At 36.1% G+C, this 245,654-nt stretch overlaps 3 protein-coding genes, 1 non-coding gene and 2 pseudogenes across 7 annotated transcripts in view; 3 read left to right on the forward strand and 3 right to left on the reverse strand.

The window, feature by feature from the left end:
- The window catches only part of GRIA2 (glutamate ionotropic receptor AMPA type subunit 2), a 150,330-nt gene extending 107,437 nt beyond the window's left edge, over positions 1–42,893 (reverse strand). Inside the window, exons 1-2 of one of the 2 annotated variants that reach the window (XM_077139690.1) lie at positions 42,764–42,893; positions 32,842–32,982 (exon numbers count right to left, since the gene is read on the reverse strand). In XM_077139690.1, the coding sequence (XP_076995805.1) occupies positions 32,842–32,929 (88 nt within the window). In that variant the 5' untranslated portion in view covers positions 32,930–32,982; positions 42,764–42,893. Of the gene's footprint in view, positions 1–32,841; positions 32,983–42,763 lie in introns of those variants that run through there. The other variant, XM_077139691.1, reaches the window with a different exon arrangement.
- A 57,359-nt stretch (positions 42,894–100,252) lies between these two features.
- Positions 100,253–211,955, reverse strand: GLRB (glycine receptor beta). 3 transcript variants are annotated; one of them, XM_077139693.1, is made up of 11 exons: positions 211,875–211,947; positions 211,166–211,279; positions 209,898–210,048; positions 178,398–178,504; positions 174,413–174,480; positions 136,869–137,098; positions 136,679–136,761; positions 134,931–135,071; positions 120,879–121,031; positions 115,904–116,196; positions 100,253–101,091 (listed from the first exon to the last, which is right to left on the reverse strand). In XM_077139693.1, exons 3-11 carry the CDS (start codon positions 210,017–210,019, stop codon positions 100,795–100,797), a joined length of 1,494 nt encoding a protein of 497 aa, XP_076995808.1. In that variant the 5' UTR covers positions 210,020–210,048; positions 211,166–211,279; positions 211,875–211,947; the 3' UTR covers positions 100,253–100,794. The 3 variants fall into 3 exon arrangements, with proteins under 3 accessions (XP_076995808.1, XP_076995807.1, XP_076995809.1); XM_077139692.1 differs by lacking the exon at positions 211,166–211,279 and having other exon boundaries at positions 211,875–211,955; XM_077139694.1 differs by lacking the exons at positions 120,879–121,031; positions 211,166–211,279 and having other exon boundaries at positions 211,875–211,955.
- LOC143666433 (small nucleolar RNA SNORA2/SNORA34 family) lies at positions 111,818–111,952 on the reverse strand. The gene has a single exon (XR_013167631.1). It is a non-coding gene; the product is annotated as a small nucleolar RNA SNORA2/SNORA34 family (small nucleolar RNA).
- A 4,939-nt stretch (positions 211,956–216,894) lies between the features above and the next one.
- Positions 216,895–217,183, forward strand: LOC143666041 (large ribosomal subunit protein eL37-like; annotated as a pseudogene).
- A 12,237-nt stretch (positions 217,184–229,420) lies between these two features.
- LOC143665969 (PAN2-PAN3 deadenylation complex subunit PAN3 pseudogene) lies at positions 229,421–230,745 on the forward strand (annotated as a pseudogene).
- Positions 230,746–235,053: 4,308 nt separating this feature from the next.
- On the forward strand, positions 235,054–236,617 carry LOC143665970 (uncharacterized). The gene is given in 2 exon segments (XM_077139556.1): positions 235,054–236,452; positions 236,535–236,617. Coding segments are annotated over 2 exon segments (1,482 nt in total).
- The last annotated feature ends 9,037 nt before the right edge of the window (positions 236,618–245,654 follow it).

The following is a 245,654-nucleotide window of genomic DNA, read 5'->3' on the forward strand; positions in this document are numbered from 1 at the left end:
TTGATGGATTTAATCCCAGTTCTTCTATAGGATGTGAACTGTGAAAGTCACTCTCTCAGAGCCTCAGCCATCTCATTCATAAAATGGAGGTAATATCTCTCATGAACTAAAAAGGAGATAGTACCTGATAGTAGCTGCTCAATAAATTTTAGGTTATCCAACAAAGGAATATATTTGAGAAAAAAAAATCTGCATCTCTAAATGCTTCTCATCTTTCTGAATAATAGTTTAGCCTTTGCTTGTTTATTTATTAATAAACCAAAAATGTTACCCCTTTTCCCTAATTCATCAGAAATAAAAGATAATGTTTCATAAGTAAATTGACAAGTTGCTGATCCCTGCTCGCTATTTCTAGAATTAATTTCAGATCTTCCAAGATCTTCCCCCTAACTAAATACTAACTGTTGTCCCAAACCCACCTCAATTTCTTCCTCCTCAATGTCTACATTTCAGATTATCCTGTATTTCCCTTCTCTAAATTGTAGCTCCTGACATCTATATTTATTTGCTAAATCATTTATTGCCTTGTGCTATCACCTGCATTTTTTCAAATTCATTATCTCAAAGTATTCGTTATTCTAATATTTATTTGTTTACTATATTAGAAATATAGTAATATTTAATACATCATACAGTGCAAAAATAAACCAGCCATATCTCACAAATAATTTTACAGTCTTCATAGAAACCATCATGCTTCCTAGCATGACACTAAACTAAACTAAACAGTATAACTTTAGTTTTGGCTTGTCCTGCTCATTAGTACTTATCTGAAATATATCAGACATTGATCTCTATCTTACAAGTGCTTGTCTTGTTTTCTCTTACGTTCCTTTACAATTTTCTTCCCATAGAGTAAAACTACATTTCAAGATAATGTTTAGGGGCATGCACTTCCTACATAGTATCATTATATTCAGAAATATGACTTAACTCGTGATATTTATTTCAAGAAGATCCCTGTCAATGATTAGTTTTTCAATGACTTCTACTAAAACTGGAATAACAAGGTTTCTAAGTAAAAAAAAAAAAAAAAATTAAACCTCTATTACAAAAAAAAAAACACTTTCACAAAAACATCTCACTATTCACAATGAACTTTAACATAAATCTTATTTTATAAGTGGCAATACTAAATATCGGAGAAGTCAAGCAATTTAAAGAAGAGAATTCGAATTCAAATTTGGCTCTACTACATCTTGGAGTTCATATTTTCTAGACCTCAAGCCATGGAAGCAGAAAAGTTTTCATATTTCCTCTATGTCATTATAAATTCATTCAGTATCCCATTACAGGGAGAGTTGGAAAATGTCAATAGACTACAGTAGATAGCTCTTCATCTTTAAGAAATTAATTAATTAAAAAGGAGGAAGTTACAGAAAGTTCACTCCCTACAGCTGAAAAGGTACAGCATGACTGTAGTTTAATAATTAATTTATGACTCAAATCAAGGATTTAAAGGTGTAGCAATCTTGCAAAGTGACTATGTTCCTTTAATTTTCACTAAATAAATCTAATTCCACTAGTATTTAATGAGCCTACTATACTCAAGTAATGTGCTTGGTTTGGATACAACTACAACCTAATTACATTCATTACTAACTTATATACTAGTTTTCAAAAATGCGAAAAAGGAAAAGCAAAGTCAAACAGCACAAGAAAGTGACAATCTCCAATAACTGCATCTCTGAGACGTACCAATAATTTATTGTATATCCTCCAAAAATCATTTATCTATGCAGACAGATGTATATTACACACACACACACTCATAAACATATGTATGTACATATTTTTTACAAACACATAGTCTTATAAAAAAAGAATCATAGTATTTTTATGCAACATAATGTGAAATATTTCAACCTTACTACATATAAAACCACCTATATTTTCATGACTGTGTAGAAACCTTTCAAATAGGTTTGCCATCATTTATGCAACTAATGATTAATTAATAAGCCATTTATTTTGTTTCCAAATTTTCACCATTATTTGAAACCATTATATATTTGAGCATATATGTGTATATCCAAAGTGCAAATTATTATAAGTGGAATTACTAGGTTAGACATACACATTGTAAAGTTTCCCAAATTTCCTACAAAAGGAGGAAGTTACAATCCCACCAACCGGTTACGAGAGCCTGTTGACTGTACAAATTTATGATGTTGTCGATATGACAGATTTCATATTCTCACTGTATATTTGTATCTCTCCTTATTGTATTTTTTGGCCTTTAATTTTAGATTGGATCATCTGCCTTTTTTCTTATTGATTCGTAAGTGCTCTTTAAAGACGTTATAGACTGTGGTGGTTAGTTTGATGTGTCAACTTGGCTAGGCTATAGGATCCCCAGTTATTCAATCCCACACAAATCTAGGTGCTGCTGTGAAGGTATTTAGTACACGTGATTAACATCTACTACAATCAGTTGACTTTAAATAAATCATCCTAAATAATGTGGATAGGCCTTATCCAATCAGTTGAAAGGTTCAAGAACAAAACCGATGGTTCCCTGAAGAAGCAAAAATTTTGTCTTAAGAACATCAATTCCTATTCGAGATTTTTCAGGTTGCCATTCTCTCCCATGGATTTTAGACTTGCCAGTCCCCACAATCTTTTCCTTTATGGTTTATGTTCTTAGTGACACACCCTAAGACTGTCATCAATGCTGGATGATAAAAAGGAGTCTCCTCTAGTTTCTTACAATAGACATTAGAAATGGGAACCATATTTTGTTTTTCCAAATAATTATCTAATTATTCCAAAACCATTTACAGCTTCCCCCACACGATCACTGAAAAACTCCCATCATCCTTTGAGGATAATCACAAATATATATTTATGGGTCTCTGAATAGAAAAATTGGAATTAATTCCCTCTGTTTTTAGTCCAACCTTATGACTGCCATTTTAAAAGAACAGTACATGTGTATGTGCTTTATTTTAAAACATTTCTGTAAAGGCTGCTTTGGGGATGAACTGATTTTTTTGTTTGTATTGGACAAATCTTTTCCAGAAATAAATAAAAGAAATTCTTTTCCAATGTGTATTTTGCCTTTCTGTGAAGTGGTAGCTTCTTAAGAGTTATTTGCCATGTGAAATCTGAATCTATATCATTGAACTTTTTGTATTCTGTTCCATTAAAATCCACTGCTGCCTTTGGAATTAGAATGGATCTTTGTTCACACCTAATTTTGTTATAGTATGTGACGGAAAATGACTAGTTCACTGAGCTATGCAAAGATCTTCCTAGCGTTGACACATTTTATTACATAATATCAAAAATTGACATTGATATTAGCACTGATTTCATCAAAATCATTAATTATTGGAAAGGAAGAAATTCACAGTAGAAGATACAAGTTTTCCAAAATTTCGCTTTTTTATTCAATTATTTCATTAATTTTCCTGCATGTATTCTATCTTCACCAAGCAAAAACGTCCTTTTTCTCCTTCTCCCCATCCCCTTGTTATACCTACTCTACTTTCTGTCTCCCCAAATTTGCTATTTGTAGATATCTCACCTGTGACATCATTCAAATTTGTCTTTGGTGCCCTATTTCACTCAGTATAAAGTCTTTAAACTTCATCTTTAATGCAGCATGTCTTAGAACCTCATTCCTTCTTATTGTTGAATATTCTACCATGTGTATGTTCAACATTTTTTTTAGCCATTCAGTTGCTGATGGAACCAAGTTGTTTCTACCTTTTGGCTATTGTGGATAATGCTGCTATAAACATTTAGTGTACAGTATGTGTTTGAGTTCCTATTTTCACTTGCTTTTGGCATCTGCCTAGGACTGGATTTGCCAAGTCATATGTTGATTATATATTTAACATTTTGGGGAAACACCACATCAAAATTCTATATCTAACTCAAAAGCCTGAATTTTATTTTTTGCAAAAAAATACCTATCAGTTGTTTTCCTTGGAATAGCAGACTTTTTTCTTTTCAATAAAAGTTTGAGCAAATATCTAAATCAAAAAAAAAAACCCTAGATTATCAGTTGTTCTTTCAAGGAAAAAGGTGGCCCATGAAATAGACTATATCAACTCCCAACTCAATCATACAGGTGCTTTTGTTAGAGATGGCTGTTGTACTTCCTTATGTCCTGTAGATGCTTTTTGCCTCTTTTCATGTTCTTTGACAGAACACTAAAAAATAATGGAGGCAGTGCAACGGTGGCTCAGTGGCCGAGTTCTCACCTGCCATGCCAGAGACCTGGGTTCGATTCCCAGAGCCTGCCCATGTAAAAAAAAAGATAATAAATAAAAATTAATAATAGTAATTAATGGAAACTCAAGGGTTAGAATTCCAATAACTCTTACTGCTTTATAATGGACATTCTTAAGCAAAACTTTTTTGTTTAATTTTTGGTGTGGGTTTCTGTTTTGTTGTGTTTTGTTGGTGAATGCTCGACAGTGATGAATACAACTGTGCAAATGCAGTTTGGTACCACTGCCAGGTTCATGTTAATGTTTGCATTTGCACCAGCAGCGCAAATATCAACAATGTCGAAAAGGCAAGCAATGTCTTGAAATTACTATGAAAAGAGTTTTGACTTCATGGATCTCCCTACAGGGTCTTAGGAATCTCTGGGGTTCTCTGACGACACTTTGAGAATTACTGGTCTAGGAGCGAATGATTTTTTAAAATGGGCGTTTTATTATGGTACTCTCAGCTGTGAGCAGTATTATTAGAAGACCATTCGTCTCTGCTTGCTCTCCTTTATTAGAAATATATGTATCGTCTTTGGCTTCATGACCAGGTCCCAATGTCAACGTCAATAGTGAGCATCAGATGGCTGTCAGGATCAAGAAAATGAGGTAACATTAAGATAAGAACAAGTACCATGGGACTAAAATAGTCCTTCAGGTGAAGTCGTATCTGTGAATGGAGTCCAGCGAAAAAACTTTATTCTCTAAGTGAAAAAATAAGTGAACTTATGAGCTGAGTTTAATTATAGCTAGCAGCAAATACTTGATTTTGTTCTTCAATTCCAAGGAGACCAGTTATTATATTCCTTCTCTTTTTTAAAGCCATCCTGTCAGAAAATATTTTTAAAGGTTTTAAATACAGTTTGAGATCTTCTTCATGCCTGTTTCTTCCCTGAGATCCTCCATATCTCTTAATGTGCTGACATGAATTTGACTCTCTCCGCCCTTGTTATTTTTGCTTTCCTTAATTGAATATAACATTTTAAAATGCAAAATGTTAAAATGCAAGTGTAAAGTTATGTAAGCTTTCTCGATAAGTGTCATAATACATCAAACCCAGGTAACATCAGAAATTAGATTGGTTTCTATTTCCACAATTATACTCCTTTCCGTTACCACCTCCCTCCCTGCCAAAAAAAATGGGAAAGGAATAAAACTTGGAGAAAAAGAAGAGGAAAACCAAGCATAACTGAGTAGTAGGAAACACTGTTCCTGTGCTTTCTGATAACTGCACTGATGCTCTAAAATATTTCCCAGGATTACTGTATATATGAGGTGAGCAAAACTTTTACTTTGGGAACAAATGAAGAAGATGGTGTTTTTTTTTGTCCAAGGATGTGGGGAAGATATTTTTATTATATTTCAAGGCTATTATATCCTTTACCTGATTTGTTATTTTTTTCTGGGGAGCAAGAGGGCCCTCTTGATTTGCTGGTGAGTTTTTTGGGGGAGTGGAAGTGTTTATGTCTCTTTTTATATTTTCATTATTTTTTCCTTCTATGTAGCTCTGTATCTTGGAAGCATTAGAAGGGTCTGGGCCCATCGAAATCTTCAAAACTAGATCTAGATCTGTGTTAGAATAAATAAGAAGGAAGGGTCTCTGGGTATTTATTTAATAAGTCTCTGACTATTTATTTAATTTTCCAATGGAAAATAAAGACCCACCACTAAAACCCCATTTCTTCAATTTCAATATTGACGCGGTCCAGATATAGCCATAACATGCAACATTTAAACCCCCTATGCCCTATTGGTAAGAGTAGACCACAGCCCAATAGTCTCCTTCCTAAGGCTTTATCTCCTCAGATACAATAATGTGTATTGACTCAATAAAATTCCTCAGCAAGTGAAACATTTTAGCATCACAGGACTTCACGTTCTATTTTTACATTTTGTGAAGCACTATCTGTTCTCAAGAAATATGGTATGAAGCAGTTAAACTTGTGTCTTGGGCTTAAAGCTTGGAGCTTTAAATATCTATTAACAAAAAAGGGAACAATCTTCCTTTGATTTATGAACTGCAATGATTCTCGGCTGTCCCATTAATACAAAACCATAATTCCAATTAAAGAAAGTGGCTGCATAATGGTAGCTTTAAAAATATTTGCAGAGCATAGCAGTTCTTTGAAAAATAAACAATAAAACAATAGTCTCTTTTACTAGAGTAATGGTACCAGCACATGCTCATTGCTTTATTGCAAGGCTCAGGAACCATAAATACTCTTTACAATAAAGACACAATGACAATCAGGCTGAACACTAACATTGCAATTGTCTTTCAGGATACCGACCTCCTCTGTGTGAAGACAATCAGAGAAGAGGTTTATATGAACAATTAATCAGTAAATACATTCACAGCATCTATACTGGACTCAGTTCTCTGCTAATACTTACCATGAAGTCCAAAGCGTAACACTGTTCTTAAAAGAAATTATGATCCAATAGGGAACAAGACTAATATCTGGTGACTAATCCTGGTTTTTTGTTCTTTCTAAGCCAACTCGGCAGATGAACTCACTGCCCTCCTTCATATGAGAGACATGACTTTCAGGGGTGTAAATCTCTCTGGCAACATGGAACAGAAACCCTGGGATGAGCCAGGACCCAGCAGCAAGGGATGAGAAAGCTTCTAGACCAAAAGAGGGAAGAGAGAAAATGAGGCAAGATAAAATTACAATGACTGAGAGATTTCAGAGTCAAAGGTTATCCTGGAAGTAATTCTTATGCCTTATATAGATATCCCTTTTTAGTTTATGGTGTATTGGAGAGGCTGGAGGGATGTACTTGAGACTGTTGAGCTGTGTTCCAGTACCTTGATTCTTGAAGACGATTGTATGAATATATAACATTTACAATGTGACTGTGTGATTGTGAAAACCTTGTGTCTGATGCTACTTTTATGCAGGGTATGAACAGATGAATTTAAAAATACGGATAAAATAAATAAATAATGGGGGGACAAAGGGTAATATAAATTGGGTAGATGGATATACTAGCAGTCAACAACAGGAAGGGGTAAGGTGTATGGTATATATGAGTTTTTTCTTTCTTTTTATTTCTTTTTCTAGAGTGATGCAAATGTTCTAAAACATGATCATGGTGATGAATGCACAACTATGTGGTGATACTGCGAGCCACTGATTGTACACCATGTATGGAATATATGTGTGTGAAGATTTCTCAACAAAAATACTTTTAAAAAAAATCCTGGCTTTTTCTGTAAATAACTGTGTGACCCTTAAGCAAACCACCTTGTCTTTCTGGGATTAATATCTCCATATGTTAAAATGTTGGCTTATATAAATAATCACTAATCTCCTCCAGTACTAATAAATCCATATTTCCACATAATGGCTAAAGTTTAATTTGGAAGTGCTAAAGACCTGGGACACTGAGGATTAGAATGATTTAGAAAGACTTCACTGTAAATGAGGGGCTTCAAGCTTGGTATTGAAGGATCGTCGAAGAAACTGAGGACATCTTTTAGGGAGTGGACAAGGACAAAGTGACTTTGGAAATCCATAAGGCCTCCTCCCCTAGATTATAAACCCCTTGAGGGCAATATTTTAACTTTTACAACAGTGTTTGGCACATAAGAAGGACAGAACACATTTGTGGAAGAAAAGAAAAAAAAAGATAAATACTGACTAGGGCAGAGAGTTTATTAGCCCCAGAGTATATGATGCTAAGGGAGGAACTTACCAACAAGGCAGGATTTATATCTGATAGAACAATAACAAGAGATTTCCCCGCAGGCATGATAAAAGTAAAGATCAGGCATCTCTTTCTTGTAATTCAGAGTCAAACTCTAACAGTTTCCTCCCAATAAGAAGAAATGATGTCCTCCTGACTCCACTACTGCTGCACTGACTTTGTTCTCTGAACTCCAACTCCTGCTTGAATCCCTGCCTGTGCCCCCATTCTGGTTGAAACTCTGAAATTCCCTTTAAACCAGAAGGGAACTTTGGATGGACACCTCTGATCTCAGCTTTCCCACCAGGCTAACGAGAACTGCAGGTACTCCACATCCCCCAAATCGCCTCCAGCCAGGAGCCAGGCTTGTGCACTGTTCTAGGTGATCTGTTTATCTTCCTGACCTGAGTCTCAGCCCTGGACCTAGATGACAAGTCCTACTGTACGATCATATATACACAAGCCTGACCAGTCAAAATAGCCATTCCTCCCTCCGACCTCTCCATGTATCCTTCATTGAATGCCTTCTACGTTCCAAGTATAGTACTGGGCACTTTTACTAATTTAACAGTCACAAGTTCTGACATAACCTCTTTTCTTTTACTTCCACATTTTTTACAAATTGCAAAGGTATTTTCCAGTTTCATCAATCACAAGGAAGTTTTCATTTTCTAAATCCATTTACTACATACATTCAGGGATATACAGCATTCCATCTTTAATGCTGTACCTTTGCTCTCCAAGTATATTTAAACATGCCAGGAGAAGAGCCTCTGGTTTTTGTTTCTCCAGAGAGCCAGCACAAAGCTAGGCACAGAGAACACACCTGGGAAGTATTCGCTGACTTCGGAAAGGCATAGTTTGTTCAACCAATGTTAAGGGAAACTTGGTTGTTTGGTCCCAAGTGTCACACACTTCTATCTTTACCTGGATAAGGCAAAATAAAGGGCATAGCCAAGAAAACTGTTCTTATCTATTTAGTAGCAAAAGGAAGCGAATTAAGGCACACAAATAACCATTGCCGGAGAAAGTAGTATTCAATTCTAGCTTTACAAGAAGATAGAAATCCAAAGTGAAAATAGGCGTAAAATTGCACGTTAAAATTTAAACTTAACTTATTTTTATATGAGCATATGAAGACATATTTCTTAAGGAAGCAGTGGAGATTAAAAAGGACAGCTACTCATTATCAATGTGAAGAAAAATCAGCCCATATAGATGAGAAGCAAAAATCTCTACAAAAGTATTTAAAAAGCACATCAACTATATATCATCAAATGTCAATATTTGATATTATAGTACATAATAAGACATGCAGCTCAAAATCATCTAATTAGCTTCTAATGTGGATTTGCAAAAAGCAAATAAAATCCATTAACCTCATAACCATTCTATGGTTTGTTTAAAGAGAGTGTTATTACTACTAAAGTATGAAATTTAAAAAAAAGATAATCTAGCTGTGTCATAAAAATTGTTTATTAAATACAATTACAAAGGGTAATTGTTTATTAAATACAAATACAAAGGGTAACAGGAATATTTCATGTCTGAACAAATTTATTGATTGATTATAATAAACATATAAAGGGCACTTAGGGAAAATACCTGCATTTATTAAGTACCTTCTATATACCTAGTATGTTATTCTTTCTTACAAAACAATACTATCAAATTATAGAAATTTCACAAATAAAGTAATTGAAGCCCAAAGAGAGTAACTAAACACCCAATATCACACAGCTAACAAGTAGCAGTCATGATTCCTTGGCAAACACAAGAATCATAGCAGGAAAAACAAAACAAAATATCAGAGGGCATCATAGACTACCTACTGAAAATATTCATAAATATGATGAAGATGTGTCAAAACTATATATAATACTGGGATATATTAACTATGAAATGATGTGAAATATTTTAATATAATCATTTCCTATTATCAAAATTAATTAGAAATTACTACTATTTAGGTCACAGTAGGTCACAATCTTTTTTTAATGAGGTCACATATGGTAATGAAAATTAACCAAAAAATAAGCTCATATTCTGCAGAGAAGGTTAAGAGCTAAATTCCTCTACACAGAAAATAAATGAATGGTTCGCTTAATGCCTCAACTATATGGCATTCTCTCATGCTAAGGAAGCAGAGTCCTTTCTATTCCTGTTTCGGAGAGAGTTGGCTAAGATAAAGGATGGTTAACTTAGAGTGGGAAAATATTCATTTGTTTGCATCTGCCAAGGCAGAATTCTTGACAAAAAGAGAGATGAGATTTTGCGATGAATCAGACTATCAAGGGAGGCCTCGGATTATTTTTCCGTTGAAAGCATCCCAAAAAGACTGAATATATACTGCCTTGGTTGTTTAGCATGGCGTCCATCCTGGGGTTCTGAAGTCGTGATATTTTATTGTTGGATTTCACAGCACTTAACATGTCTCTTCAAAGAAGCCTCCTAATCTTTCAATTTTACAGCTACTGTTTTAACAGTTTCCCCCAAGGAGACCCTGTTCTTTTCCCATTCAGAAAGCATAAAGATCCCAATGACACACAGGGGAGGAGGTTCAAGGGACTTGCTCTTAGATTAGCCTCTATTCCTTTGAAGGTCATGTGACCCTAAATCTCTCATCACTCAAAGAAGGAGAAACAGAGAACAGAATGTATCTTTCACAGAAAAGCAGAGCTCATTCCTTGGGATGTAGATTGGACCTGGCAACATAAACAAACCCTGAAGTATACAATGCCACCTCGATTATTAGCAAGAATAAAAACAAGAGTTGAGTTTGGAGAACACAGGAAGAACCCCAGCTTCCCTAAAGGGCCCAGTGCATGCAAAAGAGTAACTTTACTCTATAATCCCACTACTATTTTGTACATGAAAATACTCTGTCCATTAGATAAATGAATTGGGCAAAACATATCTTTTAGAAAATGACAGTCTTTATGAGATTGTTTTATACAAGTGACCATCATTTTAAGCAGCCAGAGAAGATCATGTTTTGAACAAGGTAATGAGGACAGATCAGAAAATGAAAAACAGCTTCACATTGTTCTGCATCTTGGCTTTCAGAGTGAAGCCAAAAGGCATGGCTCCGCGGAGCCCCATTCATTCTCACAACCAGCATCTCTGCCTCAGCCTGTGGAGCTAAAGAGGGGCTATGGTGACCTCTGTGACACATCTGCCAGCCCTTGATTCCAATGTTTCCCACAATGAAGCAGTTTGGAAGTTAAAGCTAGAAGACACATTTTTCAGAAAAGAGTTTCAGCACCTGTTAAGGAACAAATATTAAAGTTCTGACTTATATATCAACTACAGCATGAGGAGCCTCATTTCTATGGAGCAATTCGAACATCAAAGAGCTTATATCCATGTTAGCATAAAACCATATGTTGTCTAAAACTTTTCTAAGAAGCTGTCCATACAGGACAGAAGTCTAAGGGAGCAAAAGACAAATTCAATCAAAAGAGGACATTTCTTCATCCTAAAATGATCTTCTTAATATGAAAAATTATTTGCTTTTTCCCATTGAATGTTCTTGCTGACATTTACTCTGATGAAGCCAAGTACTTAGAAAGTTCACATCTTTTTGTTTACTTTTCAGTATATGTAAAATATTCACATAACTTGAATGTCAAAGTTCAATTCATATGTTTATCTTGAATATATATCAATTAAAACTCCTAATCCTTACCATGAGGTGGGGTAGATTGAATCATGTTCACCACAAAGACATGTTCAAGTCTTGATCCAAAATTCTGTGGGTGTGAATTCATTGCAAAGAGGATATTCAAAGATCTCAATTGTGGGTCCAAAGTGAAACAGAGTGGGCTTTAATCCTATATGATTGAGTCCTTATATGCAAAAGAAATTTGAAAATACTGACAGAAGTAGAAGTCACAGGAAGAGACCCATGGAGACAAATGGTCATGTATTAGTTAGGGTTCTCTAGAGAAACAGAGTCAACAGGGAACACTTGCAAATATAAAATTTATAAAAGTGTCTCACGTAACCACAGGAACACAGAGTTCAAAATCCACAGGGCAAGCTGTGAAGCCGACAATTCCGACAGAGAGTCTGGACAAACTCCACAAGAGAGGCTCACCGGCCGAAGCAGGAAGAGAGCCTGTCTCTTCTGAATCCTCCTTAAAAGGCTTCCAGTAATTAGATTGAGCATCTCTCATTGCAGAAGACACTCCCCTTGGCTGATTACAAATGGAATCAGCTGTGGATGCAGCTGACATGATCATGATCTAATTCTATGAAATGTGCCCATTGCAACAGACAGGCCAGCACTTGCCCAACCAGACAAACAGGTACCACCACTTGACCAAGTTGACACATGAACCTGACCATGACAGACCATGTGACAGAGGTACAGACTATGTGCCAGCAAGCCAGCACCAGAACACTATAGTCTTCAGAAAAAGCACAACCTGCTGATACCTTCATTTTGAACTTCTAGCCTCCCAAACTGCAAGACGATTGATTCCTGTTGTTAAGCCAACCACATGCGGTATTTGTTATAGCAGCCCTGGCAAACTAAGACACATGGCTGTTCACATCTGCCTGACCTTAGCTCAATGTGACCTCCCCTGAGAGAGCTTCCTAACCTAGCATATCCAAAGTAGTGTGTTCTTCTAGTTCCTCCATCATTTGCCCCTATTGATTCCCTTTAAAATACACATCCTAATGCAAAATTGTTTCTTTTCTGTTTGTTTGTTTGCTATCATTCATCTTATTCTAACGTTGACTCCGTGAGGGCATAAATCATTCCGGTCTTCTTCACCACTGTATCCTGAGTGCTCAGAACATTCTTTCTTTTTTAACAAGAGACAGAATATCTTGATTCTGTTAAGTCTTTCTAAAGCCTATCTCCACCCCAACACACAGTCAAATTTTGTGCACATTATGCACAGACACTGTCAATGGCCACCCTCGCTTTTCTTTTCTTATGTTCTTTGGTATAGCCACCTTCCAGTGAGAAGCCAGGCAAACAAGAGTGAGAGCCTAGGGCATTATGAGTCACAAAAAAAAATATGTTTCAGACTTCCTGAAGGAGCTTTACACTTTTGGTATTTTAGACCTTTCTCACTTAAGGTACATTCATTAAATAAAAGAAAAACAAAATGAATAGTTTTGACCTTCCTCTGTGCATTCTTTGAATTTGTGGGAATAAGGATTTTTATTCCTCCTCCATTTGTTTTGCAGTTTAAAATAAAGTCAGTTTCTTATCCTTTCAAATCCAATGTGCTTCCTGAGCATTTCAATTTAAATATTTCAAATGAAGGTGAAATCCTTTACCCTCTCTTAGACAACTAACCTGGCTTATATGAAACAAATAGATGTATTTTAAGGGAAAAGTATTAAACTCTTCCAAAGAGTTATATGAGACTTGCAATCTCACTTATGCCTCTATCATAAAAAGCATAGAAATCAAATATCTGAAGGTCACTGGTAAGACATAATATTATTCGTTGAATTGTGTTTTCTTCTAGGCAATAATGTATCATTCACATGGTTACTGCTTCAATGTGCTTTTATCTTCTGAGATTAATGATCATCTCCATTATCAGCAAGAGAAACAGTGGGGAAAAACTGACAATGAAATGAGATTCCAACATCTGTTTCTTTTATCAATTAGTTAATATTTCTTACTGCTGAGTTCACCTGTGTGATCATTAGTAGCTTATCTGTTAATGTATAGGTAAAGCCATAACCTGACATTGTTTTTAGAGTTAAGACTTAGAAATGAAGCTTATCATGATCATCACATTCAAAATTCAAAATCCATAAGCTGAAGATGAAGCCTCAAATGAAATGAAAATCTTACCATGTTGCCAAAAAAAAAGGAAAAACTCCTCCCAAAAAGTGAGATGGCAAGGATGAATGTTGAATGAATAGGTCTTTTGGAATTGGTACAAAGAGAATAGAAAAACAGCTTATAATCTAAAACAAAGAAGTCAATTGCAAAGATAAAACAACCATGAGAAATGTGGAATTCTCAAAAAATGTTTTATTATTTATGTCACTACTCATATTTTCCTATCTTTTACCCTCATTCTAATGTTCAATCTTTGTTTTTTGTATCATTTTCATCATCATTTACAAACATGCTTCTCTTGTCCCAATGATTCCCTACAGTTTCCAAAATTCCACAGAAACATATTTTGAAATAATCATGGAATGAGTCCTACTCATTTACTTTTTATCCTTAAAGATAAAAATAAATGTTTGGTTAAGTATTAATTAACTACCCTTCAAGATCAATAATCTCAGAATTGATTAGATGTTCTACATAACCAAACAAATGAATGCTATGTAATTTCTTTTAATTGTGTCATATTATAAGAATAATTTTAAAGTTAGAGTATCACAAAGAAAATTGATAGATATCTACTTTCAAAACAGTTATGCTACATTCAGTACATTCTAAACCAGGAAGGCAAAAATCAACTAAAATATCTGTCTAAAAAGAAAAAATAATGAATACGGAGGAGGGCAAGTAATTTAAGAAATAATAGATAAGAATTTCCCAGCTCTTAAGGGAGAATCAGTTTTCAAATTGACTGCTGAGGAGGATGAATGAAAATAAAATTCCATGTGATTGCATCACTTTAAAATTTTAGGAAACTAAATATAAAGAGACGATCCTGAAAGTTTCCAGAGAAGAAATTTAAAAAAATGTTCAGAGGAAGAATAATTAGACCTCACAATAGCAACATTGCATAATAGAATATAAGTGAGAAACGCCTTCCAAGCTCTGAAGAAATGGAACTTTAATCCTAGAAACCAATATTCAGCCAAGCCATCAATCAAATGTGAGAGAAGAATTTAAACATTTTCAATTATACAAGCACTCATTAATTTTATCTCCAAAGCACCCTTTCTTAGGAAGTCACTTAGGGATGTGCCCTAGAAAAAGTGTGGAACCAAGAAAATGAAAACCAAGAGGTTCAGGAACGAAACCTCCAATTCAGAAGAGAAAAGAGTCATTCCAGGCTGACAGCAGTGCAGTAAAGCTAGAGAACATTCATTTCAAATTGGAGCAGGAAAGCAGAAAGCTCTAATGGCTGCTTTCCAGGCAAAAAGTGGAGGAAATATATTACATGAGCAAGAGACTGGAGTAACTTAAGTATATGATAAAGTCATACACTACTAAAAAAAATGATAAAATGCCTAGAAATTCCAAGGTACTTTTAAAAGTCACATGGAAAAATATTTACCATCTAAATACAATTTAACTGGCCTGAATTAAAACAAAATTAAACTTGAAGAAAAATGGAATTTATTCTGAGGAATACAAAGAATCAGTAAAAAGAAGGAAAATATTAGGGGCATTGTGAAGAAGGCATTTATATCTGAACACAAAAGAGGAAAAATGACTGTTAATATATATAAAGCAGTGTTTTACATAACAAAAATTATTCATCAGATATCATTTGTAAATCTTTAGTGAGAACAATAATGATAGCATCTGTAAGTCTAGAATTTTCAATGGTGGATAGAATTATAAATTAGTATGAATTTCCTTGAAATACATTCGTGGCCTGTGATCCAGGAATTACATTTCAATCATTGGAAGTGAAGAAAATACATATGCAGAAGGATTTTCATTTGCAGGAAAATTTTATAACAGATTAAAAACGGGTTCAAAGGGGCACTCCAGTAGTTCAGAGGCTGAGTCTCCCCTGCCATGTGGTAGACTGGGGTTCAATTCCCAGCCCATGCACCCCAAAACAGCAACAACAAAATGATCAGCAAATGGTGCTGTAATAACAGGATATTCAGATGGAAAAGAATGAAATGTGGCCCCTTCCATACAGCATACAAAAAAAAAAATAGGTTCAAAACAATTCTGGAAAAATGGGAGATGGTTAAGTAAATCATGGACATGAATTCATTCATGCACACGAATATTATAAAGTGATTAAAAATAGATTTACAGACAGCTTTATTGAAACCCAAATATGCTTCTGGTATAATATTAAGTACAAAAAGACTGGAAAAACATACCTAAATATTAACAAGTGATTATTTCTTGAGTAAAATTATGGATAATTGTTATTTTATTCTGGGCTTTCCAAATTCTCTCCCTTATGTACTTTTATAATTGGAGGAGGACCAAAATGAAAGCTTCAGACAGCTTTAATATTCATTTTGGTAGAATATTTAAATAAACTCGTGTCCTGAGTTAGGGCACCTCTTAAACATTAGAATGTACCAGAAACTTAGAGACAGTTCAACGTCAATAAAAAATGAACACAATGGAGTTAGAGATGATTAAAGAGGGCTTTGAAAGCTGACTTCGCCAAAGGAATGTCAAAATAAATGGAAAACTAAATTCAAACCTTGCATTTTTTAAATCAAAATGAAAATGATCATGAATCGTATTCATAAGTATTTAGACACAAGAGAAAGTAGGGCAAAAGCAAATCAGAAATAATCCATTGGCAAGGAATAAGGTCTGTGGTCCACGAAGGAGTCTGAGGCATCATCTGCCTCTCAGTGTGCCTTCATCCTGGCCCACGATGGCACCATAACTGGGTTTGGTCCACGCTGCAGTCGTACATCACCCATCCTTAGTAGGAGAGCATTACGTGGCTTTATCTTATGCACGTCCCTCTGTCTTTATACGGGGGAAGCGAGGGGGTGGAGGCGGGGGTGGGGGAGAAGGATTAAAATAGACTAGGCAAAATTTACAAAATATTTTTTCAAGCCTTCTTATAAAAAATAACCAGCATTGCAGTTCCGCTGATGTAAATTTACTATGATTTTCGCCCATGTGAAATTTTTCCACACACCAAAGGATACACTAAAAATACTGACAGAGGGCGCACGGGCGGTTCAGTGGTAGAGTGCTGCCTTGCATGGGGGAGACCCAGGTTCCTTTCCCAGGCCATACACCCAAAAAAGAAAAAATAAAATACTGACAGAAGGTGAATCGTATAGAAATTTTATAAAATGCATCATACAAAATTATTATCTTCCAAATTAAATATTTCCATTTTAACGCTCATGGAAAGGCAGTGTATTAGAAAACACACATCAGGGACCTTACACGTCTTTTACTCTCTTCAATAAACCCACATTAGTTTCATAGTTCCACAAAATGAAGTGGTTAAAGATTTATTCATTTACTTGATGTTGGGCCAGATATAAACAGTGGATATCATGCACCATAAGACAGGCTGAAAATATTTATTGATTCAAGTAGCACTTCAGCATTATATTTAATATTCCAGTTTAAATCAGGTTTATACTGTAAATAGCTTGATATTTGGCTTTAGGAAGAGCATATAGCTGATTTTTAAGACAAACTGGGAATGAATTCACATCTACATTATTAAAGCCATGAGTGTGTGCGTTCCTTTACCTTTCTTTATTGTAAGTAGATTACAGACTTCAGTTTTAAAACTTTATTTGTGTACACATATGGATTGTTACAAATGAATTTCAGAGCGATATTCAAAAACCAAGTCATAACCATAACCCATTATTTAAACCTTGATATAGGCTCTAAGAAATATGCAAAAATGGCGGTTCATTTAAGCAATATTATTGCTATAAGGCAAGCTGAAAAAACATAACAAAGTCCTTTATTTATCCCTCTGGGCTCAGTTAATGTTCAAAATCTGACATCTTCTTTTATTGATGAGACCCCAGTAGCACAAAAGCACAATTTATAACTACAGCACCGCTCAGGAAACAAATGTCTTGCATAACTTTACATTGCTTTGCCTGTACTAGAGTTTTAATCATGTTTATTTTATTTTTTGTTAAATTTTCTGTTTTATCTCCCTAAGGAACCGTTTACTTAAAAGGAAAATGGCTGCATTTCAAATCAATGAAGAAGAAATGCATTGCTCTATAGCTTTTATGACAATCAGCTAACCCTATAAGGGAAAAATAATTTTCTCATACCAAAAAGAAATCCAGATGAATCAAAGAATCATTGAGTGAGAGGAATGATGAATCAAAGATTCATCTTGAATCATAAACCAAAAGAGCACTAATTCTTAGTAAAAACTTTGGCAGTTTTTAACTCTTTAAATAAATTTGAGTTGGAAAAGCCTTTCTGAACAAGGCACAAAAGTCCTCAAATTGTGAAGCAAATAAGTTTTAAATTTAACTGAATAAAATGTAAGAATGCATGCAAAATATCATAACTTTAATTATGAGTCCCTAAGTAATAAACCCACAACCCAATAGAAATCTTGCCAAAGCTGCCAACACACACACACACACACACACACACACACGTTTGCACATTTGAAAATGATATAAGAAACTTTTTTTTTAAGTGCATAGTCCAGAAATTGAATCCAGGTCTCTTTCATGGAAGGTGAGAATTCTTCCACCGAATCACCTGTGCACCAAAGAAACTTTGAATGTAAGTCAGAATTTACCATTGTAAATTTAAGCGAGATACTACTGTCAAAGCTTTAAAAAGTTTAATAATGCATATGGCTTGTGAGAGTAGGCAGAAACATTCACATTCAAATGCTCTAGGTAGGATTATAAATTGATAGCCCTTTTCCAAAGTCTAGCAAAATTTTAAATGCAATAAGAGAACTTCCACCATCTTTGCTACAGAAGTGTTTAATGAACATTAGAGTAGGTTTGGAGAAAGAACACACACTCCACCCATGTCACTAGCTTCTTATGCCAAGGGATACAGAGAGCAAAGTATTTCTCTGTCTCCTACGGAACTACTTCAAGGGTGAAAAAGAAGTTCTCTTATTGCTGAGATTGTCCTTCACCATGACTATTTGAAAAAGAGATGCTCTTGAACGTTTCTGTAAATCTTGAGATAAACTGTTTGGAGATTTAACCACCTCTCTGATGGGGGACCAACTCTATGGAAATTGTAAATAAGTTTTATTTATAAACCTGGCACTGTATTCTATAAACATTTCTGCAGCCTTTCAAAAAAATAAAATAAAAATAAAATAAAAAAATTTTAAATGCTATCACTTTTCATTCAGTTCTTCCATTCCTTTGAAACTATCTTACAAGTACACTTGCAAAAATTATTAAAATGGAAGGGAAAAGTTGGCAGCAATCATCAACAAAAGAAGGCTAAATAACTGACTATGCAATAACTAAAAAAAAAGAGGAAAATGTCTGAACAGATATAAAAGCACTCCAATTGATGTAAGTGAGAAAAAAAATCAAGGTACTGACCAGTATGTATATTATGCTACTATTTCTGAAAACTGATGATGGTGATTATCCAGAAGTGGAATTTGAGTGAGAGGAAAACCCATTTTTTTATTATTTCCCTTTTTATAGCATTTTGAAATTTACTGTGTGCTTGAGTTATTTTCATAACTTTTAAAGCCTGAAAATATAAAGGCCTTAATATATCTAAGTTCAAAACTCCTGAATGTTTTAATTTTAAAATCATTCACAATAAGGAAATGCTTTTGTTGATCAAATATTTTAATTTTTCATATAATTGTTTCTATTTGTTAAAGTTGCATCAGTTTTTTTTCAGATAATCATGATTTCCAACTGAAATTTTCAAAATGCAATTAATACTCAAATGTTACAAAATATAGAATCTGTTCTAAAATTACAAGAGACACTAACAGGAAGTGAATAACTCAAATAATTGAAAATAGCTATGCAAATAAACATATTTAAATTTCCTTCTAAAACTTACTTTAATAAAACTTGTAATTTGCTTCTTCATTAATAAACTAAAATAGCATTTATTATAATTAAATAATACAGTTCTCATCAAACTCATTTTTATAAAGACCAACCAGTGATGACTATAATATATGCCAGTTTACACTAACATTAAAGGGCTTTTGATAAAGTTGAAGAAAATACAAAAAAAAAAAAAAAATGCAAAACTAAAAAAAAACGAATGCAAAATTTAAAAAATTTTGAATATATGACTCAAAAATTGAAAGTTTTAACAGATTTGCAATATACGCTATAGTTAATATTTAGTTTGTCAGTCACCCAGTTTTTAACAGCATATTCTAAACAAGTGTATAAAACATTGATTTTTTTTCAGCTTCTATCAAGAACTTTTACATTTTTTCCCACAATTTTTGGAATTACAATGTTTGCTCTTAAGATACTTTGATTGGTTTAAATGTAGTTCCAAGATATAGGATAATATTTATAAATATTCTAGGAAAAATGAGTACACTACATGTTCTAATGTAATAAGAAAGTCAATTAGATGACCTAGATTAGCTATTACATTTGTCAGAAAGAAAATATTTTGGGCCCATTTAAAATATTCAGTACGAAAGGTTAATTGTTCTTTGTTTCTGCAGACATTGCCAAAGTGACTCGTATTGAACAGATATCCATTAAAGAAATGTTTGAGGATGGAAGACAAGAAAGAAAAAACAATCCTGTGATATTTTTTGGTACATATGAGCAACATAGAAACCAACACTTTCAAAATATAAATACTTGGCTTTCATTCAATATTTTCTACTTCAGGGCCAAATCCAAAGGCAGCAATCCACCTCTAACTTGATCACGTAAATGTAGACTTACATTAAAGAAGAGTATTGACCCAAGTGCTTATTACATTACAGAGATCACAGGGCTGCTGTTAAATGCAATCTGAGACAGCATCAGAATAATGAGAGTCAACACAAAATGAAGTTGTGAATACTTTATAGACTATCAACAATGTCAATCCATTTGTAGAACTCCTTTAATTTTACTTATTCTCAGGGGCTACATTCAAAAAAGGAAGATAAAGCTCCTCTCTGTTTCCCAAAGGAAATGCAATCCCTAGAAAGTAATTATTTGAAAAATTTTCAAAGCTTTCAGGTCTTCTCATGAGAATAGAAAGAGACATAAAGAGCTTCTCTTTATTCATGCTGGAGGAGGAACTCGTGAAAATGAGATGTTAAGAATGGGTCAATCAGCAGCAAGATGCAGACAAGTGATCCATAGGGAGGAAGCCACACTAAACATAGTCCACGTGCAATGTCATCCTGTTCATGGGAAATATCTGTCATCATTTATATTTGCTCAAATATAGCAATAGTAGAGGTGATAAACAGCCTTAGATATTTATACTAAATGATAACCAGAATCTACATAAAACTTAATCATGATTTTCAGTGTATCAAGGGCACACCAAAATTCTTGTGGTGTGTGTGTTCCAGAGTTTTTTAAAAAAAGATTAATGAAATGAAGCACTAGTATCTAATGTTGGTTTGAATGATTTGAGATTGTATTCTTGAAGCATGCTGTTTTGAAAAATTGCATAGAGAGTGCAGTTAGCTACCTTCTTTACCATGCACACAAAAGCACGGAGTATATTAGTCCAAGTATATGGACTAATAAACATGCAAGAGAATTGAAATTGCTGAAGTTTGCAAAATATTAAATTAGCCAATGCATAATATTGGGTAAATGGTATCATTTAATCTTGATAATTACATTATGAGGCAGGTGCTAAAATTACTGCAATTCTGTAGATTGAGGAAACAGGATTCAAAAGGTTAACTGATTTATGCAAGGTCACACAAGCTCCTCAACAGTTACAGTAACTTAGGACCAGTCAGTTCAATTTCTGTTTTCTTATCCAAAGACAGTTATAATAGTAATTGCACTTATCCAGCAAAGTCTATAGCGCTATGGTGAAGATTAAACAGATATGAAAGTATTATAAAAAGCTAAAACTTCTACATAAACATCAACTTATAAAATATATACCCTCTCTGAAGGCAAGAACTTCCATTTTATTTCCTCCATCACTCTGACTTTGCTGTTTAGTTCACAATAAAAGGCCAAGATACAGGACAGAAGGGAATATTTGGATCATTTATGACATACTAAGCAAGGCATTTATTGTCTCATTTAATGCCTCCAATAATAATATCAAATATGATGAGGAAACCGAGCCTCAGTCAGCAAAGTGTAATAAATATGCTTTGCATCATAAAGATTTTAATCATATTTAGATCTAGATTTGTTGATTCCAAAGCCTCTTTTCACTTGCCTGCTTTTCATTTAAAACACATAATTTAATTAATTAAATCAAATGAAACATTAAGAATCTATAATACACACAGTTAGAAAAAGTGTCGAGGTATCTTAATTATGTGCTTAAAGGATCTACCAGGGATAAAATAGTTCCAACTTGTGTAACATCCTGAATTGTTAGCAGTATGCAATAAAAGGCAAGAGGTAGTACTGCTTGAGTTTCAGCACCTAGGCTTTTAAAAATGATTCTCATACTTTAATGCACTAAACATGACTTTGAGTGACACATATGCTTTACTTGATTAGTTTCTTTTTTGTCACAAAACAACATACAGCCTATACAGATATGCAAACAGTACAAAATGATCCTAACAACAAACTAAAAATGCATTTTTCTTTGCCCTCTGCCTTTCTTAGCAAAACTTCCCAAAGATCCCAACATCAGGAGTAATAACACAAGTTAGCAAATTTGTGTGCACTTATAGGCACCAAACCCACTGCATGGCATTTTGTGACTATTTTGTGTCTTCAAAACAATCTTATAATGAATAATTTCCTACTGAGGCTTAAAGAGATTAAGCAACTTGCCCAATGTCACACATGTAGCATAGGGCTAGAATTCAGTTGCAGATGCAGACTCTTAACAAATACCATTTTGTCTCCCAGGCCATCATGACTGCAAACTGCAAAGAATCAAAGTCTTTGAACTTCATAGATGAAACCCTTGTGCATTCATCATTAAGATGACAAACCTTGACTTGTACATATTCTAAGATATAAAGATGAGGATTTTATGGTCTTTCCTCAAAAGGAAATATTTTTTGTGAAAAATTAGCCTTAAACATTATATAATATAATGTTATCTTATATAATAAATTGTATCAAATCTGTATAATAAACATGATTAAACATATAACAAATAATATAAATTATATATTGTTTGAAAATTATTAATTTTTGTTAAAATTTCTTACAAGACAAGCTAGACTATCTTACATTATATGTATGATTTTTTTTGGGGGGGGGGGTGTGCATGGTCCAGGAATCAAACCCAGGTGGCCCGTATGGAAGACGAGCATATATATAGGATTTTAAAAAAACATTTGTACAGTAAAGAAACAGAGAAACATTACCACCAGATGACATAGTCTAAAAGGCAGTGTTTGGGGTGTTTTACTGAGGTGAGCTTTATCAACATTTTCAAGCACTTGTCATATGTCTACAATGTCTCAGGTACCTTAAGTAGGAGTCAGAGTTGACTATGACACAATCTCTGCCTCCCCATAAAGCTCACAATCCAGGAGTGTGTTCATATTGCATATTTTTATCACCAATGGTTTTCAAAACTTTTCCGTCAGTATTTTATCTCATTATAAAGGGCTTTTTTTCCCTACCCAGAATGATAAATTGCCTTAAATTGCTGATTTTGCCTAACAGTGATGCATATTTCCTCCTTTGCTTCTTGATTCTCTCTGAAGTAATAAATAATTTCTACTTGTCAAAAGCAATACTGTGAGCTAGTATAGAATTGCCATATAATTCAGTAATCCTTCTCCTAGGTACATACCCAGAAGAACTGAAAGCAAGGATGCAAACAGATATTTGCACACCGATGTTCATAGCAGCATTATTCACAACTGCCAAAAAATGAAAGCAACCCAAGTGTCCATCAACCGAGGAATGGATAAGCAAAGTGTGGTGCATACACACGATGGAATATTATTCAACAGTAAGAAGGAATGAAGTCCTGAGGAATGCAACAACATAGATGAACATGGAGGAATTCTGTTGTGTGAAAGAAGCCAGACAGAAAAGGACAAATATTTTATGATCTTAGTATGAGCTAAGTATAATAAGCAAACTCATCAAGTTAGAATCTAGAGTAAGTTACTAAGAGATAGAATGGGGGGTGAGAATGGAAAGCTGATGCTTAACTTGTGCAGAATTTCTATTTAGGTTCATTGTACATGTTTGGAAATGGATAGAAGTGATGGTAGCACATTACTGTGAGTATAATTAATGGTGCTGAATTATGTGTGTGGATGTGATGAAAGGGGTAGTTTTAGGTGGTGTATTTTACTAGAAGTAAAGCTAGAGGATAAAGCAAGGGATGTATATCATAGTGAACCCTATGGTGGATGATTTCTGTGGCAAATAGTACAAATATAAGAATGTTTTTTCATGAACTTTGACAATGACATTGTTACCACAAGGTCTTAATAATAGGATAGTATGTGAGTAAAAATACACCTAATATAAACTGTGAACTGTAAGTAACAGTAATGCTTTAGCATGCTTTAAACATAAATAAAGCTATAGAAATAGAATTAGATCCCAGGGTATGTAGGGCTGGGGAGGGATAGAGGGATTGAGAGGTGACTCCTGAAGAGTATGTTTTTTTTTCTTTTTGGAGTAATGAAAATGTTCTAAAATTGATTATGATGATGAATGCACGACTCTTGATTGCACTAAAAGCCTTTGATTGTACACCCTGGATGGACTGTATGATATGTCAATATATCTCCATAAAACTTCTTAAAAATTATGTATTTGAAATGGATTGATTTTAAACCCTATTGTTTTTCTCTAGGACTATTCTCATTAAATTTTATCTTTAAGAAACAACCAATAGAATGATTAGAATTCATTGTTTTATTGAAGTCAATGATAGTGTAAAAGACTGACCATAGATGTGTAAGCTAAACAAACAACAAATTAAAGAGAAGTTCAAACAAAAGAAAAAGGGGGAAAAAAACAATACCCAGTTCCAATTTACTCCTTCTCTGCCTATCACAGCAAGTTTTGCTGCCCTTGAAATTCTTCCCTTATTTTCCACAGTCCTCTCCCACGCTTTCAGGAATCTGTAATTTCAATCTTAAATAAAGAAAAGGGATCTTTTTTTTCCTTAGCCAGAAAATATATTTCAGCATGCCCATTCTATCCTTTTTCTCATGCATAAGAAATATATGTACATGTACATAGATATACGTATGTGTAATCAAAATGTTTACATACTCTTACTACAAAGACCAGAATGTATACTAGAGAAGTTGTATAATAAAGACTAAATTTTAAAAAAACAGTATTTTAATGCAGAGAATTAAGACCAACTGCAAACGGTTAATGGGTCAAAAGAATGTTTTCTTTTATCAAATTATGAGTTTCAATTAAATTGATGCTGAAGCTAGAAATGATTTTCATGTTATATTCTGTTATAGGATGGAGAATCAAGTAATACTCCACTATATTTTAATAATGAGCCCAGATTACACCTGCTTTATATGACACAAACATTTCTGCCATTTTCATCAGTGTAAGTGGGAAATTAGAAAGTAGTTTAGACTAAAATATTTTCATTAACCAAGGACCTTCTGAGTTTTACTGACATTCATTCAGAGTCAAAGTATCCCAGAACCATGAAACAAATTTCATAGAATTTATAGTTTTAAATTAATTTTAAATGAAAGGGAACAAGTCTTTCCTAGAAATATGATGCGCTATTGAAAGAATTTTGGACAGACTAAAATTTAGACATTTCTCAATCCAACCCAGTTGAACTGTAAGTAAATTCAATTTACTTAGAGTAAATATTCAGATATATAATCAGAAGAAAAGATAGGAATTAACACAGCATAATTATAAATAACTACATAAAGCAACAATGTAAACTCTGAAGAACAATCCAAATATTCAAACGCTGATGAATATGTCATTTGTCTGTGAAATGTCGAGGTAAAAAATTAAAACAAACTGTTTATTCACAACTTCCTTCCTATAATGAGTCTCAGACCCTGCAACCTTATTTGATCTATGCAGCTGAAGACATAAATTTCAAGACTAAAATTTGAAACTATCTCTAACCTTAAGAAAATTAACAGTAAGCACTTTTGGCCTTTTTTCCAGTATTATATTAATGTATGAAAAATAAAAATTTTTGTTTTCCACCCAAGGCAAATTATCAACAGAAAGAAAACAAGAGAAATTACTGGAAAACAAAACCAGATAGACAACAGGCACCAAAAAAGCAAGAAGAAAGGAAAGGGCATAAATACAAAACACACACACATTAGAACAAGAACTGGAGTAAATGTTTCACTATAATAAACTATATCTATAAACTTCCCATTCCCAGACATCTTCTAAAAGAAAAAGCAATTTATAATTTAGTAGTTTTTAATTTACCCTAAAAGAGAAAATAGAAAATTGTGGTTCATAATACGCTAGAATGAAAACAAGAAAAAAAAAAAGAAAAAACTAAGACTTTCGTGGCAGTTCAAAGAATATACACAGTTACGTTTTGTGGAAAATCTTCAACCAAAATGGAAGCTGTAACAGAGCCATAACTGACAGGACCCTCGTAAGGGCAAACTTGTACTTTAACCAATTAAAACATGGTTTCTGTATCATTCTAAAAGTTGGACTTTAGAAGTCCTCTTTAAATGCATATTGTACATATTTGACAAATCAGTTTGATATATGTCAGTGTGGCTTATGGTAGAGATAATAACTTTGAATACTTCTAGCTTGTCTATGAAAATGCAAAAAAATGAATTACATTTCTTTCTAAATAGAATTTGAGACAGATACTAAGCAAATTGTTTCTTTTGAAATCCAAACGCATAGCAAAAGCAGGAACAGTTACTTAAAAAGACTAGAATTCCATGCTAAGGCCATCTGTAAAATCATACGTGTTTAATAGATAAATAATCATTAGGTGCCTGAATGCACTGGGAACTGATCTGGGGGTTATGAAGACAGCAAAGGCATGGTCTTACCTGCAAAACAGCCATATTTTACATTCTTGTTAATTTTAAAATGCATTCATTTTATGTTAAAATAAACAAAAATGGTGAAATATTTCTAAATTGAATAATGCTGAAAAAAATAATATTTAGGAGGTGTTAGTCTCCTAATCAATACCACTGTAAGGAACCACATTTATTTTTTTTCCAGATTAGTAGAGTCTGCTTTGAAAAACATGTTGATGCTTAAAAATTGTTAAATTGGGGATGATTTTGAAATTTGAACCGTTTTTCCTATTGTACTGAAGAGGAACAGCCATACGACAGGGTCAGTAATTAGTAGTTTAGATCTTTCGAGAAAACCTCTGAAATTTTGACAGAGAACTGCCATGATAAAAGAGCTAATATTTTGATGGAATTTGGGGAATCTTCCGAGTGGAATCTGGGGACTCTTCAGTAAAACCCAGTTAAAAAATGAAGAAAGGAAATATAATTTAGCTAGTGGCCATTAACACCTGAATCAAATGTTTAATCAATACAATACTTAAGTTCTTAGTGTAATGTACACTCTACTTACTTAAAAAATATTTTCTATTTCAATTTAGAGTCTATTCACTGTAACGGCATTTGCTCTGCAGATTGAGCTCTTTTCTTGACTTTCAAAAACATAAAGAAAGAGAAGGAGAAAGAGAAGACAGAAGAGAGGAAAGGGAGAAATAAAAAGCATTAATTCTCTCCCAAAACTCAATTATATAACAGTACATACTGGAATAATTAGGACATAACTGCTCTTTTCCACTCTATTCTAAATTTTCCAGGGCTCTAGGAAGTTTGGTAGTTTGCAAAGTATTATTGGAAGAGATTAAGGGAGGATTTAAGATCTGAGCATGAATCAGCATCATCTTGTCATATTCCAGTGCAATGACCCCAGCTCTTTAAAGACTTGTTGTGAAAGGGAAATGCCCCACATTTCTCAACTCAACAAGTTGGTTCATGCTCAAGACCCCAAATATGAATAGTATAGAATAAGTGCTTACTATTATTAAGCTTTCATAGTCTCATACAGCAAGTTTTATTTAAATACATAGTTTCTCTCATTCCAAAATAAAATATTTTGACCAGTTATTCTTTGATTTTTCTGTTTAGTACAATCTATCATTTTCCTGATATCTATTGTGATAAGTGAAATATGAAAGCTTAACTGTAAAAAATTCTATGACAAATTAAATCTCACGTACAAAGTAGCTACTCTTTTCTTAGAAATCTGCAATTCAATGCAACAATATTTACAACACCAGATGGTAAGGTATTATGATTTGGTACACACGCTTATGGTTTCCCTCATGCTGTGGGTTCTTATTATCACTTAATATCATTCAAGTTGATTCTGGCTTAATTAAATTTGGCATATGCTAAAGATGATAATTCCAGGTTTTCAGTAAACACCTTAACAAAAATGACCAAACTAGATTGCCCAGTTATCTTTAACTACTTATAATCTATAATTATAGCTGTAACTACCCATATAAATAGCATGGCATTGCACGGATGCACAGCACAATAAAAATTTAGTAAATATCAACCTGATGAATATGGACACATAACCTCAGTAATCCATGACTAAAATGCAATGACAAGAAATGCACCTAAAAAACGGTATCAGAGAATTCAGTGCTTAAAAGCTGAAACTGTGTCATTTTAAAATCCTCTCTATTCCAAGAGAATTTATAATACATGCTATTCTTGAATGTCTTTATGAATCAAGTTTATGGAAATATTTTAAATAAGCTAGTAAAAATCTAAGGCCCTCGTTTTTAAAAGGCATGGAGAAGAAGAAGACAAAACAAAACAAAAAAATAAATAAATAAATAAAGGCATGGGGAGTTGTTTTTTCTAATCCTTAGCATCTTAAACGAATTTCCAAAACTTAGATATTATTTATATTTTTAAGCTTCTCTAAATAAATATGTTTTTAATATTTCAAAAGGTCTTCAGTGTGCGCAACAACTTATGGAAGAGTGATATTTTTTCCAACATCTCCATCTGCTGGCTTAGAGAAAAAAGCAGATTTTCATTTTCTGTTTCTTGAAATTTGATATTTTTATAGTTTGCTTTGTTTCATGTCATTAAAATATAAAAGCTAAATTATTTTAAAATAGACCATTATCACTTGTGAAAGCCATTCATTGACAGAAATAGCAAAATTCTGGAATAAGTTTACTATTTAATATTTTAACTGAAAAACTCCACAGGATCAGATACTCATGTTTCCCACCCGCTCAGTCTTATTTTCCAGAAGTTTTAGCGATGCATAAAGCATTAACATTTATTAACAATTTTTAGAATGCAAAAATAAACATATGCCTAAAATTCTGCTTTGATTTTTTAATTACATAGATTATATAGGCTGTACACGTACACCAATTTTAAATTTATTATTGTCATGAAAATCCATATTTTTAAGTTACTTTACTGAATTGCTTGGGTATAACACTACTAGAATATCCTTACATCCCCATAATAAAGTTCTTAGAGGACCGCAGCTGCAAGGGCCCACTGAAAACAGCAACACCCATGGAATTTTGAAAAGTATTCCAAAGCATACAAAGGAGAACGATTAGAAAAATGAATTACCATGAGAAAAGAATTCCTTTATTCTCTGACAATTAAGAGGCACTCAATAAATATTTACTGACTGAATCAATGAATTCTTGAGGGCCATCAGTGGTTTCAAACTGCTGAACATATCAGATGCTGGTTTGAATTTCTTTTTCTGGTTTTACGCCTTGCAGTTTCTCACAATGAAGCCTTAGTTTTCAAACAACCTTCAGGAAATAAAAACCTGAGGACTATTTCCAACTAAGAAGAAAGGGCAAGAGGAAGGGAAAGAGGGAATGAAGAGGAGGAGGAGGAGGGAAGGAAAGAGAAAGAAAGGAAATAAAGAAATTGGAAATCTGTCATTGCCTCAAGTACCCATGGAAACAAATGGGAACAAATAGGTGCTTGCGTTGCCCCACTGTGACTGTGAAAGAGAAGGATGTGGGAGGGCAGTTTGATGCACACTGGCATTTCAGAGTACAATGGCTTCATTTCACTTCCATAACCATTCCATAGATCTTACTGGATTCTTAAACCAGGGTGGATCTTGACATTTGCAAATAAGTTCCTCCTTTTGAGGAGTAAAATTAGATCAGTAAACTAATAATTTTCCTAATTATAAATACTATATAAGAAAGAATTATGGGCTCCCTTGACCAGAAATTTAAGAAAATGAAGGATTAAAAACTGGAATAAAACCTTGTACAGATGGATCTTGACAAATCTGACATTAGAGATTTCCATCATTTCTTGACTGCTGACTGTGATTGCGATTTATATAAGCATCTCTGTCTAAGAAGAGGTAAATTAATTTTACATCTTTTATTGTCCTTGAAGGAAAAAAAAAGGATATAAATACTCCATCTTATTTTTACAATTTTTATCTAATTCTTACAGGAATGAAGACGATGAGTCACAAACAAGTTTAGGGGATGCTCAGTCAATTAGTCAATATCAACTCCAGGAGATTGTACCCAATGAGCTTCTCTTTTGCAATCTTGCCTCACTAAGACTCTTTGGCAGTTAATAACGTCACTTATGATCTGGGAGGTACAAAGGCCATGATTCTGAATTCCCAATTCTACAATTAAAAAAAAAAACTTTCAATTTCTATGAGTAATTTGTTTAAGTGTTTTAGATTAATAATCCATGGAGGAGTAGTTATATAATCTGGAGATATGCATATCTTTATTTGAGATTCTCTTTCTGAGAAAAACAATAAATCCTGAGCACATGAAATCTGTGCAACGTGAAGATTTGCAGAACTTCCCAGTACTCTGGTTAAATACATTAAGTAGTACAGTTTTTACTTAACCAAATCTGTCTACAGAGACATGCTCATTCTGTGAAAATTCATTGAATTTTATTAACACTTAACATCTGTACATTTTCTGTCTGCATATCCTATTTCAAAAAAATTTATGCTAAAAATAAATCTATTCACAAATATTGAGACTCAGGACTTGAACAAGTTACTTAACCAAAACTAGCCACAATGTTTTCTCTTTGCAGGACTCCAACAGAGTCATTCAAAATTTGTGGGTATCAACGAATATTCATTTTATTCAGTGAACATATGTTATTTTTTTCAGTAAGTTTCCTTTATATTCTTCACCAAATAAGTGAACTTCTCAATCACTGACCATTTTCAAAAGCTATAGATGTCAAATACCTTCACTTTACTTTTAAAATCTACATAATTCCTACACCCATGCAGGTGTCTTTCCATAGGATTCAGCACTTTCTAAACCATTTTCACACAATATACAAATGCATACAGTTAAATACTTAGTATAGTTGCATATCAAACTTAATCAGGAAAAAAACGGAGACTTTAAGATCAAACGAATAGTCTAAATCAAGTAGATTAATAGGTTGAGCATAAAAGGCTTCAAAATTTAACTTACAGCTGTTTATATATTTTTATGTGTTAGAATTTTTGAAAATATTGCTCTATGGGCATTGCAAAAAGCTGCAAATTCTCTTTAAGGGACTCTGGCTCCCTCTCTCTCTCACACACACACTCACACACACACACACACACACCTTTCCCTTCTCCCTCTCCATCTCTTCCTTCACTTTTTTTTCTCATTTGGCCTCAACATTTGAATAAAACATATAGGACTGGTACTTCTTAAATCATTTCTTCCTAAACAATTGACCGCTAGGTATCGAATGGGATCACAATAATGTCCCTGCTCTAACAAAGAAAACCGTTTCATTTCTTCATTCATCCGGGTGACAGAAGTTTCGAAATGAGTTGGCGATGTTCCAGACTATTACAATCGAGTTCAAGTATCGAATATATGATTAAGGCTTAATATGGTGAAGTGGGATGACAACCAGTTGTTCGTCTAAATGGGAACCTGGGCTCTTCCGGTAGTAATTTTCCCCTAGCTCCTTTGCACTGGAGCCAAAGTGGAGGTGAGCCATGTGCAACTTCTCCCCAAATTGTTAACTATTATGAAGTAAAACCTGCGAACATCACGGCAGGCAAGAACCGCCCCAGCCTGGCCGGCAGGGGAATGATGGCAGCTGCTGGGAGGCTGGCAGGAAGGGACAGTGGCTGCGGTTGCACTGCCCACGCGGGAGCGGGGGAACCAGTGCCAGGGTGAGGGCCCCCTGACCTTTCCACTGACCCTCCAGAAGCCTAACGGCTCGGTTTCTGCTACTGTATCTGAGGCACCGATAGAGCTTCATCACGGGTCTCAGAACCGAGTGCAGGGCTGACATCGAGACCTGCAAAGACTAAAATGGCTGATCGGCGACTTCTTCACATTGTCAAACTCCTTCGAATCCGACTGCTCTGGGGTCCCGTTCCTCTCGCAGCCTTTGCTGGATCCCAGCTACCTGAGAACAAAAGCGCCGCCGGCCCGCAAGCCGACCGCGGCGCTCCAGGCAGAATCGCCCCTTTCCAAGTTAGGCGGAGCTCGACAGGGCCGGGGGCAAACTGACAGCGCATCCCACCGCCCCCCGGCCCGGGCCCGGCCTGCGTCAGACAGGCTGCGCGCCGCGCCGCGCCCCTCGGGTGGGCGTTATGTAACAGCCCAGAGCCCAGTTCCAGAACCATTTTAGCGCGCGTCCCCCGGGATGTAGGGGATGAGCCCGAATTGGGGCTGCGGATCTTTAAACCCGAGGCCCGGGATCGGGCTGCAGCTTCCGGGGCAGGCTGCCCAGCTCCGCCAGTCCCCTGGGGGGGAATCTGTCCAACAGCCCGGCAGCGCGCTCTGGGGAACAGCATGTTCTTTGTGGGCACGGTGCCCACGGGCGCGCGGAGGGGGGTGGGGGGAAGGGAGGCGGGGAGAGCATCTCCAGGGGCACTCGGGCTGCGCGAGGAGCCCCCGAACCTAGAAATGTACCCTCCTTCGCTCCAGCCCCCACCCGGCGTCCTAATGCGCACACTCATCAGTGCCTCTCGCTCCCTTTTCACCGTCCCCCAGCCAGCGGGGGTCCCCGAGATTGCAGCCACCTTGTCCCTTCGCCGTCACACACACGCGCGTGTGCAATCACTCACACCCACACACGATCACACACACACACACATTCATCGCGCCGCACTCCCGCTCGTTGGCTTTCCGCGTGCGGCACCGGAAAGCCATGGTTATTTCCTTACTTACAAGCATTGGTGACTGCGAAGCTGTTTGCTACCTCCAAATTGTCGATGTGGGGTGTCAGTCTGAACTCCGAAGTGGAAAACTGAACCATCCCTACGCGAAATGCACTGTATTCCTGGTCGGCGCCCCTCGGAAAGAGCCCCCCTGCAAAGAACAAACACCAAGCAAGAGTGTCAGTGCCCAGGAGGGAACAGAGAGAAGCCCGCTAGCGTCCAACAGCCCAGGAGTCTCCTATTTATACTAACGGGCCGAATAAACACAGCGGACTCGGGCAGTGGGGCTCGAACGTCCAAACCGTAGCTAAGGGCTCGGTACACTGATGAGAACCTGAGGGGCAAGAGAGATGGGCAGAGACGTTCGCCTTTCCTCGTACTTGTAGGCTTTGCATTTAGACCCCTAGAGAATCTGAACAAATACGAAAATGCCGTTAAGGAAGAATTCATAAAATATGGGGATCAGAAATGAGAAGATCTTATCCTCTATGTGGCAAAGCCATAGTCTTTTTTTCCTTTGCTTCAGCGGAAGAAAAACCATGTATATTCTAGGCAGTTTAAATCTGGAATGCAGTCAAGGTATGACATAAGTCTACATGACATGAATTAATTTGCCCACTGTGAACAAAGATTACCACCAAATTAATCACAATTGAAAAGCATAGCACAAAAGATACCTACCTATCTGAATGCTGTTAGAAGAGACACCAAAAATGAGTCCCCAAAAAACAGGAGAAAGGAGGACAGAAATATGCATAATCTTTTGCATTTCCAAGAAAAGTAGAGCATCCACCAAACACCCTTTCTTCTTCGTCTTCTTTAGATCCTTTGCCTTCTCTTCCTTCTTTGGCCCTTATTCTCAGCAAATTAGATCCTGTGCATTTTGAGAGAGCAATATAGCACCAAGCTGCTAAAAACCTGGAGTGGAAGCAGAAGAAACCCTTTTCTTTCCCAGGTCCTGCTCCTGGCCGCTGCTCCCCTGCGCCCAGTCCGGGTTCGCGAAGTCCGGAGGACTGGCTGGATGCAATTTTCAGCGGTGCTGTGGGTACCAGTGTCTCGGAATATTCAGCACCCTCCCATGCACTCACGCACACTCACCCTCTCTCGCGCTCTCTTCTCCTTCTCTCCTCTCTCTCACACAAACGCGCGCGCGCACACATACACACACACACACATGCACATACCACACATACAGGCAAGTCACAGAGAGGGGTAGGCAGTCCCGGGCGCGCGTGCGCGACTCGCGGCAAACCGCGGGGGCGCGTGCCCACCCCTCCCCCGCCCTGCAACCCGCGCCCCGCACCGCCCTGGCAGCGGGCTGTGTGTGCTCAGAGCCGGACAGCCGCGGTCCTTCGGCGAGCCGGTGACGGCCACCGTGCCCCCTGAGCGCCTCTGCCTTTCAGCACCGAGGACAGTTCCTAGCTCCCAGCACCGCGCTACTTTGGTGTCGCTGCTGCCACCGAGATGCTTCAGACCAGGACCAAATGCAGCAAAGCTGGTTTCCGGCTGCTGTGCAGGAGAAGCTGAAATACTAATTGTTGTTGGCTGTGGAGCATTCTTTGCCCTGGCCCCGCGGTTTCACGTTGAAAGTAATTTTGATTTTCATCGTCCATCTCCTGTGAAAATCCGGCTAGTAATGTAGAAACGCTGCCATCCACCTCACCCAACCCAGCCAAAAATTCAACAAGCAAACAAAATACTCATTGAAGAAGTGTTCCAAAATTGTGAACTTTAGCTCCATGTGATGTAACCAGGATCCAGGGAAAATCTAAAATTTTATCTTTAAAGACTAAAATCACCCAGGAGGGGATGAGATTGACTCTTCAAAATACTTTGCATGGAAGTCGTATCTTCAGAGTGTATTCCATGAGGGCTGTGACGCTTACTTGTCCAGCCACGTTGCGTGCGGGTTTCTCTCTCTGCATTCACTGCTGGCTCCCTTTGTAGAGACTTGTAAACGTGGCTTCTTAGAGGCCCTTTCTTCAAATGGACTGAAAGTGGTAGACTCCGTTTCAAGGAAAGGCTAATATGAGGAAACGGTTGGAAGAAAGAGTAAGGAGAGAAGAATCTTTTTCAGTGTCTTAGGAATCGGACTTGCCAAGGCATTTTGGACATGGCCTTTTAAAAAATTACTCCAAGAAAGTAAGTTTTGTCACCACTACGAAACTCTGAGCTTAAGACTACTCAGAACCAAAGGTGGGGTTAGAGACCAAAAAAAAAAAAAAAAAAGAAAAGAAAGAAAGAAAAAAGTTTGTGGGAAGGGAGTTTATTCATTTCACACAGCTTGCCAAGCCGATCCCTGAGAACCTGCTCTGGCAATTTCTTTTGTGCCTCAGAAATCCCTTGCCAACTGTTATGGCTTTTGTGGTTTAAACCAAGAAGTGAAGGAAGATTGAATGCATAGGACTGTTTCCAGGAGACAGGATACTGGAACTCACAATATGAAAAGAAGAACCTGCTAATACTCCAGAAAGCTGAGGGTTGGTCTATTACATAGCTTTCCTGTGCGTTGTCCCTTCATAACATGCCTTCAGCCTCTTTGCTGCTTGTATTGTGTCAGATTTGCCCCTTTCTTACTCTTCCTCAATTTCCTCATATTAAAAATAAGAAGGATGGTTAAGATGGCCTCTATAGCTCTAAAACCCTGTAATCCTCTGAAAGTTATAGCTTTCCCCTTTTTTGAGGTTGTGGAAATATATTCCTACATCAAGAAGTGAGAATACCTTTAATCTATTTCTCAGCTTACACACAATAGATAATCTGCCAAGAATTTACTTTAGTTTGTTATACTTCACACTGTATAGAGAGCAGGTCATCTGAGTCAAAATAAATTTAGCATTTTAAAAATTAAATAAGACTAAAATCAATAAGAAGGGCATAAATGAATATGTATATTCAAAATTAAAATAAAAAATAAATCATATCTATTAAATGACTGTTTGTGATGCAAGGTACAAAACTTGATTTGAAATTTTAAAATTCTAAAAGAATTAATGCTAAGCTCGGGGCAAAATGAAAAACACTACTTGGGTCATTTTCTTTTTAATTCCCCCATTCAATTTTCCACCAAAAAAGAAACTTCAATTTCATACAAGTAGCTTGAAATGAAAAGAAAGACTGAGAGACAGAAAGACAGAAAAACAGAGAAGGAAGGAAAGAGAGGAGCTTGAGACATACCGATGTTTAAAAATGTGGGTCGATGTAAATTGAATTAAAAAATATAGGGGACATTTCAAGCACTATTTTTATCTTAAGTTGTTTCAAAGTCAAGGACAGACATGAACTCAAAACTAACTGAATTGCATTCTATCAAAAACAAATGATATATGAATTTGCTGAATCATAGAGCATTTTACCCTAGTAAATAAGAACTCAAGGCAAATGTTAGTATCTACCAATCAATTATAATTCATATGTATGGTGGAACTAAAAATTTTAACAGATGTTATTTGTAATTCAACTACTATTCTATTGATATGGTTCCTGTGGTGCTTATTATTCATCTTTTACATAAGTAGAAATTTATCTCATGCAATATTAACATCACTGTATTAATGTTATCATCCATAAAACTTTTCAAAATCACTATAACTTTTAAATAACATAAATTAGCCAAGCATAGACACTGTCAATTTAAGTATGATAAATTTAAATTGACTGAAGCAAATGGGTTACACAAATAAATAGAAAACTACTGGACTTCATTTTTTTGCGTGTCCAGAGCTTCATTTTCAATACTGAGAAAGCTCATCTTTCAAGGATATATATCTCAAATCGATGGGTTATAAAATCAATTTTGTTAATTTCAAAACTCCCAGGACTACAGTTGTGTAGTGGGCTCCAAGAAACACAGTTTGCTATTTTCTGCCCTCTGCTGTTCAATTCTGGTAGTTATCCAAAACTTCAGTATTGTTTCTGAAGCAAGGATGACAAATTATGTAAAAAATAAAAGGAATAAAAAATAACATCCATTCCATCTTTTGGTTGGGTTCAGTTGGGTGTTCTTGCTGTTGTCATCGTGGTGTGTGTGTGTTTGTGTGTTTAAATTATGCTGATGATTTCAACATCAAGTCTAAAAATAAGCATAGTATGCACAAATTGAATTTCTTCTTTAATCTGATTTTGTTTAAATGTCTGAAACAATTACTTTCCTTTTAAATTTTCTTTCAAGTGCTTAAGAATTTAAGTATTGTTACTTATTGTGCACAGTTTTAAGCTGAGTTCTACAATGACAAAGTTTTGCATAAAGGAAAGTCACAGGGAGGGGGTAGGATGAGTGAAATGACTGGCAGAGCAAAGGTTTAGCTGACCTTATTATCAAAATTGGATTATAAAAGTCAGTATCATAGCTCCAACTGATGGGGTCAGATTGCCATTCCCCTTTCTATCGATCCCCTGGAACTTTGAAAATGTAGGGCATCTGAAAATCTTGGCTATAAGTCAGCATTAGGGAGGAAGGAGAGTCCACAGTAGTTTCAGCAGAAGATGGCAAAGTTAGCTGTTCTTGTGAAAGGAGCCCAAGTCCCAAAGAGTCTATATTGCTGAAAGAGGAGAATTAAAAATAGAGGGAAAAATGAGGATTTTAATCACTCAGGGCTATAAATAGAAAGGGAAATTTGGGGGAATTTTAGTTACAAAATTAAGGTAATGAATAATTGTAACATTAAAAAATTCAAATTAAGACTTCACTGATTACATTTTTCTTTTTGAGCTAGCAAAATTCCAAATCATTGATTCAATAAGATCAATTACATAATCACAAAATATATAAAAAGATAGACCTCGTAAGTTGCTTTATGAATTTAAAATAAAGTCCACAAATGGAAAAAAAAATTCTTACAGTTTTCATTTCAGGTTGTTTAATGGCTGTTTTAGTTTCCTGACTGCTAAATCAAATACTATGCTATTGTTTAGTTTAAACAATGGGAATTTATTGGCTCATGGTTTAGAAGTCCAAAATCAAGATATTAGCAAGATGATGCTTTCTTCCAGAAAACTGTACCATCCTGGAGCTGGCTGCCAACAATCCTTGGTCCCTGGCATTTGTCACATGGTGATGCCTATGGCAGCTTCTCCCAGCTCCTCCTTCTTCTTTCAGGTTCCTTTGACTCCCAGCTTCTGGCTACTCCCTGCATGACTTTCTCTCTCTCGGTGACCTCCCTATAAGGCCTTCAGTAATAGGACTAAAGTATGGACCACATTTTAAGTAAAGTAATCTAACCCAAAGGTCCTATTTACAAAAATTCACACCCAGGAAGGGATTACAATTAAGAATATGTTTTTCTCAGGAACATAGCTCAATGCACCACAGGGGCTTTGATTATATAATCTGGAATTTAATTAAATTCCTTCCTATAGATAGGAATCTTTTTCTAGAAATACTCACAGGAGTTCTAGTCTTTCATTTATTAATTCATTTAATGAATATTTATTAAGATACTACTATATTTCAACTGCTTTACATTGGGTCTGCTGCTCAGGGAAGAAGCAGCACCTGCAATTAATATTGAGAATCATCAGTCTATGGGTTTCATATGAGAGTTACTAGTTCTAGAAAGTCAGCTAAAGCAAAAAATCTATAAAAGAAGAAAATAAATAAGCATACCTTTAAAATCCTACTTTAACTAAATACTGATAAATGTTCACATATCTTCCACTCTCTTGACATGGGGCCAAGGCCAAGACCTTGAGCATGTTTCCAATTTCTGTCTCTTTATAGCTGAGCCATAGCTTAAGAATATTTCTGAAGCAATCGGAATCCAACATTTTCTATTTTAAAGATTTTTCTAGTATTTTACAATGGTCTTACACTTAACTGAATAACCTTTTTTACCTGCTTGGATTACTGATCCATTCTAAAATATTCAACAGAGTTTTTAAAAGTTCCCTTCTTACACATTATCAATTTAGTTAGTATTTTAATTAAATCATGTAGTCACAATATCAAATTCAACTGTCACAAAATGTTTTTAAATTCAGTTTAACTCAATGGGTGAGAGCAGAAATTGGAAGGGCAGGCTGCTAGCAAAATTATTCAGCAGGCCTTCAATGGTATTTTTAAGGTAGCATAGCAGGAATTAAAGGGGAGAAAAGATACAAGTAAATAGATAAAACATAAAACCTACAGTGTCTCCTTCTTTAAATGGTCATAAGACTTAGATTGGTAATGTGAGTCTCCTTCTTCAAACAGTTCTTTCATATCCATCTAACTTTTGTTGGCACCTTATCCAGATAGGGTTCTTTACTTGGTGGGGGTGACTCAAACTCTCATTACTTCAGAATCAGAGTCCTTGGTGTTCACATATTTATTGGGTTATCATAGTTTCCTTCTGCCTGAACACTGAGCAAGGGAATATTAAGAGGCATCCACTGAATAGAGGATCCTTTGGGTTCCAAATCCAGTCTTCCTCTCTTCTATTGAATAGCAAATCATGCCTCCCCTTCCCTGCAGTAATTAGGATCAATTACATGAACAATAGAGAGACACTTACTTTACCTGTTGGATCACCATTGAAGGGAGCACCAAATGGCAAAAGAAAAGTCTCAGCTTCCAAGCATCTGGAGCATAGCTAAAATCATATTTCCTGGCGGAAACATTCCTTCTTTGAGAAGTTCATCCAAACCAGCAGTAACCAAGGATGCAGGCTCATGAAGCAAAAAAATCATTAAGTAGGTTTCTTTTAGTTTCTTGGCTGGTAAAGCAAATGCCACACAGTGGTTTGACTTAAACCATTGAAACTTATTGGCTCATGGTTTTGAGGTTAGACATCTAAAATCAAGACATCAGCCAGACAATGCTTCCTCCCAGAAGACTGTGGCATTCTGGAGATGCCTGCTGACAATCCTTAGTCCTTGGTTTTTCTGTCTCATGGTGATGTCTTCTCCTTTCTCCTTTGGGTTCCATTAACTTCTAGCTTCTGGCTGTTCCCCATGGCTTCTCCTTCTGATTTTCTTGGCTTAAGAAAGCTTCAGCCATGTTGGATTAAGGCCTATCCTTATTCAATTTGAGCACACCTTAACTAATAACTTCATCAAAGGACTTATTTACAGTTGGGTTCACACCCACAGGAACAGGTGTTATAACCTGAACGTGGCTTTTGTGGATGACATGATATAGTCTCCAACAGTCTACCCTCTGAACCACCAAAAAAGACATGTTCTTCCCATGTACAAAATACATTAATTCCATTACAACAATCCAAGAACCTTAAGTCATCTCAGTAATAAGTCTAAATACAAAGTTTCATAATAATCAGTTATAGATGTGATCCAACCCACATCTATACCAACCAACAAAATTTCTTTGTCTGTAGCCCTGTGGTCTAGAAAACAAGCCATATGTCTCAATATACGATGGTAGATCAGGCACAGGATAGATATTACCATTCCAAAATCAAGAAATTGGAAAAAAAAACTTTTAAAACAGGGGTCACTAGTCCCAAACAAGCAAAAAATCCTTTAGGGCAATCTCCGTTAGATTTTAAGGTCTAACAGTAATTTGAGGCTTTATTCCTTGTCTTTAAGGTCTGCTGGAGCAGTAGCTCCACACTTTACAAGCACTTGCACAGCAGCCATGAGCTCCAGGAACACTGGAGTGCAGACCCCAACTTCTCTGGTCATCAAGATAGTGGACAGGCTCTCTGCAAACACGAGGTGCATGCTCCACCATCTCTGAATATTGGGGTGGTGGCACTTGGCCGAACAATGGGATGTAAGACCCACTCCCTCCAAGTGTTGGGATGAACTTGCCCCTTCCACACATGCGGGTGGGTCCAGTCTCTTGGCCTAAGGACAAGTACATTCTTCAGCTTCCAAGGTACTGCCCTTGAAGTAATTCTTCCTAATTTTGTCCCTTTTCTCTTGCTTTCAAGTGTAATTTCATTTCTTACAAATTTCACAGAAGACCTTGCTGGCTTTGCATGTAGTTCCAGTGTGTCTAAATTATCAGATAATAAAAACTTTTCACAGATCCTTCCTGCATTCCAATCCTGACTACCACCAAATTAGCTGACTGGATCCATTTTCAGCCACACTTTCTTTAGCAAAGAATTGTTTAGTCAAGGCCTCCCATGGAAACCTGTTCTCTGGATCATTTCTCTCTGAAAACTCAGGCGGTTCTCTGATAGAGCCACTGTTGCTTTCTATAGAAACAGAGCTCAAAGGATATTAAGGAATGATGAGAAAAAAAGAAAGGAAGGAAGGAAGGAAGGAAGGAAGGAAGGAAGGAAGGAAGGAAGGAAGGAAGGAAGGAAGGAAGGAAGGAAGGAAGGAAGGAAGGAAGAAAGAAAGAAAGAAAGAAAGAAAGAAAGAAAGAAAGAAAGAAAGAAAGAAAGAAAGAAAGAAAGAAAGAAAGAAAGAAAGAAAGAAAGAAAGAAAGAAAGAAAGAAAGAAAGAAAGAAAGACACAGACGGGCTCAGGGGGTCTGAAGCTTGAGTTTACTTCAGACAGACTTCAGACAATTTTATTCTCAACCAGATCCTAGTTATATACCACAGGATGTCAATAGATATGCAGGCATTTCCTGAGAGAGCAAGATTCTTATCTCACAGTGTTCTTCATACTTAACATAACTGTTTGGGGTAAACATTCTCTTCCTCCCAGACTGCTCTACATAACAATCGCCACAGTTTACCACTGCCATCCTGAGGCCAGCAGCTTGCAACAAATTCTGTAGGTCTTGCTTCAAACTCTTGGCTTCTACATTTCCCCCTTTTTATTTTATAAGCCGAGGAAAACAAGAATCACCTTTTTTAGGGTGACTATAAGCAGAGGTGACCGTGCCTGTCTTAGGTTGCCCTTAGGCTCTGAAGGGTCTTATCTGTCATTGGCTGCCAGTCAAGCTCTCTGACTTTGATTCACAAGAATCACATTGTTATAAGCAGAGGTGGCCAGCACCTGTCTTAGGTTGCCCTTAGGCTCTGAAGGGTCTTACCCGTCATTGGCTGCCAGTGAAGCTCTCTGACTTTGATTCAGGAGGGAGCCAACGAGTTTCTGCAAGAATCACCTTTTTCTTTGTTGTTAAACACAGCTGAGGAGGAAGCGAAGTATAAACAGCCCCAAATCTAAGATTTTTTAGCTCTTGGGTAAGTGATTGTGTAACATTATTTCCATAGGCTATATGTAGAGTATTCTAATTTACATTCTAATACCCCTTTTTTGTAATTCTAAGATATCAGGACTTAAACTATCTGAAGGCCTTAAAAGATGCCTATTCCTTTTTCCCATTCTATTTCAAACAAGCCATATGTTAAAAGAGGGTAATACAAAAACTGCTCTTATTCCTTATCAAATCAGTCAACATTCTCCATTTTCCTGACCTCCCTCCTGCAATAAATATCAGAGAATTCCAAGAACCATGAGACTCCTCTAAACGTCCTGCTCCAAACTGTTCCCAAATCAACCGAGTCAGAGCCTCAAACCTCTTTACAGATAAGGGCCACTGCTCAACTCAAAAAGGCCCGCCTGTGGTATTTGTAGTGGATGCCCCTGGAGCATCTCCTCACTTTATGCTTTAAGAGTTCCCTTATTAGATCCCTGTTTGGGCACCAATTGCCAAGTCCGGCTCAAGCAACTGTCGAAACAGGGTAAGAAGTGGTAGTGGGAAATTGAGAAGAAACACAACTTAGAGTTTAAGACAAAGCATGAGCCAGGTAGTTCATTGCCTGACTGAACACAATAACCAAATAGAAACAGGAATATTTTCCCCGTCTTATATTCACTGCAAAGCCTTCATAACGAATTTCCATTACTTAAGATTTAAAACATTATGGCCTTAAGGCTGAAACCAACAACAATGTTTTTGAATGAGATCAAATAAGCTTACTAATTCAGATGTTTTAACAGGCACCCCAGAAGCTTTAACACACACACATACTCCTCCAGCTGCCTATTATGATTACCTGTTACCCTGATGATCCAAGGAAAATGCTTACTTTACCAATATGACTCGCATCCTCTTCTATCAGCTGGACACACGTGCCTCTAATGAGACTTTTCCTCGGTTCCTTAATATTGATTTGGAGTCTTCTTCTTTGAGCCCCACGTTGGGCGCCAAATGTTGCTTTCTGTAGAAACAGAGCTCAAAGGATATTAAGGAATGATGAGAAAAAAAGAAAGAAAGAAAGAAAGAAAGACACAGATGGGCTCAGGGGGTCTGAAGCTTGAGTTTACTTCAGACAGACTTCAGACAATTTTATTCTCCACCAGATCCTAGTTATATACCACAGGATGTCAATAGATATGCATGCATTTCCTGAGGGAGCAAGATTCTTATCTCACAGTGTTCTTCATACTTAACATAACTGTTTGGGGTAAACATTCTCTTCCTCCCAGACTGCTCTACATAACAATCGCCAGAGTTTACTGCTGCCATCCCGAGGCCAGCAGCTTGCAACAAATTCTGTAGGTCTTGCTTTAAACTCTTGGCTTCTACAAGCCACTTCTAACCTGAGTCTCAGAATACAATATCTGGATAGGCTGAGAATTTTCCAAATCAAAAATTGCTAGTTTCTTACAGTTTATCTCTTTCCATTCTCATTTCACTATAAACAGCAAGGAGAAATCAGGCTGCACCTTGCACACTTGGAAATCTCCTGAGCTAATATCCAAGGCCATCACTTTCAAGTTTTGCCTTCCATCCAACATCAGAACACAATTAAGCCAACTTCTCTGCTACTTCATCACAAGGATTGCTGTTCCTCAAGTTTCAATAATGCACTCATCGTTTCCTTCTAAGTCTTCATCAGAAGTATCTTTAGTGTTTGCATTTCTACCAACAGTCTCTTCAAAGCAATCTAGGCTTTCTTAATCAAGTGCTTCCCAGTTTTTTCTGGCTTTGGAATATTCATTTCCAAAGCTGTTTCCACATTTTTAGGTATATATAATAGCAGCACCTTACTTTTGGTACCAAAAACTGTCCCCCAGTTTCTAAAACAAATACCATACAATGGGTTGGCTTAAACGATGTGAATGCATTGACTCATGGTTTTGAAACTAGAAGAAGTCAAAAGTCAAGGCATTAACAAGGTGGCGCTTCCTTCCCAAGGACAGTGGCATTCTGGCACTGGCTGCCAGCAATCCTTGATCTTTGGCCTTTCTATCTCATGGCAATGTACATGGTGTTGTCTTCTCTTTCTCCCAAGTTCCATCGAATTCCACCTTCTTGTTCCTCCCCTTGGCTTCTCCTTCTGTATACAATTTCTTTTGCTTATAAGGACTTCAGCTATATCGGATTAAGATCCACCCTCACTCAGTTTGGGCATAGATTAACAAGTAACATTTTAACAGGTCCTATTTAAAAATGGGTTCACACCCACAGACAAGAGGTTGGGAACTGAACATGCCTTTTGTGGTGGGCATGATTCAATCCCCAAGAACGTTTTTAATTATAACAAGTTAGTGGTTCCACTCCCTTTACAACTGTTACAATTTAACCATGAGAAAGACAACACCACATACTGGCCAATTATTTAAAGTCATATATTTCCTTTATTCTCTGTGATTTTATCCCATCTTTTCAAAGTGTTACCTCTAAGCTGATATCAACACTAAGAGTTCAGCAGGCCCTTACACCATTCTACAAAGCCAGTTTCTTCAGGGTAATAGAACACATAACAAGACCAGTGAATATTGGGGCATGAGCTCATTACTATACTTCCTTTACCATAAATTGTGTTCCCTGGAAATAACATTGCAACATTGTGTGGGATTCTGTGGTCATAGATAAAATATTCTACTGTGGTCACAGATAAAATATTCTACTGGTTCGTTAATGATAGTGCTGCAAGAACTACCAAGCATAGGAAAGGTAAATCCACATTCCAAATAAGGATTTACCCTGTGAGAACAAGCAGTTCACATTGACCAGGTAGCCAATTGTTTTCTCGGAGGAAATGGCTGGCCTCTGGCTTTTGACAGATTGGGTACTCAGCAGAGGCCATAGCCAATAGCCTTAATGAGGAGAATATCTTCTTATGTCATGCCTAGCATCCATCCCTGCCACCGTGACAACTCTACATATGGGCTCAAAGAGAAAACTAATGTGGTTGGGTAAAAAGTTTAACTGATATCCACAGAACAGGTCATCTTATCTACTTGATTGTTGAGCGTCTCTTCCACCACATAAGGCCACTGATAGGTAATATGACGGATGCAAAAATTTTTACACTCTTTTCCCCACATATACTCTCCTTCAGATTTCCTTATCACTAACATCCCAGTTTTGGTCTTTCCAGTTCTTAGCAGCCAACCAACCCATTATCTCTTGCTCATTAGTCAGTATAATTCTGGATTTCATGTCATCTCTTATTTCATGCAAAGTTTAAAAACGTGATGTACTACCCAAAGTACTGCCCACCTGGAATACCAAAATCTTGCAGGGCCACTCCTGGGTAAAGTTTTTTGCAACAGCCATCCACTGCTATCTGGTGGATGCATATCCATCTACAAACCAAACTAAAATTTTACTCTTGAATTAACAGGTAAAAGGGAACTACTAAATAGGTCATGGGTATGGGTTAAAAGAGAGGTAACAAAATTATAAAAACAGGTACCATGTGAGTTTGAAGTATCTTTTCATACAATTTATTTGTGCCTTGTGGATATGCTAAGACCCCGTCTTATAAGTAACATTTCTATTTTATAATGTAATGCTCTTTTGCAGGTCCAATTTTATGGTTCAATGGAACAGATAATGCCCATTTGTTCAGGATATGGGTATCATGACACAGAATTATGTGATGTTTTATGGTTAGAAATTTAGTACATACCAGGTTTTAGTTCAAACTCTAGGTATTTGTGCTGTGACTGCCTTATTAGAGACTGTCATAGGCTATATGTAGTGTTTCTGCCTGCCCTACACTTCCAATACCATTGGAGTTACTGATTCTCAAGGCTTAAGCAGTTGATTCTATTGCAGCCTGGATTTGTTGCTGAGCATTTTATTTCTCTGGCTGATTCCAGTCGCAACCCCGGTTAATATAAATAAATCGGTCAAAGCAGCATGCACAAATATGGTAGACATTGCATGCAAAATCCAAAGATGCCTACCAAGTTCTGTCCTTCTTTCTTTATAGTGGGTGGCATAAGGTAAAACCAAACTCAGTCACTAGATGCCTAAAAACTTCACCTATGAGGCAGGCAGGCCTCTAAACTGTAAATGGGTTTATGTCCCATTCACCATCACACATTTTTGTAAGGCATCTAAATTACTTGTAACTTCTGGCTCATAGGTTCAATTGGCATGGCATCATCAATATAATTAATCAGTTAATGTTCTAGAATATAGGCCACCACCTCCAAAGTACCTTTCTTTAGGATATGTTAGGATCTAAATGTTATTATGGCCTAAAGACAATGAAAGATGTGGAAGTGGGAATGAATTGGATTCAGCTTGGGAGGAATTCTCCCATGTGTATTCAAGGATTTCTTTTTTGGTAAAAAGATTTCTTCTTTTCTCTCCCATAAAGAATGGCCCCTGAGAGAGTTGAAAGACTTTTGTCTTCTTGCACAGAAAGTTTTGAGGATGAGAAATTTGGAATTTTAAACCCTCAATCTCATCTAAATCTATCCAGATTTCCTTATTTTATATATCAGGGTTCTACTCCTTCCCCCCCTTTAATCTTACCTTAGAATCCTCATCGGGTAGGGCATTTGATTGGCACTGAAAACACTGTTCACTTAAAATCAGAGCTTAAGAATTCCTCTGAGTAATAAATGTTCTTGACTAAAGGAGAGCCAACTGGCCCAGTGCTTCAAGGAGGCTTTATGGTTCTCCATGTATATTCTTAATTGTATGCTCATATGTTTTAATTTCTTATATTCCCTTTGGTTGTTTCTAGGACTGGAAGAAGAAGAAGCTGAATAGCTCCAATATATCGAATCACTACTGCTGTCATAGCAACTAAATCCCAGGGCCATCTGATTTCTTCCAGCTCTACTTCATCCCCTAGTACCATTAGTGAAAATCTTAATAATCATGATGCCACCATATGCCATAGATTACCCATGTCCCATCCCTCACTTTGTAACAAGCATCTCTCTTGCTCCTCAAATATGTGAACAACCATATCCCTGAACACAATATTCAAATCTGTTTCCTAGGGTCACTTTCAGCAACAATTACTCTCTCTGGCCCTATAGAAAACAAATGGCACATTCAAAGATGATGATCCAAAGAGATTTTGCTTCCAAAAGTACATGAGTGAAGAGAACCAAGAGATAGTGAAATAGCCAAGGTTGGTAGCAGCAAAGCTATTGACATTCTTTGGCTAAAAGAAATGAAGGAGGAATTAGTTATCTGAATTCAGAAAAAGAGGGTCATTTAGAGAAATTCACCATGAAGGCATCGTGATCTTGGCTTTTAAGACACAGGTATCTGAAAGTGACTTAATAGGAAGTAAGCCAGAGGAATGAATGTCCTGATCTTAGTCTGACCAGGCTCCAGTCTAATGAAAGCTAGAGCAAAGAAAACCCATTGATATAGTCCATAGAGTCAGGTTTTTAGAGTAGAAAGCAGGGTAGGAAAGGATAGAGAGTGGATGTGAAGGGAAAATTATATATACCTTGTACATGTGGTGATTATTTCTTAAGCTTAAATCAAGATTCAGATAAATGTTAAGGCATGAAAGGAACTGCTAAGCAATTATCTGTCATGTAACAGATAGAGGATGGAGAAGAAATTTTCCCATTACCATGGTTGGTAAGTAGACTGTTGGTTGATTGTTTAGTTATGCAAGAGTACCTGGGGGAAAATAGGGGAAGAAAAGGACAAAAGGTTGTCTGTCTGAATGTTATTCTGATTCACTTAATAAACCTTTAGAGAGAAAGGAAGATGATGGAAGAGATTATTTCACAAGAGTCTCCAAGAAATTCTGTGGCACAATTAATGCCAATTTGGATCTCTTTGGTTACCAAATCTGCTTGGCTCATGATGACTATGTCAGAATGAGGATCCAAGGAACTCTGTGTCACTTAACGCTTGATAATTTTCCACTATTAGGAACACCTTATAAAGTGCATAGATGTTCTCACAGGTTGCACCAGCATTAGGAGGTGGGAAAGGTGGCATTATGAGCATCAAATATTGATGAGGGGACAAGATTTGAGGAACTTTGTGGACTGATTGTGAGTGCATGTGACACAAGTTCAGAGGCTCCTAGAAGTGTGAAGAAGAATTTTGGGGGATCTAAGATGATTTGTTATAAAGGAAGGGTCAAGAACCAGTGAAATTTTGAGTAAGATCATTAAAAATTACAAATATGAATCAACAGCTTGAGGTAATGTAGGAAAGCAGTTGGCACAGTTGAGGTCAGTGCTTAGGGGATCTGGCTACCTTAACTAGAAGTGTGTCTGACCTTCTGAATTTAATTTCTATGATGTAATTCATTAATAAATATGCAGTCCTAATGAGGGCTTATAAATTTGTATAGCCTAGTGTAATCCACGGATACATCCTAAGACACGTTGGACAGATAATTTAAAAGTATTGGGAGGTGGGGCAAGATGGCAGTATAGTGAGGTGTGAAATTTAGTTCATCTTTCAGAGCAGATAGTAAATACTCAGGAATGGTGTGGAACAACCATGACCAGAAACATAGGGTACACCAGTCTGGATCAGGTGGGACAGCTGAGATCCTACATAGAACTGTAAGCACCCCAGCTGTGGAGGCCAGTGTCCCTCTCCTATGATTATGGGAGGCTGGTCTCTGATGAGAAAGGAAACAGATTTTACTAGCAACGAGGGCTTAGCTCAACTAAGCTCCAGTTGTGGAATTAATTAACAAATTCTGACTACTGTAAACAGGCCCCCAGCACAGATAAAGCTGGAATAAGCACTAAAGAACCAAGATGTTTTTGCCCTGGCAGAGAGTGGGTGGGGCTGACATAAAATAAAGATAGAAGCAGAGGTCTTTTGAGTTGACAGCATAAAATAATGCTGTCACAGTCAGGTTCATGTGTCACCTTGCCCAGGTGGTGGTACCTGTTTGTCTGGCTAGGCAAGTATTGGCCTGTCTTTTGCTATGAGGACATTTCATAGAATTAAATCATGATCATGTCAGCTACATCCACAGCTGATTCTATTTGTAATCAGCTAAGGGGAGTGTCTTTTGCAATGAGTGATGCTTAATCTAATCACTGGATGCCTTTTAAGGAGGGTTCAGAAGATACAGGCTCGCTTCCTGGTTTGGCAAGTGAGTCTTTCCTGTGGAGTTCATCCAGACCCTCCATTGGAGTTGTTAGCTTCACAGCCTGCCCTGTGGACTTTGGATTCTGCATCCCCAAAGTTATATGAGACACTTTTATACATTTTATATTTATGAAATTTTCCTGTTGATTCTGTTTCTCTAGAGAACCCTAACTAATACAACTTGGTACCAGGAGTGGTTCTTAAGAAACAGAATCTTAAAAATGGGTTTTATGAATGGTTTTCTAAACTAACTGGACTCAAAAGAACTAAGGACTCTGATTCCCATAATCAGAATAACATTCCCAATCCATGCAATGAGATGGCAAAAGAGATAGTCAAAATATCGCCATTCCATAAATGAAATCAGAAAGAAAGCTAGATGATAAAGACTGAGATGGAATAATCTAGGAATGCCTAGAGTGTATAATAATAGTGACTAAATGTACAAATTCTAAAAATGTTTTTTGCATGAGGAAGAACAAAGGAATGTCATTACTGCAAGGTGCTGAAAATAGATGGTAATTAGTATTTTAAAATTTCACCTTATGTGTGAGACTAAAGCAAAAAATATTTATTTGGTACAAAATTTATATTTTGACTACTGCATTTCCTAATATAACTTTTGTAGATAGCTTGATTGAACACCATAAGTACGTGGAATCTTGGGTAGGACATGAGATTTTGTTGGTTTGTCCAGAGTGATGCCCCGATGAATTCCAGAGTGATTCAATCAGTGAGTGGAAAAGTATTTGCAAAGTCCCCTTTGGGGAATGGTGAGAATGAGGAGAAATTCAGCTACCCCAAGTTGAATTCTTGATATTCTCACAAGCAGTGTGAACAACCAAAGCTATAGGCTGAGCCCTGAATCTTGGGGTTTGTTCATATGAAACTTAACCCCACAAAGGATAAGTCAAGCCTACTTAAAATTTAGGCCTAAGAGTCACCACCAAGAGAGCCTCTTTTGTTGCTCATATGTGGCCTCTCTCTCCAGCCAAAACAACAAGCAAACTCGCCACCCTCCCCCTGTCTATGTGGGACATGACTCCCAGGGACGTGGACCTTCCTGGCAATGTGGGACAGAAATCCTAAAATAAGCTGAGACTCAGCATCAAGGGATTGAGAAAACCTTCTCAACCAAAAGAGGGAAGAGTGAAATGAGACAAAGTGTCAATGGCTGAGAGATTCCAAACAGAGTCAAGAGGTTATCCTGGAGGTTATTCTTATGCATTAAGTAGATATCACCTTGTTATTCAAGATGTAATGGAAAGGCTGAAGGGAACTGCCTGAAAATGTAGAGCTGTGTTCCAGTAGCCATGTTTCTTGATGATGATTGAACAATGATAAAGCTTTCAAAATGTGACTGTGTGATTGTGAAACCTTGTGTCTGATGCTCCTTTTATCTACCTTGTCAACAGACGAGTAGAACATGTGGAATAAAAATAAATAATGGGGGAACAAATGTTAAAATAAATTTAGTTTGAAATGTTAGAGATCAATAAAAGCAAGGGGTAAGGGGTATGGTATGTATCATCTTTTTTTTCTGTTTTCATTTTATTTCTTTTTCTGTTGTCTTTTTATTTCTTTTTCTGAATTTATACAAATGTTCTAAGAAATGATGAATATGCAACTATGTGATGATATTGCGAATTACTGAGCATATATATAGAATGGAATGATCATATGTTAATGTTTTTGTTTGTTGTTAAATTTTTTTAATTAAAAAATAAATTTTTTTAAAAGTCGCCATTTGATTCTTCTAATGCTTCACTTGTACGAAGCCAGGCTCTGGGGGATAATGTTTTTGACACCTTCACAGAGTCTTGTAGAAATAAGAGGTATAGAGATGTTGGTTTGTTGTAGTTAGATACACTGGCTACATTAAGGGGTGAAAGGGATGGGCTTAAGGCTTCAAATGAGGGGCTTAAGTGCCATCTGAAAGATGTAGATGTTTCTATGAGTATCCTGAAGGAAAATCTTATTTCCTGTAGACGTAGACTTGAGATCTCTGAAAATCAGACTCAGAATCTTATTGTTAGAGTAGCAATTTTACAACATAAACTGAAACCTCAATCTTGCATGGTGTGTCTGCCTCTAAAGTGAGGGCATTGATTGTAAAGGAGTGGGACCCTGAAAAATGGGATGGTGACATATGGATTGATAATGACGTTGGTGGCGAGTTGAAACCCTAGGTCAGGCCAAGTCTTCTCTAGATAACCCTGTGCCCTGAGGACATAACTGCCCCACCTCCAGTCTGCCTTGAGGAGTTGGCCACCCAACCTCCATCTGAAGGGATTAGCCATAGAGTGATTAATCTTGTTTCACCAGATGAAACTGAAAATAAATGCCTTGAAGCAAATGGCTTGGAAGATATTTCTAATTCTTTTCATGACCCACTCCCACCACCCCTCCTTTCTTCCAGACCTATAACTAGACTAAAGTCCCAACAGGCCCCTGAAGGTGAGGTACAAAGTATCACACGTGAGGAGGTACATTATACTTGAAAAGAAATGTGTGAGTTTTCCAATTTATATAGACAGAAATCAGGGGAATATGTGTAGCAATGGATTTTAAGGGTGTGAGATAATGGTGGGAGGAATATAAAGCTGGATCAGGCTGAATTTATTGATATGGGAACACTATGCAGAGATTCTGCATTCAATGTTATAGCTCAAGGGGCTAGAAAAGGCATTAACAGTTTGTTTGGATGGTTGGTTGAAACATGGATCAAAAGGTGGCCAGCATTACTTGAGATTGAAATGCCAGACCTGCCCTGGTATAATGTAGATGAGGGCATCCAGAGGCTTAGAGAGACTGGAATATCAGAGTGGATTTATCATGCAAAGCCTGCTCTCACACCCCAGGAATGTACGGAGGATGCACCTTTTACCAGAACAGTGAGAAATAAATTTGTGAGACTAGAGCCATCATCCCTGAAGAGCTCTGTAGTTGCACTTCTCTATAGGTCAGATGTTACTGTGGGAACTTCTGTCACTGAGCTGGAATCCTTAAATATAATGGTGATGACTGGATCCCGAGTTGGCAGAAGCCAGGTGGCAGCACTTAATCGCCAAAGACAGGGTGGACGTGGTTATTATAACAGACAACAAACTCAAAGCAGGAGTCAAAATAACCTGACTCACAGAGATTTTTGGCATTGGCTAGTAAATCAGGGGGTACCTAGAAATACAATATATGGGCAGTCTACTAAATTCTTGTTTGAGCTGTATAAACAAAAGAGTTCTAGGTCAAGTGAACAGAAGTCTAACTTGAATTACAAAAAGACAGAGTCACAGCTCCTTAATTGATATCCAGACTTGAGACAGTTTACAAACCCAAAGCCCTTTGAATAAAGGGGAGGCCAGTTCCCTTTGGGGGAGAACATTGTTACACTGCCACAAATCTATACTGTTAATCTTCCTCCAACCCTTCCCCAATGAGGCTGACGGCCTTTTACCAGGGTAACTGTGCATTGGGGAAAAGGAAATGATCAGTTATTTGGGGGATTATTAGAAAATGGTTCAGAAGTGACATTAATTCCAGGGGACCCAAAACATCACTCTGGTCCAACAGTCAGAGAGGAGGCTGATGCCATCAGGTGATCAATGGAGTTTTAGCTCAGGTTCATCTCACAGTGGTTCTAGTGGGGTACTGGACCCATTCTGTAGTTATTTCCCTAGTTCCAGACTGCATAATTGGAATAGACATAATGAACACCTGGCAGAATCCCCAAATTGGCTCTCTAATTCATGCAGTGAGGGCTATTATGGTGGGAAAAGCCAAGTGGAAGCCACCAGAACTGCCACTACCTAGTGAAATATTAAATCAGAAGCAATACTGGATTCCTGGAGGGATTGCAGAGATTACTGCCCCTCTCAAAGACTTACAGGATGCAAGTTGGTGATTCCCACCACATTCCCATTCAACTCTCCTATTTGGCCTGTGCAGAAAACAGATGGGTCTTGGAGGATGACAGTGGATTATCATAAACTAAGCCAGGTGGTAACTGCAATTGCAGCTGCTCTTCAGATGTGGTATCATTGCTTGGTCAACTCAATATATCCCCTGGTACCTGATATGCAGCTATTGATCTGGCAAATGCTTTTTCTCAATAGCTATTAGTAAGGACCACCAGAAACAGTTTGTTTTCAGCTGGCAAGGTCAGCAATATACTTTCACTGCACTACCTCAGGGATATATCAACTCTCCAGCCCTATGTCATAATCTTGTCCTCAGGGACCTTGATCACTTCTTCCTCCCACAAGACATCACACTGATCCATTATATTGATGATATCATGTTGATTAGACCTAGTGAACAAGAAGTAGCAACTACTCTAGACATACTGGTAAGGCATTTGTATGTCAGAGGATAAGAGATAAATCCAACAAAAACACAGGGGCTGTCCACCTCAGTGAAACTTCTAACTATCCAGTAGTGTGGAGCATATTGAGATATCCCTTCTAAAGTGAACGATAAGTTTCTGCATCTGGTCCCTTCTACAATAAAAAAATAGGCACAACATGTAGTTGGTCTCCTTGGATTTTGGCGACAACATATTCCTCCCTTGGGTGTGCTACTCTGGCCCATTTATTGAGTGACAGAAAAGTTGTTAATTTTGAGTGGGGACCTGAACAAGAGGAGACTCTATGACAAGTACAAGCTGCTGTACAAGCTGCTCTGTCATTTGGACCATATGATCCAGCAGATCCAAAGGTGCTGGAAGTGTCAGTGGCAAATATAGATGCTGTTTGGAGACTTTGGCAGGCCCCTATAGGAGAATCACAATGCAAACCCTTAGGATTTTGGAGCAAAGCCTTACCATGTGCTGCAGATAACTACTGTCCTTTTGAGAAACAGCTTTTGGCCTGCTACTGGGCCTTAAAGAGACTGAACGCTTAACCTTGGGCCACCAAGTTACCATGAGACCTGATTTTCCTATCATGAGTTGGGTGTTGTCTGACCCACCAAGCCATAAAATTGGACATGTGCAGCAGCACTCCATCATAAAATGGAAATGGTACATACGAGATAAGGCCAGAGCAGGTCCTGAAGGCACAAGTAAGTTACATGAGGAAGTGGCCCAAATGTCCATGGTCTCCACTACTGCCACATAACCTTCTCTTTCCCAGACTAGAGCAATGGCTCTTGGGGAGTTTCTTATAGTGAATTGGCTGAAGAAGAGAAAACTCAGGCCTGACTTACAGATGGCTCTGCATGATATGCAGGTACCACCCAAAAGTGGACAGCTGCAGCACTACAACCCTTTTCTGGGGTGTCCTTGAAGGACAGTGGTCACTGCCCAATGGATTCATGAACAAAGCAGCCATGGTGGTAGAGATGGAGGTTTTGCATGGGCTCAGCAACATGGACTTCCACTTACCAAGACTGACCTAGCACAGCCACTTCTGAGTCCCCAATCTATCAGCAGCAAAGACTCACACTCAGCCCCTGAGATGGTACCATTCCCCGAAGTGACAAGCCAGCTACATGGTGGCAGGTTGGTTACATTGGACCACTTCCTTTATGGAAGGGGCAGTGATTTATTCTAACTGGAATAGACACATACTCTGGATATGGGTTTGCTTTCCCTGCACATAATGCTTCTGCCAAAACTACCATCTGTGGGCTTACAGAATGCCTGATCCATCATCATGGTATTCCACACAGCATTACTTCTGATCAGGGAACACATTCCCCAGCAAATGAAGTGTGGGAATGGGCACATGCTCATGGAATTCTCTGATCTTACCATGTTCCCCATCATCTAGAAGCAGCTGGATTGATAGAAAGGTGGAATGGTCTTTTGAAAACTTAATTATAGTGCCAACTAGGTGGCAATACCTTGAAGAGCTGAGGTAATGTTCTCCAGGAAGCTGTATATGCTCTGATTCAGTGTCCACTGAATGGTGCTGTTTCTCCCATAGCCAGGATCCATGGGTCCAGCAACCAAGGGGTGGAAATGGGACAACTCACTATTATTCCTAGTGATCCACTAGTAAAATTTTTGCTTTTTCTCCTTGCAACCCTGAGCTCTGCTGGTCTACAGGATTTAGTTTCAAAAGGGGACTGCCCCCACCAGGAGAAACAACAATGATCCCATTGAACTGGAATCTAAGACTGCCATCTGGTCACTTTGGGCTACTCATGCCCCTGGATCAACAATCCAAGAAGGGGATTACAATACTGGCTGGAATGATTGACCCTGACTATCAGGGGAAAATAGGACTACAACTACATGGAGGTAAAGAAGAGTTTTTTTTGGGGGGGGGGGAATAGAGGAGATCCCCTAAGACGTCTTTTAGTACTACCATGCCCTGTGATTAAAATCAATGGAAAACTGCAACAACCCAATCCTAGCAGGGCTACCAATGGCTCTGAAACTTCAGGAATGAAGGTTTGGGTCACCCTTCCAGGCAAGGAACCATGGCCAGCTGAAGTACTTGCTGAGGGTAAAGGGAACATAGAATGGTAGTGGAAGAAGGTAATGATAAACATGAACTATGGCCACATGATCAGTTACAGAAATGAGGACTGTAATGCCATTTTGTTCTTGTTATACTATTTAAGTTGTAAGATGTCAAGTTTAAGAATGAATATTACCCAAGGACTTGCACCCTATTCTGGAGAGATTTAATGTGTTTCTGGTTATATGCAGGAGAGTTGAGTATTGTTAGGTGAGGGGGGGAAATGTGTGTTTCATTGTTTTCTGTTTAGAAATTAGGTATGGGTTAAGGTGGTGAGTATAGTTGCCAAGTTGACAAGGGGTGGACTGTGATGGTCAGGTATATGTGTCAACTTGGTCAGGTGGTGGTACCTGTTTGTCTTCTTGGGCATGTGCTGGCCTGCCTTTTGCTATGAGGACATTTCATAGAATTAAATCATGATCACGTCAGCTATACCCACAGCTGATTCCATTTGTGACCAGCCAAGGGGAGTGTCTTCTTTAATGAGTGATGCTTAATCTAATCACTGAATCCTTTTAATGAGGGTTCAGTAGATACAGGCTCTCTTCCTGCTTCATCCAGTGAGCCTCTCCTGTGGAGTTCGTCCAGACCCTCCGCTGGAGTTGTCAGCTTCACAGCCTGCCCTGTGGATTTTGGACTCTACACTCCCACAAGTTATGTGAGACACTCTTATAAATTTTTGGATATTTCCTGTTGATTCTATTTCTCTAGAGAACTCTAACTAATTCAAATGGAAAGGGCTGGCCCCCAAGAAAAGGGGACACATAAAGCCTGGAGATACATAGAACCATATACAAACTCAGTCTCATGATGGACAAACCCTAGGAGTGGGAGTCTGGTGCTGAGAAGGGTTTTTTGCTTTTTTTTACTCCTTAAATAGCTCATTAATAGGCACTCTCAAGCTCCAGCACTGCCCAAGGCAAGGGCAGAACTAAAGCTTGTTTGAGAGACAAAGTAACTACTCAGGTTAAAGGGTTAATTCTTTAAGGGGGTATCTTCCCCAAGTAAAGGGAGGTGGAGCCCAGCTTAAAAGGAATCCCTCCTCAAGGAATTCAGGTCCCAGGGACTGGGAAACAGAAGCAATCAAAGCCATCTTACTACCTCACCTCTGTCTCAACCATGCCCTTGTCCGAGGGAGAGGCTGCTGAAATTGAAAGCACCACATCACTTTAAGCTGGTGGGAAGCCATGGGCAGACAAGGACCACATACTGGGTAGGATAGGAAGAACACAGAGTCTAGAGGATTCATAGGAAATTCTGACAAACTGCTGGGCCTCATCCTCAGGGGAAACTGATGCTGGTGACTCTTTCCTCCTGAGATGTGGGCCTCTCTTGTCTGGGAAAATCTGACTAGGATCTATAATATCTGAGGAAATTCTCTTCAAAAAAAAATTTTCCATATAAGCAGAGCGAGAAACAGAAAGACAAGAACTGAAAAATTGAATCCGTTAAACAAAACCTATGCTAGAAGTCTAGAATAAGTTGAACTGAATGTCAAAGAACAAATTGAGAACAAAGCCATCCGGTAAGAAAACGCCAGGTAAAAATGTGTAAACAGCCTCCAGAGCAAAGTAATTAAGGAGATCAAAGCCTAATCACCAGCAAAAAATAACAAGTCATATTAGGAAAATTGAAGACATGGCCCAGTTAAAGAAATGGGGTAAAATTTCAAATGAGATATAGGAGTTGAAAGAACTAACTCAGGATGCTCAAATAGACATGCAAAATCTGATCAAAGTCAAATCAATGAGTTGAGGGAAGATATAAAGAAGGCATTGGGTGAACAAAAAGAAGGACTCAATAGTTTGAAAATGCAAGTCAGAGAACTTATGGGAATGAAAAGCACAAGAGAAGAGATGAGAAAAATAATGGAGACCTGCAAGAAAAGATTTGAAGATGGAGAAGAAAGGATTGGTGAACTAGAAGACCAGACATATGAAATCTGACTCACAAAAGAAAATATGAGGAGAAGAATGGAATAAATATAAGTAAGGTATCAGGAAATTGAATGACAACATAAACCACACAAATACACAGGTTGTGGGTGTCAAAGAAGGAAATGAGAAGGGAAAAGGGGAAGAAAGATTAATGAAGGAAATAATTACTGAAAATTTCCCATGATTTATGGAACACATAGAATTAATAATCCAAGAAATGCAGCATATTCCAAGCAGAATAGATAAAAAAAAAAGACATACTCCAAGACACTTACTAATCAGATCCTCAAATGTCAAAAACAAAGAGGGAATTTTGTGAGCAGCAAGAGAAAGGCAATCCATCACATACAAGGGAAGCTCAGTAAGACTAAGTGTGGGTTTCTAAGCAGAAACCATGGAGTGAGAAGGCAGTGGTATGATATATTTAAGATTCTAAAAGGGAAAAACTGCCAATCAAGAGACATAGACTGGCAGAATGAATTTAAAAACAAGAACCAACTATATGCTGTCTATAGGAGACTCATTTTAGACCCAGGGACAATATTAAGGTTGAAAGTGAAAGGTTGCAAAAAAATATTTCATGCAAACAAAAATCAGAAAGAGCAAGATTACCTATACTAATATCCAACAAATTATACTTCAAATGTAAAACAATTAAAAGAGACAAAGAAGGACACTATGTATTAATAAAAGGAATAAAACAAGAAGACTAACAATCATAAATATTTATGCACTGAGCCACAGTGCCCCAAAATACCTTGAGGCAAACACAGACAACACTGAAGGGAGAAGTAGACACCTCTACCATAATAGTTGGAGGTTTCAATTCCCCACCATCATCAATGGATAGAATATCTACAGAGAAGATCAATAAGGAAAAATAGATTTTGAACAGTAAAATAAATGAACTCAACAACAAAAGGACAAAGAACCAAATTAAAAAATGGACTAAAGCCATGAACACACAGTTCTCAGAAGAGGAAACACAAGTGACTAAAGGGCACATTAAAAGATGCTCAACTTCACTGGCTCTTAGGAAAATATAATTCAAAACTACAGTGAGATATCATCTCACACCCACTAAAATGGCCAATCAAAAAAAAAGAAGAAGAAGAAAAGAAAAGAACAAGTGTTGGAGAGAATGTGGAGAAAGAGGCATACTTATTCACCATTGGTGGTATGGTAAAATGGCACAACTGCTCTGGAAGGCAGTTTGCTTGTCTCTCAGGAAGCTAGGTACAGAATTGCCATTTGATCCAGAAACCCCATTACTAGATATATATTCAGAGGAACTGAAAGTAAGGACACAGATGGACATTTTCACACTGATGTTTATAGCAGCATTATTTACAGTTGTCAAGAGATGGAAAAAGCCCAAATGTCTGTCAATGGGAGAGTGGTTAAACAAACTTTGGTGTACATATATATATATATATATATATATATATATATATACACATATACACACAAACACAAGATGGACTACTACACAGCTGTAAGACAAAATAAAGTCATGAAGCATTATAACAACATATATGAAACTTGAAGACATTATGCTGAGTGAAATTGGCCAGAAACAAAATGACAAATACTGTATGGTCACCTGAATATGAACTAACATTAATGAATGAACTTTGAGAGTCGAATTTAAGAACAAAGGTTATCAGGAGATAGAGATGAGATAGAGATTGGGCATTTGAAGCTGAAGGAATATAGGTTTGCAACAGGACTGATGGTATACTTCAGAAATGGATAGTACGATACTACTTTATTGTAGCAAAATAATATAAGTACACTGAATGAAGCTGAATGTGAGTATGATTGAAGGAAAAGTGCTGGTAGTACATATGAAACCAGAAGGAAAGATAGAGGATCAAAACTGAGATGGTATAACTTAAGAATGCCTAGAGTGGACAATGACAATGATTAAATGTACAAAGAAAAAATCTTTTAGTGATAGGGAGTATTAATGAATGCAAAAACTACAAGGAGTTGAAAATGATGGTATTCAGGAAGAAGTACAATCAGTGCAAGCTAGGATCTATAGTCAACAGTAACAGTATAATATGCTTCCACTGAAGGTAACAAAAGCATTATGCCAAAACTAAATGTCAACAGGTGCGGCACATGGGGGTGGGGTATGGAATCTTTGAAGAAGAAAAGGAAACGTCTTCAGACAGAGTATGGTCATGACAGCATGTCTATTTACTTAGGTTGGATTGACTGATGTGTGAATAAAATTGCTTAAAAACGAACAGAGAGAAACAAGCACTGGAAAAAATATGAAGAGATGCACCTATTCACTGTTGGTAGGAAAATTGAGAGGTGCAGCTCCTTGAAGGGCGATGTGGTGGTTCCACAGGAGGTTCAGGGTGGGGTTGCCATATGATCCTGAAATCCCATTGCTCATAGGTATATACCTAGAGGAACTGATATAAGGTGTTTCTGGCTGCAATGTTCATGATTCAAAACGAATGGAGGTGGCCTAAGGGTACAACAACTGAGGAATGGAATGGGGAACTGTGGTGTGTACATACAATGAACTACTGAGCAGTCACAAGAAGGAATGAAGTGAGGCATGCAACTAGGTGAATGAAACTTAAGGGTTGTATGTTGAATGAAATGTCAGAAACAAAAAGAACATTATCAGGCCTCCATTTTATGGACTAAATATAATATAAAAACTTGGCTAATTGAAGTCTAGAGCATGGGTTATCAGATTGGGATGTATTGTAAAGGGTCCTAGATTCTAAGCTCTTACAGCAGTCACATATATTAAGGAGTTGTAACTGTTATTTCTAAATTCTGACGTATTGAGCTGTTTGGCTATAACCTGGTCATTCACGAAATTTTGTGCATTTTTGTGACACTTTAGACTTAGAGTTAGAGATCTTTAGCTATGAAATTCAGCACTACCTCATACAAGAACTGTTTAAAAAGTTGATAAAGGGATCAGACTTCAACTAGAGATATGAATGAAACTGATCTGGATAAAACTGGGGTAAATCAGAATACAGGGTAAAGGTTGATATAGTGCATATTTTAAAACTTCAACTTCTATGTGGGACCAAAGGGAGAGATGTTTAGTTGATGAAAAATTTATATTTTGAGTAGCTCATTATCCAATTTAATTTGTGTGGTCAGCTTAGTTGAACACCATAAGTACTTAGAATCTCATATAGGGCATGAGATCTTGTTGATTTTTCCAGGTTAGTGTGATGCCCCAATATATCCTAAAGTAATTTGGGCAGTGAATAAAGAAGTATTTGCAAAGTACCCTTGGAGGACTTGAGAGAAAGGAGAAAATATTCAACTTCCCCATTTGGAGAGTTCCTGATATTCTCATGAGCAGTGGGGATGCCCAAATCAATAGGCTGAGCCCTTGATCTTGGGGGTTGCCCCTATGTAACTTATTCCTGCAAAGGATAGGCTATGCTTGCTGATAATTATGCCCAAGAGTCACCCCCAGATAAACTTTTTTGTTGCTCAGATGTGCCCTCTCTTTCTAAGTCAACTCAGCAGGTGAACTCACTGTCAAACCCCCCTCCCCCGTGGGACATAAATCTGGTCAATGTCTCTGGCAATGTGGGACAGAACTCTCAAGATGAGCCAGGACACATTATCATGGGATGGAGAAAACCTTCTTTACCAAAACAAGGAAGAGAGAAATGAGACAAAATAAAGTTTCAGTGGCTGAGAGATTTCAAACAGAGTAGAGAGTTTATGCTGGAGGTTATTCTTATGTATTATATAGATACAGTTTATTGCATATTTGAGTGACTGGAGGGAAGTTCATTGTGTATTGGAGTAGTTGGAGAGAAGTACCTACTGACATGTAGTCTAGTAGTTTTGATTCTTGAAGATGATTGTATAGCTTTTACAATATGACTGTGTATTTGTGAAAACCTTGTGTCTGATGCTCTTTTTACCCAGGTATGGACAGATGAGCAAAAAGTATGGATATTAATAAATAAATAAATAATAGAGGGATAAAGGGTAAAATAATTTGGGTAGATTGAAATACTCTGGTCAATGAGAGGGAGAGGTAAGGGATATGGGATGTATGAGATTTTCCTTTTTTCTCTTTATTTCTTTTTCTGGAGTAATGTAAGTGTTCTAAAGATGATCATGGTGATGAATACACAACTATGTGATGATATTGTAAGCCATTAATTGTATACCATGTATGGGCTGTTTGTGTGTGAAGATTTCTCAATAAAAGTATATATTTTAAAAGTATTGGCCAAATCCCTTCAGGGACTGGAGAAAAAGTATTGAACTAACAAACTTTCCCATCTGGGAAACCTCTGAATCTCTCTTAAACATTAGAGACTCCGAGCCTTTGAACTTGAGGCTTGCTCTTATGAAACTTATTTCTGTAGCAGAGAAGATAAGCTTAACTATAATACCTAAGGGTTACTTCCATAAAACCTCTTTTGTTGCTCAGATGTGGCATCTCTCTCTAAGATCAACTCTGTAAGGATAATAACTACCCTCCCCCTATATGGGACATGAAGTCCAGGGGTTTGAGTCTCCCTGGCAGCATAGGACTTGACTCCCAGGGATAAGCCTGGCCCTTACTCCATGGGATAGGCAATGTCTTTCTGGACAAAAGTGGGAAAAGAAATGTAACAATGTAAGTATCAGTGGCTAAGGCATAGTTGAGAGCCTATTCTGGAGGTTACTCTTATGTAAGCTTAAGATAGATTTTGCTAACTGCCATGATTTGGCAAGCCCTAACCAACATCATTCCTATTAACCCTAAAGAACACCTAAGACTCTATCTGAGATTCAACAAATGTTTCATGCACTAAGTTTACTTTTCAGAAACCTGTAACCTACAGATGATTTCTAGACCAAATAAGTCCTGAAACCCAGAGAGGCCAACCTCTCAAGAACATCAACTAATTCCATCCCCTTATCCTAAACTATTGACACCCCTTTTCAAAGTGAAAAATTTAGAATGGGCATATCCCTAATATACCTCAAGATTGGTAGAAGGATCAAAAGAAGAAGGAGGAGTTATAATACTAATGAACAAGATCAACAGAGTGGTGAGATACAAGATCAGCGTGAAAAAATCAATAGTGTCCATAACCACTGACAGTACAGAAATAAAGGAGGTAATGAAAGGATACTATGAACAACTTTATGTTAATAAACTAGACAATGTAGATGAAATGGAAAACTTCCTAGAAAGGCACAAACAACCAAAATTGACTCAAGGAGAAATAGACAACCTAAACAAACTAATCACAAGTAAAGAAATTGCATTAATCATTAAGAAGCACCCCCCAAAAGAAAAGTTCAGGTCCAGATGGCTTCATATGTGAATTCTTCCAAATATTCAAGAAAAAATTAGTGCCAATCCTACTCAAACTCTTCAAAAACCTTGAAGAGGAGGGAAGGCTACCTAACTCATTCTATGAAGCCAACATCACCCCCACACCAAAGGCAGACAAAGATACCACAAGAAAAGAAAATTACATATCAATCTCTCTAATAAATATAGATGCAAAAATCCTTCACAAAATTCTTGCAAATTGAATCCAGCAGCAGAGTAAAATAATTATGCACCATGGCCAAGTAGGATTCATCCCAGGTACGCAAGGTTGGTTCAACATAAGAAAATCAATAATCTAATACACCATATCAACAAATCAAAGCAGAAAAGCCATGTGATCATCTCACTTGATGCAGAAAAGGCATTTGACAAAATTCAACATTCTTTCTTGTGAAAACACTTCAAAGTATAGGAATAAAAGGGAATGTCCCCAACATGATAAAGGGGATATATGAAAACCCACAGTTAACATCATCCTCAATGGGGAAAAGCTGAAAACTTTTCCCCTAAGATCAGAAACAAGATAAGGATGTCTAATATCACCATGTTATTCAACATTGAGTTGGAGGTCTAGCCAGAGCAATTAGACAAGAAAAAGAAATTCAAGGCATCAAAATTGAAAAGGAAGAAGTAAAACTCTGTGTGCAGATGATATGATATTATATGTTGTAAACCCTGAAAAATCCACAACAAAACTACTAGAGCTAATAAATGAGTACACAGAGTAGCAGGCTACAAGATCAACACCCAAAAATCTGTAGTGTTTCTACACACTAGTAATGAGAAAACTGAGGGAAAATCAAGAAAACATTTCTATTTACAATTGCAATCAAAAGAATAAAATATTTAGGAATAAATTTAACTGAGGATACAAAAGACTTATGCAAAGAAAACTATAAGAAATTGCTAAAAGAAATCACAGAAGACCTAAATAAATGGAAGTGTATACCGTGTTTGTGGATTGGAAGACTAAATATAGTTAAGATGTCAATTCTACCTAAATTGGTTTATAGATTCAATGCAATACCAATTAAAATCCCAAAAATTTACTTTTGCAGGAATAGAAAAATCAACAATCAAATTCATCTGGAAGGGCAGGGTGCCCCAAATAGCTAAAAATATCCTGAGAAAGAAAAATGAAGTCAGAGGTCTCACACTACCTGACTTTAAGGGGTATTATGAAGCTACAGTGGTCAAAACAATATGGTACTGGCATGATCATACATTTACTGACCAATGGAATCAAATAGAGTGTTTAGATATAAACCCTTTCACCTAGGGACATTTGGTCTTTGATAAGACAGTCAAGCCAACTCACCTGGGACAGAACAGTCTCTTTAATAAATGATGCCTGGACAACTGGATTCTGCATGCAAAAGAATGAAAGAGGATCCATATCTCATACCCTATGCCAAAATTAGCTCAATATAGATCAAAGGCCTAAACATTAGATCTAAGACCATAAAACTTTCAGAAGAAAGTGTATGGAAATATCTTCTAAATCTCATAATAGGAGGCAGTTTCCTAGATCTTAAACCCAAAGCACAAGTATTGAAGAAAGAAATAGATAAATATGAACTCCTCAAAATTAAACACTTTTGTGCATCAAAGAACTCTGTCAAGAAATTAAAAAGGCAGCCTACACAATGGGAGACAATATTTGGAAAAGATATATCAGATAAAGGTCTAGTATCCAGAATATATAATGAGATTGTTCAACTTAACAACAAAAGACAAACAACCCAATTACAAAATGGGTAAAAGACATGAACAGACACTTCTGAGAAGAGGAAATACAAATGGCTGAAAGGCACATGAAAGATGCTCAACTTCCCTGGCTATTAGGGAAATGCAAATCAAAACCACAATGAGATGTCATCTCACACCCACCAGAATGACCACTATCAATAACAGAAAACAACAAGTGCTGGAGAGGATGTGGAGAAAGAGACATGCTTATCCACTGTTGGTGGGAATGTAAAATGGTACAACTGCTGTAGAAGGCAGTCTGGCGGTTCCTCAGGAAGCTAAGTATAGAATTGCCATATGATCCAGCAATATCATTGTTAGGTATCTATCCAGAGAACATGAAGACAAGAACACAAATGGACATTTGCACACCAATGTTTATAGCAGCATTACTTACAATTGCCAAGAAATGAAAACCACCCAAATGTCCATCAACAGACATGTGGCTAAACAAGCTGTGGTATATACATATGATGGAATATTACACAGCTGTAAGACAGAATAAAGTCATGGATGGAAATTATGCTGAGTGAGATTAGCCAGAAACAAAAGGACAAATACTGTATGGTCTCACTGATATGAACTAACATTATTGAATGATCTTGGAGTATTTCAGTTAAGACAGAGGCCATCAGGAAATAGAAATAGGGTAGATTTTGGGTAATTGGAGCTGAAGAGATACAGATTGTGTGACAGGACTGATTGTAAAAATTCAGAAATGATTAGCACAATACTACCTAATTGTAGCACAATTATGTTAGTACATTGAATGAAGTTGAATGTGAGAATGATAGAAGGAGGAGGACTGGGGCACATATGAAACCAGAGGGAAGATAGATGATAAAGACTGAGATGGTATAATCTAAAAATGCCTAAAGTGTACAATGATGGGGACTAAATGTACAAGTTAAAAAATGTCTTTGCATGAGATAAAACAAAGAAATGTCAATATTGCAGGGTGTTGAAAGCAGACAATCATTCATATTTTAAAACTTTAATGTATATGTGAGATTGAAGCAAAAAATGTTTATCTGGTGTAAAATTTATATTTTGACTTAGTGTATCTCCTAATAAAACTTATATGGACAGTTTAATTGAATACCATAAGCACATGGAACCTTGAATAGGGCATGAATTTTTTTAGGTTTGCCCAGAGTGATGCCCCAGTAAATCCCAGAGTGATTTGAACAGTGAATAAAAAAGTATTTGTGAAGTTCCCTTGGGGGAACGACGAGATAGGTTGAAAATTCAACTTCCTCATTTGGAGAATTCCTGATATTCTCATAAGAAGTGTGAATAACCAAGTCAATCGGCTGAGCCACTCAATCTTGGGAGCTGTTCATATGAAATTTATACCCTCAAAGGATAGACTAAGCCTACTTGAAATTAGGCCTAAGGGTCACCCACAGAGAACCTCTTTTGTTGCTCAGATTTGGCCTATCTCTCTTTCAGCCAATGTGGTAAGCAAACTCACTGCCCTCCCCCTCTCTACGTGGGACATGACTCCCAGGGGTGTAAACCTCCCTGGCAATGTGGGACAGAAATCCTGGAATAAACTGGGGCTCAGTATCAAGGGATTGAGAAAACTTTCTCGACCAAATGATGGAAGAGAGAAATGAGACAAAATAAAGTGTCAGTGCCTTAGAGATTTCAAACAGAGTCAGGAGGTTATCCTGGAGGTTACTGTTACACATTTTAGGATATCCCTTTTTAGTTTAAGATGTATTAGAGTGGCTAGAGGGAAGTGCCTGAAACTGTAGGGCTGTGTTCCAGTAGCCATATTTCTTGAAGATGAATGTATAATGGTATGGCTTTTGCAAAGTGACCAGTGATTGTGAAAACTTTGTGTCCGATGCTCCTTTTATCTATGATATTGACAGATGAGTAAAAAAATATGGATTAAAAATAAATAAATAATAAGGGAAACAAATGTTAAAATAAATTGAGTGGATTGAAATACCAGCAAACAATGAAAGGGATGGTAAAGGGCATAGAAAAAAAATAGGGGGAACAAAGGTTAAAATATATTGAGTAGATGGAAATACTAGAGGTCAATGAGAGGAAGGGGTATGGGGCATGGTATGCATGAGTTTCCTCTTTTCTCTTTTTATTTCTTTTTCTGGAGTGATACAAATATTCTAAAAAATGATCACGGTGATGAATATGCTATTATGTGATGATATTGTGAGTCATTCATTGTACACTATGGATGGAATGTTTGTATGTTATGAATGTTCATGTTTTTTTGTTTAGGTTTGATAATAAAAAGTAAATTAAAAAATATATTGTAAAATAAAAAAATCAGTAGTGTTTTTATACACTACTACAGTAATGAGCAACTGAAGACAAAATCAAGAAAAAAAAGTCCATTTACAATAGCAACTAAAAGAATCAAATATCTAGGAATAAATTTAACCAAGGATATAAAGGACATCTATATGGAAAACTACAAACCATGGCTAAAGAAATCAAAAAAGACCTAAATAAATGGAGGGGTATTCATGTATCAGAAGACTAAATGTCTTTAAGATGACAATTCTGCCCAAATTGATTTACAGATCAATGCAATCCCAATCAAAATTCCCACAGTCAATTTTGAAGAAATAAAAAAGTTAATTATCAAACTTATTTGGAAGGGTAAGGGGCCGAAACATCCAAAATCATCTTGAAAAAGAAGAATGAAGGATGAAGACCCACAGTTGCTGACTTTAAAGCCTATTACAAAATTACAGCAATCAAAACAGCATGGTACTGGAACAAGCATAGACATATAAATCAATGGAATCAAAGAGAGAGTTCAGAGATAGATCCTCATGTCTATGGCCAATTGATTTTGACAAGGCTTCCAAGTCCACTCAATGTGACAGACAGTATCTTTAACAAACCGTGCTGGGAGAACTGGATATCCATATGCAAAAGAATGAAGGAGGACCCCATTTCACACCTTAAACAAAAATTAACTCAAAATGGATGAAAGACCCAAATATAAGAACCAGAACTATAAACTTCTAGAAAGAAAATGCAGGAAAATAGATTCAAATTCTTGTAGTAGGCAATGGTTTCTTAGACTTTTTACTCCAAAAGCAAAAGAATGAAAGAAAAAGTAAATACATAGGAGTTCCTCAAAAATTGAAAACCAAAAAGTGCTTCAAAGGACTTTGTCAAGAGAACTGAAATGCATGATTTTTTCTACAAACCTAAACCCCCAATTAAAAACTAATATTAATAACCACAATTTTAAAAAATAGTATAAGTGAAAGAAACCAGACATAATGTACTACAGACTATATTATTCCATTTATATAAAATGTAAATACAAATAAATTTATATGGACAGAATTAGATTAATGGTTATATAGAGCTGGGGATGGAAAGAGGGATTGAAAATGTACTGTTAAAGGGTAAGGGATTTTTATTTTTGGAGTAATGAAATTGTCCTAAAATTGATTGTGGTGATGAAAGCGCAATTATGATTATACTAAAAATCATTGATTGCACACTTTGGATGGACTGTATGATCCATCTACACAATGGAAGAAAATATTTGGAAAGCACATACCCATTAAGGTCTTAATATCCATGTATTAAATATCCTATACCTCAGCAATTAAAAGACAGCCCAATTTACAAATGAGCAAAAGACTAAAATAGACATTCCTCCAAAAAAGAACTACAAATGGCTAATAAATAAATGGAAAACTGCTCATCATCACTAGCTATTAGGGAAATGCAAATCAAAACCACAATCAGATATTTCACACTTACTAGAATGGCATTATTTAAAAAAACAGAAAATTATCAATGTTGGAGAGGCTCTGCAGAAACAGGGACATTCATTCATTGTTGTTAGGAATGCAATATGGCATAGCCACTGCGGAAGACAGGTTGGAAATTTCTCAGGAAGCTAAGTATAGAATGGCCATATGATGTGATGATTCCACTACTGGGTTTATATCCAGAAGAACTGAAAGCAGGGATTTGAACAAATAGTTGTCCACCAGTTCTTCATAGTGGCATTTCTCACAGTTGACAAAAGACAGAAGGAACCCAAGTGTCCATTAACTGATGAATAGATAAGCAAAGTATGGTATATGCATGCAATGTAATATCATTTTAGGTGGAAAAAGGAATGAAGTCCTGATACACATGACAACACAATGAATGAACCTGAAGGACATGATGTTGAGTGAAATAATTCAGACAGAAAAGGACAAACTCTGTATGTTTCACTGTTAGGAACTAATTATAATAATCAAACTCAGAGTTAAAATCTCAGCACAGGTTATCATATACAGATTTCTATTTAGGCTGGTAGTAAAATTTGGAAATGGATGGTGGTGATGGTAGTGCATTATTGTAAATGTAATCAACAGCACTGAATTGTATAGGTGAATGTGGTTAAAAGAGAACACTTAAGGATGTATACATTACTAAAATAAAAAGAAGAAACATAGAACCATACAACTCAGTTAACCTTATTGAAGATAATGAACTCTAGTTCATAGTAAAAATATAAAATTGTTCTTTCATGATTTTTACCAAATGTACAATGCTTATAAAAGGTGGTGATAATGGGGTGGTATATAGGAAAAATACCTAATATAAATAACGGGTGATAGAACTATTTTGATAATCCTTCTTCAATTGTAACAAAGGTAACTACTGCTAAAAAAGTACATTTTTGTTTAAAAAGTGTTATGGTTTATAGTAACAAATGTTCTACATGAATTCAAGATGTTGGTTAAGGGGTAATGTATGGGACTCCTGTATTTTATGTATGATTATTTTGTAAATCATAACTTCTCATAAAAAATATATAATACATATATAAAAACATTTCCATCATTTCAAAAAATAGCCCTCTTCATTTTAAGCCTTCAAATCCCTTTCCCTCTTCCTACACCACCCCCTGGTAACCTATATTCTATATTCTGATTCTATGAATTTGCTTATTCTAATTATTTATTACCAGTGAGATGACACAATATTTGTCTTTTTTGTGCCTGGCTTATTTCACTCAACATGATGTCTTCAAGGTTCATCCATGTTGCCACATGTAACAGGACTTCATTCTTTTTATGGCTGGATAATATTCCATTGTATGTATAAGCCACATGGTGCTTCACCATTCATCAGTTGAAGGAAGTTTAGGTTGCCTCCAAATTTGGCAATTGTAAATAATGCCACTATGAATATCAACGTGTAAATATTTGTTCGAGTCCCTACTTTCAATTCTTGGGGGTAGGTTGTCATTTTACTTTCATAATACATTCCTTTGAGGTACAAAAGTTTTTAATTTTGATGAGATCCCATTCATCTATTTTTCTTTTGTTAATTGTAAAGTCTAAGAAGCTTTTGCCAAACACAGAATTCTTATCCTTATCGATATTTTCTTCTAGGATTTTGATGTTTCCCCTATTATGTTTAGGTCTTTGATCCACTTTGATATTTGTGCAAAGTGTTAGGTAGAGATTATCCTACTATTTTTTCCAAATTAAAATCCAGTTATCCCAGCACATTTTTTAAAGAGACTAGTCTTTCCCAATTACATGGTCTTTGCCCACTTGTTAAAAATTAGTTGACCATAAACATGAGGGTTGATTTTTGAACTCTCAGTTCAATTTTATTGCTCTATATGTCTGTCCTTGTTCCAGTAACATGCTATTTTGATGACCGGGCCTTTGTAATAAGTTTTAAGATCAGGAAGTGTGAGTCTTCTAATTTCGTTCATCTTTTTCAAGATGGTTTTGTATATTTGGGTCCCTTAGCCTTGTATGTAAATTTGATGATTGGCTTTTCCATTTCTGCAAAGAAAGTTGTTGGAATTTTTGTTGGGATTATGTTGAGTCTATAAATTGCTTTGAGTAGGATTGACATTTTAACGATAATCAGTTTACCAATATTCAGTCTTTCTGGGAGGACAAACCTGAGACATGTTCCCCCAGTTAAGTCTTGGACTTTCAGCTGATAGATTTACCCTGACATACGTGCACCCCAGTATGCACACAGGGGCCACTCTACTCTCTCTTGAGCAGAGCCGGGGAATCACAATGGAAGCACAAGCTGTCCCCACCCTGCCTTTGAGAAGGTATAGGAGAGAGGCTATCAATGATACCAGGAGTTTCTTCTATGGCTTTGGAAACTGTATTTTCCTAGCTAATGTAGCTCTTTAACCATTTTCCATAGTTTTGAGGAAGATTACTGTTTTCATTTCCCAAACCGCTTTAAAAAAATACCAAGAATGGGTCAGTTGTCTCCCCATTTTTCTGGTTTGAAGACAGCTTCAAACCACCAAAATTACTGTCTTTAAAATTCCTCTGGTGTCTTTGCCCCAGAGCTATTCAAACAATGGCCACCCTTAGAGCAGGCACCCAGCAATCTGAAGTAGCTTATCATATATAGACATATGGAATTAGACCCCACATTCTTGCTTTTTGGAGGACTAGTTTTTTTTATTATTAAAAAAAATGATAACCTGGCACCAGCAAACTAAGCTAGGAACCAGAGCTAGAGGCCCTACTGCCAACCACAAAGTTCGGGAGGGGAAAAGGCAGCTGATGCAGGGCGGCAAAACTCACTGGTCTTTATTACGATTTGCAGGTGTCTTCCTCTGTCTCTTCTTTGGATGCTGCACAGGGCTCCCCTAGTCTCTGGAGTTTCTAAGTGGTTGATTCAGACAGTTCCTGCCAGTTCAATAGTTGTTTTGGTAGAGAGTGATTCTTGGAGCTTCCTACTCTGCCATATTCCCATAATCATCTCCTTTTTTGTTTGGGCTTCTTTATTACATTATGTGCTGAATATTTAAGAAACCAAGTTTAATATGGTAGATATTATCTTCAGAGAGTTCACATTCTGGGGGGAAAGGCAGACAATTGCATTGAAAAACTAAACTGTTATATAAAATTACTTCAATTCTAAAGAGACAGGGCATGATTTTAATGACAGAGAAGGTAAATTTTCTTTTCCACAGAGATTTGTGGCAAGACATAGTAGAAAGATTTCCATCTTATAACTTCTGCAATTCAGACCTACTAAAAAGTGTGAGACCTGGCATGCCCCAAGAAAGATCTATAGCTAATAAGAAACATAAAGAGCTACATTATACCATGTTTAAAATCAAAAGAATATTTGCATTTGCACCAGAAACCCAATATGATTTGTCCAGAAAACAGAGAAGCAAAGAAACATTAAGACAGTTTTGAGGGACATGTGGGAACCACTCAGTATAGGAAGACTCTGGATCCTATAGAGAAGGTAGACAGAAATTCCTGTGAAAAAGGATGAAAAGTACTTATTTAACAATTGAAGATGTAACATTCAATGCTAAGTTGTTACCACTCTTACTTGTCTCCATCTTCAGGGAAATCTTGCTCTGGAAATTGAATCAACAGAATACGAAGAGAAGTTATTACAAGAGTTTTGGATATTCAGAGAAATACCTACAACCGTGTCATACATTTTAGTGAATATGTTTTTCAAGGGAAAAAAGTATTACATGACAATTTGAAACTGAAGACTGAAAAATAAATAATGCATCTAAACATGGCAATTCTAAAGTTCTTCTTATATCTGCATGAGGCAGGAAGGAATAAGAGTTTCATTTTCTGAAAAGGATAATTTTTGGTTATGTTCTTGAACTTTCATGCAAATAACAATAATAACAAAAATTTCAGCTCCAATTGTTTGAAAAAAAAAGATAAAATATTGACTCATTGAAGTATAATTCCAGAGTTATAGCAGGATTTAGAAAATCAATTTTCTTTGAACCAACTTTAGACCAACTTTAACATTAATTCTTCTCATAGTTGACATTGCAAACTTCTTTGTTCTCTCCAGTTGGGCAGAAAGCACTTTGCTTGCATAATTCTGAGAAGATGTCTTAAAATGTATCCTCATTCATTTGGCAAGATTAAGTAGCCAGCTCAGAATCAATGCCTATTAACAAGGAAGAAGGAATGTGGTGATTGGGTTAATCCAACCAGGACCTGCCACTGAAGCTAGAATTTAATGGAGTGTATGGGTACTGTGAAAAATGAGGAAGAATGGTAGAAGGATGCTAAATAGACAGATATCTACTAGTATAGATATGGGGAAAATTGAGGCTATTCTAACAAAGGAAAAATTCTATTACTTTATGCAGAAACACATTTTCTTTAGCACGTTTAACCTTAGTAGCAGCCTTTAAATCAATTAAATCACTTAGCTATATGCTATGAATATAGCATTTTACTCAGTTTTCCTTTCAAAGGAGTTTCCTTGAACATTGTGTAAACTCTGCTAACAATGTAGACATGCTTGGAACATAATTTGCTGTTACATGGAATACCTGAGAAAATTTCAAGGACATGAAAGTCATTTGAGACCCAGGTAAACTATAAACTGTACTAAATATCCTCCACCCTTTTTTTTTAGCAGTTTTTTTAACATTATCAATATCTTTGGCTGATATTTCTAATGAGTTCCATCAAATAATTTTAAGCTCAGAAACATCACCGTTCAACATTCTCCTTTTGGCAACAGTAATTCTGGTTTGTAATGTGACTGTGCTAAAATACATAAGGGCATAATAGCTGTTTTAAAAATTAACATAATCAACATTTTCTTATATCAAAGCATGAAAGACAACAAGGTTTGTGTTTTTGTTATTGTTTTGTTGCTCTTTGCTCATTTATTTTCTTTGGGTTTTTCAGCATTAAAATAACAGTGTACTGTGGTGTACAACCAATGACAGATTTTTGCCACCCTATATCATATTAAATTAAAATTGTAATAAAAAATTTTTCCAGATGATGATATGAAAGTAAAACTTCCAGTTAGAGTACATTGTACAGCATCCATGGATCAAAACTACTTGCTAAAATAAGGGACGGGGAGCTCAAATAAATCTTACCAATCACCTAAAGTTTTGAAAAGTTAATTACAAATTTACACACTATTATAATTCTTTTTAATTAAAAAAAAATCCCTGTCAGACTATATTCAAAAGCTAAATTCAGATGAACCATTAACATTCTTTTTCACTGGAATGTACTACAGACCGTATCTTAGTGACAAGAAGTTCTAGTACCATTACGGGCAAGATAATTTATAAAGATAAATAATTCATGTTTCGTTCTCCCTCTAATAGAAGAATCTTAAAAAATGAGAGCTATTTTCCTTCTCCCACTCAGAATTCCCGGGATGAGCCAGGAGCCAGCATTATGGGATGGAGAAAGCCTTCTTGACCAAAAGAGGGAAGAGAGAAATGAGACAAAATAAAGTTTCAGTGGCTGAGAGATTTCAGATGGAGTCAGGAGGTTATCCTGGAAGTTATTCTTCCAAGAGGGAAGTACCTGAAACTGTTGAGCTATGTTCCAATAGCCTTGATTCTTGAAAATGATTATATAAAGATATGACTTTTACAACGTGACTGTGTGATTGTGAAAACTTTGTTTCTGATGCTCCTTTTATCCAGACATGGACAGATGAGTAAAAAAAAAAATAATAAGGATAAAAAATAAATAATGGGGGGAATAAGGAAAAAAAAGTGGGTAGATTAAAATACTCTTGGTCAATGAGAGGGAGGGGTAAGGGGCATGGGATATGCTTTTGCCTTTTTCTTTTAGTTCTTTTCCTGGAATGATTCAAATGTTCTAAAAATGACCCTGGGGATAAAGGTAGAACAATGCGGTGATAATGTGAGCCACTGAATGTTCGCCATGTATGGGCTGTATGTGTGTGAAGACTTCTCAATAAAAATATTTTTTAAGTGAAAAATAAATCAATTTCTGTTGTTAAGTCAACTCATTACATAGTATTTGTTTAACACCTAGGAAACTAAACACAGTTTTGGGTTTTGGAAAATGGGATGCTACGATAGCAAATACTTAGAAATGTGGAAACAGCTTTGGAAGTAAGTAATCGGTAGAGGAAAGAAAAATTGTAAGACGCTTGATAGAAAAAAACCTAGATGTCTTTGAACATAATGTTTGCAGAAATAAGGGCTTGTATTAGCTTCTTAGCTCCTGAAACAAATACAATACAATGGGTTGGCTTAACAATAGGAATTTATTGGCTCACAGTTTCAGAGGCTAAAAACTTGCTTCCTCCCAGAATTGTCTAGCAATCTTTGAAGTTGCTAGCTTTCTGTCATGGCAATGTACGTGGTACACTCTTTCTCTCACAGGTTCTTTTGACTTCTGGCTTCTGGTATTCCCCATGGCTTCTTTCTCTATAAGACCTCCAGTAGTAGGATTAACATCCATCCTGATTTAGTTGAGCCACAATTTAACTGAAATAATCTTATCAAAACATCCTATTTACAATGGGTTCACACCCAAAGGAAGGGACTAATATGACTATATCTTCCTCTTGGGTACCTCACTTCGAACGACCCAAATCCACCTCCTTGGACCCCTAAAGACACATTGTTCCCAAATGCAAAATGCATTCATTCAACATAGAGTCCCAAAAGCCTTAAACCATTTTTGAACAATGCTAAATCCAAAGTCTCGCAAAAATCAGTTCTGAGTGTGGTCAGTCCTGAAGCAAAATCCCTCTGTCTATGGAACTGTAAAATCAAAGGATAAAAGTTATCTGCTTCCGGGAAAGCCATGGTGGTTCAGCGGCAGAGTTCTCGCCTGCCGTGCCAGAGACCCAGGTTCGATTCCAGGTGCCTGCCCATGCGAAAAAAGAAAAGAAAAAAAAAAGTTATGTGCTTCCCATATGCAGTGGTGGAACTGGAAGAGGATAAACATTCCCATTCAAGAAGGGAAAGTGCATTAGGGTGGTAGCACTCTTCCTGCAATATGGGGTGTAGGACCTGTTCTTTCAAGTAACAGAGCTCACGGCCTACCCCATCCTACAGCAAGGGTGGGCCCACCTTTGCACAGATATGGGTGGATCTGTTGTCTTGGCCTGAGGGTATCTTTTCAGTCCAGATTTTTCTTTCATGGTTCTGTCCTTGAAATTATTCTTCCTTCAATTTGTCCTTATTCTGAAACTTTCAGCCAAGCTTGACAGTGGTTCTGCTCATATAAATTTTGCAAAATCCTTGTCAGCTTTGCCTACAACTCAAGTGGGTCTAAATCATCAAACAATAGAACCTTCCACAGATCTTTCCTGCATAACTGTACTCCCGATCCCTATTTCCACTGAAATGGCTGATTGCATCCATGTTCAGACATACTTCCTTTAGCAAACGGTTGTTCAGTTAAACCTTCACATGGAAACCTGTTCTCTGGGAGGTCACTTCCTGAAAGCTCAAGGAGGTCCCTGGTGCAGCCACTTGTAGGGCTCTGAGCCCTAATCTCAGAGCACAATATCTGGAGAGGATTAGAGTTTTCCAAATCATCAGTTTCTGGTTTCTTTGTCCTTAAGAGTTTAATTTTCAGCTTAACCCTTTCCTCTCACATTTTACTATAAGCTGCGAGGAGAAATTAGCCCGTACCTTTCACTCTTAGCTTGGAAATCTCCTCAGCTAAATATCCAAGGTCACTGCTTTCAAGTTCTGCCTTATATCCAACAACAGAACTCAATTTTTCCAAGTTCTCTGCCACTCCATAAGAAAGATTGCCATTTCTTCCAGTTTCCAATAACATATTCATCATTTTCTTCTAAGACTCACTGGAAGTACTTTTACCCTCTTTATTTATACCAACTTTTGTTCATCATGAATTATGTATTCTCTAAGATGACCCAAACATTTATCTACAGCTCTCACTCATTCTCACGACTCTTCCCACCTCTAACCATTACCCGATACAATGCCACTTCCACTTATTTAAGTATTTCAATAGCAGCACCCAATTTTTCCTACCCTGAACTGTATTAGTTTCCTAGCTACTAAAACTAATTTAGTTGGTTTAACAATAAGAATTTATTGGGTCACAATTTCAGAGGCTAGAAGGTTTGATTCCTCCTGGTGTTGGTATTTTCAGGCTGGCAGGTGTATTTCTGGCTTTTTTATCATGTGGCAATGCACATGGTGATGTCTTTTCTCCATGTTCCACTGATTTCCATCCGCTAACAGCTCCCCATGGTTTCTTTCTATATAGTCTTATCTACAAAAGCCTCCAGTAACAGGATTAAGATTCTTCCTGATTCAATTGGGCCACACTTCAACTAAAATAACCTCATGAAACAGTTTTATTTATGACAGATTTATATCCACAGAAGTAGATTAAGATTATGTCATCCGGGGGTATGTAATCACAAGCCACCACAGATGTTAAAAGTTTATTTTGTGACGTCATAGAACAAAGTGATGAATATTTCATTGGAAGTTGAAAGAAAGGTGATTCTTTTTCTAAAGTGGCAGAGAAGTTGGTGAAGTTGCATTCTGATTCCAAATGGAAGGCAAAATTTGCAGAAGATGAACTTGGATATTTAGCTGAGGAGATTTCAAAGCTAAGTGTGGAAGATGCAGCCTTGTTTCCCCTTGCAGCTTATAGTGAAATGAGAGACAAAAGAGATAAACCGACAATTTAACTGTCAAACACAAGGAAACTAGCAAATAATAATTTGGAAAATTCTCAGCCTACCCAGATGGTATACTCTGAGACTGGAGCCAGAATGGCTATATTAGGGACTTCACTGAGCTTCCAGGAAGTGAGTCTCCAGAGAACAAGTTTCCATGTAAGGGTTTAACTAAATAGCCCTTTACTAAAGGGATTGTGGTTGAATATGGATGCAGTCAGCCAGCCATTTCAGTGGAAGTCAGTATTTGAAATGCAATTATCCAAATAGTATCTTTGGAATGTTCTATTGTCTGATGGTCTGAACCCTCTGGAACTACATGCACAGCCTGCAATATTTTTGCAAAATTTGTGTGAGCGGAACCACTGCCAGGCCTGACTGAAGGGACAGAGAAGGGACAAATTGAAGGAAGAGTGATTTCAAAGACAGAACAATTGAAGCAAAAATCTGGACATAAAAGAACTCCATCCAAAAGAGCAGGCCCATACACATGTCTGGAAAAAAGCGGTCTGCTTGGAGAGAGAAGGCTATCTGCCCTGGCACTTGGTGAAGGATGGAAGGTGGACCTTATACGCCATGTCTCAGGAGAGTGCTACCACCCCAATGCTCTGAGATGATGGGACCTGTGTCTCTGCATTAGTAGAGACCCTGGCCACCATTCTGATGTTCAGAGGGTAGGGTCCTCGCTCCAGTGTTCAAGGATAGCACAGCTTCTAAACCAGGGGCTTGGAAAGCATGGGGCTAACCGCTCCATCAGGCCAAGTAGACAAAGAATCAAGCCACTGATGACTCTCAGATCTTGAAATCTAATGGAATTTGCCCTGCTGGGTTTAGGTCTTGGGGGCCCATGATCACAATTTTCTTTCCAATATATCCCTTCTGGAATAGGAATGTTTATCCTCTACCTGCTTCACTATTGTGTATTGGAAGGAGATAGCTTGTTTTCCAGGCTTCACAGGCCCAGAAGGAAATTTTCCCCTGGATGGACAAAACCCATAACTGATTTTAATGGGATTGTGTACTTAGCAGTTACTGAAACGACTTAAGGCCTTTGGGACATTGTGATGGAATAAATGTATTTTATATATGGAAAGAAAATTATTTTAGGGCTCCAGAAGACAGACTGTTAGAGATTGAATTGTTTCCCGACAAAGACATATTCAGGACCAAAGCTCTGGGGTTGTGGATGTGACCCCATTTGTCCAAACGGAATTACGGTGGACCGCAGTTCAGTATGACTGAAGTTCTCATAAGCAAAGGAAATTGGGCACAGGAGAAGAATCCACAGGTAACAGCAGAAGCTGGGCATCAATGGAACCTGGAAGAGAAAGCAGAAGATGCCACCATGCGCATTGCCATGTGATGGAAAAGATAAGGAATCCCAAAGATTGCCAGCGAGCCTGAAGATACCAGACATGGCTGGAATCTACCCTTCTAGCCTCTGAAACAATGAGCCCATAAATTTCTATTATTGAAGCAATCTATTGAATTGTATTTCTTTATTTTAACAGCTGAGAAACTAATAAAAACCTTACATATCTCCAGTTTCTCCATAGGTTAGCAAGAGAATTTAGGTAAAAAGGAGATACTAATATTATAGGACATCACATCCTTGGCAATGTTTAAATGGTGGTGTGCTATTTTACTATTTGATATATTTGGGCATTAAAATTTCAAAGCAGCTTTTCAAATCTAGCCAAATTTCAAAAATACTTTGTAAGATGTGAAAGGAATATGAACAATGAATCTTGATTATTCATCTGAAATTCCCTAGTAGAAAAACAGGATGATTGCCAGTCTTTTACTTTTCATTTCAACCCAAGATTTTTTATTATTCAGATGTAAAGGATTTTGTTCATATTGGTGGATATAATGCTATTACTTATAGGAGTAATATTAACTTACTCAATTTGGCCTCATAATATATATAAAAGAAAATATATTGTATGTTGAAAGTTCTGAAACAGCTGTCTTTATTAAGAGCCTGCCATGTGCCAGGCACTGAACGTTTGAATGTTTCACCACGATACTGTTAGATACAACATCATTTTATAACAGAATAAACAGTTGCTAAAAATTTAAGCAACCCAAGACTTCAATATAGATCCTCACTAACTACTAAAATCATTTGAGTTCTATAAAATAAATGTATAATAAAATCACAGTAGTGAGGAATAACGTACTATTCTCAATTTCTGAGTTGTTTATGCACTCCACTGCAAAGGTCAGCCTTCGCACATGCTCCTTTCTATGTCTTTCATCATTAAGTCATTCTTCACATGTTTGTTGAATTCATCACCTGTGCTAGGCAACGAATGGTGGAGATATGGTGATTAAAAAGTTTTAGATGTGGACCCTGTTCTTATGAAATTTTTAGTTAACATTTCTTCATATTATGGTTGTGGAAAACGAATACTAGCCAATTTGTGCAATACAATTTAAATTCTCAATGGAATGAGTGAGCAAGAGGTCAATATATGCAATGAGGAAAAGAAGTTAAATGATGAAATGAAAGTTCTGGATCAAGATGTCACTCAGCACACAGATACTGAAGCCTCCCTGCTCTGTGCTCAAAGTATGGTAATTCCTGTGGGGAAAAAAGATGATGCTCTGAATATGTGTAATTGGGATAGATACTATATGTCCATGAGATGCAGGGATGCATTTACAAAGGCTTACAACTAATTTTACCTTTGGCCCAATTTAAATTTGTGATGATAAATGGGAACTTTAGAATTTAACTAAGCTCTCCTCAGTAGTAAGCATTAAATGATATAAAAATTCAGAAGTGCAATAAAATATCACTGTTGTGGTTTAAGAAATGGTTGAAATGAGAGTTTTGATTCCCATTAACTCCCTTTTTTTACAATCCTATCTAGCCAGTATGCAAGGAAGACAGCTCCTGAAGGTTAATATTAGATTATTAAGGATTAAGCACGGCGACTTCTCTGGTTCCCTCAGTTTATCTGAAAAAGTAAAGATTATATAGGAATGGAACAGAAAAATTGTGGTTCTAAAATTACTACAAACCTGGCTAGGGCCTATTTTTCAATTACTATTTTGGAGTCCAGCCAGGATCAATATGTATTTTCCTAGATTAGAATACAGTATACATTTTAGTGTTTGCCATTGATAAATTTTAATTTACTGGTATATTGCAATATTATGTTGAAGTGAGATTTGAAAAACCATGCAGAAATTGACCCCTGAAACTGATGTTATCATGATAGTTGCCTCCTCAGAAGAGGAATCTCAAAAGTAATCAAGGAATGTGGTTAGCCTCAGGGCTAATAGAGGCTGGCTGTTAAATTCGGGTCCAGCCTTGTCTCTGGAATTAGCAAGTAGTTCAGTGATTTGCAGGGTTTTTTGGCTTGGTTCTGACAAAATCATCTTGCTCATCTAAGAATCCTGTTGGGCCCTAATTACAAAGTTATCAGAAGTTGAATTGGTCTCTGAGAGAGAAAAAGCATTAAAGAGTTACAGAGTGATGTCACAAGCAGCCCCTATTGATCCCTCATAACCCAACTATCTAAATATATTAGAAATATCTACAACCAGAAAATACGAAGACTGGACGCTTTGGCAAAAATTGAATAAGGCTACCCTGCAGAGGTCTTTCAGGTTTCAGACCTATCAACTGTTGCTTATTCTAGCTTATTTGGAAGAAAATTGGTGCCTTGTTATTATATATTAATCAAAATTTCACCCATCGTAGAAGGAGGCAGCTACATCTAAGACCAGAATAGTAACTATCACTTACACGGTGCTAACAAAGCACTCTAAGAGAAACAGAGCAACTCAGCAAGTTCATTCATAAAGTGGAAGTGATGTATTGAAGAGAAACATGAGGGCTGAGAAGAATTCGGTAAGGGATACCATGAAAAGGAGCAGATTGTCTCACTGCCCATAAGTCTTATGATAGATGCCTCTGAGGAACTACTTGTCCCCATTACTGTGTAGTAAGAAACTTATTCTTCTCCCAACTGAGGAAAGTAGGTTTTCTGGTCACAGGTGAGAGTTCCCGATTTTAGGGCCATATTGATGTTTGGAAATTAGCCACAATATGCCCAGCAATTGGTAAAACCTTGATGAGAGAAAACAAGGGTAAGTTCACACAATGGGCAGAGCAGAGAGCTGTTTATTTAAAATGGAAGAGGAATTAAGACCTGGCTCTCTGAAGAGTTTGTGAGTATCCAGACATTAAGCCAGCAGCCAAAGGCTTTGCTACATGGTCAAGCAAATGGGACCTAGACATCTGAATAATAAAAATACCCTGAAAGGAGCATTCAATTATAGAATTTTATATGGGAGTTTAGAGGAAGAATTAAATTTGGTCATGCAGAAGCCCCCAGTAAAAAACTGTTACCAGCCATAAAGAGTACTGAAAGGTTGGGCAGATGCCTAATTAGATGCCTAGAACCAACTTATCCCTGGGAGTCAGGTCCCACATTGCCAGGGAGATTTACACCCCTGAGAGTCATGTCTCATGTAGGGGGGAGGGCAGTGAGTTCACTTGCCAAATTAGCTTGGAGAGAGACACCACATCTGAACAACAAAAGAGGTTCTCTGGGGGTGAATCTTAGGCATAATTATCAGTAGGCTTAGCTTCTCCTTTGCAGGAATTATCTTCATATTGGCAAGCTCTAAGACTGAGGGCTCAGTTTACTGATTTGGCTGTCCCCACTGCTTGCGAGAATATCAGGAACTCCTCAGATATGGAAGTTGAATGTTTCCTCTTTTCTCTCCAGTCCCCCAAGGGGATTTTGCAAATGCTTTTTTATTCTCTGCCCAAATTACTCCAGGATATATTGGGACATCACACTAACCTGTATAAACCAAAAAGATCTCATGCCCTATTCAAGATTTGATGTAATGGGTTACCCAAAAAATAATTTTTTCACCAACTAAACATCTCTCCCTTTGGTCTCACACAGAGGTTGAAGTCTGAAAATATGGGCAATATCATTCTTTACCCAGGATTCTCATTTTCCTTAGTCCTATCCAGATCAGCTTCATTCAGATCCCTAGATGAAGTCTAAATCAATTTTTCAGCTTCTTAAATAGTCGCTGAATGGGATAATGCTGGCTTCCATAGCTTCAGTGCTCTGACTGAGTCTCAGGTATCATGTAAATACCCGAAGATTCAGGGAATGACCAGGTTATATATAAATAGCTCGGTATCTCAGAATTTAGAAACATCCATTACAACTCCTAAGTATATATGACAAATGTAAGAGCTTACAATCTAGGAACTTTAGGGGCCAACCTGATAACCTATGCTCTCGACATCAATTTTTTGTTTGTTTTTTATAGTTAATCCATATAGGTGAGGCATAATAATATTTGTCTTTTTGTTTCTAACATTTTATCAACATACAATCCTTAAGATTCATTTATGTAGCTGGATGACTCACAATTTCATTTCTTCTTGCAGCCTCTCCATTGTATGTATACACACAGTTCCCCCTTCCATTTCTCAGCTGTTGTTCCATTAAGCCACCTCCATCCAATGTGAATCTTGAACATTGTCTCCATAAACACCAGTGTGCATTTGTGTTTCCATTTTCAGTTCCTCCAGGTATATACCTAGTAACAGGGTTGCAAGAGCATTTGGCAATTCCACCCCTAACCTCCCTGGAGACCACACTGCTCTCCAAGAGGCTCAGTTTCCTACCAACATTGAATAGGTACATCATTTCTCTATCCACATTTTCTCTACACTTGTTTCTCTCTGTTTATTTCCAACAATTTTATTCACACATCATACAATACAACCTAAGTAGACATGCCTTCAACACCATTATCTATATGAAGACATTTCCTTTCCTTCCACAAGGAATCCATATCCCTACCTCTTGCCCTCCGCCTTTTGACATTTAGCTTTGGCATAATGCCTTTGTTGCATTCAGTGAAAGTATATTACAATGTTACTGTTAACTATAGACCCTAGCTTGCAATAATTGTACTTTTTCCAGTATACCACCCATTTTCAATGACTTGCAATGTTGACATTCATTTGTTCTCACGCATGCAAAAATATTTTTATATTTGTACATTTAATCACCACCATTGTCCACTTTAGGCATACTTAGGTTATACCATCTCAGTCTTTATCCTCCATCTTTCCTTCTGGTTTCATACAGACCTCCAGCCCTTCTCCCTCAAGTGTACTCACATTCAGCTTCATTCAGTATACTTATATTATTGTGCTACATTAAGGTAGTACTGTGCTATCCATTTCTGAATTTTTACATTCAGTCCTGTTGCAAAATCTCTATTCCTTCAGCACCAAATGCCCACTCTCCACCTTATTTCTATCTCCTGATAAACTGTGGTCTAAACTTTAACTCTCAAAGTTGACTCATTCATATTAGTTCATAGTACTGAGACCATGCAGTATTTGTCTTTTTGTTTCTGGCCAATTTCACTTAGCATAATGTCCTCAAGCTTCATCTACTTGTTACATACTTCATGACTTTATTCTGCTTACTGAATACATGTGTTTACCATGGTTTGTTTAGCTACTCATCCATGGAAACATCTGAGCTATTTCCATCTCTTGGCAATCAAAGATAATGCTGCTATAAACATCATTGTGCAAATGTACATTTGTGTTCTCACCTTCAGTTCCTAGATACCTAGTAATGGGATTGCTGGATCACATGGTAATGCTCTACATAGTTTCCTGAGGAACTGCCAAACTGCCTTCCAGAGCACTTGTACCATTTGACATTCCCACCAACAGTGGATAAGTGTGCTTCTTTCTCCATAGCCTCTCCAGCACTTGTCATTTTCTGTTTTTCTCGTAATGGCCCATTCCACTGGGTGTGAGATGATATTTCATTGTGGTTTTGATTTGCATTTCCCTAATAGCCAGAGAAGTGGAGCATCTTTTCATACACCTTTTGGCCATTTCTTCTGAGAAATGTCTGTTCATGTCTTTTGCCCATTTTTAAATTGGTTCGTTTTTCTTTTTGTTGTTGAGTTGAACAATCTATATATATGTTCTGGATACTGAACCCTCATTTGAAGTACGATTTCCAAATATTGACTTCCATTGTGTAGGCTGCCTTTTTACTTTCCTGATAAATTTCTTTGATGCACAAAAGTGTTTAACTTTGAGGAAATCCCATTTAAAATAATAAAATACTTTGAGAGGCAAATTGAAACACCATGTGGTCCAAAGAATTTCAAAACTTATTGGCTAGAAAAAAAGAAATGATTTGTTCCTTTAAAATGTTAAAAATATTTCATTAACAGATTTTTTTTAGGTCTTAAAATAACTACAGATGCTGGCATTAAAATGAGTATTTGAGCTGGTAAGACATATGAAAGAACTATGAAAATATATGCTCACAGTTAACATCTTTTTAGAGAATTCCTTCTAACCATTAGATGATTCAAATCCTAGTGACCAAGTAGGTTAGGAGGCTTATTATTTAATGTAAAATAATCTGCAAAAATTATGAAATATTCCTGAGAAATGTCAAGGAGCTCTTGCTCGAGGTCAGAAAGTGGACTGAGACAGAAGAGGGTAGCAAACAGGTCTACAATAGTTTCTCTTCATTTAAGGTGGTGACTATCTAGGAAAGAAAGAGCATTTGATCATATCTCTTTATAAACATAATATGGCAAACCTCCTGGCAAAAAAAAAAAAAAATTAATGGTAATTGCCAGCAACAGTCCTTACCTGTGGAATGCTTTTAGCAGGATGTACATGGTCTGTCTGGGATTAAGCATGTCAAACAGACCTGAATATATGGATTACATGGCACACTGGAAAATGTAAGTTGTTCATCTATTGGGGTATAAAAAAGAAATGTTTCATGACAAAATAAGCTTCCTTCTGTATAAGTTATTGGACCACATGCTTCATTTAGAGAACTCATATGTAAAAAAGTTGGTCAAGAAGCATCCTAAAGCATCAAGAAATAAACTATTCTGGGAGTCCTGAATCTCTGTGTTTTGGGATTACTTTTAGCACTAAAATTACTAGTAAAGTTTGATACTGAGTAAGATCTCTGATTCTAATTGATCTCATTTAACAATCTAGACCTTTGCATTATCTCAGCTTCCAGTAGATGGTGCTCAATAAATATTTAATGAAAAAATAGTAGCTGTGAAAGCAGGACAAGCAGTCATGAAAACAAGAGCAATTAGAAATATCAAAGGAAATAGTAAATAAAATTTAAAAACTAGTAGGTGAGATGAATAGCTGCTGGACACCAGTGAAAACTGTAATAAATACTAGATAACCTGTGCATATGTGCCAAGTACTTATAATTTTTCCTTATATATCAACTTATTTAACCTTCACAATTATCCTATAAATTAGGAGATATTCTTATCAATATTCTCCATTTAAGGATACAAAGGAAAAGATTGTTCAATAATTTGGGCAAGGCAAAGGCCCGTAAGTAGCAAAGCTAGAACTCAAACTGAGAGTCTAGCATCAGATTCCACCTTTAGTCAACTCAACTCTACTGCCTGAAAGCAGGAACTTGCAGGAAATCATCTTGAAGTTAGCATAAAAAAGTAAATAAATGGAAAACATAAAAATTTTTAAGTTATGGGACTAAAAGGATAATAGGACTTTCAGAAGGAGGGAGTAGACAAATCGGTGGCTAAGCTATAATTTAAGAGATTATTAGCTAAAATTTTCCCCAAATGAATAAAGAAAAAATCCCTCAGATTTAGAAATTCACTACTGAGAAGGACTAACTAAAAAAAGGGGGGAGGGGAGACCTACTCACTTGGTCTACACATAGCAAATATTTAGAATATCAAGGACAAGAATATCTTAAAAGCTATTAGTGAAAAAAGGCAAATTAGCTACAAAGAAAAAAAAAACAAGACCAGATTGATATCAGACACCTCATCAGAAAGATTAGAAGCATTAATTGTGAAATACTATGCTCAGTTAACAGTCATTAAAAAATAAAAGCAAAACAGATATTTCAGATACACATGAACTCAGAAAGTGCACCGCAGTCAAGAAAAAGCTCTTAGATACCATATTCCAATAAGAATAAACAAGTAGAAGTAGGACACAAGGCAAGGATGAGCATATAAATTGGTAAAATGTATTGACAAATCTAAATAACTATTGCTTTCAATAATAAAAATTTGTGTGTAACAATAATTTAGAATGGAAATTAAAGACAAATGTAACATCAAAGTTGGGAAAGGTATAATTGTTGAAAGAAGGAAATATTTAACATTCTCTTCTTGTTAACAGAGTTGAGAGGAATATTAAATACATTCAAACAAGGTAAGAAAAAATTAAAATATAAATGTTAAAATTTTTTACAAAGAAAATATAGACATTTACATCAAAAGAGAAAACAATAGTCAAGAAAAGTTGCTCAAAGCAACACAGAGCAGGAGGGGGAGAAAAAGGCAAAGAGTAAAATAATGTGATTAAGAATAATATGATTAAGAATATAAAAAGGTAGAAGGGGGTCCAAATATTTTACTAAAAACAATAAGCATGAAAGAGTTAGACATTCCTACTAAGAGAAACGCTCGGGTTATATTTTAAAACTTTTTATTTTGAAATAATTTTTGACTTACAAAAGAGTTGCAGAGAAAATTCAGAATCCCTGTACACCATTTATCCAGATTTCTCTAATGTTAACGTCTTGTATAACCATGGTACGTATTAAAAGTAAGAAAGCAACATTTGTACAATACTATTACCTGAATTACGGGTTTTATTCTGATTTCCCCAGTATTTTCATTAATTTCCTTTTTCTGTTCTCTGATCCATCTAGAAAATCCAACTAGAAATTTAGTCATCGTATCTTCTTAGTCTCTCTGGTCAGTAAGTTTCCTTGTTTTGCATGATCTTGACACTTTCAAAGCTTAATGGGCAAATCTTCTGTGGAATGCTCCTCAATATGACTTCTTACAATGTTTTCTTATGATTAAGGCCAGGGCTCAAATTAGATGTTAAAGAATCTCATATAATATACTTAACTGCAGCCTTCAGAGGATATACACAATGCAAAATGCCAAAAGGATAATAATGGCAACACAGAGAATGCTTGTTGTAATGTGCCAATATTAATATTAGACAAAACAGAAAAATGGAATTTAAGGAGAAGAATTAAAGTTGGACTAAGTAACCAAATTCATGCAAATAAATATAAAAATCCATTAGAATACATGTCAATCTTGAAGTCTATCTTAGGTTTTCAGGCCGCTATGCCAAAAATCACACAACGGGTTGACTTAAACAAATGGGATTTATTGGTTCCCAGTTTTGAAGTTAGAAGTCCAAAATCTAGGTGCCAGCATGCAGTGCTTTCTCCCCAAGGTCTCTAACAGTTCGGTGTGGCTGCCAGTGAACTTTGAGAATCGTTGGCTTGTAGCCCTGTCTCGCGCCACATGAGAATCTCCTCTCCTCTCTCCTCTATCGACTTTCAGCTTCCATGGCTTTCTCTGACTCTGGCTTCTGGTTTCATTCTCTTTATCGGGCCTCTACTCATCCCAATCAAGACTCAATCTCATTCAGCTGAGCTACACCTTAATTTATAATAACATCTTTGAAGATCTTATATTTAATGTATTCACACCTACAATATTAAGAATTAAGATTAAGAACATGTCCAAAATAGAGAACATAATTCAATCTACCACAAACTTTATGCATGCAATAATATGTAGATATAAAAAATACATTTAAAGCCCCAAAATATGGATAGCCAAATCTAACAGAACTATGGGAGGAAAACACCAAACTCATCGATTTTTAAGAATTTTTTTCTCACTGATTATGTTCGTCAACCATATATGGTATCAAAAAGAAAATGATAGCCAAAAATAAGATATCAGTAGCAAAATGATAGCCAAACAATTCCAGGAATTTTGAAAGGAAAAATCACATTCCTAAATAATTCTGCGTTATAAAATATAAAGAATTAAATTTACAAAGCATTTACAACTAAATGTCAACAAAAATGCCCATAAAAATGTGCAGCATACATCAGCACTTAATACAGAATTTTTGCATTTGTTAAATAATAAGAATGGTTGGAAAAACATGGATAAAATCTTTCAATCAGGAAATTAGGAAAGAACAACAAAATTAATGCAAAGAAAGTAGAAGAAAGGAAATAACGAAGACAAAAGGAGAAATGAATGAAGTAGCGCACACATACAAACACACGCATGCACAACAAATCAGGATTGATCAGTGGAAAAAAAAGATGGTTCTTTGCTAAAATAAATAAAGTAGAAAGCTTCTATAAGTGGGATTAAGAAAGGAGAAGACATAAATTACTAAGACTAAGGAGTGAAGTGACAACACAGGTTATTATAGAGATTTTAGATGACATAAGAGAAAATTTCTTGAATAATGTTTAGCCAATAATTTAACAACCTAAACAGAATTGACAATATTCTAAAAAAATATGTAGAGGACCAAAATTGGTCCAAGAAGAAAAAAAAGCCCAAATAAACCAATATATTTTAATGAGCTCAGGTTTATAAATGTTCCTCCATTCTACTCTCAACAACACAAGGCCCAAACTGTTTTATGGGAGTTTCAGAAAGCTCAAAGCACCACTCATTCCAGGTTTGTATAATCTCTTCCAGAGTTTTGTAAGAAATAAGAAGTTACCCAATCATTTTTATGAGACTAGTGTAACCTTAACGCATAAACAGGACAATGATGCAAGAAAATAATGTTATTGGCCGATCTCACTTCTAAGTACAGATACAGCAAATTTTAAAAAAACTATTAAAAGTATATATTGAATGTGAAAGGATTATACTAAAAAAATATATCATGAACAAATAGTTTGTTCCAGGAATTTAGGTATTATTTCGAACTAGAAAAATCTTTTAAACAACATAGGTTAAAGGAGAAACGTAATACAATCCTGTCACTAATTGCCAATCAATGCAATGTGTTTTTCAGCATTTCAGCTTGGCAACATTTCTAAACATTACATTCTGACTATGTTGCTTTTTGGAGAGAAGGTGTAGGATGAGTTCTCACATACAGTCTTCACAGGGCTGTGAACTGATATGCTTACCCATAGGAAAATTTTGTACTATCTGTTAAAGTAGAGAATGTGCGTGTACTTGTACTAATAGAGTGATTCCCCTGGTAGACATCTACCCTACAGAATCACTCTCATATAAGTACCAGGAAATATAGGTGGGACTATTTATCATGTGATGTGTTTGAATAATGAAAATTCAAAACAGCATAAATGTTCTTAAACAAGATGTAATACATGTATATAATGGAAAAACCTAGATGAGTAGCTCTGAGAAAAGTAACGTCGCTAAAACACTAAATTTAGAAAAACTAATATTTGCATATTTTTTCTACAAAGATTTTTTTCGGGGGGAGGGGGTGGTTATGGGGGGCACTACATAGACCAGGAATCAAACCCCAGTCTCCCCTATGGCAGGCAGACATTCTACAACTGAATCGCCCACACAAGGCATTTTTTTTACTGTCTTGGAGAAATAGAAAGAAGCTGATAATCATGGACACATGTAGGTGTGAATGGAGGACATCAAGTCAAGGAATTGGAGATGATGCTTTCAGCTTAATCTGTAAGGTTCTAATTTAAAACAAATTACGACAATGCACTCATATTCCTTATGAGTGTAAAAAACACTAAAAGTACACACAAATGAAATCAAATATGTAAAAAAAAAAAAGTAAAGTGATTTAATTCTCAGTGTTGGAATATGGGTCATTATTATCCTTCATTTGCCATTTTTTTTTTCTGATTTTTCCACTTCCACCCATCCCACACATTTACACGCACACACACACACACACACACACACACACACACACTGAACTCAATTAAAAGCATAATAAAGGAAGATAGTTTAAGAAGGAGACGTGGCATAAAGTCTCACAGAGCATTATTAGAGCGAAAGAAACATGCTCATTCTAGCCTCATATCCCATACATGGACAGGGAAAATCAACTGGGGCACTGTAAATAGTTTGATACCAAAATCAAATATTTAAACAGAACTTTGGAAAGGTGTATTTAAGCACAGGTAAGGGAGAGAAGAGGGTGGAACACACGAACATGTTTAAGGATGTGAAGGTTGGTGTATAATGGCGTGGGCACGTGAGATGGTAGAGAGGACAGCGTGTGGAAAGGAGGGAACCAGAGGAGGGCTGGGTCTCGGGAGAGGCACAACAAACAGACAAGAAGAGTTGGGATTTGGGGCTGTGATCAAAGATGACAGGCAGGAATCACCAAGCTAAGACATCCTAACAACAGAATATTCTGCTGGTTCCAAAACCCCAGAGGACAGAAGTGATTCAGCCTATGTGGGCGGAGTCAGATTCAACTAGAATTCTCTGTAAATCCAGAAGAATTAGGCTAGGTGAGTAGGGAGGCAAGCGAATGTGTTTCCTACCAGGGCGATTCTTGATGCGTGGATGGGTGGGGCTTGGAAGGGTATAGTTCTTTTTATGAGGTGGGGGAGAATGAGCCTGGGGTATATACAAGAAAGGAAGTGTTTTTAAATGAACAAAAATACAAATAAATAAACGGAACAATCTGTTGAAACTGAATTTTTTCCCCGTGGGCCATCTGGCTCATATCAATTAACACACAGTTATTTTATTTGATCTTTGAATAGGCATTTTCTCAAAAAGCTTCTAATGCAACCTTAATGTGTAACTGTTCCACATGCACATAAAATAGATACACTGTAGGCCTTCAAAAAGGGCAAAATAAAAATATCTTATGTCAGTTGCAAAGAAAACATCAATAATGCTATTAAACCTATATATATGTACATATATAGGCATATGCATATATATATATATTATATATATATATATATATATATTCACTTACCCCACCATAATTGCACCGTGTAACTACAAAACAAAACAAGGAAGAAAATATATTCTATCTATAGGTTGAAATATATATATATACACACACAAGCGCGCGCACGCACACACACACACACACACACACACACACACACACACACTGTCTTATCCTTAAAAGATCTGAAGAGACCAATGAAACATCAGATCAAATTACAAGAATATTTTCAATAGTACAGGTAAGTGATCTGGCCATTTATTTACTTTTTTTTATTCTTTTCACCAGAGGGAATTGAATTCTACCTTCTTGTCTGGCCGTCAGTGAATTCACTGCAACAGCAAATACATTTTTAATGATGTGCTTCATTAATAATTCTACTAAATCCTTGAGGGTTAGGGTCATTTTTCATTCGTTGTCCTATACAGTGAGTCTCGAAGAGGACAGTTTGAAGGCCTCCAAAAGCCCTTTAAGGACCCTCAATATTTAGCTTAAAAATTCAGTAATGCAGAATGTGTTGCAATATTTCCAATTACCCATTTTTTTTCCTGCTCTGGAAGGGTATTTTGGGGGGGTATGGTTCATGGCCTGTGAATCAAACCAGGTCTTTTGGCTGGAAAGCAAGCATTCTACCACTGAACAACCTGTGCATTCTAGCTACTCTTGTAGTTTTGACATTGTCTACGCATGTCCCCTCTATCTTCCCTAGCTTAACCACACTGGTCTAGTAGACAGTTTTACTCTACTATCTGTCTAGCATTGTATTTGTCATCTGTCAAGTGTTTAACAAATGTTTCTTGAAAACAGCGAATGTTTATTAAGGCTATAATACATGTTGTCTTAAAAAGAAGTCAAAGATGATTTAATTAATCAGAGAGTTAGCCTTTTACATTTCGAGTATGAGTTCAGAACAACACATTATCTTTTATACAGAATTAGGTTAATTGGGTATTTTGATAAATCGAGAATAACCATTATGCTCAGTAGTTGCATCACTGAACTTCAAAGAATTAAAATACGATAAAATATATTAACACTACAATTCTAATGAAGATAATTAATATTCCCTCCATGGTTTAGAAAGGACTTTAGAGTCAAACAGTTTTCCATGATAATCATCATGAGAATTAATTATCCTTCAGTGATAACATACACACAAATTATAAGAGATTGATATCGATTTGTACAACATATACAAATTATTCTTTCTTAAAAAGATTCTGAAATATTCTCATATATTTGCATGTTGATAGAAAATAAATGTAAAATATAATCCTGAAAATGTAGATTCTGGATTTTTAGCTTTACTATATTTCATCACCCACAACCTAATTTTTTAATTGTGGGCCTCTAATTAAGAATTTCAAAGATCTCTTTACTTATTCCAATAGTATTTTAATATGTAATTTATACTTCCTTCTAATGTTCCCCTTCTTAAATTATTTTATAGTCTAAGTTGATACCAACGATTATAGATGCTAAGATACCTTAAGAGCAAAAGTAGTATGCATCTACTGTGAGAATGTCAGTGTATTTTTTTAACCTCAACCCATTATTGCAATGAAACCAAACAGAAAATTTGAAATTTGGAAACACATCTATTATAGTGCTAGAAATAGAGTAGAAGTAATAGCAATAGAGGTACAACGAGATGATACTAACCATAATTTATTCCATACTTTCTTAGTTTCCTGCCAAAACAAATGTCACAAACTCAATCACTCAAAACAACGGAAATTAATTGTCTTCACAGGTCTGGAGGCTAGAAATCTGAAATCAAGACTTGGCAGAGCCAAGTTATCTTTTCAACCTATGAAAGAAAATCTGTTCATGCCTCTTCTTGCTTCTGGTGGCAGAGTGCTGGCCGAACATGGCACTCAGTCACCTCGAGGCATTTCTCTTCTGTCTATATGTCAATTGCTTCTATAAGAGCACAAGTCCTATTGGATTAAGGTCTTCCCTAATCCAATTTGCCTCATCTTAACTAATAACGCCTTCAAATACTCCAAATAATGTCACATTCATAAGACTGAGGTAAGGACTTGAACATGTCTTTTTGGGGACAGAATTCACAATTCATAATATATACATTGGCTATTTGCTGGGATTTCTGCTGAGTACTTTACAAATAGGAATACATTAAATCCTCACAATAGTGCTATGTGTTCGTCATCATTATTCACATTTTATCAGTTGAGGAAACTGAGGCTCATAGCGTTAGGGAATTTGCCCAGATTTATACAACTAGTAGGCGAGTCTCTAGCCAAATCTATCTAATTTCTAGTTGTTGCTTTTGACCAATGTAAAATACAGACTTGTACATTGTATTATATAATATTGGATAATATTACTTGTATTCACTTTTTAAAAATAGGTATCTGAGACAGAAAATGCTTTGACAGGGTTCACATGACTGCAATTGGCAAACTAGAACTATAACCTCGGCGCCACTACTTCCAATCCAAAGGTCTCCCTACTACCTGAATATATATATCATATATATATGATATTGGCTTTGGACTTGGTTGAGACCCTCAAGTTATTGTGATATGATGATTTTTATTTAGACATTTAAATCAATTCATCTAAATATTTGAAAGCTTCTAAATGCCAGTGAACTCGGAAACATAGTGACTTTTGAATGAAAGAGCTTTTGAGTACACAAATGAATGAACCAGGAAAGTGCAGCTGTGTTTAGAAAGAGGCTTTATAATAGTCCAAAGCAGAATTTATTAGGTATTCCCTCTTAATGAGTTCCATATAATATTTTCTCAGTTAATAAGTTAAAGATCATCTTTGAAGCTGACAAGGCAGCAGATTCTGACTTAGACTTGTAAAAAATGCTGGACTTTATTAGTAAAACAAGCAGATATGGTGCTGCATTTCTTTGCCAGATGCACTTTCTAATGAAGAGATTCCTAAAATCTATATGATTTGAGGTTGCAGTCCTCAAAGAGAAGCAGACAAAATGTTTAGTATTGTTAAATGCCGCTTTCCTCCTGCTACTATTTCCAATTCTTACAGATACTTAAAGGAATGTGCAATGAGCTGAACTTTTCAAAAGCTAAAATAATTTGCCTTGCTCACCATTTCGCAAAAGGGATTTCTGCTTTGTGTCATCAATGGCATAGGGCGAGGCAATGCTAATTGACTAATAAAATTGCTATTCGGTGAGATAATTGGTTAAGGACCTCTGGTCCCACTGCAATTCTTGTTTAACCATGAAGGGCTCTGCCTTCTTTATGGCCGCTTCACTGTCAGTATCAATTGAACTGCAATTGCCTCAAGCTGCAAATTGGGACTTACTGAAAACTGTTTCAAGTTATAGGATTAAGATCAGATGGGAGTTTTAGAGAAGAAACAAATATTAGCTAAAGTGCTTTACATCAACAGCTAAGGAAAACTTGCTTTACTGATTATTATTTTCTCAGCAATGCTAAGAAATAGTTTAAATAGCACTTAACGAATTTTTGTTGCAGTGTTTCTATGTGTCACAAGGCATATTTTTCTTACTTTAATTAACTTCCATGGCCAAAATTCTATGACATGTTGCAAAATGGCCTTTAATTAAATTAATGTATTTCTTATGTATTCTTCAGGATGGATATTTTTCTTTTAGACAGATGATTGATTTTGTTCCACCTTAATATGGTTTTCTATAATAAGCATTTCATTCTGATTGTTTTATTGTAAATTGTTTATTTATAATATCTTTCCTTCTCACACTACAAGCTGTATGCCATTTGAAAAGGCAGGCTGTGCTTTATTCATCTTTACACTTTTGGGCTAATATAGGATCTCTCTCCTACTAAGTGTCCAATAAACATTTACTGACGTGGATTATTTTTTTGTATGCTGTATAGTGGGGTCACATTTCATTATTTTTCCACATAAGTATCCCATTATCTCAGCACCATTTGTTGAGTTTTTGTTTTGCTTTGTTTTCATTGGTTTGTTTTATTTGTTCGTTTTGGGGGAAGTGCCTGGACCAGGACTCGAACCCGGGTCTCCCAAATGGCAGGCGAGAATTCTACCACTGAACTACCTTTGTACCCCCGACATAGGTTTTTATGTTTAGTATTCTACTTTGAGAGGGTTTAGAAAGAACTATTTTGAGTGTGAGATTTGAGGATTTCAAAAATACATATAGGAGTGAAAATGCACTTTGTTTGGAGTACAGAGGTTCTAAATAGAACAGAACTCATGAATGTTCTAATTCTTTTTGTTGGTTAAGGACACAACAAAAATATATTCTTTATGCTCACATAATTATATGTGTTTATATATGTAGAGAGAATGCAAAAGATATAAAATATAAAAAATCAACATTAAGACTATAGCCATCCTTGATGAACCCAGACCTGGCACCCTGGGGTCAACAATTCCATCCTGACAAAAAGGGAGAAAAGAAGTGCAATTAATAAAGTACCAGTGGCAGAGAGAGTTCAAATAGAGTTGAGAGGCATCTCTGGAGGTTGCTCGTATGCGTTCCAGGACCACTCCAGCCAATCCTAAATAACACCTAGGGCAATATACAAGATTCCACAAGGGTTCCAGGCACTAGAGTAACTTTCCGGAAACCTGCATCTTCCAGATGGGTCCCTGGTCCAGGTAAGTCCTGACACCTAGCTCAGCCTCTCCAGAACATCAGACAGTTCCATCTCCCTACCCCATATTAGTGACAGACCTTCCCATATCAAAAATTTAGAATGGCCATAGCCCAAACGACCCTAAAGAGAGGTATAGAAAGATAAAAGGTGATGGTAGAGTTATACATAGAAGATAGGATTTAACAAATGAATATGAATGCTGAATCATTAAATTGATACCTTTTTTAGTCTCGAGTATTTTAGTGCAGGTAGCAGTAAAAACCTAAAATGGTGGAATTGGAACCCATGTCAAACTCTGAAATATGCTCTACAACTAATCGTGGTGCTGTGCTTTGAAATTTATAGCTTTTTTGTATGTATGTTATTGTTCACAAAAAAAGAAGAAGAAAAGTCGATTGTGATGATAAAAAACTATTTAAGCTCCCTAGCCTCCTAAATCCTGGATCAGCTAGAAGGAAAAATATGAAAGGATTGTATGGTAACCCATGACGGTCCTGTAACCACTTGTTGAAGAGTGCTTTGAAAACTATTCCTTTTTTAATTTCTTCACTTTGTATATATGGCATACTATACAATAAAAAAAGCTAAAATTCCCCCCAAAAAATAATTCATCCTTGAATATGATATCCATATCTACCAATATAAGTCACATGGAAGTCTGTGTTTTTACATCAGTGACTCGCTGATACTCAGAAAGAACTTGACCCTTACCTCATAAAAGGTTAAGAATAGACTCATTAAAAAGAAAAAGCAAATGCTAACTATGAACTACAGTTAATAGTATAATAATAATAATATTGTTTTATCAATTGTAGCAAAAGTACTGCACTAACGTGAAGTGTTCATAAGGAAAATTGTGTGTGTGAGGAGAAGGGTATATATGGAAATTGCCCTTTCTACATGATTTTTCTGTAAATCTCCAACTTTCCTAATCAAAAAAAAACAAGGGAGGGAATGAATATAAAATTATTCATATACTATTTATACATATGTATTTAATTTTAAAACATAATTTGAATAAATCTGCTGTTCTAAAGCAACATAACACTGGTAGAAATCCCCAAGTAAAGATTATGAAAACAATTTTCAAATTAATTCTGATTTATGCTGGGTACTTTAAAATTTTATATCCAACTATTTACATAAGCTGAATTTTTCAGTAATAAAGATGATGATCAATTTAGTTGTTTTAAGAGCAGATTCATTTGACAAAAGGGGGGAAGAAGTGTAACAAATAAGATATTCATATCTGGGAAAGTTCAAATAGAATCACAAAGCTACTCTGGAGGTCACCCTTAAGTAAGCTTCAGTTAGACATTGCTACCTACCATAACTTGCCAAACTCCAAACAAAACAATTCCTGCCAATCCTGAAGATTCTTCAAAGGTTCCATGCATTAGGGTAACTTTCTAGAAGCCTACATCTTCCAGATGAGTCCCTGAACAAAATAAGTCCTGAAATGCAGAGGGGCCAGCCTCTCCAGAACATCAGCTAGTTCCATCCCACATCCCATATTATAGACAGCCCCTTTCAACATGAAAAGAATGAGCATAGCCCAAATACCCATAAAGAGTGGGAGAAAGATCAAAGGTGATGGTGGAGTTATACAGAGAAGTTCAGGTTTAACAAATGAGCATGACTGCTGAATCATTATATTGATATTTTTTTTAGTCTCCAGTATCTTAGAGCAGCTACAAGTAAAAACGTAGGAACCTGGCTGAAATTAGAACTTTTCTCACTGCTAAACGTGATACACACAATTAGTTTGCTTAGAGTTTAGGATGTGAGTAGAGTAGTGTTGTGAGATATGGCAGCAAAAATAAGTTATTTTTTAATAGAGAGAATTTTATGCATCACAGAGAGCATTTTTTTTTACTTAATTCATTGGGCAAGAGATAATATAATCATAGCCCCATTTTTTAAAAAGTCATGATAATTAAATGAAACGTGCCAGTAGCAAATTACGAACCATTAAAAAATAGAAAGACAACTGGCAAAAGTTTAATAAAGTCTGCAGCAGTATTTTATCAATTTCCTGATATGAATACACTTTACTGCTAGGTTATGAAAGAAAATGTCCTTGGCTTTTTGAGAAATGCATGCTAAATCGTTTAGACAAAGGGAAATCTTACCTGCAACTTAATTTTAATCATATTTTAAATGTACGAAAAATGCCTCACACACACAAACATGCACACAGAGTAGGGGAGAATGATAAAGCATGTGTGACAAAATGTTAATATTTGGGGAATCTGGATGATGGGTACATAGGAATCCTTTGTAATTTTTTTCAACTTTTTGTCTGAAATGAATCAAAGACAAAGAATTTTTAAAAAGAAAAGTTAGGTATCAACAACAGAAAGTAACTTAACAGAAGACTAGACTGTGAGAACTTGGGCATATCAGCAATCTTGTTGAAAATCTACTTTGGGAAAATTTTGGAAAAGAATTTGGGAAAATCTAACAGAATCTAAAATGTTTACCACCTCTCAATTAATCAACTCCATTTCTGGGCATCTGCCTCATGGAAATCTAACACGTATGTACCCAAAGATGTTTATTGCATACTATTTTGTATTAGGAAGAAAGCAACCTAAATCCTCATTTAAAAAGATGTTAAACTATGGCACATTCCTGTTGAAAAATAATAGGAGCAAGTAGGTCTGTGGACATCCAGAATGCTCTTACATGGAAAAATCTCTAAGACATGTTAAATGAAAAAAAAATTGCAAAACTATTCATACGATAAAATCCAACTTATGTGAGATCCCATTATGTTAAATTATCTTTTGTATCTATAAATTAAATAGAGGGTGTAAATACCTAGAATAGATCTGGAGGAACACAAAACAGTGGTGACCCCTGGGCAAGAGAGAGAACCGTTTGATGACACGAACTTTAAGTGCTTATTCTAAACGTACCTGCTTTATAATCCATCAAAATATTTAGATATTGTGCAATTGAAAATAAAAATCACAAGGTTCGTTCAAAAATTAAATTGAATTATAGTGGAGTGAAATTATACACTGCTGCAATAATCTGATTAAGAATGGGACACTGAATTAGGATGTTCTCAGCAGAAATGGAAAGGAGATGGTAAGTGCAAAAGGAAAAATTTATAGGACTTGGTATTTGAAGGGACATACAGTGGGCAAAAGGATGAAAGATTAAGTATCCAAAAGTGACTGGAATAGTGATGGCTTTTCCAGAAATAGAAAAATTTAAGAGAACCTACTTATTTGTGAAGAGGTGTTAATTTTAATTTTGGAGATATTCAATTTGAGGTGTCAGCAGACTTTCCAAGGTAGATAAACTGCAGGCTGAATGGAAATACATTTAAAGTACAAAGATCATAACTACTCTGGGATTAAGTAAATTAACTCAAGAGAATTTCAGACAAACTGTTGGTGAACACATTGTATTTCTTTGTGGTGGTCTTTGCCCTGTGTTTGCCTTGCAGTTATAGATGCACGCTTAATCCTGGGATAGTCATTTATATATGATTGGGTATTAAAATTAATCTTAAGAAGCTATAATATTATATTACACAAAAGGAATTCATTCACGTTATTTTCTACAAATAAATTCCTATAGGTGAGCCCTGTCTTCCATATGGTATATTTCCCACTTTACCTTCTGTATTTAGACCAGACCTCTTGATATGAATGAAATTTGTTAAGATCAAGAAGACAGATTTAAAGCAAACAAAATTATTACAAATGAAAATTTTTAAAGATTTAAGTTCTATTTATTTTACCTATTAAAATGTTATTGCCCTGAGGGATCCCTTCTGTCATTAATAAGATACTGAAATCCAATAATTGCATCCTTTGTAGCATTTGCAAACTATTTAAGTCCAAGTTGCTTCAACTAGAAGGTAGAGAAGGAATGCAGAGAATTAGATTATATACCATTTCAAAACTTAAGTGAGCAGTGAGATGCTTTAAAAAATTACACAAAAGTCTTCAATAAATTGAATAGAACTGAAGCACTTACGGCAATTTATAGAAACAGTATTTCTTAACACATTTTATTTATTGAATTGGCCATACAAGCTCTCAGCTACAACACAATCCTCGAAATTAGGTAAATATGCTTATTTGCTCTTTATATTTATGTCATGTGAATTATCGATCATTTTAATCACATCTGTGGCAGAAATAAAAAGGTATACTGGCTATAATATTAATTGGAAAATGTACTTATTTTCAGATTGGAACAAATTCATTTATCTAGAATTTTAGCAGAAAAGAAACTACCAGTAGAAGTGAGGTCTAACATTATTCCTTTGCTTCCTGTTAGGTAAAAAGAACAGAAAGTTACTATTTATTAGTCATTTAAATGTTTTTAACAAATGTCAAAATATTAAATAAATAAGAAAAATGTGAATACAGAGAAAAAGTTTTAAATTATACTTGCAAATATGTAACTATTTTAACAAAATGAAATTAAAAATACTTCAAAGATTAGGGATTTTTTTCTACCTCATTACTTTTAATAATAGAATATTTCCTTGACGTCATAAAAATGATGTGAATCTCATATCTTCTACTATAGCACAATTTAAAATATTTATTACTCTTCCTAAGGCACTATGTTTTTGTGTATTCTGTAGCAACAAAATGAAAATATCTTCAGATTTTAAAGTGGATTAAACTGACTTTCTTTTCTCCTAAATGTTTAATCAATGCATTCTATCCTTTATTTTTACTTTATCAGAAGCCAGGACTCGGTATGCTTTTATGTAAATCTAAAATTTCCCTTTGTTTCAAACATGCTTTCAGTGTTTTTAGTATTTTGCATTTTGACAGCACAGGCACAATGCACAATGAACTGCTTTTAGAAATTAGTCATTCTCAGAACTTTATTTCTCCACAAAGTCCACATAATTATAACTGATATTTTTCTACTTACAAAGTTTAACAATATGTAATACAATTTAGATTAATCTGTGATAATACCATCTAAAATTATACAAGAATAAGATATCTTTCTCTGAAAGTTACAAGGAAGGAAATTTGAAACGCTACGTACATTAGAATGATGACCTTAACAAGACTCAGCGTGCACATCATTTTATCATCAGAATTATCTGAAGTATTTGCAGTTTTACACTAACTGAAGAGAGTGTTTGGATTTTTTTATGCATATGCTTGCCCTTCATTTATTCCTAAAGCAGTATGTATGCTATACATATCTATGTCATTGTTAGAGCACAGCTATTACAGGGTCATGCTGCCAAAGTTTAGTTGCCACATGTTTATGACAATCGCATGGCATCCAAATGCAATATATTGCTAAGAAAATGCAAAACATTTCACAGATTGCCATTTATGAATGGAGGTGGTGGCAGTGAAATGGGATCTTATTTTATATAAATGGAAAGGATTTATCACAAATATATAGACCAATATATAACATTGAAGAACAAGAAACAGAAAGGAAACAGTGCTCTCGCATAAAGATCAATTCGCTTTGCTGCTGTTGGAATCACAGGTTTGGCAGGGGGTGGCTTCTTCGTGTTTTTTGCCTGAGATTTCCCAAGTCCATTGTTGACTTCAATGGGTTTTCCGTAGCAGTCATAATTGGATAATTCAAAATCTCTTGGTAAGCTTCCAACAATACTGAAGTCATTAGATCTTAGATCAGACTTAGAAGTACAAACCTTTTTGCATCTGGTCTCGCCAACCTGAGAATAAAATAATTAACAACACAGTATATTTAGAATTTTTCTCCTTGTAAAACATATCTCTTCAAAAGGATATTTTTCCAAATTTCAGATAATTTTTTGTGCTACAAAGGACTAACAAAATAATTTACTGATTAAATATCAGGGTTGCTGGAACATTTAGGGCTCTGACATGTTACCTACATAACAAGATGTATACTAGAGAATACACTTTTTATAGGTTATTTTTTTCTTTCTTAGAAAAGTTATGGATTTACAGAATAATTCTATATAACATGCAGGACTCTCATATACCGTCCTGTTTTTGACACCTTACATTGGTGGAACATTTTTTACAATTGATGAGAGCGCATTTTTAAGATTGTGCTATTTACTATACATGCATGGTTTAACTTGGGGTTCATTGTTTGTGTAGTGTGATTTTTTTTAATATGCTATTCTGCCACCACATGTACAATCTAACTTTTCCCACTTTAATCACATTCTAATATATATATATATGTATATATATACACATATATCTCATTGCTGTTAAATACAGTGTTGTTATTATTATACACTGTGCCTAGCAAAAATGTCTGGCAAAAATACAGGATCAGATTAAGGCATTGAGAAAATCATGGAAGAAAGTAAAATGTAAATTTTTTAAATGTGACTTTGGGAAAATCATACAGTTTTTAAATTTACTTCCAGAACTCCAATTTCTCCTGCTCTTAATTTCCCCAAATTGAATTTTAAAAAGACCACTTTCAGCAATAAGATGCTCTCTCTCTCTCTCTCTCTCTCCACACACACGTACTTGCATGTTCTTACACAAGCATTTCTCTATAATTGTTCCAGAGAGAACAGACCACATTTTAAGCTCTAGTTTTCCAGTGCTGTTTGAGTAATGTGGGGGGTTCATCAGTTAAAAACTTACACGCCTTAAAGGACTTTACCATGAAAATATATAGACAACCTATACAATAGAAGGAATTTTTTGGAAAACACACAGCTGACAATGATTTAATATCCAGAATATACAAAGAAATCCTACAACTTAACACAATGACAAACAACCTCATTAAAAATGGGCAAAGGGATTGAACGGATATTTCTCCCAAGATATATAAATGGCCAAAAAGCACATCAAACATGCTCAATATTATTAGCCATCAGAGAAATGCAAATCAAAACCACAAATTAACATTCCACACCCATTAGAGTGACTAAAAGAAAATAGAAAATTACCAGTGTTGGAGATGAGGCAGAGAAACAGGAACACTCACTGATTACTGGTGGCAATGTAAAATGGTGCAGCTGTTGTGAAAAACTTTGGTGATTCTTCAGAGAGTTAGGTGATTCTTCAGAGAGTCAGAATTACCAATGGCCCAGCAATTCCACTGCTAGGTATATATCCAGGAGAATTTAAAGCAAGGACTCAAACAAATATTTTCACACTGACGTTCATAGTGGCATTATTTACTATTACCAAAAAATGGAATCAACCCAAGTGTCATCAATTGATGAATGGATAAACAAAATGTGGTATATACATATAATGGAATATTAATCAGGTGTAAGAAGAAATGAAGTCCTGATGCATGCAACAACACACTTTGAAGATATTATGAAATAAGTCAGACAGAAATGGACAAATATTGTAGGATCTCACTGATTTGAAATATTTAGAATAAACAAATCCAGAATCTAGATATAAATTATCAGGGGACAAGGCAGGGATAGGAAACGGGAAGTTAGGCCTTAAAATGTACAGAGCCCTTATTCGGAATGATGGAAATGTTTTTGTAATAGATGGTGGGGTGGTAGCACAACACTGTGAAAATAATTAAAAGCACTAAAATATGTATCTGAATGTGGTTGAAAGGGGAAATGTTAGGTTGTGTTTATGTTACAAGAATAAAATTAAAAAAAAATAATTTGTGGTACTGCATTACACAGACAACCCTAAGTTAAACCATACACTCTCATTAATAGTATCATTTCAAAAATGTGCTTTCTGCAGTTGTAACAAATGTATCATGTGAATGGAAGCTGTTAATAATAGGGTGGTATATGGGACTTCTGGATATTAGGCATGATTGCTCTATAAACCCACAAGTTCTCTAATAAAAAATTAATAAAATAAAAAAAGGTTCTACAATCCAAATTTCATTATAATTTCATTAATTACTGTTGTTTTCTCTAAAACTAAATGACACATCTTCTGATTGAAATTACTCAGCAAAATTTATCTTTTGAAAAACAAAATATACCAAAACATACACATTTTGAAATCTAAAAGTATAAGTATATAATAAAGCAAGGTCACCAAATTTAATAAATATAACAATTTTTTAATTTGTATTTTTATATTTTCTTTCATATGGCAATATGTAAAAATGTTATCAATTTATGAATCTTATACATTTCAGGCAAGTTTGATGTGTACATTAAAATTAAGCTATATTTAGACTCATTCTTATTTTGAAGCCTGTAGTGGGATACAAATATTAGATGGGCACTGTGCCGGTTTTAAACTATTATGTACCACAGAAAAGTCATGTGCTTTAATCCTCATTCAATATTGCTGGGTGGGAGCTTTTTGCTTATCCATGGAGATGTGACCCACCCAATTGTGGGTGGTAACCTCTGATTAGGTGGTTTCCGTGGAGATGTGTCTCCACCCATTCAAGGTGAGGTTGCTTGCTGGAGCCCTTTAAAAAGCAACCATTTTGAAAAAAGCTTCAGAGCCATAGGGACACTTACAAACAATTGTTTCGGAGCTGACAGAGGCACGCATGTTTGGAGATGCCTAGAGCCAAACAGAGCAGAGCCAATGTAGACGTTTGGGGATTGAGACAGATATAGACTGGTTGCTAAGCAAGGAAATAGCCAGAATCTGAAGAGAAGAAATCTCTGGCCCCTGCAGATGCCATGCTAAGAGGTGAAACCCAGAGTTTTGTCCAAGGGTAGCTAAGTGAATGTCCGCAGACACTTAAAGAAGAAATCACTGGCACCAGAAGCTGGAAGCAACTGATTGGGGAATAAGGACCTGCAAGCGCCAGCCACGGGCCTTCCCAGATCAGCCTTCTTTGAGCCAAGGCCTCTTTCTCTGGATGCCTTAGTTAGGACATATTTATGACCTTAGAGCTGTAAACTTGTAACTTATTAAATTTCCCCTTTTAAAAGCCACGCCATTTCTGGTATATTGTATTCCAGCAGCTTAACAAACTAATACAGATACAAATTTTACTTTGGAAATTGTATTTTTTTTCTTTAAGCAATAATAAGAGTTAGTGATGTTTATTTATGGAGATTAACATAAATATGTTAATCATGCTTTTTAAACATCATACTGTCTTTTCCTGCAAAATGTCTATTAGTTTCAAATCCCAGAGATGTATGTTTCTATTAGCAGCTATAAAAACGTAGAGAATTAAAATACTTTCTTTAATATGTTGAACTTTTATTCATTGTATAATTATTTCAATGCTTGAAAATTAAAATAACATAATTAAGTCTAATATTTCATGGGTCTTATTTGCCCTTCATATCCATACTCAAAAATAATCTACACATGTTGCACAGTGCTCTGAAAATGTGATTGTAATGAGTCTCCTTCCATCAATAGCCCACCTAGTGGAATATATTAAGATTACAAAGTCATCTGCACATTGTTACCTTGTGCTACTAGAAAATTTCTGTAGTTATCTAAGCCCCTTAACACAACAAAGAATTGAGTTGATTATGGCATGACTAGAAGTCAAGCACCTGCTCTAAAGAACATTTTTACTTTCTGTCTCCAGATATCTTAACTAGGGTTCAATTTGGAGGGTAAGAGGATTAGTGGGCTAGAAACATAAGGGAGTGGTAAAAGATAGGGAGACTTAAGTGGAGAGAAAGAATTTAAAACTCAGGGAGTGAACACCTCCATATAATGTGAGGTTCTCACATATTCCTCTGTGGTGGTTTGGAACTGTATGTGCCTGAGAAAATCATGCTCCTAAAGCTAATCCATTCCTGTGGGGATAAACCCATTGTAAGTACGACTTTTTGATGAGGCTACTTCCATTAAGGCATGGCCCAAGATGGGTCTTAATCCTCTTACTAGAGTCCTTTATAAATGGGATGAAGAGAGAGAGAAAAAGGGAGAGAGGGAAAAATCACATGCAACATGGAACCAAGATGCTTCAAACAAGGAAGCACAAAAGTGAATGGAGACACCAACAGAGGCCACCATGTGTCTTGTCATGTGATCACTGACAGCCAGTCTTTAGGAAGAGAGCATCACCTTGATAATACCTTAATTTGCATATTTTTCTTAGCCCCCAAACTATAAGCTAATAAATTCCCATCATTTAAGGCAACCCATTTCATGGTATCTGCTCTCAGCAGCCTAGGAAACTAAACATCCTCCTTCCCTTTCTGGCATAGAGAACTATGTATATGTATGTTTCGGAAGAAGAAACAGAGTTTCTTGCAGAGAGGTGGTATGCTTCAAATGCCAACTCCTTGGTATCCTAAAGAATGCCCTTAAGCAGACCTTAGCACTTCAAGGTACTAAGTGGCTTCCAAGATGGTGGTGGTAACAGAGACAGAGAGGAAATATTGGGAAAAGGAGACATAATTTCTCTGAAAATGTGTACTCCTTGTATAAGAATGTAATAGGCCTGAAATGACTCAGTAGATAGACCAGTTACAACATTTATAGAAGTGTTAAGAGTAGCACATTGATATGTCAACTTGACTAATAGTGTGTGGTAGGCAGTTATAGGTACCAAGAGATGTCAAGGGCCTTGCAAAGCATATAGGAGACTTCTGCATCCAGGAAGATGGAGTATATATACTGTGTCCGATTCCTTCCTCTAAGCACAATGAACAATCCAGACATTATATATAAAACAAACATAAGTAGACTCTGAAAATTGGACAGAAGTAGCAAGAAAAGTTAAGGATGGCGGGGCCTGAGGATTGACACAGAGGTGGGTCCCCTAGGTTTTCTTTTTGCTTTTTATCTCTCCAACTTGAACTTGAAGAAACTGGTACCCAGAAATGCCAAAAAGCACAGACATAAAAAGCCTCCAACAAAAGCCTGACTCTCTAGTCATGGAAAAAAGTAAAAAGACAGCATAGCAATACAGGAACTTTTTTGACAATAAACACCAAAGAAATAAATTCTTGTCCCATCCAATGAGTGATAGCAAAGGCCAAGTAGAAAACTAGACTTCCACCTTCAAAAGGAAGGTAGTTTCACTTCTCTGAAGTGGTATCTGAGAAGGCCAAGTGGGTAGCCAAGACTTCTATCTCTGCTGACAAATAATAAGGTCTTCTATTCTGGTTGCAGTGTCAATGGAAACTGTGTAAGGAGCCTAGACTTCTACCCCTACCTGGGAGTAAAAACACATCTCTATTCCTTCACACTAGGGTGTGAAAGAGGCCTACTACATAATAAGGATGTTCTAGTTTGAAAGCTGCTAGAATGCAATGTAACAGAAATGGAATGGTTTTTAAAAGGGGGAATTCAATAAGTTGCAAGTTTACAGTTCTAAAGCTGTGAAAACGTACAAAATTAAAGTATATCAATAAAAATGTCCAAATTAAGGCACCAACAAGAGGTTACCTTGATCCAAGAAAGGCTGATGACATTCAGGGTTTCTCTCTCTCAACTGGAAAGGCACATGGCAAACATGGTGACATCTGTTAACTTTCTCTCCAGGCTTCTTGTTTCATGAAGCATCCCCAAGGGCATATTCCTTCTTCATCTTCAAAATGCTTCTTATTTTAAAGTATTCCAGTAAACTAATCAAGACCCACCTGGAATGGGTGGAGTCACATTGCCCTCTAATCAAATGCTAATATCCACAATTGGGTGTGTCACATCTCCAAGGAAATAATCTAATCTTGTCCAACCTACAGAATTGAATAAGGATTAAAATAAATGACTGCCTCCACAAGATGTATCAGGATTAAAACAGGTCTTTCTAGGGGACATAATCCTCTCAAACCAGCACAAAGGACTTTCGCCATCACTAAGCTGAAACAAGGCCACCCACGCTGCAGCATCAGTGGAGATCATAAGGGAGCTGGGAACTCCCAAACCCAGTCAGGAGTAATTACAAGCCTCTGCCTCACTGAGTGGTGAACTGGGACTTCTACCTCTACCTGGCAGTAGAAGCAACACTCATCTTTCCCTTAGCAGAGAGATTTCAGAGAATGTCAGCTAAAACAAAAGATTCAACAAGAATCAGGGTATCATTAAATATAAAGAAAATGTGAAAATCACTCCAAGTCTTACAAAGTACCAGGGAAGATCTCAAGCTTACTGAAAAAAGACAACTAAAAGTTGTCAGTACCAAGATGACAGAGATGTTTGAATTAACTGACAAAGATTTTTAAAACGCCCATGATAAAAATATTTCAGCAAGCAATTAAAAACATGCTTGAAACAAATGGAAAAATAGCCTCAGTAAAGACATAAATATCTGAAGGAAAACCAAATAGAAATTTTAGAAATGAAAAATACAATAACCAAAATAAAAGCTCCACATAGGGATGCAACAGGAAAAAATAGAAAGAGTCAATGAACTAAATGACATAATAAAAGAAATTATCCAATCTGAACAACAGAGAGATAATAGACTTGAAAAATTAACAGAGACTCGAGGATCTGTGGGACTATAACAAAGAATCAATACTTGTGTCATTGAAGTTCTGCAAAGAGAGGAGAAAAAGAGAAAGGATGAAAAGGTACTCAAAGAAATAATAGCTGAGAACTTTCCAAATCAACAAGGTAGACTGCCTTCAGCAATGCAGGTAATCTCCTCATCTAATCAGTTGGAAGTCTTAAAAGTCAAAATGGATGGCTTCAGAGGTTATAAGAATTTCTATCTCAACTTCAACATTCACTCTTGCCAGAATTTCTAGCCAGGGAATTTGAATTAAGGGCATCAATATCACCTTTACTGGAATTTCCAGATTGCAACCTGCCTATGGAGTTCAAACTTGCAGCCCCCATGGTCGCAGGAGCCAATTTCTTATACTAAATTTGTTATATACATATTCTGTTGGTTCTCTTTCTTTGGAGAACCCTCTAATACACAAATGAAAACAGAAAAAGGCAAATCCACAATTGTAGGTGGAACCTGCAGTCACCCTCTCTCAACAAGTGATAGAACAACCAGACAGAAAATCAGCAAGTGTATAAAGAACTCAGTAACGTTATCAACAGAAAGAATTTAATCAACATTTCTATAGAACACTCTAACAACAACTGAGTATGCATTGCCTTCAAGTGTCCCTGAAATATACTAAGATAAACCATATACTGGGATGTAGAACAAACCTTGTCAAATTTAAAAGAATTAAAATCATATAGTGTCTCCTCTGATCACAGTGAAAAATACTCGGGAAAATCAGTGAAATGAAGAGCTGGTTCTTTGAAAAGGTAAATAAAACCGAAAAACATATTGTAAAACCTAGCATTAAAAAAAGAGAGAGACACTACCATAGCAACAGCAGAGGTAAATAATGGGGTGAGGGATAAGAGTTAAGAGGAGGTTTAGATTTCTTATTTGGTGAGGGTGCGTTTATTGATTTTCTAGCTCATGGGAACAATGAGAACGTTGATGGACAGTGGACTTAGGGCACTAGACATGATGCCCGACGAATGCAGGGTGCACTGAAGGAGTAGACCGGAGAACATTGGTGTATACTTATAAATGAAGGTTGTGCTGCTACACAAAGGAACAATGCTGTGAGGTATGCTACGATGTGAATGAGTATGCAGTACATTTGGTGAGACAAAATAAGCCTGGAACAAAAAACAACAATGGTATAGCACATTTAGAAAATGATTATAAGAAAACAGGGGCATAGATTTAAAGCTTTTAAAGCAGACACATTAAGTCCGGAGTGGTGATAATTTTTTCTGGATTTTGAGAGACTGTTTTATACATCTAACCTGATATTTAGAGATAAAAATGAAGCCAAACAGGTTGGGGTTAAAGTAATTCAGAACATAAGGGTAAGGAAGACAATGTCTATATTTTAGAACCACACATACTCTTTGAGACCAATGGAAGAAAGGTTTCTTTGATCTGGAACTGAAATTTTCTGGAATGCATAATCTAATTCAACCTATCTTTATAGCTCATTTGAACAACTGAAACACAGGAAGCACAGAATCCTTTAATCCTGTATAGATTATTGTAATGCCTGAAAACATCCTAGAGTATATTAAGCAGATAATCAAAAAGTATTGGCAAAGTTCCCTGAGGGAGGGGAGAAAGAATATGGAACTATTAAACCTTACCATCAGGGAATCACCTGATACTGTGTCAAACCTCAAGGGTACCCAAACCAATAGGCCATGCTCTCAATCATGAGGTTTACTCTTGTGAAGCTTATGCAGGTAGCAGAGAAGCTTAGACTACCTATAGGCATGCCTAAAAGTTGCTTCTGGAGGACCTCTGTTGTTGCTCAGATGTGGCCTCAGTCTCTCTAAGTCAAACTCTGCAAGTGAAAATCATTGCCCTCCTCTGCTACATGGGCCATGACATCCAGGGCTGAAAGTCTCCCTGGTGATGTGGGAGATGACTCCCAGGGATGAATCCAGACCTGACACCGGAGAATCAACAATTATATACTGACCAAAAGAAGTGTAATAAAGCATTAGTGGCAGAGAGAGTTCAAATAGAATCTAGAGGCTACTCTGGAGGTTGCTCTTACACAAGCTTCAGGTAGACCTTGCTATCTGTCCTAACCTACCAACCCCCAACCAGGACCATTCCAGCCAAACTGAAAGCACACCCATGGAAATATATAAGATTCCACAAAGGTTCCAGGCACTAGAGTAATATTCTAGAAATCTATAACCTCCAGATGGGTCCCTGGTTCAGATAAGTCCTGAAATCTAGAGGGCCCAGTCTCTCCAGAACATCAGATAGTTCCATCTCCCTACCCCATATTAGTGACAGGCCCTTCCAATAGGAAAAAAATTAGAATTGCCATAGTCCAAACAACCCCAAACAGAGGTATGGAAAGATCAAAGGTGATGGTAGAATTATACAAAGAAGACAGGAGTAAACAAATGAATATGAATGCTAAATCACTAATTGATATGTCTTTTAGTCTCCAGTATTTTAGAGCAGCTAAAAGTAAAAACTTAAAATTGTGAAAGTGCAATCCATGTCAAAGTCTGAAATATGTTCTACAACTAATTGTGGTGCCGTGCTTTGAAATTTATAACTTTTTTTGTATATATGTTATTGTTCACAAAAAAAAAGAGGGAAAAATGTTGATTGTTATGATAAAAAAGTATTTAAGCCTTCTAGCCTCCTATATTCTGGAGCCGCTAGAAGGAAAAATATGAGAGGATCATATGGTAGCCCATGACAAACTCTGGAATCTGTGATGTGTCTTGTAACCACTTGTTGAAGAGTGCCTTGTTTCAAGGCTTTTTTATTTCTTTGCTTTGTATATATTTTATACTATACAAGAAAAAAAGTTAAAAAGAAAAAAGAGAGAGAAAACAAAAATTACAAATATCAGGAATGAAACTGTGAATATCAATACAGAACATGTTAAATCAAAAAAGATAATAAGGGGGTACTATAAACAACTCTGTGTTCTAAATTTGATAACTTAGATGAAATTTCTCAAAAAAAAAAAAAAAAAACTACCACAACTCACTCAACATAAAATAGATCACTTGAACGGGGAGCTGGGAACTTCCCAGCTAATCAAGAAACTGAATTCATAATCTTAAAATTTCCAATAGGGAAATCTCTAGGGTCAAATGTTTTCACTGGAGAAGTCTACTTAGCATTTAAATAAGAATTAACAAATGTTCTACAAATCTCCTTCAGGAAATCATAGAGGAGAGAACACTTACCAATTCATTTTATGAAGCCAATATTACTGTCATACCAAAATCACCTCAAGATAGCAAAAAATAAGTTAGAAACCAATATCTCTCATGAACAGATGCAAGAATCCTTAACAAAATGTTAGCAAATAGAATTCAGCAATATATGAAAAGAATTATAAGCCATGACCAAGTGTATTTTGTACAGGAATGTAAGGCTGTTTCAATATTTGAAAATTAATCAATATTTGAAAATTAATCAATCAGGGTAACAGGCTAAAGAAGAAAGGTCGCATCAACATATCAATAAATGCAGAAAGACCATTTAACAAAATTCAACACCCATTCATGATAAAAAATTGTTAGAAAAATTAGAAAAAGAAGAGAATTTTCTCAACTTAATTGATACAACTACCCAAAATCTCCAACTAACATACTTAATGGTGAAAGACTCAAAGACCAAGTACAAGACAAGGATATCCACTCATACCACTATTAGTCAACTTAGTACTGGAAGCAGCAACAGGCAATATAGATCAGAAAGGAAGAAATAAAATTGCCCCAATTTGCAGGTGACATGACTGTCTTTGTATAAAATCCCAAGAAATCTATCATCAAAACTCCTAGATATAATAAGTAGTTTCATCAGGGTTGCAGAATGCATAATAAAAATACAAAAATCAATTGCATATTTTTTTCCATAGTCCAGAACTACTTTACTGTTCTGGATGGAAAATTTTTACACAGTGGTTATTGGTAATAGTTAGGTTTAACCGTGTTATAATTCTAATGAACAAATCAAGGATGCCTATATTTTGGATTCCCAGCTTTAATAAAGGTTACAAATAAATATCAGGTCACATTTACCAGCAATGACTTAGATGTTTCTTTCTAATGAATTGACCATAACATTTTCAAAGTTCTGCAATGGCCAACAGCCCAGGAAGACATTTCCTTAGGCTCCTGCTTGAAACCAACAGCTCCATCAAACTGCTGGTCTTGATTCAGGGACAATCAATTGCATATTAATATATTAGTAATGAATATGTGGACATCAAAACCAAAAATACAATATCATTTACATTCACCCAAAAATGAAATACTTATGTGCAAATAAAATAGAACATGTAAAGGAATTTTATGCTGAAACTAAACAAAACTGATTCAAGAAATCGAAGACCTAAATAAAGGAAGAACCATGCAGATCCATAAATTGGAAGACAAATAAAGTAAAGATATCAATCCTTTATTGAAATTCCTATTAAAATCCCTGAACGATTTTTAGTAGACATAGACAAGTTGACTTGAAAATTTATATGGAAATGCAATGGAACTTGATTAGCTAAAACAATATTGAAAAAGATGAAAAAAGTTGAGGAATCAAGAACAATCTTGAGAAATCAAGACTTATCCTAGAGGTAAAATAATCAAGATTGTTTGATGTTGGTGGAATAACTGGCACATGGAACAACAGAACAAAACTGAGAGCCCAGATATAGGCTTAACTTACATATATATGCTGACTTTTGACAAAAATGCAAAAGCAATTCAATGGAAAAAAAATACCTTTTTCAACAAATGGTGCTGCAATAAATAAACATGCATAGGCCAAAAGAAAAGAACCTTGACCTAAGTCTCATCCATTATACAAAAATTAATTCAAAACGGACCGTGGACATTTTTTAATGTAAACATAAAACTATAAATGTTTATGAATAAAATAGGAGAAAATCCTTAAGATTTAGAGCTAGGCGATGTGTTTTTAGACTTGACAACAAAAAGTACGATCTGTAAAAGAAATAATTTATATGTTGGGCTTCATCAAAATTTAAAACTTTTGCACTGCAAAAAACCATTGTAAGATGATGAAAAGGCAAGCAACAGATAGGAGAAAATATGTGCACACTACATATTTTATAAAGGGCTAATATCTATGATACATAAGTGACCTCTCAAAACTTAACAGTAAAAAAGCAAACAGTCCAATTAAGACATTGGTAAAGTACATGAAGAGACTTTTAATTGAAGAGATATGCAGATGGCAAATAAACACATGGAAATATGTTCCACATCATTAGCTATTAAGTAAATGCAAATTAAAACCACAATGAAATATCACTACACATCTATCAGAATGACAGACAACAAAATAACAAATAATGATGAGGCTGTAGAGAACTTTGATCATTCACATACTGCTGGTAAGAATGTAAAATGGCACAACTACTTTGTATAACAGTTTGTCAGTTTCTTAAACATGCAACTATCATATGACCCAAAAATTGTACTTTTAGACATTTTTCTCAGAGAAATGAAGACTTATGTTCACACAAAGATGGGTACATGAAGGTTTATAGCAACTTTATTCATAATAGGCAAAATAATGTAAACAATCCAGAGGTCCTTCAAAGGGTGAATGGTTAAACAAATTGTAGTACAACCAAACCATGGAACATTACTCCATGATAAAAAGGTACAAATTATTGATACACACAACAACCTGAATGAATCTCCAGAGAATTATGCTAGTGAAAAAAGCCAATCCCAAAAGGTATGTATGGTTTTATTTATACATTCTTAAAATGACATTATAGAAATAGAGAATATACAAGTGGTTGCCAGAGCTTAAAGAAGGAGTGGGGGTGGCACATGAGGGACTAGTATAGTGATGGAAATGTATGTTGACTAAATCAACATGAATATTCAGGCTGTGATGCTGTACTATAATTTACAAGATATTACCATTAGAGGAAGTTGGGTAAAGGGTGTTCTTTCTTACAGTTGCATGTTGAATTTATAATTATCTCAAAGTTAAAAGTTTAATTTTTTCAAAAGCATAATTGAGTCCTGCAGTTCAATCTTCTTGGAGAATAGCATTGTGCACTTTGTGAGAAGGATAGGTGCTATTGTAAACTAATAAAAATATGTGCCATATCCAAAAGGCATCCATAAAAAGAATGGGAAGAAGACTCATTGAGGCTGAATTGATAGCTTCAATGTGACAATATCCCACGGAGCATTCAGGTTGGAAGAAGAAAATTCAGTTGAAAAAGGTCATCTTTGCAACAGGATGTCTGCACCATGGGACTGAAAGGGTCTATTTCAGAACTGAGCCAGAATCAAGCAGGAGTGAACAATCTTCTTGGGTCAAAAGGACTGGGACCAGGAAATTTCCTTCGCTTTCCTGAGGTTTGGTATTGTGAACATAGGGGTAGAAAACTGAAGCCTGCTTACCACTAATATAAGAAAAGCTTTGGACATTGGCACGTGCCCATAATAATCAGTTTGGTTACCAGTCATAGCAAGAAAACCTCAGGCATCACCAGATACCATCACTATCATGGAGGTAATCTATTTGAGAACTGCAAACATTTTGCTAGGCATAGTATGAATGCCCTTGCTAAAGAGAAAGTGGCCCAGAAAATTCAACACCAGACTCAGAAATACTATTCTTGATCAATTCTGTAATTGACACTCAGAAATCTGGGTTCAGAGGTTCACAAGCAGTAAGTTTAAATGAACATTCAAGGTGCCATCTAGGCAGATAACAGACTTTGTCTAAAATGATGAAGGTTTCATTAATTAGAAGATAGTGGGAGAACAGCACATGTCAAAAAATACTCAAATTGTCTAAGAAATAGTCTAAAATCTGTCTGCTGTTCATCTTTCCCAAGTTTCGATAAAAGAACGGGTATACCAGATGTCTAGCTTTTATGAACACTGAAAGTCCAAAGAGCAGGTCTGTAAAGTTTGGAGTAAGTCCCAAGATGTAGAAGTTAAAGACACAATTTCTTTGAGGCTGTAATAACTGCATTAATATTTTTATATTCTTTATTCACGAAGAATATCTGGGCATGAGAGTAGTAGATGGCCTGAAAAACCCTTCCATAGGGTAACAGTCAAGGATTTGTAGAGGATCTTGTCTCTAGACTCAGAAATTAAATTCAATGACTTTACAGGATAAAAGGCCCCAGCCACTACCATATAAGGTCAGTTTGCTTGTTTTTATATTTAACATACATATTTGGCATACCTGTCTAGCATTCTAGATAAGGGAAGCAGTGCTGGTCAATAAACAGCGTAGAGGGGGGCAGGAATATAAGCAGAGAAGGCAAGATTTTCAGAGTTGTAGGACAGCATGGGCCTATTATTCTCTTGTAGTTTTTACCATGCTTAGCTCAATGGAAAGGGTTTTCTGGCTTATTGGTCTTCCCAATCAGAACACATCAATGAGAGCACTCTTGAGGTAAATGGACAACTCACCTTAATCTACAGAACTGCCTGTTGCTCCAGGATTTATTATTACCTGAATCTAGAGGCACTGCCCAATATTGTTAGACCCACGAACAAGTGACAAAGCAAGGGTAAGGGATGAAAACCTATCCAGTTCTTCACCAGCATTTCATTGGTGGGCTAGAAAGATCTCAAATTATAAACACAGTTTCCCTCTGGGCCAGGCATCCAATAAATAAGCATCCTGCCTGTTATGTTATATGCAAAGCTCTCTAACCTCATGGAGAAGAGGTGAGTGTTTTAATCAAGATCACAGGCTTCCCCCAGCTTTCAGTGTTGGCAGAAAGCCTGTACTTCCCCCATTAGTTCTCTGGCCTTTCAGTAAGGTTTGTCAAAGGAAAAAACTAGAGAGATTTGTAGTTCTAGCAAAATCTCCACATTCAATGTTGCCCATCAAAGCACAGTTTTAACCTTAAACCCAATAGAAAGTCTCAAGAAACTTAATAAGGTGTTGAATTTTTTCCCTAAGTAGTGTGTGCCTAAGCACTTTGAATGTTTTCTATTTCAGTTCCAGAAACGTTTGCTGTGCTTAGTTCCTTTCCATCTGGGAGAGAAAAACAAATAAATACCAATTTTTTCAAATGTTTACACCCATGGAAAAAGTATATCTCTCCTGATGCTGCAGAAAGAATGGGGTAAATTATTTGGTTGGATAATTTCATTCATTCTTACCTGCAAAGTGCTAATGTGAACAGGAGTTCCTGTACCATTCACGGTATTTTTTTTAGTTGCGTTTCCACCTTTCCCATCTGCTTGCTCGGCCTTAGCAATTCTGGCTTTTTCTGCTTCTACTCGTTTGGGGTTGTTCAACATTACCTGAACAACAGCATACTCCACCAATGAAGCAAACCCAAAGAGAAGGCATGCAATGAGCCACACATCAAGTGCCTTCACATATGATACTTTGGGTAGTTCGGCAGCGAGGGTTGTACACTCAGATGCCAAGCTGAGTACTGAGAAGATACCTGCAAAAACAGACATGAGAAGTAAGTTTCTTTTACCCTTATGGAATTTTCTTCATTCATCACTCTTTGACTAAATCTCTCCAGTAACTTTCAATGGACCATGCACAATTCACCAAATCCCTGTAAAGCTCAAAGAGGTAAGAAAAATTAATATGTACATTTTTAATGTAGGGATTATTGATGGTTGTTGGAGATGTTTGTAAATGCCATATTTTAAAATAAAAAGGAATTTAAATCAGGTAGGAAAACAATTTGCATCTGGTTTAAACATTTAAGATGTTTAAACTCTTCTATAATATCTCTAAGGAAGCTGGAGAATTCTGAGATTATTTCATTTTTCATCTCGTTTTAGACAGATTTAGTTACAGAGCTCAGTATCATCACATGAGCAACTAAATCAGAACAAGAATGGAAAGCAATTTTCTGATAACGTTTACAATAAGAGAAATAAAACGAAGACAAGATAGGGAACATTCCTGATCATTTTAAGGAAAATAAATGATTCCATCTTTTCAAGGAAAGAAACGAAACTCTGCTATATGTAATATTGAACATATTTGTAAAACCCCAAGAGAGATTACGATAATTTGTCTCTCTCCTTTTCTTTCTCTTAGTGCTTGCCTCCCATCCTACCTTTCTCCTCTCTTTCTGCTTCCCTTCATATTTCACAGGGAAGAAAATGGAGAGACGTGGCCAACTGGCACACACTGATCAGAAAGACACTCACTCAGGGTCCAGGGAGCTTCATTTTAAGTCAAGTTGGAAAGAGGTCAGCTGCAACTCTGTGGATTCATTTCATTTACTGGGTTGAGTATACATTCTTATTCTTAGATTTGACTACCTCTGAGCATTAATGAATAAATTGGTCTAATAACTAAAGATATAGTTGGCTTTCTTTTCCTTCCCTTGAAATGGTACCCACTATATTAATATCAATAATCATAGTTAAAACAATGAAGAATATATTTCATCAATTGCATTATGTTAGAGTCAATATAGCTTCTGAAATGTCTCAGGTTTTTAAATGTATAAGGGCCTAAGTGACTCTGGTAGAACGAAAGGCTTTCAGAAAAATGCAATGACTTCTGCAAATGAAAACAATATTACTTAGACATGTAATGACTTAAGCATCTAAATTACCATTAGCATAATTGTTCTGGGTCCTGAGAAAAACTAAAAACTAATTAATAGAACTATATTTTTATATGTAATGCAGTTCTCAATGTTTTCTAACACTGAAGTGAAAAGTAAGATAAAAATCCAAGATCTTATCAATCATTGCCCTAAACTACAGTTAATTACACCCATGGGCATTATTTTGGTAAACCATTGTTCAAAGTCAATACTTCAATTCTCTTAGTCAAATTTTATGAGTCAACCTATCAATCAAACATAATTCCTTGAGATTTCTGTGTTTCCATAATATTTCATGTTTATCAATAACATAGACCATATCAATGTGTATTCAATTTAGTTATACACCTGAATGCTTATCCTGATATAATACAAACTTCATGAGGAAATGAGGTATACTGTCAGATTATAGAGGGCATTGAAAAACTATTAATGTATTTTATACCAAATTTCATAGACAATATTAAAAAACTAAACTTAAGAGAAATAGCATTATAAAAACAATGTTTAAGTAACATTAATCCAGTAGAGACATGTGAAACTGACTTGGAGGAGAAGAAAAACATGACCAAGTGGAGTTTATCTGGCAATCAATAAGTATAATTAATTCACCATATTTATAAAATAAAGAAGGAAAGCCATATAATTATTTTAACGTATGCAGAAAAAATATTGGACAAAATTCAACACTCATTCATGATAAAAACTCTCAGCAAACTAGAAACAGAAGGCAAAACCTTCAATTTGATTAAGACATCTACGAAAAATCTACAACTATATCACACTCAAAGTGAATGGCTCTATTATTTCTACCTAGAATTAGGAAGGTATCTCTCAGGAATTTTGTCCAGCATTTCACTTGAGGTCTTACCCAATGCAAGAAGGCCAAAAACAACAACCACAAACATGTTGGTGAAGCTGTAAAAAATAACAGTAGGATTGCAAAATGGTACCACCAATTTGAAAAACACTATGGCAGTGTTTTGTAAAAGGAAAATGTGCTTTTATCACACAACCCAGAAATCTCATTTCTAGGTGTTTATCTGAGAGTAATGAAAACATATGGCCAAGAAAACTTGTACAACTATATTCAGGGCAACATAATTGCCACAGCTCCAAATTGGAAATAGCCCAAATGTCCATCAATTTTTGAATGGAAAAACAAACTGTGGTATATCCATACTATGAAAACACTACTCATCAATAAAACAAAATCAAACATTAATAAATTTAAGAACAGGGATAAATCTCAAAAACATAAACAAGTCCCTACCCTCTAATTTTCTTTTAACGAGTATGGCTACAAAAAAACATGCCACCATGCTGGCTGATCTCCCTCTGTATTTATAATCATTAACCTCAAGCAGTCCATAATCCTATCATACACTCCGAATGTATGGATTCAGAATGTCCATTCCTACTTTCACTCCCTTCAAACACACAAATCACACTTGTAGCCATGACCTTGTTTCTTCTTTTATTGAGAAAACAGAAACAATTATAAGCTCTCAACCCCATGTTTTAAGGCCTGTCTTTCATCATCATTACCTTTCTGACCTCATCTCCTACTTCTCCTCCATTCACCCTACTCCACCCACACTGGCTGCCATTCGCTGTTTCCAAAACACACCTAACACACTCCTGCCTCATGAATGCTGCTCTTGATCATTCTCCAGGTCCACTCTTCCCAAGATATGTATATGATCCTTTCTTCACCTCCTCATGTCTTTATCCAATACCACCTTCTCACTGAGGTCTTTCCTGACAAGTAGTACCCTGCTCTGAATTTTCCAACCACTTTTCTCTTTAATCCATAGCTCACATCACTATCTTATATATTATGCAACAGACATTTATTATATTTGATGTCTCTTCAATGGAGCCTACAAACTCATAAAGGCTAAGGATATTTAAGATCTATTTTACTATTTATTTTGTTAACTATATTCTCAGATTCTTAACAGTACTTCAGTACAGGGTAGGGACACAACAAATGTTTGTGAATGAACCAAAATGTATAAAAGTGCTTTGAAAACTGCCATCTATAAATAAGGCATATCAACTCCTGAATGTGTAATATGGACTTCACATTATCTCAGTCCTATCAATTGCCCCTTAAGTATTTTTGTTGGCCCAGTTGACATTTCAGGAAAGTGAGGTTTAAGGAGGTTAAATTTGTTATTTGTGTCACAGCAAGTAAACTCAGAGCTGGAATTAAAACCTAGGTTTGATTCTAGAGACTTACTTCCAACCACGAAACACTTCTGCCCCATAAACACATCTACTAGGTAACAGGCAACAGCTCGGGGACCTTGTTTGAGAAGCCCTGCCCTGGACAGGGCTACAGAGAGGAAAATCCTTCAAGAATACTTCAGGAATTGGGATGTTTTCAAAATACTCTTGGATGACTGATTATTAAATTTACATCCCTGCATGAGAGTAAGATACTTCCAATAAACATTTGACTAAGAGAAATGAATGATATTTTTACAGGTTTGAGAATTTAGTTTTTTGGGTTTTTTTCCCAGTACAATATACAGTTGAAGAAATCAACTGATCTATCAGTAGTCATTTTCTTAATTACAGACAGATAAGTTTTAGGATAAATTTTCCAACATTTTCAGTTGTTAAGGTACGATTTAGTCATTGTGATTTTTTTATTAGATTTTAACCACCAAATTTATTATTCAGATCAAATTTCCACTTTTATTGCTTCTTCTCTGGTATCCTACACTTTAAAATCCCTATTTCGTTTAATTCCTCCAATAAGTCTGGAGTAAGATTTGTCCTAGGCCTTTTTGAGGAAAGAAAAAAATGAAATGCAGCAACCACTCATCCCTCAAGAGGTCAGATTTGTCACAGTCTTACCCATATGAGTTCCAGGTGATATTCAGAAAACACAAACACACAAACACATAGTAATAAAAAAATTTTAAAACACTTCAAAGAAAGTTTACGGTCACAATGGCTTGTTTTTGAAGTTTCTTCACTTTACCCATAAGGTAGGGCTCATGATTGTTTCGTGAAGATAAAACTTTTAAAATCTTATACAGACATCTTTTTCCAAAGGCGAGCTAAAGGTATTTTTGTATCACAGAGCACTAACAATAACAAATTGGCAAGCAATTTTTAAAAAGAGAAATCACATTACCTACTACGTGGTTTAAGAGGATGGAATAGAATAGAATATTATTTAGAAAGATTGCCACCATAATAATTACTCATGTTCAACTTCGGCCCTAGAGGGCATTTCAGAGTTTAGTTATCTACAAAAACCATGAATTAATAATTATTTCATGGCAGACAAGGTAGAATAAGTGACTGTGCGACTGTTTAAAATACCCCGAGGATCCATAAAGATGCCAACTTAATTAAAGAATTTGTATAAACGTGGGAAAATCTAGTTCAATATCAACTGCTGAAGGAAGCCTACAAAAATAGGTTGTCATCAATTTTCCAAGTCATTGTTTCAAAATAACTGGCTCTTTAGGCCAAAGATACAAGAAATTCTTAGCAAGAGAGAGAAAGAGAAGCATGCAACACTTTACCCAAGGGCACTCTGGCAGCGCTGGCGTCGGGGTTGATCCAGAAGGAAAGCCAGGAAAGGACCACAATCAGCAGAGTGGGCGCATATACCCCCATCATGTAAAACCCAACCTGTCTCCGCAGTGTGAAGATCACTTCCACGCACGTGTAATAGCCTTTCGGGAACAAACACATTCACGCTATGAGCTTCTCTATAAATCATATCGCTCACTTTTTTTTTTTTTTTCTAAGTGCCTGGTTGGGGACTTGAACCCAGGTCTCCCATGTGGAAGGGGAACATTTTACCACTGAGCCACCCAAGTACTCTGTCGCTCAGTTGTAGTGGGGACAACTTCACCAAGCAAACTCCGCAAGAGAAAGAGTCCTTTTTCAATAGCTATAATTTATGGGATCTGAAAATGTGACATTATGAAACCTGTTTCACCTGACCTTTCACAATTTCAGTATGACACTGACAAAGAGAGAACCACAGGCTGCTCCATTATGTCAGTGTCTAGGTTTGGTAAAGTCTTCATTGGGAGATTCTGCAATGAACTTAAACTTTTCATTACTTGTGGATGCACTTGGGGCAAATGATCTAAAGGAGTCATATAGGAAGCAGTAAATTACAGTAGAACAAGTCTAAAAAGAAATCTCTTGGACACATACCACTTCCTACCTAGAATGGATGGCAGTCTGTAATAACTCATGTGTATACTTAGTTCATAAAAATTAAGAAAGAACAGGAACTAAACATTAGCAAGAATTAGACTTAAAAGTACATTCAGTCTATTTAGATAAAAGGTCCTATGGGGAGTGAGGGAAAGGGATTTCATTTTTACAAGCTGAGACAAATGCAGAAATTGTTTTACCATAATTCTAGAACTGCCAACACATCAACTTGTCTCCATGGAGAAACATAAACTTTAAAATTAATCACAAATTATGGGCAGCCTCATAAAGGTATTTCTGCCTTAAGATTGAAATAGCGTCACAAATATTCTCATAGCACTTGCAGGTGTTCAAAATCATTTTGCAAATGTTTGGTCTGTTCTGTTAGCAATTTGTATACAAATTTTAATGCTTAATTTAAACAACACTGTAATTTACCATTTAACAAAAGTAAGGTGACGTATAACGATCAAAAATTTAAATATCTTCAGTTGTGTTCAGTTTAAACTGTACATAACTAAAAGGTTCCGAACAAATGAACGAATTAACAGTGAACAAAAATAATTAAGGAGAAAAGGACAATATTACTTTTTACTATCTTTTAGGTGATAAGTTATGTTTATCTATCTTTCTAATTGGAAAGAATATATATACTCTGGCACTAGAATAATCTTCATGTTTATTCAGTAACAGTACTTTGAGCAATGATTCCAAACAGTAAGAGCTTAATGCATGTTGAATAAAAGAATGACAATTCACATCCCCTTATCAAATAACTAATGTTAGAAATCTATCTTTTTTCCAGTGTGATTTATAATCATTGCTGCCTCTGAGAGAGTAGAAAGATATTAAGGTTATGTTAAAAAAAAAAAAAACGAAGAGCTATTCTTTACTAAAGTAAATTCTAAATTATGCCACATGCTCCCATGTTATGTCCAAAACAAAACGCAGGGTGTCTTTTTAAATTTTAATTCGTTAAAAGTAAGTAATTCCTTTAAATTATTCAGAAGTTAAAAAGATACATACATCAAAACAACGAAAATTTTCCTTCCTTTTTCTCTTCCCCACACATACATCTCATCTCTTACCAAGACAAAGACAAACATGTTTGTAACTAACAACCACACACAATATTTCCCATACATGATCTTTCATAACTCAAACTGCTGCAACTGCAACAAAGAAGCCCTACAGTCTTTCGTAAAAGTGTTCCTGAAGATCCTTGCTTTGTGATGACATCACTTGTAGTTAATTTTATATTCACCTACTCCATATGAAATGGAGAATGACATACATGTGCTCCTCAAGAAATTATGTGTTTTAGGTAGCCTCAGTTTTGTCACAAATTTACTCCAAACTTACTCACTTTAAAATGAATTTCTGTATTCCTTCCAATGAGGTTTAAACGGCAGCCTAGAGAACATGAGACCTCTGTTCCAAAGCAAGTTTCACTATATCCCTTTTATGAAAGCACCCACTAGGGGAGCTTCTTGAGACTTGGATGCAGTTAGCAGTAAAATACATGCTTCAATATTGCAGTGATTTGCTCCATAAACTTTTATGAGAAACATTTCTTGATCTTTTTTGATCTTTTCCTAGTACTGTTACATTTATGAGAGACAGGTGGGCAGCTAATTGATAAAAATGTTCATTGGTCAAATTCAATTTGCTTTCTATTTCCTGTGAGGTTTTATTTCATTAGCATTCACAGAGGTTTCAAATTTTGGTATTTTTGTATACTTGTTTTCCCATATATTTCTATACTTTTGCAATTTTCACAATCATCAAAAGGCATAATTTTAATAAAGTTAAGTTGAGTCAGTATTTCCATATGATTTTTTAAAGTATCAGCTAACATTTTGTATATTGCTCTGTATACGTTCTCCAACATTCTACATTTTCAAGCATTCTATATATTATTCTTTTCTAAATAGATTTCAAATAGCATTAAAATGTATTTTACTTATATTCATGTGATGGTTCATGTAAATGCTGAGAAAGTACCTAATACACTAAATACACAATAAAATATGTGAGCTGCGGAGCTATATGAGATAGTGACTTATTTATGATAACAAAAAAAAAAAACCCCGCAAAAAAAAACCTTTATCTATCATAGCTCTTGAGTAATCCCCCAAGTACGCTCTCCCACAGCATTCGTCCTTATTTTCTCCTTAGAACTAAAATGAATTATTACTTTGTTTACTTGGTTACTTCTTTCCCACACTAGACTAAAGTTCTATTAAGGCCAGGGAACTACTTGACTTCATTCACTGCTGACTCCACAAATGAAGATTTTTTAAATAAGGGCTTAAAAGTGAAAAAAATGAATACCCTCTAAGATTTTAAGGGTCATTATATAATTTTACGCTAGTTCATAAACTAGAAATCAATTATTGGCTTCATTTTCAATTCCAGATAAAATTTGAATAGAGTATAGTTTAAAAATTTTAAAGCAATTTAGAGATTATTCATTTTTAACTATAATGGGGATAACAAAAATGCTTAACTCATAAGACTGTCAGGATGATTAAATTATATAATTTCTGTAAAGCACTTTAAAGTCAATATCTAATACATAGCAAGGACTCAAAATGTTATCTACTAATTAGATGTGTTTACACAATTACAAAATTACTTTTGTTGGCTTTTAAGATGATTTTTCTCATTACTAGGTAATCAGTAAAAATCTCTAAAAATGGTAATCAGTCTTCTTAATTAGAGTAAGGAATAAAGAAAAGAGTGGAATACTAAGCCCAGCCCCACAGCTGACACTAACTTGCCTGGTGACATTCAGGAAGTCATTCAGTGACCCTGTGCCTCAATTATTTTACATGTTAAAGTAAATAAGGAAGCTAAGCAATACAACGACTCCATGTCTAACAATCTGTGTATGCATGATTCCTTCAGTGAGTCCTTTAATGGTCAAAGTGTTAAGAGCACTCAGTTTTCACTTTTTAAAAACTTGAAAATTCCTTTACCAGCCTGAGTATCTGATTATTATCTTTATTCTCTTAGTAAACTATGAGTTCTACAAGAGAAGGAAATATATATGTGCATGATATTTATATATAATTTCTTAAAAGATTTGAAGGTCAGAAAACATGCTTAAATCATTCAAATATGCAAATGTTCAATCTACCTTTTATTTTTAATATCAACAAGAACGTTTGAAATAATATTTTGACCCTGATGATGTCATGATACAGGAGCAGTTTTTACTCAAACATCTGATCTCTCTAAATTCTACACAAACTATGTATTTTTATTATTGCAACAATATAAATGTTAAAATGAACTTTTACTTTAATTATATCTATTCCTGAATAGGTTTGTCATGATTTACTTTCCACATACAGAATTAGAATTCCATGGAAATTTACAAATTGAACTGATTACTAAAATTAGTGTAAATGATCAAAATTAAATTTACTTGTAGTTCTAAACAAAATAACACTATATTCAATATCTAAAACCCTCAATAACCTACAACACTCAGTAGAGACTCAAGGTTGAATACTAATCATATTATGACAGTACTGAATAATGAATATTGTGTTTTCATCTCTGCAAATGCTCGATGTAATTTAATGAATAAGGTTAATTGTTTTGCTCTTCAATAATTAGCCGTTCTATGATATAGGCCAAGGAGATTGTAAAGGGAATATTTATTGATGTCCAAATACATAACATTTTTTTTTCCAGCACAGCATAAAGATCAATACTTTCTAAAATTAAGAATGTGGGTCAATCACCACCTAAAAATTTTCCAAAAGCCACTAGATAGATATGCATGAATTACATTGCTCATATCCATAATGTTTGCCCCCAAAATGAACCATGTCAGAAGTCAATTTTTTAGTAACATTTATGAAACCACTGCCTGGAAGAATACAAATTGTTAAAATAAAAAACTGAAAATCTCTTGCTGCCCAGAATTACATAAATAAAAGCATAACTATTTATTAATAGAATTCAAAAAATCAGTCTTTAATTTTGTGAGATATTTAAATATATGAATATAGAGATATACTAGTTATAAATACTGAACTTATTTTTAACCAGTTTTCCGTTACCCTATCCTTAACATGTTGCAATATTAACAATGCATCTTTGAGAGGTAAGGCAAGATAGCCATGTAGGGAGGTATGGAATTTAGTTACTCTTCTAGAGCATCTACTATATAGCCAGGAATGTCTGAAAAATTGTTTGGGGGGACATACAGGACTTAACACACATCATACACTAGGCTGGAATGAGTGAAAATGCCAAGATCACAGCACAGAACTGCAAGTAAACCTGTAAACTGCAGAGGCTTGCACCCCTCTTTCACTGGCATGGCAGGCTGAGTTGGAGATACTTGCTCATGGGAAAAAGCAGTAGTCTCTACTAAAGCAAGGGAAGGTAGCTCAGTCAAGCTCCAATTTGGAGCTTGAACAAATTTGGAATGCTGTATACAAGCTATGAGCACAGATAAACCCAGAGCAAGCAAGAAAGGAATCCTGAGGTCTCCCAGCAGAGAGGGGCAGGGCATATAGAAAAAAAGGAAAAGAAAAGCAGCAGAGACTTTTGGAGTTGGCTGAGCTCAGAACACTGGAAAAGAGCTGTGCCCCAAGAAAAGGGGCACACAGAGACAGATATAAACTACAACTCTTGACAGGACAACCTAGGGGCTGGACAGTGGCTCTGAAAAGGGATTTTTTTTCCTTAACTATTATAAGTCATTCATTAGAGAAAGCCTCAGGCCTTTTCAGTTGTCAGCACTAAAAAAGGAAAGAGTAGAGTTAAGATAGGTCTGAGAAACAAAGTAACTAATCAAGTGAAGGAGAAAATTCTGTAAAGGGAATAGTGTTGCCAAGAAAAAGGGGGCAGCTCTAGTGGTGACCCTCATTCAGAGCAGTCAGACCCCAGGGATTGGAAAACAGAACCAGTTTAAATTTGCCTTCTACCTCAGCCTCTCTCTCAACAACACCCCTTGGCAGGGACAGGGTCTGTTGAGAATTAAAGGCACTGAACCACTCGATGCTGGTGGGGAGCAGTGGGCTGACAATAAGCCTCTGCTTGGTGGGACAAGAAAAGCACAGAATTAAGAGGCTTCACAGGAAAGGCTTTCACTTTACTGGGTTTCATGCCAGGGAGCCTTGATACTGATCACACTCTTTTCATGAATCATAGGCCTGCCCTACCTATGAAAATCTAATTGGGGTCAATCCATCTAGGGAAACCCTCCTGCCAGAGCCAGACCTCTAGACAAAAGTTGCTGGAGCTAACAAAAGGAACATTAAAAACATACAGGGGCAAAATAACAAAATAAACAGCAGATCAGCATTCCCTGAAGAGGAAGAGAGAGGAGAAAACTTTCTCCGGGAATTGAAACAACTGCACACGCAAAAAAAGGACAATCTCAAAAAAACTTCAATATGGGCAGAGCAAGAACCAGAAAAACAAGAGCAGTAAAATCCTGATCGGGTAAACAGAACCTATGCTAGTGGTCTAGAATAAATTGAACCAAATGTCAAAGAACAGGTAGAGAATAAAACCAACCAACAAGTAAACCCTAGGCAGAGAAGAGAAAATGACATCTGGAAAAAAACTAATCAAGAAAATTGAATGCCTAGACACCAACAAAAAATCAAGAATCTTACTAGGAGTATTGACCAGTGGAATCAAATCAAGAGCACAGAAACAGACCACCAAATCTATCGCCAACTGATATTTGGCAAGGCCCGCAAATCCACTGAACTCTGACAAAATATTCTTTTCAATAAATAAGCATGGGAGAACTGGATATCAGTTGCCAAAAGAATGAAAGAGAACCCTTACCTTACACCAGATACAAAAATTAACTGAAATGAATCAAACACCTAAATATAAGAACCAATAACATAACACAACTATAAGAAACTGAAAGAAACATCTTCAAGACCTAGTAATAGGGCAGCTTCCTAAACTTTACATCTAAACTTGTAGCACGAGCAACAAACGAAAAAATAGATAAATATGAATTACTCAAGATCTAATGTTTTTGTGCCTCAAAAGACTGTCAAAAAGGCAAAGAGGCAGCCAATCCAATGGGAGAAAATATTTAGATATTACATATTGAATAAAGGTTTGATATCCTGTATACAGAAAGAAATCATATAACTCAACAACAAAAGAACAAGCAACTGAATTTTAAAGTAGGCTAAAGATATGAATAGACATTTTTCTGATGAGCAAATACAGATGGTTCAAAAGCACATGAAGAGATGCTCATTCTCACTGGCTATAAAGGAAAATCAAGACTACAATGAGATACCACCTCACACTTACAGGAAAGTCTGCTATTAAACTACAAATGTTGGAGAGGATGTGGAGAAACTGGGACACTTATGCACTGCTGGTGGGAATGTATCATGGTGCAGCCACTATGGAAGACAGTTTGGTGGTTCCTCAGGAAACTGAATATCGAGTTGCCCTATGACCCAGCAATACCACTACTCAGTATATACCCAGAAGAGCTGAAAGCAGTTACACAAACAGAAATTTGCACACAGATGTTCACAGCAGCACTGCTCAAAACCACCAAAAGATGGAAACAATCCAAGTGCCCATCAACAGATGAATGGATTAACAAAGTGTGGTATATACATATGATGGACTACTATGCAGCAGTAAGACTAAATGATATCTGGAACCACATGACAAGATGGGTGAGCCTTGAGGACACAATGCTGAGTGAAATAAACCAGATACAAAAGGATAGATACTGTATGATTCCACTTTTATGACAATGGTAAAGGTAAAATCAGAGGCTTATAATACAGAATATAGGGGACTTAGAGACACACAGAAGCCTGAGATGGGTGAATAGTTAGTTAACAAGGTTGAACCTAATTGTAAGAGAATAGATAGAAGTGAAGGCGGTTCAACTAGCGGATCTATAAGTAACATTACCATATTGAAGGTGAACATGAATGAATGTGGTTTATAGACTCATGTTTCCCACTGATTAACATTAAATATAAATAAAGTCTTGCATGAACTCTTGAAAAGGTATGATTTGTGTACAAAAAGTATTTAAGTCCAGGGAACGGGGTGGGGGGATGCTACTGTATGCTATGTGCTATGTTTAACGGGAAAATATCAACATCACCGCAGCAATACTAAGGATACATGATAGTGGGAGGGACAAGAGTTAGGAGGAAGTTTGGATTTCTATTTGGTGAGGATGTGTTTATTGGCTATCTTTCTCTTGGGAACAACAAAATTATCTAAAACTGATGGACTATTGACTTTGGATGTTATGTATGAGGGCCTGCAGGTGGAAGTGGCTGAAAGATGCACTGACTGAGAAGCAGGTTGGCGAATAATGGTGTATACATATGATCGAACACTGTGTTGCCACAAAAAGGATTGAAGTGGCACATGCAATGAGGTGAATGAACATATGGGACATTTAGTGAGGCAAAATAAGCCAGAAACAAAAGAACAAGTATTGTATGATCTCATTTATAAAATACTTATAAGAAAACTGGGGCCTAGACCGTAAGCTCTTATGGCAGCCACATTTAGTCTGTAGTGGTAATTGCTATTTTTTGATGTTGAGAGGCTGTTTTATATAGGTATAACCTGGTATTTAGAAATAAGAACAAAGCTGATCAGGTTAGGATTAAGGTAATTCAGAATCATAGGTAAAGAAGATATTGCCTGTATTTTAGAGCTCCACATACTCTTTGAGACCACAGGAAGATAGGATTATTTTGTCCAGAACCTAAATTTTCAGTAGCATACAATCTAACTCAATCTGTCTGGATAGATTATTTAAACAATCCAAACACAGGGAGCTCAGTATAAGATTAAGAGTCTTTGATCCTGTATAGGTTAATGTAATGCCTGGATACATGCCAGAGTATAATAAACATATCATCCAAAAGTATTGAAAAAGCCCCTTGAGGCATGGAAGAAACAATATGGAGCTGTTAAACTTTACCACCAGGAAATCCCTAATGTGTCAAACATTAGGGATACCCAAATCAGGTCAACCCCTTGATGTTGAGGGCTTGCTCTTGTGAAGTTTATGTATGTAGTGGAAAAGCTTAGACTACCTATAGCTATGCCTAAGAGTCACCTCCAGAGGACCTCTTTTGTTGTTCAGATGTGGCCTCTCTCACCCTAAGCCCAATTCTGCAAGCAAAACCATTACTCTCCCCACTCTATGGGACGTGACATCTGGGGATGAAAGTCTCCCTGGCAGCATGGGAGATGACCCCCAGGGGTGAATCTAGTCCTGGCACCATGGAATCAACAATGCCATCCTGACCAAAAAGGGGGAAAGAATATAACAAATATGGTATCAGTGGCTGAGAGAGGTCAAATAGAGTTGAGAGGCTACTCTGGAGGTCATCCTGATGCAAGTTTCAGTTCGACATTGCTACCTATTAGAACTTGCCAAACCCCAACCAAAACCATTCCTGCCAATTCCAAAGAATATCTAGGGCATTATATAAGATTCTACAAAGGTTCTATGCACTAGTATAAGTTTCCAGAAACCTACAACATCCAGATGGGCCTCTGTACCAGATAAGACCTGAAATGAAGAGGGCACAGCCTCTCCAGAAAATCAACTAGTTTCATCACCCTATCCCATATTATCAATAGCCCCTTCCAACATGAACAAGTTAGAATGGTCATAGCCCAAATACACCAAAAGAATGAGAGAAAGATCAAAGGTGTTGGTGGAGTTATACAGTGAAGATTGGGTTTAACAAATGAATATGAGTATTGAATCAGTATATTGATTTTTTTATCTCCAATACCTTAGATCAACTAGAAATAAAAACCTAAAATTGTGGAATTGTAACCCACATCAAACTCTGAAATCTGTTCTACAACTAACTGTCACAATGTACTTTGAAATGCATTGCTTTTTGTATATATGTTATTATTCACAAAAAGAAAAGAAAAAGAGAAGGAAGAGTATAATAGAGAAGATAGGATTTAACAAATGAATATGAGTAATAAATCAATATATTGATATTTCTTTTTGTCTCCAGTGTCCCAGAGCAGCCAGAAGAAACAATGAAACATCATGGAACTGTAACCCATACCAAAGTTTAAAATCTGTTGTATGACTATTTGTTAAAATGTACTTGGAAATGTATTGCTTCTTTGTATATATGTTTTTTTCATAATAAAAAAGTTAAGAAAATAATAAAGGGGAGAAAAAAAGAAAAAAACAGTCATACTAGGAAACACAAAGATATGGACTAGTCAAAAGAAAAAAAACTAACACTTCAAACAAGAGACACAAGTTGAAACAACTAATTAAAGATGTTCAATAAGCATGCAAAGTGAAATCAAATCAATGAGTTGAGGGAAGATATGGCAAAATAGATGAAGGACATAAAGAACACATTGGGCGAACATAATGAAGAACTCAAAATTTTGAAAAAACAAATGGCAGAACTTATGGAAATGAAAGGCGTAATAGAAGAGATTTAAAACACAATAGAGACATATAAGAGTGGATTTGAAGAGGGAGATGAAAGGATTAGTAAACTAGAGAACAGGACATTGGAAGTCCTACATGCAAAAGAACAGATAGGGAAAATAATGGAAAAATGTGAACAGAGTCTCAGGGAACTTAATGACAGCCTGATGTACATGAATTTAGGTGTTATGGGCATTCCAGGAGAAGCAAAGGGGAAAGGAACAGAAAGAATAATGGAGGAAATAATAATTGTAAAATTTCCCATCTTTTATGAAAGACATAAAATTACAGATCGAAGAAGTGGTGCATACCCCAAACAGAAGTAGATCTACTCCAAGATACTTACTAATCAGGCTGACAAATGTCAAACAGAAAGAAAGGATTCCAAAAGCAGAAAGAGAAAAGTGCTCCATCACATACAAGGGATGCTCAATAAGACTAAGTGTAATATTCTCAGCAGAAACTATGGAGGCAAGAAGGCAGTGGTATGATATATTTAAGATACTGAAAGAGAAAAACTGCCAACCAGGAATTCTATATCCAGCAAAACTGTTCTTTAAAACATGAAGGAGAAAATAGGAGAGAGGTTTGGAGAACAGTGTAGAAATGAAGACTACCACTAAAGGTACAGAATAAATTCATGATGCATGCAACAATGTAGACGACCCCTGAGGACATTATGTTGAGTGAAATTAGCCAAAAAACAAAAGGACAAACATTGTATGATCTCACTAACATGAACTAACATTAATGGGTGAAGTCTGAGAGTAAAGTTGAGAGCACAGTTTTACCAGGAGTTAGAAAGAGGATGGAGATTGGGCATTTGATGCTGAAGGAGTACAGAATGTTCAGCAGGATTGACTGTAAAGATCTAGAAATGGATGACACAATACTATACGATAGTAGCACAATATTGTAAGTACACTGAGCAAAGCTGAATGTGAGTGTGGTTGAAGCAGGAAGGCTAGGAGCATTTATAACACCAGAAGAAAAAATAAAAGATATAGATTGTGACTGTGTAACTTAGCAAAACCTTGAGTGGATAATGATGGTGATTAGATGTGAAATATAAGGAAATTTTTACATGAGGGAGAACAATGAATGTTAACATTGCAAGGTATTGAAAATGGAACAGTATATGGAAAAATTATAATCAATGCAAATTAGTGTATAGTTGACAATAACATTTTAATATGTTTCCATTACTCATAGCAAAGACAATATACCAAAGCTAAATGTCTATAAAGGGAATTTAAGGGTGTAAGGGTGGGGTATGAGAGTCTTGGTGTTGGTGTTGGTGTTTCCCCTTTTTTATTTTATTTTATTCTTCATTATTTTTCCTCTTCTTCCTTTGTGGAAGAAATGAAAATGTCCTTATATAGACTGTGGTGTTTAATACATAACTATATGACTATACCAGGAGCCACTGATTGTTTACTTAGGGTGGATTTTATGGTGTGTGAATAAAACTGTTTAAAAGCAAAAAGATACAAGTGCTGACAAAAATGTGGAGAGAGAGAGATTTGCCTATTCACTATTGCCAGGGAAATAGAATGGTGTAGAAAAACCTCTGGAGGGCTAAATATAGGGTTGTCATATGATCTGCCAACTCTTTTATTAGGTATAAACTTGGAAGAACTGAAAGCAGGGACACGAATAGACATTTGCACACCGATGTTAATAGTGGCAGTATTCACAATTTGCAACAGATGGGGTGGCCTAAGGGTACATTGACTGAAGAACAGAAGGGTAAAAGTCATTCCATACAATGGAATATTCAGCAGCATCAAGAATGAAGTTCTGAGGCATGCAACTAGGTGAATGAACCTTGAGGACAGTATGTTGAGTGAAATAAGCCAGAAACTAAATGGGAAATCTTATAATACCTGACTAATATGGACTAACTATAATGAGCAAACTCTGAACTTTGAATTCAAGAGCATAGGTTACTAGGGGAAGGCTTATTGTAAAAGTTCCTACATCGTAAGCTCTTACAGCAGTCACATTTTGGCTTGTAATGGTTATTTCTAAATTCTAAGATGCTGAGCTCTTTGTATATAACCTGCTTGTCCCTTACAACTTTGGTTATCTATGTGACACCTGAGACTCAGAGCTTGAGTTCTGTGGCCCTTAAAGTCAGCATTACCTGATGGAACAACTATTTAAAAACCTGAAAAGGAGATCAAACTTCAATTAGACATATGAATAAAGCTGGCACAGTTAGGACCAAGACAAATCAGACTAAAGGGTAAAGGATGATATTGACCATGTTCTAAAATTTGTACTTCTGTGTGAGACCAAAGGAGGAGAGGTTTATTTGGTGCTAAATTTTTATTTTCTTTGGTACATTATCTAATTTAACTTGTATGGTCAGTTTAGTTAAACACCATAATTACATGGAACCTCGAAAAGGGCATGAGATCTTGTTGGTTTGTACAGGTTAGTGTGATGTCCCAATATACCCCAGAGTGATTTGGGAAGAGAATATTAAAGTATTTGCAAAGATCCCTTGAGAGACTGAGGGAAAAAAGTGGAAATATTAAACTTCTCCATCTGGGGAATTCCAGATACACTCACAAGCATTGAGGACTACAAATTTAATAGGCCAACCCCTTGTTCTTTGGGCTTGCCCTTATGAAACATTCCTGCAATGACAAAGCTAAGCGTACTTATAATTATGCCTAAGAGTCACCCCCAGAGAACCTCTTTTGTTGCTCAGATGTGGCTTCTCTCTCTAAGTCAACTCTGGAGGTGAACTCAGTGCCCTCCCCACTATGTGGAACATGACTCCCAGGGTGTTAATCTCCCTGACAAGTGGAACATGACTCCCAATGATAAGGCTAGCCCTGGCATCATGGGATTGAGAAAGACTTCTTGACCAAAACGGGGAAGTGATATGAAACAAAATAAAGTTTCAGTGTCTGAGAGATTTCAAATAGAGTTCAGAGGTCACTCTGGAAGTTATTCTAATGCACTACATAGCTATTCCTTTTTAGTTGTTAGTGAGTTAGAATAGCTAGAAGGAAATACACTGAAACTGTTAAATTGTAGTCCAGTAGCCATGATTCTTGAAGATGATTTTATAACTATAAAGCTTTCATGGTGTGACTGTGTGATTTTTTTTTTTACATGGGCAGGCACCAGGAATCGAACCCGGGTCCTCTGGCTTGGCAGGCTCGCCCTGACTGTGTGATTTTGAAAACTTTGTGACTGACATTCCTTTATCCAGTGTATGGACAGATGGATAATAAAATAAGGACAATGAATAAATCCCAAGGGGGGCAGTGATTAAGGGGTATGGGATGTTTTGGGTGTTCTTTTTTGCTTTTATTTTTATTCTTTTTTTCTTTTACATAGTAATGAAAATGTTAAAAAATCAATTGTGGTGATGGATGAACAACAATATGATGATACTGTGAACCACCGGTTGTACACTTTGAATAATTATGTGGTATGTGAACATAACGCAATTAAATTGCATTTAAAAATGCACAGGGTTCCTATTTGAAATGATTGGAATATTTTGGTAATGGTTAGTGTTGATAATAGCACTATGTTGCGAACATAATTAGCAACACCGAAATACATATCTAAATATGATTAGAAGGAGAAATGTTAGATTCTATACATTGTAACAAAATAAAAATTAAAAAGAAATTAAGTCCATGGATGTACACTCCATGCATGCTAAACCCTAAATTAAACCATGGGCTATAATTAACAGTAGTATCATAAAATCATGTTTTCATCAATTGTAACAACTGTTTCACACCAAAGGGAGGTATTAGTGATAAGATGGTATATGAAGATCCTACATCTTATTTATGATTGTTCTGTAAACTCATAACTTCCCTAATAAAGAAAAAAATTAAAAAGATATAAGTCTTTGAAATAAGACTTAGTATCGTTTAATTTAAAGAATACAACTTACCTGTGCCTTTATAGTATTTTGTACAATTACCATATTCAATATCTTCCTTTTTAATATCAAATTGAGGCAAGGCAATTTTTTCTAACTGAACAGGATCTCCTGACTGCCAGATAAACCGTAAATCATCAGTTGTGTAACCAACTATAAACAAAAATAAATAATAAATTTAAATGTTAACTGTAAATATAGGTAAGTATCAAATACTTAATATTTTAATAATCCAAGTATTAAACATAGCAAACATGATGAAATCAGGCTTTCTTATATGAAATTATTGTTACAAGAATGTAAAGAGGTAAAAATCTATTTAGGACAATATTAGCACAAGAGTTATAGATTCTGGTCTTAAAATAAGAATAATATTAAATAATCAGCATTTTGCAAATAGATAAAATCTTATGGTGTCATATATAGTAGTTCATTTGTCTATGTCAGAATTCCAAACAATCATCAATAAAAAAGTAATAAGTGATGCTTCCTAAATGTATGCATTTACAATAGTGCAATATGTTACTTAGAAGTATTTAAAGACCAGTTTAAAGACTTTTGAAGAAATAACTGCAAACTGTTCTGTAGGAGCTGCATGGCCAAAGAATACCAATAAAATAATCCCTGAAATGGATATTATTACAGAATCATTTCAGTTTCCTGAAGCACACACTTTGGGCTTTTAATGCAGCTACAATTCAAGGACCTTATGTGGTTTTATAGCGTACAGTGGTCTGTTCAACTCTAAAGAGAATGCATTTTTTACTTCAATGCATCTAGTAATAGAATTAAGCTGTGAATTCACAGTTGGACTTTTATAAACATACATATACAGATGTAAATACAACATATACATAAAGATGTACATACATATACCCTTACATATGCAAATCATTTTATAGTTAGAAAGTAATAAATAGCGTTAAAATTTAGGATCCTCTTCAGCAAACTTTTAAAAGATAACAAATAATAACTAGATAATTTCAAAGCATATCATCTAGCAATCATATGCAACAAGGTTTACATGATTATTATTCTTCACTCTCTGCAGAAATAGTTCATGATATATTTGTACTCAGGCTGAATAACCAATACTGGTGCTAATTTTCCAAAATGTATTTCCTAATTTCATTTTCAAAAGATAAGCATAAAAGCAAATCAATATATTTGTTTTATAGATAAAAATAACTTTAATTAATACATCTAATGCATCTTAAAACTGAAAAATACAGACCATAGAAACAGAGAAAACCCAATTTTACAAAAAATAAAAAGTTTACTTTCTTTTTATTTCTAACACATCATCTCTTTTTCCTTTTTCAACTAGAGTTTACATTCTATACATCCATAACAAACAAGTGCTTGCTAGAATTTAGGGGATATTTTTCAATGTTTCCCAAATGTTCTATTAAGAAAATATGTTTTCAAATATCAGAAAAGTCATTTACATTAGAGCATTATTTTGTCCTTTACCTTGCCTGTACAACTAACTCAAATGAGGATGCTAACTGGAATAAGGTAGAAATGTACACCCGCATCAAACGAACTGAAATCAAAGACTAGTACAAAAGATTTATCTACCTTAATACAAATTAACACAAAAAAAGAATAACTATAATTCCCTAAAGAAATTATTCTAAGGATTATTTGTAATCAAAAGCATTCATTTTACCAAGATATAAGTAAAATATATTGCTTAAAAATTTTCAGCATTTTTTATTCGCATAGTCACCATAGTCATTTATAATTCATTTACATACAGCTCTCAAGTTGCATCTTGCAACGCTGTGTATCCATAGGAAACAAGGTCAAGTCCAAAGGACAGGAAAGAGTAATAGATAACCTAAAAGTAAAAACAGGTGTCTTAGAAATAATTTAAAATACCCCTCTGTGACCTACCGATTTTAAAAGAAAAACATAAACGTACAAGTAATAAATATCAAAGAATACCTCATACTGACAAGAACATCTCCATCCCGAAAAATAAAGAGGAGGATATTTTCCTGGGTTACATCATGAAAATTAGCACTTTTTTCATTTGCAAAAAATAAATCAGGTTTCCATAGACATTTGTACATTGTGGGATCCACTGTCAGTGCATCTGAGCCTCTAAAATCACTAGGGAGCTTCAGCCTGGGATCATTCCATTTTTGTCTCAAGAAGATGTTAACTCTATAGTCCTGGGGGCAGAAAACAAATAAGGATGTACATGCATGCACATTTATTGCTACTTTTAGGAAAGTGTTCAGTGTCTGAATTAAAAGAGTTTTCACAATGAGCAAACATTTTGTTCTTCCAATATTGAGCAGGCTCAAACAGCTCTCATCCCTATAAAAGAACTCCATTTACATTTAAAAAGGACTTTGTGTCTCTCTAATTACTCTCTACAGACATTTCCATTACACTTGCTAGCTCAAAAGTCAGCACTTAACTTTACCAATAATAGTTTACCTTTTTACAAACACTGATTATGCCAGTTGGTTAGGTGGTGGTATTGGAAAATGATGAGAATTGTCTTAATGCCATTATTCTACCAAAAAAGACAAAATAAAATCTAGTTAAAAATAGATTTAAAAAAACAAAGGGAAGGGGATGCAAGGATAGTCCAGTGGTAGAATTCTTGCCTGCTGTGCAGGAGACCTGGGTTCGATTTCCAGTCTCTACACTCCCCAAAACAAGCAAAACAAACAAACAAGCAAACAAAGTAATTCAACAAATGGTGCTGCAATAACGGGATACTCACATGGAAATAAAAAAAGAAATGTGACCCCACCATACAGCACATGTATACACACACACAAAAAAAAAACAAAGGGAAAATATTTTGAGATGTCCTTTACAAATTAATAGGCTACAAAAGTAATATAGTTACATATATTCTTGAGAAAGAAGAAGAAAAATGTCCTCGACTACTCACATGTGTAAATGACTATAGAAAAAGTCTTATTTTCAAATATTAACTATGTAAAACAGATCAGAGTAAAAACATTTTTAAATGTTATGTTGTAGATATCCAACTACAATAGAAAAATATTTTCAATCCACTCAGTAGGTAATTATTTTACTTCAATTATTTGCCTATCACCAATAATTTCAATTATAAAGCATCACAAAATTGAATTATATCAAGTCATCTAGATTCTTTCTAAGACTATGTGAACCTGGGGACATTTTTAATGGCCTTACAATATGCACAAAAGTGTTAGTTTAAATTTACAGTGCTGCAATTTCCTTGTTTTCAATAATCAACAATTCATATAATACTATTCAACCGAAATCTTTTGACATGATTAAAATCAATTGACCATAAAATTCATATCAAAATTTAAATAAATAAACAGATACGACCATCTTTTTAAAATAATAAGACCTAATACATCTCTATGAGACATAAATACACATCTTATCTATGTAAGAAATATAAAACACAGCAGAAGCATAAATCAGCGACTCTAGCAATGCTTGGGGAATTTACTTTCTCTCTCATGCAATCTTGTGTTTATATCCAGATTCTGTATAGTAAATAGAGAACAATAAGGCACATATTACAATATGAATTTACTGAACTATAGGTAGTAAAGTAAGAGCCAATCTACATACACCCTGCAGCTTCTCTAAAATAGATCTTTAAAAAAAGCCTTCAATGTACAACATAAATTGATTCTTTAAAATCATACGCAGCCAGTTTTGGAGTACCAGAGTCAAATAAATGGCAGATTATATAAACTGACACTCACTGAGTATATCTTCCTTCTCAGTAGCACCACTGGGAAGAAAAGATACTGAACATGGAATCAAGGGAACAAAGGAGGTCTATAACTCTAGAAAATAAAGACCTGCATTATATAGCTACATGAACTTTCTGCCTCTTCTAGCTTCTGAAGTCGACTGCCATTCTTCGTGTCCCTTGGCTTGTAGATGCAACTGTGTCTTTGTCTCCAAATGCTCTTCTAATGCATCCTGGTGGCCCCCCTTTGTCCTTGTCTTTGTATCTTCTCCCTATCTTATAAGAATACCCAGCATATTGGACTAAGGTCACCCTAATCCAGTTTGGCCTAATCTTAGCTAATAACAACTTCAAAGAAGGTCATGTTCACAGGACCCAGGGGTTAGGACCTGATGAAATCATTTTGGGAAGCATAATTAAACCCATAACACACACTGAGTCTTATTTCACCAATTCACAATATTTTTTTATTATTGTTAAACAACTCAAGTCTTTTCCAAAAATAGGAATGGACGTAAAATAAGAGTTGAGAGATCTTATATTCATGGGAGTCTTTCAGTATTATTTGGGTGCAGTTCCCAAACAACGCTACTAATGTGTCTTCCAGAACCAGGATGCTTTATTTTAGTCTAGTATTAGGTTTCCTTAATTTAAAACAGTGTTAGGCATATGTATAGATTTATAAATATCAAGACCTCAATGGTACTCTATCCGGAGCAAAAAAAAAATTCAACAAATGATGCTGCAATAACAGGCTATTAGCATGGAAAAAGAATGAAATGTGATCCCCACTGGACAGCACACAAAATAAAAAGACATATAATGGAGTCAGCATGGGCTTTGAAAGGTCCTGATTCAAGTTTCAGCTCTGAGTCTTAGAAGCTCAAGCAAGTTTCTTAATTATTGTGTCTCACTTTCCCATTATTATAAATAGGAATATTAATATGCAAATATGTTACTGTGAGGATTAAATGAAATATTCAATGTGAAAGATTAATATGGAACCTTGCCTATGAATAAGTTAGTTACGGTCCCATTTTACATCCTGGGAAATCCACCACAAAATGCTTCATATACTTTCAGAAAACATTTATTTAAATTCATCCTAAATCCCTACGTAAATCGGTTCATTCATTCATTAAAAAATGATTTATTAACCATCTATTCCTTTCCATGCTCTGGCTGCTAAGCATATGGCTGAGGGAACTCCCAGCCCTTAAAAAATAAGTGTGGGGGATATTGACAGTCAGTCAAATATAAAGCAGTTAAGAAAAAGCTATTGAAAGAGAAGCAATTTGTATGGGGAATATAGTCTAGACTCGATATCAGTGAAAACTAACTGATACCTTCATTGAGAACCAAAGATCTTGGAAATTAGAAAAATATGATGTCTCAATTCTGTTCCTGCCATATGATCTTTGGCAAGTTATTTAACATCTCTGAGCCTCAGATTCCTCAGTGACAAAAATAGTTCCGGTTACTTGTAAGAATTAAATGAGATTCTGTATCTAAAGCATGAAAACTATTATTTGGATTGATCTGCCTAAGGATTAACTGACTAACAATGTCAAACTTGTTTTATGGACTAACAGAATATAATACTTACCTGTTATTAAGTTCCAGACTAAATTTAAGGATTTCAGAAGAAGTTCAGTTAGCAATCTGTTTTGCGGTGGGACATTAAATTCTCATCCCTTTCCTTTTCTGTTTAGTGATTAAAGAGTTATTTGGAATAAAGGCATCCTATGTTCAAAATTTGGGGTTAGCAGTCTGAGAGATAAAAACTTACAGCCCATTTCCTCAGAAAATGATGATTAAACAAGTTAGGAAATAATTAGTAAGATATCTAAGGGAGATAAGAACAAAATGATGCACTAATTGAGAGAATAACTGACGAATTCAGATGCCAGGAGTCTGAAAAGGCTTGTAGAACGTTCTACAATCTATGTGAGGGAAGGGCGAGATTAAACAGGGAAGCAAGAAGGCACTGCTTCTTAAGCAGTTTCTCAAACAGTCCAAAAGAATTATATTAAATATCACGATGCAGTAAATGGAAGAAGCAATTGAGATCAGCAATAAAAAGAAATCCGAGCAGGTGTTAGAGGTGGGGGAATGATCAATGGATAGGTGGAAGTTAGAAACAAGATCACCAAGGAGTTCATTCAAAGTTGTAAGAGTACAGGAGTGCCAGGGTGGTTCAGTGGTAGAACTCATGCCTGCCATGTGGGAGACCCGGGTTCGATTCCCGCCCTTGATTCCCAGCCCATGCACTTCCTTCTCCTCACCCCCCAAAAAATAAAAATTCAACAAATGGTGCTGCAATAATGGGATAATCACATGGAAAAAGAATGAAATGTAACTGTCTTGGTCAGGTTCATGTGTCAACTTGGCCAAGTGGTGGTACTTGTTTGTCTGGTTGGGCAAGTGCTGGCCAGTCTGTTGCAATGAGGACATTTCATAGAATTAAATCATGATCATGTCAGCTGCATCCACAGCTGATTCCATTTGTAATCAGCCAAAGGGGAGTGTCTTCTGCAATGAGTGGTGCTTAACCTAATCACTGGAAGCCTTTTAAGGGGGATTCAGAAGAGACAGGCTCTCTTCCTGCTTCTGCTGGCAAGCTTCTCCTGTGGAATTCGTCCAGACCCTCCATCAGAATCATTGGCTTCACAGCCTGCCCTGCAAAGTTTTGGACTCTGTGTTCCTGCAGTCACGTGAGACACTTTTATAAATTTTATATTTGCGAGTGTTCCCTGTTGATTCTGTTTCTCTAGAGAACCCTAACTAATACAGTAACCCCTGCAATACAGCATATAAAAAAAGAAAAGTTTGTAAGAGTAGGAACACAGAGCCAAGATAAAAATCTGGGCTGACCAGAAAACTTAAAAAAAGAAGAAAAACCTGAGACAGTGATCCCATCAAACCAAAGGGGCAAAAAGCTTTGTGATGGTCTAGAGCATAATACCACAAACGGGTGAGAACAATCAAACTGAATTATCTTTGGCAAACGTAGAGGCCATCGAAGATTTTAGAAAAACATTTTTGGCAGAGTGTTATATCAAAAGCAAGATTACAGAGAATTAATAAATGAACAGAAAGCAACCTTTCCTAGTCTATAAAATAAGGTTAATAATGATACATGCACAACATACGATTTTATGATAATTAAATGGTAATATATTATATATATATATCATACATGAATAATACCTGACCATAATAAGTGCTGAATGAGTATCTGATCTAAGACATATTCTTTATGTACTGTTATTCCCTTAAAATGCTGATAATAATAATTAACATGTGGCTTTTGCTTTTATAAAATTCTGCATATAGCATAGCATGCTGCTTGCTCTATAATTTTTGCTTGACCCACAATTATTCTTTCATAGTAATACACTTATAGAATTTATTTGAGCATCTTCTGAACTCTTCTTCTTGTTTTCAGTTGCTCTACTATAAGCTCAATATGCCACACAAGCTTCAGGATTGTTTTGTTTTAAAACAGAATTTAATCAAAGTTGTATTCCAACAAATTGAAAATTGCCTACTTCACTACTTTATCCAATGCATCACTGTTGGACATATCTTTTTTTGTTTGTTTGTTTGTTTGTTTGTTTGCAAGGGCATGCACCAGGAACTGAACCCGGGTCTCTGGCATGGTAGGTGACAATTCTCCCACTAAGCCACCATCGTACCACCCCATAATATCTTATTAATTCATCATAAAAGTCCTTCAAAGATATTTTTCTATTATTTATGTAGTGACATGTAACTATATTATGATAACTTCATACAAATAGCAGCAGACTTATATGTCTTCTAAGAAAGCAAAGTTTTAAAGTTTTATCATTTAAATTAATAGCTTCAGTATAACATTCATTAAAAGACAAAAATCTCATTAGCTAGTATGGTTTGGTTAATGTTTTATAATTATTTCTAAATAATTGTTAATTATTGAAATTTCAAATGCTCTATATTAAGATTACTTTTGGAATCTATTTATTTTCATTTTAATTATTTAATCAATAATTATAGCTCTATGCTTATTTTGCAAGGAACAAATTCCCATCCCAAACAGGCTTCTTTTCTCAGTGGAAAATTACTTCATTGTCTTCAAAGTACTTCATGACAAATACTACTCATTATTCATTCTAAATAACAACCTAGTAGTCATTACCTGGAAAATGGATGTTTTCAAAAAAATTCAGTATCAATTAAAACTCAAATTAAATGATTTCTTCAAGGCAGTAAAACATTTCACAAGACACTATAGCCATTTGGTTTGATTAATAACATTTTAATATTAAGAATGGCATCCAGTTGAGAATTGTGGGAAAATGACAGAGTCGGGAGCTTCAGGATTCAATTCTTCCACGAGGACTGTTAAACAGGCAGGAAATGCCGGAACAAATATTTTGAAACTCTAGAGGTGAGCAGAACACTATACAGTATCCAGAGAAGAGTGGGAAGAAGAGGCTGATAAATTACTATAAAGGTCAGTACATTTCTCTAAGTCACAAGCACCCATTCCACACGCTCACAAAAATAGGTTGCTGTGAGATCCAGTCCATAGACAGCTCATTGGTGGCAGAAAGAGACGTAAAAATCATCTTCCCCAAGATGGCCAATAATAAAAAGATTGAATGAATAATGAAAGACCAATAAAAAAAGCCCCAACATGAGATGTCTGCAAAGAAAAAACTTAATGAACATTACAAGAACACTGTGCTGGTTTGAAAGGATGTATGTCCCCTAGAAAAAACGTGTTTTAATCTAAATCTCATTTCACAAAGGCAGAATAATTCCTATTCATTACTGTATGTTTGAAACTGTAATAGATCATCTCCCTGGAGGTGTGATTAAATCAAGAGTGGTTGCTAAACTGGATTAGGTGACGACATGTCTCCACCCATTTGGGTGGGTCTTGATAAATTTCTGGAGTCCTATAAAAGAGGAAACACTTTGGAGAATGGAGATTCAGAGAGAGCAGAGAATGCTGCAGCACCATGAAGCAGAAAGTCCACAGCCAGTGACCTTTGGAGATGAAGAAGGAAAATGCCTCCCAGGGAGCTTCATGAAACCAGAAGCCAGGAGAGAAAGCTAGCAGATGACGCCATGTTTGCCACATGCCCTTCCAGCCAAGAGAGAAACTGTGACTGTGTTCACCATGTGCCTTCTCACTTGAGAGAGACCCTGAACTTCATCGGCCTTCTTGAACCAAGATATCTTTCCCTGGACACCTTTGATTGTATATTTCTATTGACTTGCTCTAATTGGGACATTTTCTCACCCTTAGTACTGTAAACTAGTAACTAATTAAATTCCCCTTTTTAAAAGCCATTCCATTTCTAGTATATTGCATTCGGCAGCTAGCAAACTAGAACAAAGACTTAACTTCAATTCTGCTCAAATGCTTCCAAAAAATTGAAGGGGAAGGTACACTCCCTAATTCTATGAAACCAAGAATATTCTTATGCCAAAGTCAGATACAGATGCCGCAAGAAAAAAGTTACAGGAAAATATCTCATGAATATAGATGTAAAAATCCTTAACAAAATACTCACAAACAGAACCCAAAAGCATATTTAAAGAATTATACACCATGATCAAGTGGGATTTATCTCTGGCATGAAAGGGTTTTTCAACCTAAGAAAATTAACTACTGTTGTACACTACATTAACAGAAAGAAGAAAAAGCACACATGACCATCTCAACTGATGCAGAAAAGACATTTGAAAAAATCCAGCACCCTTCTTGATAAAAAAACAAATCTTAGAAAACTGGGAATCGAAGGGAACATCCTCAAGAAGATAAAGGACATATATGAAAAACCCACAGCTAACTTCCCACTTAACTTTCCCTCTAAAATCTGGAACAGGACAAAGATGCCAACTGTGACAACAAATTATTCAATATTGTGCTGGAAGTTCTAGCCAGAGCAGTTAGACAAGAAAAAGAAATAAAAGATACTCAAATTGGAAAGGAAGAAATAAAATTTTCAATTTACCTCAATGGTCCTAAATACAGAAAAACCTCAAAATTCCACAATACAGCTTCTAGACCTAAAAAATGAATTCAGCAAAATTGTGGGTAGAGGCTCATACGTGATTCAGTGGTAGAGTGCTTGCCTGCCATGTAAGAGAGACAGGTTTGGTTCCCAGCCCATGCACCCCCCCAAAAAAAAAATTATGTGTGGGATAGAAAACAAACACCCCAAAATCAGTGTTTCTATACAGAAGCAATGAACAATGAGAGGAAATCAAGAAAAAAATTCCACTTATAATAGCAACTAAAAAAATCAAATATCTAGGGATAAATCTAACCCAAGATGTAAACAACTTGTACATAGAAAATTACAAAACATTGCTAAAAGAAATCAAAGAAGACCTAAATTAATGGAAGGACAGTCTATGTTCATAGATTGGAAAATTAAATACTAAGATGTCAATCCTTCCCAAAATGATTTATGGGTTCAACACAATTCCAATTTGAATGGTCATAATATCTTACTAAATAATTTTCAACAATTTTCTTTGCAGAAATGGAAAAGCCAATTATCAAATTTATGTGGAAGAGTAAAGGGCTTTAAATAGCCAAAGTTATCTTGAAAAAGATGAATCAAGTTGGAGGACTGGTGCTTTCTGATGTCAAAAATTATTCAAAAAGGCACAGTAATCAAAACAGTGTGGTACTGGTACAAAGACAGATATATGAACCAAATTGAGAGCTCAGAAATTACCCCCTAACATTTATGGCCAACGATTTTTTGTTTTTTTGTTTTTTTGACAATGGGACAAAAACCACTCAAATGGGAAAGAATATACTTCCTCAACAAACGTGCTAGGGAAACTGGCTCTCCATTTGCAGTAAAAGGACGACTCCTACCTAACACCTTATACAAAAAACACTTCAATGTTGATCAAAGACCTAAACATAAGAGCCAGAATTATCAAACTTTTAGAAGACAACATAGGGAAACATCTTCATGATCTTGTGTTTGGCAATAGCTCTTAGACTTTACACCCACAGCACAAGTGACAAAAAAAAACAGATAAATGGGACCTCATCAAAATTTAAAACTTTTGCACCTCAAAGGATTTTATCATGAAGGCAAAATGACAAACTACACAATGGGAGATAATATTTGTGAATCACATATCTGATGAAGGTTTAATATCCAGAATTATAAAGAAATCCTCAACTTAACAATAAAAAGTCAAACAATTCAATTAAAAAATGGACAAGAGAATTGAATAGACATCTCTCCAAAAAAGATATACAAATGGCTAAAAATCATATGAAAAAGATGCTCAACACCATTAGCCATCAGAGAAATGCAAGTAAAAACCACAATGAGATAACATTTCACACCATTACAATGGCTGCTATTAAATAATAATAATAATAACTGTTGGAAAGAATGCAGAGAAATAGGAGCATTATTCATTGCTGGTAGCAATGTAAATGGTGCATTCACTGTGAAAGACAGCTTGGTGGTTCTTGAGAAAGTCAAGTACAGAATTACTTACAGCCTGACAATCCCACAAGTAGGTAAATGCCAAAAAAAAAACTGAAAGCAGAGACAAACAAATATTTGAGCTCCAATGTTCATAGCAGCATCATTCACAATTGCCAAAAAGATGGAAGCAACCAAAGCACCCATCAAACACTGAATGGATAAACATAATGTAGTATATACACACAACTGAATATCATTAGCTGTAAAAAGGAATGAAGTTCTGATACATGCAATAACACAGAAAAACCTTGAAAATATCATGTTGAGTGAAGTAAACCAGACACAAAAGGACAAATATTGTATGATCTCACTGATATAAAATAATTAGAATAAGGAAACACATAGAGTCTGAATCTAGAATTTAAGCCTGGTGGTTTGAAACTGTATGTACTCCAGAAAACCATGTTGTTCAAGCTAACCCATTCCTGGGGGTGTGGACCATTGTAAATAGGACATTTTGGTTAGGTTACTTCAGTCAAGGCATGGCCCAGCATGGATCTTAATCCTTTTACCAGAGTCCTTTATAAATGAGAAGTCATGAAAGTGGAAGCTGAAAGTAAGGAAAATATCAGAAGAAAAGAGAGAGACCAGCAGATGCTACCAATTGCCTTGCCATGTGACAGAGGAGACCAGGATCACTGATGGCCACTTTTCAGGAAGAAAGCTTTGTCTTGATGATGCCTAAATTTGGACATTTTTACAGCTTCAAAACTGTAAGCTTGAAAGCTAATGAATTCCCATCATTAAAGCCAACACATTTTGTGGTATATGCTTTGAGTGCTTAGCAAACTAAAACAATAGGTTACCAGGGCATGGGGTAGGGGTAAGGAATGGGATGTTAAAGCTTAAAATGTACAGGATTCTTGTTTGAACAATGTAAACATTTTGGCAATGGGTAGTGATGATGGTAATTAACAGCACTGAAATATATATCTGAATGTAGGTAAAAAAGGAAATGTTAGGTTGTAAACATGGTACCAGAATAAATTTTTTTAAATATAACCCATACAACTACACTATATAGTGAATCCTAAGTTTAACTATGGACAATGGTTAATAGTACAATTATAAAAAGGTGTTTTCATCAATTGTAACAAGTATTCCATGCCAATGCAAGGTGTTATTAGAAGGGCAGTATATAGAAATCTTCTATTTATGCATGACTTTTCTGTGAACACAGAACTCCTCTAATAAATTTTTAAAAATGTAAAAAAGTAAAAATAAAATAAATTGTATATCAGAATTTTGTGATGTTTTGGGAATGGCTCTTCTGGTACTTGTCATTTTTACTTAACTTCACTTATGTCATCTTTAGCTCATGTGCTGTCTTTCTATTATGATAAGAACCATTAGCATTCAAATAAATAAAAAAGATCCATTCTCATACCATCAGGCAGTATGATGCAGTAAATCCTGTGAGTAGTGCTGTTATAAGTCTAGTTTGAAAAGGATTTTAAAGCTCAGCATTTAGTGAGGTAACAATTTCATATAAGAATTTCAAGTTTTAAAAAAGCCAGTAAAATATCTTAGGTTACATTTTAGCTATTTTTAATATACTATTTTTTAGGGGTTTTAGTTAAATATTTTTAATAATGCCTTATGAATACTTAAAATTTTCTTGACCTATCCCAATATTTTATTTTTATTAAGAAAACCTACTATGTAGTGTCATAGTATCATGGACTTCCTCATCACATTCATTTCAATGCTATTTTTTAATAATTAATTATTGATTTTTATTTAGTTAACCCTTTCCTCCACTAAACTACCCTAAGAGAGTAGCAATCCATTGAAGCTGGGTATATAGAAAGTGCCCAATCTATATCTATTAAATGCAGGAGTAAAGAAATGACTTCTGGGACATTTTAACAGGTTAGAATTTTTGTCTAAAATTATTCACACTATTATTTTAATGTTTTCCCACATCAATTAATAATAATGACAAAATTATTGAAAGAAGAAAATAAAAGTTGGATATTTCTCAAATGTCTTACTAAAAGTTCAGTCTCCAATACTTTTGGATATCATAGCTAGGAAAAAAAAGGTAAAGAGGAAAATATCCATGACAAATTATATTATTCTTCAATTTCTGTTAGATATATAAAAAAGTGATTTTGACAAAGACAAGAGAAAAATACAGTGTATTTTTAACTGCTAAAAATGTAAACTCTTTCTTTTTAATGCAATTTTATTGAGATATATTATATATTCACATACCATATAATCATCCAAATTGTACAATCAGTGGTTCATAGTATTATCATATAGCTGTGCATTTGTCATCACAATTGATTTTTGAACATTTTCATTACTTAAAAAAATAAAAATAAGAATAAGAGTGTGCTGGTTTGAAGGGAAGCATCCCCCCTAGAAAATCAAAATCCCATTTTATAAAGGTAGAATAATCTGTATTCAAACTGTATGTTTGAAACTGTAATCAGATCATCTCCCTGCATGATGTGATTTAGTCAAGAGTGGTTGTTAAACTGGATTAGGTGATGACATGTCTCCACCCATTTGGGTGAGTCTTGATTGGTTTATTGGAGTCCTATAAAAGAGGAAACGTTTTGGAGAATAAGAGATTCAGAGAGAGCACAGAATCCTGCAGTACCACGAAGCAGAGAGTCCACAAGCCAGTGATCTTTGGAGATGAAGAAGGAAAACGCCTCCTGGGGAGCTTCATGAAACAGGAAGCCAGGAGAAGAAGCTAGCAGATGACACCATGTTTTCCATGTGCCCTCCCAGATGAGAGAGAAGCCCTAACTGTGTTCGCCATGTGCCTTCTCACTTGAGAGAGAAACTCTGAACTTTATCGGCCTTCTTGAACCAAGGTATCTTTCCCTGGATGCCTTTGATTGGACATTTCTATAGACTTATTTTAATTGGGACATTTTCTCAGCCTTAGAATTGTAAACTAGCAACTCATTAAATTCCCCCTTTTAAAAGCCATTCTGTCCGTGGTATATTGCATTCCGGCAGCTAGCAAACTGGAACAAAGAGTAAAAATAAAAATGAGAAAGAACACTCAAATCATCCCATACTTGTCCTTCCTCCTGTTATTTATTTATTTTTTGTCTTTTTTTTCTTACTTATCTGACCACATACTGGATAAACGGAGTGTCAGTCAGAAGGTTTTGACAATCGCATACTCACACCTTAAAAGCTTCATAGTGGCGGGCCGCGGTGGCTCAGCGGGCAAAGTGCTTGCCTGCTATGCCGGAGGACCTCGGTTCGATTCCCGGCCCCAGCCCATGTAACAAAAACGGAGAAACAGAATACAATAAAACAAGAAAATGTTTAAAGATGTTTCCCTTTCTTCCTTCCTTCCTTCCTTCTCTCTGTCTTTAAAAAAAAAAAAAAAAAAAGCTTCATAGTTATTCAATCACCTTCAAGAATCAAGGCTTATCGGATTACAGTTCAACAGTTTCAGATATTTTCCCCTAGCTACTCCAATACACCAAAAACTGAAAAGGGATGTCTATATACTGTATAAGAATAACTTCCAGAATGACCTCCCAACTCTATTTGAAATCTCTCAGCCACTGAAGCTTTATTTTGTTTCATTTCTCTTCCCCATTTTGGTCAAGAAATCTTTCTCAGTCCCATGATACCCGGGACAACGACTTATCCCCAGGAGTCATGTTCCACATTACTAGGGAGATTTACAGCTCTGGGTGTCATGTCCCATGCAGAGAGGAGGGCAGTAAGTTTACTTACAGAATTAATGTGGAGAGAGAACCCACATCTAAGCAACGGAAGAAGTTCTTTGGGAGTGACTCTTAGGCATAATCAACAGTAGGCTTAGCTTCTCTTTTGCAGGAATAAGTTTCATAAAGGCAAGGCTCAAGATTGAGTGCCTGATATGATCTTGAAACCCCATAGCTCCATGTATACCTGGAGGAACTGAGTATGGGGAATCAAACTGACATTTGCACATTGGTGTTTCTAGCAGCAGTGCTCCTGATCCACAATGAATGGAGGTGGCCTAAGAGTACAACAACTGAGGGATGGAAGGGGGAACTATGGTACATACATACAATGGACTACTGAGCAGCCACAAGAAGGAATGAAGTTGTGAGGCATGAACTAGATGAATGAACTTTAAGAGCTGTATGTTGAATGAAATGTCAGGAACAAAAAAACAAATATTATCATGTCTCAATCATATATCCTAACTTTAACATAAAAATTCGATGCACTAAAGTTGGGAGCATGGGTTATCAGGTTGGTGGCTTATTGTAAAGGGTCCTAGATTGTAAACTCTTACAGCAGTCGCATATATTCAGGAGCTGTAATTGTTAATCTAAATTCTAAGATACTGAGATGTTTGTATATAACATGGTCTTTCCCAGAAACTTTGGGTATTTATGTGACACCTGACACTCAGAGTTAGAGCTCTGAAGCTATGAAAGTCAGCAGTACCCCATTCAGGAACTGTTTAAAAAGTTGAGGAAGTGATCAGATATCGAGTAGAGATATGAATGAAGCTGATCTGGACAGGACTAAGGTTTATCAGAAGACTGGGTAAAGGATATTTTAAAACTTCAACTTCTGTGTGGGGCTAAAGGGAGAGATGTTTATTTGGCATAAAATTTATATTTGGGGTAGTGCATTTTCTAATTTAACTTGTATGGAGAGTTTAGTTAACACCATAAGTCCATGGAATCTTGAACAGGGCATGAGATTTTGTTGGTTTGTCCAGGTTAGTGCAATACCCTGATAAATCCTGGAATGATTTGGACAGTGAATAAAGAAGTATTTGCAAAGTTCCTTTGGGGGAATGGGGATAAAAGGAGGAAATATTCAACTTTCCCATTTGGAGAATTTCTGATATTCTAGCAAGCAGTGGGGACAACTAAATCAGTAAGCTGAGTCCTCAATCTTGGGGTTTGCCCCTATGAAACTTATTCCTGCAAAGGATAGGCTAAGCCTATTTAAAATTAGGCCTAAGAGTCACCCCCAGAGAACTTCTTTTGTTGCTCAAATGTGGCTTCTCTCTCTAAGCCGATATGGCAAGTGAACTCATTGCCCTCCCTCGCTACATGGGACATGACTTCCAGGGGTGTAAATCTCCCTGGCAACGTGGGACAAAAATCTCAGCATGAGACAGGACCTGGCATCAAGAGATGGAGAAAATCTTCCTGACCATAAATGGGAAAAGAGAAATGAAAAAAAAATAAAATGACAGTGACTGAGAAATTTCAAACAGAGTTGAGTGGTTAACCTGGAGGTTATTCTTACACATTATATAGATATCCCCTTTTTAGTTTATGGTGTATTGGAGCGGCTAGAAGGAAGTGCCTGAAACTGCAGATCTGTGTTCTAGTATCTTGTTTCTTGAAGATGATTGTATGATGATATGACTTTTACAGTGTGACTGTGTGATTGTGAAAATCTTGTGTGTGATACTCCTTTCATCTACGGTATGGACAGATAAGTAAAAAATGTGGATAAAAATAAACAAATAATAGGGGGAACAAAGGTTAATATAAATTGGGTAAATGGAAATACTAGTGGTCAATGAGAGGGAGGGGTAAGGGGTATGGTATATATGAGTTTTTTTCTTTTTTATTTCTTTTTCTGGAGTGATGCAAATGATCAAAAAATGATCATGATGATGAATACACAACTATGTGATGATATTGTGAGTCACTGATGGTACAACATGTATGGAATGTTTGTATGTTTGTATATTATTTTATCAATAAGAACATTTTTAAAAAATAAGAGAGGAAAAAAGAGATTCAGGGCCTGGCCCATCAAAGTCCCTAATATTTGCAAGAATATCAGGTCTTCCCCAGGTGAGGAAATTAAAAATTTTCACCTTTTTCCCCCGTCCCTCAAGGGGACTTTACAAATACTTTTTTAATCTTCTGCCCAGATTACTCTGGTGTATAAACTCTCTTTTGAAGTATATCTTTGGTTGTGATCCATGGGAAAGATTTTTTACCAATCACTCAATAAAAACTAGTTTGGTAAAAAAGACTAAAATATGGGAAAAGTTGTATATAATCAGATAATCCTCCAGCAGGAAAAAAAAATATTAATATGCATCAGGTTTGTACTGGATTCCTATAGATGCTGTAGCAAATTACCAAACCATGGTGGTACAAAAATAACACAAATTTATTTTTATACTGTGCTAGAGGAAAAAAGTCCAAAATCAGTCTCACTGGGCTGAAGACAAAGTGTTCGCAGGGCTAGTTCTTTCTGGAGGCTCCAGGAGAAAAATTCTTGCTTTTTTCGGCTTCTGGAGGCCACAGAAATACCTGGGATCGTGGCCCCTTCCTCACATTACTTTACTTTCCTACTATTGACTCTGCTCCTCCTGCCTCTCTATTATTAGGATGTTTGTGATTACATTAAATCCACTCAGATAATCTAGGATAATCTCCCCATCTCAAGATCTTTAACTTAATCACATCTACAAAGTCCCTCACACCGTGTAAAAAGTATTCATTATTTTCTGGGGACTAGGAAGTGGACATATTTTGTGAGTCTACCCCAGGCTGCAAACACCAAACATTAATAATCTGAGAAGAAATTAATATATAATTATTTTAATGTTTATGCATCCAAAATATAAAATAATAAGAACAAATGGAACAATTATGCCCAATGCTATTTCATAACAAACGGTACTTTGCTGTGAAGTTCTTAACTAAAGAAAGTAAATGTAATTGCAAACTAAGACAAATTTTAAAGAAAAGCTTCTAAATCTGTAGACAGACGAACACCTACATAATAAAATTGTTTTAAACAACAAAGGTGGGCAATTACCAAGAACTAGAATTAGATTCTTTAAACTGATCCCAAATATGATTTATTTTCTTGATTTAGGCATAACTGTATTGTCCAAAAGGAACTGAAGTCTATTTTTAAAATAAACAAATATCATGCAGTACAAAGGCATAGAAAGTCTAACAGAAAAATGAATGGTGGTCTAATAATAATTTAATATAATTACAAAGCATGCCTCCTAACCAAAGAAAAAATGGAATGTATAAACAGACTTTATTTTCATGGAAGAGCTCATACGTATTTCTGATTAGATAAAGTGTATAGATTATAAAGCCACAGTACCCCTTTCCTCTATAAGTATAATACTTCACATTTTCAACAGTGACAATCCCACTGATTAAAGCCAAAGGTAGGAACTGAATGGAAAAATCAACAAAGATAAGCATAATGGTGCCACCTTGTCTCTGTTAAATGATCCCTATTAAATCATTTCTGGTTTGAATGCTCTTAGTTCAGTTGCCACACGCAGTAGCAATTAAATTGATAGAATTAGACGTGATTGTGCTAGCAGCTTCAAACAACCTTGATTTGACAATTTTGGTGATAATATTAACACCAGTAAACTCCACTTACATTCTTAATATTAATACCTCACAAAAAGATAAGGTAGCATAATACAAATGAGCACATAGCTGAGATTAATAAGGACCATAAAGCTATAAAATGAGACCATAAAACAAGCTGAAGGGGCATATACTCACAGAGATGTGGAAGGCAAATAGAATATTAATATGACAGTAATTTTTTCTCTACTATACCATTATGGCTTGTGAAGAAATGTGAGATTACTTTTAGTTTCTATTTAACATCTAAATTAAAAATAAAAAATAAATGAGCAGGGAAAGTGATGTCATCAACATGGTGATATAAGACACCCCTTGGAAATATCTCCACTTGAGATCAACAAGTAAAAAAACAAACCCTACTTGATTAGAACTGGAGGAGAATAGAGTTTGTAGAGAAGGACTCCACAAACACTGAACCAAAGAAAAAGAAAAATGATTCCCAACATCAGGAAGGAGACTTCCCTCCCAGACTCACCAGTCCAGTCCCCTTCCCTTCACTTGGCACTGCACCGCTCGGGAATTGCATAGAACCAGTATAACCCATGTCCCTTCTGCCATGAAAGCAGACTAGAGCCACTCACAGCAGTGAGTTAGAATCCACACATGTTCAGGCACAGGGATCCAAGTTCACAGAGATCCAGGGCAGAACTCAAGACACTAAGGAGTGCCACATACAAAAGGGACTCAGGGAAAGAGAAAGGAAAGGAGGGAGGAGGCGGGGGGGAAGAGGAACTGCTGGCAAGAGCTACACACACTCGATCCAGTCTCTGTTTCTTGAACCACATAAAAACAAAACAGACATGTCTAGATTAACCCACTTTTCTGGACTGATCCCATCTGGCCCCTAGGGGATCAATAGGGAAGAAGGTAGAGGCAGAAAAGTCTGATAGAAAAAAAGGGGAGTGGGAGAGTAGAGCTTCCATAGGATAGGATGGGTCCCAGAATTGAAAAGTGTTAGGAAAATGGGGTAGTGAGTGACAGAAAAAAATTAAATAAGTGGGGGAAATTTTCTGCACAAAAACAGAATGTGTTCTGTAAGTACTTGTTGAAGTACACTTTGAAAAATCATTGCTTTTTCTTTCTTTCCTTTGTATATATGTTATATTTAACAATAGAAATGTTTAAAAAATAAAATGGATCAAAATTTCTGGAGGAAGAACAGAGTAAAGGAAGCTTTCTCCTAGAGGTGAAAAAAATGCACAAAATTGTTATCATAAAAAGTATACTGCATATCCAGGTGTGCAACAGTGTCTCGGTGGCGGAATTCTTACCTGCCATGCCGGAGACCCAAGTTTGATTCCTGGTGCCTGCCCATGCAAAAATAAAATAAAATAAAAATTATACTATATATCTGGGGCAAGAAGCAGACGAAGAAGAGCTGAGAAAATCTGAAGAATTAAACATGGGCTACACTAAGGGACCAGAATAGGTTGGAGCACACATGAAAGAGAAGCTTTAACATAAAGCCTATCAAAAATAAAACTGTAGACATATGGTGAGACTAACCATCAGTGTTAACACATCAAAATAATAAGACGCCAAGACATTAGCAAAAAAATTACAAGTCATACTAAGAAGGAAGAAAATATGGCTCAGTCAAGAGAAAAAAATAAAATTTCAGAGGAGACAGAATTTAGAACCACTCATCAAAGAAATTCAAACAAGATTCCTAAATTAAGTCAAGGAGATGAAGGGAAATATGGATATAGAGCAAAAGGATACAAAGAAGACAATATATGAGCATAAAGAAGAGTACAAAAGTTTTAAAAAGTAACAGAAATGTCAGAGAAAAAGGGAAAATGGAGGGGTGATCCTATACTTGTCTGATGCATTAGGAGTTTATTTTCCAGTTCCTTGAGCCAGAGCCAGAGGACTTTTCTTGGAGTTCTGTAAGAGTTTGAGGCTGTGTAAAGTTCAGGCCTGTAAATTCTGCAGAAAAATAAATGCTGATAGAAGTGCCTAAAAAACACATGACAGGAGGAGACTTTGGGGAAGATGGCAGATAGAGACCAATAGAACTCACTCTCTAACAAAACACCAAAAGGACAGGCAGAACCCCACACATGTTCAAGCACAGGGATCCAAGACCACAGAGACCCAGGGCAGAAACCATCCAAAGCAGAAGTTCTGAGGTCCTGGGGACAAGGGGAATCCCATGCAGAATCCAGGGAAGAAATGGAAGAGACTGAGGGACTGCAGTGAGTGAGGAACCTGGTTGTGGAAATGGGTGCCCATCCCCACCTTTGAGGGAAGCAGATTCAGGCTGGTCTTTTCCCTCCCTGGGGTGTGGAGCCTTTCTGGGAACAAATATTCTTTCTGGGAACACAGAAGTTGAAGCACATTTCTGATCCAAAATACTCTGCCTTGTAGGGCTGTAGAGAATAGGTTGCTGAAGAGCACCATCAGCTGGGAAGGCTAGGAAAGTGCAGTCTTGGGAAGCTGCTGCCCTGATCCTCTTCCCAGGGCCCTTTGAAACTGGTGGGCATCCTCTGCACGGGTTCAGGTGCTGTCTGGATGGGAAGTACTGATGAATTAAGTGCCAAAGAAGAACATTAAAATAAACCCAATTAACAACAAAATCCTAGACAAGAAAGAGAATTCAATCTTCAGAATAATCTCAAGGTAATCAGATGCCCAGATAAAAGCAAAAATTAACAAGCCATACTAAAAAACAAAAAGAAAAAGAAAATATGGTCCAGTCAAATCAATAAATTAATGTCATAGGAGATACCAAACTTGGAACTAATAAAAGATATTCAAACAAATCTCCTGAACCAATCCAAGGAGATTAAATTAAAAATGGCTAAAGAGATAAATGACATTAAGACAACACTGGGTGATCATAAAGAAGAATTTGAAAGCATGCAAAGAAAAATAACAGAACTTATAAGAATGAAAATTCAGAATTAATGAAATTTAAAATGCCCTAGATACAACAGTAGGTTTGAAGAAGCAGAAGAAAGGATGAGCAATCTGGAAGAGAAGGCATCCAAATGTAATAGACAAAGGAAAAAATAAAGAAAAGAATGGAAAAAATTAAGCAGGATCTCAGAGAATTTTTGATAGCACAAAGATCACAAACTAACACACTATGAGTGTCACAGAAGTTAAAGAAAAGGGAAAGGAGTAGAAAGGATATTTGAGGAAAAAATGGTCAAAAATTTCCCAGCTCTTATGAAAGATATAAATATACATATCCAAGAAGCAAAATGTTTCCCAAACAGAATAAGTCCAAATATACCTACTTCAAGACACATACTAATCAGAATGTCAACCACCAAAGATAAAGAAAGAATTCAGAAAGCAACAAAAGGAAAATGATCCATTACATAAAAAGGATTCCCAATAAGACTCAGTGACAATTTGTCATCAGAAACCATGGAGATCAGAAGGCAATGATATGATATATTTAAGATATCAAAAGAGAAAACCTGCCAGACAAGGATTCTTTATCTGGGAAAACTCTCCTTCAAAATTGAGGAAGAGTAAAATATTCAGATAAACAAATGTTGAGAGAGTTTGTTAACAAAACTGCTGCCCTACAAGAAATACTAAAGAGAGTTCTGCAGGCTGAAAAGAAAAGACAGGACAGAATGGCTTGGAGAGGAGTGTAGAAATGAATATTATAATTTAGGGTAAATAAAAAGATAAAAAGAGACAAAAATAAAATGTGCCATATAAAAGTCAAATGATAAAATGGTTTAAGGAAGTACTGCCTTTACAATAATAACATTAAATATTAATGGATTAAACTCTCCAAACAAAAAACAAAAATTGGCAGAAAAGGTAAAAAAAAAAAAAAATCCATCAATATACCATCTACAAGAAACTCACCTTAAACCCAAGGAAACAAATAGGTTGAAAGTGAAAGGTTGGAGAAAGATATTCCATGCAAATAGTAACCAAACAAGTGTTATAGTAACTATACCACCCTAATATTGAGTAAAATAAACTTTTAATGCAAAAATGTTATAAGAAACAAAGGAGCACATTATATATTAATAAAAGGGGCAATCCAACAAGAAGAAATAACAATCATAAATATTTATGCAGCTAACCAGGTTGTCCCAAAATAAATAAGGTAATCATTGACAATACTGGAGGGAGAAACAAATGTCTCTACAATAACAGTTGGAGATTTGAATAAATCACTCTCCTCAATAGAAAGAACATTTAGTCAGAGGACTAATATGAAAACAGAGAACTTGAATAGTATGATAAATGAACTAGACTTACTAGTCATATATAGAACCTTACACTTCAGAAGAACAGCATATAAATTCTTCTCAAGTGTTCATGGATCACTCTCCAGGACAGATCACATGTTGAGTTACAAAACAGGTGTCACTAAATTTTAAAAGATTAAAATTAAACATGGCATGTTCTCTAATCATAATGGAATGAAACTAGAAATCAGTAACAAGCAGAGAACCGGAAAATTCACAAATATATGGAAGTCAAACACTATTGGAAGATAAATTCGTAAATGTCTCAAGATAAATGAAAATAGGAACACAACATATCAAAACTTATAGGATGCATCAAAAGAGGTGCTGAGGGGCAGGCCATGGTGGCTCAGGGGCAGAGTTCTTGTCTGCCATACCAGAGACCAAGGTTCGATTCCTGGTGCCTGCCCATGCAAAAAATAAAAACAAAAAAAGATGAAGTGGTGCTGAGAGGGAAATTTATAGTGCAAAAAGTGCCTACATTAAAAGGGAAGAAGGAGCTGATATCAAACACCTAAATGAATACCTGGGGAAAGTATAAAAAGATCAGCAAACTAATCTCAAAACAAACAGAAAAGAATGACAAAGATTAAAGCAAAATAAAATTGATAACAACAACAACAAAAAGGTTTTTTTTGAGAATATCAATGCAATTAACAAACCCTTAACTAGACTAACAAAGAAAAAGATAGAAGATGCAAATAAAATCAGAAATAGAGGGAGAATATCGTTCCTGACCTCATAGGAAAAAAAAAAGATTATAAGAGGACACTCTGAACATCCATATGACAATAAATGAGACAACTTAGATGAAATGGACAATTTCTTGAAAACACACAAACAACCCACATTGTCTCTAAAAGAAACAGAAGACCATGAGACTGTCTCAAACATGCAACGGTTTCAACCTAAAAAAAGGGAAAACAGCCTGTCTCAGACATGCAGACATGTTCATGACAGGGAGGAAAATTTGCAAAGTGCACTTATGGAGAGATCTGTAAGGTTTACAACCTGAAGGAAACAGAGGCTGAAGAGAAGTATCCCCTACTAAAAGAAAAAAAAAAAAAAAATAGTGGCAAGGTGCAAGGTCCAGCACAGGTGGTGACTGTTACTTAGAGAATTCAGACCCCAGGGGCTGGAAAACAACAGTTTAAGCCTTCAGCCTCAGCCTTTGTCTCAACCATGCCCCTGGCAAGGACAGGATCTGCTGTGAATGAAAGGCACAGTACCACATTAGGCCAGTGGGGAGCAGCAGGCTGACAAGAGATAACTGCTTGACAGAACAGGAAAAGCACAAAGTTATCAGGCTTCACAGGAAAGACTGGCACCCTATTGGGTCTCATCCCCAGGTAATCATAACACTGATTACACCCTCTTCTTGAGTCATAGATCTATCTTGTCTGGGAAAATCTGATTGGGGTTGATCATCTGAAAAGACCCTCCTCCTGGAGCCAGACCTCCAGGTAAAAGTTGCTAGAGGTAAGGAAAGGAATGTTAAAAACATATATGGGGCAGAATGAAACAAACAGCAGAACAACATTTCCTGAGGAAGAAGAGGGAAGAGAAAAATTTTGCCTGGGGGCAAAACAACTGCACACACACACACACACACACACACACACAGAAAGTGCAATCTCAAAAAGAACTTCCATATAGGCAGGGAAAGAACCAGAAAAACAAGAACAGAAAAATTCTAATCAGCTAAACAGAACCTACACTAGAGGTCTAGAATAAATTGGACTAAATGTCAAAGAATAGATAGAGAACAAAGTTAACCAACAAGAAAACCATAGGCAAAGAAGAGAAAATGACATCCAGAAAAATACAAATCAATAAAATCAGATGCCTAGACACCAGCAAAAAAATCAAGAGTCATACTAGGAAGCACGAAGATATGGCCCAGGCCAAAGAACAAGCTAACACTTCAAACAAGATACATGAGTTGAAACAACTAATTAAAGATGTTCAACAAACATGTAAAATTAAGTAAAAAATCAAATCAAGAAGTTGAGGGAAGATATGGCAAAAGAGATGAAGGACATAAAGAACACATTGGGCGAACGTAGTGAGGAACTCGAAATCTTGAAGAAACAAGGGCCAGAACTTATAGAAATGAATGGCCCAACAGAAGAGATGTAAAACACAATGGAGACATACAACAGCAGATTTGAAGAGGAAGAGGGGAGAATTTGTGAACTAGAGGAAAGGACATCTGAAATCCTACACTCAAAAGAACATATAGAGAGAAGAATGGAAAAATGTGAGCAGGGTTGCAGGGAACTTAATGACAACATGATGCACATGAATATATGTGCTATGGATGTTCCAGGAGAAGAAAAGAGGAATGTGGCAGAAAGAATAATGGAGGAAATAATCACTGAAAATTTCTCTTCTTTTATGAAAGACATAAAATTATAGGTCCAAGAAGTGCAGTTGTCATGGTCAGGTTCATGTGTCAACTTGGCCAAGTGGTGGTACCTGTTTGTCTGGTGGGGCAAGTGCTGGTCTGTCTGTTGCAATGATGACTTTTCATAGAATTAGATCATGATCACGTCGGCTGCATCCACAGCTGATTCCATTTGTAAGCAACCAAAGGGGAGTGTCTTCTGCAATGAGTGATGCTTAAATCTAATCACAGGAAGCCTTTTAAGGAGGATTCAGAAGAGACAGGTTCTATTCCTGCTTCGGCTGGTGAGCCTGTCCTGTGGAATTCATCCAGACCTTCCATCGGAATCATGGGCTTCACAGCCTGCCCTACAGATTTTGGACTCTGCATTCCCATGGTCACATGAGACACTTTAATAAATTTTATATTTGCGAGTGTTCCCTGTTGATTCTGTTTCTCGAGAAAACCCTAACTAATACATCTTGGTACCAGGAGTGGTTCTTAAGAAACAGAATCTTAAAAATGGTTTTTAGGAATGGTTTTCTACTCTGACTGGACTCAAAGACACTAAAGACTCTGATTCCCGTAATCAGAATGACACTCCCAATCCATGGAGTGAGTTGGCAAAAGAGATATTCAAAATATCACCATGCGATTCTCCTAATGCTTCACTTGTATGAAGCCAGGCTCTGGGAGATAATGTTTTTGACACCTTTACAGAGTTTTGTAGAAATAAGAGGTATAGAGATGTTGATTGGTTGTTGTTAGATACACTGGCTACATTAAGGAGTGAAAGGGATGGACTTAAGGCTTCAAACGAGAAGCTTAAGCACCGTCTGACACATGTAGACATTTCTATGAGTATCCTGAAGGAAAATCTTATTTCTTGTAGCCGTAGACTTGAGATCTCTGAAAATCAGACTCAGAATCTTATTGTTAGAGTAGCAACTTTACAACATAAACTGAAATCTCAATCTTGCATGGTGTCTGCCATTAAAATGAGGGCCTTGATTGGAAAGGAGTGGGACCCTGAAAAATGGGATGGTGACATATGGATTAATAATGATATCGGGGGTGAGGCTGAAACTCTAGATCATGCTGAGTCTTCTATAGATAACCCTGAAATAATTTGCCCTGAGGACATAACTGTCCCACCTCCAGTCTGCCTTGAGGAATTGGCCACCTAACCTCCTCCTGAAGGGATTAGCCCTAGAATGATTAATCATGTTTCACCAGCTGAAACTGCGAATGAAGGCCCTGAAGCAAATATCTTGGAAGATATTTCTGATTCTTTTCATAACCCCCCACCCCACCCCTCATTTCTTCCAGACCTATAACTAGACTAAAGTCCCAACAGGCCCCTAAAGGTGAGGTACAAAGTATCACACATGAGGAGGTACATTTTACTCCAAAAGAACTGTGTGAGTTTTCCAATTTATATAGACTGAAATCAGAGGAATATGTGTGGCAATGGATTTTAAGGGTGTTGGATAATGATGGGAGGAATATAAGGTTGGATCAGGTTGAATTCATTGATATGTGCCCACTAAGCAGAGATTCTGCATTCGATGTTATAGCTCCAGCAGTTAGAAAAGGTATTAACAGTTTATTTGGATGGTTGATTGAAACATGGATCAAAAGGTGACTGATATTACCTGAGGCTGAAATGCCAGAACTGCCCTGGTATAATGTAGATGAGGGGATCCACAGGCTTAGAGAGACTGGAATGTTATCTCATTGCAAATGAGAGTGGATTTATCATGAAAAGCCTGCTCTTACACCCCAGGAATGTCCAGAGGATGCACCTTCTACCAGAACAGTGAGAAATAAACTTGTGAGACTAGGACCACCATCTCTAAAGAGCTCTGTGGTTGCACTTCTCTGTAGGTTAGATATTACTGTAGGAACCGCTGTCACTGAGCTGGAATCCTTAAACACAGTGGGGATGACAGGATCCTGAGTTGGCAGAAGCCAGGTGGCAGCACTTAATCACCAAAGACAGGGTAGGTGTGGCTATTATAATAGACAGCAAACTCAAAGCAGGTGTCAAAATTATATGACACGAAGAGATTTGCAGCATTGGCTAGTAAATCATGGTGTACCTAGAAATACAATAGAAGGGTAGCCTATTAAATTCTTGTTTGAGCTGTATAAACAAAAGAGTTCTAGGTCAAGTGAACAGAAGCCTAACCTGAATTACAAAAACACAGAGTCATGGCCCCTTAATCAATTTCCAGACTTCACAGCCTGCCCTGTGGATTTTGGATCTGCATTCCTGCAGTCACGTGAGACACTTTTATAAATTTTATATTTGTGAGTGTTCCCTGTTGATTCTGTTTCTCTAGAGAACCCTAACTAATACAGCAGTATATCCCAAACAGAATAGATCCAAATAAACTTACTTCAAGACACTTACTAAGCAGATGGTTCAATGTTTATGAGAAAGAGAATTATGAAAGTGGCAAGAGAAAAGCAGTCCATCACATACAACAGAAATTTGAGAAGACTAAGTGCATATTTCTCAGCAGAAACCATGGAGGCGAGAAGGCAGTGGTATGATTTATTTAAGATACTGAAAGAGAAAAACGGCCAACCAAGAATTCTATATCTGGCAAACCTGTCCTTCAAAAATAAGAGAAAGTATAAAATATTTTTAAACAGACATTGAAGAGAGTTAGTGAACAAGAGACCCAGTCTATAAGAAATACTAAAGAGAATACTACAGGCAGAAAGGAAAAGACCAGAGAGAGAGAGAGAGTGCTTTGGAGAAGAGTGTAGAAATGAAGATTGTCAGTAAGGGTAACTAAAAGGGTAAAAAGATAGAAAAATAAAATATGGCACCTAAAATCCAAATGACAAAATGAATGAAGAAAGTATGCCTTTACAGTAGTAACATTAAATGTTAATGGATTATACTCCCAATCAAAAGACATGGATAAAAATAAAAATAATAAGATCCAACTATATGCTGTCTACAAGAGACCCACTTTAAATCCAAGAACAAAAAGAGGGTGAAAGTGAAAAGTTGCAAAAGATATTTTACACAAACAACCACCCCTAAAGAGTGGCAGAAAGATCAAAGATGATGGTGGAGTTATACAGAGAAGTTCGGGTTTAACAAATGAGTATGAGTGCTGAATCATTATACTGATATTTCTTTTAGTCTCCAGTATCCTAGAGCAGCTAGAAATAAAAACCTAAAAGTATGGAATTGTAACCCATACTAAACTCTGAAATCTGTTCTACAACTAATTGTTGTGATGTACTTTGAGATTTATTGCTTGTATGTATAAATGTTATTTAAAGAGAAGGAGGAGTATAACACAGTAGATAGGACTTAACAAATGAGTATGACTGCTGAATCATATTTATATCTCTGTTGGTCTCCAGTGTCTTGAAGCAGCTAGAAGAAAAAAAAAAAAATCATGGACCTGTAACCTATACCACACTTTAAAATCTGTTCTATAACTACTTGTTAAATTGTACTTGGAAATTTATTGCTTTTTTGTGTATATGTTATATTTCACAATAAAAAAAGTTAATATCTGTCCTAGCTTCCAGTGTTCTGAAACAGCTAGAAGGAAAATCTGAGATGATGGAATGGTAGCCCGTGACAAATTCTGGGATCTGTCCTGTTACTTCTTTTGAAGAGTGCTTTAAAAATTACTGTTTTTTTCTTTCTTTGCTTTGTATATATGTTATATTGTACAATAAGAAAGCTTTTTTTAAAACTAAAGTTTAATTTTACAAAATTAAAGTTACCATATGTGAAAGTTAAAAAAAAAGAAGAAAAGAGAGAGGATGCAAACAAATAAAATCAGAAATGGGAGGGGGGACATAACTACTGACCCTACAAAAATAAAGAAAGTTATGAGAGGATATTGTTGCAACTATATGCTAAAAAACTAGACAACTTAGACAAAATGGACAACTTCCTAGAAAAGCTAGAACAACCAGCATTGACTTGAGAAGAAATAGATCTCAACAAACCAATCACAAGTAAAGAGATTGTATCAGTCATTGAAAACCTCACATCAAAAAGTCAGGGACCAGATGGTTTACAAGTGAATTCTACCAAGCACTCAAAAATGAATTAGTCTAATCTGCTCAAACTTGTTAAAACTGAAGAAGAGGGACACCCTAACTCATTCTATGAAACCAATAACACCCTTGTACCAAAACTGGACAAAGATACTACAAGTAAAGAAAATTACAGACCAACCTCTTTAATGAATATAGATGCAAAAATCCTCAAGAAAACACTTTGAAATAAAATTTAGCAGCACATCAAAAGAATTATACATCATGATCAACTGGGTTTTAATTCCGAGTATGCAAGGGTGGTTCAACACAAGAAAATAAATTAATGAAATCCACTATATAAATAAATCAAAAGGAAGAAATCACATGGTCATCTTGATTGATGCAGAAAACGCATTCGACAAAATTCAGCATCTTTTCTTGATGAAAACACTTCAAAGGATAGGAGTAGGAGGAAACTTCTTCAAGACAATAAAGGAAATATATGAAAAATCCACATCTAACATAGTATTCAATGGGGAAAGACTGAAAGCTTTCTCTCCAAGTACAGGCACAAGATAAGGATGCCCATTATGATCATTTTTATTCAACATTGTGCTGGAAGTTCTAGGTAGAGCAATTAGGCAAGTAAAAGAAATAAAAGGCATCCAAATTGGAAAAGAAGAAATAAAACTTTCACTGTTTGCAGATGGCATGATCTTATATGTAGAAAATGCCAAAAAATCTATAGCAAAGCTACTAGAACTAATAAACAAGTAGAGCAAAGTGGTAGGATACAAGATCAACATGCAAAAATCATTCGTGTTTCTGTACACACATAATGAACAATTTGAGGAGGATATCAAGAAAAAAATTCCTTTTACAATAACAGTGAAAAGAATAAAATATTTAGGAATAAATTTACCAAGAATATAAAAGACCTATACACAGAAAACTACAAAACAATTGCTAAAATAAAACAAGGAAGACCTAAATAAATAGGAGGACATACCATGTTCATGGATTGAAAGACTAAATATAATTAAAATGCCAATTCTACCCAAATTGATTTACAAATTCAATGCAAGACCAATTAAAATCCCAACAACTTACTTCATAGAAAATGAATACGTAAATTTATTTTGAAGAGCAGGGTGTCCAAATTACTAAAAATATCTTCAGAAAGAAAAATGCAGTGGGAGGTCTTACACTACCTGACTTTAAAGCATATTAGAAAGCTAAAGTGGTCAAAACAGCATGGTACTGGCATAAAGATAGATTTACTGACTAATGGAATCAAATTAAGCGTTCAGAAACAGACCTTCTCATCTACAGACAATTGGTTTTTGATAAGGCCATCAAGTTGACTCAACTGGGACACAGCAATCTCTTCAACAAATGGTTCTTAGAGAATTGGCTATCTGTGCTGGTTTGGAAGGATATATGTACCTTAGAAAAGCCATGTTTTAATCAAAATCCCATTTCGTAAAGGCAGAATAATTCCTATTCAATATTGCATGTTTGAATCTGTAATTAGATCATCTCCCTGGAGATGTAACCCAATCAAGAGTGATTGTTAAGCTGGATTAGGTGATGACATGTCTCCACCCATCTTGATTAGTTTCTGAAGTCCTATAAAAGAGGAAACATTTTGGAGAATGAGAGATTTTAGAGAGAGCAGAACAGAATGACATAGCCATGGGAAGCAGAGTCTACCAGTCAGCGACCTTTGGAGATGAAGAAGGAAAATGTCTGCTGGAGAACTTCATGAAACAGGAAGCCCCGAGAAGAAGCTAGCAGATAATGCCATGTTAGCCATGTGCCCTTCCAGATGAGAGAGGAGCTCTGACCAGGTTCACCAAGTGCCTTTCCAGATGAGAGAGAAACTCTGACCGTGTTCGTCATGTGCCTTCTCACTTGAGAGAGAAACCATGAACTTCATCAGCCTTCTTGAACCAAGGTATCTTTCCCTGGATGCCTTAGGTTGGACATCTTTATTGACTTGTTTTAATTGGGATTTTCTTGGCCTTGGAACTGTAAACTAGCAACTGATTAAATTTCCTTTTTTAAAAGCCATTCTGCTTCTGGTATATTGCATTGTGGCAGCTAGCAAACTAGAACACTATCCATATCCAAAAGAATGAAACAGGACTCCTATCTCACACTTTATCAGAAAAATAACAAAAAATGCATGAAAGCCCTAACAATTACAGCTAAGACTATAAAACCTTCAGAAAGCAAATGTAGGGGAAAATCTTAAAGCTTCTTGTGGTAGGAGACCATTTCCAAGACTTTACAACCAAAGCATGAACAATGAAAGAAGCGATAGATAAATGGGATCTCCTTAAAACTGTATACTCTTGTGTGTCAAAGGACTTTTTCAGGAAGGTAAAAAGGCAGTCTAAGCAATGGGAGACAATTTTTGGAAACCACATATTGGATAAGAGTTTAATATACAGAATATATAAAGAGATCCTACATCTCAACAACAAAAAGACAAACAACCCAATTTAAAAATGGACAAACAAACATGGATAGATACTTTTCCAAAGAGAAAACAATGGTGCAAAAGTGTATGAAAAGATACTTAACTTCACTATTAGGGAAATTCAAATGAGAACCACAATGGAATACCACTTAACACCTACTAGAATGGCCATTATCAAAAAAAACAGAAAACTACAAGTGCTGGAGAGGATGTGGAAAAATAGGTGTACTTATTCACTATTGTTGAGAATGTAGACTGCTATAGCCACTCTGGAAGGCAGTCTGGTGGTTCCTCAGGAAGCTAAGTATTGAATTGCTGCATGATCCAGCAATTCTAATACTAGGTATATACTGGGAAGAACTGAAAGCAGGGACATGAACAAACATTTTCAAACTGATGTTTCTAGCAGCATTAACATGATGACCAAGAGATGGAAACAGCCTAAGTGTCCATCAATGGACAAATGGATAAATAAACTGTGGAATATGCATATTATGGAATCTTATGCAGCTGTAAGATAGAATAAAGTCATGAAGCATGCAACCACACGGATGAACCTTGAGGACATTATGTTGAGTAAAATAAGCCAGAAATAAAAGGACAGATATGGTATAGTCTCACTAAAATGAACTAACTATAATGAGAAAACTCTGAGAGTTGAAGTTGAGAACAGAGGTTATCACGAGATAGAAAAAAGGGTAGAGATTGTGCAATTGATGCTGAAGGAATACAGAATGTTCGACAATATTGAGTATCAAGATTCAGAAATGGATAACACAATACTGTGTGATAGTTGGGTAATATTGTAAGTATAATGAACAAAGCTGAGCATGAGTATGGTTGAAAGTGGAAGGGTAGGGGCATGTATGACACCAAAAGGAAAGACAGAGGATAGAAACTGGTACTGTGTAACATGGCAAACTCTAGAGTGGACAGTGATGGTGATTAAATGTACAAATATAGAAAGTCTTTACATGAGGGAAAACAAATGAATGCCAACATTACAAAGTATAAAAATGGGACAGTACATGGAATTATACAGTTAATGGAAACTAAGCTCTACAGTTAACAGTAACATTGTAATATTCTTTCATTAATTGTAACAATGGCAATATACCAAACTAAATGTCAAAATGAGGTGGATATAAGGGAGGAGTATATGATTCCTGCTGCTGTTTTTTTTTTTAATCCTTCTTTTCTCTTCTTCTTTCTTTGTGAAAGAAATGGAACAAAATCTAACAATTGAACTCAAGACCATAGGTTATCAGGAGATAGAAAGTGGGCAGAGATTGGGCAATCAATGATTAAGGAGTACAGAATGCCCAATAAGGCTCATTGTAAAGGTTCTTGGATTGTAAGCTCTTACAGAAGTCACATTTATTTCTGAGTAAGAATGGTTATTTCTCAACTCTGAGATGCTGTGCTCTTTATAAATAACTTTGTAATTCCCTAGAACTTTGGGTATTTGTGTGACACCTGAGACTCAGAGGTAGAGCTCTGCAGCTCCAAAAGTCAGCATTACTCCATACAGCAACTGTTAAAGAAGCTGAAAAGGAGATCAGACTTCTATTAGAGATATGAGTTAAATGAACTTGGTTAGGACTAGGGTAAATCAGAATACAGGGTATAAGATAATAGTGTCTGTATTTTAAAGCCTCAACTTCTGCATGAGACCAAATGAAAAGATATTTATTTGGCTGAAAATTTAAATTTTCTGTAGCACGCTATCTAATTTAACCTGTCTTGTCAGTCTACTTAAACATATAACCTAAAATAATTCTGTGCAGGTTGATGTAATACCCTGATATACATTCCAGAGTATTTGGGGCAGGAAATAAAAAAAAAGTATTTGCAAAACGGACTGCAGAAAAGATGTGGAACCATTAAACTTCCCCACCTAGGGAATTCCTAATACTCTCTCAAGCATTACGGACTACCAATTTAATAAGCCAAGTGCTTGATCATGAGGTTTACTCTTATGAAACTTATTTCTCCAATGGCAAAGCTAAGCCTACTTACAATTATTCCTAAGAGTCACCCCCAGACAACCTCTTTTGTTGCTCATACATGGCCCCTCTCTCTGAGCCAAGTCTGCAAATAAACTCACCACCCTCCCCCCTACATGGCTCATGACTCCCAGGGCTATAAGTCTCCCTGACAATCTGGGACATGATTCCTAGGGACAAGCCTAGCCTTGGGATTATGGGATTGATAATGAGTTCTTGACTGAAAGGGAAAAGAGAAATGAAACAAAATAAGTTATCTGTGATTAAGAGATTTTTTAATCTCTTAGAGATTGCTCTGGAGGTCTTATGCAAGCTTCTACCAGACACTGCAAATTGCCATAGTATGAAAAGCCCCGATCAACAGTATTCCAGAAAACCATAAATAGAATATCCTAGGCATTATGTGAGACTCTATTAATGTTTTTCTTAGTACTTTTATTTTTTCAGGAACTTAAGGCCTCTATATTGTTCCTACACCAGATAAGCCCTAAAACCCAGAGGTACCAGTCTCTCCAAGAATATCAACCAGTTTCATTCCTCTACCCTTGAGGTCAACAGTCCTTTCCAGCACAAAAAAGTTAAAAGGGTCACTTCCCAGATAAAGCTGAAGATTGAGAGAATGAGAGGGAGGAAGTATAACTGCAAAATTAGGATTTAACAAATGATTATGACAACAAATGATTTAACAAATATCATTATGTAGATATTTATTTTTAGTTTCTAGTATATTGGAAAAGCTATAAGTTAATACTGGAAATTATTGAACTGCAATCCAGCAGCTTTTACCTTTGTTAATGATTTTATAAGTATACAGCTTTTATTGTATAATTGTGTGATTGTAAAAACCTTGTGACTTGCGAGTGAAACCATTGCCCTCCCCACTACGTGGGACATGACATCCAGGGACGAAAGTCTCCCTGGTGACTTGGGAGATGACTCCCAGGGATGAATCCAGCCCTGCCACCATGGAATCAATAATCCCCTTCTGTCCAAAAGGGGGAAAAGAAGTGTAACTAATAAATTATCAGTGGCAGAGAGAGTTCAAATAGAGACAAGCGGCTACTCTGGAGGTTGCTCTTACACGGTCTTCAGTTAGACATTGCTACCTATCATTACCTGCCAAACTCCAACCAGGACCATTCCAGCCAATCCTAAAGATAACGTGGGGCAATATATAAGATTCCATAAGGATTCCATGTACTACTATAATTTTCCAGAGGCTACAACCTCCAGATGGTTCCCTGGACCAGATAAGTCCTAAAACCTACAGAGCCCAGACTCTCTAGAACATCAGATAGTTCCATCTCCCTACCACATATTAGTGGCAATGAAATGAAAATTTCATTGCCCTTTCAAAATGAAAAAAGTTTGGGCCATAGCCCAAACACCCCTAAAGAAAGCGATAGAAAGATCAAAGGTGATAGTGGAGTTATACAGAGAAGATAGGATTTAACAAATGCATATGATTGCTGAATCATTAAATTGGTATCTTCTTTAGTCTCCAGTATCTTAGAGCAGCCAGAAGTAAAAACCTAAAATTGGGGCAGGCCACAGTGGCTCAGCAGGTAAGTATGTTTGCCTGCCAAGCCCGAGAACCCAGGTTCGATTCCCCGTGCCCGCCCATGTAAAAAAAAAAAAAAAAAAAAAATCCTAAAATTGTGGAATTGTAACCCATGTTGTCAAACTCTGAATTACAGTCTACAACTAGTTGTGGTGCTGTGCTTTGAAATGTATTGCTTTTTTGCATATATGTTATTTTTCACAAAAAAGAAAGAAAAAAATGATTGTGGTGATAAAAAACATATTTAAGCTTTCCAGCCTCCTATATTCTGGAGGAGCTGGAAGGAAAAACCTGAGAGGATTGTATGGTGGTAGCCCATGACAAACTCTGGGATCCATCTTGTAACTATTTGTTGAAGACTGATAAGAAAATTATGTTTTTTATTTCTTTGCTTTATATATATTTTATACTACACAATAAAAAAGTTATTTTAAAAAAAGCCTTATAACTGACACTTTTTGTCCAGTGTGTAGACAGATGTGTAATAAAATAAAGACAACAGTAATAATAAGGGGGATAACTGAAACAATGTTTTAGGTTTTCTTTTATTTTTATTTCTTCTTTTTAGAGTAATGAAAATGTTCTAAAATTGATAGTGTTGATGAATGTGCAACTACATAATGATACTGTGAGCCAACTGTATATTTTGGGTGGATTATATGGTATGTGAATTTATCTCAAGAAAATTGTGTTTAAAAAAAAAGAGCAGATCTGTCTGATTCCACAATGCATACATGCCCACTATTATGTTGTCAGTGAACACACATTTCATATTTAGACAAATCTAATATTCTGTGCTTTCCACACTTATCAGTTTGGGAGCTTTTTTAAAAAAAAGAAATATCCTCTCATAGCATAACTTCTGTCCATACATGGATTTCCTTTTGAGTTACACTATTGTGTCATCACTATAATTTCTGACCAGTGTTTTTAATGGGTAATAAACAAAAAGTTTTATCTAGATCTATTTTTTTCCTTAGAAGACATCTGAATGTTGTCTATTTTATAATAGCTTGTGCCTTTCCTAGCTATCAAGCAAGAAAATATTAGGGCATTTGCCTTTGAAAGACTAAGAAAATCTACAAAATATGATAACTTCAAAAGAAATGTCCATGAAATTCTCTTTTATAGAGGTATGTGAAATAAATATTGCTGAAAGCAAAAAATAACAATAATAAAATAGTATAATTAGGGCTGTTGATGGTTGTGCCTCTGATTCTAAACATTTAAGCAGTATCTATATGACACAAAGTGAAGGGTAGAATGGTATTCACTCAGGTTATTTGGTTAAAAGAAATAATCACTATAAATAATTTGGCTCCTCTGGGCAAAGCCCTCCAAAATCTCTAAAATTAACACTCTATAATAATATTATTCAGTCTACAATTTAACCAGATTAATGTTCCATATTAGTCTGCTTACATTTTCTCTGCTAATTCTTCTACTTAACTAAGCAAATATCAGATTTTTTCATTTATTCGCTCAATATTAGCTAACATAAGAAATAATTTACTTATGTGATCTCGGTTGAGTGACTGTTTTCTTCTGTATTTTATGAAAATGAAGAAGTAAAATACATTATTCCTTACTTTAAGGAGTTTTTAGTCCACTAGGGAATAATGTAAATTCATACAATTAATAGTGAATTACAGCAAAGAAACTTCATCAGAAGTAACAAATCAATGACAGAGATGAAAGACCTGGGTTGAAAAGAGGCACAATGTGAGTCAAAGCAGCTTTAAAAGGCTCTAATTAGGAGAAAAGAGATCAAGGAACAGGCTAAATAGTAGAGGCAGAAACCACTCCTTGATGAGAACTGGTTGAAATGTCCTGGGAAAAATGACTCCCACTAGCTACTGTGAAGGGGCTGTTCAGGAGAAAACAACAAATAATCTTGGAAATGATAATCTTCAAATAACCTATAAAATAGTTCTTTACTGTTTTGTAACTAAGCATCCCTTTCCTCCAGGGTTTTCAACTCAAAACAATCAAGTAACTACTGATGAGACCTAGAGAAGTTTAGATGTCTGATACTTGGAGGGATTCCTTTTTTTTTTTTTTTTTTTAACATGGGCAGGCACCGGGAATCGAACCCAGGTCCTCTGGCATGGCAGGCAAGCATTCTTGCCTGCTGAGCCACCGTGGCCCGCCCGGAGGGATTCAATTTTTATTAAATAATAGATAATGAATGACACCTAATGGGCTACAATATAGATATAGACTATATTTAAATGAGGAAATAAAGATCTTGCAGTAGCTTCCCCCAAATTCTCTATCAAGTTACAGAGAGCCTTGAATGCAAGATAAAGAGTGGAGATGTTGCAATAGGCAGTAATACCTTGATAGTGGATTTAGGATTAATATAGTGGTGCCATGAAATATAAGTAGAGTACAGATAAAAATATAGAAATCATCCATACCCCCTTAGAGTTCAACTTGAAAAAATGACATCTCTTATTTTTCAAAATGAAATGCTTAGAGAGACTAATCATGCTTCCAATTAACAAAAGCACCTGTCCCTGGAGGGTCTCTATGTCAATGTCATGTAGGTAAACTAAAAAATCATTGAAAATGAACTTTGGACTCGATCTCCAAAATTGTCTTTTGAATAATTTTCTAAAAATATTCATATACTGGCTAGGAAAATCAACTTCTTAGGAATTAAATGCATGCTTCTATTACAATAAATAAAATAATTCTCATCACCTTTAGCTATAAAGATAGTTCTTGTTTTAGTTACCTTGGCTGCTCTACCAAATAACCAGATAAGGAGTTGTATTAAACAATGGGGATTTACTGGCTCAGGGTTTTGAGGCTAGGAAAAGCCCAAATCGAGGCATCATCATTGTTATGCTTTCTTCCCAAAAACTCTGGTGGTCTTGGGCTGGCTACTGGCAATCCTTGATCCCTGGCTTTTCTATCACGTGCCGTGGCACATGGTGACTTCTCCTGGCCCCTCTTTTTCCTTGCAAGTTCCACTGACTTTCAGCTTCCGGCTGTCCCCTCTGTGGCTTTCTCCTTATTTGTCCGAATTTCACACTGCTTATAAAGGACTCCAGTAATAGGTTTAAGAGCCATCATGTTTGGGTTCAACCACACCTTAAGCAAAGTAAATTTATCAAAAGGTCCTACTTAAATGTGTTCTCACTCACAGGAATAGATTAAGTTTAAGAACGTGGTTTTTTCTAGGGTACATAGCTCCAAACCATGAGAGTTGTTCAAAAATTAAATGCAATATACAATTTATTTTATAACACACTGTTGCTACTATGAACAAAGAAGTAAATGTTTTAAAGCATTATTTCTCTAGTCTGAGATATACCCTGAAAAATTGCACTGTGCTACAATCATTATCAGCATTTTAAATACAAATTGTATATTATTACTTAATAAAAAAATAAGAATCTCAAAAAAAAATTCTCCCAGATGAATTACCATTTCAGCATATGGTTTGTCAAAAAAGGCAAAATTCTTATATTCTAAAGCACTGAAAAACAAGTAGGCTTACTTGAGTGTATTTTGAAATGCCAAGAGGGACAATTATATCACACATTACTCTAGAAATTCTACTAATGATACTTTGTAGACATTTATACATCTAAAGTCAAACTCATTATGGACAGCAGTTCCTCCCCAAGCCTCTCTTTTCTGTTCCTGTCAAAACATGGCCTGCCTGTCACTCATTCGCACTCTTCATTTGCCTTTCCCTTTTCCTTTGTTGCATACTCCTTTCAAGAGTTTCATTGTCCTATATTGTAAAAATCTATTTTCCTCTTTCCTATAATTCTCTATGCTATATATCAAAAAAATTAGCAAAACAGAGAATAAAAGGACCTCTACAGGAAAATGGAAGAAGAAAAACCTATGAATAATTAAATATTTTTTAATACACATAGACATAAACATATCAGTAAAAATGTTGCTGAAGGGTTTTCATTGCATAAGTTTTTCCAAGGTCATATCCAATTAGGTACATTAATTCGTCCAAGTCTAGATGTTTTAATGCAGCATTAAAACGAAGCTTGAATTGCAAAATCACACAAGCAACAAAATCAGCAATTTAATAATACTTTGGAATGTGGATATTTTATACTGGGAGAGGGCATGCATTTTTCCTTAGAAGTTTTAAAACTGAAATCCTCTAGTAAAAATTTTGACAATTGAAAATATTAAACTAATTGTAATCTTACCATTGTTGTCTCTTGAATGGATCCAAAACTGTTAATAAAAATGTTGACAACTACATCAACGGGAATGCCTATGAAGAAAAATTAAGGATATATTTAGTAGCTATAAAAAGCTTGGTCAGACAACATAAATGAACCTTGAGGACATAATGCCAAATGAAATAAACCAGACACAAAAAGACAAATACTGTATGAGTCCGCTAACGTGAACTAACTAGGACACGTAAACTCAGAGTCTTAAAGTATAAAATATGAGGTAGCTAGAGATAGACAGAAGCTACAGAGGGGGAAAAGTTACCTAATATGTACAGAATTGTTCCTGAGTTTGAATTTAAATGCTTGGGTATGAATAGAAGTGATGGTAACTCGTTATTGTGGTTACAAGTAATAGCACGATATTGTAGGTGAATTTGATTGAAAGTGGTTGTTTAAAGTCATGTATCAGTGACTAACACTGCAAATATTTAAAAAGTCCTTGCATGAAAGACTACAAATGAAAACAAATAATAATACGGGTATATATGGGAAAAAATAGTCATTGCAAACTATGGCCTATAGTTTACAATAATGTTCTAATATTTCTTCATCAAAGTAGCAAATGAACCACACCAATATTATATATCAACAATGTGGGGGGACAAAAGATATGGGAGGATTTGGGTTTTAGCTTTGATTCTTCTCTCTGTTCTGGAGTAATGAAAATGGTCTAAAATTTATCAAGGGATGTACGCACCATTATGTGATGACAGTGTGAGCCAGTGATTTTATACTTTGGATGGTTGTGTGATGTGTGAATGTACCACAATAAAATTGAAGGAAAAAAAAGGTAACTGGATCATCCTCAATCCTCCAATTGTATTCATCAAAAGTTAACATTTCAAACAAATAATAGGGGAATAAACGTTAAAACAATTACAGTAAATTGAAATACTAGTGGACAATGAGAGGGAGGGGTAAGGCATAGCATGTACGAGTTTTGTCTTTTTTCCTTTTTATTTTTTTTGCTGGAGGGATGCAAATGTTCAAAAAAAAATGATCATGGTGATGCACACACAGCTATGTAATCTGAGCCATTGATTATAACCATGTCAAGAATGTCTGTATGTCAAGAATATTTACATGTTTGTTCATTGTTTACAATAAAAATAAAAATTAACATTTCAAAAAGTTGATTGTGATGATAAAAAAATATTTAAGCCCTCTAGCCTCCTATATTCTGGAGCAACTAAAAGGAAAAATCTGAGAGGATCGTATGGTAGCCCATGACAAACTCTGGGATCTGTCCTGTAACTACTTGCTGAAGAGTGCTTTGAAAGCTATTGTTTTTTTTTATTTCTTTGTTTTGTACATACGTTATACTGTACAATAAAAAAGTTTAAAAAATTAACATTTCAAAGGGAGGTTATGATGTTTAAAAAAAAGGAGGAAAACTTGGTCAGAATCTTCATTTTGCCATGGTTTATGCATCTAATTTTCACCCTTTCCCAATCCACATAGGATACAAAATCATAAGTTCACAATTGGCATTATTTTATAAATTGGGATAATAATACAAATTAAAACTGAGTTGTTATATTTTATAATATTCTCTACTTAGAAATATCTATTTCTTAAATTATAACAACTTTCAGAAAATATGCTTACATATTAAAAAAACCTTTAAATTGGGCTGGTGCATTTGTTTCTACATCTTTAAGAAAATGTAGTCTTTAAAAATATGATTTAAAAAATATGTTTCAGTACTTTGGCATATTTCTCTGATCACGTTTCAAATTCCTCTTTAATCCTAGAGGAGCCTTCAATAGCTTTTATTTAACATTATCACTCTATTTTCTTAACATTAAACCACTGTTTTAACTTGAAATTCTTGAAAATGCCATGTTAATCAGACACACATAACAGAGTCATTTAAAGGTTTATGCCTGACCTGTTAGAAAATAATTTGAAAGTTCATGGAGTGAGGACTAAGGTATAATGTTGCAAATTTCTTTTTCTTTCCTTCTTCTTTTTTTTTTTCACTTATTGTGGGCTGCTGGTTGGGGTAACAAAGGGAAAATGTGAAGTTAGCCTGCTAGCCACATAACCATTGACTGATGAAAAACAGGTGGAGATCCAATATACGGCAGACATATGACAGCACAAACCATGTCTGTTGTTGAAAGTAACTGAATAGGTTCTACTAATGAACAAAACCCCCTGTTTTTATAACGTAGTTGTATAACTTCATTTGACTAGAAGCAGCTGCTGATCTTTTTTACTTGGTAAAGGAAAAAAATATCAAGTCTTAAAGTGTTAACCTGATACACATTAGTAACTGTCCTTAACCTGCAGCAGGGATTACAGTTTTCCAGGAGATTTTTCATTTTTCATATAGCTTTTCTTAATTCATCAAGAATACTGCCCCCCCCCAAAAAAAGTCTATGCTATCTGCTCATAACTTTTATTTTATTGCAGATATCATTTGGATTCTTGAAAGGTGTGATAAATGGCAATATTTTGTTGAAGGTGAGACAGTCTCTGTTATAGAAAAAAAGTCAGTTCTTAAAATCTTTTTTAAACTTTTCTTAATTCACAGACAGTAAAGCTCAGTCTCTGTGGGGATGAGTTCTAAACATTTTGATAAATGATCATATTCATGTTTGCCATCAAAATAATATGTCACCCCCCAGAAAATTTTCCTCATGTGGCCCTTTTGTAATAAACCCCTCCTTTCATTCCCAACCTCTGTCATTCACTAAATTCTGAGCTTACAGTTTTGCTCTTTTCAGGATGTTATATAAATTGAATTGTATAGTATGTCATTTTGGGATTCTGGTTCTCTTAAATTTAACAAAATGTGTTCAAAGGTAAACCACATTGCTTGTATATATCAAGTTTGTTTCTTTTTTACGGCTGAGTAGTATTCAACCCTTTAATGGACTTACTATAATTTTTTTAGAGCAGTTTTATTCAAGCACCATACAGTTCATCCACAAATACCACCATCTTGGTGTGGTATTTTTCTTTCTGGAGCAATGAGAACGTTCTCAAACTGACCGTGGCGCTGAATGTCCAACTCTGTGATTATAGCATAGTCACTTTTATTTACAAAGTTTACAAGTTTTTAAATACCTCATGGCCATTTTTATCCAGCAAAAGAGTAGAAACAAAATTCTAAATATAAAGTGAAAAAGAATCTAAATACACATCACAAAACCTTGTGTCTGATTTCTTTTTATCTACGGTATAGACAGGTGAGTAAAAAATATGGAAAAGAAATAAACAAATAATGGGGGGACAAAGGTTAAGATAAACTGAGTAGATTGAAATACTAGTGGTCAATGAGAAGGAGGGGTAAGGGGTGTGGCATGTATGCGTTTTTTCTTTTTCCTTTTTTATTCTTTTGCTGGAGGGATGCACGTGTTCAAAAAAAAATGATCATGGTGATGAATACACAGCTATGTGATGATATTACGAGCCATTGACTTGTAACCATGTCAGGAACGTTTGTATGTCAAGAATGTTTTAAACGTCTGTTTGCTGTTTACAATAAAAATATTACAAATAAATAAATAAATGCATATCACAGTTGTTCTCTATCTGTAAATGGATAAACATTGTCATTCTCCTGCAAATTACAAATTTTTGTGCTTATGAATAAATGCTAGATCTGCATCCAGAGCCTAAATTTTAAACTACTAAATTGAGAATACATGCCACTAAGGAAATCCATACAGAGGTTAGCAGCCTCTTAATTCGCCATAGATTCTGTTTCTGCTTTTCAATCTTGGAACCATTTAAAATTATTAGAATTAATATTTTGATTTCCTCTGAATGTTTTTGGTGTTGAATTGCTCTGCACTGAACACATCACAGGCTGGTTATATGTCAATCTGTTTTTTATTGTTTGTTCTGTTTTTGTTTTGAGTGTCACCAAAAAATCATTTTATACACGTAAACTTCACTTTAAACTGCAAAGAATGAAGATATTTTGAGGGAAAGAACAAACCTTTGAAATTTGGCCTGATCCTGGGGTCATAACTGACCAACAGCCTATTCAAGATATTGCTAGTAGAGTTGGCAGGTACTCGGGCAAGGTCCTCTGCTGACTGCTGGCTATAAGAGAAAAGAAAACCTGATGAGTATTTGGAAATAGTAAGTGACAGAAATGAGTAATTTTCACTGGGAGAAAAGACTTGTTTTTTGAGACAAGCCCACAACCATAACACGGTCCTTCCAAATTTACATCAATGAACAGCAATAGATATTGTCAGAAGTCTAAAAGGTATTATCATGAAAATAAAAACAAACAAATGAAAAAAGTATTCTAACACTTAATTTTACTAAATGCATGAAACACTGTCCAAAACATGCCAAGTTACTTTCTTTTAAATAACATTAAGCAGACATCTTACTTGTCCTGAAGCTGCCTACAATTGAAAATCTAGATAGTCACAAGGGAGTGCAGACAATAAGACAAAAACAGCAAAGAACCATATTTGAATGATATTTCAACCTATTAACCTTGTGGGTAAGCAAAGGAATATGTGAATACTCTAAAACAAAAGGACCACAGAGTTAGTCTAAGAATTCATAAACGATCGTGCTGATATCTGTAGAATGATTTTCACAAGAAATACACAGTTAATACTCTCTTCTCTGAGTTAAGTATGACCCCAGGAAAAATATTGTGAAACATTTTTCTCCATTATCTGATAAACTAAACAATTAAAATATTCTACAGAGCTAGAAGATACAACTACCTTTTTCTCTTCTGCATATACTTGTCACCCTTTTATCAATAAGAGAAAAGCCTATCATGCTTTGCTATTCTAATTAACAACGAATCTTGATTAAGTTGATAGCTGTTTAAAAACACTTAAAAAAAAGGGCACATATTTGGAAGCCAACCAAAAACTTAAGTTGTTTTTGTTTGGTTTGGTATACCATGCAAGTTTTAACTGTCAATAACCATTTTTCCTTATACATAAAAGATATCCATGAGAATGACAAAGAAGATTAAAACTAAACTTGGAGCATCTAGCACCATCTATTCTGTACCCAAATAGTAAATCAATTTTATAAATGAAATTAATTTACATACAGCAAATCTACATGCATGGGGCTTGGCTTTATATTAATATCCCAACTCTTGCCTATCAAAGGAATTGACATTCTGAGTTTATCGTACAATCTCCTAAGAGCAATCCATAGACGTGACATAAGGCCGATGGCAAAGAGTTCATGAAAAAAATCTAAAAATACCATGACTGATACAGATAGTCCTTTTAGGTAGAAATCAGAGTTCAGGACATTAAAGAAAAAATGAAAATCTATTTAACTTTCCAAAGGTGCAGGAAATTGTATAGATTTTTGGAATTGCTTCTCCCAGCATTATCAGTTCTACTATCACAGCAGCAGATACTTAGAGATTGGTAATGAGATTTTCCATTTCATTGCAAATGAAATTGTAACCTCCTTAAAGCCTATTTTTTCTTTTCAAATGATGGAAAACTGGAAAGAGAATGAGAGTATGTGGGAAAACTAGGTATCAGAAAGCAAACTAGTGTTCAACATATCTACAAACTTTCTCTTCCAAGGGAGGAAAAGAGAATTGATTACAAAATACACTTGTATTGGCTCAATTAAGGACAGCTACCATTGTGTCTTGATATAAAATACTTTATAAGTACATTCTTCCTAGGTAACAAAATGACAACATAATAACACTTTTTTTTGGTCATTTGGAGTTTTGCAGCCTGATTTTTTTCTTCCATCTCCGAGCTATATGTGCCAACCAACTTCTAGCTCTCTCACTACAAAATTTTATACCATCTCCATTCACTGGTTCAAAATCAGTCCCCTTTCCTGGAATATTATAACTTCCAATCCCTATTCTTCTCATCTAAACCTATATCATTGAATGTTTGTTTTAAAGCCCATCTACTTTTCTAAAATCTTCCCTCAATCGTCCCACTTAAATGAACATAAATTAATAAATATACTGTTTGGCAATTATCTATAGTTGTTTTTTTTCATATTTATGTGTATATTTCCAACTAGAATGAAGGCAGACAGGATTTGGCTTTTGCATCTTTGTAGCACATGATAACTGCTTATACAGTATTAAATGCACATTATTTCAAGCACATTCCATCTGCCAGGTCCCCTCCAAGTGGACTTCAGCCTCAGACTGCCTGCTCTATTGTGGTAGCACTTCCATGAATCACTTTCAGAGGAAGGAGGAAGGAACTTTTTATGCTCAGAAGTTTCTCAGCCTTGGCCATTGCTGAACCAATGCTTCAGAGAGAATGGATATAGGGAATCAGCCATAAAGAATATCTACTACATTCTTTTGTTTACAACTCACAAGCACCCTCATGGTGAAATAAGAGAGATACTAGCAACACAGAAATCTGCTTTTCAGTGGAGAGAGAGAGAAAAACCAGATTGGTGGACAAGCAAGCTGGAGGTGAGTAAACAGAATGATAAAGTACGTTGTGTATGAGGAAAGGAAGACATAGCAAGTTCAAGAGATTTTCCAAAGATGATAACGAAGCCTGGTTGTTTCAATTCCCAGTTAAGTTCTCATTCTACCATAAGCCCACCACATTGGCAGTTAAATATTATCTGTCTTCTAAGTATCATCCATACATATTTGCTTTAGGTTTATATATACTGTGTTTTTGAGTTTTATTAGTCTTACTAATCCTTTTTAAAAATCATTAGTCCTGGAAACTATGATCTGGCTATTTCTGCAATTTACCAGGTCACTCATCCCTCAGTCATCTCCATATCCTTTTACTTCTCTCCACAATAAAGTAATTAATTAACTAATTAATTAAAATTGTTCTTATTTTGCTAACAGCAACAAAAACTCAGTTTAAATTGACAAACATCTCTTGAAAATAAAAAATTCTGTGCCTATACCAAATATATTCTAGCCCCTTGTCTTCTATTCTTATTTGTGTCAATACATATTTTCATACCTGTACTGTAGTTAACAATACTACAAACTGTAGTTGTATTGTTAACCAGATACAAATATTTCCTTAATAAAAGGTGAACTTTGAATATTAGAAATTCAGACACTTTAACATGTAAATATTTACATACATGAATTCAGAGATTTTTCCCACCTAAAAAACTAAAAATTTTATTTTTTAGCTTCATCAATACTCTGACATTAAAGTCACCTCTGTACTTTAAAATATATTTATTTTAGGAGTTCAGATGGATGTATGCATTTTCTTACAAAGAGCCAAAACAATCTGCATGTAGCATATTTTCCTATATCAGCACTTTACTATAATTTGGAAGGAGTACCATTAATACAAAATAAGCAGGAATAAAAAAGGTAAACGATGTCAAATAGGTCACACTCTTCACGTTGCTATCAAGATTAGAATCTTCATATTCTGAATATCAGTCCAATGTTTTATTCATTTTACTATGCCATTCTTTTTTATTTCAAAATATCTATCAACAATTCTAATATAAGGCATGATGTATTTTTTTGGAAATACGATATTAGTCTAAGAAAATAACTTACTCTACTCAGGCAAAGTGATCAAATGACTAGGGAAAATAATGTCTTATATCAAACTGATCCTCTTTTGTTCACTTGCCTAAATTCGAACCAAGGTCATGGCTAATAAGTAAAGTTATGCAAGGAATGCATCAGGCTATATGGCTGTATGATGTAATGTTTTCCAGCACTAAAGGAAAAATCCAGAAATTTCTTTCCAAAGAGTGAAGCTCAGTTTGCCATTAACTGAAGAAAACTTTTTTTATTTTAACATGACCCTTTAGTGGCCACAGTCTGCACACACTCAGACAGCTACATTTCAAAACAGGTGGGTATAGTATATTGCCTTGATCTCTTCTTCCAAAATCAGGATTCTGTGTCCAGAGTGATTTTTTTTTGTTTTGCTTCCCCACATAGCTGCAAATGATCAAAGGGCTTCTCAGACCTGAACGCTGTACAGCACATGCCAATGTAAATAATCTGCGTGTGGGGGTTGCACAGCGTTCAGCTGGACATGGACTGAAGCAAGTATAAAAGAGCAGACAAAGGAAGAGTGAGGTATGTAAAATACATAGGTTGCCTTTTTTCTCATGTTTACTTGTGGCACTGATTAGCTGTCTTAGGTTACAGACATCCTGAGGATCTGATAAAAGCTATGTACATTCTTCCCTGAAAAGTGCACACACAGTTTGCAATTCTGAGGGCACCTACAGCTATGGAACCCAACTTAAGAAACTCTTTTATGAAAACTAAGGCAAACATTCTCTCTCTTAGAGCAAAAGATTCTCAGACTCTGTGGGATGTTTTGATTACTGCCAGTTCCCCTTTCCAGGCAAAAAGAAGATATAAGAAAATGCAAAGGATCACTGTTAGGTAAGGTTTAAGGTGACAGAATTCCTTTCTTTCTGAATATTACATGACATAGACTCTGAAAGGGATTAGATTGAGGAAAATAATATAAGTAATAGCTGCAAGAAAAGTTGACTATTCACTTTATTTTGAAAAAACAGGCATCCTCACAAATGAGAAGGAAAAAAAAGATTTCATTTTAAAAGGAGCAGTCATTTGTAGTGACAGAAAATAAAGAAGGACTCAGGAAAAAAATGATGGAAGTATGTCAAAGGGACACAGCAGCCAACTGGAAGAGCTCCAAATGGCCAAAGTTGGAATAACTGGAGCAACAAAATAAATAAGGTTATACCGTATTTTAACATAAAGTATAAAGTAAGTATATGACTCCATGCTGATACAAATAAATGATTTAATAAATAAATAAGTGGGGGTAGAGACAAATCTCTTGTGCAGAAGAATTCCAAATAATTTTTATAGATACTACTCACTCTTTGGATATAAGCTGTGCATAGTGACTTCCGTCCAAAGAATGCAGTGTGGAAAGGAGGTTGTCTTAGTTTGCTATGGTTGTTATGACAAATATCACAAAATGGGTTGGCTTAAACAACAGGAATTCATTGTCTCACAGTTTTAGAAGCCAGAAGTCCAGCATCAGAGTTTCACAGGCCAGGCTTTCTCTAAAGTCTTCAGCATTCTGGTGGTGGCTCAATATCTGGCTTTGTCACATGGTGATCTGTCTCCCATTTTCTTCTTTGGTTTCCTACTCCCCCCTGCTCATTGGTCTCTTTAAAGTCCCCCCAGTTATAATCGATGAAGGCCTAATCTCGTTCAGTTTGGCCTCACCTTAACTAATAACATATTCGAAGATCCTATTTAAAAATGGGCATGTCTTTTGCGCAGAACACAAGTCAACTCCAACAGGGGATAGAAGAGATTTTACTGTAAAAACTTTACAATGGAGAAACCTGACAAACGCTACCTCAGGCACATGACCAAGTTCAACATCAACAATAAGGCACATTGATAATGTGCAAACTTGATACAATGTGAAGAAAACAGTACTTTACACCTATGATCTTTCTGCCCAAAAAATATAATCCCACTCTAAGCATGACATAAACATCAAACAAATCCCAACTGGCAGACGTGCAACAAAGTACCTGACCAGTAATGCTCAAAAATTTCATGTTCATCAAAAAACAAGCAAAGTTTGAGACACCATTACAGCTAAGAGGAGTCTATGGAGCCTGGATGATTAAATGCAATGTGGTATCCTGCATGGGATTCAAGAATAGGAAAAGGACATTAGGTAAAAACTAAGGAAATCTGAATAAAGCATGGATATTAGTTAATTATGATGTATCACTATGGATGCTTTAATTGTAACAAAGGTACCATGCTAGTAATTTAAGGTGTTAACAATAGGGGGACCTAAATTCAGGGTATATGGTAGCTCTCTATACCATGTTGGTAATTTTTTTGTAAATCTAAAACTGTTCTAAAGTTATAAATCTAAAACTGTTCTAACGCAATATGCTTATTTAAAAGAAAATAAAAGAGCATTCATTTCCAGGAGCCTGTCCATGCAAAAAAAAAAAAAAGAAGTTGGAAGACTCGGGACAGGTAATTATATTTTCTTATTATAAAATCCACAACCTTAACTGGAGGTAACCTCTGCATATGATGATGTCGACCTGACTTCCTGGTTATACGCTAAGGCTAGGCTTATGGTAAAGCTCTGCTACATGTCTGTACATATGAATTTATTAAAAGGTTAACATTCTATTACCATCTATAGAAGAATTTTTAGATAATAGGTAATCAGACAAATAGAAACACAAAGACAAATACGTCCTATATTCAGATTACAAATTAAATCAGTAAGTAGTTATGAATCCAGATAATTTGGGAGTTATAATAATGTTTCCACTTGCTTATTTTTCTAACCATAGACTAATTTATGATCCCATCTCTTAGCAGCTTCTTTATTTTCCATTCTGTGTTTTCACAAATTAAATTGTAAATGGAAAGTTTATGAATACAGTGAGTGTTATCCTTTTATTCAATGAGTTTAATGAGTTTATATTTATTTCAAAAGAATGTGTTTATGGGTATACGTGCATGTGTGTGGCAAAGTCTGTCATATTATCATGGACCAAGAATCATAATTAAGAGCAGTGCTTGACAACATTCATAGCATTTACACAACACCCCCGCAACTGGGCTCAAGGAATTGTTGCAGCCTGTGGAAATATTTTCAAATCTTGTCTATCTCCAATTATGCAATGACATCATCCATGGCTCAAAGAAAAATATTTTTCACAAAACAGAAGCATCCATTTGGAGAGATGCTGGATTTTGGATATCAGCAGCCTTCATATCTCATCAAAGGCTAATCCATCGGTCACTTTTAACTTCATATTACATGTGAAATTAATCAGTCCATGAATGCTATAAATGACTTATTTTTATACAGTACGATTCTCAGTGTATAACATTATACATTCTCACTATGCCTAATTGGCTTATTAATGAGATACAAACATTATGCCATAAGGAATCAACCTAAAACTTCACTCCAAACACAATGTTTATTGTGCAAATACTTTCCATACATGCAGAAATAGGATTACACCCTGACCCAGCAAAGAGGAATCCAAAGCAATACCTCTAATTCTGCTACCAACTGGATGTTATTTATCTTTTCTCGATTTTTCACATATGCTATTTTCAGTATATATTATTATATATATCATTTTCCCTCCTGGCCTAACAGAAATTTGATAAGATAAACAATGCACACATAGTAAAGTTCAGAATCAATGTGTTTATAATTGAAGAAACATTTATCTTCGAGTCACGAGGCTTCTGTTCCCCAGCTAGACTATAAGCTTGCCACATGATACTGGGCAAAGTGCCTACCCTCTGTAGGCCTCAAAATACCCAACTTAAAATCAAAGGTTTAACTTAAGTGGTCCCTGTGATTCCATCTAGTTGACATGCTATGACTCGACTTCTACTCGATACAGAACCAGTGAGGTCACCCCTTCAGAGCTGCTGCTGCTGCCGAGAAGGCTGACTGGTGTGGTGGTTTGAAGCTGTTATGTACCCCCATAACATGTTCTTAAATTTAACCCAGTCCTCTGAGTGTGGGCCCATTGCAAGTTGGATTTTATGATGAGGCTACTTCAGTTAAGGGGTGACCCACCTCCTTCAGGATGGCTCTTCATCCTATTACTGGAGTCCTTTATAAATGGAACGAATACAGAGAAAAAAGAAAAAGCCATGGAGGCTAGAAGCTGCAATCAACAAAATCCAGACAGAAGGGAGAGATCAAACACTGCCACGTGCCTTGCCATGTGACAGAGGAGTCAAGGATCATAAGCAGCCAGCGTTCACGAAGAAAGTGTCACCCACATGATGACTTTATTTGGACTTTTTTGGGCCTCAAACTGCAAGATAATAAATTCCTATTTTTTAAGCAGACCCACTTCGTGGTATCTGATTTAAGGAACCTAGGAAACTAAAACAGCTGCTTGAAATTCACAGCTGGATCTTTTCTGGGATAGCCTTCAGCTGAAAGAAGGTGTCTTGCCTGAGGGTACGCCCTCATGCTGGAGGCAACTCGCGTATGATGACTTTGATATGGGGAAACAAACGCACATGGCTTCCTTGCAACAATTAGGAAAACTCTGATGGACAATCTCAGCTTCAGAGCTCTGTGGCATCAACTGAGGCCTCAGCGACAACTGCTTTCAGTTCTACTTCTTCTCTGTTTGAATCTGCTTTCCTCACCCCCTGTGGTAGTTAGATTCAGTTGTCAACTTGGCCAGGTGAGCATACCTAGTTCTGTTGCTGCAGACACAAGCCAATGGTACCTGAACCTCATCTGTTGCTAATTACATCTGCAGTCGGCTAGGAGGCGTGTCTGCTGCAATGAGTGACGTTTGACTTAATTGGCTGGTGCTTAAATGAGAGGGTGCAACGTAGCACAGCCTAAGCAGTTCGGCATTCCTCATCTCAGCACTTGCAGCTCAGCCAAGGCCTTTGGAGATGCAGAAAGAAGTCACCCCGGGGAAAGTTGTTGGAACCCAGGGGCCTGGAAAGAAGACCAGCAGAGACCATCCTGTGCCTTCCACGTAAGAAAGAGCCTCAGTCAGAAGTTAGCTGCCTTTCCTCTGAAGAACCAACAAAATAAATCCCCTTTTATTAAAAGCCAATCTGTCTCTGGTGTGTTGCATTCTGGCAGTTAGCAAACTAGAACACCCCCTTAGAGGTACTGTTCCCAAGAGCCATCCCTTTCTGAACGCAAAAGTCCATCTCAGAGCTTGTTTCCCAGGGAACCCCAAACAGCAACATCAAGTAATTACCATGATTCGTTAAAGAACAACAAAAGGTTAACCTTCACGCAACCACCAATATGCTAAATTTCTCTTTAAGTTTAGTCATTCCTTAATTCAGTTAATAAAGTGTTTTGAGCACTTATCATGTGCCATGCAGTGTGTGAGATGCTGGTTCTGCATTGCAGAACCAAATACATGTTCATTATTTTGATGTAGATATGATATTTAAAGCTGTCGGTTCAGATGAATTTGCCTAGTGATTCTCACTTTGACTGTATATCAGATTCAGTACAAAATACTGATACCTGCTCTCCCCACCCCCACCTTCAGATTTTGATTCGATTAATTTGGGATGTGGCTCAGACAACAGGATTTTTAAAGCTCCTCAGACAGTTCTAATGTGCAGTCAGCTTAAGAATCACTTGTTTGAAAAGAGAGTTTACAATGAGAAGAGAAAAGGACATGGGTATGAAATAGGAGGAACTCTAATATTGAATGAACAGATGGAGGGAGATAGGTAACAATTAAGTCAAAAAATGAACTGCACAAGAGGAAGAAGGAAATCCAGAAGTGTGCAATGTTAACAAATTCAAGGGAAAAAAAATGTTTCATGGAAGGGTTTACCAACAGGATCAAATATCACTGTGAAGTTAAGATGATGAATGAAAATTCTACATGGGACTGAATAAAAGAGAAGGCTGTTTTGCAACAGAGAAAGGGCTGAAGCCAGATGGGAGTGAACGGTACATGAATAGGAGGTGAAGAAACGGGGTGAGAGAATACATCTGACTTTTTTGAAATTACTGACTATATAAACTCTAGAGAAGGAAAAGGACATACGGCAACTAAAGATGGATGTGGAGGTAAGTGTTGGCATTCTTCTTTTCCTTTATTTGTCATGGAAAATGTTAGTATATGTTTATATATTATGCATATGTCTACATAGAAAGCTATGGCCAGAGACTTTTCCAGGTCTTGGAAAGATGGTAGCAAACAAAACATACAAATTTTTTCCAGATTCAGAGCTCATGGAGCTAAACCTCAGATTCTGAAGAATAATTGCCCAGAAAGTAGAAATGCAGAGTTCCCAAATTCCCATTCCTAATGCATGCTACTCAGTGATATGATCTGTATTTGATATGTTTTCAAATAACCATTACCCCAAGTCAGATCGCATTTATAAACAATGTGAAGGTAAAAATCTTCATTTTCATTTGCTTTATGTTTGCTTTGCCTTTTTCTGCCTGTGTGATTTTTTTGCTTGTTTAGTTTTGTATTTAATGTTTGAATACAAATTAAAAACAAAATTGAGTCCATATTATGCCAATGAAAATCCCAGCATTTTGTATCTGCGTGCATGAAAATAGACATTTATATGAAAATGCAAAGGCCCTAGAATTGCCAAGATAATACTAAAGAAGTACAAAACTAGAAAACATATCTTTACCAGGCATTCAGCTACAGTAATTAAAAAAGTGAATTGCTGGCACAGGGGCAAGCAATATTAGACGAGTGGAATAGAAAACAGAGTGAAGCAACTGATTTACAATAAAGGCACAATTCCAATTCAGTAGAATAAGGATGGTTGTTTCAATCACTGTGCTCATTAATTGGATATGCATACTTTTAAAATGAGGCTTGGCCCTACTACACAACGTACAAGAAACAAGCTGAAATGAATTACAGAACTAAATGTGAAACATAAAGCAAGGCTTCTAGGAAAAAACAAAATAGACCGCCTTCATGACCTTGGAGGAGGGAACGATTTCTTAAATAAGATAGAAAAAACATTAACTTTAAGAGAAAAGATGAATAAACTGGACTTCTTTAAAAGTAAGAACTTCAGGTTATTAAAAGACACCATTAAGAAACTGAAAAGGCACAATAAAGACTAGAGATGTGATTTTTAATACATATATCTGACAAATGATCCTGGCTACAATATCTAAGAAAAATAAAAAAAACCCAAAATGAAGTTTACGTGGGCAAAATACTTGAAGAGGCACTTTGCAAGAGGATAACGGAAAGTCCAAAACTCATGAAAAGGTATTCAACAACGTTAATCATCAGGGAAAGGCAAATTAAGACCACAGTAAGATATCATTGTACTCCAACCAGATGGTAAAATTATAATGACAGATAATAATATTAATGACTGACAATAATATCAAGTTTTAGTGAGAATGTGAAAAATCTGGAACTCTCATATATTGATGGTGAGACTATGGTTGTAAAACTGCCCGCATTTTCTAAAGTTAATTATGAATATTTATGATACAGCAATTTACTTCCTGGGTATACAGTCAAATATAAATGCTTATGTCCACCAAAATCCAAGTTTAAGAATTTTCATAACACAAAGGTGTTATGAAAGCTCTCATAATAGCCTCAAATTGGAAGCATTCTGAAGGTCCATCAATAGTAATGACAAAATGTTGAACTCGACCTGAGCCCTGTGCTCTTTGAACACTAGGATGATAAAGAAATGCACCCACCATTTGTGTTCCAGGGAACACCGTTCAGCAAAGGACCATCCTTCTCCAAATGACTTACATAGGAATTGCAGATAACTCCTTTGTTTACCTACAGCAAGTCCAGACATGGACTCTCCAAACTCCCATTCTTTGTCACAGAAAGGAGTAGTTAAACTTCCTGTTCCCACTGATCACTCTGAACAAAATACCCACTGACTTCACGTAAGTAAACTTTAATTAGCCTTCTCTCTTCCCCAGAGGCCCTGAACTTTGTTTGCACCCTAGGGAAAGCAATCACTGGAATGCTCAACAACCCTTCATTATGGTCCTCTCCTGAGAATCAGCTGACCATTTCCCCATATTTGGTCCTTCTAGCCTTGTTTTCCCCTCCCTATCAAACAAGTTTTCTCCTTCCGATATGCCTGAACTTTGAGACACTGTTCTCAAAGCTGTTATAGTAAGAGCATTCTCCCTAGTGAACAGTTTTCCTCCCTCAATGCAGTAGTCTTTACAAATAAAGTCCATCCTTATCCAAGCCCAGATTTTTTTATTATTTAACAGGAAAATGAATAAATATATTGTAGTATATTCATAACAATTAAATACTACATTGCAATGAAAAAGGAGGATATTGCCATACAAACAACACAAATGAAATCTCAGAACCATGATGTTGAGAAACAATCAGTAAAATAAAAGAGTACATATTGTTGCATTTCCATTTATGTGAAGGTCAAGGACTAGCAAAACCAGACTAAGGAAAGAAAAGTCAGAACTGTGCTTACCATTTTGGATAAGGTATTGACTGGGATATGGCTAGTGAAAAGTTTCTGGGGTATTAGCAATGTTGTGCAATTTAGTCTGAGTGGTGAATACATGGGTGTGTACAAATGAAAGAATTACTGAATTATGTGGTAAGACTAGTGTACTTTGCTGGATGTTAGTTATACCCAATTTTTAAAAAAATGAAAAAATATATATAGGTAGAAAAATTTAGGTTCAAGGATATATAACAGATCATCAAATTTTCTATAATAGAGCTATGATCCAGTAGCCTTGATTCTTGAAGACAGTTGTATAGCTTTTACAACGTGACTGTGTGATTATGAAAACCTTGTGCCTGATGTTCCTGTCTTATCCAGGGTATGACAGATGAGGAAAAAATATGGATAAATAAATAAATAATAGTGGGATGGGGGTAAAATAAATTGGGTAGATTGAAATACAAGTGGCCAATGAGAGGGTGAGCTATGGGGTATGGGATGCATGAGTTTTTTCTTTTTTCTTTTTATTTGTTTTTCTGGAGTGATGCAAATGTTCTAAAAACGATTATAGTAATGAATATACAACTATGTGATGATATTGTGAGCCACTGATTGTACACCACGTATGGACTGTATGTGTGTGAAGATCTGCCAACAAAAATATTTTTTAAAATTTTCTATAAAAATGAACAATAGAATAAAATAACAACAGATATTAATGATATAGTTTACAAACAAGCATTTGTTATACACACATAAATCCATACCTTGTGTAGTTAAAATCACTAGATCAGTAATATTCCATTTCTTAGGCTGGCTGATAGAAACATGGGTGTTTAGTTTTGTTTTCTTTTTGTCAGCATATCATTCTGAGATTTCCAAAACCATATACCAAAGACATTATCTCCCCTTCATCCAATAGAGAAAAGTTTGTAGCCTCCCCAGCTTCAGATATGTGGTGGTTTAGGGCTATGTACTCCAGAAAAAAAACACACTGTTAAACGTAATCCCTTCCTGCGGGTGTGGACCCACTGTGAGCAGCACCTTTTGATGAGGCTACTTCAGTTAAGGTTGTCCCGCCTCCATGGGGTTGGTCTCTTACACCTGTCTACGAGAGTCCTTTATTAGCAGAATGAAATTCAGACAGAGTGAGAGAAAGCCACAGAGGGAGCAGCCAGAGCTGAAAGTCACTAGAATTCTGAAGTGAAAGGAGAGTCCAGGCCATCTGGTAGAAAAGCCAAAGACCAGGGATCACCATCAACCAGACCCGGAATGCCATAATCTTCTGGGAGAGAGCATCACCTTGACATCGCCTTGATTTTTGGGCTCCCCTTACCCTCAAAACTGTGATCCAATAAAGTCTCATTGCTTAAGCCAATCTATTGCATGGTGTTTGTTTTTGGAGTCAGTAAACTAAATCAAAACACTAAATCAAGAGACATCATTAGCGATTAAGCACACCAATGCCGGAGCCAGACTGTATGGGGATTCAGCACTAACCAGCTCTGTGGCTTTAGACACTTGATCTGTGTAACCTGTTGGCTGATTTTTAAACAGCGATAATAATTCTAGAAAATAAGTCTTCATAATAGGTCTGTTTTCAGAAATCAATTAGGTAACATATGCAACGAGTTTAGAATAGTACCTAATACTTAGTGTGATATAATTACCAATTCACGAGCAACCTATCTGCTCTGCATGCAGAAGGGGAGAAATCTGTGTTACAAAAGTAAGACTAGTCGAATCCAAAAAAAAAGAAAAAACTAGTCAAATCCAAACCAATTGAAAGCCATCAATTTGTAGTTCGGTTAAATAAATATGCAGAATATCCTGACTTCTTATATACTATAAATTAATGTATCATATTTTCCAAATCAGTACTGTCTTGCTACTTTCTAAAAATATATGTACTCTCTAAAAATGCAAGTTAATAAAAGGGAGTGTATTTCCTACTACTACAATCCAAAAACATGATATCAAGTAAAGAGAGGCTGTACAAGAAATTGAGAACTGATACCAGTAATTCAAGTTTCCTAGGCCTTTAGAGTAAGGCATTCCACCTGATACTACAGAGACTTTGGATAAAGTGGCTTTTGCTATCATCAGGGAACCCAAAGAACTGAGTAAAAACCCTAAAAAAGGTTTCAAAGTACAGGTTCAAGGATAAAGAAAATCATTTTCCTCCCATCCCTATGGCAGAAAGCAGAGAAAACTGCCACATCATTCCCACAACTTCTCCAAAGACATTTTTCTACTTGGTCTCTTCCATCTAGTGCATTTAGGCCACTGAGATAAATGTTGGGTTAAAGGTTTCAAAGCTGGTTTTAAGCCACTTTTTTGTGTAAAACTTGCATAGGTATCACTCCTAATTTCTGTATGTGGGCTATATGTGGCATATATTGCTCAGTTCTTGGTCTTTGGGGTCTCAGCCAAAACTAAGACAGAAAGCACCCCATTTCAACAACTTCCTAATCTGCGAAGCCTAACTTTTAACTGTCTTTAGTGGTAACTTCTAACAGAAAAGACAAGTAATGATAGATTAAGTATATAAGTAATATAACTAAGCATTGCTCTTTAGTTTAAAAGTAAATATAAACATGATACTACTTATTAAATATAAGTAAGATATTTCATATAATTGATGATCATCTCTGCATTTTTAGATTCTGGCTGAACATAACATAATGAAACAGACTTTCAAACACAGAAGATCATTATAAATAAACAGAGCTTCACAGGCCTTTTAAAGTAGAAATCGAAGAATTTCCACATAAGTAATATTTTTAAATGACACACATTATAGATAGAATATTAATAATTAATAGAATATTACTTAAAATTGTTTTTTGATTATGTAGAATTCTTTGCTACATAATTAACTTCATTAATAGTCATTTCTACAGAAGCATCTCCAACAAACTTCTATGTCAAAAACTATTTCATTTCTGATAGATAGACATATAGAATAAAAGACAGCTGTTTACAGCTGATGAATTTTGTTCCTTCCTCTGCAAAGTCATTGCTAGAACTTTATCTACTATTCATAAGAAAACCTTAAAGCAATCAATGTTCTTATTCGGGAAGTATCTTTCCCCAAAACTTTCACAAAGTATTGAAAAGTGATTTATGGAATACTATGTAGAAATAGACCACCAGATAAAAACAAACAAGGATAAGGCAAGAAATCATCTGAATCCCTGTAAATTGTTCCTCTGGAACCCATGGAGAAAAAGAGGATGAACAGTAACCAGCCATCTATTACATGCATAGGGATGTCAGTAAATTAAAAATTGCATGCTGTATGCTTATATAATTTAGACTTAAAGGAAATATTCTATTATCTAGCAGAACGTTATTTCCTAAGAGGCTATTCCACTAAATTTTGACTCTCAAAACTCTTTGAATAAGGTATTTTTCATTAAATCTGGGTTCTATTGCAGAATAAATGATGAAGTTAGAAGGTGCGGATATGCTAATGCCAGATAAATAACCATAAATACTTTTTTAATATTTCCCAATTTAATGTAGTTTTTAAGCAAAACAATTGATTATATAATTTTTCTCCATCTAACACTGTGAATAACAGATGAGAATGCTACTCAAGGTTATACTTTTCATTAGCCTGAGGGACTCCCCTTTTCTGGAATCACTTCAGTCAATTGTCCCCTCTCTCTTGCATCATAAAGTTTCTCCCTCTACTAGATCTATTCTATCAGCTTACCATCTTCCACCTGTAAAAACCTTTCCCTTGACCCCACACACCTCTCCAACTATATATCAAAATTCCCAAAAGAATTTCAATACTTGTAATCTTGGTTTCCTCTCTTCCCAATCTCTTTTGAATCTAATCTAGTCATATTTTTGTAAACCATCTGTAGAATGATTTACAAAAACCACCCATAGAAACAATACTTGTTAAGGTCAACAATGTCACCAACTTCAATGGGCAATACTCAAACTTCATCTCTTTTGCTCTAACCTTGGGACGTGACTCATATTTTCTTTAAAATACTTTCTTAAATTCACTTGAACTTTCAAGTGAAGGAAATCAATCTTTTAATTGTTATCTTGCTTTACTAGCTGCTCTTTCCCATTCTTGTTTGCCTGTTCCTCCTCATTTCTCCAACCTCATCCCCCCAAAATTATTTCACAGATATCTTTATTTTTCTATATAAGTCACTTTACATATGACCTTACCCAGTCTCATGACTGACAACCCTCACATGTATATCTCCAGCTCAGACTGTTCTCCAGAATTCCTGACTCTAAATTAAACAACTTGTTGGATATTTCCACTTTGATATTCAATGGGCACCTGACACTTGACATTTTCAAAATCATATTACTGATTTCCCCTCATTTCCAAGCTGATCTTACTACTGACTTCAGTATTCAGTAAATAAAAACTTCATTCTTTTCTTGCTCAGGGCCAAAACATGGGAAGCATCCTTGATTCCTTTCTTTCTCTTATACCTCACATTCCATCATCTACAAATCCTGTTGACTCTATCTTCAGACTACATAAAAAACCTAACCAGTTCCAACCACCTTTACAACTCTTACACTTATCTGGAACACCTGAAATACTACAATATCTTACAATAGGTTTCCCCGCTTCCATCCTTGTAACCGCAATACTTTATTTTCAATGTAACAACCAAAGTAGACTTTCCTAAACTTAAGTCATAACAACCTTTCTAACCTTCCCATCACTCCCTCTGCTCCTTGTCTGCTTACCTTTGTCTGAACACGTAAAAGTCTGCCTCAAGACATTTTGTATTTTGCATCCCTTTCCCTGTAACACTGTAGCCCTACAAATCTCTATGGCTCTCATCTTCACTTCCTTTAGCTTTCTTCTAAAAGTTTGCCTTAACAGAAGAGCATTCTTTGACATAAAATATCAACGCCTACACTCTCAATCACCCTTATCCTCCACAATTCTTCTCTATAGCACCTACTACCTCCAAACATATTAAAAAATCATTTGTTTTCTGTCTCCTACTTGTATTAAACTCCTTAAGGGCAGAGACCTTGTTTTGTTCTCAGCTACATCTGGAACCTAGAACAGGGCTGGTACAAGGCAGTTGTTCAGTAAGTAATAACCGAATAAACTAAATGAGTCCTTTTGCAGCATGAGATGACAAGCAGTCAGTAAGTCTGTTAAGGAAAAAGTTAAAGTTAAAGAAAAAGATTTGTTTCCTCTAAGTTGGAACTTCGATTAATGATTCTGAAATCCCAGAATATAAAATTAAAAATGCACTCAAAATACTAATGCTTCTGTCTTTTATTTAGTGCTATCTATATCTATCTATTTAGTGCAACTTTCACTCCACTGGTAATCAAGAACTGAGCATACATCCTTAAATTGATAGGCCAGAAGATGCACGATAGTGCCAGAAATAACCTAAAGTTGAACTTACGCTTTATCATGGATGTTTTAATTAGCATCAATTTACCTTTTCCATATGATTCTTATTCTAGTCACCTCAATCTATATTGGCACTGCTAAACTTCTAATTTCCTAACCCTGTGATGTTTAGCATAACTGTAGTTTGAAAAATCTTGAATGGTCTGAATCGAAAAAGCACATCGAAATTTACAAAAATGATTCATATTTTTGGCAATTATAAACAGTGCTTTTATGAACTTACGTAGTCTTGTAAGCATGAATATGCATGAAAGGCTGGGTCATATGGGACATGGATTTTCAGTTTTATAGATATTGCCAGTTTACCAAATGCTTCTGCCAAGTTGAACCCTCATCACCAGTGTATGAGAGTTGCAGTTGTTCACATTCTCATTAACAGTTGGTATTTTCCTTTCTTATCATTTGAGCTATTCTTGGGGATGTGTACTAGAGTCACATTGTGATTTTAACTTGTATTTCCTTGGAGACCAGGGAAGTTGACCTCCTCTTCATTGGCTCATTGGCCATTTGGCTATCCTCTTTGGATCATTTTCAGTTAGGTTGCATGGCTTTTTCATAATGATTTCCAAAAGTTATTTATATATTATGTAGATGAGTCTTAATTGATATTTATTTGGAAACAACCCAAATGTCTTTCAACAATGGAACAGAAAAAATAAAAAAGGAAAATACAATGTGACACATTCAAGTAATATAAAGCAATAATTGAATCCTTCTCACATTTAACATTGTAAATTAATCTCACACCTAAATGAGCAAAAGAAACCAGTCACAAAAGAGATATACTAGATTATTTCATTTATATGTACTTCAAAAAGAGGCAAATTTACCCTACTGTATGATACTCATGGGAGGAGGCAGTGAGTAATTGGGAGGGGACATGAAGGGACTACTAGGGTTTTGATAGTGTTCTATTTGTAGATCCAAGTGCTGATCACATGGTTGCACGTGAAAATTTATTGTTATATTCTCATGATTTGTGCACTTTTCTGCATGCATATTATACTTGAAAATGTTTAAAAACAAATATACACAAAAAAATTTTGTTTATGTGTGCATATATGCACACATATAAATATATACAAAGTATATTACACACAAGCACATAAAAACACACATGCATACAGAGGTATAAATCACATAAAACTAAAAGATACTGAAATCACTGATCAGTTAAAATTAAAATTCTCTATGTAGCATCCAATGTGAGACAGTAAAGAACGTACCTAAATTTGTTATGGTGGTTTAAAGGATAATTCACTTTTCTATATGTGAATAATGAATCTATTGCTTTTTATCCCTTAAAAGCAGAGCCAACAGGAACCATGTGCTTTGTATTTCGCTTCCTTTTTAGGTATAATTCTGTAGATGTTATTGTGAAGACATGCCGTATGAAGAAAGAATAAACCATATACTGTTTCTTGGAAACAGCAGCTCAGAATGAGTCCTTCTTTACAAAACTATTGGTAACTACCATCACACTTGAATGCGATTAATCAAACTAATGAAAAGTTTTTACATGGTGGAACACATGTCTATGAACAAGAAGATGGTAAGATTGAGTGCTAAATAAGTGACATTCTGTTATTTAGGAAAAAACTTCAATGAGTTTTAAATTTCAGCAAAAAACTTATAATTAAATCCAACATATTGCCTGAAAATGAAAAAATTACAGTGTTACAATCAAGTTAAAGAAATATGTTCTCATTGGTGAGGGTAATAACTAAATAAATATAAGCATAGTGGCAAATTATAATAAAGACTTAAACTTGTAATTAGAAGACCTAAGCCTTTGTCCCGGCTCTGTCACTAGACAGCTGGTTGTGCTCTTAGGGAAGCCACTTTACCTCTCGTGACCTCAGTTTTCTAATCTTCTAAATAAACAGGATGGAATGCCATGCACTGCATGACCAGAGATAGCCTAAAATACCTACGTGAATTAAGATACTAGCTACTACTGATTAAATTTATGACCTCAGGAAACCTATACAAACACTCTCCATGCAAGGTCTTCATAGACAAACAGTAAATAATGCAGCCTGCTGCACAGATTCATCATGAGGATTAAACGAAGCATCACATGTCAAGCATCTGGGACCCACCCTCACACAGAGAAGGTGTGACACAAACGTTATTCTCATCCCAACCTCAATATTCTGCATCTACGAAGAAAGCTACGTGCAATAAGGTGACTCAGATACTTTACACGTGATTAGGTCTTTGATCTGTAAAAGTTAGCTTAAGCAATAATAGAAGAATGAGACAAAGAATTATATGAAACGTGAAATTCTTTTGAACTCTTTAAAGAAATTCTAATATTACAAACATATGTAATCCACTTTGTATAACCTTTACATTTTAGAAAATACTCTTGTATACAATTTCAAATTATACTATCAGAGAAGCCCTGTAAAATAGGGAGATTATTATTTTCATTTTACATATACGAAAATTGAAGTCTGAAGAGGTAAAATGATCAAGGTCATAAATTTATTATGTGATGGATTATAGAAGAGAACAAGTACAAAAGTATTTCCACTCAAGATAACACTGTTTCCACATATTAAAATTCCAGAATAAACTTTTCCTCCAATTACCCTGCAAAATGTGTAAAATCACATTGTTAATGCCTTCAATTTACAGATCAGATCACTAAGGTCCAAAGAGAGCTGTCTGAGGATGCACAATACGGTAATGACAGTGTAAAAGAGAAACAAATTCTTCTTCTGAATTCAAAGCCAATCCTTTCACCTCTGTATTCATTAAACCCATTTCACTTTAAAATGATCATTATTAATGTTTTTCTTCACTATTTAATTATGCATGTTTTACTAGAAGCTATGACTAGAAGCAGAACTATATCTGACAGCCATACTGCATCACATGCTGAATGACAAGTGTCCAGGTACTGGGGATTCAAAAATGAAAACGTGTTCCAACCACACACTCCAAGGGGAGATGTAAGACATACAGACCAATTTATTAATTGAAATACAGAATGGTAAGGTCCCTGGTGAAGGCAATAAAGAAAAGGCTCTGAGAGAGCAAAAAAATCAGCTAACTGCCTGAAGGATTTCATAGAATAAGTGACTTTTGAGCTAGAAGGGATCCATCAGACAAATTCAAGGAAGAGATTACAACACATATAACAGAAGAGAATTACAAAGGGATGTGGCTATCCATGGCAGGTGAAAATGATGGACATGGAGAATGGAATTGAAATGAAAAAAGCCTGGCCATAAGCAGAGACGTAAATGATTGAATATACATGGAGGACCACAAATCTGTTTACACTACTGCACAGCAGTTGCAAAGTGTGGTCCACAGAACCCCTTTATGGACCCCAAGATCCTTTAGGGGTTCCACAGAATGAAATTTATTTTCATAATAATACTAATAAATTGTTTATTATTATTGCATTACCATTTTCACTGATGGTGCAAATAGTGGTAAAACTGCTGGTGTCTTAGCAAAAATCAAGATAGTAGCACTAAAAGTACTATAGTCTAGGGTGGGCCATGGTGGCTCAGCAGGCAAGAATGCTTGCCTGCCGTGCCAGAGGACCCAGGTTCGATTCCCGGTGCCTGCTCATGTTTAAAAAAAAAGTACTATAGCCTATAGGTTGGAGTCTTGATTAGGTTATCTCCTCAGAAACATGACCCACCCAATTGTGGGTATTAACTCTTCATTAGAGGGAGATGTGACTCCACCCATTCCAGGTGAGTCTTCATTAGTTTGCTGCAATCCTTTAAAAGAGGAAGCATTTTGGAAAAAGCCTGAGATCTGAGAGAGCCGCCCTAATAATGAGAGAACCACAGAGCCTGTGTAGCCAGAGACCTTAAGAGATGAAGAAGGAATATGCCCCCAGGGGAGCTTCACGAAACAAAAAGCCCTGAAAGAAAGCTAGCAGATCTCACCATGTTCGCCATGTGCCTTTCCAGTTGAAACAGAAACCCTGAACATCATATCAGCCTTCTTGAAGCAAGGTATCTTCCCCTGGGTGCCTCAGAATGGACATTTCTATAGCCTTGCTTTAGTTGGGATATTTTCACGGCCTTAGAACTGTGGAATTGCAACTTAATAAATTCCCCCTTTTAAAAACCAAAGACCAAAACCCAAAAAAAAAAAAAAAAGTACTACAGTCACTGCACTCTTCACCAACACACACTGGTATTTAAAAATAAGCATACAAATGTAGAAACACAAAACCAGCATTCCTTAGGTAGGTTCTTTAAAAAAGCAGTGAATAAAAATAATTTTTTAAAAATTCTGAAACTTGACTCCACATTTGGTTAACATTCTATGTGACAAAATGGAAAGTTCACATAAAGCACTTCTGCTGCACACCAAACGTTGGTGATTGTCTCAAGATAAAATGCTTGAGTTATTGCCATCATTTTTATTTAAAAGACAGAAGTGACTGAGCAAAACTATGGTAATCAGATTTGGATATCCGGCAGAATCTTTTTCAAAAGTGAATGAAGAGTGTCTGCCCATGCAAAAAAAAAAAAAAAGTTAATGAAGAGAGCCTGTATCTTTAAGAAAAACAACAGAGCGGGGTTTGGGCCAGTGATAAATTTTGACCCTCTGAAAATCAGAATTTTAGAAAGCTTGAATTCACTATGAGGAACAACTTTCCAAAATCAGTAGTGACATTAATAGATGTGAAATTTTGATATTGCATAGTTAAACACTTCAATGTTTGGACGATCTGCAAACCAATATTTTCCAAATGCCCAATGTCTAATGTTAAATAAGCATGTTTGGGCAAAAGATCAGTTCAAAGTGCAAGACAGATAAATGGATTTTAATGCAACAGAGAAAAAAATGTTCACCGAGCTGGTTTCAGATTTCACATTGCAACTAACTTTTAAATAACTACTACTTATTGAGGTTGGCCGTGACATTAAAGAATATGCACAATCATCTAAAAAGCCTATTAAAATACTCCTCCCTTTCTCAATTATAGCTCTGAGGTCAGATTTTTTTCATATACTTAAACCAAGGCAACATATCACAACAGTCTGACCACAGAAGAAGATATGAAAATTCAGCATAAGCTAAAATTCTTTAAAAATGTTTAAGCATATAAACGGGTTCTGAAAACAACAGTTTGAACAGAATAAACTCCTGTTCTAGAGTATGAACTAAAGTAGAGAGGACAGGATAGAATTCTGGAATTTAGATAAGTAATTGCAATAACAAATTCAATGTGAAATGATTAAAACCTGACAAAAACCAAACAGTGGAGATGGGAAGAATCTGCCAGATCCAGGAACGAACAGGATGAATAACTGATGAGATAAACAGATGAAAGGGCATGAATGAATGTCAGATATTTCAGATGTTTCTCAATTGTAAGGCTGGGTGAAGAGCTGAGAAATGCAGATGGTGGTACTGGTTTGATATGTTGGATCCATCAACTTTGATGATTCAATGGTTCATTCAGGCTATAATGTCCAGTAGGAAGTACAAATAAGTACCTGAATCTCACAAGAAGAGTCACACCTGGAGATAAAGACGTTTGAGCAGCTACAGAGTCAAGTGGAAATTACTCAGGGGAAAATTGATAAGAAGCTAAAAACACCAAAAATGAGTTATCTGGTGAAACCCAATATTTCAGAAAAGATTTGGAAAAAAAAAGAATAGCCAGTGAAGATAGCTAATAAGTTGCAGTTAGAGGAACAAAAGAGTCAGTAAATTCTGGAAGCCAAAGTTGGGGAGGATGGAGTAGAGGGATTAAGAGATAGAAGGTAGTCAGCAGTCCTTAAAAAGTTATTTAAGGAGTCAAATCAAAGTCACTAGATGTGTTTAAAAGGAATAAAATAAAAGTTTTTATCAAAAGTCATTGTCAGTAAAATGGTTTCAGAAGGAGCCAAATCTAATAGGAGAATGACTAAATGGTAAATGTTGTTTCACTTAAGGAAATTCTGGTAAAATAAAGTATTTACAGTTTTGTTGGAGATTTAACATTTTATTCATGGTTCAACTAGAAAATGGAAGACATCCTATAGAACACTGCATCTAATCAAGGATCAAAATACAGTATGAGTATGGACAAAAAGAAGTCTGGAAGATCAAGAAGAGGGGCTTAATACTACATCAGATCACAATCATACGTTAATGAAATCTCTGGGATGAGAAGTTTGAAAGTCTCTAACTTTCCACCGATGCTTGATTTCTCTCAAATGTAATCATTCTGGCAATACAGCCTCCTAAAGAAATACATTTTCTCTTTGGATAGTTCTATCAACACCTTTAAAATTGAACGCTTCTTCCACATTTCTCGTTTTTGGTCTTGATTCTAAACTCTGAGGTCATACAGAGGAAGTCTGGTTTATCTAATATGACAACCTCTCAAATATCATCAGATGATTATTCTTCCATTCTTCAAAGAAAACAAGCACAGCACCATCAGTCAAACTGACGTGTAATTCTTGCAAGTTCCTTCAAATCCTATTCATAATTCTCTGAACAAACTCCCATATAATTCTAATCCTCATCAACTATGGTAACCAGAATTCAACACAATGTTCCAGATAGGGTACTACTACCACGAGATTAACATTTTTTATCTTTCTAAATGAATTTCTATCAATGTCTAAGACTTCAAAGCATTAAACAGTCACAATGTGCTATTACTTCATATTAATTTTATTCTCAACTGACCCATCTAATTATTAACAAAAGCAAGGTAATATCTGAAATGCATCCTGAAAGATTGATAAAATATGGATAGATTAGCAGGATACTGTCATTCTAAACAAAAACCTGCATAAGCACAAACAATAACAGGGGAAATTTAGGCACTGAGGGCAAATCAGCCTTTCTAAAATGAGAGCACTTCACATAAACTTTGGAATGTAAAATTGAATTAAATTAGAGAGGCCCTTGAAAGTTAGGGAAAAGAGTTTCACTGTATCCATGGGGCAATAAGGCAACACTGTGGGTTCTTGAACATAAGAATAGCAAGATGAAATCGAAGGAGTATTTTAAGAAGTATTAAAATGAGCAGAGTTGCAGGAAACTGCTGCAACAGAGAAGCTGAGAGTGATGGCAGGAAGAAGTACAAATGAATAAAAACTTAAACATAACGAATATAAAAGATCATTGCTAGAAAAAGAAATGCAGGGCTCATTTAAGTCTCATGTTTGATGAGTAACTGGAATAATGAGGTTCCCAATTTTAAAGACTGGAATTATTTGGAAGGGAAGATCATGAACTCAGCTTATTGCAAAATAATAGCATGTCATTAAAGTGGAATTATTCAGTGGGTAATAAGAAGTAAACATGACCAAAATCAGATAAAAACTAGATCTAGATTTTTTTTTGAAAATAACAATATAGACCATTTTAAGCGTATGTATTTTATAAATCATTCATATCTTTTTCCAATCAGCCTTTCATCTTTGGCCAATATATTTATGCCCAACATTCCCTCTAGGAAGTAAGAAACCAGAACCTAACTAAACATCAATCCATTCAATCAATGGTAGGTAAAAGAATCAGAATAGGAAAGAGATGGCTAGAATAATGCTTAGACACATTTAATGGTTTCAATTATTTATGGAATCCCTACCACTTAACAAATAGAAATGATGTGCATCAATGCTATCATTAAATGACACAAAACCTTTCAGAAGGGCAAAATTTTTTCTTCTCATAACCACCATCCATTTGTAAAGTGGTTTTTAATAGTTAGGTCTTTATTTCATATTGAGTTGATGTTTATACATAATATAAGGAAGGGATCCATCTTCATTCTACTGCAGATGGATACACGGTTTTCCTAGCACCATTTGTCAAAAAGACTGTTCTTTCTCCACTGAGTGGACTTGGCAGCATTGTCAAAAATATATTTGCCAAAGGACAAATATTATATGCTATCACTGATATGAAATAATTAGAATAAGCAAATTCATGGAGCCAGAAAGTAGAATAGCTGGCTACCAGAGCCCAGGGTGTGGTGGAGAATGAGAAATCAATGCTTAATTTGTACAGTTGCTGTGTGGGGTGAGGGAAATATTTTGGTAATGAATGATGGTGATGGTAGCATAACATTGTGAATATAATTAAAACCATTGAATTGTATATTTGAAATTGGTAAAATTGGGAACTTTAATATTGTAAATGTGTTACCTCAATTATTAAAAAAAACACCTTTACACATGCACGATTTTTTAAAATTTTTAAACAAAATTACTAATAAAAAGAAGTCATATTGTTTCCCATCATGCACACAAACCAAGAATAAAAGTTAACAGTTCTCTGTGTCGTGATTTTAAAGCTAGAGGGCCAACAGTTTGAAGGAAAGATAATTTGGAAGACCGGATGAATACATATAAAACGACCACACACCAATGTAAATAATAGCAACCGTGATCAAGTACCAACTAAGAGCTTATTATTTTCCCCCATACCAATGAGGCAACTGTGGGCCAAAAATGGGAGATAGGAGGAAAGATTTCAAATGAGATTTCTAAACATAGTAGTTGAACTTATATGTACTTTTAAGATATAAGCATTAGTATGGTCTTACATGTAAGCTTATATTTATTACATTGTAAACTATCAATATACTTACTTTAAGCTACAGATCCTTAAAATTCAAAAAGCCCACCACAAAAGGCAGAATGTTGACTTACTCAACATGCGCCAAGAGGTTACAGCCTAGCCAGGCTCAGTAGTTAAAATGCTATTTTGCCTGCTATGATCAAAAATGGGAATGACAAGTAATGTTGCTTTTTTTTGTTGAAATAGTTCTGTTTTGTTTTGTTTTTAGCATTGTTAGTTGATCAACAATGTTGGAAGTAGATTTGGGTATGTTCTGGTTGCATATATAATATACAAATACAATCCATATACCTATGCCTTCTTTTCATAAATTACAGCAGGCATGAATTAGATCATTTATATTTGTGATCCTTCAATCATTATTTCTTGAAAAGAACAGTAGCTAGACATAGTTCTTCCTACTGGTTTAATTAATAAAAAGAAAATGTTTTCTGGGTCTAAAGTATGCAAAAAAATTTTGGATCACTGTTGATATCTTAAGAAGAAATTCTGTTAGGGATGGCTTTTAAATCCTGATTAACAAAAGACCAAGATAAACTCATTTTATATAGTAGAGCATTCGAAGAATGGGAACCAAAAATGAAGGCATCTCTCTCTGTATTATTCTGCTATTGGATGATCATGAACAATATACATCAGAATCACATTTTAAAAGTCCCACAACTTGCAACAACTTTAAATATTTTGACTTAGCCAATGCTCAAACTAAACTTTCCCTAAAATATGTCTGCCTGCCAAGTAATTATCTCACATGCCTGAGTACCTCCAGTTACAGCAAACTCCACTACCTCCCTTCCCAGTCAATTATATCTAGGCAGAACGCTATTGGAGCCAAAAATATCCCTCCCCTTAGCTCCTACTCATTAGTCCTGGTTTTAACTCTTGCTGTCAAGCAGCAAAGTCTACTTTCTAACTGACATCACATTTTTTTCAAAAATTCGAAGACAACTTCAAATTCCTTCAACTCTTCCTAATATGATACGATTTTAATTATCTCAACTATTCTTATGCCTGTCCCCAGAAAATACTTTCACTAGCAAAGTGCAGAAATCTCTGTAGTCCTTGCTTTAAATAATATAATTCTATTATGTAAAGTAAAATTAATTTCTTTCTCAAGTAATTATACATCTATGTTCATTCATACCATCATTATGATATTAATTAGTTTTTTTCCAAATGTGCTTTTCCCAGCCTATACCTACACAAGTGATTTCTGGACAAACTGCAGTTTAACCTTATTAGATTTAGCCTTTCAGAATCATATTGGATCCTAATTTTGTCTTACATATACACTACATGTCTACCAAGTTGAAGATGTTCCACTAATTACCTGGTTACTAGTTCACCTAGCTTTCTTTATGGTTCCTTACATCGACAATTTCTATGTATTGTCCAAAAGGATCATGTAAGTTGTTTTCAAGTACCTTAATGAAACCCAGATATAATGACTTGGAAGAGATAGCCAAAGTTCCTTAGGATTTTATTCATTCTTTAGACACATTTTTCTTAAATGTATATTTTATGCCAGATACTATGTTGGACTCTGATAACTGAGTCAAATAAGACACTGCTGCTCTCAAGGAGCTTACAATCTAGTGGGGAAAGCAGACAATTACAATCAATGATTACCACACAGTGTTATTAATATGATCAGCAATTAGGGAACTATGAAGCACAGAGTATGATTATCTAAATTACACTATCAGGGTTAGGAAAGGTTTCCTAAAAGACAAAACGAGAGTTTGAGCTACGTTTGAGGTAACTATGGGGACAGCCAGATTGAAATGTTGGGTGTATGAGTGTGGCATTTGTCAGAAAGGTCTTTATAGAGTTAGGAGTGAACAGTAAATAATGGCAGTTACAGCCATGAATTTAAAAAGACCACTTAGGCAGGAATTAACTAAACAAATGAGGGAAGAATGGACATTTTAGATGAAGGGTGAACACCTGTAGAGGTGTGAAAGAGAAAGTGTGAATGAGGTTGACCTATGTGTGGGCTGGGGGTGGGGCAGGGGACTAGGATGGCAAGATACTGTTAGAGGCCAGAGGCCAGCTCCCCAAGACCCTGTGTGCTAAGACAAGAAATGAGAACCTTATTGAGGAAGCTACTGAGTCCTTGAAAGGTTCTAAGCACTGGAATAATGGACTTCAGACTTAGAAAAATACACTCTGGAGTCACTGCGGAATATGAGTTGAAGGGAGGAAGACAAGAAGCAGAGAGACCAACTAAGTCCACTGCAAAGAAGGTGGGGAGGAGAGGTGGCAATTACAGCAGTGTCTGTAGGAATGACAATGAAGGACACATTGCAGAGATGGCATATACTCCAAATTAACACGACTTGGTAATTATTAAATTTCACTAGCTAAAGTAGAAAGAGAAGTCTAGGGTGACCCCCAGGTTTTTAGCTTAGATGGGAAGGGAAGTGGTGATGTCATTTGCTGAGAAAGAGAACACTCTATCAGGAGGGGAGGGGTTCTGAACCAGTTTTATCATTTTGGGTTGAGTGTGAGCTCATGGGACAGCCAGATTAAAATGTTGTGTGTATGGGTGTGTGCTGCTCTTCAGAATGGTGTGGGCTAGACACATCCACTCAGGCGTCAACAATGAATAAATAGCAATCCAGACATGGAATCTGGACAAGACCATTCAAGCAGGATGTATAGAAAATCCCAGAAAAGACCAAGAGATTAAGTCAAAATTAAATGCAGTCTGTAAAATAAAAAGATGATCGTGTCCAGGGACTTATTCAAAAATTTTTTCTAATTTTATGTTTATTTCTTATTTTTTAATACATATTAAATTTCTAATAATTGTCTAAGCCAATTTAGTAAGTAGTTTATCAATCTGCTACAGTTTCTTCACTTACACATCAAAAATACAACCAATAATAGCACATATTTATACTTTTTTGAATCTCAAAACAATATGAATTTTTAAAAAACTGTAAAGAGCCAGGGAATGTTTATGAAATGACTCAAGTGCAACATCAAAATTATACACCAGAATATTAAGCAACCCAAACCTTTTATTTCTCCTACATTTAAAAACACTTTTCATCGTATCTATGGTCTTTGGGGAGAAAATGTTGCTATACCAGTAAAACTTAATGATTTCATTTATGTTTGCTATACTTATAATACACATTAACTCCTTCATTGTCTTATCAATTCAATTCAAAAAGAGGTTTAAATAAATGAAAAATACCACTAAGCCAATTATTGCACTATTTTGAAGAATATTATGGCAGTTTTTATCTAACCTCTGAGTTCTGTAAACTAAATTATTTTTCTTAATCAAAATGTATACTTAATCAATTTACACAAGATAAGCAAAATGAATCATTGCTCTGAAATACAAATAATTTGCATATTCTTCCACAGCACGATGTTATAGCAGAGATTCTTACTCTGGATGTCTCAGGAAATTTAATATAATGGATCCAATCACAACCAGGGAAAACCCTAGTCTTCGGAAATTCATACCTCAGTGATAATCAAATCAGAGTAATTCTTAATAAAATACTCAAATATATATATATATATATACACACACACACATATATATATATATACAAATCAAATTCTCCAAGAACACCTACCTTTACTTTAAATATGCTGGATTTTGAAAGCATTATTAATGTAACTATTGCTATTTTGAAAATAGAGTTATCTAAGTTTTACCTATTTTCATAAATATATGCATACATTTTAACCATATTAGAAAATTTCACAGATAAAGTTTCAATTAAGTACTCATACCAAAATACTGTGATAAGGGATTAAGAGGCATATGTTTGGCCTTCCAATGGAAGACGTGTATATTCTCCAAAAGAGAATCTTTATTGTTTCACTCTTTAATGAATTTAACCAAAATTTCTTTCTTAAAAAAGTAGTCACCATACACAGTCAGTTTGATTATGACAACTGAATAATGCAGTTCTGATGAGGGATGGAGCGTCCCCTAAGACTCTTGTAAGATAAATGGTAATTATAAGACTTGCTGTTTCCATCTTCAGAACTCTTTGATTCATGACATTTGATGGGGTGGGGGGGAAGAGGACATGAGCATTTTCATATAGAGAAATCTGATCAAAGAAGGCTCAACTCCACACAGGAGTCACCATGACTATATGACATGAAAATCAGCTTTTGTCAATACATCAACACTCACAAAATAAAAGGCTAATATAAAGAATATCTGAATCACAAAAATATCTCCTTTCATACGGGGAAGAGAAAAGTTTGAAAATGTCCTGATTCCTTAAAAAATGCTAATTTCATGGTTGTGGCACAAAAATTGTAACAGTAAAGAGTTGTAATTGTTACATACTGTAGTAGTTGCATATTGTGTTTATCCCTGAACCCACTCCCATCAGATACCTGACAGCCTGTTGGCTGAATATACAATCCAGGGCAAGCACGTCATACACCCAGAAATTTGTCTCTGATTCTAAAACACTAGAATAAGCAGGACTATTAAAGCTGAAAATCAAGAGATATCTCTTAATATGGAGCTTTATTTAGGCTAGATTTTATTTGGATCATGATAATATCTCTAGACTTAAGTCTCACATATTCATATACGTACCCAAAATATCAATTCTGATGTCTCTTCTTTACACTATATATCACCCAAAATGTATCCTAGCATCTCTCCCAAAACAACTTTAAACAATAATCTACATTTAAATAATGATGATGATGGAATAACATATTAACCATCACTAACATATTAACAAATCTTAATGTTAAAATGACCTGTAATACCAAATTAGCTTTATTCCAGATTTTGCATTATTACCTTAAAATATCCTGTATTTTGTGAAAGTTGTTTACTTATATACTGTTCAATTGCTCTAAGAATTGAATATTACTTACTGTTATTTACCAGTAATAGTAACCCTTCCTATACAAAAAAAACAGAGTCCAAAACACAAAATTTTGCCACTTATTTGGATTCTGGGGAAGGGGGGAAAAGGATGGACTTAGATTTTGTTTTTATAATGAACTTCAAATTTAATCACATGTTTTTTGAGAAATATCCCAACTTCCTAATAAAAGCCCTTTAACAAACAAGTACTAAAATAGAAAATTGACCTACCATGTGAATATTTTTCTGCCATGAAGCAAATTAAACTAAATAGACCTTAAGGGCATAGATTAGCTCTCTGATTTTTTTAATGAACATTCATGTTGAGGGGTATATTTAAAATAAACCTTTTATACTGACATTTTCTCAAAACGTGGAATCTCGGCACCTGATTAAAGTTGCACATTTAGGATAAGAAAGAAATAGCAATTTTTCCACTTTTGCAAAAGTATAGAATTATATAAGACTGGCACAAACAATGCTTTCTAAAACTTTACACCAGGAATTAACTAAAACATTCTAAACCTCTCTTCACCATCTTCCACCTATGAAACAAATGGGTGAATATTCTGATATGAAAAATTTGCTGACATGTATTTTAATAAACCACTTTACTTTTATAAAAAAAGCAATAACTTATTTCTCCATATAAGAATATAAGGCATGAAGAACGTACGATGGGCATAGATACTGCTTCTTTTTCCCCTTCCCTTTCTTTGAAGACTTCTCTTTAGAATAGGCTTCTTCAACCCACAAGGAAATTAAAATAAAAAAGGCAATGGCTAATAAGAACTTCATCTTGAATGCTTAAATTTCAGGAGTTCAATCTACAAGAAAGAACAAGAAAAGTTTTACATTGATACAGCAAATGACAACTATATGACTGTCCTTTTAAGCAGTTTGATCATCTCTACCCAATGGGCAAGAACATTTGTATATCAAATCCTGATTGCTCAAACTTACATGGTTATAGTTCAATGAGTATTTATCAATGAAAGTTAGTTTAAATAATGGCTCATAGGAAACAAGACCCCCAATGAGGTATAAAAGGTCATTATGCAAACTTTCTGATTCTACAGTTTTTATAAAATCATAAATTTATATTGAATTGCACATTTTACAGACATGACTGGAAAGATATTTAACCAAGCCTTAAAAATGGTTCTTTCTGGGATACAGGGGTAGTTTCTTGGTGGAATTCTCGCCTGCCATGTAGGATACCTGGGTTCAATTCCTGGTCCGTGCACTAAGCAAAAAAAAACAAGTAAGCAAAACAAACAAACAAAAATTCAACAAATCATGCTGCAATAACGGGATACTCACATAGAAAAATAATGAAATGTGAACCGGCCATCCAGCAAACAAAAAAGTGGTTCTCTCTGGCTGGCACATTTGAGATCATTTTTTTTTTCTTTCATCTATACTGTTTGAAGTCTGAACGTATATTTTTTCAAAACAATAAAACTACTTTAAAGGGAAAATTTTTAAGATTGACGTGATGACACATAGAGGAAAAAACTAGAATCAAAGAGTTTTACTCTCTCAGTTCATTCTTTTTTTTTATTTATACACACTAAATTTGCAAACTACCATTTACCGAATGAAGGTGTATATTAAAGTTTGCTTTTTAAGTTTTCCCACTTACATGACACTAACGTTTATCATCAAAAAGATCACTCCAGAGATTTTAGGTAACAGTAGACGAAATAAAACAGTACGTGTAGTCAAATAATCTCCTTAGTCACATTTTAATAACACTTTCCCTGCTCAAATGAGAATTCTATTTTTGCCACGAAGTCTGATGCATAAAAGAAAAAAAAAACTTTGCGACAACCACCACTGCACTCTTCATTTCCTAAGCCATAAATTGTTTCTTCTTCATTTTTTTCCTGCAGCGTAAGAGACCTGTCCCATTCTTCAACACTACCCTAATTCCAATCTCACCGTTCTAAATTTGCTTTTCCTATGTCTTGCTGTCACTTCCTTTTTTGCCAGGACTTCTTTTTTTTCTCACTCTTCACACCCCCGAGGCAAGCCAAAAGGCCTTCTTCCCTAGTCCTTTAAACAGAAGTCAACAGAGGGGGCTTATCCTATCCCCAGCTCCAGCAGTAGGGTCTCCTCCGCCCCCTTACAGCAACCGGACGCTCCCTTCCCCCACCCTGCAGCGGCCCCTCCTTCCAGACGCCTTCAGGAGGCAGGTGCCCTCCGCAGCAGGTACTCGCCCCTTGGCATCCTTCCCCCAAGAGACCAGGACGGCCGTCCCAAGGGTTTGAAGGGGGCGCGAGAGAAACTCAAGTCTGTGTTCTCCGTCTTCACCCCGAATCTTTCAAAGGGAGCAGCCGCAGCGACTGGGGGATCTTAAATAAAACAACGCCAGGAGCCCTCCCGGCCGACCTGGTGGGCCAAATTCTCCCCGACCCACTCCAAATTCCCCCAGCCCGCACGTCTCTGGGGGCGCCCCCGCGCCCCGCTCCCGCGCAGGGCAGCGCCTGGCTCCCCCGGGGCTCGCCGCAGTGCTCCCCGCAGTGCTCCCCGCGCCGCCACCCCAGCCCCGACCTTTCCGCAGACGCGCACCGACTCGCGGGAGCGGATCCTACCCCCTCCCCCGCTCCCTTCCCGGCCCTCCCTCCCGAATGGAGCCCCCGGCACTTACCCGAAGGCGCCCCCGCCCGCAGTCGCCAGGCGAGGACGCTCAGGCTCCCGGCCTTGGTGGCCGAGGCTGCGGGGGGCGGGGGGGTGGGGGGGAGTGCAGCGTACGCAGAGCGGGGACAGCCGCGTCCCCGCCGCCCGCGCGACCGCCGAACCCGGCTGACGCGCCTGCTCGGGCCGCCGAGCCTGCGCCGTGGTGTGCGGCTGTCCGGGTGGCCGGGGCCGCTGGCCGGCAGCTGCGGGGACTTGGGGCCGCGGGACCGGGGGAGGGAAGAGGTGTCCCCACGGAGCGAGGAAGGACGTCACATCGCCTTCCCTCCCGGTATTGGATGTGTTTCTGAGCTTTAGGGACAGAAGTGGAGTAGGGGGTCCAAACAGTGTTGGTACAGAAGAAAAAGAAAGCTTTCAAGGGGAGTGGATTATTTAGGATCAGTTTTTTTTGACTGCTGGCAGCAAAAACCAAAAAAGAACAACAGATGGAGATAGCCTTCGTGGATCGAAATGGACCAAAATACAGTTTCTGTGATTTCATCATTGGTCTAGAATCCTGGCATCTCATATAGTCTCTTAGTCTTAATTGCAGTTTCTAGAAGCCTGACCTCTATAAGTAAATGTAAATTGGTCAAAATTAAGACTATGTAGTCATGCAGGTACTATTATTTTAATAGGTCACGGAATTAACATTTGCATAGTACTTTGCAGTGTTTCAAGCACTTTCAATGACTTTCAATTATCTCATTTGACCCCCAACACAATCCTTTGGGAAAGTTTTGTCATCATTCCCATAGTAAAGATGTAGAAACTGAAAGCTCAGGGATATTAAGAGATTTACCTAGGATTACAAATCTAGGAAGAAATTTAGTAGAGGTTAAAAGCTGATAATTTTTACATTTCTAGACCAGTGATGGGCTCAGCATTCTGACAATGCAGGGTTTTTAGTGCTTTGTTGTCCTTATTGTTTAATTTAAGAAGTAGCCGCCTTCATTTGACTATACAGCCCTTAGTCTTGAACTTAATAGATAAGGCTTTCCTAACTTGAGTGTATGCCTAGTTGATTTTTTATTACGAAAGCGCTTGGAGTATGCATTATCTCAGGTCGAGCATTACTTAGTTTTGTACTGTGGACCTACAGGCGTATCCATTAATAGATTTTTCTCAACCCGTAGAATATGGTGGAGGGCTGAATATTCCCTATATATAACCATGTTCTATAATGTTCACAAACTTCTTGTTGCCCAAGATTAGCACTGAACCAATTGTATAAGGCTATGTCTTCAGATTTTAAAGATATACAAGGGAGAACTATACTGATGATACAAGTTTTATAAGTATAAGTTTTGGAGAATAGGTCATGTAAGGAATGATAGAAGTGTTGTTCCATACAGCCAAAGGGATTTAGAAAGTGAAGAAAATCTTAAGGCCAGTTTTCAAGAAATCAAAAGTTTTGGGAAATCAGATGTTCAGATTCCCTTCATGAATCTTTTCTTTGCAAAATCTCAGTGCTTCAGTTTGCTAAATCTGCCAGAATGCAGTATACCAGAAATGGATTGGCTTTTTCAGTGGAAATTTATTAGGTTACAAATTTACAGTTCCAAGGCCATGGAAGTATTCAAATTAAGGCATCGAGAGGAAGGTACCTTCTCTGGGGAAAGGCTGCTGACCTCAAGGCTTCCTCTGTCACAAGGAAGGCATGCAGTGATGTCTGCTCATACATCTCTCCAAAATGTCTCTGTGGATGTTTCTTTCGCTGAGCTCTCTCCAAAAGTCTCTTCTTTTATCTTCCCTTATAAAGGAGTCCAGAAAGAGGACTAAAACCCACGTTGAATGAGCGGGGTCACATCTACATGGAAACAACCTAAGCAAGAAGTCTCACCCATAATAGGTCTGTACCGGCAAGGATGGAGTAAAAGAACATAGCATTGATTGTAAGCCACGTATTGAATGTTATCAATACAAAGTTTTTTAATAAATTAAAAAAAGAGTATAGGCTTTTCTGGGGGTACATAACAGATTCAAACCAGCACATTTAGAGACTCCTAAGCTAAAATAGCTAAAATTGACTTGTTCTCTTTCTATAGTATTACTAACTGGGCCACTTATGGATATTATATTAGAGAATTGAGTTACTCTTAAAAGAAACATATCTACCTATTTAGATTTTTTTTTTTGGTCCAAAGTTAAAAAATAAGTTGATCTTGAATGAAGGCGTCTAGACCTGTGAAGCTATGTCATTTAGAATTTTCAATATTTTCTATGAATAGAAATACTCATAGATTATGTTATATTGTGGAAAGTGAACTTTCCAAATAATGGCCTGAAATAAGCCATCTTTCCCAATTCTGTCCACTGTTGGGCCGCTTTTCTCTATTTTTTTCTTTAGCCATACTCACTCTCTCAGGAATATCATCCAGTCTCACGGCTTTAAATAACCGGTTAATGATTCCCAAATTTGTTTCTCCTGACTCTACCACTCTCTAGAACTGTGGATTCAAATATCTAACTGCCTTCTCAACATCTCGATTCACATATTTAATAAATGTTTCAAACAACATTCCAAAATTGAACTATTATTCTCCTCCCCAACATCAGCCATCTTCTTCTCAGCTGATGACAACCCTTTCTTTCAGCTGTTCAGGCCAAAATCTTTTAGTTATTCGTGACCACATCTGTATTGGTTTGTTACAGCCTCCAGAATGCAATACACCAGAAATGGAATGGCTTTTATAAAGGGAATTTATTAAGTTACAAGTTCACAGTTCTAAGCCTATAAAAATGTCCAAACTAAAGCATTCAGAGAAAGATACCTTGACTCAAGAAAGGTCAGTGGGTCGGGAATACCTCTGTCAGCTGGGAAGGCATGAAGTTGGCATCTGTCTACTGGTCCTTTGGCTTTTGGTTTCAGTTTCCCCAGGGGCATTTTCTTTCTGCCTCTCCAAATGTCTGTATCTCATTTTGGCTCTGAAACAACTGTTCTCCAAGCATCTGCATCTGAAGTCTCTCCAGAATATTTTCCCTTTTAAAGGACTCTAGTAAACTAATCAAGACCCACCTTGAATGGGTGAAGTCACATCTTCATCTAATCAAAAAGTCATACCCACAATTCAGTGTGTCACTTCTCCATGGAAGTCATCTAACAAGAGGTCATACCCACAATCGAATGGGTCAATCTCCATGGAAGCAATCTAATCAAAGGTTTCCACCCTAAACAATAGGCTTGGCCTCACAAAATTGGACTAAGATTAAAACATGGCTTTTCTGAGGTATATGATAGTTTCAAACCAGCACAATATCCGATCTGTGAGGACATCCTTTTTACTCTCGATTTGTATCCATAACCCAGCTACTTTTCACTATCTTCACTGCTCCCAAATGGTATTGAGCCACCATCATCTCATTCCGTGCCATAACCTCCTACTTGGTCATCCTGCCCACTCCCCTCCCCAAATATTCTCAACACAGTAGCCAGAGTGACAACTCTGCCTGCTACTCTCCCCCTGTTTATGCTCCAGCCACACAGGTCTTGCTGTTTATCCAACATGTCAATACCAAGCATGGCCCCACCTTAGGTTGTTCGTTCACTTCTTCCCTCTGTGTAAAATGTTCTTTCCCCAGACAGCCACATGCCTAACTTTCTCACATATTTTAGGTTTTTTTCTCAGATGCCATGTTTTCAAGATTTATTGAACAACAGTAGTTAAAACCACAAACTGCCTCCCATCTGAGTACTTCTGATTCCCTTTAACCTGCTTTGTTTTTCTTTTTTCCATAGTACTTAATACCTTCTAATATATTAAGCAATTTATTTATTAATATATTAGGTCTTCTCTTTCCTCTCTAAAATGTGAGTTCAGTCAGGGCAGAGATTTTTGTATGTTTTTGTCCATTTATGTTGTCTAAAGTACCTAGAACAGTGTGGAATGTTTGAGTAAATCTTGGCCAAGTTCCTTAACTTCTTTTAAATTTCAGGTATCCTTATCTGTAAAGTGAAAATGACAATGCATAACTTGCAGGATTATTGTGAGAAGTGAACTGGTTAATTTACGCTTAATCTCTGGTACATAGAGGGCAGGCCAAAATGAATTATTCTTCCCCATTTTATTTTATTCTATTTGCTTACAAGAATAATGGATTTTTTAATTAATAGACTCTATAGTATGCTTTTTCTGCTTTTCTTGTTCCTTTATTGTAGACTGATCTTACAATACCCATTAGAAACCATGTTTCCTGTGCAGCCAGCTTCACTTGACCAAATTATAATATTTTATTGCACAAGGTCATACAACCTAAATATCTTTTAAATATCTTATGTTAAACTGATAAATCAAGCATTGTAAGAGGAAAGATTATTATCACTAAATCATTTGTTCACATGACATAAGCATTCTGGCCACCACCTAAACAGCCTTAAAACATTAGTCTTGTGACTATAAACTCATTTCATCCCCCTGTTCTCAATGCAAGTCATATTTAATCTTATAAGAGAAGACTCATGTGCAGAATAGCCACGGCTTCTTGAAGAGTGAGTTATTAACTGGCTTGTGGCAGGATGGGGGAAGGGTTGCTACTTCTCATTGGAGGAGATGTCTGAGTTGGGTTTTGTAAAAGTAATGTGTTAGATTGACCAAGAAGAAAAAGAATTCCTGGTAGATGGAATATCATTTTTGAAGACAAAGATATAGAATGCATGGCATAGTCTTATTGCTATGAAGAGATTTATTTTGCTGGAACATAAAAAATTAGTAGCATGAAGAAAGGAAGAAAGGAGAGAGGGACAGAAAATGAAGCCACAGAAGTTGGCAAGGGCCAAATCATGAAGAACCTCTTCTGCAATGATGATTATTTTATTGACTGTTCAAAAGCAGTGAACAGTTTGAAGAAAAGGGAATTATTAGATTTGTTTTGCAGAATGATCACCTGAACAGCCGTTTGGCGAACCTGATTGGAAAGACAAAACAAGGAGCAAGAAGACCACTGAGGAAGTTGCAAAAGTCTACACTCCTTTTGGTCTTGGTGGCAGAAACGAGATGACGAAGAGGGCATCATCATTTGGAAAACTTCACAATAAGACCCACACCTGTGTCACCACTGTGGCTCAATGGCCCACCACTCCCAGAAGCTGACCTGTGAAAAGTGGCTACTCTGCCAAGTGCAAGACAAAGCATAACTAGAGTGGCAAGGCCAAAGAAGAAGTACAACTGGTACTGATCAAATGAGGCATCTAAAAATTGTATACTGCAGATTCAGGCATGGATTCTGTGGAGGAGCAACTCCTAAACTCAAGAGGCAGCTGTTGCAGCATCCAGTTCCTCTTAAGGATTTGACTGATTAGCTGTGCAATAAATGCTCTGGTTTAAAAAAAAAAAAAAATGATGTTTTAAGGCATTTTAATAATAAAAAAAAGTCTACATGCAAGAAATATGGACTTGAACATCTGAATATAGGCAGAGACCTGGGAATCTGAGAGGGGCCAGAGAATTTAAGAGCTGTTAATGAAAGCGAAATCCTCAGAATTGGTGATGAGTAGATGCTGAGGAATGCATAAGGGAAAATAACAATTTGAGGTTGGTGTATTAGTCAGGCCTCTACATAGAAGCAGAAAAGACAGAATATATATGTATATAAATATTATGAGATTTATTGTAGGAATTGGCTCACAGAACCAAGGGGATTAGCAAGTCCAAATTCTGTAGGGCAGGGCCACAAGTTGGGAACTCCAGTGAAGGTTTCAGTGAATTCCCCAGAAGCTGGTTAGCTGAATTAGAAATAGAAATTGTTCTCTTTGACCTCTAAAATCATCAGTTCTCCCTTTCAGGCCTTCAGCTGATTGGTCGAGACTTCTTCCTTTGCTGAAGAAAATTGCCTTTGTTGATTGTATGAGTGGTCAGCCATAGATGCAATCAACTGACTAATTATTTAAATCCATGGAATACCTTCAAAGTACCAATCAGACCAGTGCTTATTTGATCAAACAACTGGACACCATAACCTGGCCAAGTCAACACATGAGGTTAACCATCACAGATGACATAACCAGATATGATGATAGCCAAAACTTAAAACCACAAGGTAATTATTTGTCACTTGTTTATTTTGTTTTATTTCAGTTTGGTGGCAGGAAACAGAATATAAATTGTGGGTAGACAATTCAAACAATCACATTCTTACTGTTCTCAGAACTACACTGCCTCATTTTCCTTCTGCTACATTCTGTAAACAAAATTCTAATCATGGGTGAAGCCAACTGCCTGCTTTCTGTAAAACTGAATCAATAGAAATACTACCCAACCAGAAAGTTCAAATGACATTTATATTTGATAAGCTCATTATATGCCCAGAAATATTACTGTATTTTCTCTTGTTTTCCATGTTTATTCCACACATTCTCCATTCTTCTCAATTCTCTAAGTATCCCTCTTCCTACTCCTCTCAAGAGATGAGAAAATAGAAGCCATCAGAATGCAAAATGCCTAGTGTTCCTTCAAAAAAACCATATGATATGAATTTTTTTATTCTTCTTCCTTTCAGTTGCAATAAAAACATTTATGCTCCTATATTTCTTCTAGCTAAGAAAAATTTGATCACTCGACTTCAAATCTTATCACTGTTCATATCCGTTGGAACTCTGAAACATCAATCACCTCTTCCTCTCCCTTTCCTTTACCTTTATCTTCTCCCACTGTACTGACTCCATTGTTAAACATAACAGAGATTTCCAAACATTAAAAACTAAAGCATCCTTTTCTGCCCCAAACCCCACATTCAGCTTCCACTCTTTTTCCTGCACAGCCAAACCTTCAGGTGTTGACTCTGTCTTTGTTTCTTTACTCACTTCTTAACATACTGTAATCTGGTTTCTTCCACTTTATTCAAACTGCTCAATCTAGGAGAAACCAATGACTTAGATATTCTAAAGTCTTTATCTTGTTTAACTTCTCGTTGTCTTGATGTTATATACTGTTTCTTCTTTCTTGAAAAGTTCTCTTCTTTTGACTTTCTCTGTTGTGCCTTCTTTGGCTATTTCTTCTTCATCTCATTTGACAGGCTCCTCTTCCTCTATCCATTCCTAACGTGCTGCTAGTTCTCAAATTTCTTTTTTAAGTCCTCTGCTCTTCTTACTCCATATTTTCTCTCTCTTTATTTAAATCACCATCTTTATATATTGATGACCTCTAAATCTCTTCTAGCTCATATTCTCTGAGAATTCTAGAACTGTGTAACAACTGTTTCCTAGATATCTCTACTTGGATACCTTGCAAATTATAAATATGCAATTCCCCCCAAATATTTCCAAACTTCTCATACTCAAGAGTTTAGAATTTCCATAAAAGTCCACTATCTACCCAGTTTCCCAAATACCTTTGTACCAGTCACCACTTTACACACTTCACTTCAGCCCAATGTCCTACATTCTCCTCCTCAAACAAGTCAAACCTAGCCCCACTTCTAGGCCTTTACATTCATTGGGCATTTTATCAAGGTTACTCTTTTTGTTTATGTTTTTATTTTAATGCAATTTTATTGATATATATTCAAATACCGTGTAATCATCCCAAAGTATACAATCAAATGGTTCACAATATCAGCATATAACTATGTGTTTATCATCACAATTGATTTTTGTGTGTGCATGTGAAAAATAACATATATGCAAAAAAGCAATAGATTTCAAAGCACATTGCAACAGTTAGTTGTAGAACAGGTGTCAGAGTTTGGTTTGGGTTAAAATTTCACAATTTTAAGTTTTTACTACTAGCTGCCCGAAGATACTGAAGACTAAAAGAAGTATCAATATAATGATTCAACAGTCATACTCATTTATTAAACCCTACCTTCCTTGTGTAACTCCATCATCTCCTTTAATCTTTCTCCCACTCCTTAGGGTTATTTGAGCTATACCTATTCTAACTTTTTCATGTTGGGAGGTGCTGTCGATAATATAGGGTGAGGAGATGAAACTAGTTTATGTTTTGGAGAGGCTGGCCCCTCTAGTTTTCAGGACTTATCTGGTCCAGGGACCCATCTGAAGGTTGTAGGTTTCTGGAAAGTTATCCTAGTGCATGGAACTTTTGTAGAATCTCATATAATGCCCTAAGTGTTCTTTAGGGTTGGCAGAAATGATTTTGGTTGGGGTTTGGCAAACTATGATAGGTAGCAATGTCTAACTGAAACTTGCTTAAGAGTAGTAGCCAGTGTCCTCTCTACTCAATTTGAACTGTCTCAGCCACTGATACCTTACTTGCTATACTTCTTCAAGACTGCTCTTTTAAAAGTTCTTCCTAAACTGGTACGTCCTTAATCTTCACCTCAAATGTTAGCTTAGCATTTCCTGATCCCCTATCTAAAATGAGTACATGTCACTCTCTCTTCATAATCCTGTTTGGTCTTTTCATAATCCTCATCAGAGTCAGTAATTATCTTATTTGTTTATCTCCTCCACTAAAATGTCAGTTCTCTGAGGATATAAATTATGCCTATGTTGTTCACCATTGTATTCTCTGTATGTAGCACTGTTCTTGCCAAATCACACTGGCTCAATAAACATTTTTAAATGAATTTGTTGGACATTCTCTTAGGCTGCATTGCAGAAGGTCAAGCAGGTAACCCAGGAAAGGCCATGCAAAAATCTGAATGGAAGAATTTCTAGCATTTGTTAATCCTACGTATTGAACATACTACTAGAATATTTATTGTACAGCCTGGTTTTTATTAGAGTGATTTGTGTTACTAAACAAAATATATTCTCTTTTGCTAAAATTAAATTAAGGAGATTGAGTTGTTTAATTAATTTTCAATGCTAATGCAGATAATCCAGGAAATCAAGAAGAGAGAATAAATTAGGCACTATTAACACTTTACTCCATTTTATAATCTTAATAATTCACATGCATTTTATTGAGGAAATAAGGATAAAGTAACAGGCTAAATAGTTTACAATAGACTTTGATATTAAAAAAACATAAGTAATGGGTAGAAAGCATAGCAACCCTGTAGCTCTACATAGACATAAAGCTTGCTGCAATCACTAGTACTTTATTTTTCCCTCCTTACTTAATCAATTTTGTCAGTTATAGAGGAAACAACATTATGATGCCTGTGGATTGGAAAGTCCCTGCCCAAGTTCAATTCTATAATATAGAAAAGGGGCCTAAATAAGACCCTTACAAGCTTGATTGACTACTTAAGTACTAATTCATTCTCTTATCTTGAAAGGTGAGGGAAAAGTTTTAGACCTAGTGTAAAAACTGCACTTTGCACAACACTACAGGATACAAGGGATGCACCTGCAATGCATACAAGGGGTGGATGGATGACAAGACTTTGGAAAAGCAGCTGCAATGGAAAAGAGAATTATGTGTGTGTGCAAGAGAGATTTCAAACAAAGGATGCATGGTACTTGGAAACTGACCGAATATGGAGAATAGTAAGATAATTCAAAGGCAACTTAAGTTTTTATATTGGATAAGTAGGAGACGAATGGCATATTTCTAGAAGCAGAGGACAAAGGAAGAAGTGCAGTTGTGGGGAAAAAAGACAAAGTAATCGTGGGAAAAAAAGACAAAGTAATCTATTTCAGAGGCATGGAGTTAGAGATACCAAATGTTGAGGATAGCAGGCTGTGAAAATGAAAGACCTATGTAACTTAGGAAAAACTCAAGGTGGGAGATGTAATAGAAGTCACTATGAAAAATTATATCACTAAAAGAAAGCACAGAAGTCCAGATTTATCATTGGGAATGCTTACATTAAAAGAAAGAAAAGATAGAAGAAGAATCATTAATATAGACAGGGACATAAAATGCATGTCAAGGAGGCAAGGAAGAAGAGAGCTTGAAAGAATAAAAGAATAATAAAGAGTCCAAGTCTAGTAACTTCATGTTTAAGATAGGTTCCGGATGAAAATGGTGGGGGGGGGGGGAATGGGGAGAAAAAGAGCAGAAATCAAGCATAGATCAGTTACTTTGTACCAGAAACTTTATGTACAATATCTCTAACACTGGAGATGGATACTCTATCTATTTTTTTCTAAGTAATAGAGCCAGAATTGAAATCAAGATCAGTGGTTCTCCTACGCCCTTTCATTTTTCTGCTACTACACCAAGCTGCTTTGAAAGATCTATACAGAATCTGAAAGGATATGCAAGTGAAGTCACAACACAGTATAGCAGGGAAAATAGAATTGATATGTATGAATAAATAATTAATGCATAAATAAGTAAATCTACTCTAAAAACATTAATATAGAGCAAAGTCTTATGTTTTTCAACATTATAGATAGATCATCAAGTGCCAAAAGGAGGAAGCATTCATGGATTTCATGATTAGTCAAAGTTGATAGTCCCAAACAAAAACATTTTATCACCAGATAAAATAGTTACTTTTGTTTGTTATAAGTATCCATCTCTTATCCTTGTATTTGTTTTCTCTTACTTCTTCATTCCAATTAGTTCAAAGTAGTGGCGCCCAGGAGCAAGGGTCCAGCTCCTTTGCAAGTTAATAAAAGTTAGGATCCAGCTATTGAAAGTTTATAAAGATGGAAATGTGGAGGGATAGGAGAGTAACATCAGACAACAGTATTAAATTTTAATAATAAAATTAAACTACAAGCATTCATTAAGCCTGAAGGGACACCACATAGGCCATTTTAATTTTGTTGTTATTTTAATAAAAACACTTTTTGATATCTGCCATGAATGCAACCTGGTAAGCCTGAATTGCCAGAACCTTCATGCTAGAGTAAGAGGAAGGTATTTGCAAGGAAGAAGTTTACATAGTCACACACATACAGTAGACAGACCAGAATTGGGAGTATTTAAAAAGAAGGAAGAGAGAAATGTATATCTCAGTTTTGGGATTAGAAGCATCCCTATGGGGATATTTTCCTCTAGATTTGTAAATCAAGGATCCCTTTCATCTACCTCAGTTTAGAAGAAGTCTATAACATGAAGTCAGAATTCCCACCTATTTAATAGAAATCCCTCTGCAAGTATATTAGAAATTTTCCAGATGAACATTAGGTACTAGTTTGTTAAGCTGCTGGAATGCAATATACCAGAAATGGAATGGCTTTTAAAAAGGGAATTTATAAGTTGCAAGTTTACAGTTCTAAGCCTATAAAAATGTCCAAACGAAGACATCTAGGGAAAGATACCTTAATTCAAGAAAGGCCGATGGGTCTGAAACACGTCTGTCACTCTGGAAATCACGTGGCTGGCATCTGCTGGGCCCTTGCTTCTGGACTCCCTGCTTTCAGCCTTTGTTCCTGTGGGGGTACCTCACTTTGCTTCACTGTGGTCAACTTTCATCTCTTGGTTTTGCTTGGCTCTCTTTGGGTTCTGGCTTGCTTAACATCTCATGGCCACATCAGCTGAGATCCACACATCTCCAAACATTTGTATCTCTGTCAAATCTACATCTGCTTTCTATCAGCTCTCTTCTGTCAGCTCTCTCCAAAATGTTTCCTCTTTTAAAGGATTTCAATAAACTAATCAAGACCCACCATTTACAAAAAGTAAAATATCTAAGAATAAATTTACTTAAGGGTGCAAGACTTTATCCTTAAAACAAACAAACAAACAAACAAAAACGCTGCTAAAAGAAATTAATATAAATCTAAATAAATGGCAAGTCATCCCATGTTCATAGATTGTAAGAGGTAACATTTCTATTATGCCACTATTAACCAAAGCAATATAAATTCATGCAATCCCTATGAAAATTCCAGATGACTGTTTTTGCAGAAATGGAAAAACTGATCCTTAAATTTATTTGGAACTGTAAGGGGCCCCAAAGAGCCAAAACAATCTTGAAAAAGAACAGGGTTGGAGGATTCACACATCTGGGTTTGAAATTGTATTACAAAGCAGAAGGAATCAAAACAGTGTGGTACTGACACAAAGATAAACAAATAGATTAGTGTAACAGAATTGAAAGTCCAGAAATAAACCCACATATATATGACCAATTGAATTTGTATAGGGGTGCTAAATAGATGCATCAGTGCAGTGAAGAAAGAATAGTGAGTATCCACATGCAAAAGAATGAAATTAGATACATATATCACACCATTTACAAAACTCAACTCAAAATGGGTCAAGGATCTAAGTATAGGAGTTCTACTATAAAACTCTTGGGACATAATATAAGGACAAGAATTCATTACCTGGGATTTGGCAATGGATTCTTAGCTACGACACTAAAAGCACAAGCTACAAAAGAAACAATAGACAAAATCAAGTTCATCACAATTTAAAACTTTATTTTCTTGAAGGAATTATCAAGAAAGTGAAAAACAGCCTACAAAGTGGGAGAAAATAGTTTCAAATCATATATCAGAGAAAGGTTTAATATTTATATTATATAAAGAATTCCTACAACTCAACCACAGAAAGACAAACAACCCAATAAAAATTGGGCAAAAGACTTGAATAGACATTTCTCCTAAGAAGATATATAAAAGGCCGAGAAATACATGAAAAGGTGCTCAATGTCATTAGCCATTGGAGAAAATATAAATTAAAACCAAAATGAGATACCACTTCACAGATACAAAGATGGATATTATTTAGAAAAAGGAAAATAACAAATGTCAAAGAGGATATGGAGAAATAGGAACACATTCATTGTTGGTGAGAATGTAAAATAGTGTCACCAGCAAAAATTGAAGAAGCGTAAACACATCTTAAATCATTCTGTGAGGGCAGCATCACCCCAGTACTCAAACCAGATAAAGATACCACAAGAAAAGAAAATTACAAAGCAATAACATTTGTGAATATAAATGTAAAAGTCCTTAACAAAATTTTAGCAAATCCAATAGGGCAATGAAAGAATTATACACCATCCAGTGGGATTTATCCTAGGAATTCAAAGGCACTTCAACATAAGAAAATAAATTAATGTAATCTATCATATATATATCAGCTGAGGTTCTCTAGAGAAACAGAATCAACAGGAGATATCCACAAATAAAAGATTTATAAAAGTGTCTCATGCAACCATGGGGATGTAAGGGTTCAAGGTCTGTGGGGCATGCTACGAACTGGCAGCTCCACTGAAGGTCCTCAATGAACTCTCAGGAGAGAGTGGCTGGCTGAAGCAGAAAGAGAGGTTGTCTCTTTTGAATCCTCCTTAAAAGATTTCCAGTGATTAGATTAAATGTCACTCATTACAGAAGATACTCCCCTTAGCTAATTGCAGTTGTAATCAGCTGTGACTTAGCCAGTGTGCTCATGATTTAAGTCCATGCAATGTTCTCACAGCAACAGATAGGCCAGTGGTTGCTTGACCAGACAACTGAGCACTATCATCTGGCCAAGTTGATACGTGAACCTGACCATCACAGCACATAATAGAATGAAAGAAAGAAAAATCACATCATCACTCAATTGACTCAGAAAAAGCATCTGACAAAGTTTAAGATCACTTCTTGGTAAAAACACTTAGAAAACTAGGAATAAGTGGAAAGTTCTTTAACAAGATGTGCTGATTTGATCTTATGGACCCCAGAAAAGCCATGTCTTTTAATCCTCATTCAATATTGCTGGGTGGTTTTTTTTTATTGTCCATGGAGGTGTGACCCACCCAATTGTGGGTGGTAACTTTTGATTAGATGATTTCCATACAGGGGTGTCTCCACCCATTCAAGGTGAGATAGCTTACAGGAGCCTTTAAGAGGGAACCCTTTTAGAAAGAGCCACAGAGCCTGTACAGCCAGAGACCTTTGGAGATGAAGAAGTAAAACACCTTGGGAGGAGCATCATGAAACAAGAAGCCAGAAGAGAAAACTAGCAGACATCTTGCTATGTGCCCTTCCAGCCAAGAGAGAAACCCTGAATGTCATCAGCTTTCTTGAACCAAAGTATCTTTCCCTGAATGTCTTAGATTGGACATTTCTTTAGATTTGCTTTAATTTGGACAACTTCTACAGCCTTAGAGCTGTAAATTTACAACTTAATAAATTCCCCTTTTAAAAAACCTGAATGGTGTATCACATTCCAGCAGCTAGCAAATTAGAACACAAGATAAATGGCATTTATGAAAAACCAAATCTAACATCATATTCAATGGTGAAAAACTGAAGGCTTTCCCACTAAGAACAAGAACAAGACAAGGATGCCTATTGTCACCTCTATTTAACATTGCACTGGAAGTTCTAGCCAGAGCAATTAATCAGGAAAAAGAAATAAAAGTCATCATAATTGGCAAGGAAGAAGTAAAACTTTCCCTATTTGTAGATGTCAAAATCTTACACCTAAAAAAATTCTAGAAAATCCACAAAAAGCTCCTAGAGCTAATAAATTATTTCAGCAAAGTTGTGGGGTACAAATCAACACTCAAAAATCAGTAGTATTGGAGTTCAGCCAAGATGGTGGCTTAGTGAGGTGTGGAATTTAATGCATCCTCCAGTGCAGCTAGTAAATAGCCAGGAACAGTACAGAACAACTGCTGGGACCACATCAGTGACCGGACACACAGTGTACCCTTGTCTGGATAAGCTGAACTGGCTGCGAGCCCACCCAGAACCATGAGTCCCCCAAACCATGGAGGCTGGCACCCCTCCCCTATAGGCTGGGTCCCAAAGGGGGAAGGAAAGAGACTCTACTAACAGCAAGAGGCTGAGTGCAACCAAGCTCCAATTGTGGAACTAATTAACAGATTCTGACTAATAAAAATAGGCCCCAGCTCAGCTAAATATTGAATAAAAGCTAAAGGTACTAGTTTTAGCCCTGGCTAAGAGGGGGCAGGACTGACAGGGGAGAAAAACAATGAGGTTTTTTGGATTGGACAGCACAAAACACTTGAAAAGTTCTGAACCCTAAAAAAAAAGGAGGAAGCACATAGGAACTGGAGGTACATGGAACAACGTACCAAATTAAGCTCTTTATTAACAAACCTGGAGGACAGGCTTCCTGCTCTGCAAAGGATTTTTTTCCCTTTTTTCTACCACTTAAAACTGCTCTCAAGCTGCAACTGCCCCAGGCAAGGACAGAATTACGCTTGTCTGAGAAAGAGGCTGGTCAGGTGAAAGGAAGTAATTCCCTGGAGGTTGTGCCTTCCCCAGGAGAGGGGTGGGGTCCAGCTAAGTGGAATCCCTCCCTCAAGGAATTCAGACCCCAGGGACTGGAAAACTGAAGGGATTAAAGCCAGTCTACAACCTCTCCTCTGTCTCAACCACATCCCCAACAGGAAGATTCTGCTGAAGTTGAAGGTACTGCATCACTTTATCTTGGTGAGACCCTTAGGCAAACAAACACCACATACTGGACAGGATAGGAAAAACACAGAGTCTAGAGGCTTCATAGGAAAGTCTGTCAACCTCCTGGGTCTTACCCTCAGGGAAAACTGACTCAGGTGACTCTTTTCTCCTGAGAGGAAGCCAGTCTGGTCTGGGAAAATCTGACTGGGGTCTATAATACCTATAATAAATAGACTTTCCTAAGCAAAAAAAAAAAAAAAAAAAAAAAAAGGCATCATACAGGCAGGGCAAGAAACAAGAAAACAAGAACTTAAAAATTCTCATCCATTAAACAAACCTATGCTAGAGGTCTAGAATAAACTGAACTGAATGTCAAAGAACAGATAGAGAACTAAGCCATCCAGCAAGAAAATCCTAGATAAAAGAGTGAGAACTATCTCCAGAATAATCTAATTAAGGAAATTAAATGCCAGATGCCAACAAAAAATAACAAATCATACTAGGAAAATTGAAGATATGGGCCAGTCAAAGGAACAAATCAACAATTCAAATGAGATACAGAAGTTGAAACAATTAATTCAGGATGTTTGAAAAGACATGGAAAATTTCATCAAAAATCAAATAAACAAATTGAGAGAGGATAAAAGAAGGCAAGGGATGAACAAAAAGAAGAAATTGAAAGTCTGAAAAAACAAATCACAGAGGTTATGGAAATGATGGCACAGTAGAAGAGATTAAAAAAAACATTGGAAACCTACAATGTTAGATTTCAAGAGGCAGAAGATAGGATTAGTGAACTGGAGGATGGGACATCAGAAATCTGACAAGCAAAAGAAAATATAAGGAAAAGAATGGAAAAATATGAGCAAGGACTCAGGGAACTGAATGACAACATGAAGCTCACAAATATACGTGTTGTGGGTGTCCCAGAAGAAGAGAAGGGAAAAGGAGGAGAAAGACTAATGGAGGAAATTATCACCAAAAATTTCCCCACTCTTATGGAGACTTAAAATTACAGATCCAAGAAGAGTAGAATATCCCAAACAAAATAGTTCCAAATAGGCATACTCCAAGACACTTACTAATCAGAATGTCAAATGCCAAATAGAAAGGAAGGATTCTGAAAGCAGCAAAGAAAAGTGTTCCATCACATACAAGGGAAGCCCAATAAGACTATGTGTAGATTTCTCAGCAGAAACCATGGAGGTAAGAAACAGTGGTATGATATATTTAAGATTCTAAAAGAGAAAAACCGCCAACCAAGAATTCTATATTCAGCAAAATTGTCCTTCAAAAATGTGGGGGAAATTAAAACATTTTCAGACAAAAAAATCACCGAGAGAATTTGTGACCAAGAGACTGGCTCTGTAAGAAATACTGAAGGAAGCACTAGAGACAGATAGGAAAAGACAGGCAAGAGAGGTCTGGAGAAGAGTGTAGAAAGGAAAACTATTAGCAAAGGTAAAAAGAGGAAAAAATAAATATGGCATATAAAATCCAAAAGGCAAAATGGTAGAAGTACTGCCCTTACAGTAATAACACTAAATGTTAATGGGTTAAACTCCACAATCAAAAGATGTAGACTGGCAGAGTGGATTAAAAAACAGGACTCATCTATATGCTGACTACAGGAGACAAATTTTAGACAAACGTAGGTTGAAACAGGTTGAAAGTGAAAGGTTGGGAAAAGATATTTCATGAAAGCAACAATAAAAAAAGAGTAGGAGTAGCTATACTAATATCCAACAAATTAGACTTCAAATGTAAAACAATTAAAAGAGACAAAGAAGGGCGCTATGTACTAATAAAAGGAACAATTCAACAAGAAGACATAGCAATCATAAATATTTATGCCAGAGGGTTCCAAAATACATGAGACAACACTGAAAAGAGAAATAGACACATCTACCATAATAATTGGAGATTTCAATTCCCTGCTCTCATCAATGGACAGAACATCCAGACAGAGGATCAAAAATGAAATAGAGAATTTGAATAATGCAATAAATGAACTACACATAATAGATATTTATAGAACATTACACCCCACACCAGCAGAATACATCTTTTTCTCAAGTGCTCATGGATCATTCTCAAGGATAGACCAAATGCTGGGTCATAAAGCAAGTCTCAAAAATTTACGAAGATTGAAATCACACAAAGCACTTTCTCAGATCATAAAGGAATGAAAATTGAAATCAATAACAGGCAGAGGGCCAGAAAATTCACAAATATATGGAGGCTCAACAACACACTCTTAAACAACCGATGGGTCAAGGAAGAAATTACAAGAGAAATCAGTAAATATCTTGAAGCAAATGAAAATGGAAACACAACATATCAAAATTTATGGGATGCACAGAAGAAGTCATACTCCAAATCCATACTCCAAAAATTACATGGTGCCTTCTAGTGCCTCTACACCTGTTAATAATCCTGTTTCTCAGACTTCATCTTCTGGTCAGGTGATCCAGAAGGAAACTGTATGTGGAATGACTTACTTCTATACAGACACAACACCAGCACCTTTGAATGGAATGGTATTTACAAACTATCATATTTATCCTCCAACTGCACCTCATGTTGCTTATATGCAACCAAAAGCAAATGCACCTTCCTTCTTTATGGCTGATGAGCTCCAACAGGAGCTGATCAACAGACATTTACTAACAATGGCTCAAATTGATCAAGCAGATATGCCAGCTGTTCCTACAGAAATTGACAGCTACCATAACCTGTTCCCTCTACAACCACTGCCACCACCAAACCAGATACAGAAATCAAGTAATTTGGGGTACCCTACATCTTGCTACAAAACTGTAAATAGCAAAGATGATCTGCCATATTGCCTTAGGAGGATACACGGTTTCCGTCTTTTAACACAAAGTACATGGTGTTGGTCGATATGTGGAAAAAAATTCAGCACTTAAATATTGTTACCTTGCATGAAGTATTTGCCACTAAAGCATTTGCTGAGCCTCCTCTTGTGTCTGCATATGTTTTCCATGCGGGAGGGGAAACTATGATGAGCAGGCACTTCAATGACCCTAACGCTGATGCCTATTTCACCAAGCAAAAGTGGGGTCAACATGATGGACCATTGCCCAGACAGCATGCTGGATTATTGCCAGAATCTCTTATCCGGTCATATATTGTCCAACTAAGTTCTGCATTGCATACCATTCATACAACAGTTTTGGCATGCTGGGTTATGGACCCAACAAAGATTCTGATAACTGGCAAAATGAGGTTGTGAGTAAATTGTGTTGGCATTTTTGATGTTTTAACCTTTGATAATAGTCAGAATAATAATTCAATGGCATTGATGGCTCAATACCAGCAAGCTGATCTGATATCATTAGGAAAAGTTGTGTTGACTTTGACTTGCAACTCTTTGGCAGGAATTCAGCAAGAGAATTTACAGAAATTCATGGAACTAATGACAGGCAACTACTCTTCTGACCTGAAGAACATGATTTCGTATCTACTGACTGGTCAAAACAGGATGCGAAGTGTAAATGACATCGTGCCCATGATTGGTGCTCGATTTTATACTCAATTGGATGCTGTTCAGATGAGAAATGATGTCATAGAGGAAGACCTTGCAAAGGAAGTTCAAAATGGAAGACTGTTTAGGCTTCTAGCAAAATTAGGAACAATCAATGAGAGGCCAGAGTAAGGATTCAAAGTATTTTACAGTGTTTTCAATTCAAGGGCACTATTTTGCATAACAATGAGTGTACCTTCTTCTTGCTGGTTTTATTTGAAAAAAATATATATCATGTGAAGTGACTTGAAGATGGTTGATAGCCATTAGAATGTTGTTTTTGAACCTAAGTGCCGTTGTCCTTATGGATTTTACACATGTACAGAGAATGCATTGCCTTAGAAATCACTGATTTCTTTTGCACTTTTGAGGGGAAACATAGTTGATGACTAAAACTACCTCTATGCTGTCTCCTTTTTGAAGCCTGGTTAAATCAGTTTAACTTGGACAGTTTAGAGACTTCAAAAATTTAATTGTTAATGTGCCTCTTCTGTGAAAGTACATTTTTTATAGCTGTCATGTCAGTGGTGTTGGACATTCATCACTGTCTTACACTTTTTAGTTCTGCCACTAAATCATCAAGAAATGTAAGCAGAGTTAATATTTGTATTCCATAACTGCTGAAGACAAGAAGAATAGGACTGTGCTGTTATGGCTATCCTATATGTTGCTTTTCAGGAATGTTAATAAATACCATTGCCTGGGGGATATTTTTGACCATGAAAAAATATATATATAGGATGCAGCAAAGCTAAGAGGGAAATTTGTTGCCCTAAATGCCTTTATCAAAAAAGAAGAAAGAGCAAAAATTGAGGACTTAACTATTCACTTGGAAGAACTAGAGAAAGAACAGCAAACTAACCCCAAAGCAAGCAAAAGGAAAGAAATCATGAAGATTAGGGCACAAATAAATGAAATTTAGAACACAAAAACAATTGAGAAAATCAACAAAACCAGAAGTTGGTCCTATAGGAAAATCAATAAAATTGATGGACCCTTAGCAAGGTTAACAAAAAAGAAGAAGAGAAAGGATGTAAATAAATAAAATCAGAAATGAAAGAGGAGACATAACTACCAATCCTGCAGAAATAAAGGAGGTAATGAGAGGATACTAAAAATAACTTTATGCTAATAAGCTAGGCAACATAGATGACATGGCCAACCTCCTAGAAAAGCATGAACAACCAATATTGACTTGAGAAGAAATAGATGACCTCAACAAACCAATCACAAGTAATGAAATTGAATCAGTTATTAAGAAGCTCCCAAAAAAGAAAGTCCAGGACCAGATGGCTTCACATGTGAATTCTGCTAAACATCCAAGAAAGAATTAGTACTATCCTGTGCAAACACTTCAAAAAATATAAAGAGGATGGAAACTACCTACCTCATTCTATGAAGCCAAAATCACACTCATACCAAAGCCAGACAAAGATGCTACAAGAAAAGAAAATGACAGACCAGTCTCTCTAATGAATATAGAGGCAAAAATCCTCAACAAAATTCATTCAAATCCAATCCAGCAGCACATTAAAAGAATTGTACCCCATGACCAAGTAGGATTCATCCCATGTATTCAAGGATAGTTCAACATAAGAAAATCAATTAATGTAATACACCATATCAACAAATCAAAGCAGAAAAACCAAATGATCATCTCTATTGATGCAGAAAAAGGTATTTGACAAAATTCAAAATCCTTTCTTGTTGAGAATACTTCAAAGGATGGGAATAGAATGGAACTTCCTCAACATGATAAAGGGAATATATGAAAACCCACAGCTAACATCATCCTCAATAGGGAAAAACTGCAAATGTTCCCCCTAAGATCAGGAACAAGACAAGGATGTCCACTGTCACTGTTGTTATTCAACATTGTGTTGGAAGTTCTAGCCAAAGCAACTAGAAAAGAAAAAGAAATACATCTCACTGTTTGCAGATGATATTATACTCTATGTTGAAAACCCAAAAAAAAATCCACAGTAAAACTACTAGAGCTAGTAAATCAGTACAGCAAAGTGGCAGGTTACAAGGTCAACACTCAAAAATCTGTACTGTTTCTATACACTAGTATGAGAATCTGAGGAGGAAATTTAAAAAAAATCTATTCGCAATTGCAACCAAAAGAATAAAATATTTAGGAATAAATTTGACTATGGATACAGAAGCCCTATACAAAGAAAACTGCAAGAAATTGCTAAAATAATTCACAGAAAACCTAAATAAATGGAAGGGCATACAGCGTTCATGGATTGGAAGACTAAATATACTTAAGATGGCAGTTCTACCTAAATTGATTTATAGATTCAATATAATACCACTTAAAATCTCAAAAACTTACTTTGTAGAAATAGAAAAAACAATAAATAAATTCATCTGGAACGGCAGGGTGCCCTGAATAGCTAAAAATATCCTGAGAAAGAAAAATGAAGTCAGAGGTCTCACACTACCTGTTTAAGGTGTATTACAAAGCTACAGTGGTCAAAACACCATGGTATTGGCATAAAGATAGATATACTGACCAATGGTATGAAATAGAGTGTTCAGATATAGACCCTCTCATCTGTGAACAATTGATCTTTGAAAAGGCAGTCAAGCCAACTCACCTGAGACAAAACAGTCTCTTCAATAGATGGTATTTGGAGAACTGGATATCCACATGCAAAACAATGAAAGAGGATCCATATCTCACACCTTATACAAAAATTAACTTAAAGTGGATCAAAGACCTAAACATTATATCTAAGACCATAAAACTTTTAGAAGAAAACATAGGGAAATATCTTCTTTTCCTAGATCTTACATCCAAAGCATGAGCATTGAAGAAAGAAATATATAAATGGAAACTCCTCAAAATTAAGCACTTTTATGCATCAAAGAGCTTTGTCAAGAAAGTAAAATGGCAGCCTACACAATGGGAGACAACATTTGGAAACAATCAGATAAGGGTCTAGTATTTAGAATATATAGAGATTGTTTAACTCAACAGCATAAAGACAAACAACCCAATTACAAAATGGGCAAAAGACATGAACAGACACTTCTCAGAAAAGCAAATACAAATGGCTAAAAGGCACATAAAAAGATGCTCAACTTCCTTAGGTATTAGGGAAATGCAAATCAAAATCACAATTAGATTCCATCTCACACCCACCAGAATGGCCGTTATCAATAAAACAGAAATTGAGAAGTGCTGGAGAAGATGTGAAGAAAGAGAACACTTATCCACTGTTGGTGGGAATGTAAAATGGTACAACCACTGTAGCTGTTTGCAGTTCCTCAGGAATCTAAGTATAGAATTGTCATATAATCCAGCAATACCATTGCTAGTTATCTATTCAGAGTACATGAGGGCAAGGACATAAATGGATGTTTGCACACCAATGTTTATAGCAGCATTATTTACAATTGCCAAGAGATGGAAACAGCCCAACTGTCCATCAACAGATGAGTGACTAAACAAGCTGTGTCATATACATACTATTGAATATTACACAGCTATAAGACAGAATAAAGTCATGAAGCTGTAACAATGTGGATGGACCTTGAGGACATTATGCTGAGTGAGATTAGCGAGAAACAAAAGGACAAATACTGTACAGTCTCACTGATATGAACTGACATTTAATGAATGAGCTTGGAGGTTTCAGTTAAGAACAGAGGTCATCAGGAGATAGAAATAAGGTAGATATTGGGTAGTTGGAGCAGAAGAGATACAGATTGTGCAACAGGACTGATTGTAAAAATTCAGAAATGGATAGCACAATACTACCTGATTGTAGCACAGCAATATAAGTACACTGAATAAAGCTGAATGTGAGAATGATAGAGGGAGGAGGGCTGGGGGCACATATGAAACCAGAAGGAAAAATAGACAATAAAGACTGAGATGGTATAATCTAGGAATGCCTAGAGTGTACAATGATAGTGACTAAATGTACAAACTAAAAAATGTTCTTGTATGAGGAAGAACAAAGGAATGTCAATATTGCAGTATGTTGAAAATAGATGGTGGTGAGACCATATAGGGAGCGGAGGTGTATGTCATCCAAGGTGTCTGCAACTGAGGCAAGATGGTGAAGGTGCTACCCTAGCTCTCTTATGACTGATGACATTAGCAACTGCATAAGAAAAGTCCACTATCAAAATATACTTTTTTTCCCAAGAGAAAGATACTCTGAACTCCATAGTGTGATGAAAGCAGCCTCCTGTAACTTGAATCCTTGCTTTTCCAGTCTGTTTGGGTTCTGTTTTTTGTCCCTGTTGATTAGACTGGGTTTACTCCCAGTGAAGAGTTTGTGATTCATGACAGATGAGTCTAGAAATTGTAGTCAAGACTTGAGTTTGGAGGCTTTCTCCATTCTCAGCTTTCCTCACCTGCTGCTTTTTGTTTGTGAGTGAAAATCCAGAGGAAGACTGTTGTCAACTGACTTATTGGCAATGCAACCACAGGAGTTAGTGACCTTCAATGATGTGACTGTGGACTTCAACCAAGAAGAATGGGTCCTGCTAGACACATCCCAGAGAAAGCTGTTCAGAGAAGTGATATGGAAGAATAACAAACTTCTGGTCTCAGTGGGATGTCAAGTCTAAAAATCAGATGTGCTTTTCCAGTTGGCACAAAGAGAGGAAGTGAGGAGAGATGGAATGGGATTTCTCCAAAATCAGAGTCCAGGCAGGAAATATGCCTTTAAAAAACAAGAAATGGAAGTCCTGCAACCTGCCTGCAGGCAAGACACATCTAACATCCCGTCATTGCAGACATTTCACACTCAAAATCAAAAGAATTCCTTTAAATGCTCTTATTTACAAGAAGATTCCACTCACAGATCCACAGTGATTCAGCGTGTATTAATTCACATGAGAAAGAAGCCATATTGCCACAAACCACATAGAAAAGTCCTCAGTGACCAGTCAACTTGCAATGAAAAGAAACAAATTCACACTAGAAATAAATCATATGAATGTCATCAAAGGGTTGAAGTCTCTACTAAAAGCTCTGGTCTCAGTCAGTACAGTGGAATTCACTTTGGAGATAAACGATATAGATGCCTTCTGTGTGGGAAAGCTTACATAAAAATTTCTCAGCTTAGGCAACATGAGAGAATTCACACTGGAGAAAAGCCCTATGAATGTCAGCTATCTGGAAAATCCTTCAGTCAATCTTGCAATCTTATAAAGCATGAGAGAACACACACTGGAGAGAAACCCTATGGATGTCATCTATGTGGGAAAGCCTTCAGTCAGTCTTGTAACCTTCAACAAGATGAGAGAACTCACACTGGAGAGAAATCCTATGAGTGTCATCTATGTGGGGAAGCCTTCATTCGATATGCTTACGTTAGGTCTCACAGTGGAGAGAAACTGTATGAATGTCCTCTTTGTGGGAAAGCCTTCAGTCGGTATTCTCTGCTTAAACAACATGAGAGGTCTCACACTGGAAAGAAACCCTACAAATGTCACGTACGTGGAAAATCATTCAACCCATATTCTCAGCTTAGACAACATGAGAGATCTCACATTTGAAAGAAACCCCATAAATGTCATTTGTGTGGGAAAGTCTTTAGTCGAGTTTTTCATCTTAGACAACATGAGAGAACTCACACTGGAGAGAAGCCCTATGAATACAATGTATGTAGGAAAGCCTTCAGTCAATGTTCTTCCCTTGTAAAACATGAGAAAACTCACACTGGAGAGAAATCCTATGAATGCAGTGTATGTGGAAAAGCCTTCATTTGTTGCTCTGCCTTCAGACGACATGAGAGAATTCACACTGAAGAGAAACCCCCTGAATGTCGCCAATGTGGGAAAACCTTCCATCGATATGCTTATCTTAAACATGAGAGAATATCACACTGGAGAGAAAGACTATGAATGCCCTCAGTGTGGGAAAGCTGTGGTTCATCCCTTTAACCTTAAACGACATGAGAGAACTCACACAGGGGAGAAACCTCATGAATGTCAACTATGTGGGAAAGCTTTTAGTCGATATTCATATCTTTGACAACATGAGAAAACTCACACTGGCTAGAAAACCAATGGATATCATCTGTGTGGTGAAGCGTTTGCTTATTGATCTGTATTCTATACATGGACATGAGAAAAAGCACAATGGATAGAAGCAATGAGACTGTCATGTATATGGGAAAACCTTAGTTTTTATAAACTGAAGCAATATGATATTATTCAAACTTGAAAAAAAAAAGAAAATAGATGGTAATTCATATTTTAAAACTTCAACTTCTATGTGAGACTAAAGCAAAAAATGTTTATTTTGTATAAAATTTATATTTTGACTAGTGCATTTCCTAATATAACTTATATGGACAGGTTATATTGAACACCATTAGTACATGGAACCTTGAATAGGGCATGACATTTTGTAGGTTTGTCCGGTGTGATTGTTTGTCCTGATATATCCCAGAGTGATCTGAACAGTGAATAAAGAAGTATTTGCAAATTCCCCTTGGGAGAATGATAAGAAAGGGGTAAAATTCAACTTCCTCATCTGGAGAATTCCTGAGATTCTCATAAGCAGGGGGGCAACTAAATCAATAAGCAGAGCCCTTAATCTTGGGGTTGTTCATATGAAACTTATCTCAGCAAAGGATAGGCTAAGACTACTTAAAATTAGGCCTAAGAGTCACCCCCAGAGCACCTCTTTTGTTGCTCAGTTGTGGCTTATCTCTCTCTCAACCAACATGGCAAGCAAACTCATTGCCCTCCCTCTCTCTACATGGGACATGACTTCCAGGGGTGTAAACCTCCCTGGCAATGTGGGACAGGAATCCTAGAATGAGCTGGGACTCATCATCAAGGGATTGAGAAAACCTTCTTGAGAGAAACAGGGAAGAGAGAAATGAGACAAAATAAAGTGTCAGTAGCTGAGAGATTTCAGAGTTGAGAGGTTATCCTGGAAGCTTTTCTTATACATTTTATAGATATCCCCTTTTTAATTTAAGGTGCATTAGAGAGGCTAGAGGAAAGTGCCTGAAACTGTAGCGCTGTGTCCAGTAGCCATGTTTCTTGAAGATGATTGTGTAATGATATAGCTTTTGCAAATGTGACTGTGATCATGAAAGCCTTGTGTCTGATGCTCCTTTTATCTATGATACGAACAGATGAGTAAAAAATATGGATTAAAAATAAATAAATAATAGGGGGAACAAATGTTAAAACAAACTGAATAGATTGAAATACTAGTGATCACTGAAAGGGAGTGGTAAGGATTATAGAAAAAAAAATAGGGGGAACAAAGGTTAAAATATATTGGGTGTCCTGATGCCTGCCCATGAAAAATATATATATATATATATATTATTTCCATGTAGATGGAAATACTAGCGGTCAATGAGAGAGAGGGGTAAGGGGTATGGTATGTATGAGTTTTTTCTTTTTTCTTTTTATTTCTTTTTCTGGAGTGATGCAAATGTTCTAAAAATTATCACGATGATGAATGCACAACTATGTGATGATATTGTGAGCTGTTGATTGTATACTATGTATGGACTGTGTGTGTGATGATTTCTCAATAAAAATATTTTTTTAAAAATCAGTAGTATTTCTACACACTACTAATGGGCAATCTGAAAGAAAATCAACAGAAACATACCATGGACAATGACAACTAAAAAATAAAGTATCTAAGAAGAAATTTAAACAAGGAATGTAAAAAAATTGTATGTGGAAATCTACTAAGAAGACACAAATAAATAGAAGGCCCTTCTGTGTTTCCAGATCAGAAGACTATTTTTGAAATGTGAATTCTACCCAAAACAATGAACAAATTCAACACAATCCCAATCAAAATTCTAATGGTCTTCTTTGTAGGAATGAAAAGATCAATTGCCAAATTTGTATAGAAGACAACAAAAAGACAATACACTTTTTTAAATGGACCAAAGTCTTGAATAGATCTCTCTCTCCAAAGAAGATATACAAATGCCAAAACACATATGAAAAGATGCTGAACATCATTAGCCACTAGGGAAATACTAATCAAAACCACAATGAGATATCATTTCACCCCCACTAGAATGGCTACTCTCTTTTTAAAACTGGAAATAATTAAGTGTTAGAGAAGATGTGAAGAAATAGGAATAATTGTTGATTGTTGGTGGTAATGTAAGATGGTGCAGCTTCTGTGGAAAAAAGTTTGGCAATTTCTTAGGAAGCAAAGTATAGAATGACTACACAATCCAGCAATTCCACTTCTGGGTATATACCCAAACAATTGAAAACAGGGACTCTAACAGACATTTGTACACCAATGTTCAGAGCCTTATTATTCAAAATTACCAAAAGATGGAAACACCCAACTATCCATCAACATAGGAAGTGATAAACATATTTAATAAAAATATATATGTATACTGGAATATTTCCAGCCGTAAAAATGAATGAAGTTCTGATACATGCAACAATATATATGAACCTTGAAGACATCATGTTGGGTGAAATAATTCAGACACAAAGGACATTTATTTATGAGCTCAATTATATGAAATAATTATATTATGAAAATCCATAGTCAGAAACTAGAATTCAGATTACTGGGGGCAGTGTGGGAATTGGAAATGGGAAATTAATGCTTAATTGTTGCAGTTTTTGTTTAGGGTGATAGAAAAATTTTGGTAATGGATGAAGGTGAAAATATTATGAATGAAATTAACACCATTGAATTGTGTATTTGCATGTGGTTAGGAGAAATTTTAGGTTGTGTATATGTTAACAGAATAAACTTTTTTAAAAAACATAAACATGTACAACACAGACGATGAATCCTAAAAAACTATGGACTACAGCAAAAGGTATAATTGTAATAATGCTGTTTCATCTGTTGTAACGTAGATACCACAGTAAAACAATGTTAATAATAGGGAATAATGTGTGTGTCATGGAGTATACAAGAATTTTGTACTTTCTGCTTGATTTTTTCTATAAACATGCAATTTCTCTTATTTTAAAAAAAAGTCAAAGCAGTATTCCTGGATGTAATGCCTATGAAACATTTGACCTACCTTCATCATGGTAAGAAATATAAAATGCAATAATCTAATCTTCTTTGGAGAATGAAGGACCACTGGATCCCTCAAAATGTTACTGATGTGATGGGGCCCTGAATATTTGTAGATTGTATTTCCTACCCTTTGGAAAGCATGGATCTCATCAAGGCCTCCAATCCACTAGCGACTTTCCGCAATGCTAGTCTAATTTGCAGAAGGATATCAGTATAGCAAACCAGTGTGATGTTGTTGTAGATAACCAGAGGTAGAGACCTCTTTAGACTATATCATGACCCAATGCAAAAGAGTCTACGTAGCTCTGGAGCAAAACTTTCAATATATATTCTTGTCTTGATCTGTTTCTGATCCTCTTTTCTAATAAGAACTGAAAAGAACACATCCACCAAATCAGTGTCCATATACCACATGCCTGTTATTCTGTTCTGGTGAAGAAAACAACATCTGAGTTCTCGCTAGGCCTGTCATCCCCCTGCAAGATGGCAGTGGTCGAGTGAGCTGGGATGGGTAGTGAGGCCTGAAGGAACCACACCTATGCCGGCAGCCAAGGAGGGTGTGCCCTCTGCCCTCACAGGCAGATGATGATTTGAGACAACACCAATAGCAGATCTTCCAAGTACAGATCTTCCAAAATGAAGTGCAGAGGAGATGACAAGTTTAGATGTCATCAGTCTGGACTGTAGGCCTGGATTTGGGACTAGGAAATGGAATGGTGTCTCTTGGGCTTCACTGTGGAGAGGACCCCAGGAAAATCCCTACCTCAAATTAAAATGCTCTTCTCCAAAGCCTTCTTGACCAAAAGGGGAAAGTGAGGAATGAGACAAAATAAAGTTTCAGTGGCAGAGAGATTTGAGTTGAGAGATTATCCAGGAGGTTTTTCTTATGCATTAAATAGATATCCCCTTTTAGTTATGGTGTACTGGAGTGGGTGGAGGGAAGTACCTAAAACTGTTAAGCTGTATTCCAGTAACCCTGATTCTTGAAGACGGTCGTATAAAGATACAGCTTTTACAGTGTGATTGTGTGATTGTGAAAGCCTTGTGTCTGATGCTCCTTTTATCCAGGGTATGGACAAGCTGAGTAAAAAAAATGTGGATACAAAATAAATAATAGGGGGAGTAAGGGATAAAATAAATTGAGTAGATTGAAATACTAGTGGATCAATGAGAGGGAGGGGTAAGGGGTATGAGATATATGATTTTTCTGTTTTTTCTTTTTATTAATTTTTCTGGAGTGATGCAAATGTTCTAAAAATGATCATGATGATGAATGCACAACCACATGATGACATTGTGAGCCATTTATTCTACACCGTATATGGACTATATGTGTGTGAAAATTTGTCAATAAAAATATTTTTTTTAAAAAGTGCCCTTCTCGGGCTGGTGACGGTGGCTCAGCAGGCAGAGTTCTCGCCTGCCATGCCAGAGACCCAGATTCCATTCTTGATGCCTGCCCATGCAAAAATAAAAATAAAAAAATTTTAAAAATTAAGAAAAACAAAAAATCTTCTTCTCCAGACTTCAGAACCCTGACACAAAACAAAGGCAGAACTGGAGAAAGTTTCCATGAGCCATGACAAACAAGAGGTGAAAGAGCTGCCTCTGGACCTTGGGGATGGTGAGAACAAAGTCACCAGAATCCTGAAGAAACTGGAAAAGAAAAGGACAGAGCCAAGGGTACAACAAAGCTGTCCCACACTGACCTCATGACACTGAGGCTGAGACCCAGCCCTCCTTCCTTGCCCACTCTGGCCTGTCGAGGCTGGTCCAGAGAGCAGTTAGGAAGGAAGAGAGATGGCCCTCAATGTGGGTTTCCTTGGGAAGCTCAAAGAGTAACACCAGAGTGCAGCCTGGCCTCCTAAAGAGAGCCCTGGAGTCAAGTTTTGGTTGTGTTCCTCATTATTTCATTTGAAGTGAATATAGGGATAGGATTCAAGACCCTTCATCCAGAAAGGATAACTGGAGTCTATGATTGTGGAGGAAGGGACAAAAAAAATTGAGAGTTATCCATTGTTAAAGGGATAAACAAACATGGTAGATCCCTAAATGAAATATTATTGAGCCATGAAACATAAATGTAAATCACCTACATGTGACCACAGAGATAAGCCTTGAAATCATTAGGCTACATGAAAGAACACAGACGAAAAGGATTCATATTGTACAAATATATTTATAAGAAATGTTCGGAAAAGTCATACATAACCATAGAGACAGAAATAAGATTATCTAGAATGCTGAAATTCTGACCCCCACATCCTGGGGGTCAGGACAATGTGGAGTGTCTACTACTGGATAGAAGAGTTTCTTTCCAGGATGTTGAAAATGTTTAAGATGTGATAAAGGTAATGGATGCACCTTTATAAATACAGTAAAACCCACTGAGTTATAGAATTTTAAAAGGAGAATTTTTTTCAAAGGAGAACCTTATATATGTGAATTAGCTAGAGAAACAATTATTAATGTGTAAATAATTACATTGTGTACAATGTAGTTTGAAGTGGTTAAGAACATGGATTATTTGCATATATTTATATGTAAAAAAAATGACAAGGAGACAGAGGTTGAAGCACACACAGAGAAAGAGAGAGACAATGTTAAAGCATGTGGCAGAATGTTACTTTTTTATATCAATATGGGTTAATGATATACAAGAATTTTCTATGATGTTTTGCCTTTCTTTTTCACATTTGAGATAATATCAGTGTAAAATGCTAAAAAAAAAAAAAAGGGAAACCAGTGAATGAGAGGCTGAGGTTACCTGCTAGGGGACCAATGAGCTGAGGGCAGGTTTTGATTTTACGTCTCTGTGAACTTCGATCACTGTGGAAAGTGCAGCTGCTTCTATGCAATGCACAGTGATAATCTTCCGTGTCCGAGATGGTCAGGGAAGCTGTGTTGTGGGACTTGGAGATCCCTGACTGCCATTTACTGACCTCATAAATGAAGAGCTTGCAGGTCACGTCTGGGAGCTTTGGTACCAGGACACCTCATTAGAACACCCGGCGTTACTGCTGCTGCTAGCATAGGAGGAGGTGGCCATCTGACCAGAAGTCCCGGACACTGAAGGAGGCTGAGTCAGGATGGACTGAGCTCAGAACCCTGAAAAGGAAAAGAAAGACAATGAGTTCACAATCAGGGTTTCAAGTGGACCTGGGATGGAGTAAAGAAGGATGTTCTAGTTTGCTAGCTGCCAGAATGCAATATACCAGAAATGGAATCACTTTTAAAAAGGGAAATTTATTAAGTTCCAAGTTGACAGTTCTAAGGCCAATTAAAGAAACTCTATAGAAATGTCCAATCTAAGGCATCCAGGGAAAGGTAGCTTGGTTCAAGAAGGCCGATAACATCCAGGATTCCTCTATCAGCTGGAAGGACACGTGGCAAAGTCTGCTGGTTTTCTCTTCCAGCTTCTTGCTTCATGAAGCTCCTCCAGGGGCATTTTCCTTCTTCATCTCCAAAGATGTCAGGACGGTGGACTCTGTGGTTCTCTCTCCTCATTCTCCAAAGGGAACTCTCTACAAAATGTCTCCTCTTTTATAGGAATCCAGTAAACTAATCAACATGCATCTAGAATGGGTGGAGACACGGCTCCATCTAACCAAGTTTTAATACCCTAATTGATTGAGTCATATCTCTGTGGAGATAACCTAATCAAGTTCCCAATCTGTAGTACTATTAGGGATTACAAGATTGATTAGGATTAAAACATGGCTTTTCTAATCCTTTCAAACTGGCACAAAGGAAATCACTCATGAACCAATAACAGGATGTCTCACCTGTGCTGTGAGTCCGGAGTTTGAGGAGGAGGGGAGCCCAGGTCATGCTTGAGGTGCCCAGAGCTTCTCCACCTGAGACCCACAGGTGGGCAGGGCAGCCTCGGGGACCTTATCCCACAGGCTGCAGTTGAAGCAGGGAGAAGTGGACCTCATACAAATCTTCTCATGGAAGCCTGTCCTTCTTCACTACCCTCTCTGGCTCCAGAGCCTTGAGAGAGGGAACCCAGAGGGACTTCTGACTCCTGGGTCTTCTGCAAGGAGGGTGTGGCCAAGAAACATATTCTCCTTAAAACAGCACTCATGCTGGTCTTCAGAAATAAGAGCTTCTGTGCAAAAGTCACACAAGTCTTCAGGCCCTGTCATTGATCCCTATCCCTTGCACACATGTTCAGAACCCAGAGATGTCCGCTCAGCACAGAGAAGCTGGAACCCCGAACTGTATAAGTGACTCCAGTGTCCAGACAAAGGCTCCCTTACATGTCATTGATCAGAGCCCACAGCTGCTTCCCAGAGCATCAGGGAGCTTTCCCACCCGGGGCAGTCCAGCCAACACCAACCTCTGAATGCTCCTGCAGCCCTGCTCTCTAGTGAACAAACTCCCAGACGCAACCTTGTGCACCCACAACGGTGGGTACAAAACGAATTAGACAAAAAAAAAAAAAGAAAAAAGGAATTAGACAGAAATCATCAAGTAGCAGATTCTGGCTTTATGCTCGTGATTCTACCCCCACCCCCCAGCACCTTCAGTGTGTAAAGTCCATGGGCTGTATCAGGAAGGAGCCGTTGAATGAGTCCAGGAAGTTATTACGTTTCTATAATTTCATGTGCTAGGATTATGTTAAATGTGCTATTCTGTCATTGATTTTTTTTTTCACTCAAGAATATAGGAAACCTCAAATCTAAAAGAAAAAACAAAAAGTTACAACATCTGGCCCAGGAATTGCCATTGGGACTACTATTATACTTGGCTGACATTTCAGTAGTCCACCGACACCCTCCAGGCAGTATCAGCAGACTCTACAATCACATTTTAACATCTGCGTCTGGGAACACTCCTGGCATTAAATATTGTGGTCTGGCTTCCCTGTGAAGCCATCTCTGAGGTAAAGATTAGATTGCCAGGCATTTTTTAAGGAGTATTTTTGAGAGTCAACAACTGCAGAAGAGAAAGAAAAGAAACAAGATTGGACAGAGAAGGGAGGTGAACCGTAATGCTATTCCCACCAAAGCCTCTGCAGTGCCACGAAGAAGCCTGGCTCTAGAATGGTCTTTCACGTTCCTCTGAGTTAGGGAGAAGGCGCTGGACTTCTACTGATCAACTCTTGTGTTGGCCAATCATAGGAGGCAGGTCAACCCCAGAAGTAGGTGTGACCTTGAGTGAGCCAGGTTTTTCCAGCCAAGGTAATCCCCGCACAGAGCTGACAGCGGAGAACCATCTTCCAGCAGCCTTCTCAGCAACTGAGCACATAAGTCCTTCATTCATTATGGAAAATTTGGACGGCACATAGGCATCTGCCACAGTTGTTAATAAATCAGATGACAGCAATCAGGAGTCATTTCTGGGCTTTCTGTGCTGTTCCATCGTTCAATATGTCTATTCTTGCACCGATATCACTTTGTTTTGATAACTGCAGCATTATAATAAGTCTTGACATTTGATAGTTTCTAACATTGCTATGCTTTTCCAATATTGCCTTAGCTATTCGTGGGCTCTTCCATATGCATTTTAGAGTAAGCTTATCAATTTTGATATTTAAAAAATACTTGGATTTTCATTGTGGTTGCATCAACCCTAAATGTATCCTGGGGAAAAATCAACTTCTTGGTAATACTATGCCTTCCTGTACTGTATTATCCAATGAACATAAATTACTCCTGCATTTATTTAGTTATCCTTGAACTTCCTAACAAGGATTTATTGTTCCTAGTGTAAAGGCTTGAACATCCTTTGATATATTTAATCCTAGATATTTGATATTTTTTTATGGTGTTATAATGGCATCATTTGTTCTGTTTCATTTCTTCTTGTTGTTTTCTTGCTGGAATGAAATAATTTTTGTAGATTGACCATATAGCCAGCAACCTTGTTAACTTCATTTGTTAATTATAGCTGTTTTTACATTTTTTCATATTTACTAGGTTCATAATTATGTCTGTGCATAATCATGATTTTATTCCTTTTGAATTATTATCTTTTTTTCCTGCCTTATTTTACTGGTTAGATCCTCAGTGTGATG

Source organism: Tamandua tetradactyla, chromosome 22 (assembly GCF_023851605.1).
Source record: "Tamandua tetradactyla isolate mTamTet1 chromosome 22, mTamTet1.pri, whole genome shotgun sequence".
In the NCBI taxonomy this organism is placed as follows: Eukaryota; Metazoa; Chordata; class Mammalia; order Pilosa; family Myrmecophagidae; genus Tamandua; species Tamandua tetradactyla.

Bases quoted from the DNA above. Each gene is read 5' to 3' on its own strand.
- GLRB (XM_077139692.1), bottom strand. From the start codon at position 210,019: ATGAAGTTCTTATTAGCCATTGCCTTTTTTATTTTAATTTCCTTGTGG. The intron at 136,762-136,868 runs GTATTCTTTGAT...TTTTACTTTTAG, and splicing joins GATGTTCTTGTCAGTATGAG to GTTATCTATTACTCTTTCCT. The intron at 121,032-134,930 runs GTAAGTTGTATT...TGTTCCCGAAAG, and splicing joins AAAATACTATAAAGGCACAG to GCTATTACACGTGCGTGGAA.